The sequence below is a fragment of the Balearica regulorum genome, chromosome 21 (genome assembly GCF_011004875.1).
Source record: "Balearica regulorum gibbericeps isolate bBalReg1 chromosome 21, bBalReg1.pri, whole genome shotgun sequence".
Taxonomy (NCBI): Eukaryota; Metazoa; Chordata; class Aves; order Gruiformes; family Gruidae; genus Balearica; species Balearica regulorum.
In genome coordinates, this window is record NC_046204.1 from 3,605,617 (window position 1) to 3,831,534 (window position 225,918).

A 225,918-nucleotide genomic window follows, 5' to 3' on the forward strand; every position below is an offset into this window, starting at 1 on the left:
AGCATTTTCTCTTTGGATTACAGAAAAAAAAAAAAAGATCATGTCATGCACAAACTAGAGCCCAAATTAGAAAGTATTTATGCTTGAGATGCCAACACAGTTTTGAGAACACAGACATTTTAATTAAAACAAGTATTTCACACTAGAGTTCCACATCTGAAACAAATCTCAAATCACTGTCAACTTGTATCTCAAGTGCCACAATACACATAAGCTAAACACATCAAGATTCACTAAGGGAATTCTTCCTCCTGTTGCTTTTAAAAAAAGAACGCAGACAATTTGTGAATATTGAGCACTAGAAGACTTTTTCCTCCCACTCTTGGAAGCAAGTGTTCTTTAATTCCTCTTTACGTCTACATTTTCCTTACGTATAGCTGTGTATCTATTATTTCTGTTGTATTATCAGTGTCTTTCATGCTCAAAGTGTTGCTGGAGCATTTTTTGAGAAAGGTAATTTTTTCAGGTACATGGAAAAAGATGGCAGTAAAAAGAAACATCGCCTAAATTTCAGGTGGTTTTATAATTCACTCGGGAGATCAGAGTTTGAAACTCTAACACACTTATTCTGCTGCCAAAGGCTTCTTAATTCTAATGTGACCTTGAATTAATCATGATAGAATAGTGATACCAAAAAAGTCAAAATGCAGTCTCACAAATGACAGACTTGTAAAGGCCTAAACTCTCACTCACCAGCTCCTTCAGAGGTATGCACTAGAACACTGCATCTTCCTCAGACAACCCCGAATGCTTGTGGTGTGTGGTTTACTGCCAATTTCTCATTGACTCTGCAAGTGTTTCACAATAAACCTGCACGGCAGAAGAACAGATAAGGGTTGAGCTTAGAACAATCTTTTATAAATTAAAGCTGAAGAAGGACTTGTTTTTCCAGCTTTCTTAACATGCACCCATGAAAAGAGCTATTCCTACCCTTACATCAAAATGATTATGTAATAGGCCACAGCCAACAATTAAAAATACGCACCTTCCGCTCAAGACAATAAAGACATCTACTTTAAGCTAGGCTTTGCTTCAAAAGCAGTTACATACCTGGAATGTACCTAGAGCAAACCCTAAGTTAACACCAACATTTACTGTTGTTCAGTCAACAAAAACTTGGCAGTAACCCATTCTGCTGTTACAACACTCGTTGCAGCCCTAAAAACTGAGAGCAGAAGTGACCACTGGTGCGATTTGGTTGCCAATAGCCATAGCTATGCACTACAGGGAAAGATGCTTCAGAAACTGAACATACGCACGGCCTGGTTAGTTGTTTTTCCCCTAAAGAACGCAACAAAATTCAGTGTTATAGAGGTACATATTTCCTTGAAGCTTATCCAGCAAAACCAACAACAAAATCACCAAACGCCAACAACCCTAAAAAGTCCCAGATCGCCGAAAACCGTTGTAAACTGAGCTCGTTTATTAGGAAAAAACTATCCGAAGTTTTATGGGACCGTGAGAAAGAGATGTTTCCAAACGCGCCTCGAGAATACCCCGCTCCGACCTAAACCGCTCCAGGAAGCGTGGAAACAGCTGGGCAAGGCGGAGGAACGGGGGGCGACTCTTCCCCGGCTTTACCCTAGATGGCAAGCCGCTGCTCCCTCGCCCCACCCCGGCCCCGGGGAGAGGGTCGGGGGCTTTATCCGCGGGAACGCGCCCTCCCCTCCCGCTCGGTAAACACACGTCTGTCGCCGCTGCCGACCCCACCCCGGGGACCGGCCCCAACACCCCTCCCCGCAACGCCGCCTCCACCGGCAGCGGGACACCGCGGGGGAGAGAACCTGGGCCGCGGTCGGCAGCTCGCTCCCCGGCCGGCGGCGTTGGCAGGGCCCGTTGCCGCCTGCGGCCGCGCCAAAGGCTGCGGCAGCGCCCTCAGCGCCTCGCCTCACCTGCCCGGCGGCGCCTCCCACGCCCCGAACAATGAGGCAACGCCCGGGGGCTCGCCGCCCGCCCGGGGGCTCTCCACCCTCCTTCCCTTCCACCGCCCCGCGCCCCCCCGAGGGGCCTGACCGCCCGCCCCGGCCACCTCCTTACCTGAGGAAGCGACCTCCGGCAGCACCGGCGGCAGGTTCCCTTTCGTACCCCCCGCCCTCCGGCGGCGTCCTGCCCGCTCCTTCCCACGGCGCCCTGGGAGTTGTAGTTTCCCCCTGCCGGCCGACACCCAGGTTCCCCGAACGGGCCGTTCGCTCGGGACTACAAGTCCCGGCAGCCGCCGCGCCGCGCCCTACCTGTGCCCTCCTCCCCGCAGGTAAATCCCCTCCCTCAGCTCGGTCCCCGACCGTCTCCGCCAGCGCTGATCTCCTACGCGCGGTGCCTCCTGGGAAAGGGAGTCCGCCGGCCGCAGACGGGCCGAGGGACGGGCGGGTTCCGGCACTGCGACTCCCGGCGTGCCCCGCGCCGCCGCGGCCATTTTAGGCGTTGCTCGGCGACGCAGACGCCCCGGGAGGGAGAGGGAAGCCGCAGGTAGGCAGGAGAAGGCCTGTGTACCCGTCCCTCCAGTCTGCTGCCAAGTGGGGCATCCCGCGATGAAAGGATTAAATATTTCATTAAAGCAGCGTCAGGATAGGGGACACAAGGAGGCTGCGGCACGTCTGACCTCCTCCCAAGCCTTTACACCTTACACAAGCCCTTTGCGGTCACCCGACGGCAGCCTCCTGGTTTCAGAGGAAGGAAGGAAACCTGGAGACATGGAGGCAGTGCTCCTGTCCAACAGGGTGGCACAGAGCTGCTCACCCCAGCACACTCCGAAACCGTCACGTCTCAGCCCAATTAACAACCGCTGCTGAAGGGTGGCAGAAAGGGCAGGGTGTCCTGGCAACGCTCTGACTTGACACGGGCGGCGAGATAAAAGCCACGCTTCTGATCGGAAGTCTACGCCTTCGTGTCACAGAAGTTACCTAGCTCTCGAGGAGGTGGATTAAAATTTGTTCCAAGTTTGAGAAGGCAGTACATTTTGTAGCAAATTTGAAATACAAAGATTGTAGGCGATGCCAAAAGTCATTTGGGTAAAGATATCAATTCTATAGTATGGGGTTTTTAAATAAAAGATTTTAAAATATTTAAATTCTTTGAAGATTGCTCTTTCCTGGACCATACATAGCAATATTTTTTCCACTAAGGAAGAAACTACCTAATTAAGGGTAATAAGGAATAAAAATAATTACAAGAAAATTCATGTTCAGTTTTAGTGAATATTTCTATAACTATGCAGGTGAAAACTAAATGTAGCTCTTTACAAATTTTCTAATCTGGATACCTCAGAACAACTACAATTTACTGTGGGGTTTGTTCTTTTTTTTTTTTTTTTCCCAAAGTAGGAATGCTTCAGAGCAGAACCTAGAATCTTAAAGACTTGAGAGACTTAAGACTTAATTCACCTATTCTCAAGACTGAAGAAGTGAGCAGGAAAAAGCTTTCACTGAACTTTTGATACAGCAGTCCTAGAGTTTCTCCCACAAAGTGTGGATATATGGTGTAATTCAGTACACCGCTAAAGAGACATGAAAATGGGGAAAGGGGGCGGACAGACTTGTTTCCTTTCTGCTGTTTGTGTGTAGCACCCAATGATACACAGAATTCAGCTTCTGATAAATATAAAGAGTAGCTGAAGTGTGGAAACTGCAAACAAATTGTTACCATTGGTTTCACTTGCGGTTACACGGAACTTTCAGAGATGCACAATTCACACATTAGCAGAGCAGTTAAAACGATTCTCAGATACCTTTGGATTCAGTGAGTTACTGGATGCAAACACACACATAAAATTATTCTACGACGCAGTATTTTGACTTAAAAGCACCACTTCATCTCAACATCAAATTCATCCTTATCTCTTCAGAGATTAAACCACCTGCCTTCTATTCTGTTCACTAGCAATAAAACTTACAATGACTTCATAGCCAGGAAAAACATTTTGCACCTTCTTTTCTTAGCTGTGTATTGTGGTTTGCATTACTTCGTAAATGGGCTACTTGAAATTTGTTCTGCAGCTTCATAAGCTTTTTGTGATCCCTTCCCACCCCAGCCTTCTATCAGCATTTCACAAAACAGGACACTTGGCTGAATGCATAGTGTGACAGTGCGATTGGAATTTTTCTTGCCTAACAGAGTCAATGCATGTAAGAGGCTGTGATTTAAATCCTATGAATAGTTTAGTAGTTGACACCCAAACTTATTACATTTCTCCATAACCATAGTTGCGCTGTAAAATTCAGTATCTCTCTGTACAACTTGCCTGTGCAGGACAAGATATGCTGCTCTCAAGTTTATAGATGGAGGAAGGAAAGGTAGAAATTGTGAGGTTTGAATTTAGGGTAAACAAACATCTTAATTTATGAGGCAGAAAAATGTTCTGCACATGGACTAGGTTTTTGGTGGGGTTTTTTTCTTTTTTCTTCATAATTCAGAGGGCAGCACTGCTATGAAATAAAATTGCTGGAAAGGAATTGTAGATGCTGGCAAAACAAATGAATACACTAAATATCTGTCTTTCTGGCTGGTGCCATAGTTATTGCCACTGCAGCACTAAAACTAAAGTGCGGTCCTTCAGAACTAGGTTGCTGCTCATGAGCACATATTTTGCCAGAACAAAAGTGAGTAAATCAACGGGACATACAGTTCAAACAGCTTTTTGCAGTGACCTTTCCAATCGGAAGGTGGGGGGAAAACAGGAGATTATGCAAAGTTTCGGTGTGTGAAAAAGTGCAAGCTACTATGACAATTAACTACCATACATGATTAATAAAATCTTTTTGAAATGTGTCTACTGTACCTCAATAGTGCTTTTAAAATCATTCTTACTGTATTGAATTTTCCATCCAGCTCTGTTTATTAAGGTTTTCTCATACAACACATCCAGACACCTCTTCAAAGTGATGTTGGCAGACGTAACTTTGCAGTGGTTTTAACTGTTGTACATTGTTTTGAATGCTTGGCAGAAAAGGTGTCAAAATTAAAATTCCTTTAGTAGACAGCAAGATAAACAAAACAACTGTTACTGCGTGTTACTTAATGGAAAGATCTAATCTATCAACTCTGTTGTCAGGCTGTGAGAAAGGAAAACAACATACTCTTTTAGATCATATTATCCATTTTCTCTGTAGGGTATTTCCAGTATATCTGTGTAATATGGACGCATCTCCAGAAGTCTGTATAGCTGAGAGGAAACCGCACTGTTTCTGCCGTGTTCAGGAGGTACTTCAGCATCCTGCAAGTTTAAGCCTAGCCTTGCTTTTGCAGTGCTAATATTAATTAGATTTCTGTACTCGGCTTCCTGGCTCGTCTCTTTCTGCACACCACTGCCACTGAAGCGTTCTGGCATTCCGACTTCCTGATTTGTGGCTTTTAACAATTGGTTGAGGCAGTCACCAGGACTTCCCCTAAGAGGCAAAGCGAAAACACTCTCACTTTGCATGTTACACAGCAGCTCCGAAACAAAGCAGAAAATACGGTGTGCAGTTAGTCGGGCGATGATTGTCGTCAGAGAGATTTCCATTCTCTGCCACAGCTGCCATTGCAGAAATGTTCTGCGAAGCTGCTGAAGGCACGCTAGCCCGTAACCTGATTCATCCACGGCACAGGCAATGGCCAACTGCTTTCTGAAAGGACTCTTCGATGGATTTGGGGAATGGGGATGAGACCACAGGTTGCTGTAGAAAGCTGGATGCCTCTGTTCCTCATTTCTTTGACCAGTGACATTTTTCAGTGAATACCAGAAAGGAAGCTGTTGCTTCTTTTTTTTTTTTTTTTTTTAAAGGAAAAAGCTTGGAATATTGACTCTTGTGGAGCGTTACACCATCTGTACCAATGCTGACAGGTTTTCCCAGATCCAACCTACTATACTTCTAGTCAATTAAAACATCGGTCCTTAGATGTACTCGCTCCTATTCAGACTGCCCCAAATTAGTCATGATCTTTAATCTTCTGCTCTGGAATTCTGTCTATTAGGCTGCTTGCCCTGACGGTGCCTCTAAATGACATCATCTCAAACATCCAGGATTTCTCTTCTCTAAGCAAGCACTGCTGATTTCATATTGACAGTTTCAAAGGTTTGCTTTTGATCAAAGCAGGAATAGGAAGGCTTAAGCCTTTTCTCTTTCAAATCAGCTTTAAACGATAAAAGTCTACTGGTAGATTTGCATTAATATTAAGGAAAAGCTCAAAAGCTTTTTGATTTTAAGAAGAATATACAAGTTATTTGTAAAATTTGTGGTAGGACTCAACCAATGCCTACCAGATGGTAAATGATTTTGCCTTTCACAAATACATTTGCTCATCCTGTACTTTTCCTGGAAGAGTACCTGGGTGACACACAGCTAGGCAGTCAAGCAGAAAGTTATTGCTCTTGAGCAGATATGACCTACATAACAGAAGTAAAAACATTAGCTGCCTTGTTGAGAGAATGACTGCTAGCATTGACATAATTTTATGGTCTGCTAATCCATTGGCAATATTTCTGTTAACTGGAGAAACATCTTGATATATTCCTGACACCTACAGCAACCCTTCAGGAGAACTATATTACTGGTATAATTGGATAGATTGAGGCAGTTTAACAGTTGTCATTCTGAGATTACTTAACTGTTAACTGAGAAATATGAAGAGGATTCCCTGACTTCTCATCGTATGATTTACAGGAATTAAAGATCTCTTTGAGAAACACCTTTCGGTCAAGCCGAAGGATATTTCAAGCGCGAGCCATTTGAATTAAAACATATGGGTCTATCTACTGCCGCGTATGATGCTCCTATCAAGCAGAAGCCTTTTGCTGAAGATTTTCTGCTCCCAATACACCCTTTACTTCTTTCATTTGCTAACTTTTTGGGGAAAGGGGAAGGCAGGGAGGGGGCAATTCCAGACCAATTTTCATGGACAGTTTGAAACTAATATAGTACCATCAAAGTAACTTGCTCTAATACTATTGTTAAGCTGGGATTTTTTTAATACTACCAGGATGAACATGCACATAACTTGACTTACCAGCTATATTTTATTTACAAGTCTCCTTTAGACATTTTTTGCCTCAAGGCAGTGCTCTAGAAAGGAAAACGAAATCACAACTCCTTTTTTTGTGGCAAATCCTGAAAGTTTAAAAGTGGAAGGTGAATGAAAAGCAGTCACAGACTTGATGCATACAGGAGATGTTTCCAGAGTTCAAAAGAAAACAACAGATGGGCATGATGGCTGTCTGGGTTACAGCAGGGTATGAGATAAGCAATTCACCGGCTACGTGTAGCCTGATAATGAACAAAAGGCACTCAAACCCAACAAGAAATTATTCTTATGTCCAAGGTTGCTCTAATTTACGACAGAAGAAGTCAAGTCCTTTCTTTCCCCAAGCTGGAACCACCCTGTGTTACCTTCCTGCCCGTTAATTTCACAGTGCAGACTTAGAAGTACCAGCCCATTTCAAATATTTTGTGATTCTGTGTTTAAGATAGACCAGCTGAAATTCAAGTTTCATCCTGAGAAATACAGCTAGAAAGAACTGAAGATAAAACGCACAGGAGAGCAAAAAGCAGTTCAAGAAAATTTGATCAACTATTAATAAGAATATTGCATCAAAACTGAAATTGTTCCTGTTTTAAACAAACCAAAACCCCAAAACAGTAAGGTCAGAAGCATACAATATTTTCCTAGTTGATGGTAAACCTTCTTTCTGTTCAAAATATGGAAACGAACGCTCTGTAACTACGTTTACTGTAAAAAGCATTGCCACACTCTCACTGGCAATCTGCTGCTGTGGCTTGTGGTTTTATTGACACCAGCGGAGAGCTGGGAGGTATTGTGAGCACACCGCTTATCAGATAGCTAAATGGCTTTGCCTGTGTAATTACCCTACTCTTATTGTAATATACAAGTAAAGAAGAGAAGCTTGAAAACTTCTGTTTTGTACAGTGCTTTTCAACCATTTCTGATTTCCTATTTTTTCCTCTAGTGGAGGTGTAGAGTCCTTTATGAAGAATTTCTGCACAGGAGACACCACCTTTGTTTTTCTTAGCCAAATACTGATATGTAAATCCCTTAGAAGTAATCTACGCGTTCTCAGATACCTGCAAAACACAGATAAGGTACCACAGGCATAGCAAGTTCATTCTGCAAGGGGCTGTCGTTATTATGGCTTACTTTTTTTGTCTGGTTTGGTTTTTTCCCCCCTTTCATCTGTTGCTATTTTGCATGTGTATGAGGACTAGCAACCTCCCCAGTTCTAGAGCTATCCTACCACTTTGGAGCACATATATATTTAAATTTGGCATTTTGAAGTCAACTACTCGTTTGCATCAGATGTTTTGCCATTAGGCAACAGTTGCAGGTTGACAACAGAGATTAAACTGAAGGAAGGGAGATGGAGATGGGATGGGAGGCAGAAATCTTTCCCTGTGAGGGTGCTGAGGCCCTGGCACAGGGTGCCCCGAGAAGCTGTGGCTGCCCCTGGCTCCCTGGCAGTGGTCAAGGCCAGGTTGGATGGGGCTTTGGCCAACCTGGTCTTGTTAGCTTTGTCTAGATTTATGATAGAACCTCAGATGTTAGCATATATTTCTAGTAATTTTATAAAAAGCTTTCTCCTATATTGCGATACAATGATCCTATGTGCTTTTTGACCAGATAAATGCTTGATACGCAATTTGGAAATTTTGACACTGTATAAATGACAGCTGTAAAATGCAGTTTTAAATGCATTAGAAAAACCTAATAGTTGAAGGTCAATACATGATAGGTAATCACTTTTGTATTTCCTTTGGTAAGGAACTATAATTTCAGCTTAAAAATTTCAGACCATCAGTATTATGTAGTTTAATCAGTCTAAACACCTGTGTGTAACCAAAGGCCTGTAACCTCAAAAGCAAATTGTCCCATCCTAAATATTAAAGACATTGTTTGCCTGAAAAAAAGTATTGAAAAGAATCATTGAGGTACAGAAATAGTCCATAGAACTAAGGAATTTGTATAGATTAATGCAATAGTGATTGAAAATTCTGCAGATTCCACTGTATTTCCCCCCCAAGTATCAGCTGATTTATAATACGAGGAGAATCTAGCTTTCCACTTAAACTATTTCTGTGTGGACCTGGAAGAGATTCATGATGATTTGTGATGTTTCTGTTAGCTAGACTTTTCTAGTACCAGAAGTTGTACTCTGCAAATTGTACAAGATTTGGGTTTTTTTCTCTCCTTAGGTGTTTGTTCCTTGTTGTAAAACAAAACAGTGTCTTCATATGCAAATATTTGTAAAGCACACAAAGGTAGGAGGTGAAAAAACATAAATATTCATCATTCTTAATGAAACATTTATTTCTGCATGTTTAGTTGAAGGTAAATTTATCAAATATGATAATTATATGAATTACAGCTAATAAGGTTTAAATCTTGTTCAATTTCCATGGCTTTGCAAATATTATCTATACATTTCACACAGGGAGAAGGGGGGGGAGAGGAAGGGGGGAAAGGAAGGGTGGGGAATCACACTCCAGGCTCTTGCTGTGAGTACAAAGATTAAATAGAAGCTATATAAATACACATGAAAGTGTATTAAAATTTTAATGCTTCCAGTAATATATAACTTTAATTACTATCACATTGAAAAGAGATTTTCGGTGATATATTGACTTCCATTTAAGTTTTATTAAAAAGTAAATTGCATTCTGCTTTGGTAGGATTTTTCATTTGGCATGATAAGCACAAAAATCGATGTCAGTGAAAGTATATCGTAGCAGTCTGAAGAGATCAGTGTATTGCCTAGGTGTCCCAGAACGTAACAATACATGCTGGCAAGCATCATGTGCTATAAAATTAACTGGAATGTGTTTGTGAATGAATGAGCAGTGTCTGGGCGAGATGAACAGCAGTGGGTCTTACTAAGTTGAGGGCAGGAGCAAGAGTATAATACTCTTGAGCAATCAGAAGAATTGCTACTGCATTTTAAAAATACAGTGTCATAATTTCTGTAGCCTCTGGAGTTTTTTGGGTTTTTTTTTTCTTTCCCTTGGTGACTGATTAATTTTCTGGAGAACTGCTTGATGAGTAGTGCTTTTTTAATAGTTAAACTCTGCTCTTGAGACGGAAGACCTGCATTTACAAGTTCACTAGCCATTCTCAGTGCAAGATTACAGATGAGCCTTTGGAGCAGAGGCTGCAGAAAGCTGGGGAGATTACTCTTGTTTCGTGGTTGTTCTGAAAGGCCTAACTGGATTTAAAAGACATGCAAGAAAGTTTCCGCAAGAAAATGAGCTCTGCAGCTCTAAGGGCCTCTTCTTTACTAGTTGGAGTCCGTCAGAGGAACGCTGTGTATATTCTCTCTCTCCATGTGGTCCAGCCACCTCCCACTCCCCACATAACAGGATAAACTGGGCACTGCTTTTATTTCACAAACTCTCTAGCTCCATGACATTCTACAACGCGTTCGCAGCACGCCAACACTTGCGTTTGAATCTACAGCATCCCGAAGTGCTGTTAAGTATGACCAGTGCGCACAGCGTACCACCAAAGTCACTGCTCTCCAGGGAGTCTGGGCTCCGAGGCCATTTGTGCTGTTGGACAACACAACTGTTAAACAAGGTGGACGTGCATCTGCTGCACGTGTATTTATCTCCCCAGCAATTACTTAGAGCAATGATTCAGTAGATAGCAACTTATTTTTTATATATATAAAATAGACATAGATACTGCTTTGTATATATCTTTACATATGTGTGTATGCGTGTGCATATATGTAAAAGCAGAAAAGGTCAGTCCTTTCAATATGTGAAGTATACGGTCACATATATAGAAGCAACTCATCTTTCCTGTTGCACCAAAGAAGGGAGTCTCAGACATCCCAGGCACACCTGAGCAATCATCGGAGCAGCATAATTTCCAAAGCTGTTGAGGGAAATCTGCTCTGCTCCCCCGAAGAACTTCTTTATCCAGACTGATGCGAACTCCTGCATTTTCTCACTGCCTTTCGCAGTGTCACAATCCAGCGCACCCCTCCTTTATCAGCGCCTCTTTCACTTCTGGGCTCTGTTCACAGAAGACTCGATTGCCGAGCTGCAGAAAAACCAGCTCACAATTCAATACTCACGAATTTTCTGGAGTGAGCAGAAAGAGCACTAGAGCATCTGGAGACAACAAGCTTGGCTTTAGGGTTTCTCAAAAGGACTTAAGAGAAAAGTCAAGCAAAGAGTAAATGTGGACACGGTAAAACTTCAGCTCCATCAGTCCTTCACAGCATTCAAGAGATGGATTGTTTCTGAAGAAAATTACAGCACAGGAAGTAACGAGGAAACAGGTTTGCGCAACAGGATTTCCTGCTGGACGCTTCTGTCACCGCCGCTGAAACGGGGTAATTTGGTGGCTTCTCCTGCTTGCAGGAGTAGGAGGTTTCTGCCATTTATTAAGCTGTCCCCGGGGGCTCACGGTTTCCGTTCCTGAGCAAGCAGTGGGTGCTTTGTAAATATCTTTCTCACATCCAGGAAATTCATAACATACTTCAAAAGGCATGCATGTAGCTGCAGAAAGAGGAAGGACTCTGGCAAGGTTTTTTTTTATTGCTTTTATGAAAGTAAATAATTCTCATGGTTTTTGGGAACAGCAGCACCTGACACCCAGCCTCAGATCCCTATCTCTGGGTCTCTCTATTACAGCTTGCAGTAATTTTCTTTCAGCTATTCTCACAGCTGAAAGCTTAACAGAATTTGTCTAGAAAAATCTATTACTCCTTCCTACAAAACCTCACTTTTGCATTCCCAGACTCTCCCACAAGTTCAGCTTTAAGCTGTTGTCTTAAATAACAGGAGAAATCCATTGCTAAGTTTAAAACTTATATTTTGATTCACATTACTCCAGCTTATGGCAAGAGAGGCTTATAGAAAATAACCTGTTCACTAGGTTTATCTACCTAGGAAATTCTCTTTGAAGAATCAGCCACAACAACCATAAGTCCTTGCTGAGTGACATAGCTTCCATAAAATAGAAATCACCACCAGCTTCCATCCTGCAGTTCACAGCCTGTCAGGTAAGACATTAATGGACATCAAAATTGTAATTACAACTCACTTACTTACTTCAAGTTAATCTTCCAGCACTTGATTAGCACTATCCTGTCTTCAGCTCATGAAAGAAAAAGACACAAAAGAACAAAGGAAAATATCTTTCTTAGCCTTGGGCTTTCCTATTTATACTCCAATCCTCCCAAATTAACACCTACTCAATGGGTACACCTGCAGGAGCTTGCTAATCAGATCTCTGATCTGGAATGGTTTTAACCCTATGTGTGCCTTATATTAAGCAAAAGATATGATGATTTATCTCTTTTTTCCTCTCTTCCCCCCCCCCCCCCTTCTCTTTTATTTAACAGCTATTAAATCTCTCATTCCATACTTCCAGTTTTCTGGGTCCAGAAGCAACATGTCATGTCTACATGCAGCAATATTTAGATACTACTTTCTTCACAGTAAATACAAATATATAAGTAAAATAAACAAAAACCATGTTCAATGAATGTTGATAAAAGATTCTACAAGGAAAAGTAAATAACTAGACCCAGGGAAAAGCATAAACAAGAATATGGCAAATCAGTATAACACAATAAAAAAACTAAGGAATTCATCTGCCAGTTTATGAAAACGTGTGTTTATCCCTTCAGAGAATGAAACCGAATGCTCACCCTAGTGTAATTTTTAGCATTTTGTCTCCAGAGCAATGGGATGAGCGATGGGGAAGGTATGTTCTAATCACGGCTCTGACACGCTCTTCTGTGCCCACGGCCGTGACTCCACGGGAGTCCGGTGGCCACTGGCACCTTGTGGACTTTCTGCCGGCTGCTTGTTCCCATCCTGTATACAGGGTCGGCCAGTAAAGCCATCAAGAGCGCTGGGAAGCCAGATCCCTAAACCAGTCTGCTCCTGGTTCCCTACCATGGTATTCCTTCCCCATCGCCTGGGGGGACGGGAGAGATGAGGCAGCGGGTGTTTGTGCGGGGCTGGAACAGGTCACTGCATCCTGGGAGGTGCGGGAAGCGAGCGGAGGAACCAGCGATTCTCCAGACACCCGCTCCTGGCTGTAAAATCCGTACTGTACAATACGGCACTTGTGATCTCCCGCTTGCTGGAGGCTACCGCGCTCAGAATGACAACTTTAGGGCAGCAGTAGTTTAAACTGCCTCAGCACACAGTCGAAGATGGAGGTTTAAAGAGCTCTCTTACAACCGGCCACATCTTGTTATAAACAAAAAAGCAGAATGCAGTGAGTGGCATCGTTGCTTCCCGGGGGTGGGTGCTCTGGGGAGGTGAGCATGGGATCAAAATCTCGGAATTGAAGCGCTGCATACAAGGAGGAATTTCCTAAACAAAAGACGCTTGGAGCCTGTTGTGTTGGAGCTCTCAGCTTATGCGTTGAACAGCTTTTCTTTTCCTTCCTCTTTCACTGTAAATGCTACAGGGACAAGCCGAGGCTTTCTGTGGGTCTTGTAGCTCACCACCTGTGAGCACCACGGTTACAAAAATAAAACCTACTGCACTCTCTCTCTGTTACTAATAATAAGACTAAGTAGGATGTTCTATAGTTTAAAGAAAAAACATGGAGATGACCTGTCTCTTCTGTAAATGCTGCATCTATCCTTCCTAAAGTGACTCGGTTTGCTAAGTGGTGCAGCACCCTCTATCCCACTGATCAGGCAACAAGATCTTATTTTTATGACATCGCAGTCCATTTCCAGGACTATAATTCTCCCATCAACTCAGCACTGTGACTGCACTACATCTGAAACAGGAAAAGAGGAGGTACTGCTGGCTGAGGAAAGCAGCTGTATGTCATTTGAACTATATCTCAAGAACATTTAAAATAAATATGAATGAGGCACAAAATAAAAAGTATATAGCAAAAAATTGTTACAGTATATTTTGTTGTAGAATTCTCGATTATAGAAAATAGCAAAAAAGCAAGAAATGGAAAGACAAATCTTCCTTATCTTTGAGAAACTGAAGCCCCAAGATTCCCACCTCCCTTCAGAGATGCCAGACCTGTCAGTATTTAACTTTCCTTCTGTAAAGAGAGTGCAATGATGTTAATAGGAATAGCCACTGATGTCTCAATTTGCATTTGGGTATTAATTTGAAATATTAGGTTTAATCTAAATTGCAACTTAAAGAGCTGCCATTGAATATTATCCAAATAATTTTCAGGTCACGGAAGAAAAAGAACAGCAACTGGTTCTAGAGATTTTTTCATTTTGTGTCTCCTTATCTGTGCGAAGAGGTACGGGATGGACTGACCGATGCTAATAAAGCAGTCGTTTAGCCTGGCCAGTATGCCCACTACTGGACCAGTACCGGAGCCATGATCCAACCCCATTAGCACTGCAGCCACACTTTCACGAACTTTTACACATGGCATGGAGGACTGAACCACATTTATTATGCCATAGATCCGAAGAAATACAGAACCGATGAATCGGTAGTGCATCCCACCAATCTGCAAAGCAGTAGACGTATATTTTACTTGTTTTCTTCTCCAATTCTTGCCACCGTTGTCACAGTTCACTGAGACCTTCCTAGGGTTTTTTCCTCATCTCTGTCCCTCTGATGTCAGTTTTGATCAAAGGCCTTTTAATAAAACAGAGACCAGCCCCCTCCTGACACGTGCATCGTAGCCAATATGTATTTCCCTAGTGGAAACTGTGTGAAGCCTAACTTAGGCTGTTCGCAGGTCAGGAAACACAAGATGTGGACAAGAAAGGCACTCAGGAGACCCAGGAAAGCTTGATGCTCTTCAAAAAAATCATTTTGTATCACAAATATTGATCATTAGCAAGAACAGCAAGAAGGATTAGAGAAATGTAATTATTTATTCCAATGTTGATTGTACAAACATTTAAGAGTGCACTTAGGAGAAGCAAATTGGTACACAATTAGTTTAGCTGTTAATATCATATCCATTTGTAAAACACTCACTGTCTGCATTAGGTACATTAAAAATACATCAAAGTCCCTCCAGAGGAGCTCTTCTCTCGCTTCATGTTCTGATCAGCGAGAACTATTTACTTGTGGATTAACTAAATCCAGGTGTTGACCTTTCCAGGGAGATGTTGCTTGGGTACCTCTATCTATACCTGAGAGAAGGTCCAGCCAGCGGGATGGGGAGCCTGCAACACAAACTCATTGTGGCAAGGCTGGAGGCCATATCTGTTCTGCTATTTCCCTTTCACAAAAGGTCCGCAGCTAAGCAAGAGAGCTTAAATACCTTCAGTCATGTCTTTCACAGAGATGGAGTAGTGGTAGGAGGAATCTCTAAGGCATGCAGCCCATGGAGTATCTTGAGGCATGTACATCCGTACAACATCCTTGAAAGCTGAATTCGGAATCAGGTCTCTAGGGGTTTGCTACCTCAGATCCACCATCTTAATCTTTCATCCTGCTGACTAGGTGGACGATTTCTATGGAGAATATGCAGCAATTATATTTCAACTATAAAAGATTTTATTCTTCTGTTGGTGTGTAGTTTTTTACTCAGAATGAGCGGCAGGGCACGATGCTGAATTTGTCTGGGAGCCAAAGGTCTGTTCCCAGAAGGTGCTGAGCATCCTCATTTTCCACTGAATTCACCGTAAGTAGTTGTTGTTTAGCGTAGGATTAGGCTTGAAGGAAATGAGTGTTAAAAAACCCACAAACACTTGCGTTTTATATGTAAACTAGAGATAGTATCTGTATTAATGGATGGAAAATGTTTTGCACCGTGAACACAAATACTGTAATGTTCCTCTGTGTTTTGTCAGATGGATAAGGGATTCTGCCTTTCCATTACTTGTAGAGGGCCAAATCCCACAACCCTCTCCCAAGTTCCTGTGCTGGGACAGACAGCCCGTGTCCGGACGGAGTTCCTGTCCAGTAATTCCACTGGAATATTGTTGTTACGTGAGCACTGAAAGGTGCCAGTGCTCTGCGCTGTGCAAAGTGCTGAGCAAAGGAAACAGGGCATATTATTTAAACCATGGCAGGATGATGTCACCAGAATGACAGCAGTGTTTTTCTGTGCAATTGTAGGCGTGCACGCGTATGCACACTCAAGGCAGGAGACACCAAGGCTGCGCAAGTGCCAGGCTGCTTATTCCTCCGAACTCTGGATCCTCAGTGATCGTGAGCACACTGAGGAACTCCGGAGTGGCCCAGTGTAAAACCCACTTGTATCCGCTGAGGATCTGGTGAGTTAGCTCCTAGTTTTGCTCTCTCTAGCCGTACAGTTGCGAAACACCAGGTTTTGTGACTCTACCAGTCCTTAGAGCAAACACCAAGTGACTTGGAGCTGAGGCGAGAGCTGCAAAGGCTCTACTGTCCTACTTCGCTAAAATAGCATAATAAATATGTATATGGAAAATAGTAGAAATATATTAAAAGGACATCACTCATGGTTGCTCTTTCCTTTTGAATCATTAACCGAAATGAAGTCTCTTGTTGGAACGCCGAGCATTAGCGTGTCTCTCCAGCTCAGATCCGTATGTCAGAAAGTGTTTGGGGACAGAACCAGACTCAGGGATGAAGCTATAAATTAAACTTTTATGAAGGCACAAAGAACACCCTTATGTTCTTTTTCTGCCTCCATACAAGGGTAATGGTGATAAATTATCTGCTGCACTAGAAGGACGTTTTACCCTTGTGCCAACACTGATGGCTTTTCACTTTGCCTTATCTCACTGGGACTCAGTTGACATCTCTGCATCTACTAATGTATTTACAAATTCATACGAGGATATGTTTTGCATTCTTGTCCCACCACATTCTTTAGGATTGAAGTATAAATTGCTCTCTTCAGCATGGACAACTCACTAAGATATTTTTCTTACTGTACTTCTAGCCAGTCTCACATCTGGGATATTATCCTATACTCCCTTAAGCAGTTGAATGATTAACTGTAGATGTTAGTAATGCAAATAAATAGCCAACTGCAAATACAATTACAAGAACTAAACTTATTATGCATTGGCCATAACAAAGTTTCACACTTGAAAAAGCATTCAGCCATTGTCTGGAGAAGATCAACTCTATCAATACTTCAGAAACTCAAGGAATGAAAAGCAAATATAGACACTGTCTATCAAATAGGGACATAAAATGATCAGAGTTTAAAAAGGACAGCTATGATGGCATGTCCTAAGTTTATTCATCACATCCATAATTTCTATGTTGGGTGGGTAGAGTGCAAAGAAGTAACAATTTCTGTCTGGTGATTTAGAGAAAGAAAGAAAAAAAAAAAACCAAACAAAAAAGAAAGAAAAAGGTAAGTACTTCCTGAGTTTTAGGACTATGGTATGGCTCAGGGAAAGGGAAGGAGACAGTAGGTGGAGTCCTGTGCTTGCTCAGTGCAGGAGAAATACAGTGCCATGGAGACCAAGGTGTGATGGTGTCCTCCCCCCAGCTGGAAGTCATGTCACCATGTCCACCATTCCGCCTGCTTTGCCGAGCTTTATGGAAAAGCATCTCTGTTGATTTCTCAGGTCATACATAGGGACTGTGGGATTACATCCGTGGGGATAAGAGAAGGAAGGCTGCTGGTTCATCCTTCAGGGTGGGCAGAACGTGACACAGAAATAGAGAGTTTAGGGTCACGCTTGTTCTTGGAGATTCCTGAGAAGGTGTGTCAATCATCCGATCCTTCTCAAGTTGGTGCATTCCTGCAGGGTGAAGAAAGCAAAAGGGATCAACTCAGAATGTGCTGTTTGTAACCTGAAAAGATCGGTATTAGTAGAGAGCTCTCAGGGTGTGAGCGCTTACCGCAGACACCGCAGAGAAGCCGGTCCCTCATCACCGCCAACAACAGATCCTTTTAGTAGTCATCTGATGGGGAGCCACACACTGGAATTCAGGTCTGGCGTACCAGAAAACGTCCCTGCTCAGATGCATTAGCATCCCAACACCCCCTTCCTTGCTGGGTGTGCTCTGATGGGTGCAAACCCCCACCCCACACACCCCCCGTGGGGTGAGGCATCTGTTCCGCCGTACAGATGCAAGTGGAGCTGAGCGCAGTTCACGTGTGTGGGGCAGAATTTAGCCAGCAGAGGGCAGGTGGATGGTTACGTAAGGAAAAGTCGCTGGAGATGTCCCTGCAAACGTTCACTCCTCAGCTCTGACGTCACAGGCCGTTTCCCAAGTTCATCATGTCACCACACAGGGCCGGGAAGTGAGTAACACTGCCGGAACATGACCTCTGTGGGACAATCATGAGAGCAATTAACAACACGCTGGTGAGAGCGTGCTAACATTGCCCTTCATCTTGCTTATATTGCTGTCTCGTCTAGTCCTGCTGATAGTCTCCCTCATCAGCAACATGTTATGACTGCAGCTGCTCTGGATAACTTATCCAAGGACTGGAAACAACAACAGCTACCTTACTGGTTCATGGGAAGAGCATCCCGTTTGTTTCAGGAGAGTAAAGGCTTTGGTTCCCCTGCACTTTACATGCACTACATCTCAACTCCAGCTGCGCTTGAGCCACTTACAGCATCAACAGGAGCTGCCGCTGCAGTTCTTGGGAACATCTAACCACTCTTCAGGTAGGCCCACTCCTTCTGTGGGCCACATTGTGACTGTCATCTTAACTGAAAGCACGGCCACACTCACTGAATACTTCCAAGGACCTTAATTCTGGTGTGATTTACTCTTCCTTTGAGCCACTGTTTATGATTGTTGATATCAAACTTTCCTTGCAAGCCACTATAGAAGCAACACAGACATTTGGAAAGCCAACACTCTCCTAGGCATGGTATCATGGATCACCAATGATTTATAGACCACAGTTTAGCCCTTGGTCCAAGTCACTTACTCCTTCAGAAATAATGGGCTAGAAAAAAAGACCTGACCTTATGTCCAGGGAATGGATGCTATTCTTGCTATTTGAGAATCTGCCTGTGAGTAGCTGAATCATATGGCCTCAAGCCGCTGAAGAGTAATAGTCACATGAGTTATGGAGTATCAGGAAAATTGCTATGTTGCATCTGTACCTGTAATGATTATCTAATCATGGTGCTTTCCTGGTGACTACAGGAAATGAAGACCAGTGCAAAGTCTGGTGCCAGGTGGATCCAGTGGTTGAATGAGATTAGACTACAGAGGCACAAGGTTCCAGAACTTGGGCTTGGGCTAGTCAGTAAAGAGGGGCATCGCTTAGAGGACAGGCGTCACCTGAGGGCCCCAATCTGTGGCGCTAGGTAACAGGAGCAGTTTTTCTCCAAATCTGTATCGAGCTACCTTAGCGGACATTTATCAGTAACGTGCAACTCTGATGGAGTTTCCCACTCCACCGCCTGTTTGAAGTCTTATCCCTCTGCTCTGGCGAGTGACTCTGCCATGCTAAGGGACACAACTTGTCCAGGCATCGCTGCTTGCGCAGAGGTCACAGCAGCATTTCTCAATGTTGTCTGGGCTTCCCATGCGCCACAAAACTTCCCCAGCTGTAAAACGAGATAACGTCCTCAACGAACGTAGTTACTGGAAGGCTCAGCCCACTATGTCTGGAAGTGTCTTGAGACTGTCTGATAGAAACAGTTAGAGGAGGATAAAATGTAATTATATTAAAAGTATCCTGCAGTGAGTTCCCATCTAGCTTATCTGATGACTCACCAAGGCTCTTTCCTGACAGTACAAAGTAAATACTTTGGAATTTAAATAGCCCAGTCTAGCCGTAGGTGCAAACTACTGCAACAATGATAAGACTTCCCAGTGAACACCTGGTTAGGCAGCTAGCTGCACGTGAAGCCAGGCAAATAAAAGAGCTCCATGAGTTAGCATGGGAAACATCACTTAATGGTGCTGTTTACCACCCCGGAGCATTAATTGCACAGAGCATCAGGCCGTCTGACTCCCGGGAACACCGTAGGATCAAAAAGCGATGCTAGCTCAAAGCCAAAGAATTGTGTGCCAGGAAAACTCAGGCAGCACTGGGTCTTACCACTTCGTCTGCATCTGATGAGCAGATGATAACAGCGTAAGGTGCAGAGCTCAGTCACCGGGCTGGGCCTGTGCCAAAACTCATAGAAGCTGGGGGGGGGGGGGGGGGGGGGGGGGGGGTGCGTGTATATTTTCACTGGCTTCCAGTAGCTCGGGAGCAGGCACACGAACGTGTGAGCTGATAGGAAACGTAGTCTAAGCAGTATCCTCCTGCCATAAGCATTTAACCCTGCAGAGTCTTCTGTTCCATGCTGCACAAGGGTGTTTCATTCAGACAGGCTTGTTCTCACCCAGTTAAAACCAGCACATCTGTCCTAAGCCATACCCCTTTTTTTCCCCCCCACCTTGAAAGCAAGATGCAGCTCCATGAGCCTAACAGATACAGCTTTTGTAGGCAGGAATAACACTACGTACGTTGGAGTTTTGTCCTGCAAAGGCTGAGTCCAAAGCAGTTCGGCTCTTGACGCTTTTGTGCTTCTGTAGCAACTGCTCCCAGCAGAAAAGGCCTTCGAAAGCCCTTCCAGGCTTTATGCATGGCCCTGGGATGTAGCCCAACAAATCAGAGCTGTAAACAACACCCAGAACACGAACAAATAGGTAGCACCCCCAGATACGCTAAGTGGTACATAATAATGAGAAACTAGCTAGCCTAGGATGAGGGGGGAGAGAGAGCAGATGAAGCTTGTTGCTCATTGCTTGGTGGGGTTTGATTTTGATTTGTTTTTTCCCCCACCCACCTTTATTTGGTGGCTTTAGTTTATCTACTGAGATGAACCACACAGCGAATGAAAAAAGTTATATACTTAGGCAGTAGCAAAGGAAGGAAACAGCCTAAAGCTATTATCAGCAGTCTGTGCAAGTTTTTAAATGCTCATGTCCTCAACCAGTTGGTAGCTGCTGTTAGAAATAATCTTTTTCATTACAAACCTTCCCACATCCTGCTGAAGAGAATACATACCCTTTAGAAGATCCCCTCACTTCACCCACAGTCCTGGATGGGATAGCAATGGTTACTGGTGCTGGTGAAATAAGGAGAGGTGATGGTGGGAAGGGTCTGACAATCGAAAGCTTCAGTGTTTCAATCACAGTTACTCACTGCAGATGGGATCCTACATCGGGTCTCTGGCTGGAGCCACTGTGTCCGGCCCCACGTACAGGCAACACCCATCCCTCCCAGGTCCCCATCTAAATACACAGTCCAGGCAAAGACTGTGACCAAAAAGGAAGGCTTATAATTCCTTTTCTTAATTTCATTTCACTTATCTAATTATTTATTTAGGAAATGAGACACAGAAGTCCATGGAAATTAAGTGTTTTGCTCAAGGTCGCGGTGCTTATACCAGAGATCTGTATCTATCTCCCACATCTCACCCCAGCGTTCCAGTCACATCATTTCCATTCCTGCATGGCTTAGCAAAAATAAATTTAGAACAAGTATTTTCATACTGCTGTTTGCATACTCCTACACCTGTACACAGAGGATACCTTTGAGAAGCACCTGAGGAGCATAATGCAAGTTCAAGGAAATAACAGTATTAATAAAGTAACTGTTTCTACTTAGCAGCGCCATTCCTTTAAGCACAAACATGAAAGTACGTGCTCCCACAACTGATTGCTCCCAATCCTCTGGGATTCACCCCAGACCAGCTGCAGCTCCTGACACGCTCAGTCTATTCCTCCAAGCAGAAGATAAAAATAACAACGAGCCTCCCACTCACTTTTGGAAGCCAAGCCCCGATTGTCATCCCAGCACCGGGCTAGGTCTCGGCACGCTCGAGAGGGAGGAGCACGCGGGCATGTGTGGGGCTGCCCAGTTTGCCCCAGGCGCTCGGCTGCTGGGCTGGACTCGACCTGTTCCACGCAGCCGTCGCTGGTGGGAAACCAGCCTCAGAAACACCGACCTCCGAAACGGCTGTAGTCTGCTCACGCTGCCGGTCACAGTCCTGGTCTTGTCAGTGGCTAAAGGGCTTAAAATGTGCCTGTGTCTGTCTTCAGAGCACGATCAAACCGTGAATCACTGTCGCTCCACTGACTACCAGGGGAGAGGGTCTCAGCGAGACCCAAAACAAGGATTTTTGTTCCCGGTGTTTTACCGAATGTAACAAACGCCCATGTGTTACTGAAATGTTGTTAAATTTTGAGCCCGGTTTACCAAAGTGCTTATGCAAGTGACTAAGCGAGTGAGACTTTTAAAAATCTGATTTGCATCCGTTCATCAAACATCCTGCTTTGTCAGCCGTAGACAGCGTTGGCTTCCCAGCCTCACGCATCCCTGAACAGCAACATAAATAGATGGGGGAAGCACGCCGTGCTGGTATTGCACGCTCAGTCTGGTGTATGGATTGTTATTCCTAACGTATACGCGTGCCGCGCTGAGGGAGCTATACCATTGAGATGCAGAGCTGGGAAGGTTTAGTCTTAACCTGCATTGTCCTTTGAGGGGTTTGTCTTCTCGAGTCACCCACGGACCTCATCGTGACTCCGCTTGAGGAGCAGTGCTCTAGTCCAGATCCTTCTAGCTGTGGAAGGATCAGGTAACCTTAGTTTTAATCCTAAAACCAATTTCAAACTTTGGTTATTTCAGCATGCTTCTCTTATTCTTCAAATCCTCCTTTTAGATTTCAGCTCGCTAGAACTGAACAGCGTGACCTGAAATAGAGAAATGTGGAAGCCAAAGAGAGCTGTATCCGACTGCCAGTAAATTTGATGGGATTTAGACACTTCTCTGTCCCAAGGGATGAATACTGTTCCATATGTTTTTAGAGTGAAGTTTCTCCACCATTTTTTAAGAAGAGAGTTCCTGATACCATCCTGAAAAAAATCCACAGACTATCTTGTGTTGGGTTTTTTTGAGAAACTGAACAAAGAAAAGCGGTATTTGCAACAAATAAGAACTAGACTAAATTTTAAATGTTTGTCTGTTACTCCCCCCCCACACACACACATTTGTTTCCTTATCTGCACGTGAGCGTACATTTGTTGGTTCTTTTTTTCTGGATCACAGACTGATGTCCTTTGAACCACAAAAGGTTTGGTTTGCAGGTCAATTAATATTTCTCTATGTCGGTTACTACCAAAAGCTTCAAATTGGGAAATTATTTCTCTGTAACAATCCATACAGTATTATTTTGAATTCTACAGAAGCTTGAAGCAGACACATGATTGTAGAGAGTGGTCCAGTTAATTTGTAAACAGCGTTCAGGCTTTCAAACTTTTCCTGGATTTTTCTATTGCAACAATTTTTTTCTCAACCGGTCACAAGAAATTTGACTGCCAGAATCTTGTTTCTGCTATTAATCTAAGGCACTTTCAAGTTATTTGTCCTTCACAAAGAAACAATAAAACAATAAAACACTAACTGCCATTTTTAGGTGTCCTGAAATTCCCCTTCGGCAGATTTGCTGCCCTGTGAAAACACAGCCAGCCTGTCTGCACAAACTGGACCAGATTATGAAGAGCAATAAAAAAAAAAAACCAAAAAACAAAACACAAAAACACCGCTTTAAGCTAGTTGAAGAACTGTGAGAATTTACCAGAAAGCAGGCAGCCTTCCCCAGCGCAGAGAAGACGAAGGAATAAACGTTTCTCGCATCGCTTCCCTGGGGCAGCTGCCCCTTATCAGGAGCATTCCAGCCTGCCCTGTTTGTCACGGGAACTGGCTGGAGCGGGAGCGCGCCCGCAGCAAGGGAGTGATTCAGGGGTGATGGGGAAAGGCAGGTGGAGCAGGTAAGTCACCTCCAGACAGGAAGGTATAAAAGATACTTGAATTACAGCGGCAGGGCCACTTGTACACGGGGAGCTCTGAGAGGTTACTTGTCTTGCCAGACCTACCGCGCTTGGAAACGACTTGGGAAGATCCCGGGGGAGCTCGAATACCCAGAAGGCGGCTCATAAATACAAAGGACCCTGAGCCTAAGACTATCCTCTGGAGAGAAGACTCTTCAGGGGTAGAAATCAAGAGCCCAGAACATGCTTTTCTCCTTCTAACCGGCACTCTGAACAGGTATTTATAGACTTTAATCTGCTGTACGCCTCTGAACTTGCTGTGTATTCAGTTGCTCTGAGTTAAAGATGCCATTAGGGAATCACACTACAGAACAGCGTTGGGCACGCTCTTAACTGCGTGTTCTCTTTTGTCTGGTTTTATGGTGTAGAAAGCAGCTTTCTAGAACTTGTTGGGAAGTAAAAAGTACTTAACTACTTAGCTTTAAATCTGAGTTTATGCATCTCTCCTGAATGGTTCAGTTATTTACTCATGTTCCTAAAGTTTCTGGAACGCCCAGGTTGTCAGCGAGGTAAATAGCTGCAGGATCTCAGGAAATGCAGTGTGACCGTGGAGGTCTGAACAATTGGAGATACTGTCTTGCATTTAAAAAAAAAAAAAAAAAAGTCATGTGGTTGTGTAGTGCAAAAAAAAAAAAAAAACAACCAAAAAACCCCCACCCCTAGAAAAACAAACAAACCGACTAACCCCCCAAACCCAAACTAATTCTATAGAGATTCCACACTGCATGTCTTCATTGGGACTCTCCAGCTTTAACGACTGGATCTCATTTAGTAGCACAGCAGTAGTGCCCAGCAGAAACCTTGGTCCCCGCGTTAGCTGCTGCCCAAACCCGATTTAACTTTCTGAGCGTCAGCTCTGTGGCAACACCCCCAAAGACCCGAGAAGCAGGTAGAGGCTGACCTGTCCAGCGTGGCAGAGTATCAATTAAAACTGTCTTCCCCGTGACTTGACTCTGTGCCCTACTCTTCATATCTTCCCAGTTTAAGTCGACTACCTGCGTCACGTCTGATCAAGGTGCCACGTAATACCAAGATGTTGATAAAAATAAGCGGACTTGAAATTTATTAAAACTAGCAAGCATTTACAGTGTCACGAGCATCTTTAGCAAAGGGAAAATGAGGGAAAAAGCTTGTATCTTTGTTTAAAAGCAACTGTTGTGAGTAAACTTCCTCAAGTTTACTATCAAGATGCTGCTGCTGTTGTAGCTGTCATACTACAAGCCAGTAAAAACCCCAACAGATCAGCTTTTTCACATAGGTTATGAAATTACGGTTTGCGTAAGTAAAAGCTCTCTTTTTCTGAGGTTACCTTCTGCCACTGGTTTTGCTGCTCATAGTTTCTGACAAACACTCCAAGCTGAGCAACTGCAAAGAACTGGGCGTAGGGGATGGAGTGCTGCAAAACAGAAGATTTAGTAAAAAACAAACCAGGGGTTTCCCTAATCTCTGTGCCAATTTGGGCTTGGATTTGTAATTCATCAGCATCTGCCAGATTGTGCTAAACCATGCATGGTGATCTGTAGCCAGAAAAAAAACCCCAAAACATTTAAAAAACATTACAACTTGCTGAAACGTGCAGATAGTCTGTGACTGAAAATTTAACTTGGGGAGAGGCTTCACAAAAATGTCTTAATTTAGAATAAGAGAAGAAAAAGAAGGAAGAGTTCTTAAATTTGGTTTCAGCTCTGGCCAACACTAGCTGTGAATGGAGAGGGGAGAATACTTGATTTTTAAATAATGGAGACCCTTTTCTGCAATGCGAGGAACACGCAGTCTTTCTGATACCTCAAATTAGCCTTTTATGCTGAAACGTGGAGTCTCTAGCCCATGCTGGTGAGCCATTGCTGGTTTGACTGGAGACCTATAATTACAGCAACAATCTGAACATTCTGGCTTGTCATCGGTAAATCTCCCAACACAAAGAATCAAGCCTAGCTAGTTCAGTTACACATCCCAAAAAAATGTTCCCCAGGCACACAGCACCAGGGCCGTCGCTGGGAATTTCCTCCAGCTAAACACTTGCTTTCAGGTAAAAGTGTTCAATAGCTGAAAAGTCCTATATCCGAATATTAGGATGTATGCAAAGCTGCATGTCTAGCCTAGGATAACTGGAATTCAAGGTAGTGCTTAGGTTGCTGAAAAGCCTGGAGTAAGTTGCAAACCAATTTGCTAGAAGTAGCGTATCAGCCGTTGAACGCAAGGCTCCTGCTTGCACAGCCCAAGAAAGCAGAAAGCACATGGCAGCACGTGGCAAGGCTTGGGCCGTGCTGGCACTCCTCCAGGGCTGAGGACAAGGAAGAACTGTTTTCCTAGGGAAACCAGAGCAACAAGGAAATAGTGGAGAATTCCCCTTGCTCTGGCACCAAGGCCATTTCCTCCAACATTGCTTTTCTTGCTGTGTCACGGTGACAAGACAGAGATGCTTCTTGTGCTGCTTAGGGGGCAGAGGATGGAACAAACTTTGCAAGATAACGGTGTTTCCTCACCTCCCTTGGGTTCTCCTGTGACATGAGGGAGTTCAGATCCCACTGTGGATGGACAAAACCAGGCAGCGTCGTTGGGTGGTGGCCCACCTGCCTGCTAGGCGGCACGCAGAACCATGATTTAAGGCACAAAGCTCTGTCTGAGCACACCAAAGAAGAGATTCACCCTGCTGCTACCTCCACAACTGAATAGTGTTATCTGTCTCTTAGGCCTTGCTCATGCTGCCACCATAATATCTGAGTGCCTCCCAGACTAATAGACTGCCATAGCGAGGTCCCTACTTGACCTCATGGAGTCTTCTGCTCTCCTCCCTGCTCAGGTGTCGGGGAGCACCAGCTGGGGTAGGTTTTTGTTGTGTTTTTTCTGCCCAGAGGGAGGCAATACGGGGAAAGACTGCGCCCATCTGTAATGCCAGGGTGGTTCTGGTGAAAAGGCTTGGGCTGGATGGTTGATCTCTGCTGGTTGCTTGCTTCTTTGCAGGATGTTTAACTTCACCTGTGGTACGCAGCTTCAAACAGGCTACCTGTGTCATTCTCACCTCTAGCAGGGATCTGTTCCAGGTTCAGGATGCAGTGGAAGCCATGAACTTGCTCTTTGTTCCTTTCAAGGGGTTAAACATAGGTCTGGTGATGGGTCTCTTTGCATTGTTTAAAATGAAGGCTGTGGTTTTCTTTCCTTCTAGAGTCTCCCAGGGCTCTATTTGTTTCCCGGGGCTCCGTCATGTCGTGTTTCACGCAGCTGTGGCACTCCAACACACCGGACTCTCCCACCAGCCCAGTCCCTGCATCTTCAAGTGAAATCCCCATCCCCATCAGCCCCATTGTTGTCACCTCCCCAGGAGATGGCAAGAGGAAGGCGAGGTCCCCAACCGACAAGCCAGGCTCTCCGAACCCAACATCTCCAAAGCCAACCTCCCCTGTTGAGTGCTCCATTTGCTTCAACACCTATGACAACACCTTCAAGACGCCCAAGCTGCTCCAGTGCTCCCACGTTTTCTGCCTGGAGTGCGTGGCCCGCCTGAGCACAGGGCTGCCCCCAAACCAACCAGAGGACCAGCTGCCCTGCCCCTTCTGCAGGCAGCTGACCAGCATCCCTCTGGAAGGTGCCCCAGCACTGGAGACCAGCAAGGAGCTGCTTGCCACGCTGCCCCCTGAACTCCAGCAGGAGAAGGTGCTCTGGATGGAGGGGACCAAGCTGTGCTGCCGTCAGTCATCTGATGACCCTGAGAATCCAGACTCGTGCATCTCTATTGATGTCGCCATGAGCAAGCCAGAAAGTCCGGAGGTCCCCCCGGCAGGCTTAGCTGGGAGGCTGTCCCGCTGTGACATGTGCGATGACTGGAAACGCATAGTCCTGCTCTCCGCGTTGATCATCATCCTGTTCTGCATCATTCTGTGGCCAGTCCAGTGCGCCCTGAAGACGGGGAACCTCCGCTGCTTCACAAGGACTGTTGCGATGAGCAGGCCGGAGTATCTTCCCCCTAAACACACCACGGCGGTGACGCCTGTGACACAACTCCCTTTCCCGTAGCAGCGAGACACCCCTCGCTCCCATCCCACAGCGTGCCAGGGAGGCAGGAAGAGGGGCTGCTGCCCTGATGGCATTCCTTGCTTCGCCGGCAGACCCCGTGGCCCGCTCCCCGCGCTCCCTCTGTGCCCGCACTTGAACACTCTCATCCAGCATCAGCAGCTCTGCTGAAATACTCCTCTGCCAAGCTGCCTCCAGCCCGGGAATGCTCCAAGGAGCTGCCGCAGCATCCTGCTGCCAAACTCTCCATAGAAACCAGAGCCTTGAACGCAACAGGCAGGTTTCTAGGACAGTTTGCCTCGCGTGGCATACGGCCATGTGCTGTCTTGGCCGGATTAACAGATGACGGTGGGTGTAGTTCCTCCAACTCCCTTAGGGAATAAAGGGCTATTTTTGCAAACTGAAGGATCGACATGATTATTCCTAAGAGGAGCTGGGATTGGGAGGGTAAAGACATGTCAAAGTCATATAAGCAGATGAAAATTAACTCTAACCCACATGCTTGAGCCATTTCTGTCGTGTTATACAATGTTGAAGGTGTAAATGCTGCCTCCTGCTGACAAACCAGGGATCTATCACCGCTACCCACCTGAGCTGTTACCATCCTTTGCACAGAATAGAGTAGCCATTCTACTTGTTTTTCCTAACGTGATGCTTAAAAAAAGAAATATTAAAAAAAAAAAAAATCACTCATCCCTACCTGGAAAGTGATTTCGAACACAGGGGGTGATGAGCTCTGTTAGGCACACACGGTGTAACCCTGCCCCTCAAGTTACTTAATCAGCAAACTTCATTCATACTTCTCACAGGCAAACTGTTGCCAAAACAACAAAGTTCCATCTTTGGACAGCTTTACCCTCCTAATTTTAAAGTGTGTCAGTATTAAGACACAGGCCAGTTGCTTACACTATATTTTTATTTCATGCAGTGATCTTCTGACTGATTAACTAAAGTCTTCACGATGAAGGCGGCTTACAATTAAATGTTTTCTACTCAAACAGATGGATGTAAGACAGTATTGTATGCAAATGCCATACGTTTATGCATTAAATTATGTTTTATACAACGCAAGGTGTCAATTTGTAGCAATTACTCCACATTTCCCTTCTTACTTGCAGTTGGAGGTGTTCACTTAGCAGTCTGGAGCCCAGCTGCATTCCCGGGGCATGGTAGCTACACGGCGGGTCCACGTCTGTACTCAGGCCTGTGCATCAGCTGCCCCAGTGTTGTACAATCCTGCACACATGGACAGCTTTATCCTGGAAATTCATACTTACTACCATCTAGGCAGTGTTGTCCCAGGTGCGGCTTCCCTCTGCGTTTACCTGATCTGACCTGAAAAATGAGAAGCTGCAAAGACTGCTCATCTTTTGCTTCCTCCCAGCTGGAAAGACACTTCCAGTCTCCCTTTCCAGAAATTCTAATTTGAAATAGAAAAGGCTGAAGCAACGGCAGAAATAACTCAAGCCTGTTGCTATGCAAAACTTCTGTGGAAAGCTGCTGCGTGTGCTGTATCTGCAACACCTTTGCTGTTCCGCTGCGGGCTGCTATTATCTGTGCCAGCCACACGTCTGCAGAAACTACTCCAGGCACCGTAACAACTTCTGCCAAAGTCATGGGGCTTGACAGGGATTCTCACTTGTACCGTTCTGTGCTTTCCCCCGTGCTTGCCACTGAGAGGATATATAGCTTCACAGCACCAATTTAAGTGTGTTCTTGGAACAAGTGACTCACCAAGACTTAAGGCAGAGAAGGCGCTTCCATTTTACCCAAGGTGCAGTTGGGACTAAGCCCACCAAATAGACACTAGTAGAGATGAAGTGCTTTGTCATTACCTCTTTGTTACCATTCAACTCCCCCCGATGAGACCTAAGGGCAGGGGAGAGGGACATAACATCTTCAGCCTCATAAAATCTATTGTTACGGTGGCAGAAGGGCCACAGAGATGTTCTCACGGTTCCAACTGTTCCTAGGAGTCTGTCACAGCATCCTTGTGGGGGCTGTCCCTTTGCACGTCCCCTTCCCACCATGTACTTGGAAACAAAGGTTGGAGGTTTGGGTAACACGCAGCTGAACCTCTCACTCACGCACAGGCAGAAGGAAGATTCAAAGCGAGTGAAAACGGGTCCCAGAACAGTAGCATTTGGCGATGGGAGACACTGGGGATGCCCCATTGTCCACACCAATAGTCACTTTGCCAAAAAGCAAACTACTTAAAAAGAAAGGGGGAAAAAAAAAAAGTCTTGAGAATATTCAACATTTATTAAAAGTGCAATAAAAATAAACAGTTCTCCTGTCCCTGTGACAAGGGACCAGAAAGACCAGCCAGGAAATACAGCCAAGGTATGTCATTGTGCTTTTGTTCAACCCCTTCTGCTCAACACTTGGAGCACCCCAGGCACTAATACCCCAACCACGCAGCAAGTCCATCCAGTTCCAGAGATCCAGGAGATCATCAGCCCCGCGCATGCCCTGGCACCCAGACCCAAGGCTCCTCACAGAGCGCACCTTCGGACACCGATGAATCCTGCAGGAAGGGGTTCTTTGGCAGGACTATTTGCAGGACTGAGGGCTGGAACAGCAGGAAGCACTGGCAGTCACAAGTCAAGACTTATCAACAGAGCTGGAATACTTCACTCAGTGACACACTCGTCTTCACGGCACTGGTCAAGTCACAAACACTCCTACAGCACCCCTACTCAGCAGGCACAACACTTGTATAGTTGCAGGGCGAAAAAGAGGTCATGCAGCAAGGTAATGGCAGAGCTGCATCAAGCTTAGAGGGGCCCAGCTCAAAAAGTTCAGCTCAGATTAGTATCCCAGGCTGTTACTCGCAAGGGGTGGCTAAAAGCACAGCACACAAAGCTGCTTTCCTACTCTTCAGCACCCGTCAACTAGGTGGGATTTCACTTAGCTCAGGACTCAGACCCACAGAGTCCAAGACGGAGACGCTCACCTCTGTCTCTCAATTCTGCTATGAAACCCCCGTGCAGAGCAGCGAGCAGACTCTCAGGCGCACACACACACACACGCGCATCTGCTGTGCCACAGCAGCAGGGATTGCTCGGTGTGCTTTGGCAGGGTTGCATAGAAATCTAGAACTGGTACAGCCAAAAGGAAGTGTGAGAAGAAGAATCAGAGGTACAAATACCTGGGTCCAGGCAGTGCTCTCTATTTCTCACCCTCACAGGCAGCAAGGTTACTCCAGGATTTAGTCTAAAAACACTTCTAGCTTAGAAATGATTGACCTAATGAAAACATTAAAGTGTACTAAACATTTTACTAATGCCCTAAGTGGGCAACCCTGGGAAAGCTCCTAAGCAAATAGTAATTTCTGTTCCTTTTAACAATTTGTGTGTAAAAAATAAGAATCTTAAATTAAAAAAAAAAGAAAAAGAACCGAGCCTTGATGCCCTAATGAATGTCCAGAGGCACTTCCACATAAATATCAACCTACTGATACAGGGGAGAAAGGGAGAAGATCCTTCTCATGAATAAGTTAGGTCAAGGCATGTTCTTAAGGCGCAGACTCTGCTTGCTTCTTACAGTCAGCTTCGTTCTTCCTCACTGAATCCCAGGTGCTTGGGGAAGGCAAGACAGGCAAAAAAAAATTGTCCGCGGTTGCAGAAGTTGGAAAGGGTGGACGTAAACACTGTAAAACCTGCGTTCCAAAACAAGAAGGAAGAAGGATGGCATGGTTTATAACTGGGAGAAAAGTGCATTGATAAGGTCACAGAGCTGAGACACTCCCAGCATGTGAAGTCTCTCCTACTTGTTTTCTTACACAGTCACAGACTGCTTCCTGACACAACAGTCCAAAGAGCAGATCTCCCCCCCTCCTCTCTCGGTAACATCGTAAACGTGTTCCCCCATCAGTCCCCCCCATTCCCCCATCCCCTGTTCCCCCATCAGCCGCTGGCCACAGCTACATCTTTAGGCTCTGCCAAATTTCATCACAGCACCGTGCCTTCCCTGATGCAGGCAGAGCCACAGAGACCTGCATGAGCTGAGCTGAAGACGAGCTGGGTCAAACCAATGTAAACAGCCTGTGGTGACACTCTCAGTTCATCAAGGGAAGCATTCCTACCTGTACAGCCTCCACACAGCTCACCTCCGGCTCCTTTATCGTCCTGTATTACTCATCCCTGAAACCTTTGGGCTTTTGATGTTAAGGTTCTCGTAGACGGAAGCTGATTCATCATCAACTCTGTCAGGAAACAAAGCCTTGTTATTAACAGCCTTGCTGCTCTGGATCTTTTCCCAGAGGCAGGTGGCCAGTGGGAAATGGGTAATGGCCCAGCCACGTTCCCCTCTTCCCTCCCCAGCCTTGTAGATGGGACGACATCGGGTCACCCGCTGTTCTCAATCCCTGTTTTCTCTCCCTCTGGCTGGGTTGCCCTTCCTAGGTTCAAATACAGTTTGGGGATGGAGCCTTGAGCCTTCCTCCACATGTCAGCCTTTCATGGATGCACAGTTCCTGCAGGATGAGCGCGTACAGTTCCTGGTATTTCCTACGCTTTCTCTACATACCCGATTGCTCTGGATTTTCCAAAATTCTCCAGAGCCAAGGATATGGGGCACTAGTCGCTAAAGGCCGGGATCTATTTCCTCCTCTCCTTTCCAATGCAGCTGCAGAAGTGCAGCACACAAGCAAGGTGGGCTGCCACCACCACTGCTGACAGCGTGGTGGGATCACCTTTTATTTTTAGCCATTCCCACAGCATAGCCAGCGACCGGTCAGGTTTCAGGTACGGGAAAGGCAGGCTGGCAAAGGATAAATACTGGGGCCTTTGCTCAAGCTGTTCTCGCTCCCACTGCCGAAGTTCTTAGCCCTGGCGGAGAGACATTCGGCTTACACAGACTGGGCTCGTGGTGAAGGGGGCTGCCCTTTGGCTCTGCCTTTTTCCATCGGAGAGTAGCCGATATTCAAGTAGTCTCGCTCTTTCCTTTTATTTCTCTGAAAGACAAAGCAAAGACAATAAAACCCCGCTCAAAGCAGATACAGAAGAAATCATTACAAGATCCCATACGCTGGGGAGCAGCGGGTGCGGGTTTATGTCTGCGTGTTCAGGGCAGTACTTGAGTTCCAGGGAGATGGTGGGAGTGGAAGTGGTGTTTGGCGTGGGCCAAGTTCTGCCCTTGCTTTTCCAACCAAGCGCAACGGGACTCACCTGTTCTTCTTCCAACCTCTTCTGCTCAGCCTCAATGTACTGCTGAACAGCCATGTAAACAAACTTGTACTGTGCCTCTGTCTGCACCATGCCCGAACGCTGCCTGCGTACCATCTGGATAGTTTTGGGGATGTCGATATCGCAGTCCAAACCTGATCAAGAGGGAGAAAGTGAGGTTTAGGGAGTGGGAATTAGGTTGAAAAATTATTTTCTTAAGACAACTTTGAAAGCTTTCAGTATTTCACTAAATACAGTGTCAGTGAAGTCCTGGAATATCGTGAAAGGATTTGGTGCATCTCTGTGCCCAGGAGATTTTTAAAAATCTTTTTTTTTTTTTTTTTTCCTTCCCCTGCCAGAGCACCTCAGACTGAGAATGGCTGAGGCAGGGCTGACTTGCATGGAGCAAGGGGAGCGGGAATTAGGTCTGTTCTGCAGACACTTCCTACAGATCCAGACTCACCACCCTTGCATGGTTTATGAAATAGAAACCACCATTGCTGAAGAGGGTGCACCTGCCTAAGCCCATGCCCACTGTTTCCCAGACAAGTCAAACCTACTGCCTGGAGATCACGTACGCACTGCTTGCTCAAGAGCAGGGTTATCCCATAACTGGTCAGAGCAAGGCAAACGGTGAAAGCCACAAGATAGACAGGGAGACATACCTTGCCTGTGAATAATATCCACCAGAATGTCTATCACTATGATGGTGCCTGTGCGTCCAATTCCAGCACTGGAAAGAGAAAAGAAAGAAATCATTGCAGGAGGAAACATTCCCCAGAGTTAGCTCAGCTCCAACACCTGTCTGCATGCCTGGTCCATTCTGGGCAGATTTGGAAGAGGTTTTTACCTGCAGTGCACTATGATCGGCCCCGTGTCTGGAATGCTTCGCTGTGCCCGATTGACTTGGTCCAGAAAGCTCAGAACCCCTCCTGGTTCATTGGGCACCCCGTGGTCTGGCCAGCTAAAATACTGATAGTGCTTCACCAGTCTCGGGCGCTCATCCTGCGGGGAGCAGAGACTCACCACCTAGTCAGAAAACCCCACCTACCAGGGGGCTTCCTCCTTTCTTTTTATCAAAGCTGGGGCAAAACAGTCCAGAACTTAGGCAGTGAGACCATTAAGTAAAAAAAAAAACAAATGGAGAGGCCACAGGTCCCTCCCCGGGGGTTCCAGCACCAGCCCTTTCCCAGCACCACGGGCAGACAGCAGCAGAGCACTCACCCGGTCGGTCCGCAAGATCTCCAGCTCCCGAAGGTAGTAGCCCTGGGCCTCACGTTCGCTCACGTTTCGCACACAGATGCACCCGTATTCCTTGGTGCAACCCTTGTCTGGCCAGTAACGGAAGCATTTGTTCTACAGAAATATCAGATATCTGCTCATTAGTCAAGACCGAGGAGCTGGAGGAGGAACCCCTGAACACCTTGCTCAGGGATGCTGCTGCATTCAAAGGGTGTGCAGCCCCAGCGTGGAGGTTTAAAGGAGAGCCATACACACAGAGCGTTTCCTTTGAACTGGGGACGTACCAGAAAGGGCCATTCCTGTTTTCTATATGAAGGATGCGATCCCTAGGGGAACCTCTCTCCTCAGCTCGCCCCAGCCTCAGGTAGGCATTGCTTTGTCTTGACACACAGCACCTGAGCTGTTGGTCTGGTCATTGCCTAACTCCTGAGCCAAATCTCCATCCCAGGGGGCTATGTAGTCTGCCTACACCCCTCCTGCCCTCCAGCCCATCCCCTCTTTGCTACAGTGACTTCACCAACACAGAAGGCGGCTTGCGAGGAGAGCTGTCTTTATCTCATCTCGGCACTAGGCTGCCTCAAGCACAGCCTCCCTCTCCTCCCTAAGCAAAACTGCTAGTGCCAGTCATCATTACCTTCTCTCTTTACTAGGGAAGGCTGCTCCAGTAAATGGCTCTGCATAGTATTTCACTATGTTCTTTGGCTTCTACCACCCCACTCTTAGTGAAACGCATACAGGTGGTACACAGACAGGTTGTATAATTACTTTTGCCCCTCGCACAATCAGCTCGCAATGCCCCCTCCTCCGCTTTCCAGCTTGGCCGTAACAAGCACGATGCTTTCTCTCTCTCTGCCACCACAATTCCCCAGAGCCTTGAAGCAAGTCATATGAGGGACACTCCATTAATATTTATGGGGCTGGGGAGATAGGCTGTGCAGAGCAAAGTAGGCTGTTTCTTTCATGAAGAAGAGCTAAAGCAACATTACAAGACAGAAGAGAAATGAAATGAAAGCTGGCCAGAGATAACTTAATTAAACACTATTAGGACAAGCAGCTTCCTAGGGGTTATGCTTTGTCATGGTCAGAGCAAAGTCAGGCTCTCTAAATCTATGGAACATCTCTCAAGCATCCCAGCCCTGTCCAAGCCATTCCCGTGTGGAAAACAGCACAGATTTTTTCAGTCCATTCTGAAATGGGGATTTGTCACTTGAATCCCTGTCATTATGGACAAGGACCTGCAATTGTCCAGGCAGGATAATACATTTAGGTCAACTGCTCAGGATTAGTTCATTACTGATTCTGCTTCACATTTTAATACACACCCCCAGTAACTACCCAGCTTGGTGCACACAGCGGTTGCTGCATCAGCCTCTCAGTTTGGAAGGTCTGGCTTTAGAACTAGTTCTTGTATCCAACCAAAGAGGCTGGCACAAGCAGCAGGTAACATTCAGGCTTGGGGACAGCGCCCTACAAGTGCTCACCCTGCCCCGCTCCACCTCCTTGGTTGTCATGACAATGACGTGACTGTTCTCTTGATACACCATGGCCCAGAAGTCATTCACTGTTGTCTGCAGGCAGCCCTGGGTGGCTATATAGATCTTGCAGTGCTCCGAGTTCCTTCCATCTTCAGGGATGCTCTGAGGAGCAAAGGAGGGGGGGGCGGAAAAGGCCAATGACACTGGAGTGAGGAATTGGGAATTGCTTTAGTGCACCTTTAGCAGCAAAGTCAGCGCATCTTGCCGTGCTGGATTTCTGAGCTAGCTGATTTTCCTCTGTTCATCAGACCGGCTTCAACAGTCACCAGCAAAATAGTCTGCCTGCCTCCAGAGACCTTCGTACCGCTGTAACGTGCATTACTGCGCAACAGACTCTTGCCAGCAGACAAGATTGCAGGTGGATATGGTTGGAACGAAGCCACCTTGACGGTTTCCCAAAGGCTGGTGCTTAAGTGCCAGAGCAGCATTGCTGGAAATACAGCTTCAAGTAGGCCTTAGCTTACAGATGACAATTATAATTAGACGTCAGAGATAATGGTCAATGACAGAAAGTCTGGGTCAGTCCCCTAGGACCTCCTGAACAGCTATGAAAAAGAGGGGATTGAGATAAGCTCTTAGATAAGGGCCGTGGTAGAATGATGAAATCCCTTGGGATACAGTAGAAAAATCCAGCCTTTGGCATGGACCCAGCAAAAGATACTGGTCCTGACGGGCCATTCCCTGGAGACTTACACCATCACTGCCCTTACCCACCAGAAACACAGCGCTGGGCTGCAGACAGCCCCCACGTGGTGCCTTCCCTTCCCCACGTACCTTGATATAGTTGGCATTGATGTAGTCTGACCCAGGCACGCTCTCATCTACGTCTCGGAGTGCCACCCGTGTGGTATCAACTGAAGGAGAACAGAGTCCAGAATGAACACAGGAGCGAGTCACGCACACAGGAGCACGGACGGGCTTTGCTGCAGGGCAGTCACAGCGGCTCCCAGCCCGGGCTCCCACAAGGCTCTTGCTATGAAGTCACATGGGTAACGACGGCAAAGAGAGGGTAAAATGCTCTCCTAACGACACTCAGCAGGAGTCCACGCTACCTGTCCCACAGCTATGTTGTCAATCTAGTAACTTGGATGGATATCAGTGATACACCGTGTTGCAGACTGACCTGAGCTCAAGCTTTCCAGTATTTCCTTTGGAGGCTCTAGCTCAGGCTCCACATGGCTTTTGAACTACACTTGAGCTCTGAAGCATATTTGGACTCACACACAAAGAGAGGAGAGCGATTTACCAGTTTCCCACGCAAAAGGGAAGGACCAGGTTAGACAGGGGATGGAGAAGGCCATGAACTAAGTGGACCACTTTTCAACTCAGCTACGATCGGAAAGCTCTGCAGTGTTAACTAGCCCCAGAGAAGGTTGCAGAAATTGTGGTGAGAAAAACCAAACCAGTATTCAGTGTCTCCTTACAGGGAAGGATGTTCTTGTAGCGATTCTTAGCCTTATTCTCTGGTCGCTGTCCCTCCTTCCTGGGGTAGAGGAGCTTGCACTCTTGCTGCTGCAGCATCTGCAGAGCAGAGAACACAAGAACAAACTGTTCTGGGCAGATAAGGGGAGTCAGAGGCAAAGGAAGGGCTCTTTTGCCTAGCTGCTTGGCTTCCTAATGCTGAGAAGAGCGGAGGGAGCGCAGGCAGGAAGGGAAAGGGAGCCAAGAAGCAGCTTGATGAGAGAGTTAATGGGGGATAAAGCACAAATCCCTGCAGGGAACAAAAGGCATGCAGTTCTAGGATGAGGAAGGAGAAACTGCCTCGGACATGAGAAAAAACAATGAAAAGAATGGACCAAGAAGTAACTCAGTTGAACGTGGAAAACAGGGAAAGGACGAGCAGTATTGCAAAGAGGTCCTCAGTGCTGGAAAACCACGACACTCCCATGCAAATATGATATTCTTCACCCACAGGCACAAGTGGGACAGAACACAGGAGCATTCTGTACCTCAAACTCTTCCCAGAACCCCTGCTTGGCCTTCTCACTGTGATCTGCCATTTTGTTCAGCTCCTTCACTCTGTTTTCAATGTTAGCTGCGTTGATGCGCGTGGCATTGAATGGCTGAAAGACGAAGACAGAATAGAAATCACTTTCAATAACAGAAAGACAGATAAAACTTTCCCCTTGAGAAGAACAGTTCCTGAATCCCTGGGGGTGCTGGCAGGAGTTGGGTTCATTCCTGAGGCATTGGCTGTGAGGCCAGGGATGTTCTGGGGGCAGGGAGTTCCCAAAGAGCAGGGGCAGATCTGCGCACTCCCCCAGGAGCGTGGGCAAGCCCAGAACCAACAAATATGTGCTAGAGCAGCTATTACCTGCTTCAGATGAACCACAGCTCCAGATTTCTCCACCATGGGGTTTTTCTTATAGTGTTCCACCAGGTCCGTGAGCGTGTCAAACCTCTCTCCTCCCCCCACGTCATACTTCCCGTCTGGCTGCAGGAGAGAATGGCAAAACCACAGTGAGACTTGAATGCACAGCTCCCAGCTGGTCACCCACCTCAGGGTGAGCAAGGACAGCACGTTTCCCACCTGGTAGTGGATCATCACGTGGGTCACGTGTGGTTTCCGGTCCCCAGTGTCCATCTTATCCTCATTTGTCATCACCGACAACACAAAGTCTCCTGGTTTGCTCTGGCTCTCTCGCACCAGAAAGCTACCTGTTTTCCCCTTCTCCGTCAGAAGCTTCTCTGCCTCCTTGCCAGTGAGGTGCCCATGGTACCACCTACGGAGCAGCCATGGAGAGCAAGGTCAGCTCAGAAACGTACAGAGCGCTGCCTTCAGACATCAGCTACGCTCACTGCCGGGAATGGTGTTCACGGGAAACCCATTTCTAGGCTCCCAATCTGATTGCTCGACCCACTGGCACGACACCGGCTTGAATTATTTTAGAAATAGCCCGCAGTGATTTTCCTCCAACACTTTCCTGTGTCACATCTATCCCTGGAAGCATCGGGACTTTGCTCAATCCTCCAGTCACATGCGAAATGGCATCAGTATATTAAACTGCCACGTGATGTAAGACAAGCACTGTCATCTAGGGATAGGGCTCTGATGAAGCTATAAAAACCACGATTCTGGCAGTTCTTACTTGAAGGTGGCTATGTCTTCCTTTATTTTTAATAAGGAAGAAAAAGAACGCTTGGAGTCAGCAGGCTGTAGTCAGACAGTATCAGACACACGCATGGACAATACTGACCAGGAACAAGAGGTTTTGATGCAGTTTGGGAAGGATTCTCAGGAGGGTTCTCCTAGCTATAGTCACTGCTGCTCCCCTCCCTCCCAGGTCACCAACCCCAGCTCAGGTCTGGCTGAGGGAGAACAGAAGCACCCTGCACGTTCGCCTGGAGCGGCAAAACCAAGTTCCCCACTGCGCCCAGGAGGCTTCTCCCCCTCCAGCCCTGCCTGCAGCCATGTCTCTGGCCAGTAGCGATCACAACGTGCAGAGGTTTGTGCTCAGCTCTTCCCAAGCCTCGCTGCGCGGGCATGAGTTGCTCTCTGCGTACACCTTGCATGCACGTGTCCCTGTTTCTCCATCTAATCTCTCATAATCCTTTCTCCTGGTCTGCTGACACACTTACGCTGCAGCCCCAGTGAAACGCAGGCTATCTTTGAACCGGCTCGGTCAGAAGCCCGTAGCAGCCTTACCACAATGCCTTGGGGTTAAGCACACAACAATCTACCCGTTCCTGGGTATCCCCTGTGCAACTCGAACGGCAGCACCGTTGCGCCAGCTCACCTGGCCATTGCTGCGTGCAAGGCAGCGTGTCTCACCTACCCGCACCGCGGCTATCCAGGGCGGGCACGCCTCCCGGGCTAGCACTCTGCTACAGCCTCCCATGGATACAAATAACACTTTGGAGGGAAGCAGAGTTTCTTTTTGCCTTGGAGCCTTTGATCCCCACGCTCCATCGACACTCAGCAGCGGCTCTGGCAGATGCCACAGGTCCCACTTTGAAGACACTGGCTCCTGGCCTGCCAGCCAAGATGCCAGGAATTCAGAGAGGCTCAAAATAACCTTCCAGGGGCGATGCAATGGCATCACGTCACGTCTCAGCAACTTTGTCCCACAGGACGATGTTTATAGAACAGCAGTCAGTGATGCTGGGCCTTTCGAGTCCCAACTCAGCATGCTGCAAAGGCAGCCACTTCAAGCCTGACTGGGAAGACCTCTAAAGATCCAGACTCCTTCCTGCAGGGTTGAGAAGGCGTTAGGATCACGGGGCTGCCCGAGCCGTGCTGCTGCAGAGGGCAGGATGGCCCACCCCTGGTGAAGTACCTCAGAGCCTGCTTACAGCACTGCTGCTACTCAGGTCCGGGCCTTGGAAACACACCTACCCTGACGGATCCCGCTATATTCTAACACCATCGTCATTTGGTATATTTAGAGGACTTGGACCTTTTTCCTCCCTTCTTCCTGATGCCACCAGTTGTGTGGTCTGGAGCAGAAATCTTTACGGAGCTTCCTTGCCAAGCCAGACTTTCCTTGGCGGGAAAAGAAGGGGAAACCCAGCTGAAGGGGGTTTCCATTTTTCCAGAGCTTCTGCTAACGTGAGCGGCTGCTTTTCACGCTGCGATCTGGAATGAGCAAAGAAACCTCTCTGGCTACAAGGGAGCACATGAGCTGCAGGGACTTCCCCACACCTTGGCCCAGCTGACTCACATGATGGCGTGGAGGGGAGCATCTCTGCTCCATTTCAGGAACCGAGACTAGTCACAGCTTCGTCTTACCCTGGCTGCTAAAGTTAGAGTAATTAGGAGCCTGCTTTGGCATCGCCAGCCGCCTGACTAGGCGTTCCCCTTTCCAACCCACCATGTCAGCTGCTGCGTGTGACACGGGGGAAGCTGAGGGGGAGGAAAAGGAAAAAAAGGGGTCACTGGAGTGTCACAGACAAAGGGGAGGAAAGAAGGTCGCTAATCGGCTGGTGGAAACATCCTGAAGTAGCCTGAGGTAAGCCGCTCCTCACAGCAAGTCAGCCATCCCCATCCCTGCAAGACAACAGCGTGCTGCTACCAGGATCAACGGTGGTGACGGACTGAGGTGGGATGGGGAAGACTTTTTACAGGGCATTTCTACCCAACGTTCTGCAGGCAGACAAGTCACATGCAGGTGGTTTGTGTCGTTTAAAACCAAAGCTGCGTGCCTCCTGGGATACACCTGCAGGACCCTTGGCAGATGGGCTCATACTGCGTATGTTGGATGGTGCTCTGAGCAACCTCATCTAGTTGAAGATGTCCCTGCTCATTGCAGGGGTGGTTGGACCAGGCAACCTTTAAAGGTCCCTTCCAACCGAAACTATTCTATGATTCTGTGTTCCCGGTTGCCTAAAAGCTACAGAAAGCTTATTAGCACATGCTGACACTGAGCAAGTATCAGCTTCTGGGCCTTGCTAATGTCACCTAGCCAGCGTCTGGTCACGTCTGCACACAGAGCAGCTAGGGAACCATATCCCAGAGATGTGCAGCTTTTGGGTCGGGTCAACAAAAGCTAAAATCACACCCAAAACGCATTCTGTTTCGGGCTCCTTTCCAAACCCAGCCTAGGTGCAGCTGGCCAGTCTGAGCTGTCTGGGCAGACAGCGTCACACCACCGGATGAGGCTGTTGGACAGTGTGGCTTACCTCTCCGAGGTGGGGTCCTGGCAGTTGAGCGGGTACTTCAGCTCGATGACATTGCTGTTCTTCTCCCGCAGCAGCCCCTGCTGCTCGGTGTAGTACTGCACCAGCTCTGCGAGGGTGGCGAACTTCTCACCTCCATACAGGTCATAGTAATCCCCTGTGTTCTGGATCTTAATGTGCGTCACCTCATCGTTTCTTCTGAGGAAGGAAGGTGAACAAGAGTCTAAGCATGAGAGAACGGAAACCCAGCACTGGCCTTCAGAGCCTAGATGCCTCCTGAACATCACCTCCCTCTAAAGCTGCACCACATGCTCTCTGGTCACTCGCTGCTCATGCTGGCCACACTTCTACAGTAGGGGAAGGGATGGATGCTCCTTGGCCAAGGTTACTCAGCCAAGAACTGACTCTGTACCATGCCAGCTCCCAGCCCACTCTGCTTCCCAGCCCACCTCACACAGAGGAGATGAGTAATTCCTCCTCTGCCATCCCTTGCACTTCCTACACTACTGACCCTCTCAGCTGGATCAGGCTCTGACCTCACTCTGGTTTACAGTGAACAGTCTTCTATGCACAGAGGTACTCACTATCATCTAATTAGTTTAAAAAACAACAGGGGAAAAAAAAATTAAAAAAAATCACCCAAACCAATGTATTGCCTGATATTTGCAAACCCCGTACTGAAAGGGTTAACGCTTTCCTCTCTCCAGTGGTGCCATCCAGGCTCAAGGGAATATGGCTGGGTGCCTTCATCAGCCGGTTCCAAGAGCCCCCTCAACCCAGCAAAGCCCAGTCTCCATCCTCAGAAGGCCACACGAACCTCCGAGAGGCAGGGTAATTGCATTTTAAACGCACTTAGTAGGAGACATGGCTGGAAGCCCGTTGCTTGATGGATGAGCTGGGTCAGAGAGATTCGTAAATCCAGGCAAATTTCTTGTTCTTTACCGTCCTGAGCTGCTCCCAGCCTCTCTCAATTTGTTGCCAAAGCAACCGTGACAGTGAGATGCAGGAGACTCAAGGCAGTATAAGCAACATACCAGGTCAGACAGAAAAGCCATTTCACGGAGCGGGGAATTGGAAAAACTACAGTGGTCTGTGCATGAGGTTAAATGGAAGGAAGAGCTGGACCATGGCAGAGGCTCTGGAGCTCTCAGTAGAAGTTCTGCCCCCATCTCTGTGATCTTCCTGCAGCAGGGTCCAGCCTCCGTAGCAATGCAGTGAAAGACCAGATATCTGGATGGTATTGGATATCCAGCTCCACCTCCACAAAATCATCTCCTGTTTAGCTTTCCTGGGCTGTAGGTACTGCCTACCTCAGAGTCCGGACCCTACCTCTTGATTTCAGAGGCAGGTTAAGATCTGGCCCTCAAATGCGAGCGGCAGCAAGAGGCTGTGTCTGCCTTAGGGCATCCTGGTGCAGCCGCAGGAACAGGGCTGTGCCAGCTGGATGCGCGTATCACACCTGGCTCCTCCCTGGTACCTCCTCTCGAATACTGCATTGAATCTGCACTAGATGGAAATGAAAACTGGCTGTGGAATTCAGCTCCCAGCCAGCGCTCCGATGACAATGCTGCTTCTCCGAGAGGAGCTGGCGCATGAAGCGCTTCTGCCAGTCACGCCAGCAGCTGGACGTGAAGAGCCTTTGTGCGCACAGACGGCAGCAGACAAAACTGTGGTTTTGCCACTCGGCCTGAGGCTCAAAAGCTCCCTTCTTTCCACAGCTCCGTCCCCACATCCCAACCCCATTACAGACCTACAAAGGCTCAGTTCACAGGCTCGCCCGCTGCCCCCAAGGCCTCTGAGCACTGCAGGGATGAAAAGCAGAGAGATAATCAGGGTCATTTATCCCATGAGCCCTCAAGGTCATGCTAAACACAAAGGGCATTGATCGATCCCAATTTCCTTCCCATTTTCTTCTCTTAAAGCTTGCGTCACCTCTGCAGTTCCAAACCGGGCAGCAGAACCGGACTGTACAGTCACAGCATCCATCAAACTGTGCCCTCGTCATGCTGGCTGGTGAAATAAAGCACAAAGAAGATGGCCAAAGCCCTCAGCTGCCCTGTGCCGGAGGGCACGGCTCCTTCTGACTAACAGACACACAGCTCTCAGAGGGATGCAGCACTGTTTAATAGCAGATGCCAGCTTTTTTAGCAGCTTCAGAGTCAGCAGTCGGACGAGCGAGAGTTGCCTCTGTTCCAAGCTAAGCTTCTCTGCGCTATCAGCACAAGTCCTTAACTAGATATCCAGGAGGGTTTCTCGATCCAAAATATTCCAGCTTGTGAATCTGTGTCCATGCTGCAGTGACCACCAGCATAGATGCAGTCTGCTCTTCTTCGCAACAGAGCGCAGTCAATAAGAGGAGGACTCACAAAAAAAACCAAACAGACCCTTTTTTGGCTCCGGAAGGCAGAACCACCACTTTAAATGTCAGAAATACATTTGCCTGTTGCATCCCCAAAAGTCTTTTTAGGTCATGTGCTTTTCCTGCCTGTGTCAGACAGAAAGCCTAGAACTTCACAGCATGCATATAGACCCTTCTGACAAGCTGCAAAAAGCAACCCAAAAAACCCCAGAGGTTCATTATGGAAAAAACACGAAGATGCTCCCACAGGGTTTAAAAACTTCACTGAATGTTTGGTTTCAATTAAATGAGAACTTGGGCTCTCAGAGAAACTCACTATCCACCAATACAACACAATAAAACCAACGGACGTTTGCACGAAATTTCAAAGATACAACCGAGTGAATTCCAGAGATTAGGTATGGGTTTCGAGGTCTTCATGCTTGATTCCTAGGAAGAAGCAATTCAGCCGACTGCCTGAGCCCTACGGCTCACTGTAGGTGTTAGGAGCTCTGGAAAGTGCATTGGGGAGATCAAGGACATCCAGCTACTCAGTGAAGCCACACATTGTTGCTGTTTCCCTATGGGGCATTTACGCTTTTTGCATTCCTGAAGGTGCTTCCTGCTCTAAAGAGACCCAGCCTTTTGTCCTGGGAAGGGATATGAAGCACAGACCACTTGCCAACCGGCTGCCATCGAAAGGAGAGGTAGGCTGAGTTACAGAGCCTTAGTAGGGCTGGTAGGTGCTATTGTGGTGAGACACAAGGACAACTGTTTTAGAAAAGAGCCTCTTCCAAGTCTCCTTCCATTCTTCTCCAGATCCAACTTTCTTCCTGTGCTGCAACTCAACTGATCTAACACACCTGTAGTATTGATTTACTCCTTTTCACGGAGTATGTGTTCTATAGGACATAAAATCCTCCTCGATTGCATGTCTTAACTTGTACCCAGAGTGTATTTGTACACACCTTCTGGGGAAAAAAAAAAAATTAAAAAAATCAGTTACACACAGAAATGCTCAATGGAAGTGCGAATAGGGAAACCACTCTGGGAGACTGTAGCTCTGACAAGAGTTTGTTACCCAGAAGCACTTTGTACTGCATCCCACGAAGGAGGATAAAATCTGTTCCTATAAAACGTGACCCAATTACCCCATTAACAGGGTCTCTGACTGATGGTTCTTAACTGTTTTGGCATTTGTGTTACTGCGTGACCACAGGCCAAGCACCACTTAGGCAAATTTTCAACAGCCTTTTCCTTTTGTTCAAGCTATTTACCCAAACCTGGCCAAATCGGTAAGAAGCTCTTCACTTTCTTCAGAAGCAATTCTAAATACTTGGTCTTCTGAAAACACGCTCTGGCAGATCCAGGCAAGCACTGAAGGCATTTCCTGCGTGGCCTCCCATATTTCTCCCCCAAGAGCCCTCGCTTTCAAAAGGAGGTCTATTTTCTTAAGAATCAGGATTAAAATTTGGAAGACTCAATATCAAAACCAAACCCATTACCAGGTCCTTCTAGGAAAGGAGATGTGCCATAGCACACGTGAAAGGCAAGGCAGCTTTTGTAACAGCCACCCATCAGAACTGTAACATGCAAATAAACTCTACTCGCATCCTCCAAAAATCCCCTAGCTAGCGGCTCTGCTCCCACCATCCAGAACAGCTTCCACAGCTCTCCTGCAAAGCCCAGCTCCATCTTACAGCATCGCCCCGCACAGTCCCATTCGGTGCAGGTTTTGTGAGCCACTCTAAAGAAAGCATCGAGTGTTGGAGTGCTGTCATTACCTTTGGCAAATACTAGCGCTCACAGCTTGCAGGAGCCGATCCCTGCAATAAGGAGTATCACCCACATTAAGTGACCCACTGGTACAGAGCTGTCTTATTGTCTGGGTTGAGGCAACACCGAAATACCTGCAGAGAGCAGTGCTGCAGCAACTGCGTGGAACAGAACAAGACAGCTCACATACAGACACAGCGGATATTACTACAGCCTTACTCATAATGACTCTCCGTCATCACTACACTTCAGCTGAAGTTGCCAGACCACTTTCCTCCCCACTGATGTGCTCCGCATATTTGCTGAAGTGCCCAAAGAATAAGATGAGCCAATAAATCCGAATTCAACAGCTAGTACTGACATACCACCAGCACACCAAACAAAGACTTCTCGGAAACACAGCCCTCTTGGCACTGGACTACGGCAGGTGTGTCTGATCCTCTGGGCTGAACAAGCTCTTGGACCTGTCTGCAGAGACATCCCAAGAAGGAGCATGGTTCAGCAGAGCAAGGGCTGATGAAAGGAGCCAGGTTTGGCTGCCAACAGTTTGCACTCAGAGCTGAGGGTTTTTTGAAGAGGTTTTTTTTTCTATTATTTTTAAGACCAGGACAAACATTGTCCGTTCATTAACCATATCACATCCTCTCCATGTGGCTTGCCTCTTTCTCTTAAGAGCTGAAAAAACAAAGCCCTGTGAGGACTTGTTGCTGTAATGGTAAAGGCTGAAAGAGCGCACGGAGGTAAAGAAAGAAAGGGAAAGCAGCCACAGAGTTTCATGGAAACCTTCTCATAACTTCTGCAATATTATTTCCTAGCTTCTCTTCAGGGACACATATCTGGATACACACCAGCACACGGTCACTTGGTGTGTGGTCTGGTCAGCCAAAACTCCATCGCCTGCTTTCTTCACAGCCTGCATCCTCTCTGTAATTAAATAGAGCTGCCTTTCCTCTCACCAGCTTTCTAAAACCCTTGAAGAAGCTGAAGGGGGGTTGAAAGGAGGAGGAAGAGGTTTTGATTGTTTTCCTAAAGGTACTTTCTCCTACTGACACCTCTATTTTAGGTATTTTTTGAAAGACATCTGTATTATTTCCTTTGAAAACCTTTTATTTCTCAGAAAAACTATACAGCCTTGTCCAGTTTAGAGATTAAAAAAACCAAACAAAAACCAAACAAAACCACAACAAACCAACAACTAAAAAACCCCTGTCAGGATACAACACATTTGTGTGTGTGTAACATAACAGGGAAAGGGGAAACACACAGGGGGAAGACAGCCGCTCAAGTTTTCAGCTTTCAGGCCACATAAAGCTACTCATTCTATTAGGTGTTGCAGCTCTAATTCCCAAGAATGTTTATGTACATGTTTTGGGGCCATCATCAGTGGGAAAAGAGCATATTGTTCAGATGAAGTATAAGCAAAACTGGTCTACCCAACCAGGAACCATGTCCAAGCAAATTTTCCATACCTGAGACTATAGGACAACCCTTGCCTCAAGTCATGGACTAGAGCTGGGATGAGCCAGGAAGGAGCAAGGACTTGCAGGTAAAAAAGCAGTCAATGAAAGAATTCTTTCCTTGTCTTCAATTCGTGATGCCTCAAAACTCAACACATTGCCTCTAAGCTCGTGTGTCATGTTTAATGTTCTTTCCTGGAAACATGGTATGTGTCACAGCTTTGGTTTACTCAGATCTGTGAGAGCTGGTCAGACTTTCCACTGAGTGGGTGTCAGCGGGTGGCGGTGGTATTGTTCAATACCATGATATTAAGGCATGCTGTATTGCTCTGCTCTTAACTCGCATCTCATTACTGCGGGGCACTATTCATGCATTAGAGACATGAATTGGCTCGATCTTATGGCCAAAACCGTACTGTTGTTATCAGGCATTTACTGCAACACAAGGGTCTCCCTGCAGCAGAACGTGGACTAAGCCCCCTCTGATAATCTGACACTCTCTGCCACAGAGAAAGCAGAAAGGGGTAAAGAAATAAACGCGATAATAAAACTGCTCTGGGAGTCCATAGCCAGCCGAGGCCAAGCTTTTATCCGCTCAGTCTCAACACGTGCCACAGCTGGAAGAGGGGAGGCAGCTGACCCGCACAGCTGGAAGGGAACAAACCACAACAGCAGAAACGCACGCGGCCTCTGGCTGAGGCACAGGGACAGAGCTAAGGGAAGAAAACTATGCAAACGTGTGGACGGACCCCACAGCACAAGGCACGAGTGCAATAATGCAGGTGTGGGAACTGGCTCTCCTGGCAAGGCAATTTCCCTGCTGTTTCAGGGTAATTATGCTGCCAGCTGGGTATCTTTCCACATCAGGACACTGTTGCACAGCCGTAACCTGCATCTGCTTGCACACTGCCTGGCTAAGCGGGTGCTGTCAGTACTTCGCTTTACGATCAGACAACACCCTGACTCACAAAATTACCTGAGAAGAGGCTCTAAGCTCACATGAAGATAACCCCCCCCCCATTTCACACATATTTCCTTGCTGTCATAGCTTGCTCAAGACAGCTCTCTCTGAGTTTATTTTCCATTCTAATTAGACAGCACTTCCTGCCTCTCTCATTAACTCACAGCCACTTCTGATCGCAAGATTACTGAAGTCAGTAACGAAGCAGTGAAGTCAGATCCAAACACTCCCCACCCAAACATTGCACGGGAAAAGCTGGACTTTTTCCCTTCCGCTGTGTTGCTCCATAGCGTGAGAAGCTGCGGTCGGTCAGAGCCGTCTGAGAGGCAAAGGGTCGGACTGCTGGGATGTATTCCCCAACACCAAAGGAAGCATTAAAAAAAAAAAAGATAAAAAATATAAGGCAGCTGCAAACCCCCCCTCTCTTGCCAAGCTAAGAAATGACTGCACTTGGCAGAGAGGAGCGCAGGTTCACGTCCGGTGGCAATTACAAAGGGGGGAGAAATAATGCCGAGAAGGGGTTTCATCTGAGCGGTTAAGGCAAGAAGGAGATGGTAGAGTCTCACGGGAGCTAGTCGGCATTGCCACGCTGCCCTGAGCTGCCAGCAGCTCCCCCAGCACCTGGGGAGGGACCGAGGTTCAAACCGCGCTGGTGTTGCTCACGTCCTGCTAGAGGTCTGTGCCCTGCCAGGTGGAAACGCTCTGTCCATTCTGTTGTTTGCACAAAGTTTCTCTAAACACAGTGCTGGTCAAAGAATTTATAAACTCACTGGAGTTTCCTAAACAAAATTAGGGTTGTTTAAATTAAACAGAAGCCACCACAACAGAGAGGTCTCTGTTACAAGCGCCTGGAGAAACCTTTGCAGAGTTATTTCCCTGCAAGGCACCAGCTGGATGGCGCTCGTGGAAGGTTCATGCCCTGAACCCACAACCTGCTCCCTTTATCTCAGGGACTCCTTGCATCAACGCTACCCTTTGCCTCTTCCCTTCAGTTCACCTTCAGAGCGTTCTACCCAGCGCATCTGCTCCACCGCATCGTAAGGGGCTACATTCACAAAGACCACGGGCAAAACCGCAGCTTCCCTTTCTGCAATTGCCTTGGTCCCAAGGAACACAAGAGGACTTTAAAGGTGACGCACACCACACTGCCTGGGAACGCAGCCACCGTGAGCCTGGTCTGCTAGCTCACCCTCTGATGGAGGTGCTCCTGGGATCCCCTGCAAGCACAGAAAAGAAAGTCTCTCCCAAAGGCAGCTACATTAAGTTCCTTTGAAACTGGAGTAAGATTCATCCCTGCTGGGATTGAACATGCTCTTCCCAGAAACCTAAGAGGGCTCGTTATCCTCCCTCCTCTGGCAACGATGGCTCTGGAAACACCACATGCCACGAGCAGAGTCGGCCCTGGCAGGACGGGGGCACGTGCAACCCACAGGGATGAACAAACCGGGGAGGGGGGCACGTAGCGTGTGGCTTGTTAGCACAGCCTCTGCGGCGATGGGGACAGTTCAGCGACCCTTTAACTTCAAGTGGTCCCACAGAGAGGTCATCTCTGTGCAGCACCTCTCCCCTTGCACGCACATTAGCTGGAGCAGGGTGTGCTGGAGAGTCGGAGACAGCCCCTTCCTCCAGCCCTTCGCTGCTGCCTGCTTACCTGACAGAGAGAGTGAAATCTCCTGGGTTGCTCTTACTGGGTCGAGCCAGAAAGCTGCCATGGACACCCCTGGTCAGGAGCAGCTTCTCTGCCTCGATTCCGCTGATGTTGGGATGAAACCACCTGCAAAGTGCAAATGTGACATGTGAAACGATAATCAGCCTGAGCCTGCCCTGACGGCCTTCCCTGCTGCCCGAGGGGCAGACACCACCTTCCGACCCGCACAGAGCCCCAATCCCACCCAGCAGCACACCTGCCTTCCTCCCCACCACGTCGCAATAGCAGCTTTCACGCAGAAAAGCCCTCCGTTCAGATGGTACCGTGGAGGACGTCTTCTCAGACACCCATCAAGAGAGGTCTCTCCCCCAAAGGACTTTGTCCTCCTCTCCCTCTGCTCTAGCAAAAGCGAGAGCCCTGCAAGCTTTCTGCAGCACAGACAGGAGATTCCCTCTCTGGAGGAAACCGCTGGCTGAGAAAATTATTTTGACTTTTCTGGCTCCAGGTCTGATCCTGGCCGGCTGCTTCCCACCCAGCACCTACCATGCTCATACCCTCTGAGCTGTCATTGCTGGCTAATGACCTGGACCCAAGAAAAGACCTGCGTCCCTGAGGGCACTTAAGGCATTTCTTTAAGGGCTTCCCAGCATGCTTCATGGCAGGAAAAGAAAAACAAAAAACCAGAAAAAGCTCCAATATCAAGCGCACTAAACCTCTCGTTCGCCCCAGCAAGAGCACAAGCCTCAGGCCTTCGGTCTCTCCTATTTAAAGTCTGTTATGAAGAAAGGATGCTCAGAGCTGGAGAGAAGAAAGGCTTTCCTTTGAGCCTCTCTGGGAAGGAAAGGCACGCTCTGGTCCGCAAGACGCTGCGGCAGCGACGAGCCCTCGTGCTACGAGAGGATTTCTTAAGCGTCGGTGCAAACGGCACAGCGAGCGCATGTTCCAGCATCTCCCTCTTTGCCCAGTCCACAGAAGATGACAAATCCGCTCCAGCCCTACCTAAGGCAGCTTTGGTTCCTCAACTTCAGGCAAAGCAGCAGCTTCTAATTGTCATAGCTCGAGGTGCGGTGCTGCAGCCGCCTTTCCCAAGAGCGCAGAGGAATATGACCCCAACTGCACAACTGCTGTGTCAAAAGCAAAGTTCTCTGCGCGGGACCAGCGCGCAGCCAGGGGAGCAGCGGCAGCAAAGGAAACGCTGCTGTGCACGCTGCTGGAAAGCAACGGCGCAGTTGGTGTACGTGTGTAACAGGACACAGCAGAAAAAGGAAAGACAGACAGCTCACCCTAAGGGGAAAAAAGGTTTCATCATATTGTGCGCTGCTTTAATGTCATCTTTGTATTTTAAGTGTCATCAAACCATCTACTGACCTCATTTCTGATGCTATCAGTCTTGATCAAGTTTTCTTGATGGAAGCGCAAGAACTGGTGTTTCTCCAGGCTTTAATGTGTACTAAATATGCATACTAGACCAATGATTTCCCATGCGGCACCAGTTTTATGACTCGGTATTTCAGAAGCCGCTGAGAATCCACTTTCTAAATGCCAGGCTCTTTTGAGTAATCTCACAAGTCGCACAAAGAGCGCCCCAAACTGAGAGTCACTCAGTTCTGAAAATATTGCTCAGTTTTAGATCATGCTCCAGCAGATATGTCTGCACGGGACTGCTGTAATATTTTTCATGAGCAAAGAGGAGAAGATGAGCCACAACTAACTGTATGGTAACAAAGCTAGCTTCCTGCGTGTTTCTGGGCAAGAGAATAGGCTGCACACTCGAAACTCCCTTCAGAGTAAAGGACGATGCTGTAAGAGTTCCCGCATAGGTGGACAGATCTGCGGCACCAACTCTGAACCAAACCACTCGAAACCGCAACGCTGAGTTTTCCAAGCAAAGTGCAACGCGGGTTCTCAAGAGAAGCATATCTGGAAACATTTAGTAAGCGAGGTTCGTGTATACAGCTGCCTGTGGATCAGATTAGCTAAGGCACTGTCGCCCCAAAGGGTTTGCAAGTTCATCTCGATTGTTGCAGAGAAGCGCGTAGCCAAGCATCTCGCCAAGTGCCTGCGTTAGGAAATACACCCAAAGACTAAACCTACAAACATAAGCGCACGCACACTCATTAGAGTGTGTTTGTCTCTGACATACACATAGAAAAGGTCAAGAAATGTCACCATCTCCTCCACAATTTGGGATTTCCTCCCTCCCACCACAAGCCAAACAGTTTTGATTAAAGATCCTTGAATTCTGGAGGAGGAGAGGTCTATTAGGGAAGGGCCACGGAAACAGATGGTAAACAGGAATACCAGAGTTTCCAAGCCTTGTATTCCTGACATCACAAGAGTGACACCCTTCCATAAATCCACCGTCTGCTGGGCCAGCACTTAACTGTGCCGCAAAACCGCTACTGCCGTAGGAACGAACGCCTCTAATGGAGCTTAATGGTGCTCAGGGACAACGCAAAGCTGCCAAAGGCCGCGCATAACGTTTCCGCTGAATGCCTAATGGCAGTAAAACCACCACTATATTGCTAGCCAGGACGTAGTAGGAAAAACCTAAGGAAACATCTCTGGTGAAACAGTGGGATGACAGCTATGGGGGGCACGCGCCCGTAGCTGCGAGCACACGCCGGTTCTGAGAACAGCCCGGTCCGTGTGACAGCAGTGTCTCCCGAGGGTGCACGCTCCTCAAAGGTGGCCACGAAAACAGGAACCACACACCTCCACACCACCCCTCGTCCCCCTGTCACCCAAGGCTCCCACCTAAATACTTGTTGCCCTGGGACGCAGTAGCTCAGCTGGAGCCGGACCTGAGTGATGCTGAGCAGGGACAACTTTGTGTAGGTTGTCAGCGTCGGGAAAAGGGCAGAGGTGCTGGGGCTAGAAATCTTCCAGCACCCGAGGCGCTGGGCTGCCACATGGAAGAAGGCAACAGGAACAAAAGGACGTTACGTCCAACCTCCCTCCAGGTGGAAGGATGGGTGCTTGGGAAGGGAGGACCATAACGCTCTTCCTCTTCCACTGCAGCAGCTGTTGACCACAGCTACAAAAATCGATTCCTATCAGTCCCTTTGCAGCATCTTTTTCTCAGTGAAGTACTCCGAGGAAATAGCAGGGGCCACTTACGAACTCCCTGCAAACACTCAAGTGTGGGACAGCACAAGCAAGAGAGAGGGAAGGAATATATTGGGGGCAAATCTGTCAACTTTGAAGTTTTCTTTGTGTAACTAAACAGAAACCTAAATGCTAAACGCCCTTTCCCTTCATGACTCCCACCGCTTGGACAGGACCCAACTCATACACACACACACAGACCGCTTGTTATTTAGCTTGAGAGAAGCATAAACAATGAGCTGAGGAGAAAAACCTTTGCAGTCCTCACAAACAGAAGAGGGAGGAAAGGCAATTTCCAAATCCAGCAGTGAAAAAAAAAAAAAAAGGGGGGGGGGGGGAAGCCCTCTGCAAGCATAGGCACATCTCCCGTGGATTTCCAGAACAAATAGAACCTCCTCGCACAGCTCGTCTTTGGAGGGCACGTATTGCTTGGCACTACCTCGCACAGGCTGCCTTCTCGGGCCAGGGAAGACACTACAGACCTGTGGCACGGAAAGGCTATTTTCAAATTCAAAGTCATCTCCATTTGGGAATTCTGGTCCTGAAATTGAGCGCTTGCTCCCCGGAGGCTTTTCTGCCTGGACCACGCAGGAAATTGCACCCATGATGTTTGCTGCAGCGCACATCCTCAACCCCTCACGCAGCTCAGAGACCTACAAACGACTTAAACCCCACGTCTCCCACGCAGGGACTTAAACCCACCCTCACAACTGGTGTTCTGGCACAACTCTTCCCAGGTCCCAGCTCACTCCCTGTTCCTGTAAACAGGGGAATAAAAAACAACAGCAAAACCAGCCAAAACCGAACTTAAGGCTCTTTGGCTCACAAAGGTTGCCCCATCCTGCTCACTCCGCGTACACCAAGTGCCTGCCTGCTCTAAAGCTCTCTGCCGCTTCATCCTGTGAGTAAAGGCACAACCGCCGCAGCCGCTACCTACCCCGAGGTGCTTTTACCAATACAACTTGTTTTTCTCCCGACCCAGAGTAAGCTGCACTTGCAGAAAGCATCTTTAGAGCCGTTTTTCATTATGGTTTGTTACTGAAGTACATTTGTTGGTAAGCAAAACCACCCCACAACAGAGCAGACAAGAAGAAAGCGCCATCCCACGCATCTCGCGCTAAATGGCAATACTCAAACCTGCGAACGGCCTCAGACGGTCCCACAGCCTGCAAGCTCCAGCCCTGCGTTGGAGGAGCGAGCGCCACTCGCTTGCAGGCGAACCCTGGGCTTCAGCTCAGACCTTCTGGACTCACAAATTGTTTATTTGAAGATCTGTAGCATTCTGAGAAGGAAAGCAAATAAAGAGGATCCAAGCTAGATCCCCAGCCTAAGGGAAAATGAAAAAGCAGCCTTATTTTTTTATTTATATCACACCATTGTTTCAACGTCAGCAAGTGACAAGCATTGCTGTGCAGTAGGTCATTCAGGCAACCGCTCAATTCTTAGTGCTTTTTGCAGAACTGAGTCACCCCTAAAGAATTGCTTTAAATAAGAGTGGGGATTTAACAACTTTTCATCTCTATTGCTACAAGTAAATATATACTGTCTACTTCAGGCAATACTGCTTTCCTGCAGAGAAATGCATTTCCCTTCCATCATTCAATCCACCTAAAAAAAAAAAAAAAAAAAAAAAATCTAACTTAAATGAAAAAGCCACCCGCAAGTGCTTTTCAAGAACCAAAGCTACACAAAGAAATTTATTAAAATAAACAGAGAGAAAATGGAGAGACTTGTGTGCAGCGGTAAGTCCCCAGCACAGACGAACAGAAAGACAGTGCTTGGGCTGCGGGGGGACAGGGAGCACGACTCGGTCAGAAGGGAAACCAGCCCCGTTCGGGGGGATTGCGTAGGGTGCAGGCTGACCAGGGCATCACAGCACGGCACGCTCAGGAGCGGAAAGCTCCCGTCTTGGGATAAAACAGAACAAATAGTTGAGCAACGCCGTTACACCCTCAGAAATCTATAAACCAAGGCATTTTTAAAAGCCTAGCTGGGAATCCTGGTATTCTAAACAGCTCCTGCAAACATCCCATGGATAAAAAGCACCACAACCGAAATGATACGTCTGAAATGATTCAGAGGCCGCTGACTGTGGCATCGGGGAAGCAGGGTGCCAGCATCCCGATCCACCAGCAGATGAACTCATGGAAACGACTGTCTGAGGTACCACAGAGGGATACAGCTCCCAGCTGACACACGCTGGGGCCAAAGATCCTTTAACCTATAGACAAACAACAAAGTTCCTAAGCGAGGTCCCAAAGGAGACAGAAGCAAGTTATTCCAGGTCAGTACTTTTTTTTTTTTTTTTTCTCCCCTTCTCTGACACAGCTCAAAAAAGGTACAGAATGCATCTTGCACAGCAGGCAAAGCTGCCAAACGCACACGCTGGCTGCTGAGACTCACGGACCGGCAGAGCCAGGACGCCTACCCCAGAATACCGCGCACACGAAAGCCAGAGTCGCCACTGACGACTTGAAAAGCAGTTGCCACAGGGCTTGGGAACAGCATGTGCCCCGGGGTTTCACCGCACTTATTTCGGGGCGTCCCCAGAGCAGCCGGCACCAGGTGCACATCTGTTGCAGCCCCTCCAGTGCCTGAACTGAGGGCCAGTTTAGCCCACCGTCAGCAAGAGAATTCTGAGCATTCGTAATAGTAAAACTTCTTTTTGTTAGGCTTGGAGAGGATCAAAGCAAATGTGGCTCAAGAGACAACGCCTACGCACTCCGTGTGTGGTTAGCACTGTTGGGTTCAACACAAACTCCAACCCAGCAAGCTGAGCTGGTTCAAGAAACTGGAAAAGGGGGAGGAGGGGACCAACCGCCACCAGACTTCCCTTCTGCTATGCTACAGCCTCTCGACACCAGCCACGAGCAAGGGTCAGTGCTCACAGCAGAGGCTGTCGATACGGGGCGGGCGGACCCCCGGTTCCCCAGGCAGAGCCACCCCACCTCAGAAAGGAAGGGCAGGATGCAGACCCTGTCCTTGGAGGCAGCCAAGAAAACAAACAACTGAAGCTTCTTCTTCTAGCAGAGAAATGAGGAGGCTGACTTGTGAGAGCAGGCGTACCTTGGGGCAATGCAATGCTTTGTGAGACTAAATTTCCTATTCAGCAAATAGGAAGAAATCTTCAGAGCAGCTGAAAGGATCCAGACACCTATTGTCCATTTAAAGGGAGTATAAATACCCATCAGTTCGTGTTTGCACACAACAGAGACGTTCCTTTCAGCGCTGAACAGCAAAGGGTACATATCACTTGAGCTGTCACAACCTAGCTGAAGCCGGGACAGTCACAGAAGCAATTCACTCTGTAAAGTTATTAATCCTTAGAATGGGACTAGTAGGTGCAAACTTCTGGGCTAAGTGAACGCTGCTGTCCGAATCCTGCGAGAGACCTCTGGTATGGTGGAGGAGGAGGAGGAGGAAGAACACCCATGACTCAGGATCCTGGCTTGGAAAAGAGAGAAACAGCCCTTTTTTTGAGGAAGATTTACTTAGACTGAGACTCAGACCTTGCTGCCTCTGGGAACGGCAAAGCTCTGCGCAGCACGGTTTGCTCTCCACAGCTTGGCTGTGGTTGGGGACTATCATGCCCAGACACTCAGCAAGGCTGCTTTGGCCTCTCAGCTGCCTGGCAACTTGGCCAGCCGGGTTACGGTAGGAGACACAGAGCTAACAGTAATATTTAGACCCATTTGTCCAAGGAATGCTACCTGCTGAAGAGACACCAATACCTGTCACGCTCTATTTTGCAGCGGGTCCAGCAACGGTGTACCATGTGGTGACACCGACACAGACCCGCCTGCGGGATGTCACCGAGCGAGATGCTAAACCACTGGCCATCAGCAAAAAAAATCCACAGCAAGGTGCTTGCATAGCATGGCATTTCCCAGGCCTTCTGGGGAGAAAGAAAAAAAAAAAGAAGAAAAAAAAACAAAACAGACCTTCCTAAAAAGATAGAAATAAGTAATTCCATGTTAGTTGAGCAAAGGTCACACTTGTCCTGTGACATTAAGGCTTAATTTAGCAAACTGTGCATTTACTATACAGCAAGGCTGCTGTTGGTTGCAAGATGCTTCCATACTGAATTATTAGCGTTCACATCTTCATTGAAAGCTGTTCTGTGCAGGCCTGGCTGCATAAAAAGCATTTCTCAAACCTGACAGAGCCGCAACAGCCTCCTTTGTTGGTTCTAGTCTGGTTCAATTCAAATCCCATCAGAAGAATCATTATATCAAGCACAGCCTCAAGGGAGTGTATTAAATAAATATACCCTGCAAATCTATTCAGTTCTACATACAGGTAAATACGTTCATTTTCCTAAAGCAATTAGCATCGCGACAGCTAACCGTGCCAGCGCACATCATCTAGTATCCCCCAAGACTTTTGTAAGCAGCTATAAAATAAACAAACAAAAAATTCTTACTACCTTTCTAAATCAGCATACCCATTTCCATAGCAGGTACAGAATTGTGTGTTGCATCCTCTGGGGTGCAACAGTCACTTCTATAGCAACCGGCTTGTTTCCTTCCCTATATATTGCAGGGAGCATTTCCCTAATGGATCCCACGCTCCAGTGAGAAGGGTTAACTGCTTTCTCCGAGAAGGTACACACCTTATTTTCACCAAATTCCAGTAGAAGCTAGTTGTCCTTCGGCTCATTTAAAGAGTCCCAACTTTTATACAAACCAAGTTCCCACCACTAGCACGAACAGCCGACGCAAAGCAAACAAGGTGTTTACGCAGAAAGCCTGGCCTTGGTTTCCACACGCAGAGCTGTTTGCTCCAACGCTTAAAGACAAGGAACAGCACGAGCAACAGCGAAGAGCAGATGGACTGGTTGCTGAGGCCCTGACCCTGAACAGAGGTTGCTCCCAACAAGGAGGTTCACAGTTTTCATCCACTTCTCAAATTGTCTCGGAGAGAAGGATGGTGCCTCCAGCCTGCCCACAGCCTCCGCCGATCACTCATACGGGCAGGGCAGAGGGCTTTCAAGCCGCTCCATGCCCCTCTGCCAACGGGGTTTGACACCCAAAGACCGACCCCAGTGATGAGTCTGGGACGGAGAGGCGCGGAAGCCTGGGTCACGCCGCACAACCCATACTTCACGTGATAGCGTTGAGGTTCCCTGGTTCTTGACCCTTCAGTAAAAGTAACACAGGCTCTCAGAGTAACAGTACAAGAGCAGGTTAAAACCTAGAGCCCTGGTCCTGCATAGCAGGGCCCAGGCTGCCGGCCCACCGGCAAGCCCCAGTGAAGCCCCTGGTGCTGTTTTCAACAGCTACCAACGCTGCTGTGAAGGATGACGGTGGCTCAGCCTTCATGCCTTGCTGCACCATGCGACTGCGCTGCAGGAACTGCTCACACCCCCTGGCAGTTCGGATATCAAGCCCTATCCCCAGCGGAAGCCCTCCCTCCTTGTCTCTGGAGAGCCACATTCCCTTCCTCGCACCCGCTGCCTTCTCGGCAGCTTTTCAAGCCAGCTACCACGTCAGAGCTCAATATCAAGGGCAACTTTTCCTTTTCATTCAGCGGCCTCTGGACCAGTCCTTCAGGAGACCATCCCCAGCTCACTGCCCTTCTGCAGGCTATGCCACCGATGCTTGCGTGGCGTGGGTGTGAAGCAGCCTTGGCTGCAGCAATGAAAGCCTCAGCCTACATCTCTGCCTATTAGATGCTGACCTTCAGGAAAGGCAAAGCTTTGAGCCGCAGAGCGGCAGCGTACCTAACGCTCCTCTGTGTCACATTCAAAGAGGGGGTTTTAATTCACCACCCACGTTTTGGTTTGAAACTCAAATACTACAGTTCAGAAATGGTTTCACATACAGCTCTTCAGAAGAGCTTTTCCATAAATGTCACTTGCAAAACAGCGCAGTGGGCAGGGTGGTTTCAGTCAAAGAAACTGGTTTTTAGCTCGAGATTAGCGGTGACCTCTGACTACATGGGTAAGATCGGTTTCATGACTTTGTCATTTAATTCCACTTTCAGTCCCGTCCCTGGAGACCTGGAGCAAGGTGGCTGGACAGACCCACAGCTGCCACCCTGGGGAAGGGGTGACTGCTGCTGAAACGGGCAGAGGAGAGCACACGCGCAAAACCGAGAGGCAGCACTGAAGCACTCCAGGAGCTCCTTCCTGCAGGCCTCACAGAAACAGATCAGCCAACACCTTCCTGGCAGGGAGCTGGTGCAGACAGTTTCCATTTACTGGCTCTGGAGCCTCAGCTGGCATTAATTGTTAATTAATATAAATTCACATCTGTCCTATCTCCCTGACACATGCAAGATTCTGCACTCATCAACTCCCTATGATTCAGTCCCTTTATCTAAATTATTCTAGTCCCTGCTTGCCATTGGCACATCTTCCTCTCTTCACGCGCTGTCCCATTCATTCACCTTCGGAGCCATCCACTCCATCTCTCCCAGCTCCTAAAAGCAGCAACGCATTCGTGATCCGTCACGGTCTCTTAACAAAGGGGTTCGAGTTGGTTAGGTGTCTAAAGCAATGATTTTGCCTAAGAAACCAGAGAGCTTGCTAAATCTGGCTGACATCAGTACAGACAGAAATCACTCCAAGGACAAATACCACAAAAACCTCCTGTCACATAAATAGCAGCCGGTTAAAGCTGCGCATCAGTTCCCGTGCCTGGGATGGATGCACAGGCAAACACATCACCCAGAAGACCTGGCATCTCTCTGTGGTCCCAGACTCTCTGCTTTGCAAAGGCTGCAAGGGTTCGCTCTGCTTCTCTGCTCTAATGCGAAACTGTTAAAATTAGCATTTTGACTGATGTTCTTGCCACTTCAGAAACAGACCCCGCTCTTTTCCCATATCTCACCAATACAAACCAAAGCTCAGGGACTGGGCACTTAACCGTGGGCACGCAGCAGCTATGATCCAAGCTGCGTGCAGGAACAACGTTCCCCTTCACTAACCTGGCTGCCGTGTAGCCAAGACACAGTCTGGACCGATAAAGGCGCAGCCAAGAACTTCTCTGCGCTGCCTTCAGGTTCAGAGCCTGCAGGGACAAGCGCAGGCACAGAAGCCCTTAATTTCAGCACGTTAAGGGACTTTTCTACGTCTTAACTCCCTTTATAGCCCAGTCGTGATCAGGGTGGTCCCTGCAACTGGATCTCACAACGTGAAGCCTGGGAAGAGCAGCGTGGGAGAGGCCAGAAGTCGCACGGCTTGATGAAATCTGCCCAGTGAGCCCAGGACTAGGACTGGTGCTTCACGCTCCTATTAAATGCAGGTTCCGAGCTAGGCCTAATTGCCATTAAGGCTGACGAGCCTGGAAGGACAATACATGGTACAAAGAACCTGAAAAGGACTCAAAGCTTGCAGGCTGACCTAGCCGATGGCATCTATTGTGCTCCCTCAGCCCCGTCTCCATCGCTGACTACCTGCTCTGCTCTACGCGGGACAGAGCGCGAGCACTGGGGGCAAAGAAAAGTCCGTGAGTGCAAGTTCACTCCTCTAAAAAGGCATGATCTAAGATGCAAAGAGTCAAAATGCAATCGCATGGTCATCTGTTACTTCTCTGGGGAAACCCAAGACCATTAATCAGGTCATCAGCTCAAGACCAGCAATTTCCAGAAGAAAAGCCAGAAACTGCAAATGCAGACCTTCCCTTTGTGAAGAATACTTGTATTCACAGTGCGCCGCACATCATTTTCACTGTGTTAAGGAAGCCTGAGTGAACTTTACAGACAAAAGGTCACGTTTTTACCCTTCTCACAAGATACCCAGTATGACAGCCTTGCTACAACAGGGGGAAAAAAAGAAAAAAAAAAAAAAAAAAAAAGATGAGAGACAGCCACACTCATATTCTTCCTTTTGACCCAAACACACATTTACCGGGGGGAGGCTGTGACACAAAGCACCTCCGCCGAGTACCCTCCCCTACAGACTGTCGTGGCTGCGCAGCGGCTCTTTGTCCCAGCCAGCACACAACAGCCATAGACATGGACACCGGCAGCTTGGCCGCTGCAGGTAGAACATCTTTTCTGCATCCACGTTCAGCTACTCGCAGGACAGCTAGGGTGATTTCCTGCTGACGGCTCAGCAAGGATCTTTGGCACACAAGCTGCCCCATTTCTGACGCTCATTTAGTCACACATCTTTTTCAATGATGTTTCTGCGTGGATCTTTCAGCGCTGGTTTTAGAGACACAGCTCACCCTGGCTTCAGGAAAGATGGAGGAAGATCAGCAGGTCTAACGGGGCGGACGGCTCACGGGAGATGCTGATTTCACAGCTACCTGTCTCGGTGATCCTTCCAGCAGTCAACGTCAGTCTAGGCCACATCCAAGCTGAAGAGGCTGCAGAGAGCCTGATCCCTCCCTGCCTGCACACACGTTAAGCCAGAGCGCTCGCAGGCTCTGCCTATCGTAGGGACTTCCTCGCAGCCCATCCCACACCGCTGATAGGGAAAAAAACCTCTTTCACCATCGTGTCTTGCCTTCCCCAGATAAATACCCTACAGTGACAAGGAAAGGAAGCCACGGACAAAATTAAGATCCAGGACACAAATACGCATCATCTGTGGACAAGAAGGACAACGTGCTCCACAGGACTAGAGCAAATGGGAAGGCACCGGTGCATGAGTGTGTGACCTGGCCTTCACCTGCAGCGCGAAGCTGAGTTGCATTGCACGCTCGCGTGGGCACACATAAAGGATGTGAAAGAGACTGGCACCTGCCTGCTGTCCCGCTGTGTCCTCCTCACCCCGTGTCAGTGAGCAGCTGCTGCCCGTACTGCCGCACCGTCATTTCAGCCCCGCCGCGGCCAGCTCTGGTGGTCCCCCCGGGGGAGGCTGCAGTAGACGAAGGGCTGTGCACCCTTGCACACGTGTACAAGAAATGAGAGGGATTGTGCTTGTGTCATTTTGAAGGTCTACCACCATTCACGGTCCAACGTTTTGCAAACACTTGGTCTAGCAGCTCTGGTCCTTAGAGCAACAACTTGTAAAAACTCGAGCACGCAGATTGCTCAGGCTCTCCCCTGGTGTAAAAGACTTCCCGCAACAATATCCTAAGAGCCAGCGCGCTGCGCTTTCCTTCAGGCTGGCTGCAGAAGCTGCAGCTCTGGGTTTCTCTTTGGCCAACTCGCGCAGCCAGGAGAGTCTATCCAAAGGGTGCGTTGTGCCCACATTGCCTTGTGGCTACCACACGCAGCACGCCTAACTATAGCCACGGAAGGATGCTGTCAAACGTCGGGCTCCAGCTGGTCCTCTCTAGCCACAGGAAGAGGTGCTTCAAACTAAGAACTGAAGGCAGGAAGGAAGGAGGAGTTGTTAGAGAGCTTGGCCTCCCACCACAACTGCAAACTTCCATTTTCACTTCCAAAACATGACATGCTCTTGCTTGGAAGCAAGAGTTCCTTCTTTAGAGCATCACACGGTTATCTATCCCACAAGCGCCTATCCCCACCAATTCACATGTGTTATCAACAGCCCCATGCCAGAGCACTCTGAGGACGGAGTCACATCAGAAAGACGACGGTAGAAACGTTCACATAGGAGCCGTAACAGACAAAGAAAATCAGCCATTTACAGACCAACTCCTGTCAAATCTCAAAGATACTACTGCAGGCTCAGCTAGTTCCAGGCAATAGCCAAGAGAAGAGTATGCCCTGTGAAAGGGTTTCCCCTGTGCTCAGGGTCTGTGGGCATAGCGGAGCCCTCCTGGCACGGGCCACCAACACCGCAACACAGCTTTTATTGCGGAAAGTGAAGCACAAGCATGCTCTGCAAGATGTGCGTTTTCAGCCCTGACTTCTGCATCTCAATAGTTTCTCTTGTTTGTGTTTGGAGATGGAGGATGTAGTGTCTTGTAAACCTTCCCTCTCGGCCTGAGTAGCACAGTCTTTCCAGTTGCCCTGAAGCCAGATACCAGAAAGGGGCATGGGGAGTATCCCATGGAGGTTTGGCTCAAAATTGAGAGTAGGAGTAAACAAGTCCCTATTCTGCCTCCGGGCGTTCGGTCAGAATGGACTGCCCTACCACCACGTTAGTCTGGCATTAAACCACATCCCCCCGTGCTTCCCCAAAAGGGCTATGCAAAATTCATAACCCAGCTAGAGCATCCCAGCACCTTGGGATACAGCAGACCCAGTACCTATCTCAACGTGTAAATCTGTCAATAAAGTTTCCCCTTCTGGAGCACTGAAATCAGACATAGCATTTCCACTCGTACGTTTGATTTAAACACGTGGCCACCTCAAAAGTTGGTGTGGCTGCTCAGGAAATGAACTCCTCACACAAATACAGCCCCTCATACTGCCCACAACGTGTGTCGGTTACAGGATACCCACAGGCAGAGGGGGGTTACGTAAACTTAAACTCAAACTCTGTGACTCGTGTAGTAAAGGCTTGGGGCAGAGACTGCAAAGCCACCTGCCCACCGTTACTCAGAGGACAGTTTTTGATAGAGGACAAATCCTAAACCTGCCACCTCTCCCTTCGAATCATTCATACCAGCGAAGGATTTGGCTCCCAGCCTGTCACTAAAATTTCCAGCTGGTAAAATCCAGGTCTGAAGTAGCTGGGAAGACCACGGAGTAGCACCTCTCTGTCATCTGCAGAGAAGAACCAACGGAACTTGAAGACAAGACCACAAGAGGCTGGAGCAGGCATCAGGTGCTGCCCTGGGAGGTGGTGCACATTCCCACGGGCACCAAAGGACTTCAAACACCAAGTGCCTTTACAGACATCTCCAGCCAGGATCTAAGGGCGCTTGGTAGCTCAGCAGAAGGCTGCTCCAGGAGGACAGCAGCGTGTATTGAGCGAGGAACCGTTGGGCTCGGTAACGCTGCCCGGGTGATTTACCCACAGGTATCCCAACCTCCACGCTGCCTGCGCAGCGCTAGGAGCAATCGCACGCCCAACGGGTGCTTTCAGGAGCAAAACCTATTCCTGCCCCGTACGCAGCTGGTACAAGTACAATCCCCACCCATCTTGCTGTGAGTTTAGGGCTCAAACTAGCTCTCCCTGAGACAGTCTGGGTTTGTTTTAAAAGCAAGCGTAAAAATCCCTTGCAGGATATGCGCTGCGTTTGTTTCCCCATTCACATTCCAAATATTTGCTCGCTCCAGAAATAACACTAACGTTCAGCGTGCTGGTTCCTCAACAGTGCGTTCTGCTTCCAGGCAGTCCTTCGGTCCTTACCCTGCGTAAGGGTCTGGGCAGGCAGCCTGGAGGGGGACGGGACACAGCACCCCCGGGGCTTTGGGACCCCCCCTCCAGCACGCACAGCCAGACCCCGGGGTAGCTCGGTGGCGGGCAAGACCTCAGCTGCTAGTTTAGTGCCTGGCTTTAGCACACGCTGCACTGAGGACAGGAAGACCAGTCCAAGACCAAAACTGCTGGGGGAAAAAAAAAAAAAAAAAAAAGACACAAATTTTGCCTGACAAGTCTCAGTTTCCACAGAATGGGAGCAGCAGACCTAGTTTTATCAGGCCAACGTGCGTTTCAACACCCAGTTAAACTCACCTGCGCCAGCAGGAAACTGGCAGCTGGGGCTCTTCCAAGTTGCCCAGAGGATTTACACCCATGTTCTCTTCATTAAAAAAAAAAAAAGGTGTAGCTAAGTCCCTCAAGCTGTTTTGAATGCATCAGCCCCAAAGGTGTGTGAGTTATTATTTGCTGCTGCAGTTTTCAAATTTTCAGAATCAATTCTCTGAATCAAACTTACATTTGAATCAGTCTTTTCTACTCAAAGGGTACTCTACAGTTAGGGACATCATAAACACCGAGCCGCACTTTAACCTCAGCCAGAGAGGGCCTCACCTACTCGCCTCAAAAGGTCTAATAGTGGGAGAAATCTCTTTTGAATTCCCTCCATTGACAGAAGTTTCCTGGCCTGTATATTAAAAATGGTTTTGTTCTCATAAAGCAAGTTAAAATTAAATTGCAGGCCCACCTGCCAGACAGTTGGGGCATTAAAAATACATATCACCAGCCAGCACCGAAACTACCCCAGCTGTTGTCTGACTGACAGGCTTCCTCCTGGAGCAGAAAAGTATTTGTTTAGCTGCTTTGCTATGATCCAGCGAAGCAGAACGCACCCAAAAGAAGAGACCAGAGACTGAGAAACTTCTGCAACGCGTGAGAGAACAGCATTGAAATGAGGTTAGTGCAAAAGCCTCGGGATGCTCTTGAGATACAAGGGAATGTAAACTACCAACAGGCTGCGGCCACTGTCATCATCTGAATCCTTGCGGAGTGCTGCAGACCAGCCCGCGCCTCGGAAGGAAGGAAGGAAGGAAAACCCAAGGCATGCTCCGCATTACACTCCGTGGCAAGGAGCCACGGCCACTTGCACAACAATCCCGCTGCATTTAACAACCTCAGACACGGCTTCAGACACAGCCCAGCTCCTGCCCCGTGTTTCCAGCAGACAGGATTGCTTTCTTCACACACGCCCTCGCCTGCCGGCCTGGCAAAGGGACCGTTTATCGCAGTCCTGCTCCAGCAGACCCTTTCACAGGCAGCTGCCCTCGTAGTCCATGCCCCGTATAACCTCCACTACTAGTTATCAGCGCACGGAAGAGCGCTCGGCTAGAGACACGGCAAGGCAAACGAAGCGATAAGCGGGTTACTATTACTGTAGCATTGCTAACAAGGTAATACAAGATAAAAATCTAATAACATCACAAAATAACGCACTGCTCACAGCAGGGATAACCTCACCCAGGCTGCAGTCAGCACCAAAAGCCTCTTCAGTAATCATATTAACAGTAATCATGGTAATCATACAAACGAAACTGCTAACACACCGTTTCCCAGTGCTGAAGCCAGCAGAAGGAGAAAGTTACCATCACCCATGTGCTGCAGAGCTGTCGGAAGGGTAGTTTCCACTGGAGAATCTTGCACTTCTGGAGAGAAATTGCTAGTCTGTGGCTAACAAGCGCTGTTAATCACTATTCCCACCCTAATAGCGCCCACACCTTCGTAGGTGCTCGCTGACTGTTACTAGCTCACATCCTCCCGTAGCACAAGTGGAACCTTTCTGTGCAATCTAAACTACCCGCGATCTCCAAGCCTTGTTCCCACTCAGAAATATAAGCTTTGTTAAAAATAGAAGCTAGACATACACAGAACAGATATCCTACCTCACCATAACTGGTCAAGGCTCCTGACCCGGCAGAGTACGCAGAGAGATTCGTTAGTCCACAGAAACCACAGGACAGCTCGAAAGGCAGTAAGACTCGTAGGATATGGGAGGTGGGGAGAGCTTGCTCTAGGATGCGGAAGGCAGTTTGCTGCCCGATAGGAACGTTCCAGCCTCCAGCATCCTTCAGGAGGGTTGGCCAAGGTGGTGGAGCCTGGAAAGTTTCAAGCGAAGAAGTGACAGCTAGTTATTTACCAAAAAACAGCCCAGCTTATTCTGGAAGGGAGTGGGGGTGGAGAGAAGAAAAGGAAGTCATCTCGTTCTCTTATCTGTACAAAGCCGGCAGCTGTGAATTGAGTGTTTAGAAGGGGACTGGGGAGGGTAACCACCACGCACACATGGTACGTGACGACATCTGCCTCTCAGTTTATGGGCAGCCAAAGCTAAAGAAAGAGAAAGCAAAGAGAACGGCTAATGGGCAGAGTTACGTCCCATGGAGCTGCTGTATCCGAACAGCACTTCCCATGAAATCTTCCTCCTCCTGCAAAGCAGGAAGAGACATTTCTGCCCCGGGTCTTCCGTGCCGCGCGACTCTGCCCAAAGAGCAGTCATCGCCTGCCGCGCGGCTGGGACGGGAGAGCACCAGCTCATGGACAGGGCTGCCGCGCTCCTCCGGGGGAACCTTCAAGATGCTCAGAAACGTCTTTGCAGCCCTGTTTGCTGTTGGGGTTTCCTAAGTTCAGCTTAAAAAGCAGTCCCTTCGTTTGGCTCTGACTCGGTTCCTCTGCCCATCAAAGCCGGGTTCATAGCTTGTGCACCTTATCTCTCTGCCCGGTGAGCTCTTTGGGGAAACACACTGCCCCGCTCTCCACGTTAAACAGCATGTCCCAAACTGTACCTCAGGCAGAAGCGTTTCTACCCAGCCCTTCTGAGCTAGCTTTTTCTGGACAGTTGACAGGAGCGTGTAGACCACACAGCTGTAAGGCACCCAAGTTAGAGTCCAAGTCCTCTTACTGAGGCACGGAGAGAAACGGTCACTTCCTGAGGGCGATGCAGAACGGAACCCAATTCTCTCCCAACTAGACGGGGACACTCATCTCAGCCACTCGACACAGGTGCTGAAAGCTAGACAGCCCAAGCATCTCAACAGGTCTGGGGTTTGACGTGGAGAGATAGCAAGGTTTACAGGGAGAGAGAACATCTTTTATTAAGTCAGATGATATAATTGGAAAATGCCGACAAGCTTTCAGGCACACAGGCCTTTCCTCAGGCCACCCCTGGGCAGAAAGAACTTGTGTTCTCAGTCCTGCGAGAAGCCAAAGCCTGCGGTGACAGAGGACAACTCCGCTCTTCCAAACAGAGCCCGAAACCGCCACCCATCTCCCCCTCTTGGCTCAGCAAGCTAGGGAGGAAGACCCCAACACCCAGCCCTAGCAAACTTGGGATCATTACAGCCCCGCAACTGCGGGACTTGCCAAATAGCTCACTCCTGCCTAGTTCTTTAACATCCTTGCGTCACCAGGTTCATAGAATCATTTAGGTTTGAAAGGACCTTTAAGATCATCGGACAAGCAAGAGCTCAGAAACCTGTCCTCCTGCGGGTTGGCGAACAACTAAATATACATCAATCAAGGCATTAAATAGCTGGGAATGCGGCTGCCTCTGCAATCCTGAGTATTTAGTCCATTATCCCACAGACACTTAGCACAATGATGGTTGCTTTGCGGCTAGCCTTTAATGTGCCAACAGAGCAGCTGAGGCACAGAGGAGATTAGGGATCAGCAACAGTCTCGACCGCGGAGCAAAGCCGAGCACTCTGGAAGCCCTGTCTCGCCGCAGTGAGCTCGGAAACGCTGGGCAGGACCGGGGATGGACCCCGCAGCCCGGCTGGTCGTGAAGAGGGGGAGCGGGAGGTGAACAGCACAGAGCTGGGTCCGCTTTTACGGTTTGTCACCCCCCGCAAGCAGCTCGTGGAGCAAGAGCTGGGCTTCTCATCCTGCTAAAGGAGAAAGAGTAGCTCTTGTGCTCAAGAAGGATGCTCGCTTCCAAGTCAGTAGGAACAGCTCGCCCCAGCGGGAGACTCGGAGCAACTCAGAGAGGTAATTCCTGCGAACGGAGAAGACCCAGGCAGCTCTCCAGCAGTGCCAAGCTTCCCCGTTTGCTGCCCGGGTGCCTGAGGCAGCTGGTGGGAGCAATGCTTCTGTGGGGGCCTCCAAACGCTGCAGCTGGGGCAGCGAGGTGCTAAGGGCGAGATGTTTTGCCCCAGAACACGCAAGGGGTCGGCGGCAGGGCAATAACAGCACTCCATCTTCCCTTCCCTCAGCTCATTCAGTACCGCCGCTGCACAATCTGTTTGACCTGTTTTCATGGTCCAAATGGAGGTGTTCAGACGAGAGGCAGAGCTTCAGTGTTTTCTAGGTTAACTGCCATCGACATCTGTTCAACCAGACCCTGTCATCTTTATTTTCTCATGCCAGCATTGCAGCATCCGTGACAATGCCACCATCCTGACCATATGCCACCCTGCACAGCAGCCACCAAATGGCACCCCAAACGAGCAATGCTCCTGCCACAGTTTTCAGTGGATTTGGTGAGATTCCAGCATTCAGAAACAACCAAGTTTTGCTCCATCTTGGAGTGAACACAGGCAGCACTCACTGCAGAGATGTCAGAGAGTAAGAAGCGTCAAAGCCATCTCCAGCAGGTACGCCGATATCCCAGCTTTACAGTGCTACAGAAGAGCACTGGAGATGCTCACTCAGCCACGAGGCGTACAGGCATCAGAACTGCCCACGACAGCCAGGCTGACAACGTCCCTCGCCTGCACACAAACCCAAAAAGTTTTCAACACGCTGGGCAGCCCACAGGGCTGATTTTGCACAAAGGCAATTCCTTGCTTTTCCCTGGACAGACACCGAGTCTGCACCGAGCACGTGTGCGGTTCCGCTTAGTCCAAGCGGGACGAGCTGAACTGCACGAGGGACCTCTGGGCAGCCAGAGCCACCACGCCGCGTGCACTACTGACTGCTCTTGAAATCCACGCTCCGTCTCACCGCGCACCGCTGCTCCCGACAGCAAGCGCTCAGACGGCAGAACAGCTGCTCCGGTGCAAACTGCCTGCCCTCCGTTCATACTTTTTAAATCTCCTACGGTCCCTAGAGCACCTTGAAGTACCAGAGAGGCTTAGCGTGGCCATTCTGCACGAGGCTCTGCTGGCTCTGAGCTCCTGGCACTGCTTTTTCATCCTTTCACCGTTTCTGCAGGTCGTTCCCTAAGCCCAGCAATGTTGCTTTTAGTAATATGCAAGTCTTGGAAACGCAATCCTAAACCGCAGCTCACGGCCAACGCTGCACAGTACTTAGATCCAGGAGCAGTCTCTTTTTCAGGGGTATTTCTGCTTGTCTTCTCATAGAAACCAGTGCTGCGCTAGCAGGAAAAGAAGGACTCTACACAGCAATGAAGCCTCAAAAATACTTCTTATCTGTCTCTGGGAAGGGCATTACTTGGAACTGGCACTTGAGCTCTCTTCTTACCCCTAGAATACAAACAGAAGACAGATTTTCTACTGAGAGTGCCCTAACAACCAACGGGCAAACTCTTCCAAAGACACTCAACAAAATATCCAAGGAATAAAACACATCCAATCTCTCTCTCTCTGTCATCATTCCAAGGTTGAAAGCAACACTGAAAAACAAGCCATGTTCTGCCAAGGAAGAGCTGAACTGGCGTCTAACAATCAAGGGCATCAGCGATTTCACAACTAGAACAGGACTTTCCTTTGTTTACTGCCAGCACTTCCGTGCAAACCTGCACTTTAAAATATACACCAGCTTCCTACTTAACACTCATACACTTTTCCTCTGCTTGTGTAGGCAGACAGCACTATCTGCCAATGGTCAGACATCAGAGATGCCAGAGATAACAGCTGCAATGAAACAGCAAGAAGAGGAAAAAAAAGAAAAAAGTAGGTTACGCTGTGCTGGCCCTCTGTGGAGCTGCGTCTTCCCTTTCCACAAACGGACGTCCCAACGTGTTTAGATACGCTGCCCACGGGGCTCTTCTGCCGTTACGGCCTTGGAGCTCAGCACTAGAAACAAACTAACATGGGACTAAAACTTTTGTCTCATGAAATTCAGCAACGTCCAAACCACGTCAGTCCCGTATACAGAGACCAGACTTCTATTCCCTTCCTGCGTGAGCGGCGTACACGATAGCGAAGCCTACGCACCAAAGCCATGCGTCTTCCATGCCCGCTGAGAGCTGTCGCTGCCAACTGCCACGCAGCCCCTGCTCCCACGCTGCGTGCTGCAAGCACGTGGGAAGTGACCGTGCAAGATCTCCATCGCAGGGCTGGGAGGAGAACACCGAGCAAGGAGATATCTCTGTTTTCTTCACCATCACCCAGACTCACTCATTCCAAAAGTCTCCTGTCTACTCAGCACTAGAGAAAAATCTCTAACTGCACTTTCAAGATGCTGTGCTTAATTATAACCCCCAGGACAATTTATCGTTTGAAACCAGATTGCTAGAGCTAGGGCCAGCTGTTTGCATGAGATCCTGCGCTGTTCTCCTCAAGCTCTTTCCTCTACACGTTGTTCATGTGCTTCATCGCTGCAGTAAGGATTCCTCGCAGAGTTCAAACTACACCTCAGCTTTCTCACGTAGTCACTACCTGACAGTGTCATGCTTGCCACTGCTCTTTAGCCACCCCTTCATGCAGAAAGGTGTTCGGCGTTCCCTTTTTCCCCTCCAACACGCTTGCCAGAACCCTCTGCCATGAGCCAAGTGAACCTGCAGCAACTGAGGGAAGAGCCTTCTTCTGGGATAAATATCTATACAAGCCAAAGAGGAGAGAAGAAACGGCTGTCTGCCCTTACATTAGACAGTCACTGCCCAAACACCGGTGCGTGAAGTACGAGCGACAAGAGGTGGGAAGACTGTCCTGGCAGCCGATCGTTTGTAGGATGGTCTCATCACACAAGAGGGATCACGTGCAAACGGCCTGCACTACTGTTTGTCCTGAAATCACCAGCTGGCTGCTTTGAGGCTAAAAACCAGCCATAAGAAATTCCAGCCCATTTTTGCTTGCACCAGTCGAAAGACCCTTAATTCTGTGGCTTATCCCAGCTCTGCTAAACACCAAACTAGAGGTTTAAGGTTTGAGAAGCCTGTTCAAATCCCAGAGATGCGTTGCATTCCTCTTTTTCCAGAGGTCAGGAGGAACACCAAAACCTGCCGAATTCAACTCCGTCCAACACTTCAAAACCATGCCTTCTTCATTAAATTGCACTTCTCAAAGCACACGAGTTCCTCTCAGCTTTGACCATCGAGACGACAATACCGAAAGTCTCCGCTGCTTTAAAGCTACAGCGGCAACAAATACTGACACCGTGCTCCCCAGCCCTCCCCGGAGCAGGGCTGAAACTCTGGTCTGGGACAGCGATGACAGCAGGTGGTGGGCTGGTTCATCTCAGAGAGCAAACGGGCATTGCTATTGCGGCACATCCTCCCCTTCCACAGGTTGGGATAAGCCCTCACTAAAGACGTGCCGGGAAGCAGGAAAGGCAATCCGTACGGCGGGTTACGGCCAAAGGGCAAGGAACAGGCCTGCAACGCACGTGCAGCTGCGCTTAACTGCCATCTTGCCAAGACAGCCCACTGGACAACCCCGAGCCTTGCTTTCCTGGGACAGGCTTAGAGAAGGACGTCAGTGGGAAGCCTGGCGAGGCACAGGGCCAGCGGCTGCCCACGGGGCAGTGGTTACACCTCAGTGCCCCACGGCAGCCCCTGCCCTAAGTGTCAGCCATGGCTGGTTTGAGTTCCTGTGCTCCATCTGGTGGTTAGAAAGTTTTTAAAGCCGTGTAGAGCAAACGTGCGCTGCTCCCTTGCGTGGCCTGCTCATCTTCTGGGCTATCTGTCCAGAGAGGTTGAAGAGAAGCTTGAGGTGAGCCACATCGGTAAGCACAGGGAAGGACTTTGAAAGAGCAGAAGGCTGCCGAAGGCGGGTGCGAGGGGTCACCCCCACACTGCACGACCAGGGTCGTTGTGAGTACGAGAACCTGAAGAGTCAGTCGGGCTCCCACATGCAGACCACGAGGATGGCCACTTTCTACAGCGACAGTCCTCAGGCAGGCACTCCAGAGAAATGCTTTGAGAGCAAGTAAACCAGCAGCAGCAGGGCCAGAGGCGCTCTGCACGGTCCAGCACCTGATCGAGGGAATCGTTTGGCTCCCACCTCTCACGGTGGATTTCGGGAGTAGGATAATGCTTAAGCATCCAGACCCGGGCTACTGGAAAACAAGTGTGCTCCACTCAGCCAGGAGGAAAACAACTTGTCGTTAGGGTGATGCCAAGGGCAGAAAACCCCTGACCCGTTCTCCCAGGAGCAGAGGAAAACCCAAACCAGCCCCCAAGGCAACCCAGCCAGCCAAGGAGCCCAGGAGCTTTCACTGTTAACCAAGCCCTTCCTCATTCAGCAGGATCCTCTCCAAGTACTGCAAAGAAACGAATAAAGAAATAAGGCAATAAGGAAGCAAGGCAAGAGCAGAGCCCAGGATGAGAGGGACCAGACGGGTGGCCTTATGCCACGGCATCGCGGCGTCCCCAGGCTCCCTCCCCCTTGGCACCAGGGCCAGCGGGAGAGGAGATTCCTGCCGTGCTGCCCCTACCCTGACACGCTACCTTTGCCTGCCGCGATGTGCCGGAGCCCACAGCATCACGTGCGTTCTTGTTGAGCCCAGAAATCCTCAGCTTTCAGGATTATATAACCTGACGAGCTAATTAAAAATGAGGAGGTTTATTTCGGACCCGGGCAGGGTGACAAGACAAAAATATAGCCCATAGCAGGCCCACGTCCCCTTTGAAGAGTCGCCAAGGCTATTTTTTACCTAGATACATCATGAAGAATTGGAGAGAAAAAGAATACCAATGCTATATTTAGAATTTAATCAGTGGCAGGGCTTCTTACACTTCTTAGAGAGGAGACTGATGGAAATATTTCAGGAGGGAGGGAGGGAGGAACAAACAAACGAAAAAACCCACCCTACCCCAAAAAAACCAAACCAAGGACAAATATAGCCCTGGCAACTACCTTACATGGTAGGGATGCTGCTCAAGGGTGTGAAAGGGGATTTTTTGTTGGTTTGAAATTAAATCTTCGTCACCTTCCCACCCTCTTGAAATCCCCAAGGCCAAACAACACGTCCCGAGGGATGGGCTCGCCTCTGCCCGTGCCAAGCATTCCCAGATACCCCAACTCCCAGGACCGCCCAAGCTGTCCATCTCCCTCCATCACACGCGCCCAGCGTGACGGGCTGCGGAGGGCAATGGCAAGATGCAGCAAACCATGGCTGGAGGAGCTCACCAAGTAACCTGTGAGTAACCTCACGGGTACCACAGAGGCAGCACCTAGCAGAGAGCCCCAGCACCACGGTGGGCAATCCTGCTCATCGCTTGCTCTCCCGTCACTGCGAGCAGGTCTTCCCTCAGTTTCTCGGACTGGAATCACTCCGTTTTTAAAAATACTTCAAAAGCTCGCTGGAGAAGGCGGGGGGAAGTTCCATGTTCCAGTCTCTTGCCTGTGTCCTAGTCATATTTTTAAGGCAGGTCGTTCACCATTCTTTTGTCAACCCAGCCACTGCCTTTTGACACTCGCAGCACCCATCTCCTCAAACCCATCTCTGCATCAAGCCAGAGAGCCCGAGCTGCTCAGCCCTGCTGCCCTTATTAGCTCTGACAGAAACGAGCTGCACCCCAGAAGGTGAGGAAGAAGAAAATGGGATTTTTCAGAGCGGGATGGGAACGGGAACCAGAGACGCTGGCTGGTACGGCTGTGCCACCCTGGAGGGAGCACGGGGCAACGGGAGGGAAAGGGAACCATCTCCTGGGTGGTACTGCACAGGTACTGCCCCCCCGCCAGCTCCACATAGCCAGGGAGAGACAATTCCCTTGAAAACTAACTAGTCCATTCAGTCTGACCAAAAAGGGAACCTTCAGAACGTATCATTTTGGGGAGGGGGGTCGGAAGCTGCACTCACTGAGGCACCGCAGATGTGAGCTGCGGTTTGCAGCCTTATTCTCAGTTTTGGCACCCCAGGGACAGAGCTAGGAAGCAGCCCAGTGTAGAAGCAAGCTGCAGCCCAGGGAGATGGTGGAGCCTGGCCAGGTACAGAGAAGGGTTCTCTGGCCCAGCTGAGTCCCCGCGACAGATGGAGGACAGCCTCTCTCCTCCTGCCGACTCGTTCTCCACTCGCACGCAGCTCTCCTCAACCCCAGTACCGAGTGGCAGATTTCATCTGCTGACCGCAGCTGCTCACAAGGAGAAGCGTCTTCCCGCCTAGCTGTTCTGGCGTGGGCTATTGAGAACTTGAAATTTATTTAAGTGGGGAAAAAAAAAAAAAATCTCTTTTGTAGCACCCACAGGAGATTAGCAGACAGCTAAACAGAGTCATGGCACCATCTAGATAAATCTAATGATGTTGGGAATGGGAAGAATTTCCAGACCTTATTATCCTGAGGTCACAGGCAGGTTCTTGCTCAGCTAGATAGGAAAAAGGCAAGGATGGGGTTGCACGAAAGGCCCTTGTACGTCACCAGCACAGATAGCTTCTGCCCCGGATAATACAAAAGGTGATGCCGAGGCATTAAGTTTGCCTGGACTGCAGGAGGAAACTGAGAACTCAGCCTGCCTCAGCACAGCAGTGGAGGCTGCTGCTAAAGATGCTGGAAACCTGCACAGCAACCGCATCCCTGTGCACGAGAGGGACCACGTGGAGGTGCACGCTGAGACCACCTGCGTTTGGCACGTGCCTTTCCCTGCTGTTGGCGCCTTTTCCCCAGGGTCAGCAAGCGGTCCCACATCCGCGCTCGTGTTTTCCTTGGGAAGATCAAGAGACACCAGCCACAGCAAGTACAGGCAGGGAACCACCCCCACCAGCTTTGTGCATGGGAAACCTTGAGCAGACACTTGTTATGAGACAGGCTCTTCACCTGATAACACTATCAGGACAGCTGCAGTAAACACCAGCCCAACTAGAAAACTCAGCTCACCCTCTCCTCCCCCAGTGCTTCTTTCGACACCAAGAAGCTGCAACAAGCAAGATGAGAAACTTAATCGCTCCTCGTTGCGAGAGGCTTCCCCAGCCCTAAGCCCCGCGAGGGTGGCTGTAGGGAACGCTGCTGTGATTCGCCCTGGGCACGCACGCTCCTGCCAGCGGCCACGGCTGGACCAGGTGAACTCCTCTTCCAGACACTTCTTAGGGTGCCTGCTCACTGCCCCGGCGATGGGGGCAGAACGGAGCTCGTCTATGTCCCGGACAGGGGTCCATGGAGACCCCACAGCCCGTTCTGCAGAAGAGATCGAGGGGCCAGACAGACAGAGCAGAGCAGAGCAGAAGGGCTGGAGCTGCAGTATGGAGACACCGAGACCATCCCATCATTAACTACCTCGAGAGCATTTCAAAGGAGATGCAGTGGAGGATGAGGCTCATCTGTTTCTGTTGCGCCCATGGAAACGTCTGGGACTTGATGCAGAAAAATCTCCCAAGACAGAACGAAGGAGGGCTGCAAGGTAGAGCCCCCCCGGTCCTCCCAAGGTCCAAACCCTGATCCTCACAGTTATGCACTCCAGCCCACCTGACAGATACTTTTACTGCAGCTGACTCACAGCAACATCCTTTCCACATGGGACCTGCCTGGGACACCTGTGACAGCCGCAGCATTTGCTACAGGAGAGCAGCAGCTCAGAAAGCCCAGGAGGAGCTGCTGAAGCGTACATCTCTTCCAAGTCTGTCCCTCAGCCACTGCAAGCAGGCAGAGGTCTTTGGAGAGCACCACTGATACGAGCAGCAGCACGAGCTGTTTGCAAAAAAAAAATAAAAAAAAATGCATATACAGGAAGCACACAGTTCCTGATCTCCAGCTCGGTTTAATGTGAAGAATTTCCTTCTTCCCTTCAGACTCATGCAGGAAGCCTGCAAGCAGACCAGCCCCATAATCTGATTAGCCCCCATCCTACGCACATTTCCTGGAACATGCAATTGGACCGCAGGAGCCACTTTCCATCCCACCCCACCACTCATCTCATAAGGCGGCAAGTGCAGCCCTGCCCAAGCCATTGCTTTTGGTCAAGGCAGTGAAAAAGCAACAGAATAAACCCATTCCTACCGCAGAAAAAGTATTAATCAATGTTTAAAGAACTGCAGCCTCAGGAGTACTTCTCCCCCGCCATACCACCCTGGTTTTAGCTTGGAAATAGCTATTTGCTGTGTTCGTCCCTGAGGGCAGGGATGGGACCCCAAATGTCAGCATTTTGAGAATAAGTTTTTAGTGAGCCATTTGGGAATCAAAGGGCACCTACACTGCAAGGGCACGAGGGTGCACACCGCAAAGACGCTGTGGAGATTGGTACTAAATGAGTGCCCCAGCTGGGCGCAGAGCAGCTCTCAGCTCCGGTTCCCCACTCAGAGCCCTCCTTAAGAGGGAGCAGACTCCCGGTTTGCTCATGGAGTGACGAAGGTACCAGGGATAAAGGAGCCCTTTGGCAAGGCCAGTCCTTTTCAAGTTGAGGGATATGTCAAAGTCCCCATTACAGAACACAAATTTTCCCTCCAGCTGCCTTAAACGGAGTCAGCGAGAGATCCAACGTGTCGCAGTCAACGTGAAAAGCCAGCCTCTGGGAAAAGCTCTGGGAGAGCAGGGTTTGCCTTGCTGAGCAGGCGGAAAGGCCAATGCCCACCTTTTTGCACACCAAGAAGCATCTCCAGCTGGGCTTTGGGGCTGACGTACGAGCCAGGTTTTGCACGGCGATGCTAGAGGCACTGAGCTCTGTCCCCCTCTCCGAGGAGGGGTGACTCCATCCGCAGAGCCACAGGCACGCTTCTGCTGGGCACCCATCGCCCGCCTCGGCCAGCTGAGCCATCCCTGGGGGAGAAAGCTCTCACTGGGGGGGGGGGGGGGGGGCAGCAAAGGTGCTGGGGGCACCGGGACCAGCCTTCCCCATGCCTGCTGGCTTGCTCGCAGCGGTCACGCAGCTCCGTGCCGAGAGAGACGGGCACCTGGGAGAGTCCAGCTGGCTACCGCTGCTCCACGGGCAGAGCTCCGCCGCTTCGCTGGAGCACAAAGCTCCGATTCATTCATTCAGGTGCTTCTGAGGTTCCTGAGAAGATCAACTCCTAGAAACCCGGTTAATTTAAACCCTGCTGGAAGCAGCAGCGAGTAGCTCCGGTACCACCCAGCCACAAAGGAAACTCGCCCTCGATATAGCTTTGGCAGTACGAGCTGGAAGACTGGCTTCCTCTTCGGTGCGCTTTGCCTTACCCTGCCGCTGCAGACGGCGAGGAATTCTCCTTGGCAGCCCGCAAAAGAGATACAGCTGCATCTGAGAAACGCGTTCCAGGGCCGAGCGCGCTTCGTTTGTCTTGGGACCATAACGAGAGCAGCTCGCTCTGCCTTGGGGGAAACCATAGGATACTGGAAAATCACCGAGGGCCTGATCCAAGAACCTCTCCTAGTAGGCAAGGGTAGTTTTCTCTCTTTGAGCGAGGCCATTAACCATTCTTGTTCCCTCACTGGAAAAGGGGAGAGAACAGTGTATTTATGCATTTCATGACCTGCAGTAAGGAACTCGCCCTATCTGGAAATAAACAGTAGGCTGGGGGCTTGGAACTGAAGCGTCATTTAAGTTGCTGCCAATGTTCTCGTTCTCATTCACCATAGCAAAGCCTGGTGAAAAAGCACGTCTGCTCCTTTCCCTGCATTTCCCATCTCTCACCTCCCCACCTGTCCAGGCAGAGCGCGTACAGACAGTCCCAGCACCGTTTCCACAAAAGCCTTTGAGCTTTGATTCTCCTGTACCGCCGCTAACAGAGCCTGTGTCCCAAGACATCTTCATACAGCCTGGCCAGAGAGAAAACCAGGGGGGGAAATCTGAGCTGAGATTCAGGTGCAGCAATGGCAAAGGAGGGGAGCAAAAGGCACCAGCTGCCTCGCTGGGAAGGTCTCGTGAAGCTTTCTTATGTGAGCGAGCCGCTGCAAAGGAAGGCAAGGTGTGAATTCAAGCTGCTGCTGCGACCTGTCTCCAGCTGCCCCGGCTGGCTGACCCTTTTCATGCTGGAGCTGAGCACAAGGCAGCTCCAGAGCCAAGTGCTGAAGTACTGCCTGAAGAGATGGAAACGAACGGCTCGCAAAAAAAATTGCCAGAGGACGCTTCCGAGCTTACCGCTCAGGGCCTGCACTTCAGAGACACAGCAGCCATGGGCTCGAGCACGCTCCCACCAGCGAGATCCACAATCATCCTGGTTCCAGCCACCGTTGCCCTAAGCTCTGCCCGTGATGTGTTGTTGATGAATATCCAAGATGCAAAAACACTGACCTGGTTTTGCTTCCTGGACCAGAAATTACCACATCCCCACCGCCACCCAAGTTGCCAAAGTAAGCAGCTATTGCAAATGCTTAAGGTTAATATTTACATTTGGATTCAGCACAGGAAGCGTGTGTTTTCTCACTGGTAAAGGGAGTGGGAAAGCTGGGACCACAGGCTGCTCAGCTGGTCGGGGGACTGGCATTCTCTTTCCTGTCACTGCAGCAGATGCTCAAGGTTGGACAGCAAGCAAGGTTTCAGGATGCAGCTGGATGCATTTGATGCCTCAGACGCACAGCCATGTGCACAAGCATAGTGAACCATCTTGGAGAAAGCATTTGCAGGACTTTGGCCAATTTACCAGCCATGCTGGAGCAGCCGCTGCTTCCCACCCGTGGCTGCAGCAGCCCTAATTACAAGCAATCTGAGACTTCAAAGGGAACCACCCACAACGTGCCATAAAATCAGTATGCACAAAGTAATTCAGCTTAGCAGTAAACTAGATTTTAAAAAGGTTCGTCTGAATGCAGGGAAAGAGTTGTCAAACAAAGTACTTAGCGCTGGCTATAGGATAGCGCTTAGCAGCTCTTTGCCAAGTCTGTTACAGAAATGGAAGGATTTCACCAGAGTACCAGTCCCCCCAACACCATTAGCCTGCTCGCTCATTACCCCCAAAACTGGAAACTTGGTCCCTTCGGTCCCAGTGTTCCCTTCCCCGGGCAGCTTCACCCTTAGGGTGCTGTAAGCTGCGCGTTTACCTCCCCAGGACGGGAGGCGTGCAAACCAGCCGGGCTCCGGGAGCTGCGAGGCAGCATCTCCCTGTCCCCCTTTGGGCGCAGGGAGGTCGGCAGCCAAAGGGGATTTTGCACAATCGCTGCTGCTGGCTAACACACGCGGGCCAGCGATGGCCCTGGAGCTGACAGCGCTGTTCCGCTGCTACCGCGGCCCTGGAGCCAAGAAGGAAGGCTTCTCGCGTACCGGCGCAGGCAGGAAAGAAGAGTAACTCTCTGCTCCGCGCTGGGACCTGTTTCACCGGCGGCAGCAACGCTCAGAGCACCAGAACTGCAGTAACCAAGGGCAGGGAGGAAAGGGCCACCGCAATCTATCGCACACAGGCACCAAGTCTGTGACAGCACCACTCAGCACTCAATCCTGCAGATCTGGGGCAACCTTTGGAGACAATCAGGCTCCGGAAGCTGGCATTTACTCATTTCCTCCAGACTTTCCCTTCCTCCCAGCCACAGCATCCCAGGAAACCTGGCTGTAAAGAAAAAGCCTTCCCTGCAGACAAGGGCAACGCACAAGCCAGCTGCCACCTACCAAGTGCTCCCGACACTGTGCAGCTCCTTCCTAGGAAAAGAAACAGGGCATTTGGGATCTGCGAGCCGCTCGTCAGCGACAGGGATGTGAGGTTTATCCACCAAGATCTCTACGTCACAGCGAAAGGCCTCTAATCGCACCCGGGCGGGCGCAAGCACCGAAGCAGAGGAGGAGCAGCAGCAGTTACTCTTAGACTCCCGTCCTCTAGCTGTTCCAGAGGAACCGCGATTTCTCTGTCCTTGCTGGGGGTGGTACATCCCTGACCTCCAAACCTTTCCTGCAGTTGGGAGGTCACGTGTCAGTAAAGCCGGGAGAGGGAAAGAAACGGTCGGTCTTTCACCAAGCCGTTTGTAAGAAGTAACGCAATACGGCCCTGGCAGCCGCTCGGAGCTCAGGGTTTGCAACAGCTTTGTGGTTTAGGCTGACGGCAACAAATTTGTTTTATTTCTACAACAGGGCTCGATCCTCCCTCATGTCACACGCGTGCACACAGCCCCACGCTGACACACGGCCGCTGCTCTCCAGGCTGCGCCCCTGCGCTCGCTAGCGTGGTCCAGAAGACCACAAGCAGCGTCACCAGCATCCGCCAGTCCTTGATGCCCCACAGCACGGCATGGCCACGAGGAAAGCTTACCAAACAAGTCAGGCACCCAGAAAGAGGTTTATTTTGCCTTCCACGTGCCTTCGTTGAAAAGCATTAGCGCACAGGAATAGGAGTGAGGGCGAAAAATAACCTTTGGGTGAGTAGTTATGTCACTCTCTCACTACAGGCTTGTGGCCCACCACGCCTGCTCCTGCAGCCATTCCCCCGATTCGGACATCTGCCTTACCTTGCCCCTGTGCCAGGGCAGAAAGGAACGCAGCGTCCTTCAGTCCCAGCAGATCCTCTTGAAGGCTCAGCTGCATCCACCAGAGCATCCTACCTTGCAGCCATGGGACAGGGCCGTGGCAGGGGGACGGGTCACGCACGCTCCAAACCTGAGTGACAACCCGCAATCACACCTGTATCCACACCAGCTCCCGAGATTTTCAACTGGTGACAGCCTCGTGCAGCCCACTGGTGCAAAGCGAATAGGCAGCCACAGAGGTGAGAGGAAGAGAGGAACCAGCACCTCGGTTGGGAGGGAGCTACTGAGAAATCACTTCCTCACAGACCCCCCGGCTACTCTCTTTCCGCACCACAGCCCAACCGTACACTGGTTTTCAGCGGCTCCACGCCGCCAGCCTTTGTAAGTCAGCCCGTAAGAAGCCTATTAATGCCAAAGTGCCTTTAATTCCAAAGGTCCCCATGCAAGCCTGACCCACCTGCAAGAAAGGGTGCAGGTACGAGCCACTATTTAGCACTTCGGTTGGGCGTTGCAGTGACCATCCCTCGGGAGGGACTGCTCGAGCCTCTCAGCACTCCACCAGCACAGGTCGTGATCTCAGTAGATCCACCTGGGCAGAACCAGGCCACGCTTTGCACCAGAGGGAGAACAGCATCAGCCAGAAGAGAAAGGTGCCATACAAATCCGGTGTGCACCCTACACGTGGCTAGGCGAGAGGGGAAAGGCTGGGGCCGAGCCAGTCTTGCCACAACGTGGGGAAAAAGGGCCTGAGCAGTGTTACAGAACCAGCAAACCCAGCATTCCAGCGCACAGGTAGAAAGGATGGAGGCAACAGATGCTGGGAACAATCAACCCGCAGCACAAAAGCCAACCCCCGCAGCTCTGACCCCCGCTCAGCAGCAGTACTACTAGCCAGCCAGGTTTCTCAGGACTCCTGCAAGGGCTGAGCTGGCAGCAGCATTACAACCATTTTGCTGTCTCTAGTAGTCTGCTGCCCTAGGTAACTGCCTGAGAGGGTGGAGCTAGCAAGGTATAGGCAATGTAGACAAATATTGACTTGCCTGTGGGCACAGAGAATACCACCAGAGCAGAGAATGAAATCCAGGGGCCCCAAGTCCCAGCCCTCTGCTTTACACTCCATCAGCGAGCTCGTTTCGTAACTTAACGTGGCACCGCCCAGACGAACGCTGCCTCTTCCTAAACTTCTGCACGCTTTGACCCAGACGCTCACAAAACTCAGCTCAGCGCTCGTACAGGAGAGCCAGCCAGTGCTGGATGGCAAAAAAGAGACCCAGAAAAACCATAAACCAACCAAGCCCCTGAATCCTGGCGTTGCAGGAACGTGCGTGAGCAGAGCCTGGAGTTATTACATGTTGAAGAGATGGTTTTGGAAACCCCGCTCATGACCTGCCCCAGTTCGGTCCTGTACCAAACAAGCACTCCCTGTCCTGTAACCGATCCCATTTCTCAGCTTGAAGTGCCCGTCAGCTGTACGGCTGCTCCCCAGCCACCACCCTCCTCAGGGTTTTTCAAAACACACTTGACTTCTAATAGCAACATGCGCTTTTTCAGGTCACCTTAAGGCTGTCTCTGTGAAAGGACAGACAAGAACGAAGAACCCCAAAACCAGCCCTTAAGAAACCCCTCTGCACTGCAGCATGGGGGGGCTGCGCATGCGACCGGGCGCCCTGAGCTGGCCCGCGAACAGGCAGGGAAAGAGGCCGTGCAAGGGCTGGCTGCTTACCCCTTCTGGAGCCATAGCAGGGAAGGAGGAAACGAGAAGGGACGATGCCCCCAAGTCACACGGGCTCCTGCCGCCACCGAGAAAATGAGACTGAGCCTTTGAAACAGCTTCTTTGGGAGAAGCCGGGGGAGGCACCAACAACACACCAGATGCACCAAACTATCTTTTTTTTTTTTTTTTATTTTCCAGCTCCCAGCCCGCAAAGATATTTCAAGCAAGTTTTAAAGCTTGGTCCCGTTTGGGCGTCCCCTCTTGAGCATCTCTAGCGCGGGTCACAGAGCCTGCTAAGCCACGATGCTTTCAGGCAGGAGGCGACCCGAACCAGCCTGGGGACAGGGGCAGGGCTCGCAGCAGGTGTCTGGGCAGCGGCGCAGGCTGCAACCCCAGCACAGCCCCGCTCGGCCCGACCCCCGCCCGCACACCCACCCGCGCCTCCAGCCCGCCGCTCACTGCCGCGGGGGAAAGGGGCAGGTCCGAGCCGGAGCCGCTACCGGAGGAGGAGGAGGCGGCGGCGTCCGGTAGCCGCGGGTGCTCCGGCGGTGGCCACCACCGAGAACCGCTCGCCGCGGCGCTCGGCCCTTACCTGCGGGAGGTCATGGCTCCGCGGAGCTCCGCACAGCGTAGCGGCCCCGGCCCCGCGCCGACTGCCCGCACCGCCGCACCCCGGCGGGGCGCCTGGGCCAGGGCCGGCGGGGAAACCCCTCCCTGTGACGTGACGCGGGGGAATCCCCGCCCTCCGCCCCGCCCCAGCCGCCGCACCGGGCAGCCAGCGCCCCGCCGCCCCCCGCCCCCGGCAGCGCCCTGCGGCCCCCGGCGGGTGGAGCTGCCAGCGGCCCCGGCGTGCTGCTCCTCTCGCCCGGGTGCGGCAGGTTCGCGGAGACCCCCGGCCGGCCCGTTGAAAGGCCGGAGGCACGAAACCCCGCTGACAGGCACAACGCTGGGCCCCGAGCAAGCAACACGCAGCCTCCCCTCTGCACTCCTCCCTGGAGCCATTGCCTCCTGGTGCCCGCGCTCCTTCACCCTCCGCGCTGGCAAGCGTGTTCTTCGCACTGGCAAGCATGCGATCTCCACGCACGGCGCGTCCGTGCTCCTCGCTAGTCAGCTCCGCAGTACCCGAGTCTTGACAGCACGTGAGATTTCACGCCAGCAGCGGTTTCAGACGCCGCTCGGTACCCAAACACAGTAGAAGGTCTAGATTTTGGTGTTGAATTCACAAAGACTTGAGAGTCGTGCTACCAAGGGAAGGAAGCAAGCCACCAGACGCTGAGCATCTGAGTCTGGCAAGGCTCAGCCGTGTTTGCTGTTATCCCTAAACGCCCCCAGCTCAGGGGTGGCTTTGGAGTCAGGAGGGCACGATGTCCCCAGCGTGGGTTCCCTGCCCTCATCCCAATGTTTATGGTGAGGCAGGGATGGTGACACCCAAAATCTTCCACTGGGGTAAGCTAGGGTCAGATGTGCTATAGGCATGCTATACGCTTTGTACAAATAGAGCACATTTTGCCATCTGAAGTGTAAATTCAGAGGCCTTTAACAAATTCATGTCAAATACATGTGTCTTCACATAAAAGACAGAAATTAACCCAAATAAATGCTCTGAATCTGGCACCTTTCATGAATGCTGGGTGAGAAAACAAAGCCAGCTGTCCAAGGGAGAGAAAAAGCCAGGATACAGCCAGCAAGCCACCCCTCCAGTCTACCCATAGTGGCAAAAATAGCAGTTTTATAACTATAATAAGACTCAGCGAATTCCATGTCTATTCGGGGAATACCCAGAGAGCTGGCAGCAGGAGCCAGCTCATTTCTCAGCGAGGAGGACCGGCGGGTTGCATAGCTTTCCTGCATGCCACTGGATTGCTCACAGGGCAACAAGGACCACAGAGGCCAAATAGCAACCCTGATAGCAATGACCCCTGTCCTCTCCTTCCTCATTTCCCCTGCCATTGAGGTTCCTACTGACTGGGCACCTTCTTTCATAGCACTGAGACTTCATTGTGAGAGACCAAACTGACTTCTGTGGGTGTCTGGCTCATACTGCGGGGGGGAACAAGACCCTTTCGCAGGGCAATGCACATGGTCAGGGAGGGATTGCTGTTCAGCTTCTTGGTTTAAAACAGATCAACGGAAAATCCCTGGAACAGGTCTCCCTCCTTCTTGTAAGGTACTGGTTTCTAGATATGCAACTGGGATGCAGGTAACTGGTGAGAATGGTCCCCTCCTGCGAGATCTTAGCCCTCCTGTCTCCTGTCCAATGGAATGCTTTGATCCCTTGGAAATTCCCCTCAGAGAAATCCAGACTCCGGCCTGGGAGCTCTCTGCAGCCAGAACATCCCATTTTGTCGGCGTTGGGATGCTGCCTGTCCCTCAGGCGACCTGCTGCAACAGGACCGCACCATGACCATAGCGGAGGTGCTAGATGTCCGCGTGACCCCATCTGCTCTCTAACCTGCTCAGCCTCAACGGTGGCCGGGCTTTTCCCTGCCACACTTGCCCCAGCAAGGACAGATGTTTCTGGCTGCCGGGCGGTTGCAGGAGGCACCTCCTCTGCTGAGTGCCCCAGGAACGGGGGAGCAGCCAGGCTCCTGTCTGCCCAGCATAGCTGGCCCACAGAGCGGGAGAAAGTGGGTTTCGGCACCCTACTCGGGAGCTCTGGAGTCTGGTGTACCTGCCCCAGCCCCGAGGCATTTCCTGCTGCAGGCAGAGAAAAGCATATTTTTAGGTCTAATCTATATGTTCTCCTGGGAATATCTACAGGCGTGGGAGGGTGCGTGGGAATGCCACGTGCGGATAGCCAGGACAATACTGGCAGCATGGCTAGGAGTGAAGAAAAGTGAAAACACTCCTGGGGAGGCGTCGTGTTGGCCTTGCAATTATAGAGCGTGTGCCTGGGCTGGAGAATTCCCAGGGCACAGGGCAGAAGGTCCCCAGTGAGAACAGGGTTGATGTACCACCAAAATGTTGGCCGCTGCTGGAGGGCAGCAGCAGTCACACGGGACAGGAGACTCAGGAGAAAGCTGGTCAGGAGCCTTTGTGTCCAGGCTGATCTCTGGGTTAAGACACCAGACTCTCCACAGGGAATGTCTCTGGACACGGTTAAGTTCTGGGAACAACGCTCCCAGGTGTTTGCAGTGAGAACAACCATAAAGATCCCATTTCAGCTGCATCAGTCATCCGGAGCAGCACCTACTGCTACTCACAGTCTCTTACAATTTCCTCCTGAGCTGCTCATTGCTATAAGCACAGATTCACACGCTTGCTCTTCCATCTGCGGGCTGGAAGGGGATCGCTGGGTGCCAGGACACAGCCGCATCACATAGCTCTCCCACAGCTGGTGCTGGGAACGCAGAGGAAGCGACCGTGATTCCCGTCTGATGGAAGGGAATTCCCCCAGGTGCACTTGGGCCAGACACTGTAAACTAGTCCCGTTCCCTCAGGTCCGCACAGGGCCGGGACCCTCATGTTACACCCACCTGAGAGGTGGCAGCTCCGGCAGCCCAGCTCAGCTTCGGGAAGAGGTTTGTGCTCCCAGCCACAGCTGCAGGAGCTCCGCAAGCCCTTAAATTCAGGGCATCTGCATAGTCCTGAACTGTAGACCCTGTGACAGGCTCCTTTGATGAAGAGCCAGAAAGACCATGTTCACGGGCCAAGTTGTCTGCTTACAAACATGGCAGCCCTTTTTCTCTCTGAATAATCGTGTTTTCCCAGCCAGAGAGGCAGAGGTACGTTACAGAGCAGGGCCATGGATCATTACGCTGCTTTGGCAGGTGAGGAGAACACAGTGCAGGCAGTGGAAGCCACTAGCCCGAGGCACAGGCTGTGTCAGCAGCAGAGCAGAGAAAGCAATCCACGGCTCCTGCTCCCCACCGCGTATGCTGCAAAACGAGGCCAAGCAGCCCCGGAGCCGAGCAGCCCCGATCTATTAACAGCCACTACCCCAGGCTACGGGGGAAAGGGATGTGGGCCACAAATAACGCTCTGCAGAGACTTAGGTCTGGCCTGCCATATTCCAGGACTAGCCCCCGCCAGCCTAGTTAGCAGCAGCAACCTCAGGAACAAGCGAGCGGATCAGTCTCTCGCTCCACACTAACCGGCTAAGCACTCGGGAAGCGGGCGACTGTAAAAGGCGATACGCCAGATCAAAATCCCATGGGACGGCCCCGCGAGACCATTCACGCCATCGCCAAAGCAACAGACCCACCGCCCTTTGCTTCCCCCAGGTCCCCCCCCACCGGCTTCCCCACCATCCTGCTGAAGCCTCAGCTCAGTGACTGAAGAACGGAGCAAGCTGCTCTTAGCCTTGGACTGAAGCTTCTGGGCCCAGGAGAGGCTCACAACTGGCTGTTCCCAAAGGCTAGGGGTGCCAGAGCAAGCTGAGGATGGGTCAGACCATCCAACCCCAACTGCCCTCTCCTTCTTGAAGTACTGCCCGATCGCCTTTGCTCGCAGCGAGAGCAGGACCGGGCAGTCAGGCTTGGTGTGCACATGGTGCGGTCCCGAGAGCATCGGGCAGGCTGCGCTCAGAGCAAGGGCTGCCAGAAAGGGTGGCCAGGCCATTCCCCTGAGTCACGCTTGCTGCCTGCCCAAGCGTGCGCCCAGTGTGGCTCCTGTCCTTCTTTCCTTCCTCTTTCCCCTCACAATGGGTTTTTCCAGCCTGTGGTAAAAAAAAAAAAACAAAACCAAAACCCAACCCTATCCAGCTGCCAGAGCTCAGCTTTTCCTTCTGGCCAAGACAGCGATAGCTTTTTCTCCTACTGCTTTGCAGCAAGCTGGCAAACCGCCTGTGAAAGAGGTACTGACTTTGCAAGTCCATGCCTGTTGTGGCATAATAAGGTCATTGTCAAGAAGACGCTGCACCAGGAGGCTGATCTTGAGCAAAACATGGCCCCAGTTGTGAGTTGTGCAACCCCTGTGGCTGTTCAAACACTGGCCTCATTGTTCCCCATTGTGAGTCTTCGGAGTCTCATTGTCCATTGAAAAGCGGGTTCCTACTGAGCTGGTGCAGACACCAATCAAATGTGCATCCTTGCTGGCTATCAAAATGACTCGGTTTGCTAATTCCGCTGCCTCCCAAATGGCAGGAAACCCACATTCTTTTCTCACTTTGCACCACTTAGATGAACACGAGCTCTTGATCGAACAAAATTCTCCACCTCCCACTTTCTTTTCTTGCAGAAAGATGAAGCTGCAGAGATCAGAGAGCTAGGGCTCGGGCCAGGTGGAAAGGTCCCATTGGGAAGACCTGTTTAGAGCAGGAACTTAAGACACCGGTACATCTCAAAACACATCCTACTTGCATGCTTGAGCCTGACTTTCCATGGCTCCTCAGCTTACAGAGGGGAACACCCAGGGGAAACTGCTGCCATCAGTGAGACATAAGCCACAGAAGCATCACTTCAGTCTTGTTGACATGGCGCGATGTCAACGGGATACAAAGCCTCTTTTGAAAACGCTGCCTAAGAAGAGGTGATAAAAGCATGCATGGCAAAGAAGGAATACTCCAAGTGGATACTTGAATAGGTGAAACCATTCAGAGGGAGATCAGATGGCCACAGAAGAGGGGAAGTGAAGACACACAGGAGCCTTCCTCCTGCAGACCTCGGGTGGATCGGCTTGAGGTTGGCATTCGTACAGAGGCTGCATTTAGGAGATGCAGCAGGTACCTGCGCGAGCCGCTCTGGCTCCAAGGGAGATAGAGAGGGAGATACTGGTTTGACTTCACCCAGTATCTGCCCAGGACACAGATATACACCAGCGAACAAGCATGAGGCACACCGTACAAAAAGAATAAAAAAGCAATAGGCCCCTTAAAAACATATTTAATACTTTTCAAACTTTATTTCATGGTGATTGACGAAAGACACAAGTTAGTAATGGTTATATCATGCTGCTCCTCTACTGTGCATTGCCCTTCAGAATTCATACAGCAGTTCACAATGGTCATTAATTTACCCTATAAATGAAGCCACATGGACTTTTTTTTTTAAAAAAAAGGCAAAAAAAAAAAAAAAAAACCCAGAAAAAAACCAAACCTCAATGTCTTTTTTTTGTACATACATGTTATAAACGCTATTAAAAATAAAGCCGAAGTTAAGTGCACAGCCCCTAGGGAGCACTGCTGAATCTGACCTTGGTTCAAGATGCTTGACAACGAGGACGCAAGGTCCTGTTTTAAGGCATTTCCAAGCCCCAGCAAAAGCAGACAGAGTTTTTGTTTTTATTTAGCTGTTGTTTTTTTTTTTCTTGCAGTGACCCTGGCTTCATTTCAGTGGCATTCCAGAAAATTAGCAGCTTCCTCTGCGCGTGCCCCTCTCCCTCCGGAGCTGGCACGTTCAGCCCTCGGTCTCCGCCAATGCAGTTGCGTCGCCCGGCTAGAACCCACGTTCTCAAAACGCAGATCGAGGGTCTCGCACTTCCCTCCCGTCCCACCCCATCCTGCAGTCCTAGTTAGCCCCCCGTCTATCTACACCTCGTGATCAAAATACAGCACTCCATCCCTTGCACGACACAGTCACAGTACTCCCCACCAGGAACCACAATTTATATACAGTAGCCACTTTAAAATGTGGTATTGCCGCACGCACAGACACACACACACACACATATCCCGGAGGCTCCATCCCACAAAGGGTGCAGCCCCCCGTGAAATATTTACCCACTGGATTTTTAGAGGAATGTCAATAGATTAGGCACAGATTTGGCAGGGGATGGGGTGGGGGGGTGTAGATTTCTTTTAATTTAAAAAAAAAAACCAAAAAACAAAACCCAAGTGGTTTTACACTACATTCTTACCCTTTGTTACATCTGTGTTCAGAGCTCACACTGAGACGTAATTTGACTTTTCATGGCTCAAAATTTAGTGCCAAGAAACAATGTTTTTAAAGGGTGCACTACTTTGTAAATGTACACTACAAGGTGTGCTGGAAATTTAATGGTAAAACTGCAAAATGATGGCACCCTGGATATTAATTAACACTTGATACATGGCGGGATCCTTCCGATTAATTCTGTACGCTCCGTAAAGCGGGTTTTACACAGAGCAATGCCAGCTGCCATCTCAGGGTGGGAAAGGGACCCAGTTGTGTCCCAGTGGGAGAAAGGGACATAGATGCCACACAGCATCGGTAAATTCTTCCCAGGGAGAAGGAACCTGAATGGAGTGGGTCATTTCTTTCGTAGCTGCAATCCGTTTGTTCTTCTCCTGCTTACAGGAGATTTAAGCGTTTACACGCAGAGGTGTGCGCTGGTTGACAGACACTCGCAAACACACACACGCGTTCATTCAGAAACACACGTACTGGCTTTGTAACCGGCACCACAGTATTCGCTTTCAAGGTTTGCACAGAGGAAGACATTACTTAAAAAGCCTCCTCTCAAACACTACTGCCTCGACAGCTCGCTCACGCCCCATTCCCATTCCCATGGAAGCTATTGCTGCTGGGCTGGCCGTATCCAGAGGAGCTTTGCTCGTGGCGTGGAAGACCCTGCATTGCACTGAGCATTGCAAAAACTTGAAGCCAAAGGTAAAACTCCAATTACTCTTCATGGGAGAGGCTCTAATACCAGCTCTACAGCTTCACAGCTGGCCAGCTGCAAGCATCCTCATGGTAGACAGAGGGCAAGTCACGCCCGGAGGCTGGAAAACGGACATGGGTCATGGAAAGACACATCCAACAGACTTTTTTTTTTTTTAAAGTGAAAAGGGACCCAGTCCCCACGCCCTCGCAGCCTGTTTTTGACAGTGCTGGAAGAGGGAGAGCACTTCCAGCTCTTGAAGACGTGCTGCAAGTTGTCACTGGTGCACGGGAGGGCAACGCTCGGTACACAGAAGCTCTTGGGAAGAGCAGCCAGGGCAAGCAGGTGGTTAGGACATGTCTGGATAAACACAAAGTGTGGAAATGAGGTTTCACAGCTGCTTCTGCACATGTCCAAGAGGAGGAGGAGGAGGAGGAGGAGGAGAGCCAACAGAGAAATCAACATTTCCCCCACAGCACCTCTTAGTCCAGCAAACAGTCATAGGAGAACCAAAGAGCAATGCTTTTCTGCCTGCTCAGAGCAGACCTTGGTCTCTCTTCCAGTGCATGGCATCCCTGATTTTAACAGAGCATAAAGGAGAAAAGCACTTGAGATTCTTACACACATAAATTATAGTGAGAGGAAGGCGGGGAGGAGGGAGATAGGGTGAACACAGTGCCAGGAGAAGGCTTGGCCGAGCCAGGTGCCAGAGCAGGGTGGCAACTCCTGCTTCTCTCCGATGGCCACCTCCCTGCTCAGCCCGCACTGCAGAAGGGACTTTGGGGCCAGGCCTGAGATGGGACGGTGGTGAATCCGCAAAGGCCACACGTCTCGCCAGCACCAGCATCCTCTCCCCCGCAGGTGTGAACAACAACCCAAGAACGCAAGTAAGGAGGGGGAAAAATAACCCAGAAAGAAGCTTCAAGTATGAATAAGATTTACAATGCAGGTGCAATGGGGAAGTTCTTCTGTCACTTCTTGGAGACTTGGTTCAAGGTTTGTTCTTTGTTGCTGCTGTTTGATTAGAGTCTGACTGACCTGGATAGACTGCAACCGAACAAATAACCCAAAAGAAAAGGTGTTTCCTCCCCTCCCAATCCCCCCTCCCCCCAAAATATAAAAAGCAATAAGTTTACAAAAATAGAAAATAATTACAGCAATAGGCAGGAGGGAGGGAAGGAGAAGGAAGGGTCCCTGGGGGTCTATTTGGCTGAGCACTGTAATATCGTGGGGTTGTTTAAAGCGTCCTCCACCAGATGCAGTTCTTGGCGGTCGACAATCACGTCCCTTATGCAGCCGATAAAGCCAGTGCTGTATGCCTTGGGCAGCTTGTGAGCCACGCTCAGCTTCTCCATTCCCCCTGCAAGAGACAGCACAGATGGTCGGGTGGGAGGACAAAGGACACGCCGCTGTGCGTGGCAGTGTCGCACACTCAGGTACACACACACACACACACACGTGCAGTGCAGGCGCTGCTGGGAACACCCTCCTCAACAGCAGGGAAAAACCTCTTTCCTGAATGGTATTTATTTTCATGTAAATCAGAGAAATACCAGTTCCAACCAATACATACAGGTTTCCTGAAGACACTTAAAACAGTAGCTTGTGTTCTAAAATAGCGGTCCAACTTAAAATACTTCTTTTCCTTGGAGGTTGGTCCCAAATTCAAACTGAATTTTATTTCTATTACTGAAATGTTATCTATGGCTCATTCCAGGCCCTGAAATTACAAAGGGCTGATTGCAAACAAAACCTTTGGAAGAGCCAGTGGGGAAGCCGAGCAAAAATTTCTCATGGAAAAATTCTGCTTTCCTCATAACTTCTAGGTTGATTTCAGAACGAGAAATGGCATCTGGGATACTGTCTTTCAGAGCTGAGGCTACATTTTTGAATATGAACTCTTTGTAAGTCAGGTTAGACCTGAAACTACAGGCTTAGACTAGGAAGATAAGAACAGATGCTTCCGAAAAGTGTGAAGAGAATCCAATTCACTGGTCCTTTGTTACAGATGACCAAAATCCCCATTTCTGCCCATTGATTTCTGTGGCCCTTGTGCCTCCTCGCAAACCTGCGGGCTCGGACTGCTACAGCACCGGCCTGAGGAGAAGCCCAGCCCTAAACTTAGAGATGGAGAGTTGGAGTCATGCGAGTTCCTCAAGAGACGAACAAAGCCCAGGACCTGCCGCATCCCTTATCACTGAGCATCCTTCTTTCATCCCTTCAGGCTCCAAAGAGGACTTTACTATCCTCTTAGCTCAGATTAGTACTGGTTGTATTTAAATGCAACCATCCTACGCTTGTGGGTGGATTTTTTTTGCCGATTCGAGCTGTTACAGGACAAATCTAGCCTCTGTCTGTGCTGACAGATCTGCCACAGGCAGCGTGAGATAGATGCAATGGGCCAAACTCTGTTTGCAGGATCAAAATATTTATGTCAACACAAGTGGAACAGACTCTGCCGCACACACGGGCAGCTTCTGGCATGTCTGCTTATTCTGTTCTGCAAATAAAACAACATTTAAAATCTGGGTATTTACACATAATTTCCAAACAGAAGCACCCTTCTGTCCATTCAGCCGTTTCACCTTTGGTAGGCTCATGAACTAATAGAGGCTCCCACATGTGGGAGCACTCCCAGGTTGAAGAGGGAGAGGGTGCTCCATGCCACCGGCAGCAGGGGATCCAGAGCCACCGGCCAGCTAACCCCTCTCTCCACGGGACATGGTGACATGGAAAGGACTGGCGTTTGGTCAAGCCAACCCTTCGTCCCTCAGCTGTCACCAGCATCCTGCCCTAGTAGGCAGAGAACGAGTTGGGGATTTTTTTAAGTCAAACTTGTCGAAGCCTCCTGGGAGGCAAAGGTGTCCCATTGAAACAAGTGAGGGAGCATCAACGGCCCAGCTCCCGCTCCGAGCCTCGCAGCGAGGGGCGCAGAGGAGGTTCAGCCTTTCCGCACCGACTTACCCAGCCACAGGGCCCCATCGGTATCTAGCTGTGTTGCACCAAGCGGAGAAGAGCCAGCGATGGGGGCTTCGTTGCCGACTTGAAGGGAGCCTTCTCTCTGTACCCTGCTCCCGGAGGGAGGGAAGAAGAAACAGATGATGATCAGCAACCTTAGAGAAAAAGACCCCAGAGCTGCCCTCTGCTTTACGCTAAATCCAGACCCTGGGCACCATCAGCCCTTCTCCACCTGGAGAGGAGCGGGGAGCAAAGCTCTCCCCCAGGCCACGCAGCACAGGGCAGCCCTCGGTGCAACGCCTGCCCGGGGCAGTGCCACACGGCTCCCCTCCAGCATCCCCCGCGCATCCCCCGGCCCTGCCAGCGGCCACAGCTTCCTCCAGACCCATCAGCAGAAATCCCCGGCATGCCAGCCGCATGATCCGCTCACCACTCCCACCACCAATAAAAATAAAAGGGACGGCTCGGGCTCAACACGAACAGAATGTAAAACCCTCAGCCAGCTAAAATAAAAGGCACGAACCTTTCGTACCTCCTTGAATCTGCCCCTTTGACATTTCCAGGCGTGTCACAACACGCACCCCTCCAACGTGGCGCTGCCCACGTGCCTCTCCTCTATTATTATCCAAGAAGAGGAGTGACCCTTGGGGATGACAGGGCACGGAGCTACGGCCACGACTCAGGCTCCCTAATTAATTCACAGCTTGCCCAGCCCAGAGCAATCTGCCACGGTCCCGCTTGCCTTCACACCTGTACGCTTTGATGTGGATCCACCGGTTGGTGTTGACTGGGACCGTGGATCGTAGGACGACTGGCTTGGAGCCGAGATCGTAGGTCATTTGTACGAAGCCATCCACTATGGCGAGGGCAATGTAGTCTGATCGCTCCAGCCCTTTCCCACTCCACAGGATCAGCCCCTGAGTGGCTTCTGTTTTGATGCTTAGTTCAAAGTGGTTCGATTGCAAGGCCTTCTCGCTGCACGGGGAGATGGAAGCAGGGGAGAAGACAGAGCGGAGTTAAAAACATGACTACAAAAGCAACAGGCAGCCAGTCAGCTCCTCGGAGCAGCCTTCTCCGTTCCCAGCAGACTAGCTCACCTGCTGAGGATAACCTTCAGCAGACCTTTGGCATCAGGCTACGCACGGGGTCTCGGTCCCTACCTGCTGCACTCGAGGGGTCGCAGCCTTTGCAATATCCCAGGCTTGCTCAGGTGGCCTGGTGCATGGGGGGGGGAGCAGATGGAAAGCTCTGAACCAGGCCACAGATTCAAAGAAATGGGCCTCTGGAGTTCTCCAACCCAGCTCCCACTCAGAGTAGGACCGGTGCCAGATGAGGGCAGCTGAGGCTCTTGGGAACACCAAGAAAGGAGCTTCCCCATCTTCCTGCTGACCTGAGCAGGGGCTGCACGGTTCTCTTGGAGATGAAGTGTTTTCCCCAACATACAGCTTGAACTTCCAAACACACAGCCTGGGGCTACTGCCCCTTGCTTTTGCCCTCCATGGAGCACAAGGTTCAGACACATCAAGCCCTGCAAGCTGTGACACGCAAGTCTTGGTTTTGCCTCCTCGTACGCAGGCGCTGAAGGAAGAGATCTGTTACTGGGGCTGACGAACAGCACCGGGCTGGCCCCGATCTGGCCAGCAGAAGGATTTTCCCCACAGAACTGCCTTTGATTTGGGAGAGTGCAGAACAAAGAGGGCTCTGTTGGCCAGATCGGGAGGGCTGTGGGCAGCAGCTAAGCTGGGGTCGACACCATTTCACCATCCTGCTGGCAGGCGTTTGAGGTACAAGAGCTGGGGCGCCTGGGGACCACCGCTCCCCGTGCCATCACCACGCAGCCATCAGCCTTGGAGGTGTTTGCTCTACATCGCTGCCTCTGCTTGACCAAAGCCCAATGGGAGCCTGAGGCTGGGGACTGTGAGGCCATGAGCAGTTTGAAGGGGATGGAGATGGTCCACAAAGGCAGAAAGCCTTCTTTCTCCTAGAGGCAGTGTCTTTTTCCCAAGGGAGGAAAGAAGGAAGGACAGGATTTCCCCCACGCTGGCATCCCCATCTTTGCTCAGTCCCTTTTGGAACAGGCGAAAAGCTCTTGAAAACGGGTGACATTGCCATATGGAGTCTCACCATCCACCCTCCTGGGATGCTCCGAGACACACTGCTGACACATGTGCACACATAGACTAGACAACATGGGCAACACAGACAGCTTTTTATTCCCAAGGGACACTGCGTCCAAAGGGCTGGACGAAGGTTCTGCATGAAGCCCGCTGTACCGTCAAGGTAACTCAGCCTCTCCTCTCACTTGTAGCTACTTGCTGTCTAGGTCCCCAGGAGCAAGGGCCAGAGCTGGAGTTGCATAGGAGCTGTTGTTCCTATGCTGAAGGGACAGGGCTTCCTCTGTGTTTACTCTCATCACCTGCAGAGCTGTATCCCTTATAAATAAAAAGCCAAGGGTATGGACACACAGAACACGCACAGAGACAGAAACATGCTGAGGCAGCAACAGCAGAGCACGAGACAAGAGCTGAAAGCCTGGCACAGACTCACCTGGGCTCCGCAGGATAGTCCAGCGCTTCGGGACTTAGATGCAGGAAGAAAGGGGAGCATGCGATAAGCGCAGGACAGCGGAGGAGACCCTTCCCTCCCACCCCGCTCACGGACAGGGATCAGCCCTGCTCAACAGCGACAGCTCCTCACCCTACACAATGCCCAGGCTGAGAAATCCGCCCAGCGTTAGCGGGAAACCTCAGCCTCTGTCCTTAGGGCTGAGTTTCCTCAAGCCAGTGAGACAAGTTTGCAAGTTGTTGCTTAGCCAAGGCGAGCACAACAACGCCAGAACGAATACAGCTCTGTCCCAGCGGTGCAGGGACTCTGCAACGCTCTCCTGGGTCAGGACTATCAATGTTCCTGCTCATCACCCGCGCTGCCCTGCTGGGACGTGCATCCCAGGACAGGACAGAGGGTGGCACTGCTGGGGGAAGGGAGCTTGTGGTCCACGGCTCTGCAGAAGGACCCTTTCCTGGGCAGACCTACGGACAGGTCTCAGGCTGGTTCTTTGGGACACTGCAAAACGGGCTCCCACCTAGGCTGAGCTGACCTGGCACGTAAAGCCTCTGAGTCAGCCCTGGGGCACTTGGGCAGCAGGGCGTGCGTGGAGAAGGGGAAACCCAGGACTACAGCTGTCCCGCTGGCACTGCCTGCAAGCGTTAGGGGTACGGGCCTGGCATTACAATCAGCTCTAACTAGATGCGTATATAAAAATGTACATTCAAAACCAAATAATAAATAAAAATGTACGGGCATGCCATGGCCAGCAGAGCCCAGAGAAGCAGTGGGAGTGTTAGTCCTGCCCAAGGCACACCCCGGTGTCTGCCTGGAGGCAGAAGAAACTACTTTTTATGGGCAGCCCAATGGGTCCTTCAGCCCTGGCCGGGCTAGTGAGTGCTGCTGCCAAATCCCAGCAGAGGGATCTGGGGAGAAGTGCTAAGCTCCCTTGCAGGATGGGGCATGCACAGCCAAAATAGGCTGGCTGAGGCAGGGAGGAGGCTGGGAATGGTGACCTTCCATTTGCGGAGCACTGGGAGAGGCAGCAGACGAAAGTAGCAGCTTTCTGCTCATCCGGAGGGATGTGGCTCGTGTCCGTGCAGACAGGGACAGCCAGGCACTGTGCCCGGGCACTACGTGCCTCTCGTTGCCGTAGGGCACTGTCTAGCTTAAGAGGATGCTTGGCTCCTAGAAAGCCCTTTCCAAAACCCCAGAGCAACCCAGAGCACCTCCCAAACTGCTGTGAACGTGCAGCTGATGGGCTCTGTGGCTCCCCAGGTGCTGACATGCACGCATGCACGCAACTCAGCCTCCCGAGCCTCTGTCTGACCCCAGCTTGCAGAAAATGAGGTGAAATGGGGAGATGACAGGCAGGTATCACTCTAACTCTCCCCCAGGCAGTGGGGAATACAGCTGCATGAACCAGTGCTGCTCTTCCACTCCTGCCACCCAGCAGGACAGAGACAACAAACCAACAGCTGCCAAGCCTGCTCTGGGGAAACAGCAACTTCTCCCCCTCTGCCTGCCCAGACCCTTCTTCTGCCCCCCTGGCCACCCTGCATGTTGTGAGGGCTTGCCCAGCCCATGCACCCCTGACTGGGAACATCCTCCTACCACCCAGCCCGGCCTCCTTGCTACGGCAGCAATGGAAAAACCAGGGCAGGATTAGCACCCCTTACTTCCATTGCCAATGCCTTTGCTGCTGATGGAAGAGGTAAGTCACAGGAACGTTCTTCCTCTATGCTCATCTGCTTAAACTAAATCGCAGCACGCTGCTGGGACGACGTCTGACTGCAGCAGGACCAGGCAGCTCCTGGCTCCTGCTACGTCTTGGGTGCATTGGGGCCCCCGTGCAGCTGCCGGAGCTGCGGTCAGCGCCTGTGTCCCCCTCACCCTGAAATGGGAACGCCTGCCCGTGGCAGACCCCTGGGAGATTGCCCGTATTCCTCCTCCCACACCTGCCCTGCTCCCCTGCGGGTGGGCTGGCGGTCAGGGTGGCAATGGGAGACGTGGTGGAGGGCAGATGGCTGCAGGGAGGACTGTACTTACGCGGGGATCTCATTGGTCAGGTGGCTTGAAAACAAAGAAACAAGGACATTGAGGAGAGACGGACAGACAGAGACCGACAAACAACAGCTCAACACAGACACCCTCCCCAGGCAGGGCTAAGGGCAGCGGGGAATCTGAGGCTGTAAGAGGCAGACGGACGGAGCCTAATCCTGTCCCAGTGCCATGGAGCTGGGAATTACCCACAGGGGTGCAGGAGCGTGGTGCTGAGGAAGGGTACTGAGACAAACTGCAGTGGACCAAGAGTCTCCTGTAGGAGAGGCACCCAGCCCGGAGGCTGAAGAGGACCTGTCAGCCGCTGAGTACCAGGCTCTGCTTATCTTGAGAGAGCAGCCCCAGGGACCAGTACCACCACAGAGACCACAGGGTCCAAACACGTACCCCTAGCCCATGGGGACAGGGTTGAGCAGACGCTGGAGAAGGCTAGCCAGGTCCCTCAGTGGCAATGGCCCATCCCTGCTGGCAGAACTGGCCCTTGCTGCACAAACAGCCAGGGAGACCAAGGAGCTGGCAACGGGCGCGAGTTAAACCACAGGCAGAGCTCCCTCTCCCCTCAGCACGGCTCACCCAGCCCACAACCCATCCCCGAGCACGTGGGCAGGAGCAGGGCACAGGCCACGTCAACCGTCTTCACGGGGTGCACCCAGCCAGCTCCATCCCACTCCCAAACCAGACTACGCTAACACGGAAGGTGGCCCACACGCTGCAGAATGAGAGCATCCAGAGCTGAAGTTGGCCGGGCACTGCTGTCGTGGGGAAAGCTCTCTGTCAACAAGGCAGCCTTAGAGGTAAGGGCTGGAAGCAAGTGCTTGCGGCCCCAGTTTGGCTTGCCCCTCTTTGAGCACCGCACTTGGACTTCTTCAGCCCTAGCTCTTCCTCCTGCTAACAGCCCTAACTCCTTGGTTTGACTTTGGTTCAGCTCGGCAGCCAAGTTACCTCTTTGTCACGGCATTGTGGTACTCCATATATGTCCTACCATCAAAAGCAATGGCCTCTGCATCTCCAGCAGCCTTCTCAATGATCACTGGAGGTGGGAAAAAGAAGAGCTGTCAGGCAACGTAGCATGGTCTGTCCGTCTTTGGAGACTAGGAAAATCCCCCTTTACACCGAGCATTCGTAACAGGACGAAGGCATGCACAAACCTGCTGTCCCTTGGGGCATGTCAGCACTGTGGCACTCTAAGCAAGCCCCTGGAAAAGTTTACTGTGGCTTCAGAGCCTGTGAGTTTGGACCTCCTCCCTGTTTTGCAGCCAAGTGTCATGAAACCTGCAGCCTTTTTGGTTTCCTGGCTGAAGCTGGGGAGGAACCTGGGCTCGGGGATGGCCCAAGTGATAATCTCAGGAGGCAGCAGGAGAGAAACGCTGCTCTGGGGACAGCCAGGCATTGCTCAGGCCCTCCGGGTGAATCCGCTACGGCACCAAACCACATTTCCCCACCCCAGGCTGTTTCAAGTGAGCATAGCGACATAAGACAGGGTCAGAGCGCACTGACAGGACGTGATGGCAGGGCTGGGCGATCTACGCGTGCATTTGCCCGTGTAATGCTGCATTTCTGAGAAACGGCTTAGCCCCGGCTTCACAGCTGCACGACAGTGCCAGCCTACAAACGCCGCAGCTTGTTTCCCCCGGATCCCTCCCAGCAGCCACAACAAGGACAAGCCCTCTGGCTTGCTCTAAGCGGCATGCTGTCCTGCTGCCGCCGGCTAATCATCGAAGCAGTTTCATTGCCACGTCCGGCTAGCGGGTGAGGGTCCACGTCCAGCCCTACCCTGGCAGTCTCACCTTTCTCGCAGTGAGCCCCGGAGAAGCCCCTCTGGCAGGTACACTCATAGCTCTCCAGCCGGGGGCTGCAAGTGCCTCCGTTCTGGCAGGGATTGGGTTTTCGGGTGCAGGGGTGGCCTCGGAAGGGGGAGATCTCAATGGCGCTGCGGATGTTCTGCTCCTTCAGCACAGGCACCCCCTTGACAGAGATCTGGCAGATGCAAGCAAGAGGAAGCATGAGAGTCAGCCTTCACCACCCCTCCGGCGGGGGCACAGAGGCCAGCACCCTCGAGGGCACGGGGGAGGTGGGAATCCAGCCACAAACCCCACGTGTTCCTGTGATGCACCCCCTGCCTCCCCTTCTGCCACCTCTCTTCAATTGCGTGTGCCCCCGTGCACACGGGCCCACGTGCCGGGGCAGCCCGCTCCCAGGCTCGTCCTCGCTCTCCTCCAGCGACGCCAGTGCTGACGGCACGTGTCCCAGCCCAGCTCCCTGTCCCGGGCCGGCCGGTAGAGCCTCACCCTCTGCACAGCTCCATCGAAGCTGGTGGAGATGGCGGCTGCTCGAGCTAGCTTGCTGAAATCAGGGGCTCCCCCCACATAAAACGGCTCCTTCAGGTTCAGGAAGGTGTGAGGCACCTGGGGAGGAGAGGGGAGAAGGTGAGATGGAGAAGGCGTCAGGCTATCCCCAAGCTGGGCACGTGGCTCAGCACCGCAGGCACTAACGGAGGCTGCGAGCAGGGCAGCGCCGCAGGCAGAGCGGGCGCCCGTGCACAACCAGAAGCCGGGCTAGCGGGAAGGCAAGCAACACCCGCCCGTCCCCCGCGCTCCCCCGCTCCCTGCCTTCCTCCCCGAAGGCTGGGCTGTGTCCTGGGGCAGGGAGGTGCGCTGGAGGCCCCCTTCTCCCGGTGCCAATCTGCAATGGCTCACCCGCCAGCAGGCACACAAGGAAAAGGTTTCCCCGTGAATTTAATTTTGGGGAGATGCTGTTCTAATGCCCTCAGGCGTGGAGGCCTCTGGCTTTGTGTGGCTCCCAAAACCAAGTAAACAAATATCACTTCAGCCTCGCCAGGGCTAATGCTTAAACCCAAACTCATACCAGAGGGCTTCGGCTCGGGTTCATCCGGCTGCTACAGGTCCCCTAGAGCAAACGGCTAAGGGAGGTTCTCCTGCACCTCACGTGGCCGCGAGTTTGGAGAAGAAAGACCCTCTCCTTGCTGTCACCCTGCAGTCCCAACTGCACAGCACGGAAAGTCCCAGGTGTGTCTTCAGCCCCGTGGTTCCCTGGGCACACAGCAGGAGCGACGTCCCCTCCTGTGCTCCTGGGGCGGCCCCAGAGGCGCAGCAGCGAGGCAGAGATGCAGTTATATGAATCACTAGCTAATGCTTTGTGGAGTTAACACGAGAAACATGACCGGATTAATTGAAATGCTTCCGAAAAAAAAATAAAATAAATGTAACAGCTGGCTGGAAATTAATGACGGAAGAGGAAACAAGTGTCTCTAATCTACAGAGATCCTAAAGCTGCTTGGTCAGATGGGGAGTGGGTGAAACACTGAGATCTGAATGGAAAACAAAAAAGAACAACGTGCCAATGGCAGATGAGATGGAGGTGCAGTGGGTCATACTTATCTTTACCTTACGGGATTTCTGGGATCCAGACAGCAGGGGAGGGAAAAATACAAATGAAAATCAAAGGGAGAGAGAGAAAGAGAGAGAGAAAAGGGAGATCAGTGGGTAACATCATAACATGCAGGGCTGCAAGACCATCACTGCAACCGGCGCCCGGGATGGCCAGGGCAGGGGAAGGGGAGCTGCAGAAGGCAACAGGAGGGGCCGCTGCCAACCAGGGGGAGCCTTCGCTTGGAGAGAAGCTGGAAAAGATGAGAGCGAGGGAAGGAAGAAATCCCTTCTTTTGCAGGAATGCTGCATAATCTTGATGCTGCACTTCTATGTGGAGCTTAATGACGAGTTCAGCAGCAGTTGGGGCTTTTCCTGCATTATCAGCTTCCCTGCTGGAAAGGCAGATGAAAGGAAGGCCAGCGGCCATGCCGTGAAACCCTGGGGAACCGCTGGTTGTGCAGAGACAGAAGCGCAGAGGGGACAGGACACGGGAGAAGTCAGAGAGGTAAGCTGCCAGCTTGGGAACCGAGCAGAGACGGCACTAACGGAGCGAACAGCAACAGCGCAACGGGGCTTTTACTACTCTGTGACTTCCTCCCGGCCAAGCTCCCTGCGCAGCCAGCACCGCGGAGGGCTCTTGAGCCCAGCACCACGGGCACAGGCTGGAACCCACCCTTGCGTACCTGCCCCGGTGCAGGGATGCTCGAGGACCTGCGAAAAAGGGGTGAGGTGCATGCACGTGCGCGAGGGAGGCTCAGGAAAACACGTCCCTGAAACCAAGGCGCCAAGAATCAGGACACGCGCGTGGCTGGCAAAGGGGCTGCAGCTCTGCGGTGGGGGACGAGGAGGGAGGAAGAGCTGGAAGAGGTGTGCAGTTGCTGTCCTACAGCACCCGGGCCAGGCTGCAGAGCAGCCAAGAGGGGCAGGGAAGCTCTGCCCTGCAGCATCCTGTTCTCCCCAGGTCCTGCCCACTCCTCCTCCACTCTTAAAGCCATGCACTGCAGGGATTAAAAAGCCCATGAGCCTGGGAACTTCTCGGCTCATTTCACACATAAAAGGAGCAGGGCTGGAAGCCCAGAGAGCTCTCCCTGGCCCATCAACTTACCGGTGACTCTCCCATCACCCTCTCGCCGTTGTTGATCCTCATTACCCCTTTGCGTCCGTTCCTCTCCAACAAGACACTTATCCAGGTGTTGAGGGGAACTGGCTCCTTGCTCCTGGTGGTGAGAAGGGAGGAGAAGGCACCTGGGTGAGAGCTCTGCCATCACCACCTGCAAACACAGTGCTGGAAACCTCCCCTGACCAGCTCAGGCAGCCCAAGCCACCACTGCTTGACCAGCTAGGGCTGCCCCAGCTCGCAGCCACGCACACAGCCCGGCGTTAGCCTGGGAAAGAGGGTGTCCCCCATGGGGACAGCTGCCCAAGAGCCATTGTGGCAAACAGCCGAGGCCAGTGTGAAGCCTGCTCCCTCTCCCTGGCTTCCTCCCGGTTTTCTGGGGAGGGGAGCTCAGAGCCAGTGCTAGACGCTGAAAACCTCTGCTGTCGCTCTCCTGTCACCACCCCCCTGAGGAGCAGCTCCCCAGCCTGCAGCCCACCCTACCTCAGCACAGCCGCCCCTTTGCCCAGGTCGTATCTGTACTCCAGGTAGCCATCGTGTAAGGCCAGTGAGACAAAGTCCCCTTTGCCATCTGTCTTCTGCCCGTTGTAGAAGATCATGCCGCTGGGGTTCTTGGCCAGGAACACAACTTCCATGGACATTTTGTCCCTGAGGAGAGAAGGATTACGAATACCCTCCAATCCAGCTGCCCACGTGCTCTGTTCCTCTGGCCCCATGTGCTGAGCCCTGGGAGGACCTCTGCCTGCCTGGGACTACAGATATGGCAGAGATGCCACCCCTGCAAGGCACCCTTGCTAGGTAAGGGATACATCTGCCACGCTCGGGATGCCACTCCACAGTGCCTATTTACCCAGCCCACTGCGACGCCAAGCACCCGGGGTGCGGTGCTGGCTCAGTCTGGCTGCGGGGATACTGGTGATGCCAGTCCCTCTGGACAAAACCTCCAAAACCTGTCGACAGGGAATACCTCCAGGGAGAGCCAGCGTGTCACAGGCGATGCTCAGAGCAGGAGCGCTCTGCCCCAAATCAGCCACAGAGGCGATGCGCCCGCCTGCCCCTCTCCCGTCCCCTGGCACTTACTGCAGGTCAGGAACGAAGGTCTGCAGCCCGTTCAGCTCCAGGTAGGAGAAGCCATTGAACTCCGGGAGGAAGGGCATGGTGTGGTCCTGCTCCGTCACTGGGCACAAACGAGGGAATGGTGAGGAAGAGGAGGCAGAACAGCTTCAGCCAGTGCCCCAAAGCCACAGCAGGCAAAGCCTCCTGGCCACCCAGGCTGGGGAAATCAGCACCTTCAGTTCCACCCCCTTCCCCAGCCCCGCTCCTCTGCCAGCTCCCGTCCCACCTAGCTCGCAGAAGTCTCCTTCCCGGCCCATGGGACAGGCGCACAAGGCACCTCCCTCTGGCAGCACCAGGCAGGTGGCAGAGACGTGGCAGGGCGTAGGGTCGCAGGGATTCCTCTCGTCGGCACACGTCGGACCTGCAGCAGAAAAGGGAGCCCGTCACATCAGCATCTCAAGCCGACAGTCATCAGGCACAATCTGGCCAGAGACAAATGTCTCCGATGTCTCCTGATGCCCTGCCAGCCTTTTTCTCCTGTCTCAGGTTGAACTCCCGCGACCCAAGAAGCCCCTGCAGCGGACCTCGCAAACGGCAGATGATACGCGTGCCAGACTATGCCCCTAAAATGTAATGGGAAATGTTTTTGTGCGTGAGGACAGACAGATCCTGGCCATCGTCTTATGCACTTATTAGTCGGTCCACATTCTGAATTTATGGTCTTCACTGGATGCGACTTCTCCCTCTATCCCACCGCTGACACTCCGCACCACACCCCCCCACTGTAGCTCACAAGGTGAGCCCGAGGCTCCGGGATCCCTCAGGGCCAGCCAGCGGGACCAGGAGCCCCAGCAACGCTCTCTCGGCAGCCCCCTCCCCGTACCGGTGTAGGTGTAGAGACACTCGCAGTGGAACATCTCTGCCTCCTTGACATGGCAGATGCCACCATGGTGGCAGGGGTTGGGGTGACAGGGGTCGTTGCCGCACTCGCCCACCCCGCTGCCATACAGCACATCACTGCCTTTCTCCCGCAGGTCGTACATCTGGTTGTTCACGTCCAGGAGGCGGATGCAGCCCTTCAGGCCGGTTGTAGCCGCAGTACGATCTGCCACCCTGAGGGGACAGAGGACAAAGTGGGCGGGGGTTTTGTCCCCGAGGACAAAAATGCAGAGGTTCTCCACGCATCTGGGTCAGGCTGTGCTCCCCAGCAGGGTGTTAAGAGGCCCCCCCCGGCCCAGAGAAGCTCCCCCAAGGCACCGCCTGAAGCCTGCTAGCAGGCAACGGGCTGCAGCCACCACGGATGCTCTGCCCGCAGCAGATGCCGCGACACCCACGGCAGCGGTCCAGCGCCCTCACTCACACAGCCATTTGGTCCTCCGGCGCTCCCCCGATGAACAGGTCTGTGTCGAGGTTGAGCCCATCGGTGCCCGTCGGGCTCTCCCCGCTGACGTGGGGCTCCCCGTCGACAGACAGCATGCCGCTGCGGCGGTTGCGGTTCACCACTAACTGGTGCCACTTGCCAGGCTCAACACGGACCTTGCTGGTGACGATGCCCGTGCCGGAGCCGGTGTTAAACCTGGAGCAGAAGAGAGGGAGCCCTGTGCCTGTGCCACCCTGCAGAAAGGTGACATCCGTGCCATGGCACTGGGGCTGCTGCATCCCAGGGAGAAGGTGGGAGCACTGGGGAACCCCCCCTCCCTCCCCAGCTCTGGACCAGGCTGCACTCGGAGCACACAGCCGTCCCTCGCTGAGCATCGGGTCTGACTGCCTAAGAACTCATCTGAGGTCTGCCCTCTACCTCACCTCGTTCCAAATCTGTGCCTTTGCTTTTTGGATCTGGAAAAATAATTTCAGTGCAGATTTCTGGGGCTTTTCTCCCTTTCTCTTTTCCCCTGCATTTCTTTTTCCAGTACAAAAACAGCACCGAAAAAAGACCTCTCACTTGCGCAAAAAAGATCAACCTCCCACACCGTTTAGCTTTTCAAAATTCAACCTAAAATAAGTGAATTAACTTTGTTGAAAGGTGCCACAGGGAACGAGTCCCCTTAGTATTGCTATTGCATTGGAAAAAATGTTCCTCCTCCTCTCGTTCATGTGACGCTACTGTTTCTTAGCCTGCAAGTTTGAGCCCAGCATCCTCCCGCTGCTCTGCAAGGACCACTCTGGCAAGAGCGGTTGCTCCGCTTCCTCCACACAACGGGCTGCGGGGAAGGGCACCCACCTGAGCTCCACAAAGCCGCCAACCAGCGCCAGGGAAATGAAGTCTTTGCCGCGGTTCTGCCCGTTGTAGAGCAGCAACCCGCTGAGCTCCACAGTCCTGAACTCCATGGCGATGCGCACCGTGTGGTAGGCCTTCATCATCTTGAAGGCCAGGTAGGACTTGCCACCAAAGCTGGGGATGAAGTACCTGATAGCTGCAAGGGTCGGGGGGTGGGGGGTAGAGAAAAGAAAAGGGGGTGAAGTAGAGGAGGGAACAGGAGGACAGGGAGCAGAGAAAAGCCTGACAAGAGCCTGTGAACGCCTTCCTACCTCTACAAGTGAAGAGAGCTCTTGAAATGGCAGAAAGAAGCTCACTGTGTCCTCTGGACCCATGCTCCTGTGCAGTTATCCCCTGTCACCGCTTCCCAGACACTCGTACTGTTAGTAACTGACCCCTCTTGTGATGGCATGCCCCCCCTCCGATTGCTCCCAGGCTTCAGACATCCGTGGTATCGCTCCCCCAGTACTGAGCTTCAGTGGTGTCCTTCACTGTTGGTCCTCTCCATGCCCAGCTATCACATCCCCTGTGCCCTCAGCTTAGCTCTGCCGCACACAGTTCCTCGTAACTCAGCTTCCCTGCTCCCTAGGTAATTTTTATCTGTCCTCCCAGAATCCCACACGACGGATTTACATTCATCACCCTACACTTTTATTTATCGCAGCTGAGATTTTCCAAGGGATCTGAAAGGTCAATCCCTATTAAAATTAACAGGGCTGGACACCCACATCCAGTAGCAGCTCTGAGTGCTCCAGCTTATAGCTTTAGGGACAAAGCTTTTCAGGAATAAGCACTCGCAACCACCCCGAGCCTTCGGCACGACACCAAATTGCCAGCGGGAGCTCACAGTAAATAACAGCAGCTCTGGTTAAGCGCGCTGCCAGCCTGCAGCTGTTTGCTAAGCAGCTCTGAGCGCCGGGGAATAGAGCCTGAATTATCAGCACGCATCTCCTGGTGCTCGAGAGGACAGTTAGTACCCGTCTCTCGGCCAGACTCTAACTAGCAGTCACTAGCTGCAGGAGCTACGAGTGACAATGCCACCAGCCGAGATAAAAAAGCAGAAGCTCAGGATCCCCATGCTTCGGGGCACTGGTATATCAGAAGTGCAGCCAGGAAGAAATTGCTCCTGGCACCTTCTTACCCTGCAGCCTTGCCGTGCTTGCCTCTCACGATGCACGGCGCACGTACAACCTGCTCTTGGCAGAGCTAGGAAAGCCGGTTACATTGACCCCTGCAGTACCTCCTGCCTGGTACGTGTGCAGTGCCAGCGCAAGCTGTGGGGCCGGCTTTGCGTGTGCCCTCACGTCTCTCCATCACCACGCAGTCAGCGCAGTCTGCTGGAGCATGGATGGGCGCAGGAAGGACCACGCTGCGTGAAGCCCTGGTTGTGCCTAGCAGGGGCAACTGCAGAGCAACGCTTTCCCAGTTGCGTCCTCCCAGATTCCTCGGCTGGAGCCTCTAGGTGGAACTCAAAGCTCCAAGAGATGTGGTTCCCCTGACTGTGCTATCCCTGCTTTTGGCCCTCGCCCTCCTACAGCCGTGAGCTCCGCTACCGGCACCCAGCAGTGCCATGGCCACGACAGGTCAGAGGCACATACGTTTCTCACAGACGGCTCCTCCTTTGCCTGCCGGGCAGCTGCAGGTGAACTCCTTCCCGTCATCCTCGCAGGTGCCGCCGTGCAGGCAGGGGTGAGAGTCGCAGGGCCGCGAGGGTTTCTTCGTGGTGGGGGGCTGGCGCGTGGGCTTCCGCCGGGTGGTGGCAGGGAGGGTGGAGGTGGGTCTCTTGGTGCTCACAGCTCCTGCCGTCTTGGCGCCAGGTCGGCCCGCGGCGTCTGGGCGCAGGACGTGCGCTGTGGTGGCAGCGGCGGCCGTGGTGTACCTCCGGGTGGTGGCGGGTGCCATGGTGGTGGCAGTGGTTGTGGTCACAGTGGTGGTGAAGAGCCTGGGGATCCAGTCTGAAACACAGCAAAACGCAGGTGGAGGCCGGTGCTTTGCAACCCTCTCTGGGGGCAGGGAAAGCCGCTCGGGCGTTCAGGGTGACGAAAGCCCATGCACCCAAAAGCCCAAGAGCCCTCTCCCCTCCGCTCTGCAGGTCCCAGAGCTCCCGCTGCACAGCCTGGCTTACGAGTCTGGCAGCTGCCTGCACAGGGTGCGTGTCTGCACAGGGTCCTCCTCCACAGCACCGCAGCGCTGCCTGTCCTCCCACCCTGGTGCGGGGATAGCCGTGCTCCCAGGCAGACCTGTTTGGGTTTTTTTTTTCCTGGAAAATTGGTGTTTTGGGTCTATCAGCATGAGATCCCGTGGGCGAGGCTGGCCACCCCATCGGGAGTACCAGGGAGGGTTCACTTTCCAGGACTGTGGGCACTGTCACGTCGCCACGGTGCGGCACTGCCGCTTGCCACGTGCTGTGGAAGAGGGGAGCAATTTCCCCCCATTATGGCCTTCCTGAGCCGAGAACAAGTCTGGGCACGCGGACCAACCTCTGAGCCCTGGCTCTGGAGGGCACTGTCTGGAGAAGCATTTGATGGGTTACTGCTACAGATGAAAGGCCCTGGCAAGGCCAGAAGAGTCAGCCTGCCCGTTTGAAAGCCTAAACCAAGAAAGAGGGACTGACCACAGACAGAGGGGACTCACCAAAGTCCATGAATTTGACATGTTCTTGCTGGGGCTTCTTCACCAGGATGGTCTTCTTCTTGGAAGCTTTGATCTGCTTCAGCAGGGCCCCTTGAACATCAGCTGCCGTGTAGGAAGTGGCTGATCGTAGCCAAGAGGAGAAAGGAGAAAGGCAAGAGTGAAGATGCAGGACCACCTAGCAATTTCCCTCTCACGACCTCCCTACGATGCATCTGAATCATTCCTTTCCCTAGGAAAATCCTTCCAGCCTTCCAGGCACCAGCTCAGGGTGCACCTCCTCCCAGCTCTTCCCAGAGCATCTGTTGATTTTGCTGGGCAGAAAACATATCCCCGGCAGATTTTAATGAGGTTCTTTCATTCTCCTTGTTGCATGTGTGTTCTCAGGCCAGCAGCCCCACCAGGAGTGCCTGCTCCCTCCTCAGGCAGATGGGGATGCCACAGTGAATCAGCACCGGGAAGGCTCTTACCTGGGTCAAAGTGGGACTCCACAATGACACGGACAGCGCTGCTCTGCCCCAGGTCTCGGACACGGATGCTCTTGAAATCCTTCTTAACGTCAGAATTGCGGAAAAGCTCATCCAGCTAGTTGGTCAGAGGTGAAGGAGGAAAGAAAGACTGATTAATGGGGAGATCCTAGGGCACAGGTCCTTTCAGTAAAAGATCTTGAGTCTCACTCAGCGAGTCTCCTTGGTGTCACCCCACAGGGGTTTGCACCCCAACCTTTGCAAGACATCCCACTGACACATGCAGAGAACAAGGCTCCTTTGTGTAGGGTGATCATTTCACATGGTCCCTATTTTTTATGGCCTGCAGTCAAAGGCAAGAACAGCATCCAGACGTAGTGTGGGAAAGTGAGCTATCCCCATTGCACCTGTGGAGAAGAGCGGAACAGAGCCAGACCTGAGACACCTTGCTGTTCATACAGGGATTTTCTATTGTGTGGCATCTAAGTCTTACTGATCTCTTCTAAAGCTGTGTAAACCTGCTTAGGCACTTTGGAAAATCCCATAAGGCACCATTCTGCATCTTTAAGTACCTGACTGCCTTTTAACGCTTGGCTCTCAGGCGTCGCAGGATTTGTCTGAAGTCACACGAAGGTGACAGTGACAGTCCGAGGCTTACGGCGAATCAGGGCGCTAACGCCCCTTATAGCTGTCTGTCCAGCCTCGGGCTGCACCAGTAGTTGTCACAGACAGAGGCCACCGCTTCCTTCCCTCGGCTTCACGGCAAAGACAGGAGGAAGTAATTAACTGACTGATGGTCCCAGGGTATCATCGCCCCTATAAATTTGGGCATAGCGGTCTCGGAGGGGTAAAGGAGCACATCGCATCCGTGGGCAGCTGCAGGTAGGTTGCACAGGGACAACAGGTCTCTGCAGCACAGGGCGGCGGCAGGAACTCTCAGCCCGGCCACAGATGTCCTCTGAGATGGGGGACCTGCGCTACGCCTTCGTTTCCCCCAGCCCGGGAAAACAGAAGCCAGCAAAGTCTCTGGCCTTCTTGTGGGGGAGAACGGATGACCCAGCGAACGAAGCTTTTGTGCGCGTGTTTGCATCCTCAGATAGAAGCCACTGTTGTATTGGGAAATATTGCTATTGTGATACAGAACTGCATGAACCATATGGTCCATATGCCAGGCACACATCTGCTTATATGAGCGCACTGAGGGCTTGCCAACTTCCAAGCGCAGCTTGGAACCGGCTCTAAATATGTTAATCTCCTTGCAAAGATGCTTTGTATTTGCTGTGCCACACCGCAGGCTACAGGATAATGTTGCTACCCCACCCAGCGCTTTCTTGGCATACCCCTACGTACACATTGCCACGCAAAGTCCGCCTACCGCAAGAGCTGGCAACGCGGGGGGTTCTCCTTAAAGGTGGGAGACTGGATTTATACAAGCAGCTTTCCAAGTTGTGTAGCTGAACTGGAGGGGCAAAAGGGTTTTGGACATGTTTTTGTCTAAGGGCTTTTCATGGAGGTGAGGACACTTTGGGAAATCCAGGGCATTAAGGCAGAACCTCTTGTCTAAACAGTCCCACAACCAAAATCAAGCTAAAAAAAAGGAGAACTTTTGACCCTGCACGTAACGAAGGACGGGACCCACTGACACAGCATGTGGTAGAGATTAATAATGCATGTAGATTAAAAAGAGATCAAACAAATTCACAGAGGGTACCTCTCAGATAGAGCTGGTACATCGCCTCCTTGCACTCTTAAGTGCCCACCCCATGAAAGCGCTGGCCCTGGCAACAAGCCATGTTCACTCCCAATTTTTCTAGGTTAAGCCCATCTCAAAAAACCCAAACCCCAACAGGGAGCAATGCTCCTCCAAGGCACTCAACACATTTTGCAGATAGGTCTCTGTGCTCCCATTTGACAGACAGCAATGACAGGCCACCGCCTCCCCAGAAGCCATCGCGAACGAGAAGACAAAGCAGGAGGAAACCCAAAGCGGTTCCCAGGGTCGGACAACGGAGCGTCTGCAGCTACAGAGCGTGGCGCTGGCACAGGGTACTGCAACGTGCACCCGGGGAGCGGTGCTCAGCAAGCAGAGAGCGCTCGGTCCCTGCTTCAGCGGGGTGGCCGGAGCGAAGCGCAGCAGGCAGGCAGCCTTCCTGCACGGCGCCGGCACCTCGGAGGCCGAGCGGATGCGAGCGTGCCGCAGACTGGCTCCCTGCGGGAACCCAGGACTTGAACGGCCAAGCCTGCTTATTAGCAGCAGCTCGGAGAACGCCTGCTCGCTTGAGAAGGGGAGGACTGCGTTTCTGGAAGCGAACACCTGGGGTTTAGTCGTGTGTCCACCACGGTGCGGACAGAGGCGGGCAGGGTCCTCTCTTCTTTTGCCGAGGCCAGAAGAGCCCTAGCCAGACCCTAGATCAAGTGCAAAGGACTCACCGCACTCTCAATGCTCCTGGCCGTCTCCCCAAAGAGCTCTGACTTGGGGTCAGCCATCTCAGGTGTGTAGAACAGCTCCTGGCCTTCCACCTCCTCCAAGATGAGGACTCCTTGGAAGACTTTGGTAGCTATGGGAGGGAGGGTAAACAAGACAAATGCCTTTAGTCGGCTTGCGGGCCGGGGACAGGCGTGTGGCTGACAGCCGCAAGGAGCGTTCGAGTCCCTGGGGGGGGAAAGGGTGATGGCAGTGTGCGGGTAGTGCCAGTGTCGGGGTTAGTCTGGATGGGTCTGGGAGAGCGCCATGGAGGATTAGTATCAGAGGGTGCTGGAGCGGATGGCAAAGACCACGCTGGAGATGGCAGCTTTTACCATACGGTTTCCTCTGAGCTCCGGCCCGGATAGCAGCCCCCCTGCACCGGCTGAGTAACAAGAGAAAGACGTTAGCCAGAGCAGCACATAGTCAATACGGCAGGATCAGACACGTGCATGCAAACAGGGGGCAGAGGAGGGCAAAACGTGGGCTCCGCACACAGAGAAGACCTGTGCTGGGAGAGGGAAGTAGAGACCCTGCCAGCTAACAGGCTGTGGCCAGCCTTGCAAAACCAGAGTGAAACCGCAACAGGAACCCCAGGTGTGGTTCCCTTCCAGGGGAGCTGTGGGAGTGCAGAGGCAGCTACAGAAAGATCCCCACCATACGGGAGGTTCCCAGCAGCTGTCCTTTCGTGGGTTAAAAGGGGAACGCCATGTCTAGAGAAAAAGGGGACGTCCTGCTGGAAACCCCCAAGGAGCAGGGCAGTTAAGAAGGACCTCAGTGAGCAGCAAGGAAACATCTGGGAGACGGCCGCAGAGCAACAATTTTTAGGGTAACGAGGATGTACGTACAGGGCAACCAACACCCTGACGGAGCACAGCATCTCCTCAGCACGGACAGTGTGAAAGGGACTGCGAGTGGGCAAGACGGATCCCGTCTAGGTCACGAGAGCAGTGCACACCCCTGGGAACCGCAGCGTGAGTCGAGAGGGCTCAGACTCCCCAGGGAGCCCAGCAGGGACACCGGGGCTACAGCCGCTCTCCTCGCCTGTCCTGGCACCGGGCAGGTCCTGGCCAGCCCAGCTCCCTTTACAGCCATTGACACAGATACAATGGGAATCCAAGCACTTCCCTCACCAGCCCTAGTGCCAGTCGTGAGCTCTGCAGAAGCCTGGGCAAAACGCTGCTCAAAGTTTTAAGGCTGTTGCAGTGAGGAAAGAAAGTGGTCACCTAAGCAAAGAAACCTGCAGAGTGCCCTGACTCCCCACGTGAACAGCAGCACCCACCCAAGCACCAGGGCTGGCTGCTGGGGGCTGCGGCAGGTGGGTGCAACGTCCGTCAGCTACCAGGGCTCAGCACGTCCCCAGGAACACCCCCCCAGGGACACGCCAGCCCCCAGACTGGACGCAGGAACCGTGCTCGCTGCCAGCCAGGCAGCTCTCAGTGGCACCTCGCCCTGTCCTGCACCCTTCAAGAGCTCAGCCTGACTCCTGACCACGGAAAGGGAGCCCAGAGCCCAGCCCTGAGGACAAACTCACCCGGGCAGTTGCTGCCTTCTGCATCAGCAGCCGCGGTCTTGCCATCAGAGCAGCATCCCAGCGGGGTGTTGTAACACGTCGCCCTCTCGATGGCTGGGGTGGAAGTTACCTGGCTTTCCTCCACCTCCTCTTCCCCTGCAGGGCATTAAGAGGAGCATTCACCAGCAGGAGGTGAGACCTCACCTCTGCGTCAGAGAATGAGGCTGAGACACAGCTTCATTTCGTCACGAGAGACGGTGGGTGGTTCAGCCCACAACAGACCTGCCAAGCCTAAGATGCGCACACTCACCGGCAGAGCCTGCCCCGCTAGATTCCTGGTCTCCACTGGTGCCCATCTCTTGGTCTCCACTGCCTTCTGCACTGCCTGATTCCGCGTAGGCAGGCCGGGTGGTGGCCAGGACCACTGGTGCGGTGGAGAGAGGGCGGACGGTGGTCTTATACACCCCGTGGGTCATCCATGGTGTAGTGGCTGGTCTGGCAGTTGTGACGCGCCTCGTTGTAGGGTGACCTCTTTCAGTAGGCCTGGCTTCCAACAGCAGGGAGCTGGTAGCCAGCTCGGTGGGTTCTGGAGCCCGGGTGGTGAGCCGTAGTGGCGGAGGAAGGATTAACTTGTCCAACGGCAGTGTAGGCAACGGTGTGGGCGGTGAGGTGTGGCTGGTGTGAGTGATGGACTCTGAAAGGAGCAGCAAGACAGGGTAGGTAAGGAGGGGCACGTCTGGGAAAGGCTGGCAGTGACACCGGGAAGCACGTTGCAAACCCTCAGGCACCTGCCATGACGAGTCACGGCACAGCGAGGAACCACAGAAGGAGGCAGCGAGAGTCGGGTCCAGCGTCAGGCCAGGGAGCTGACACTGCCCCAGCACCAAGAGCCGCAGACACTCACCGTGGCACTGCCCCACGTGCTTCACTGTGATGACCTGTCCCTGCCGGCAGGCGATGGTCTTCAGCTGGCACTGGTCCCCATACGTGACACCATCAGAGCCACACACCTGGGGGGCAGAGGGGAAACATGAGCGGCACCTCTGTCCTCCTCCAAGCCCTGGGCAAAATAAACCGGTCTCTAAATGCTGAGGGGGGCAGAGGCTTTGCAGGGGTCCCTCCAAGGCAAAGAGGCTACGTTCTGCACAGAGGGACCCGAGGGCGGGCTGCGGAAGCCCAGGAGCAGAGCGGCTCAGAGGTGCCAGATGGCCACAGAGCATCCAGCTCTACTGGGAGACATCTACAACTTGCACATCACCCTTCCCCACGCATGGAAGACAGTGACCAAACTTGCCCGCCTGCTTCTTGGGGCGAGGAGAGACAGCAGACTCCTGCGCTGCCTGCGCCAGCCCAACGCAGCTGAGCTAGCCGCACGTCCCTGTGCACCACTCAGCCCCCCACAGCTGCCTCCCCTGCAAACCTTGGTCATGTTGGCCTCCGAGCAGAGCGGGGACGGGCACTCGCAGTGGGCAAAGCCGTTGACTTCCACGCACGAGGCCCCAAACTCGCAGCTCATTTCCTCACAGGATTTTGGGGCTGATGGGTCTGGGGTAGGGAGAAGGGGGAAGACATGACCAACAAAGCACGTACCAATCATACAGAAACAGGCTACGCCAAATCAAAATCCCTCTCTCCTCCCAGCGGGTCTTAGCTCTCCCAGGGGCTCACCAGAGCAGTTCAGACCAGTGGACAAGAGAGACTTTCACCAAACGGAGAAACAGCCCCTCGTGCTGTGCACGGGTGCCCAGATAAGAGGAACCCAGCCAGGAGCGGAGGCCAGGGCACCTTCCTCCCGAAGCGCAAGCACTCAGGATGGGAGGGAGGTATTTCTTTCATGGGTCTATACGTTGCCCTGCAGCAGTACCCGAGTGCCCACGCAACCCCTCTGGTACGTGCCTCCCTCACCTTTCTCGCAGCCAGTCATGCCCAGCTTGCTGCCGTTGGGGCACTGGTTGCATTTCATGCCAGTAATACCAGTCTTGCAGGAGCACAGTCCAGTCATCTGCTCACAGTCATCACGCACTGAGCCCACCGGGTCACAGTTACAGGCTGGGCAAGAAGGGAAAAAAGACGCTGTTTTGCTGGTGGATTTGTGAAGCCAAGAGCAGTCTCGCTCAGCCCCCCCCAGCAATTCAAAAGGAGCAAGGAGAAGGGTCCAGGGGAGGACCATAATGCTGACTGCTACGCTGTACTTACTGACCCCACACCAGCTGCAGGAACCTGCCTCCACCCACTACCATCTGACCACTGTCCTGGGGCTTGTGATCCTGCATCTGCCCCACAGACACACGCGGGGACACCAGGGCTCATTCACGTTGGGCTCAAGCAGCCCTGCAGAACATCTGGCCAGGGAGGGGTGAAAGGAGACCCCATGTCCTAGCCAAGCTGCACCACCGGGGAGCAACGGCACCCGTGCAACGCTTCAGGCCACCCTGTCTCTCTTGCATGGAGCAAGTCATCAAGCTCTGCAAAACCACCCGCTGGAGGTGCCTCACAATAGGACCAACATTAGGGCTCGTTGTTTTAAACAGCACGATACCCCGCAGAGTCGTGCAGGACAAGGGGCGCCGGCCCAGCCCTGCCCGCACTCACGCGTGCAGCCGCTTTTGCTGTCGGTGACGATGCCGCGGAAGTTCCAGAAGCCGGGCTCGCAGCGGTCACACTTCAGCCCCCCCACGCCTGGCTTGCAGGAGCACTGCCCTGTGGCAGGGTCGCAGGCTCCCCCGTAGGAGCCATAGGGGTTGCACTGGCAGGTACCTGCGAGCCAGAGAGAGAGAGAGACAGCGTGAGGCTGAGTCCTGGCCAAGGACAGGGGGGGACGACGCCGGGGGCTGCATCGAGGCGGAGGGACCGACTGCTGAGCCACCGAGCTGCTCAGCCAGGGCAGGGACGGGGTCTCACGCCAGGCAGGAGGAGGTTTCACCAGCTGCTCTCGACGCTTCTCCTCTGCCTCAGCTACAAGGGGGAACGAAACCCTCAGGGATTAACCCGCTTGCTTTGCTGTCATCAAGAACTCCTCTCTCATTAACATCAAAGGGGGAGGAAGCTATTAGAAGTTTATTATTAATTCATTAATTAGGAACTTGATGGAGGGAAATGATCCAAAGATAGACAGAGAGACGCTCCCTTTATCCACAGGGAGCAGCAGAAAGGGGATGTGGGGCAGAGCTGGAGAGAAAGGGAGAGCTTGGGAGCAGCAAGCAGGGTGCAGACACACAATCCCAGACTGCCAGAGGCAGGGAAACCGCACGTCCTGAACAGGCAGCAACGGATAAATCTGCCCTAGGGGCTTCAAGCTGCTGGTTAAGTGGTAATTACCCCCTGATGTGTGCTTGCTGCCAACACAGGGACACAGGTGGGACAGAAACTGCTGGGATACTGAACCCCAGTCAGTTGGGAAGCTGTGCCCACGGACCAGAGGGCAGGGGACAGGACTTCCATCAGAGACATCGAGGACCATCACCACCAACCACCACTGGCAGGGCGATGCTGAAGGCGAAAGGCTTGTCTCCTCCCCAGCGTCACTGTGACCAGCTCCTCCCTGCGCTGCTGGCCCCCCTTGGCCAGCACACACCACACGTCTGCTCCTCCAGCGCCCGCCACCGCCCGCCCCGCGCACCCCCTGCCAGGAGATCTCTGGACATTCTCCGAATGCTGGTGCTTTTTAAATTATACGGCACATTAAACAGCACTACATCCTCATCAAGCAGGCATTAGCCAGGCCCGAGCACGGCGTGAGTCGTGTCTCCATGGGGTAATGTGTTTCCCTAACAGGCGGTCACAGCCTCAGCTGTTAAGAGTTTGCTAATGCCTTTCAAAACGTGCCTTCTGCTAAAGTGCTGACTCCGATAATTATTTAATAAATATTAATGAAACATTTGCCAGCTCGGCTTCCTGCACAGTGCAGTCACCCACTAGTCACTGGTCCTGGGGTGGCCTGCAGAAGGTCCCTAGGTGAACCCGAAAGCTCAGCTCCACCTCAGCATGCAGTGCAAGGATACAAGCAATATTTTTGTCACTCAGGCTGGTAAAAAGCCCTAAGCTTCTAGATATAGGTTGAAGGCTCAGAGGGCACTATCTGGCCCTAGGGGCATCTTCTGGGGCATCCAGCACGGACTCAGCACCAGACAAGTTCTGAGCCACCATCCTGTCTTCCTGCATTTCCGAGGGACCTAGACCTGGAAGTTGACTCAGGGCTTTTGAAGGGACAAGAGCATCACTAGTAGACACAGAAGGCGAAGCGTGCGAGCACATCTCCACGTGTGCCTGGAGCTGGGGATAAATGAAGGTTTTTTGAGCCTGGGAGGTCGCTAGTTAGCTAAGGAACGGGGGGGGGGTGTCCACCTTCCTTTGTTTCCCCTGGCATGGGACCCCAAGTCCCCCCTCCACCTGATCTCTCCCTGCCTTCCAGCCATCCTTGAAGGTTCTTCCTGCCCCTCCCCAGGTGGAACACAATATTCACTTACTTGGGCATCCAGCTGCGCCCACTCCAAGCGCCAAGGTCATATTGTCTGGGCAGCATCCATAGATGGTCTGGCTGCAGTGCACGACCGGGAGAGGTGGTGGGGTTGTGGCAAGGGCTGCAGAGGAAGGCAGAGAGGTACAGGTTGTCTTTGGTATGCAGGCTGCCATATTGTCAATGTATGGATAGAGCAGCTAGCAGCATTCCTGCAAAACCACGTGGTCCTTGCAGAGATGCTGGGAACAGGCGACGAAGCGAGGTCCCACCCTTTGCCAGGGGAAGCACAGGGTATGAAACAGGAATGATGCAGCAGGGATCAGCAAAGCAACATGGACACCGCTGTGTCCTTAGCGAGCACTTCCTTGCTTAGCCGCAGGGAAAGGGCACGTGTTACTGCAGGGCATCGGGCTGGGGAACCAGCGCACCCAGCCTGGGGGGGCTGGCCGCCTTCGGGGCACTCACCGCGGCAGGCTCCTTGGCTAGTGACATAGAGATCCTGGCGTTTTTCACACCGTGTCTTCTTCAGCTCACACTCGTTGGTGTAGGTCACACCATCAGAGCCACACACCTGCCAGGACAGGGAGGGAAGCCGCTCAGGGCAGTCCCTGGCACAGGAAGGCAGGTTCCCTACCCATGGGATGCCCTCTCCTGCCCAGGAAGCATGCGGGAAGGCCACCAGGGAGAAGAGAGGAGGGGAGCGAGGACTACAGCAGTCAGCTCAGAACCGCTCAGCGTGCTTACCGGGTTGCGTGGCACTGCCAGGCAGGTGAAGTCACACACACAGCGGTCATCCTCTGCATCCTCATCCCACCAGCCCCCATACTGCCGACACCGGTCCTGTTCACACTCACTACCGTCGCCGGAGCCCGAGCCCCCTGAGCCGCACTCTGGAGCGAAGGAGGACGGTGGTGAGAAAGGGCTCACACCCAGCAGGGCAGGGTTTGGGGAAAGCAGAGGGGACGGGGCCAAAGCCCTCTCCCTGACATGCGGCTGTGCCCCGGGCGGGGAACCAGCCCACAGCTGCCCATCCAAACCACAGCAGATTTAACCTCTTCAGCACAGGGAACCCCAGAATCCTGGGCCCACATACATCAGGATGCTTATGCCTGGACCTCAGAGAAGATCCCTCTCCCTTGGAGAAAGCAGATCCTTCCACCGCTGTCGCGAGATTGTGCTACACCTACATAATGAAAATGGCCCAGGGACGCTTTAGCAGGTGGCTTGAGGTCCTCCTCTCTACAGCATGACTGCAGGAGCAAAAGCAAGCATCCTGCGGCTACCAGCACCCTGCTGCCCGGAGATCGGATTGCTAATGCACAGGAGAAAGGGCTGCCACTTAACTTAGCGACAGCTGAACTCCATGCTTTAATCTGATTCCTTCTCCTGCCCTCCCAATCACACAGTGCAGCAGGGAGATCGCTGCTGCTAATATAAACATGGAAACCAGAGCAGAGGAAGGGATGGGATTTGGGTTAAGCTTGAAGTTCAGTTAGGCAGATATTCTTAACAATATATAAACTCTGTCTCTAGCCTGGCTGCCTCTCCATAAGATGCTCAAAGCTTCCGCAGCTAGAGAGAGACGTTGCTGATTTCAAAGGCTTCTTAAAGGGGAAGGGGTGGGGGTGGGAAGGAAAACCTGGCCCTTTTTATCGAGTGATCAAAGGCTGGGATTTGGCATTACACAGAGAATTATTTAAGATCTTTTCCCAGAGGGACGTCAACCTGAAATTCCCCAAGGAGGGCTGTGATCAAACACCATGTTATGTCTTCCCCTCTCCCTAAGCTCTGCCATAGCACTGAAGTCCTTTCCAGCTAGACTACACGTGTAACGAGCCAGAGGATCTCAGCTCGCCTGGTCAGCCCATCAGAGCAGCACGGGTTACAGGCCTCCTGTACTCGGATTCAGCCAGCGTTAACCCACAGCTTTCCCCCTACAGTGGGAAAACTCAGCAGGTTCTTAGTTCTTAGCCTGGCCAAGCAAGGTACAGCCAACCCCACGACCTTCCCTGGTGCTTGGTACCGAGTCCTTAGCGGCCACAGGCCAGGCCCTCGAGCAGCCCCCGGGGCAGAGAGAAGGAAAGCAGCAGCCAGGCTCCCTGCCCCAGGAACCGCTCCGTTTCCCTTGGCCGAGGCCCTCTGAAGTGTGAAATTAAAGCAGTGATAAACTCCCTGCCCAGCTGATTAGGTGGCCTCATCTCTCATTCCTGCTGGATACAGAAAGAGCCGGGGGAAAGGGAGGCGGCAGGCGGGGTGCTGGCCAGGAGAGCATCTCTGGCACGGGACCTGCTGTGCCGGGGACGCTGGGGGTGTCACAGGGCACTATGCCCGAGCTCCGTGCAGCGGGGCTCACGTGGCGGCTGGGTAGAGCAGAGCAGCGAGGGGAAGAGCCCGCCGCGCGCGGCCTCAGTCCTTCCTCACCCTTTCGCACCCGCGTGGCCGGAGGAATGGCGGCAACCTACCATCCTCACACGGCCCCATCCTGGCAACCTCAATGCTCTTCTTCTGCTGGCAGGAGGCCACCTGCAGCTCGCACTGGTTGTCGTAGGTGAGGCCATCGCTCCCGCAGACCTGAGCGAAGGGCTGCCTCTCGCAGCGCGGGCACACGCACTGCCCGCCCACGCACTTGCTGCCGAAGGAGCACACTGTGCTGCCGCAGGATTCTGTGGGGCGAGAGGGAGGAACCACAGTGAGACGTTGTAGGGACCTTCGCAGCCAACTGCCCAGTGTCACAGAGCTGGGGACCACCAACGCCGTGCTCTCAGAAGCAAGGAGAGAAGTCCTCGTTCCCCAGAGTGGTTTGTTATCGCTTATTTAAACTGTGCAAAGACAGCTGACAGTCCTGAGCATTTCTGATTCCCATCAGCACCCACAGGTGTCGTGTCCAACAGCTTCTCCTAGGACACCAGTAAGAAATCCCATTTACTGTCATGGTGTGTTCAGCCTCCTCCTGCTCACAGTGCCCACGGAGCACTGAGAGTCATCTGTCACACTGGGTCGCTCTTCTCTCCCAAATTTAGAGAGGATGCCCATGCACAGTTCAGCCCTGGAACACCAGACCCAGCTGGACAGGTTTTATGAGGCTCCAAGCATTGCTTTTACTGAAGTAGCATTTGTCCTAATGAAGAACCTAGGCAGCGCTTTTAATTCATTAAGAAATTAGCACAGACAGTTCCCTGGGCTGGGGAGTGGCGAAGAAACACATGAGCAAAGATGAATTAACCCCAGGGGATGGAGGGAAGGGAAAGCTACTGAGATGAACTGCATGATCAAATAGGCTCTCGATGCTTTCAGTTCTGGTGGTCACTATTAACATGTTTTTAACCCCATTTCTTTGCTTGGCTCAGAGGACATTAGCCTGATTTCTTTGCTTGGCTCAGACAAGTAACAAAGAGGGCAGATACCCCCTATGATGCACAGCTGGGAAACTAAAATAGCTGGGGTTAAAAAAGAAAAGCCACTCAAGAGCCTCAGGAAGCCCAATTCTTGTGAAGCCAAAAGGAAAGACCCCTCCAGACAGGGTGAAAAGCCTCAGGCAGAGTCTCTGAGCAACCAACCAGGAGCTACAGCCCAGGGGCACGCTCCTGGGTGTCCCTGGACAAACCCTGTTACTCTGGAGCTGATATCCTCCCAGGAAGTCTTCAACACAACCAGTAAAGGCACGAGGAGGAGCACGAGGGAGACCCTCCGCACATCCCGACCCTGGGTTCCTCTGGTGCCTCCCAAGGCTGGCAAACCCATGGGCTGCAAGCGCTACAAATGACCGGTGAGCCTTGGACGGTCCCGGCCAGGGACCTCAGCGAGACCCGGGTGGCCAGTGGGGCTGAGCATCCGCTCTCCGAAATGCCACCAGCAGGACTGAGACGAGGGAAGAAGGGGACTTTGCCAGACTCACTGCAGTCTCCTTGGGCAGCCACCAAAATGTTCATTTGCTGCGTGCACGCCCGGACGTGGAGCTCACACTCGCTGCCGTACGTGTTGCCATCTGTGCCGCACACGGGCTGAGAGGAGGGAACGCACTCCGTGGGGCACACGCACCTTCCCGTCTCCGCCTCGCAGATGGCCCCAAACTGGCACTTGCCACAGCGGTCTGCACAAACAAAGAACAAAACCGGTAGGTTAAAACAACAAGTCAAGCAGGCATCACTGTCTCATGAGGTGTCGGAGCAGAAATCAAACCCCACGGTGACCTCCTCCCCCAGGTCGAGACCCTGCAGCCTTGGCTGGACCAGGAGCCCCAGGGCGCAGCGCAAGGGAAGGAGCTGAGGCGAGGGCTGCGGGAGGAGGGAGAGTCAGGCTTGGAGGCAGAAAGACAATAACCGCTCGTAAAAGCCGTCAGGGCCAGGAGTAACCATGATGAAATGTCACTGGAGCTGTATGCCATCATAGCTAAACAGGAGGCGGGAGAAAGCGTGGGGCTGAGTGTGATTACGAGGAGCGATAAATCAGTCCCAGGCACGGGAAGAGGAGCGCAGCATCCCAGGCTGCAAGCGGCCAGTCTCCCAGGGGAGAGAGGCAGCAGGTTCCCACGTGGCACGTTGGCGGGGCGGGGAGGAGGCGGTCGGCAGGGAAGGGGGATACTCTCTTCCCCTAGTTTATCGGGGTGCCAGTGGCGCTGGACACACAATATAACATTGCACCAATCCACGGTGCCCCGCCACCTCCCGCAGCAGGATGCTCAGCCTGCCTGCTGCACGCACGCGCACAGCACACGCACGCAGGCTCAGGTCACAGAAGATGTTTATCTTCATAATAACTCACTTGCAAAGGAGCTATCACTTGTTGCAGGAGAGAGCGGACTCCAGGCAGCACATCTCCTCTCTCCTGACTCCTGGGTATTTAGTGATTCACGGCTTCATTTTTCTTCTTCAAACACCCTTCTTCCCTCCCCGCCATTCAATTCACAAAGAATTTGGCTCAAAGATAGTTTTTCTTATTTTTCTTTCACACAGCAGCTGCTGTCTTTGCATGGGGGAGGAAAGATGCAACAACCCCCTGCTTGGTTCGTGCAGACTGTTGGCCGGGAGGTTTCTATCTACAGCACAAAGCTTGCAGCCATGCCTGGGCTCCGCAGGTCGGGAGAGGGGCTGCTCAAGGCAGTCTGCGTGCAGACAACGGCAGCTCTTTCCTCCAGGGCACTCAAGCGCCTGCACCCAACAGACGAACTATTTGCATCCTTCACTGTTTCTCCTGTAACTACGTGGAGTTGGTACCAGCATTTTCTTCTGACCTGAATCCCGCTGGGCTCTCTGCTGTGCTGCAGCGGTGAGCTCCGCAGGTTGGAGGGGGTCTTCCTTTCCTGAAGGAAGGGTCTTCCTTTTTTCTCTGCTGTCTCAAAGCCCTTACAGCTCAGGAGCATGCTCCCCAAGCAGGACTGCACAGCACAGCTCAGTGAGGGAAGCGCTGTAAGGGATTAAGCCCAGTTCTGACCCGGGCACTGCTATACACCAAGCCACACCAGCCCTAGGTGGAAAGCCAGGCACCAGCTCCTGATACCCAGGAAGGTTAGGGGCAGAAAGACTGTATTTTGACAAAATTGCAATGAACCTAGCCCTAACCTGACCATCCCAGCAGGTTTTGTCCTCGGAAAACCCAGCCAGCTTGGGCTGTGCCTGTCTGCAAACACTCTCTGACTGGCAAAGCTGTGCTGGCACAAGGAGGGAGCTTGCAGATGGAACTGCTGCGTATGGGTCCCAGTTGCATACTCTACGTGGCGGCAACCAGACACCCCAACAGCCCTATCTCCCCACGGGCTGGGGCCACGCTTGTGCTTAAGACGCCCTCTGCTCCCAGCGAGCAAACCCAGCCGTAGACAGCGGCAGGAGGAGAAGGAACCCCCAGAGATCGGCTCTTACCGCAGGGTCCCTTGTGTTTCACTTTGATCTCTCTCTTGAGGACACAGGCCGTGGAGTCAAGCTCGCAGGGGTTGCCATAGGTGCGGTTGTCGGTGCCGCACACGGGGTCGTAGCGGCCCTGGCACACCTGCTGGCACTCGCACACGGCCTCCTGGTTCTTCACCACGCACGTGGCCCCGAAGGTGCACTCCACGCTCAGGCACGGGCTGGGTGTGCCCAGGTCTGCAGAGGGGACAGGAGAGAAAGGCACGGGTCTCAGTCTGCTGCTTCCCCTGCTCCCCCGGGGCACTGTGCACAGCAACGCATGCCAGCATCCCCCGTCTGCCTCCCCCAAGCCGTGGCAAATGCACAGAGCTCCTGGCCTCGGCACCAGCCCAGCCCCTGCACCCTCCATGCCACCCCGACATGCCCAGCTCAGCATCTTCCCCATGCTTGGCAGAGGTTAGGGATGGGAAGCAGGCACAAGATCATCTCCCAGCACACAATGAACAGGACTCCTGCCTCGTCTCCTCCATCCCATCCCCGTCCCAGCTACATTCTGCTCGGAGGAGCCAGCCAGAAGCGGGATCAACCCCGCGGGTTTCTGCGCCAAACCCTGATGTCTGGGTCTCCCCCACAGCTCACACCAGCATCAAGAACAAGCATCACGTGCTGAGGGAGGGCAACCCAGACTGAGGCCCCTCGTTGCCAGGAGAGGAGCCGGCACTTCTCTTCCCGGGCAGCAGCGGTGCCACGAGCCCGCCTGCGAAATCGGATCAGAATGACCAGCCCAGGGCAGAGGGCAGGAGGCAGCAGAAAGCTGAGGAGGTCAGTGTGGGTCCAGGTCATTCGCTACATCATCGGTACCCGGCACCAGCTGCCAAACCCTCAGCAGCCAAAAAGCTCACGCAGGGATAGTTCCCTTCACTGAGGCCCACGTCCTCAGAATCACGCTGTCCTCAGAATCACGCTGTCCCCAGCTCATCCTAAAGCCCCCTGTGGCAATACCCAGGAAGACCTGGCTGGAGAGGACACCTCCATCTGCCTTCACCACATGGCCCGTCTCCCTCCTCTCCCCAGCAGCTCAGCTCCTTTCCTTTCCCTTCCCTTCCTCTCGCAAGTTGGGGTTGGAAAGGCCGGGGAGCTGCTGTGCAGCAGGATGAAGAGACCTGGTGTCCTTCCTTCGGTCAAGTCCTCGGGCATCTGGCTCCAGGAGCGGATGCTCCCTGGGGACGGGTAATGCCACAGAGCGCGGGCTGCAGGCTGAGAGGCAGCAATCCCCTCTGCTCACAAACTGGAGCTGCTTAATCAAAGTCAGCCGAGCGGGTGGCACCTTCCCTGCGAGATGCCCGGCAGTGACGAGGTGAGCAGCCAGCCCTGATGGCGACAGCAAAGAGAAAAGGCTGCGTCCGACTCCCTGGTACAGCTCTGCAGCTGCTCGCAGGGAAAGCCTTGGGTTCCGCCTGGTTCCCAGCCCGCTCGCTGAAGGCAGGCGTGACCCTCTGGGAATGCCCTCCATCACCCAGAAGCCAAGACAGGCAGGACTGGCCGTGCTGCTGGAGAGAGACCCAGCACCGCCCAGAGACCCCTTCTTGTGACTCAAGACAAAAGCCCTCGGGACCTGGGGCAAGGAAAGGACACAAATCTCATCTGTGCTGAACACTGACAAGGACACAGGACAACACGGATGTGGGGAACAGACAATGCGGCCAAGGCGAGATGGATGCAACAGGCAGACACAGCGCAGACCCCCAACACCAAACAGTGAGGCAGGCCCAGAGACGGAGTGCGGTGGGAAAGACAAAGCCCTCCGGAGCCTGCTGGCATGGCACAGAGAGCAGTCAGGGGCAACAGGTCCGTTTTCCTCCCCTGCTAGGGCCAAGGTGGCATATCTGCAGACCAAGAGCAAGGCTCGAGCCCTCGGGGGTCTGGCTGCATGCTGTCAACCAGGGAGAAAACGGCCCATAGCATGGGCACAGGCAAGTCTGAATTTTGGATTTGGCTCTTTGGGAAGCACCCACCAAGTCAAAACTTAGAGCCAAAGGTCTGCAAAGGAAGAGGGGAACAGTTCAGGCGTGTGGCCGCTACTTCGACCCAGTCTTTTCAACTGCGTCCCCAACTTCCCTGCAACTGAAGAGTTTATGAGCGGTTCCCAAGGACCAGGAATCGCTCCCTGCTGTGCTTAGCCCTGTGATGCTGCTCACATCTCCTGCTTGTGTTTCACTTTTTAAAAAAAACCTAACATATGTACCATAATCATGTCCCCCAAACACAGAGACACACGCTTACATGGAGAAAGAGTCTCTGCTGGAGACAATTCGGCAGTAAGGATGCAACGAGCTAGGCGTGAAGCAAATACATTTGTACATTTGAAATCCAAATTCACACTCCTGTCTTGGGGAGCAAGTGAGCAGTGAGAGAGAGGGCAGGGGGGTGCGAGGCTTGATGGAGAACACTCCCCTGACATTCCCTGCCCTTCCTGAGCAGGCAGACCTGCAGAGATGCAGCCCATGAGGTTCCTTCACAGCTGAATCTCAGCCTGTGAAGTTTCCCACGCAGCCCTGGACCCCTGTGGAAGTCAATGGGGGTTTTGGCACCAATTTTGACGTGAGCGGATATAACGAGGACCTACTAAACAAGGACCTTAGGCTGTGCTATAATCAAGACCTGCTTTGATTCCTGGCCCTTATCCATCTTGTAGGCAGGGAAACCGAGGCACAGAGTAAGCAAAACGCTCATTCTGCACCCTGATTGATTCAAGGGCAAGGTGCCTCTCCTGCTGCCGAGCTTTGCAGTAACTAACCAAGCCCTGGGACCTGGGGACACTGAGCTCTCCTGCAAGCCCAGCCTGTGGATGGCTATGGAGAAGAGGCTCTGAAGCTGCTTTGTAACCCATCGCGCCCCATCAATCTGTGCCCGTGACACCCAGCGGGCTCCGGCACCAGCTCCACAGAGATATAGGTGAGCATTCCTAGGGAAGAACCATAACTGAGCACAGACTGAGCTCCTCAGTGCTTCCAAAAGACACGTGGTGCTTTGCTGGACGCTGGGGAGGGGAGCTGCAATCCCTGCAGAGCCCCTGGCCCACTGGACTTGCACAGACAAGCGTGACACACACTACGGAGGGCAAAGGGTCAAGCATCACAGTCCCAGGCAGGCAGAAGTCTCTGGGAAAGAGGAGGTGGGGAAGAAAGGGGGGTTAGTTGGGGGCAAAAGGAGAGGTAAGATCAACCAGGAACAGTCCAGACTGATGTATCAGCCAAAGAGGGGCTTGCTAAGGATTGGGGGGCTCACAGCACCCACCTCTGCTCCCACTCTCATTTGCCTCGAAGGGTCAAGCCACAGCAAGCATCGGACAAGACCCCACTGCACTGCAAGGCATTTCCATTCCAGCAGGAAGTGTTTGGGGTGAGGGATGGGAGCAAAACCAGGGCAATCTCTCCATCCCAGGGGCTCTCAAGCACAACTAGAGAGGAGGGGAGTAGTGAGAAGATGCCAGGACTGTCACTGGCTATGGAGAAGGGGAGAAAGCCGACCTCCTAGCAGAGATGTCCAGGTAGGGAGCAGAAGGGTGCTGCGAGGACACAATTCCTTCCTCCAAACGGGCAACACTGTAAAACACAAGACACAGACGAAAAAGGAAAGAGAGAGCGGAGGGAGAAAGAGAGCAGGAGGAGAGAGAGCAGAGAGAGGCAGGGAGGAAGAGACAGATGCAACTACAGACGCCTTCCCTCCACCTCCTGTCTACATCGGTCTCATCCCATCCCTTCTTTCTCAGCTGCCCCAGCACAGTGTGAAAGTAGAGAAGGATTAAAACCAAGGCCTGGACTGTTTTGTTTGGCTTTGCCTCCTTTGCCTTGCTGCTGGAAAAGACAGCAGCAGAGCTCAGAGTTCATTAGTCAGGTACGTGTGAGAGATTAAAACACTGAGACTGTACTAACAGCCTGCCTTTCGTTTCCTTCCCTTCCCCAGCTCCGCACATCTCCTGCATCCTCACAGCACAGAGGCGGGGACGAACTCGCCACGGTCCCCACCCTGGGTGCTGGATGCAGACAGAGCCTGTAGCTCCCTCACCCCCCGATCTCACCCACTGCCAAGTGTCCCATGAGTCCTGTCCCAGCATCCTGCTTCCCAAGGAAGCCTCGGCCAGGAAGCCAGCCAGGAGAGAAGTTTAGCACCACCAGCAGTGCTCGTGCTGAGAAGACCTGTCTTGAAACACAGGATGGCAAGTAACATCACCCCGTCCCTGTTTCTAAACCTGTTTTCCATCTCGCGTTAAGTCTGAACTGGTGACACAGAGGACGGTGTGCTTTCTTCCCAACGGGCAGCACCGAGCTCTGAGACAAGATCCTTTCCTAAGCCGATGGAGAGGCCAAAGGCTTGCCCACACCCGGTGGTGGCTTGCTACAGGGTGGCCTGGAACTGTCACGTGGACTTTGAAATCCTAGGCTTTGGCAGGCAGAGCCCCAGCTTTGGTTTCCCTCCCCCAGATGACAGTCTTTTTTTGTGCTCCTACCCCACAAAGATGCAGCTCCTGAAAGCAAACGTGTGCACCTGCCATCCTCACCTGGAGGAAGAGAAGCTGGAGGAAGCTAAAATAAAAGAGACGAAGATGGAGAGAGGAAGAGCAGATGCACAGGGACCGTATCCCACTGTCTGTCCACTGGCATTATTCCCCTGAACGTGGTGGATGCGCATCCGTCAGCAGGATAACCAGCAGCACGAGCTCTCTGCTCGCCCTACCATCTCAGCAAGCCTTAGCAAGGGCCTGTCTCTACCAGAGGTACAGGGAAGGGTTTGTAGAGAGCCCAGGGCACCAGGACCCGGCCACCCAGCTACAAATAACCACGTCCCAGCCCCGCTGCCCCAGAGCTGCCTCGGGAGCCCAGCCACAGGCACCTCGCTTTGCGCCCACCCTCCCCTGCGCCAAGGCAGCCTGCCTCGCCAGGAGCGGCACTATGCAGATGATGAAAAATAACAGTTGTGATTATATGGAGTGCGATTTTGGGAGCCTGACAAACGGTTTTCAAGCAGCTGGGCCTGGCAGCGTTAAAAAACTACTGCAGGAGCACAAAGCCAACAAAACAGACCCACAACATGGGGCTTAATTTCCAAGTACTTCAGACGGTTTGATACATCTGATACTTTATAAAACATCAGCTTAAAATAATAGGACACGGTCCTAGGTCTAGTAAAAAGCAATTTGAGCTGAAACGAGCAGACCTTCCAACTCAAACAAATCAATCCAGTAACTGCGTTTAACCTCCTTCATTTTCTGTGCAATAATTTTAAAACTGGACGTTCCCAACATCCTAGGGACCCAGAGCCCCATCCTATCACGTAAGCCTGAAAAAGCATCCATTGGAAAGGTCAAAAGCTTTTCCCAGAGACGACACAAAGACATGGTGAGACCTCCAGAGAGCAGGCACACTGGGAAGAGTTCCTTACGGAGAGTACCTGGAGCTGAGAGAAGCAGGCAGGCATGGAGGGGGAAGCATGGAAGGAGCTTGAGGACTGGCACTACCCTGGGAGGAGAAATGAATGACACGGGCTGCACGGGAACTGCGTGGTGGTGAACGTGCACCTGGCCGTGGCAGTGAATGAGAGAAACCAGCTGGACATCACAGACACTTTGGTACCGTTTAAACACAAATGAGTCTTCCTCGTGTTACTGAGCACATCAGAGAGAGACAAGACCAAGGAGGAACACATGCACACACACACACGAGGACTGCTGCAAGGAAAAAGAACAGGGAGGAACGGATATTCAGGGCTTGTCGGCCACAAGACTGCAGAGAGCCTAAGGCTTGCTCAGACGGCGGGCACCCAGTCAAACTCACCTGCAGCTTTCCAGCATCAACGCGAGCACCGTTGCCTGCACAGAAGGGACTGACGCAGGCTGGGCTTAAAGTGGCTGCTGGGACTGGGAAGTGAGAGGTGTAAGGGGACCAGTGTTCCTGCGGGCGACCGGCCCGGCAGCACCAGTGCTTACCACAGGGTCCACTGTGCTTTACTGGGATGGCAGCTTTCTGGTGGCACTCAGCCTTCTGGCGCTCGCAGTCGTTGCTGTAGGTCCGGCTGTCCCGGGCACAGACGGGTCGGTAGGCACCATCGCAGGTGATGCGGTCACAGGAGCAGCGAGTGGTGCCGCGGCGGTTCAGGCAGACAGCATTGAACTTGCATTCATCCTTGCATTTGTCTGGGAGGAGAGAGGATAGCACCGCTCGCGCCCACCCCGGGGACAGGGGAAGGGGATATACTCTCATTGCCAAAAGCACGGCATGGAGCAGTGGGGAAGGGCAGGAACCCGAATGCTCCTGGTCCCCAGGAAGCAGAGAGGTACTTACCCTGATGCTGGCACTGCCCTGAACGCACCTTCTGGATCTCCAGTCCTCGGATGGCCCCCGAGCGCCCCATCACGCACTCGTTGTCGTAAGTCACCCCATCATCACCGCACACAAGCTCCCTCTTTGCGGGACAGTTCTCGGGGCGGGAGAGCAGGTCCACCCTTCGGGTGCGGGGGTTCACCCGGCAAACACGATTCATGTCGTTGAGGATGGCTTTACACGGGTCTGCTCACAGAGACAGAGTGGATAGTTAGGCACGCTCACACCCTGCCCAGAGAGGTGCTTCTGGCCTGTCCTCCTCCCTCCCAGCTGGCCCAAAGAGCCTCCGTACCGTCCCCAGTAGCACCCAATGTGTGCTCGTCTCTTCCTCGGGACTGGACATCTGTAGGGCTCTGCACACGTACAGAAGCCTTTTTTACCGAGCTGCACACGCTGAGGACACGTGCCCTTTCCAAAGGGACCACTGCATGGGATGAGCTCTGCCTTTTCCCCATCCTGAGCTGCCTTCGCTCCCCTCTATCTACGGGACAGGGCTCCCTCCCCTGACCCAGGTAAACCTCCCGAGTCCACGGGGCGTTCGCTGGGCATTGCGAGATGCTTGGTACTCCCACCCTGCTCCTCCCACTCTCCCTCCCCGTCTTTCCAAAGTGCTGGAAGAGCCCCAAAGGCAGCCAGGGCCACACACCGCCTTGCCCCACTGCTCTAATCTAGGCTTATCCGGATCACCCTCTCTGATGAGCTGAGCTCACATTAGCATACCAAAGACACGGGCAAAACAGGTGCCGACTGTTCACTAATCCCTTACTCTAGCCCTGGGTTTTTCTCTTCCTTGTCAAGCACGGTACCTGGAGAGTGCTGATTCATTTTTGCAACTGCAGAAACATGAGCGAATGTTTCCACCCTTTAATCCTACCAGTCTGAAATCCCAGCATTGCCCACAGTCCCAGGCTGACAAGGGGAGGAAACAACGCAGTACCCCGTTTCCCCAGCCTCTCGCAAGCAGGTGAGGGACCTCCCTTTCGGCCACCCCCACATCCCTTGGAGAAGGCCAGCCTAGGACAGGGTCACGGCTGAAGCCTTTTGCTTTGTCCATTTTAGCACACGCAGTAATCACGGAAACGAAGCAGACGAAGGAGCTCCCGCAGGACCTACCCAATCCATCTCCCATTCCCCCTCCGGCAAGAGCTACCCGTGCTCGCTGCCGCCCTGCAGTCACACCAGCAGACAGCCAGGGATGTGTTACCTCCTTGGAGGCCTCTACAAACCCCAACAAAATCACAAGAACATCTTGCACGGCCTCAAGGGGCTGTGGGTAAACAGGGCTGCTGCAGTGGGCCAGGGATGCGGTAGAGTTGAGGAGACGGGGACGGCATCGGAGGGGCTGGGAATGAGGCAGAGGCACAGATGTATCTCAGGGACTGCGTGATGAGGATATTCGAGATGTGCTGCGCCTGCACTGCTCATCCCCACTCTCTCCCCTACCTTGCAACACATCCTCAAGCCTTACAACACACCCAATAGAGTCCAAATGCCTTCAAGTATTTCCAGGTTCTACAGGCCAGCTGCTCAACTCAGACTGCCTGACTTTCTGCTGATGCCCAGCTAAAATCAGGAGGACCTCAAAGGAGCAGTGAGGCTCAAAGCCTCCTCTCTGCCCTAGAAACCGGGAGCACCCAGCGTGACATCACCTCTTTCTCACCTCCCACTTGCACCCATCTCGCCCTACTTTGGCCTGAGCAGGGAAAGTGTAATTAAAGCTCTTCCAGGTTTGCAGCCTGCCCAAACACACTCCCACATTCCTTCCCCGGGGGACAAACACTGCCCTGGCACGTGTCCTGGCTGATCTCATGGTTTTCCTAATGAATACAGTTGCTTTTAATTACAAGTACCCACAGCCATCATTAGCCAAAGAGGAAGCCATCCTCGGAGCGGCAGGACCGTGTTTGCGCTCTGGGATCCGTGCCTGTCGGGTTCCTTTAATGAGCGGGAGCCGCCTGCCCGCGAGCCCCGGGACGCCAGCAAGCACCAGGCTTCTTGCCAAAAGCTGCAGCCGGGGGACTCCAGCCAGGGGAAACGGCAGGAGGGAAAGGAGGTGGCACAGATGTTGCAGCTGCTCTCTAGGTCAGTGGGTCCCGAGCAGGCAATGCCCGCAGCCAAACGCCGCGGGGGAACTGCTGCCTTGGTGTGAGTTTCAGAAGCCATCATCACAGATTGACCTTTTTCTGCCCAGCTTGCGTTTTTGAGCTGATGACAGCAGGCGTGCGGGCAAGTTTTTCTCCCCAACCCTCGCCATTTCCCGCTGGTCTGCCCTCGATACTCCTGAGGCAGGAGGAAATGTTTTAAAGCAATACCCCAGGGGGGGGTAGGGGACTCACCACAGGCACCATCGAACTTCTTGAAAACGTTCTCTTGCTTGTCGCAGGCGTGCTTATTGAGGTCGCACTCACTGCGGTAGTCTTTGCCGTCACTGCCGCACACCGTGCTCTCGGGCACGCCGCTGCAAGACGACGGACAGACGCACTTGGCCGACTGGCCGTCAGTGGAGCGGACGCACGTGCTGCCGAAGCTGCAGGTCACCTCTGCGCAGGGGTCCTTGGAGCCTGTGGGAGAGAGCAGGGGGCACGGCGCAGGCGTGGTGAGCACGACGTCCCGCGCTCCCGTGCCACGCTCGCTCTTCTCACGGGACAAATAAGCCCGACACACCACAACATCTACCTACACAGCCCCAGCCCCGCCGAGTGCCCAGAAACGGATACGATGGCAATGGATGTCCTTCCCTCAGCTTCGGCGGATGCTGCAGCCAGTGCCACGTACCCGGTCCCGCGGCAGCGAGCTCCTCCACCCCGATGCCCGCGGGGGGCAGGCAGGATGGTGAGGCTGTAGGATCAGCCCCAAACCCACGGCACGCGAGGGAGCTCGCTCCCCAGCTGGCACTTCAGGCAGAACCCCTCCGTTCTAAACCTCTCGGTCTCACTGCTGCAAGCTCCCTTCTCTGCACATGCTCTCAGAGCCTCTCGCTCCAGCAAACGAGCAAAACGAGGGTCCTTAAGGCACCTCCTGCAAATCGTAATTAGAGGAAGAGCTCAAGGAGCAATTTCCTCACTGACAGGGAAGGGCCAAAATTTATTTGCCAGCTTTTTTTGCCTTTTTTCCCCTTTATTTGTCACTTTTTTAATGATTATTATTTTAAATAAATCACCTGCCACTCTCTCCCCTCTGACAAGAGCCCCAGCAGGAGTGCCGGGTGCAGATTTATTGCAAGCCAGAGCGCTGCGTGAGAGAAAGGTCAAGTTAATTTACTCTGAGATGAGGAGACTGGGGTCTCATTTACACAGCTCCTTGCTCACAGCTGGTGAATGCCAGGCTGGGGAAGGGCTTTCATCAGCCCACCCAGCCTGCGCAGACGCCTGGTCCCTCCAACTTCTAGCCGTGGCGGATGTGCCCCGCTCTGGGTGTGTGCAGCAGGCAGAGCTGCCCCAGACAGGGCTGTTCCCCACGCACCTCTTGAACGGGCTTTGGCCATCGTTTTGCCCGCTTATTAAATTCTGCCAGTCACCAAGGCAGAGCTGGTCGTTCTCTCAGTGTCCCTTCCCATCAGACTTGTCCCCATCTCCCAGGACATCACCAGCACCACAGTGAGGACAGGAGCTCGGGACATCTCCCTGGCCTCAGGCAGTCACCTCCTGAAAGCAGGAGAGCCTGCCCTGGCACTCACCGCACGGGCCCTTGCTGATGACTTTGATCCGCCTTTGCTGGTTGCACTGGGCCTTCTCCAGCTCACACTCGTTGCTGTAGGTGGAATAATCAGAGCCGCAGACAGGAGCCACCACGACGGGGCAAGCTGTCTTCTTGCAGACGCAGGAGGCCTGGGAAGGGTCGGTGGAGCTCCTCTCGCACACTGCCCCGAACCCGCACAGCATCCCTCGACACGCTGTGGGCACAGACACGCACAGAGCGGTGAGCCGCGGCTGCTCCTCCGCGCAGAGGAGGGGTGCAGAGCGGCGCCTGTGCCTCCCCTCCCTGCCCTGGCAGAGCTGCTCACACCGCCCAGGCTCGGGGACCAGGACTGCACGGGCAGGGCCAGCGCGAGGAGGATGCTCTAGGCACAGCAAGGTCCTTGCCTGGCTTACGGCAAGGATGTCACCGTCTCGGCATGCCGCCTCTCGCTGCCGGCCAGGAAGCAGGCGGTTAAGTCGGGTCCTTCTGCAGGGATGCCTAGGGTGCGTTTGGGGCGCAGGGGGGCTGAGCCAACCTCCCCAGAGCCACCCACCCCAAAGCCACGTGCCTGAACAAGCGTCTGCCCAGCACGGCACCCCCCTTTGCCCTCAGGCACCACGCTACCGTCCACGTTTGTGCCGTGGCAGCGTCTCACGAGTGACTGAGCCCCACTGCCCTGTGAGAGCGGTCGGGCAAGGCAGGATACGTGCTAGGCACCTTCACCCCACGCGAGGACAGGGAGGGAAGAGGCTTGGGTACAGCACGGTCCAAAAGGAGCTAACAAACCCACGGTTAGCCCTCCTGCCTCCTCCGTGCCCCTTCTCACTCCAGGCTGCCCGTTGTGTTTATTGCCAGGGTGAACTAGAGAAAGAAAGGTCTGTCACCAGCTCTGCACCACGGCAGGGAGGTCAGGGCCTTACTCGTTAGCAGGGAGGTGCCTCCAACCCCACCGCAGGCACAGAAGAGCATCCCCAGGGCTCCAGAAAACACTTGCTCTGCCCAGGGCCCCTCTGCCGAAGCCTTTGTGAGTCCTCCACAACACAATGATGTGTTTTCTCTAACCAGCAAGAGAAAGGAAAGTCAAGGAACGGAGAAGAAAACATCCTCACCTGTCCCAGCGCGGGACAGACCGTCCCGCACGCACACACTGCTTTATTCCTTGCCATTTATGCAAAGCAGCCGAATCACGTGGCTGCTGTCTCTCTAAAGGAGATGCGCGAATCTCTTTATCGCATCCACTAATCAGAGCAGCCAGCGCAGACCAGTTCAGCATCTGAATTGCTAATGCGGTAGGAAACGTAATTCTTTGGTTGGAGGGAGGAAGGGAGAGGACAGGTATCTCCAGACTCGGTGGTCAGCAGGTGAGACAGTGAGCGCAAGAGACAGCAGAGCTTTCTGCCCAGCCGTTACCGCCACGGGCACAGCCCTATACTCACAACACGCACCGCTGGGCACATACGTACGTACAGGCAGGCAGGCGTGCACCGCACACCCGCTGCACCACCCTGCGTGCACAGCCGCTGTGCCAAGCGCAGCCCCTGCCCCGGCACCCACGCGCGGCGGGGACGCACCTCCTGCCGCCCCCGGGCACACCTTACCGCCCCGCGCTCTCCTACGCGCCCAGCAGACGTTAGGAACGGAGACTGACCTACATAACGAGAGAAAGAGAAATCATAAAAGGCAAAATAAAATGCTCGACAGCGGCTCATTTACACTTCAATTCCCGGGCGTTTGCCTTTGACTGCCTTGAGATTTGGAGCTCATATGCACAGCAACAATGCACCGCTAAGAGACTAATATCATCAAATAAAAAAGAACTCTCTTTCTCTCCTGCCCAATATCTAAAAGTAATTCATCATTTTTATGAAGCGCTCTGGATAGTCTCTCCTGCTCTTTCGTTGCTGCTCTTTCTCTCTCTCTCTTTTTTTTTTTTTTTAAATGCAGATGAGCCTGTTGAGCTCTGCGATTAGAGGGTGCCGCGGAGGTGCGCAAGTGAGGAATGTGAAATGCAGGACAAGCAGGAATCCATCCCGTCCCCCCCGCCCCCAGGCGCAGGTCTGTGGAGCAGAAGCGTAACCTCGTAGTGCGCAATGAGCTGCCAGGCGCAAGGGAGGCAGAGATGGGGCTGTCCTGGAGATCAGACCCACCGACGGGAAGGGAGCTGGCGTCCGGGATGCAGAGCCGGCTTGGAGCGGCGTTCAAGCAAGTGGGTGCTCAAAGGCGAGGGGGCGAGAAGTGCCTGTCTGAAGGCACCTACTCGCCGTCAGGACACTCTGGTTCAGCAGCACACTTCCAGATAGGGAAACCAAGGTGGGAAGCGTGCCCAAGGTTTCAAAGTAGGTGTCAGCGACAGCTCTCTCCTCCCTTGAGCTCTTCTGTTCTCGTCTTTTGCCTCCAAGTACGGGAAAGGAGCCTCACACATCCACGGCGAGGGCTTCCAAAGGGAATGGCCAACCCAGGCGTGGTCCCACCCAAACCGGGCAAGTTTTCGGTGGGACCCAATGCAGGGCAGCACCGAGCACTTCACAAACCCCGTCCTAAGACACTTGCTGCTATTTTCGGGTGGATTTCCTTCCCACCTGCCTCATGCAACAACGACAATTTTCCCTTCGGTCCACTGCCTTTCATTTCTCTTTCCAGGCTCCGCAGCAGCCAGCCTGCGAACCCGGCAGGAAAATCTTTCAGCACTGGACAGGACTTCTTCAGAAGCTAAAACACTGCTGATGGTTTTGACTCTTCTTCGAAGAAACTCTTAAAATTCAGATTTGGAGCCAAACTGGGTCTTGCCACATTTTAAGTGATTCTCCGTGTAAATTGTTTCGCCCACATATATTTAAGAAACTCCTAATCTGAAGTGATAAAAGCAATGGTAAATGAGAAAAAGGCCACAAAGTATTATAAAGTCAATTGGGTCAGGCGACATAAAGAAAACTGATATTTTATCAGAGTTGAAGTTTCAGTCTATCCCTGTCCCAGAACCATGTTTCATAAAGACATTAGGGACATAATAGGCCAATACGTGAGCAAGAGAGATGACATAAAGGGTATTTATTTATCTTCTGTTCCGCATCAACCAAACATTGTAGAAGCGAGCTTTTACAGCACCGGCGTTTGACAGACACCTTCCCACTCCCTGCCAACAAGCTCCATCCCCGGGAGGGAACCTTGCACACCGCGGTGCCTCGGGGCTCATCCCGACTCAAGGGGACGGACCGGCTGCCCCGCGGATGCCCGGGCAGGATGGCGAGCGGGGCTACGGCAGGGTGCAACCCCCAAACACCGTGCTTCGGTCCTGCCTGCAGACGAGGACCCAGCTTCACCGAGTCTCAGTGATCAGGCCGAGAAGCAGACAAAGAGAGAACGAAAAATGCTTCAAACTAGAAACAAATTGTGACAAGCAAATTGGTTGTTTAAGTTTCTTTCACTTCTAATCATCGCTGGTGCTGCTGGTGAAGAAGCCTATTTGTTCGCAGCAGATGATTTTGAAAACTCACTCATCCAATGCTGGGATGCAGTTGGATGATGCAAACTCAGAACACTGACAAGAATAAAACAAAATGCCTACATTCCCCTGCCAGACCCAGGAGATGAAACAGGTTTATTACACCTGCTAAGATGGCTCAACCCAACAAGCTCTGCAAAGGATGAAATTCAGAGGGAGCTTCCTTCTTCCCCAACATCTCTTTCTATCTCTAATTTTACCTGGGAAGATTTAAGAAGTGTAACCATCACTGATGTGGAAGGAATAAAAGTTGCGAAATTAGAAGTAAAAAAAAAAGAGACTATCAGCCCAGTTCCAGGGTACTCAGCACTGACCAAGCCCTCACATCCCGTTCCCCGTGCAGAGCCACCACAGACGCTGCTGCCTTCTGCCCAGAGCCAGCAAAGCGCTTCTAAGTGAGGCACAAAGCGCTCTTCTCCTAATGCCTGTACACCACAGCTCAAATAAACTCCAGGCAGCAGATAAAGTGTACAGAAGTGCAAGGACCTCTTAAATTTGATTCCCGACAGCGCTGGTGAAGACCGTGCTATCCGAAGCACCCACAGGCAAGGGGCTTTTTATTCCCAGCGCCGCTGCTACTTCAGGTGCCCAGGGGCTGGGCCCTGCTCTGCTGGCCATCAGGCTGGGATACAGAGGGACCAGCCCTACCTTCACGCTCCCCAGCTTGAGATGAGACTGAGCAGTCAGAAGCGTCGAGATGGTGCTCGCCAGCACGGCAAGGAGACCATCTGCTTGCCCACCCGGCTGGGACAAGCACCGGAGAGCCGGGGTGCACAGAGGGACCAGGGCTCTGCCTGCCCGCTGCCCCTCTAGTGACATCTGTACAACATCACCAGGATAGCAACCATACGTTTTCCTACCGGAGCCTTCTACGTCACCCAACGGACGTGCCAGGGCAGGGCTTGATTGAAGCCAAGCCCCAAGCCTGCCTTATCTACAGCAACACTGCAGCTGGAGGCTTCTGAGCCAGCCAGGACGGACACGTCTGCAGGGTGGACACTGGAAGGCAGCGGTGAACCAGAGCCAGCCCTCGTTCGGCATGTTGGAGGCTGCAGCCTATTGTGCATGTTCCCCCGGTCGCAGAGGGGAGGTGGGATCTCTCAGCACTTGTTCAGGACTGTGCTTCAAAACTGTACAAAGCGCACGGCAAGGCTGTGCAGCAAGGTCAGAGAGCAGACCGGATCTAAGGCGAAGGATGGCTCCGGTTAAATCATCCTAGCGCTGCAGAGACGAGGCGCAGCAAGGCATTTGGCAAACAATGAGAGCAGCACTTGTCTGGAGCAGAAAAAAGCTAGAGCTAGGAGCTGACCTTTCCCAAACCTCCTGAGCCGCCGAAGATGAGGGAGAGAAACAGCTAAAGTGAGGTATCTATACAACACTTGAGCAAGCTGTACAGAACAAAAGAGAGGGCTTGGGCTCATTGTAACCACGCTGAATACCAGCCAAGCCTCTCCATGTCTCTTAGCAGCACTGGAGCAGAAACAGGATAATAAATAACAATAACAACAACACTAACAACAACAATAATAAAAAAAGTGCACTTGCTGGAGAGGACAGGAAAAGCCAAAGGTGTGCTACAAATAATTCATGGTAACATGCTTCCCACCACAACTGAGTCAGCATGACTCCATGGGCAGACAGAGCACTCTCCTCTCCTCTCCTCTCCTCTCCTCTCCTCTCCTCTCCTCTCCTCTCCTCTCCTCTCCTCTCCCTCAGAAGCCCCAGGCTGAGCCTGCAAAAGCAAGAAAGGCGTTTAGAAGAGATCACAGGTAGGGGAAAGACCTGACTGGGTTCAGATCCTCGGCTCCAGCTCAGATATGCTATGCTCTGAGGCTCTACCTTGCATCCTGCAGCGACCGCCTGGTTGAGGGTAAAGAGCACAAAGGAACACTAACGAGGATTTCTTGTTCTCTGGCTAATTGGGGAAGGTGAGGGGCACACCAAAGCACTCTGACCTCTGCTCCCAACAGCCCAGAGCAGAGGAAGGTCAGGGCAGCGCCGCAGCCTGGAGAACAGCGGCTGCATTCTCCCAACAAGCAAGGGGAGAACGTCGGGCAGCTCCCACCCTGCACCAGCTGGAGCCATGGCTGGGCTCTGCCGGCCAGCTGCCTTCTGCCCCCAGAGACGAGCAGATGGGGGGGTGACCTCGGGTGCCACTACGGTGTCCGTTTACTGCACGACAGCCTGCAGGGCAGACCTCGCCTGGCCCGGGGGCTCGCAGCGTGGGGTGGTCACAGAAAACGCTGGGGCGAGAGGGGACGGCTCCCCCCGAAAGGCAGAGGGGCAGGGGCACCAGCCAGGCAGAGCAACCCAGCAACAGAAGCCACCTATGGAAACACCTTCCCCAGCCTGCCAGTGATCCGAGGCCAGGGTGGGATGCCTGCATCAACGAACCACAGAGAAGGAAAAGGGGAAAGGAGAGTGATGACAAGCTGAGAGGAGCCTCTGGGAGCCTATCTGCGCTGGCAGCTGAAACTGGGGTGGGAAGAGGGAGAGTCAGGGTTGCAGAGCGCTTCTTACTGCGGTCTGGGCGCAGAGCTGCTGGCATTCATCAGAACCAAGCCACTCCTGCAGAAAGAACGACTCCCCATTGCACCAGGTGCAATGACACTGGTTCAGATCCAAGCCTCCCATCCTATCCGTGACACTTCCTCAGGCAGCCCCTAATTAGCACCAGGGAGCGAACGGGATGCTTCATTACCAGGGAAGCCCCTGCCAAGGTTCAGCTCAGCATTTCCCCGAGCGGGCTGTGCGGGCACAGGTGGCTGGTACTCCATGAGTAGCTGCCAGGGCAGATGGCACCAGCTCCACCTCCTCGCATCCAACAGTGCCTGCAGATGCCCAAAACAGCTAGAAGGACAGATGAGAATAGGACAGCTCTGCTGTGGCTGACAGGAAGGGCCAGAGCCACCGCAAGAACGGCTAGGAGCTGCTGAGGCTCCTCGCACGCAGCTCTGCTCTGCAGAGAGACGTGGGATTTGGTGTCAGGCTGCAGGCAGCTCGAGAGAAGACTGTCATTGAAGGAAAGGCCCTGCTTGAGCTGAGCTTGAGAGACTGGGCAAAACAAAGATGCTGCACAGCACACGCACGTATACTGGCCCACCCTGCAGCACTCCTGGGCTGGAGCTGGCAAAACTATTCTGCTGAGTGAGAGCCCACAGCAACACGTGTACGCAAAGGACTCGCTCTGTGCCTCGGCAACTCCCTCTCTCCCCACACATGCACGGGGTTGCAGTCCTCTCCATCCTAAAAACCGCAGCAGCCAAGGCTTCAGGATGCGCGCTGCCCTCCCCAGCCTGGAGCCAGCACCCTCCACTTCTCTCCCAGCTGCCAGTTCTGGCCACGCTGCAGTTTGCACCAAGTGCTCCAGGTAGAACTCTTGGGCCAGCTTCTCAATCCATCCCAGCCTTCTTCCAAGCCTCCTGGACCGGAGCAGTGAGGACAGGCAGCAGGGAGATAGCAGCCAGCTGCAGGCAGGAAGGGTGGAGAGCAGCTTCTGCTTCCAGCTTCAGAGCTTCCAGCTTCAACTCCCCATCCAGTTCTACACCTTGGCTCTCCCAGTTACAAAAAAAATGCAGATAATAATAATCACCAAGCCCCCAGTGTCAGTAGGTAAATAGCTCAATATAAGTAGTAGGGATTAATAACAAGCTGGCTTTGTCAAGTGCTTTGAGATCTTGAGGTGAAGAGCTCTATCTAATAAGCCCCAAGCATTCACATTAAAATGTTTCTCCAGCTTAATAACAATAATCATAAATGTAATGTCAAAATCGCTCTTTTCCACTGTACAGAAAAGAAAAAAAAAAAAAAGCTACTGGAGCAGCTTGCTGATTGCTTATTGCACCCTGCCAGGCCCTCTGCAGCACATGCCTGCCTGCCCCGCATTCCCCGTCAGCACCCGGCCGTGCAGCCGGGACATCGAGAGGGGCTCTGGTGGGCACGGTTCCTCCCCCCAGAAGCCTTCCTCTCAGTGGGAATTCTGCCAAGGGAGGAGGAGGAGGAGGAGGAGGAGGAAGGTTCTGAACACCCACAGAGGAGGGGGATGCTGGGAAAACGTGCAGGTGATTCCTGGCAGCTCCCCCTCCCCGGCCAAGCCTGCCCGCGCGTTTGCCAGCCTGGACCCGCTCCAGATCCCAGGGGAGTCCGTGCCTTCTCCGAACGGGCCGAGATAAACAATCAGAAAAGCACAGCCGGAAACGTGATTGCAGCTCGTGGGTGGGAGATAGGAGGGTGGGATGTACCTGCTTTCATGGCTTAAAGTGTCTCCAGTGACAGGAAAGGGGTAGGAGAGAGGAAAGGCTAATAACACACACCGCTGTGCTCCGAACAGACGCAGCCACGGATCGCTGCAGCAAGGGCCGTAGGCAAGAGACTGAGAAAGACAAACACTTCCCAGCAGCACACCCGGGAAGGTTAACTCAGCCTGCACCTCTGAGGACCTGCTGGTAGCTGATCTGCTGGCACCAGCTAGTCTTGTTTATAGGAAGAGCCTGAAATTAAAAAATGAGGATGCCCATGCCGAATGTGCAAGGTGGCTGCCTTCAATCTGATGCTACTGGATTAAAAACTTTTCCTCTCTGGAAAGCGGTGGGTGCTCCCTTGCTAAAGCATCTAAACCAGGCTGGACTGGGGAATACAAAGTGGAGAGCAGCCCCAGGCTGGCTAGGCTGGGCAGCAGAAGGAAAAAGCTTTTCAATCCCTGATGCACGCTGACAGGCACTGAGCTGACGCGCGCCTCTGCGTCCCACCCACCGCCGGTCCCCACTGAAGGATGGGGAGATCACCAGTGGGTCACACTAGTCGCTTGTCCCGTCCCAAATCCTGCGTCAGCGCAGTCACAGTTAAATATCCGTCTTGGAGAGGAGCGGCCTGGCGCCCACCGCCAGCACCTCAGCCGGGACCAGAGGCACCAGCGAGGCAGCAGCAAAGGGCGAGGGCACATGCACGATAAACCCCGGCGCCGAGGTCGAGCTCGCCTTCTGGAGAAGGGGCAAGGCCCCACCGCGCCCACCCAAGCGGGCCTGCCCTGCCGCCATGCAGTACGTGAGGGCACACCACCGTGGTACAAGCGGGGGGAGCCGGCAAGGAGCAGGGCAGAGCTGTTTTGGGGGGCTTCCCCGTGCCAAAAGGGCAGAGGGAAACGCGAGGCCCGGGGACGGAGCCATGCGCGTGTCAGGACAGCGAAGGCCGGCATTAATTCTGCATGAGTGCGAGGTGCCCGTTGCCATGGAGACCGGTTTGGCTAGACTCTCGCCTGTGCACATTTACTCCTCTTCCGCGGCCCACCCTCCCCGCCATCAATATTAATTGCATCAGCCAGGCCTTGCCCACCGAGGGAGAAGCAGCCGCCTGCCCTGCTCAAAGCCCCCACGGCGGGGCTGGGAGAGCCACACGCGGCGGAGTCGGGGTGTCCACCCCACAGCCCTGGCCAAACGCCGCCGGGCATCTCCTGCGCCACGCCGAGACCGGCGCCGTCAGATGGCGTGTCGTTAACACCACATTGCTTAACCTGGGCACTTCTGCTTAGAGCCCCTACCCCTGGCACAGCCACAGCAGCGTTAGGGACATGCTAACCCAAGTCCTCGGGCCCCAGTTTTGCCCATTTTCACCCACTTCGTGCCCTGTCCCTGCCTACAACATGGGACAGTGACTTTGTGCAACGCCACCGAGGTGGATCTGGAAAGCTGCGGTTAGCCTCACTGAGCCAGGGGCAAACCTTGGCTAAAGGCAGTGCCAGCACCCCTGCACGCAGCCCTGCAGGTACCAAAGGGGACGGGGCAGGCAACACCCCTCCTCGCTCATCCGGATTGCACACGTCTTTATCTCGGTGGTTTAGCCACGGAGCTGAGCTACACTGCAGCTGCAAATCTGCGGTCCCCAAGGCCACAAGAATCTCTCCAGAGCAAGTCCCCAAAACAATTGAAGTTTTCAAGCTGACGCTTTCTAAGGATGGGAGGTCCTTAAGAAGCTGAGAGAATGGCAGGCATCCACCATCCAGTCTGGGAGCCTCTGCGATGCTCTCGGCTCTCCAAGGACCTTACTTGCACAGCTCTACACATGACAGATCTCCAGGAAACCAGGCATCTCCTCCTGAGACCACACTGCCGTAGTTCAGCACCCCCAAACACACTCTGTGCCTCTGCGTCACACGAGGAGACAGCGAGGGGAAGTCGAGAACCATGGTCATCAGCAGCCACAATCTTTTAGAGCCCAGCTGCCTGAAAAAAACCACCCTTCACTTCTAAAAGCCACCACAACTGAAATCCAACCTGCGAGCAGGAGCAGAGCAGTCAGCACTGCAGCCCCAGGCAGACAAAGGAGGAGCGGGAGGAGAGCTGACCACACGCTCTGTAACTGGGCGTCGGGAGGAATGGGCAAAAAAGGAAAAAAGTTGATCAGGTTTTAGGTCTTGAAAGTGAAATCATGCGCTGGAGGCAGAGGGATGGTAGTGAACAAGGCGAAGGTGGTGCCAGGGGTGGGCAGGGCAGGGTGGAGCAGGGAGGAGTTGAAAGCATCGTGTTCTTGGGTCTAAAACATCAAAGTCACTCTTGCAAATCAAACATCATCTTAAAAGACTCTCTCATTAATCTGTCACAAGTCCCCTGCGAGAGCAGCTCTGAGCAGACTGTCACGGGTCCTCATCACTGGAAGAATTCATCAGCCTCCATCAGAGAGCGGAGCCGGTTGGAAACGCGCTCCACAAGGGATGCGAGCGAGAAGCCAGCCTCAGCAGCACGCTCCCGCTGCCCTGCCAGCGCACCCCAGCACACGCAGAGCCCCCTTGCCTCACCACAGAGCAAGCAGCCAAGAGCAGGAACCTGCCCTGAGGAGCCGCGCCGCAGCAAAATCCCCAAAGCTCAGCTCAGAGCGTGCCCACATGGGATGGGAGTCTGTACATAGCCCACGCGAGGGAGGGAGGCAAAGGCAAGAAAAAAATACTTGGATTGTTTTAACCTGCTCCCACCCGCCTGCGGAGGCCACGCTCTGCAAAACCGAGTGTTTACAAATCAGGGAGATTACAGAGCTCAGCAAGGGAAGGAGGGCTGCGGCAGGCTCTGGACGCCTGGAGGGAAAGATGGCTCCTCCCCAGCCGCAGCAGGTCCAAAGCCGGCACTCAGCTGCACGGTCCACAAAGCCAGCACGCCGGCCCCAGGCTGCCGGGCACTACGCGAGGTCTACTCATGCTCTTTGCAAGGAGCTTGCTCAAACCCTGGGGGTCTCAGCCAGCTTCGCACCTCCTGCCGTCCTTTGCTCTGCCTCTGCACTTCATACAAAGTATTAAACGTAGCGATTGCACATCCCTAAGCCACAGGGGTCTGCGCTAAGCCTGGCCTCTCCTCGGCTGCACCATCTCCTGCCGGACACGAGCCCGCTCTGGGCTGCCCAGCCCACCGGCTTTGGCAGCAGCTCCACGCCAAGTGCCCCGACCAGGAGAGGAGGCGTTCAGCCTTGGTGACCCTGGAAGGCAGAGCACGTGTTAATGCAGGACGGACAGACTCCCACGCAGCCCCAGCCCCGCCGAAGGAGCCGGATCCCTGCTCTGGCAGAAGGTGTTCGGGACGCCTGCCTCGGCCGAGCACCGCCGGCACAGCTGGAGCACGCACAGCCGCACAACTACAGCCGCTCCTGTTCCCGGCAAACACCTTCCCGCCACCAAAACAGCAAGATTCCTTGTGTCACCATGACCTCAGGGCACGTTCCTACAAAAACAACGTTCGCTTGGCAAGAAAGTCTCTGCCACAGCACAGGGCCAGGTAGTATTTGCAGTGGGCTCACTTGGGAGCTGGTCGTGATGCACTAGCTCTCTCTGAAAGGTATCACACACCGACTTCAGCGTGACACGGCCAAGACGAAGAGAAGACAAAGCAAAACAAATGCTGTTCCTTTGTCACAACGCCAGAAGGATAGTCTTGGGAGACACGAGGCAGAGATGTGAGGAGAGTGAGGCAAGCTTGGTGACCTGCACCCTTAGCAAGGACCTGATACAGGGAAAATCAGGAATACCTTCGCAGTTCTCCCACCTACTCCTCCTCCATCACTTAAGCCACGTAACATGAAAGTGCATAAATTGATCCCCAAGAGAAAGCTCAAACCTCACTGTAAATGGAGAAGAAAATGCTCTCAAGAGATCAAAAGTGGTGTCTAATAACTGCTGCTACCTTATCTACCGCTCAGCTTTTGAAGAGCTATGTTTAGCATCTCTCCTCTCTCCAGAGCAACCCTGAAGCAGTCTGAGCTGGTTCGGCTGAAGCACACTGTGCTGCGGTGCTCAGGGTGCAGACCCCGGGCAGAGAAGCCGTCGCTCCCACTGTGGCAGCGGGCAAGAAAGTCAGGCTGGGCTGCGGGATGAGGGCACGAGGATGAAGCTCCACAAGCAGACCCCAGTCCGGGCTCCCGACCTGTTGCCTCACTGCCATAGGGTGCAAATATGAGCAAGAAAAAAAACGAAGAGGAAGCCAAAGCCATAACCACAGGACCCCCTGGCCAGCTAGGGGACAGCCAGCTTCACCCTGGAGGCACGAATTGCCCAGGATCCTGGGGCAAACAGAAGAGCACCCCGGGTCACCCCCACCCCCGAGGCGGTGGGTGCAAGCACCGTGCCGGCAGTGCAGGATGTCAGCGTTTCAGTCTGTGCTGCAATGAAATCTTAGAGAAGGAGTAGGCACTATGTAATTAAAAGTGAGCAGCTGCTGAGAAGCCTGCTACAAAAATTTCACCTTGCGCAGAGAGAGTGATTTTTTTCTGTTCCGTGATGTGTGACAAGACTTCCCGCCACGCTCCGATGCTCTGAGTCCCTCCTCGCTCAGCAACGCCAGCCGCAGCCCAGCCGCCCGCCGGCTGACCCAGCCAGAGGCGCAGAAACAGCAGCCAGCAGCACCTCGCGAGGCGTTGGGGCAGGGGGTGCAAACCGCTCCCCGCTCCCCAGCACGCTTCTCCGCACGGCCTCGGCAAAGGAGTCGTTCCTTGTGTCGGGAATACCGATAGCACACTCAAGCAGGAGAGCATCTCCACTGAAAAACACGGCCCTGGGGCACACGTGCCTCCACGGAGCACCCCTTCCCCACACACGCCCGGGCTGCAAGGAGCACCGGCAAGGATTCATGTCAGCCCCGCTGTCCGTCAGCGTTTGTCAGGTGCGGAGCTGACACGGGTGGACACCACAGCGAGATGGATTACCAGTGGAGTGGATCGCTTTCCCCGCTGCTGCAAGTCAGCTCCCGACATTTCAAACCGCACACGTGGGAGAGGGCTGGGGCCGGGAGAAGCACGGGTGAGAAAGGAAAAGAGCGTGGGGTGGCCAGAAAAGACAAAGGGCTGCGAAATGCATCTGTGGGCAGACAAAAAAAGATGGGTCTGCAACACCTTCCCGTTCTACTAACTGAGATCAGCCCTGCCACGAAGCTGCGTGAATTCATTTTGCAGCATCCAAGCCTTACATTGGCTTGTGTCAAAAAAGAAATAGGCTGGGATTAGCAGCCAAAGCCAGCAGGGTGTTCCAGTACCACCACGCACAAAGGGAACAAAATTGATGAGCTTGTGTTTTATTTTAAGTTATATTTTCATGGCTGTCTTCCCAGGGCGGTCAAGTGTCCCCTGCCCTGTCCCCCCGAGCAGGCGCAGAGCTGTCCGGAGAGTCACCTGGCTCCTTTGAGGAGCCAAAAGCCCACGGCTGCCTCCCACTATTCTCTCCGACAGGGACTGGAGAAGGAAGGGCTCAGCGTGACTTTGGCAGCAGGAGGAAGGTAGGGACAGCACACGCATCGCCGAGGTGCGGGCCAGGCCCAGCCTTCTCCCGTCCAACGCACGGCGAGGTTTAACTTCAGGGCTGGAGGTGGGCTGTGGGCAGCGCACGTGACCAGGCAGGGCAGGCAAGGGGAGGTCAGCACCTTACAGGACTTCTGAGCCCAAGGTGATTATTTCCACCTCACTACCTCAGCACCAATAGGTCACCAGCCAGAAGAAGCTGTTCATCAGAATTATGGTATGTTAATTAAAAACCAATCAAATCAAAGAAAGGAGCACCTTTTCCTGACGAAGTATCAAACAGGAGCAGCAAGACCAGGACCTCCACTACCCTCCAGCTCTCACTGCTCAGCACAGCCAAGGTAACCCTCGCTCTGCCCAAACTCATCGAGTCACCTACAGGTGGGGAGTATTTCCTAGACACCCCCCGGCACAGATCAGATGCTCTCTGACTTGTGGCACCGTTCGCACCCAACGAAGGCAGCGACAGCCACCCGCACTGGAACCAGTCCTCCCAGCGCTGCGGGTGGCTGTCTCTCAATTCGTGGCAGCGGGGACGCTCTCTGGAGAGGAAAGGCAGGACCCGACGAGGCAAAGCCACAACAGAGTGCTGCAGAGAGGGCAGCCAGGTGAAAGACAACGCCCAGGACTGAGAGCATTGTAGGACTAATTTGCTAACCAATTTCCTACGCAGACCTGAAAAGCCACCTCCACCAGCACTTTCTCTGCCTAACCCCATGCCTGGACCATTTCTGCAAACCCCGTATTTATGGGGCTGCCAGGCACAAGAAAGCATTTTTCTCATATTTAATTTCTCAGATGTCCTCAAGTCATGCATCACTGCTGCTTTTATGCATTCATAAATAAGCATTTAGCGCTGCTCCCTTAGCCTGGTGCAACGGGTTGGGCCAGCATCGCTCTATCCACGCTCGCCAAAAGGAAATGGGTGTCCAGCTCTCTCAGATGTTTCCAAACCCAGCAGAGAGACAGGACCCACAGCTGGTTGGAGCCATTAACACATCTGCAAAGGTGCACAGATGCCAGCAAAAGGGCTGGCTCCCCCCACCCTGGTGAGCTACCATGACTCTCCCCATCCACGAAGGATGCTTGCTCAAGAAGGCTGAAGCAAGATGTAGCTCAGATCAGGATGCTCTCCTGCGCTTGATCCAAAAAGCTCCTGGGGCCACCAAGAAACCCAGACCTGCCAGATCAAAGAGCTGGTGACAGCAAGAGGGGCCAAGCAGGCTGCCCGAGCGTGCACCGCACCAGGAGGAGTTCCTTCTCCCTAGCAGGGCTGGGAGAGCAGCACGGGGGGAGGCCCCCACTGCCTTACCCCGCATTGCTCCGCGCTCAGCCCCTCGCCTCTGCTCGCACCGGGGAACGGGAAGAGGTTTGTCCAGGAACGGGAGCAGAGTGTGCGCACAGGCACCGTCCGAGCCAAAACTGCCACCAGCGAGGCAGAGCCCTGCTCTCCTCCCCGGGCTTCCACGTGAGCAGGGCAGCTTTGTGTCCCACTTGCTGCTCTCGGCTCCGGAGCTGTCTGCTGTCGGCTGTGCCGCCGCGCTCCACGCGGACCTGGCCAACAAGTACCCCAGCCGAGAGGGCTTTCCGCTACAGAGCGCCGTGGGGAAAGAGGGTGGCAGGAAAAGAGAGGTGACAGGGAGCTGACCCCGAGAGCCCAGTGCCGCCTCCTTTTGTGATCTAACTCAGCAGGCAGCCCAGCTCTCACCAGCCCGGCTCCAGGGCTCCAAGAGGGCTTATTGTTCTCCCTGCCCTTCGCAGAGCAAACACCACAACCAATCTTGCCTCCCGCACGCGACTCCACCAAGGGATGCTGCAAACAAACAGAAACCAAACCTCTCATCACAGATGCTGCAAGAACAAGGAGAGGGGAGGAGGTACCCTTCAAATCCTCCCCCACCATTGCTTTCACCCCAGGGGATGCAGAAAGGCTCAGCCCACCCTGCCTGCCCCCTGCACCGCACCTGCCAACCCCCCCCCCCATAGCACCCCTGCCCCGGGGGGCCGTAGCTGAGCCAACATCCACCCCCTCTCCAGCTCCCTGCGCAGACACCCCTCGGCTCCGGCTTACCACTGACGAGAAAAGAGAAGAATTAGACAGCTTGGATGCCACGGGCCAGTCCCTCAGCTGGGGAAAAGGCAGCAGCCTTCACGGAGCGCTGCATTTAAGTCAGCCAGGTCTTAAGACTCTACAGAGCTTAACAATCCCCCACCCAGCTGCGGGAATGCCAGCGGCGCGGGAGATTTGGGAGAAAGCAGCAAGTTAACAGCATTAATGGCCTTGTTTCGAAATGAAGCAGAGACCACTCTATAAATCAATGCGTGGCTGAAGAGTTTTCTAGGGTAGGAATTGGTATTGGAAGAAATGGAAGAGACAAACAGCACACGAGTGCTAATTAGAGACCCCTCCCCACTGACCGGCAAAGTCTTTCACCTCCAGCATTGCCGGAGCGGTGGTGGCTGCAGCACCGTTTGTGTACGCAGGACAGGTCTTTGCAGAAAAGATGCCCGAGGTGCAGGAAGCCAATTCCTTCAGGCAAAAAGTCAGGTATGACATTGCCAGGGCAGACAATGATTTCTTATTAGCTTTGCACCACCGTTTGGAATGGGAAAGGACCACAGCAAACCTTTCGGTGGCAGGGTTTCCAGATAGAAATACCAAGCTGCAGATCCTCGGCTGGTACCGGTGGGCAGAGATCTGTCGGCTCACGGCACCAGCTGCCAACTGGTGGCAGCCCACTGCTCACCACAGCTGTGCAGACTTGCAGAAGATGAGGATCTGGCCCAGAAGATAAAGAGGCAACAATCTCAAGGAGCCCAGCTGGAAAAGAAGCAATCGAGGGGCCCCGCTGTGCTCGACACCGTCACACTCCCGTGCTGGGACACAGCCCCTGCCCAGAGCGTACACCGCCTGCCGAGACCCACCGAATCCTCGCCCGCCGCCTTTGTCACGGCACCGGGTACAACCTGGGGAAAGGAACACGGTGCAGCGAGGCAGAGACCCTCCCCTGCCTGTCCCTCTCAGCTGCGGCTGGTTAGGGGAAGGGAGAAGGGTTCGGCGGCTCCCCAACCAGCCCTCCCCAACCAGACCTGTCGGTTGGACAGCCGGGCACGGCTCTCACTAGCACAACACCTTGTCCCACCAAAGCCACCCTGAGAGCGAGCCCAGGACAGGAGAGCCACGGCCGTCACCCAGCAAACCTCGGCCAAATCCCAGCAGTTTACAAGCCTGGCCGTGTCCAAGTCAGCGGACTACACGCAGGCCCAGAGCCACATCTCCGAGCCAGCCCAGGCGATGAACACCGCCGGTCCCTCCGGCACAGCAGAAGCAGCAGGGACCAGCCCCTTCACCCTAGGGGGGACCTCTTCCCCATGCCCCGTGCTCCCCTCTGCCCAGAAACGCTTCCTGAAGATGACACGAGGCATTTGCACCATATTAAACTTGCAAAACGAGGCACCTCATTTGGCAACCTGCCAAGGGTGGTAGTTTTCCATCTCCTGTGGGGACCAGAGATCTTTTGGAGTATGTCATCTGGATGGGCTGGGCTGCTAATATTTTGGAGCCCTAAGCTAGGAGTTACACCTACGTTCGTTTTTATTTTTGCTTTAGATGTCTTCTCTGGTCCAATTATAGATTAATCACATTTTATCTAGCATCCGTTTCTCCCCCGCCTCCTTCCCCACCCCCATCAGAGAAGCAAAGAAAGAAAGAAACAAACGTGTTATTAATTGGCTGCTGTTTTCTGCTGGGTTCTTATCTGTGCACGTGAAACTAGGGAGGATGGGGAAGGTGACTGAACAGCCTGCCAGCAGAAAGCAGGGAATTTTAAGCCTGATTTTCAGAGAAAACAAAGCTCCTATGATGACATCTGAGCATGTGCTTGCCTGCCTGCATCCAACTGCTTCTAAAGCCATTGATTGGTAACAGCGTGGCCTCAAAAACCCAAGTTCCTACAGGTCTGTGAAACCAGAAGGCTTTAGTAAGCCCAGAGAAAAGGTGTGAGGTGGTGGTGAGTACACTGCTCATCAGACACCAGGGAATCCATAGGTGAGAGGCAATCCATAGGTGAGCGCCACAGGTCCAGGGAAAATGCAAGTCCATAGGAAACCCAGGTGCTGTCCCACCTGCTCTGTCAGGGGAGGACCAAGGAAGAGGACAGAGAAAGCATCATACTGCCTCATGACTGGCAAGGTGAAAATTTGAAGGTGGGGAGGGAATTGTTAGGAGAGCCCAGAAGCAGAAACCTGTAGGACCCAAGCAAGGACAGGAAAGGAAGGAGGGCTGCGTTACAGTCCCCCAGAATGTCCATGCCCACACCCTTTCTGGCCAGGGCAGTGGCGATACCTGATGTCCAGCTGAACATCAGCTTCCATTTTGCTCTCGATGCTGATAAAGCTGAAACCTTTTGCCAGCTGGAGCACAAGCCCAACAGATTTTTTGGTAGCATTTATACAGTGTTAGTAGCTGACTGATCCAAGGACTGGATGGGCTGGGATGATTCAACTTTGGCTGCACAGCAGCAGCAGTAATTTAATGAACAGTCACCAGCATCTCAGCAACCTCTGCTAGCCCCAAAACCACCTCTCCCTGAGCTGCTCAGCCCACGTCCCACGTCCTTGCACTGGAGAGATTCCTACCTGCTCTGTGCCCATTTAACCTCCTGCTACCATGAGCCAGCACAACCCGCTCCAGCCCTTTCCCAGCAAGACCAAGACCTGCTAAGGCAGCGGAGAGTCCCACGGAGACACCGTGTCCACATCACTCCCCTGGAAAGGCACCCTCTCTGCCTATGCCCGCTCTCAGGGCGGGGTGTGGGGTGGCAGGGAGGACGTCTGCTGCCCTGGCCATGGCGAGACGCAGCCTCAAGCTCCGGGCCCCACAAGCTGAAACTAGTCACCTCCCTCACTGGCCTCCCCTGGGTTGCTCTGATGTTACACCAAAAACATGGAGGGACCAAGAGAGGCAGAACACTGTTTCTGGCTATTTCATCATGCTAACAGCCCGTCACCTTCTCATGGTCCCTCCCTCACCTGCGACTCTGCCACATACCATAGGCACACACGCCATTTGCCTTTTTTTTTCGCCCCCTCTGTGCTTGCTTGCAGCAAGCCTTTCTGCACACCCTCCCCTTTGCCAAAATCCAGGAAGACACTTGGGGGACAAACACAGAACAGCCACTGGATTCAACACTGCTGTTTTGAAGAATAAGGTCCCTTTCTCCAGTCCCCTCTCTTCCACGGCCCCAGCAGGTGAACCAGTAAAGCTCTGCAAACCGCTGGAGCACACCAAAGATCCCATCTCCCTTTCCAGCCCTTTCCCACCTCCACCGCAGCCGTCCGGGAAACCCTCTGCAGAGAAAGGGCTGCCGTGCCTCCCAGGGAGCAGCGAGGTGCGGTCGTTCTGCCCTCCCTCCTCACCCCAGAGCACCAGGCTCCCGCATCCCCAGGGCACGGGCATGATGCAGTACTGCTCCGGGCACAGAGAGCAGCCAGTCAGCTGCAAAATAGATCACTGGGTCAGGAGGTGCTGCTCCGCCGTCAGCTGCGGGAAGCATGAGAGGCTCAAGCCGTTTGCTCTCAAGTGCATCCTGAGCACAAGAACCGTGCTCCAGCAAGCGATAGTGTACTTACCATCTCGCGGCGTCGGCGGCGTCTGAGTAAAATAACTATTGGGCTTGTCTGCAAAGAAACAAAAAACACAGGGCTGTCAGCAGTTCCTTTTTGCACGCTCTCTCCTCCTTCCCCCCAGACCTCTGTCCACAGCTGCCCAGCAGCTTTTAGGTCAGTATTTCATTCCTTTAGTACACACGCCCTGCAGAAGCAGGCACCAACTCCCAGGGAACACCCGGGAGGTCCTGCAGCAAGAAGGGAGGAACAGGCACCAGGAGCCCCAGCTCTCCCACTGGTATCGATGGAGCATCTCTGGCTTGGGATCTGGCAGCAGATCTCTTCTGCGTGGCAGGCTGGGGCTTGCCTCAGCCCGTTCGAGTGCCATTTCATCAGGGCCGCGATGCAAATTGCGCTGCCTGTCGCCGCTCACACACGCATCTACCCGGGCACTCGCTCACCAAGTCATTTGAGTGGAGCGGGACAGGAGTGGGGAATGCGGCGGCCTCCGAGGCAAGACGACGAAGGTGGGAGAAAGGGGCAGCCTGGGGCAGCAGAAGGTGAAAGCTCCCGTGGACATGACCACAGGCCCCAGAGCAAGGTGGCACAGCCCCGCCACCAGCCAGCCCTCTCCATTTGGGTAACCCCTGATTAGGTAGGGAGGTGAGAAGAGTTCCACTCGGGGAGTTGGCTCCACAGACCCTGCCGTCCTGAGTGGGAAACACCCTAAAGCCAGTGTCAAACTGGGCTCTGCTCTCTGTTAAGTGATGTGCCCAGGGCAGCAAGGCCAGGCTGTGGCAGAGGGCACACCACTCCTTACAGGCCAGGCTCTTTCCCTACCATCGCCTGGGCCCTGCTCCCACCAGTGCTTTTTAAACGCATTCGTGTGCTTTACAGTTTTACGCAGCTTTTTTCTAACCACATACGCACCAGGGGAAGCAGCGCATCCCAAAGCTAGGCTGGAGGATTTGCCTGCCCTCTAAAGGTTTTTCTCACAGTGAGCGTTTAGCGCTTTCTAACATCAAGGAGGTCAAAGATTCTGCTGCATGACGGAGCTCTCCTCCACAGGCTGCGCCTAGAGAAAGCCAGGCGTTGGGGGGGTGAGCACCTGTGCAAGAACGAGGCAACAGAGCACAGTGCCTAGAGCAGCTGGCAATACGTGGATGCACCCACACCCAAGTGTGCGATCTACTCAGCCGCATCAGGCATCAGATCAACTGCCTAACCTCAGGGAAAACTCCTCCGTCTTGCCACAACCCTCTGCTGATTCTTCAGAGCAAGAGAGCACATAGAGAGCAGGGATCCTGGAGCAGCTTAGGAGACGTGTCTCCCACCCATCGCATGCAGTGACAGTGCCCCAAGGGTTCAGCGCTTTGCCTGTAACAAGGGAGCAGCAGGAGCCCCTGGCCAGGGCAGGACTCACAGGAGCCCATCTTTTGCCCCTCACCTTCCACACAGTCCTGCCGAGATCCCTGCCTCGCAAACGGACTGACCGCATCCCCCCAGGAGCATCGCCTACACAGAGACTTCAAGCAGCAAGTCAGGAGACACAGTGTTTCAGGGAGGGGGGAACGGGATGCGGGACACAGAGGCTGCTGGCACAACTGAGAACATGGGTGTACCATGCACAGCGGGGAGCTGGGGCTGGCCCATGCACGCCCACCTTCGCAGCTCCGCTCTGCAGTTCTGGGCCAACATCATCTCAGGGAAAAGCGGGGCAGAGCTGCAGAGCGGGCTGTCGCCTCCCCGGCTGCCCCCCAGACAGCCGCAGCTGAGCAATGAGCACCCGGGAGCAGAGCGAAGCCCAGCCGGCGGCTGGCAGCGTTGGGAGGGCTGCCCCCGTGTCAGAGCCCCCTGCCTCTCCCTCCCCTCCTCCTCCCACGCGCCCGGGGGACACCTACAGTTGTTGAGGAAGAGCAGCACAGCAAATCCCAGCGTCGAGGTGGCCAGGAGGATGAGGCAGATGTTGCAGGGGATCATGAAATACCGCACCACCAAGGAGACCTTGTGCTGGTACATCCGGTCCCGCTCCAAGGCCCCCGGCGCCATGGGGTACTGACAAGCCGTCATGCTCGGCCGTCACGCTGCGGGCCAAAGCTCAACCCGCTGCCGACCCATCCAAGGCAGAGTAGCCACAAGGCTCACATAGATCCCTCTCCCCCCCTCCCCGGTCGTCTTCGGCTGTTGCAAGACCTAAGTTTTCCTAGAGGTTCCCATCCTCTGCTCGCAGGAGGGCAGCGGGGGCCAGAGGCACCTTCAGGAGCAAGAGCTTGTCCCCACATCTGCCATCTCAGAGGCACAGCCTAGAGGTCAGGTCCGAGCCCGCTCCAGAGGAACACCCACAGTCCTGTGCTCAGCAATCCCTCTTCCAGCCCAGGAGATGTCAATCCACACCTGCCCGCAGAAAGCAAGCTAAACAACCCCAGGCAAAAGTGCTGAGAGCTCCAGTTCTGCGGCCAAGCGGGAAGAAGCCGCTACCAGCGTGGGAACAGCACCAGCAGCAACATGCAACGGCTCCCGAGAGCAGGGCTGGGACAGAGAAGGTGCGAGGGGTGCTGGCACGGGACCTCTCCCCTCAGGCTCGCAGCCTCAGCAACATCCGTATCCTCTTGGCAGGGATGGGAGGGGAGGTCTCACCGCCCCAGCGGTGCGGCTGCCTCTCAGCTCTCCGCTCGGGCTCCGCACCAGCCTTCCTCCAGGGATCCCGAACCTCCTCTGCTATCCACGCGTCTCCCCCGGCCGTGGCTGCTCTGGGGCAGGCGCTCCCACGCTCGCCGGCTTCTGACCCTCCGGGGCAGGTCCCTGCAGCCAGGGAGCAGCCCAAGGGTGCCGCTCAGTTAGCCCACACCCCGGGCGAGGGCAGGCGCTTCCCCTTCCACGCCGTGGCTCCTTTCACAGCTGCTGCACATCCATCCCCGCTCAGCTCCGGTTTCCTCCAGGGCAGCCGGTGCACAGCGCTTCCCCGCTGCCGCTCCTCCTCAGGTGAACCGACCGCCAGCTCTCCGGCACCGTCCCTGCCCTCCGGTGAGCAAGAAGGGGTCGCAGCCCGGCTTCTCCCCCTCGGCGGGCTGCCGCCCCCCAGACCTCGCCAGCGCAGAGCAAGGCTGCCCAGCACGGGCACCGTCACCGCCACGGCGGCGGCTGGGACAGGCCAGCTCCCCTCCTCACGCCGCTGTGACATGCCAGTCCTTCCCGGAGAGGTTCCAGCTCCCCACGGAGCCCGGCATGGAGAGGCGGCACGGACGCGGGCGACAGCGATGGGAGCGGTGGCGGCTGCCCCGGGTGGGTGGGTGGGTGGGCTGGTGGGAGCTCCGAGACCTAATTCCAGCGCCCGAGGTTCGCCCCACGCGCGGCCAAAGGGCCACGCAGCATCAGAGAACAGAGCACCAAGGAGAGAAGCCCCGGCAACCGCGTGAGCGCCCGCCCCACGCCCTGAAGTTTCCCCGCCCGCTCCTCTGCCCCGCGGGGGGCGGCGTGCGTGTGTGTCTGTGTGCGAGTGTGTCTGTGTGCGAGTGTGTCTGTGGTGTCCCCCCCCCCCTTCTGCCGGCAGCGGGGCTCCACGCCCGCCCCCTCGGCTCCGGGCGCCGCGGGTCGACCCCCGGCAAGCGGGGGGGAAGCGAGCACACACCCCCCCCCCACACACACACCGCCCACCCCCCCACACACACACACCGCCCACACCCCACACACACACACCGTCCACACCCCCCCACACACACACACCGCCCACCCCCCCCACCCCCCCACACCGCCCACACAGACCCCCCCCCCCCACACACACACACCCCCCGCCCCCTCCGGCAGCCAACAAAGGGGAGGCGCAGGCGAGCGCGGCCGGCTGGCGGCGGAGCGGGCGCGGCGCAGACAAAGAGCGGGAGGCGGCGGGGTCGCGCTGCCCCGGCTCCCCGGGCCCTGGGTGCAGGCAGGGCGGGGGGGGGGGGGGGGGGGGGGGGGCACCGGGACGGGCGGGGGGTGGCACCGGGACGGCACAGTGGCTCCGGCCCCCCCCTGCGCTGTGCGGCCACCAGTACCTGCCTGCGGGCGGGGGGGGCGGCCCGAGCCCGGGGGGTGAAGCCCCTCTCTCTCCACCACTTCGCCCACTCGAGTTGCTAAGAGGCGGAGGAAGCCCTCACGCCTTCCCCAGCATCGCCCCCGCGAGGGGCTCCTGGAGGGGGGTGAGACCCCCCGGGAGAGCAGCGGCAGCAGAGCCATGCAAGGAGCAGGAGCAGCCCCTAGTTACTATTTCTAGGACATTTATTCTAGAGGGAGGGGGGCACACTGCACCCCCCAGCATGCCCTGACGGACTGGGGGCAGCCCCGCCACAAACACCCGGGGAGCAGGACCACGCTGCAGCCGCAGGGACCCAGCTGGAACCCGCTGTGTGCTCTGGGTGCATGCTGGCACTGCCAGCTGGCAGGAGAGCAGAGAGGTGGGGAAAAGAGGTGCTGGGACACGTGCAGCATCGAGCTGTGCTGCTCCCTTCCTTGCCTACCTGGGTACACCTGCCCTCAGGAAGCCAGAAGCCTCTGGTCACCACTTTCCTTGGGCAGGATGCTGCCAGCAAGGACAGGAAAGCTGCCAAGAGCAGAGCTGGGCTGAAAGCCAAAGGGAGGTCAAGGCCAAAAGCCAGATTTCTTGAGTGAAGGTCCAGCAACGGGGCAAGAACAGCAGGGCAGGGCAGTACTGCTACAGCCTGAGCACTCCCAAAGGCTGGTGCCCACAAGACAAGCTCAGGCTCCCAGGGCCTCCACGCCATACCTGCTGTCCCCAGCACCTCTCCAGGCTGAAGCCCCGTCTGTGGTGAGACGGTCCCTGGCAAAAGACACATCTCCCAGCAAGCTGTTTCCCTGCCCATGGTACCATGTATCTAGAGCCCTGTGACCTGCCCACTCATTTCTGAGGCACTATGGTCCTCAGCAAACAGGCTGAGCTCTTCCTCACCATGGAGGAAGAAAGCAGCTCTGGAAACTACAAACAAAGCCCTGCAAGAGGAAGACCCTTTGGTTCCAGAGCCACCTGAACACAAATATGGGCTGACAGCTCTGCAGTTTTCAGAGGCTGGTTTATCATCCAAGCCGTGGGACAGGAGGACTCTTGCAGCTTCCCCTGTCCCCCAGACACCGCGGAGGGGCTGTCTGTACCCTGCTGAATCACCACAAGGCAAGGAAGGAGTCCTCAAACACCCTTCTCATGCTTGTAGGGCAAGATGAGCACTGTGGAGATGTGGCAGCGGGTAACCCCACTGTGGTCAACCTAGGAAGCTCATTGCAGAGAAGCTGCTTTACGTTCCTCCCATCTGCCCCTGCTCAGCACCGATCCGGCAGCTGCTGCAGCCAGGAAGGGAAGCACAGCTTCCTCCCAGCCACTGCCAGCAGCCACCACGCCGGCCCGGGCCCCAGCACCGCTCCACAGCTCTGCAGAGCTCTCTTCTCCTACCAGGATGGCCCGGTGCCCTGGCTCCACGCGAGGCAGCTACAGCTGCTCTGCCAGCGACGCTGCCTGCGGGGGCTGCGCAGCCCTCTCGTCCCCCGAGGTGGTGCTCAGCTGGCTGGACAGCAGCATTCCCACCACCCACTCCTCCAAAAGGCAACAACAACTCAAGACGGGAGAATAACCATCACTGGCGGCACGTACTCCTCCCAGCCCCAGCCTGCTCTTGTGGTGCTGCCCATCCCTCCCCTTCCCCTCCCTCGCCTTGGGCTCCAGGTGAATTGCCCGAGGGACACAAACACTAAAGCTGAATCCACCCACTCTCCCCTCCAGTGGGGAGATGCAGAGGAGACTGGGTGGTCCTTTAGCAGGGCATCTCAGGCACTGCCAAGTCAGCAGGTTGCACGGTCTCCTTGTGGGATTGGCACAAGCTGCCCTACAGCCGCACCACAAAGCCGTGCTGCTCCTCTCTGCTGGGGACGTGGGCTGGGAGCATCCACCCCAGGCATCCCAGCAGCGCAGGTGCAACTTGCCAAGAGCAGTACAGGGAAGAAGTAAAACGGAGAAGGGAGGAAAGAAATCCAAGTCATATCCCAGACATCGCTCCTCTTTAAACCTGCACCACTCCCTCCCTGGGGACATGCAGAACATGATCCCAACTTGCTGCGAGGCACAGGCTGCATCCTAACCACCCTGCCAGGAGCAGAGCCCGCACGAGCAAGGTGCCTGATGGCCTCGCATCCAAGCAGTAACGCGGATCAGCGTGCACTCCAGGAGCCATTCTCCTCCCGACACACACAGCGGCTGTAAAGAGCCCATGAGAGCCCAAGTGCTACGAGGGCTCAGCGGGAAACACTCTGCCAAGCCATTCCCTGCTAGGAACCCATCTCGGGAGCCCTCTGACAGGGAGAGTGCTGATGAGCCAGGTGGAAAAGGGCTCCTCAGCCAGCACCAGAGGCCACGAGGCTGCCTGCTGGGACATGGCACACCACCCCTCCCTTCACCAGGGACGAAGGCTAGCTGAGCAAGTCACAGTGCCCTGGCAATTGGACAGAGCCCCCCACCCCTCCAATGCAGTATTTCTCCCTCACAGGGTAAGCTCAAGTCTCTGCCACTGCTGCCCCATTTCCAGCACCCTCCCCAGCTACCGCCATCCCCTGGGAATTTCTGGAGCATCACACAAGAAGCCAAGACCTTCCCAAAAAGTGAGCAGAGTGCCTGGCCCTCTCCTTCGCTTGGTCATCGTGTGACCAGCTTGGCCTGCATCCTGCATCCTTCTGCTCTGCCCTGGGACACAGGTCCCAAACTGCTGCCTGATGCCCTCACCGGGGCACTGCCACGCTGACGCTGGCCCAGCAGCACTCCTCTCCCCTCCTGGCCTGCTCCAACCCCGCGGGCCCCAGGAAGGGCTTCAGAGCCATGCTCCCGTGGCAATCCCAGCACATGGGGGCTAAGGCCAAAGGCTTGGCTTCGAATAAAGAAAGAAAAAGAAAAAAAATCCCCAAAGGGAAGGCAAGGATATTTGCATCTTCCTGTGTGCATGTTTACACATGCAAATCAGCCACCGCACAGTTCTCCCTTTCTTCCCAGGTCTGCAAGGACTCTGTCCCCTCCAGCCATTTGGGGGCCACCTTTAGGGGCAGCACTGCCTCAGATCTGAACAGCCTTTGTGTCCTAGAGGAGGCAGCATGAGCAGGTCGGCTCATCATCCTCTTGGGAAAGACAAAACACTTGCACCTTTGCCCCTTGCGAGTCTTTCAGATGAGGCTTTATAATCAGAAGAGGCATTTGCACTGGGGAGACACCACACTTGCCTGGTGCATCCATGTGGGTGATTGTTTTTGTCCATTATCGCCCCCTCCCCAGAGCTGGCTGCATGCAGACACCCCTGTAACAGCTACGGCGTTTCACAAACGCTCGCATCCTTTCGCACCAGCTACAGCACGCAGGGACAGCCAGTCTCCCACCTGCTCCCTCTGCTGACTGTGCCCACCACGCTCAGCCCTTCCCTTTACACTTCTGAGACCAGCACACGGAGAACCACGCAGGAAAATACAGCAAGACTTGACAAGGCAAAAGAGCACAGAAAAGCCTCCTTTTGCTCCGTTAGCTCAGAAGTGAGCTGCTCGGAAGAGCCGGCCAGCAAGCCCAGCAGCACTGAGCACACACCACCAGCTCCAGGCCAGTCTGGAGTGGAAAGAGGTGGCTGTGCACGAGCCAAACGCATCCAAGATACGGGGACAGCTGGGACCCCCTGGTACCTCTACATCTGGCTCAGTCCACACTGGGACAGCCCAGCCTGGCCAGCCCCAGGCAGAGGGGACTCGCCAAGGCTCCGTAGCACTCCATCCACCTCTCATCATCCTCGCTTCTGAGTAACGCCACGCGCCTGCTCTGACGGCATCTCTCCCTTTCTTCCTCCTCGGGACTGGAAACAGCCTGGCTAAGGCTGCAGGTGTTCGGGGGAGGGCCAGCCCCAGCAGGGTGCAAGAGGTAGAAATTCGTGTCTGCCAGGAAAGAAGAGGGAGGGATGGGGGACAGCGGGCCACTTTAGCACCCTCAGACACAGCTGCTATTCCGTTACTACGGGCAAGAAAACGTTATCTTTGAGTTCATCCATATTCCCTCCTGCCCAGTTTTCTAAATGAAAGCGTTCAATGCATTAAGACCTCTGTGTGGTCACCAGCCAGTTCAAAGCCTGGTGCCGTTAATGGGTTTATTTCTGGGCTTTCACAGCAAGGATGTCACAGCTGCTGCCAAAATGCAGCAGACAGGCAGAAGGGGCTGGGCTGGGTGCAGATGGCTGTGCTGAGCGTGGCAGGACGGTAGTTTTATCCTCTCGCTTCCAAAGCACGGAGCTGGCAGGAGACACATACTCCATCTCAGGGCCTGGGCAGGACTGGACACATCGGCGCTGGGAGCGGCACGACCCGTGCGCGCTGCCTTGCATCTCCGCGGGCATCTTGCGGGATCCCGCACCCTCGAGCCACCAGTTGCTTGGGAAGAGATAACACCAGCAGGAGACACCAGTTTCATTTCCTTCACCTCCCCATTTCTGCCTACCAGATGCCAGATACCAGCCTGCGACACTGAAAATCAGTGCTACATTGGGATCTGACTGACAGCTGTCAATCTCTCCCTCCTCACTGAGCTACAGACCTTGCAGAAGCCCCCAGCTCCTGCTGTTGCCAGGCTGATTCCCCACCTGGCTCCCTTCTTGCTAATCCTGTTTGGCAGGGAGCTAATTGGGATTTATCTGACAGCACCCAATGCCTAGAGAGCCATTTTGCGCTTCCTCCAGGGAGGGGGGGAGAGGAGGAGGAGGGAGCCTGCAGAAGGCGTTTGCACATTCTCCCTTCCCCATCCCCTCCTGCAGTTTTACAGGCTAATTACCAGCATTACAGAGAAAGGAGCAGGAGGGGGAGAAAGTGGGGATTTTAATTATTTCATTTAACACTTGGCAGGACCCAGCTTGACTCCTGCTGAGCAGCGCTTGGAAATAAAGAGCTTTTAAACGCTATCAATGGGAGACGGGGGGGGGGGGGAGTGGGTGCGGGAGATGGGGGCTACGGTGGCCAGCCTCACGGCCAGGTTGGCATGCGTGCTGGGAGTGGAAAGGGGTGTTAATTCACACCATTCCTAATAAACAGCTGTGCCAGGCACTGCTGGACAACAGGGTGCCTGACTGCCTCCTCTGAAGAGGGGGGTTTCCCCACTTAATGATTTTACCCTGAAACAGCCCCCTCCTACCATGCAACACTGGACCACGCAGCTGTCTTCCAGATGTGCTTAGGGATGCCCAAGCACGGAGCGTTGGAGCGGGCCACACGTGTGCACCCTGGGGAATACAGGTTACCCTCTCCCAGCACCACAAGCCCTTCTCCGAGCCGGTGGTCTGCACGCCACAGCCTGCGCACACGCTGCATTGCAACAGCAAAGACAGCCCCTCCGTTAACAGATGTTCTCCATACGCACCACACAAAGCCCACGCTTCTTCCACCTAGCCACCCATATGCAACGGTGAATGGGTTTAATGATGTCTCTGCCTCCCCCCCTCCCCTTAAAAAGAAAAAATAAACCAAGGTTTGCACACTGAACACGGTGTCCAGATCTAAAAGTACAGGATTGCTGCCCAAAAGCTGACACAGCAAAGCCAAAGCAACGCAGGGGAGGGAAGCGATGCATCTCCGCACCAAGCCACACAGCTCCCCGCTGTTCCGGCAAAGGAGCCCAAGCCCTCTTTGCCCAGCCCTGCCATCCTCTGCCTTTACAAAGGTAAACCACTGCCCCGTGTGACTGCCCACACAAACTGCTGGGCTCCCGCTGGCACCCGCATTCCCGGCCCCAACTCCTTGCTCCCTGCAGGGAGGGACCTGCAGGCTCCACATGATGCAGCCGGGCTTGCACCCACAGCCCAAAAGGACTTTCCAGACCAAGGCACCGTGCTGTGGATTTCACCCCTTCAGCGCTCACTTCCTCCCTCCTCTGTGCTTCCCAGGAGAACCACGTTGCCCGCTGGCTCGCTATCAGGACAGCTGCCCGCTGGCAGGACTTGCATTCAGGATCCACGCCAAGAACAGCACCCAGCCCGGAGAGAGGCGAGCCAGGGTGATGCTGGGACAAAAGCCCCTCAAGCTTGTCCCGCTGCGTCCTCCCGATACCCTGAGGGTGCCCAGAGCTGGGTGCGTGCAGCACTACGGCCCCAGCCCTGCGGCCGCACAGAGCGGAGGTGCTCCGGAGCTGCAGCCCTGGCTCCTCTGGCAGGCTCACACTGCCACCTGCCGCTCTGCCAACCCATAACTCCGGCTGAGAGCCGAGCCGCGAGCCCACAGCATCTCCACTGACGCCGCACGGAGGGGATGATGTCAGAGCAACACGAGGGTGATGAGGAAGGGAAGCCTCTCCCTTGCTGGGGGACGAACAGACCTTTCAAACACTTCAGGGGCCACAGTCTGCCCTGAACTTAGAGTAGCCAGAACTTACTCCCGCGGCTACCGTTTCCCTGAGACAGCATCAACGCCCCCCACCAGAGGAAGAGCCTTGCCCGCCTACCGGAGCGGCCGCGGGTGAATCCTCCAAGCCTTCAGCCTCTCTATGCGCTGATTGAGTTGGCTGAGCTGTAAAGCGTCGCTTCTGCCAACCCTCTTCCAAACACACACCAGTTGCTCTACGAGCTGATGTAAACTTGTTCATCTGCAAGGGGGCGTGAGGATCAGCTGGCGTTGCAGAGTTCCTCAAGGATACGATAACATGCGGGGGGGGGGGGGCGCAAATAGGAGAAAAACGGGAGAAAACAAATGATGAAACAGACCTACAGCACATTTCTGGAGCAAATACCCAGCAGGCTAAAATTAGCCTGTATTCCTGGCACTCTGGCTACCTTCCCATCGAGAAAGCAGCTGTCACCGGAGTGCTTCCAGACAATGAATGACATCCTTCAGCAACAGGGGTGGGGGTATGCCTCGTACCCGGTCTGCCCGAAAGAGCACCACTGGCTGGAGTTAGGGTACTGCTTATAACTTCATGTGGGCCTCAGTCCTAAAACCCCATCAGTACAGCCCAACTGGTGAGAAAACACATCATGCCAGTGAGAACCAGGCATGCAGAGAGCATGCAAGCAGGGGCACCTCCCTAGAACAGCTCAATTCCTACGCACCCAGCCCTTAAGGAGCCGAGTAGCGGCAATGGGGCGATGCAGGAATGGCCGGCACGTACCCTGCACAAAGGCGAGACATCCTGACAGCAGAAGCATCCGCTTGCCACGCCGGCTGTACAAAGCGCTGCAGGCAGAGCGAGTGCTGGGAGCAACGTTCAGGAAAGAGCCTGCCAGCCTTCAGCCGGAGCCGCTCTGAAGGACAGAAGCTGATCGCCACGCCACAGGACAGCTCGCTGCCACCTCCTCCCAGCCAGGGCTCCGCAGGGGAGCAGCGGGCTGCCCCCGGCTCAGCTGGACACCTCACCCTGCTCCCGACCCTGGGCCAGGAGCCGAGTTACGCCAGCCAAGTGCTCTTGCTGCAACTCTCCCACGAGCGAGTCCTGCCACGGCAGAGCCCGCACCAGCTAGAAATTACACCTGTGCCCTCGAATGATGCAGCTCTGTGCCAGTCAGCACCAGTGCCGGCCACGGAGGCAGGGCACCGGGCTACCGCAGAGCGCTCCGAGACAGGCGCTCGGTCCTGGCTGTGTCCAGCACCCACCACAGACAAAAGTGTCAGCCCCGGGCCCTGATCCAAGCCGTCTGGTGCAGCAGAGCTTTGTTAACCACTTCCCACAAAGCAGACAAGCCACACGAGCCGCGGAGCGGTGCGAGACAGGCCTCCTGGGAACGCACAGAGCCAGACGTACCGGCAGGGCAAGAGGTGGCAGCGCCGTCCCCTCCCGCAGCGCAGAGGAGGACACGCAGCCCATCACCCCGCTCCACGGCAGCGGTGCTCGGACAAACCCGGTGCAAGCCACTTCCTTGGGGACAGCAAAGCCCCCCGAGGTTTGCAAGAGCCTACGGGAAGGAGGGGAAGGGAAGGGACACCCTCTCCTCTGACCAACTACAGTCCTGCTCGGAGATCGCGCACGGGGACTGCACAGGGGCTTGCACGTTGGATGGGGACACAGCAAGGGGGAGTAGGCAGCCCTGGGGATCCAGACCCTTTTTCTCCTGCCCACCTGCTGTCTGGGAAGAGACAAAAGCAGGCGGCATCCAGCTCTGTCAGGCTGTCAGCCACGCACAGCTGAAAAGTAAAACGTTTATGCCGGTGCTGCAAGCAGTGAACAGCACCAGCCGGTGGGGCTGCTGGCAGCCAGAAGAGCAGAACGCTCTCCACTTGGTTTATGCATCTCAGGGCTGAGGCACAGGAAGCATTAGCCGGCAGGGGATGCTGTCAGCTTGGATAGCTTCTCTCCTTGCTTCTCCTGGACCCAGAGAGGCCCAGGGTCCAGGCCAGGAGTAGGCGGCTTTCAATAAAACTTCTATGTCCCTCTGTTCTCTCTCCCAGCACCTTTGCAGCAAGGGCACGTTTCCAAGCAAACCCTTAGCCTACCCCTCCAGATCTGCACAGCATAGTCTATATATTATACATAATGAAGGGCACAAAACAGGGAGGAAATACAGCAGCAACAGCTTTAAACAGCTCACCAGCCACAGCTGGTCCCGTCCTGGTGTAACTCCCATTTCAGTGGGGTTTGACCCAGCCAGCCGCAATGCCCTGACCAAGGCTAGCTGAGCTGCTGCAGCTCCGTCCCGCGTCACGCCAAAAAGGCAGCTGCTTATCCAACTCTGTATGGGGGTCAGCGCTGAACCTAAAGGTTTCAAAACGAGCACAGTGCGGGCAGAGCAGCAGCCCTGAAGTCGAAGCTGGTGCGGAGAAGCATCTGAATACCTCTGTGGACAGGCCTGGGTGTAGAAGCAGGGGACGGCTGCCTGTCCATGGCAAACATGGACCTGGGACCTCTCGCCACAACAGGGCGGCTGGAGAGGGGCAGCGGCACAGGGAGGCACTGCGACTGCCCTGTCCCCAGCCCGAGCCAGCCGTGCAGCCAGCGAATGCACACAAAGGTCCCACGCACGCAGGGGGAGGGCGTGAGATGAACCGCCAGCCCCAAGCACATGCCAAACGCCTTCCTTACATACGCTCTGTATCCACAGACACCAAACAAAGGAGCTGGCCGCGAGGCTCCCGGGATGCCGGGATTCCCAGCACCAGGGATCACAGGGAAGCGGGCACCCAGCCAGCCTGCAGCCATGTACACCGCACACCCTTCCCTCGCCTGCTAAGGGCTGCTTTCATCAGCCAGGGCACGCACGTGGTTTGTTTTAATGACCGGGATTCACTGTTTCAAACAACTGTCCATGCGGATGACAGCTGGGAAAGATACGAGCCGCTGCCGACAGCGCAGGGCGAGGCGAGGAGACCAGAGCAGCAGGGACAGGAACATCTTTGGGGCTTTGACCCTTCAGTTGCTTTTGCTAGAAAGATGCCCAGAAGAATTGTTCGTGGCAGTTTGCCCCACACCTGGAGCTTCACAGCTCAGCCAGGCCAGGGAGCACGCACAGGCTCTGCCCTTGACCTGCTGGCAGCAACGCTCTGCCCTCGTTCATTAATTACATCACGTGCAGCACACGTCACAAACCCCCCCCCCCGGCCAGGTCAACAGTCAAACCCGCCTGTTTTACCTCCAGTATGAGTTGGGACGGTGCTCTCCCCCACCCTCCCCAGGAAACTGGTGAAGGTGAGAGGCTGAGGATGGAGTTGGATATGAGACAAGCACTAGGTGAGAAGTGTCCTTAGATCACAGTTTCACACCCACAGCACTCCAGAGGCTTGATGCCGCAGCAGCTGTCGCTTGCTTTGGTCAAGGACGGTAGCAATCCAATTGAGCCCAGGCAATAATGTCGGGCTGGGCAACGTGGAGGCAAGAGGGGAAAGCAGTTCTTCAAACTGTGATCTAAAAGCAATAGCTCCCTTTGGGGTGAGTGCACACTCTGCAGCCATGAGGCCATGGGGATGGGCGTGCCTGTACCCACCTCCAGAAGGTTTCTATTGCTCCAGCACATCCTGGGTGGATGGAAGAATGACACGGACTAGCCAGTGAGTCTGATGGTGGATGGAAAAAATGATATTTTTTTGCATGACACACCACCACTTACCAGCAAGAAGCTTCCTATGTTCTTTAGAAAGCAGGGGAGGGGGAGGAGAAAAAGGAGAGAACAAAACAGTTAGAAACAAGAAAATAGACAGCTAACCCAAAGCTTTCCTACCCTCCCCCAAACCCCCTCCTCCAACGCTCCACTATTGACACCACCCGGGGCAGCCACCATCCACCTCTTCCAGCCCTTTCCAGGCAGCATCGGGCACTCGCTCCCAGATCACCCCAGAAGATCGTGGCCGGGTTGCTGGCCTTCTAAGCCCATTGACTTAAACACATTTTCCTGGCACGATGGGCTCCCAAATCTGCAGACAGCCAGGAGACAGCAGGATCCTGACGTTACTGAGGATGCTGCACACTGCAACAGCCTAAATCACGCGCAGCAAAACAAGGGAGAAACAGAGAGCCTCTGATCCAGAACACTAAATACGTGCGGATGACAACAACAAAAACCCCATCAGGAACATCTCGGCGCTGACTGCTGACTATCAGCCACACAACACAAGCACGCTGGATCAGATACCACAGTTGACTTGATCCACGGAGAAGCCCACACTCTTTCCTTACAAGGACGGCTAAAGGAGGTCCTGGAGAATGTAGCAAGGGCAGCCAAAGACTCAGAAGCCAACACGCGTTCACTGTTAAAACTTTGTGGGTTGCCTTGTCAACAGATGATTTTCTGAAACCAAACTCACAATTTGGAAGGGCCCAGCACCTAAGCCTGGAGCTATCTGCAGCCATGCCAGCGTCCCAGTACAGGCTACCAAGGATCAGATGTCTCCCATTCAACTCAAAGGGGCACATCCTTCACCATCACAGCTTGGCATCTCCTATCCAAACGCATCACCTGGGCCGGAACTGCTTTTGAAGTCTAGGAAACCAGAGCACAAGATGAAACAAGGTCCCCAACACACATGATGAAAGAGAAGGTTAACAGTTAAACAGCTGAGCATTTTAATAGTTGTTATTGAGCACAACTTATTTATCTGCAAGGAATCTACGGCAGTATAGAAGTCCTGTAACCATTAGAGCATTCATTCTAGATGCCTATGGAAATAGGAGCTGTCCTCGCAGTCAAGTCTGTGTCCCACCAGGACATGGGTATCTCCTAGTGCAAAATGCAACTCTTAACCCCTCTATTTCTATTCCACCCAGACCGCCCTGCCTCCTCACAGGACCACACGCTAACTACTAGATAGTTCAAAGCAGGGAGGAGTTTGGAGTACACGGTGCTTCTCGTACGCTTTGCGCGGGCTGGACTCTCAAGGGCTACTGAAAGAGGACAGACGTGGAGCCCCAGGGGAAGCACGGCCAGACGGGTGGGATGCAGGGGACGGAGGCGGGCGACTTCCCAGGGAAAGGAAGCATGCTGGGCCACAGAGCAGAGGAAACGGAGGAGGAGGAAGGCGAGGATGCAGCTGGAACAGAGAGCCTCACCCGCTGCCCCGGTACCCGGGCTGACGGGCGCTGAGGCCTCCCCCGTGCTCTGCATGCCACGTTAGCAGCAGCTCCCACAATGGGCTGTGGGACTTGGGTAATGTGACACTGTGAAGAGTCCTGACAGCTCACTGAGACTATGAGGGGAGAAACAAAGTGAGCATTGAGGGCTGGAGACGGCCCCATGCCAAGGAAGTGACGTACAGCCTTCTCCATTGGCAACCGGGAGCCCTCTCAGCTATAAGCTGTTGGGAGATGTAGGGAAGAAAGGAAGAGGGGGGAAAACAGCTTAAAAATATCCCAGAGCAGCACAGTTATTTTGGGATTTTCATTTATAAAAAGAGAAAGAAAAACAGAAATGAAAGCCAAGACCCCGTGGCCAGCTCTGGTGCAGATGAAATATCGGTGTCTGGCTGCAGGACTGCAGCACTCCCTCCCTTCCTTCGCTCTGGTGTCTCTAAAATCAGGTGGATTGCGCCATCCCCATCACATCCCTTTGTCACCTGGCAGAAGAGATGGCTCTTCTGAGCCCCTGGACAGCACCGTCTGGGATTGCCAGCGGGAACAGGACCCACCTCCTCTCAACTCTGCTGCTCCTGGGGAACAGCAGGAGAGCCCCTTCTTGCCAAGGCAGCACCTTTGCAGAACCCCCTCGCCAAGGCGAGAGGAGGGCGCAAGAGCAGCAGCAAAGCGTTTGGGACAGCAGAAGATTTCATTTTGTCAGTGTGCAGGGAAGGTCAGAGGCTTTTCCTGGGGCGTTCAGATACAGAAGCCCTGGGGACAAGGTGTGCTTGGCTGGGGTTTCTACAAAGCTGTCTGCCCACCGCCTTGCAGGGGATCCGACTGGATCGCTATCCCTCGCCAAGGGGAAGGACGCGAATGCTGCAGACAGGCAGTCATTAGGTGGTGTGCGTTCTAGGAGACGTTCCTGTTGAGCAGGGGAAGTCTCAGGTCCCCTGCCTCTGCTGCGTGGGTGCAGGGCTCACCCAGCTCAGCCTCGTCACCTCGGGCACCGTCGCAGAGAGCCAGCAGCTGCCTGGCAGCAGCAGCAGCCGCACAGAACTCAGTCGCAGATCGTTTACTGCGCACGCAGCACTTCTCACCCCGCTGCTTTGCGGGTCCCTCAGCCGCTGGCACAAGCGGCACAGCCCTGGCACCCCAGGGAGCCCCCCCAGCAGGGCACCACATCACTCCACCGCATCCCTGCGAGGCGGTCCAGACCACATCACCTAACAGGCACAGGACAAGTGACATGCCCGAGGCCACTGAGTGAGAAACTGTGGCAGAGGCATATTGCACGCACAGAACAGGGCAAGCTGAAAGCAAAGACCTCATTTCCCATGTGCAAAAGCATGGCATCCCCAAAGCAGCACCTTTTCTTTAAGTTACCCTCCAGGTAGGTCCAACTGGGATGCAGAGATCCTCTGGTCCAGCTGGGGCTTTTTGCTGGGTAACAAAGGGTCACCGCCTGCCCACTCGATCGCATGTGAAAGCTTTCTTACGCAGATACCAAAACCTGATGGGACCATAACAGCAGCTGCTTTTCAGAGTCCGGGGAAAAACCAGAAGGAGCGAGACTGCAACAAAGAGAAGATGAAGTTGCCTGGCCAAGATCCCCGCAGAGCTGCCAGCTTCAGTGCCGCAGCCCTGAGGCGATGGGAACTGCACCAGGACAAGAGACACGAGTGCTGCTCCAAGCTCAAATCCCACCTGGCTGCCTGGGCTGCAGAACAACAGGGAGGAACACACGGGATGAGGGCTGAGAAAAGGGACAGTGTCCCCTGTGAGCGCTGCTGGCTCTAGTTTAGAGGCAGGGAACAGGATCCGGAAGGGTTAAGGGACTTGAGACGCACCGACTGGGGCTGGCGCTGCCACAGCAAGACTGAACACTTGACCCCGTGGAGCCAGAAGTCGCCTGTGACTCAGAGAGGCTTCCCTCCGAGCCAAAGGCAGCCCGGACCGCTCTTCTGCTCAGCAACAGCCACCCGCCCACGCAGCACCGCTCCAGCACCAACGCCACCGGATGGAGTCCCAGACAGCCCAGCACCTTCCCACACGCGCTGACCTGCACCGTTTCCACCCCGCAGCTCCTGCTCCTTCTTCCTAAGGCTCGGGAGATCGCGCCAGTCTGGCGGGGTGCACACGTTCTCCCTCTCATTTTTAGAACAAAAGTGCAATTGAGATGAGTAACACCAGAGCCTGACCTGCCTTTCAACTCGAGCAAATTTCACTGGGCTTTGATTTTTCCCCTTCATCGTCCTGTGGCTCAATGAAGCAGCTGTTAACATCAAGAAGGGGAAAATAAGTTTATTTTACTATATATTAAATTAAAAAAAAAAAAAAAAAGGGCGAGCAGGAGGCTCTGTTCCAAGGTCAGGCACTTGACTGTGGAAAGTTTTCCTGGACAGAAACATGCTCCGCAGGGGAATACACCCGAGCTTTGCAGAGAAGCAAAGCAGAGCAGGAAGCTGATGCTCCTGCTGTGCCCAGGGAGCGCAGGCCAGGCGTGCAGCCATGGCTGGAATAAAGCAGACCTACCTCTCTGCAGCACCCAGTACATGCTTTTTGAGTTATTCCTGCTAGGGGCTGAACCACCACGTCATGAAAAGCGGTACTTCTGAGAAGCCATCTTCTCAGTCAGACAAACAGTGCCCAAGGGAGGAAGCTGGACTGCCTGCAGAGCCAGAAGAGCTGGGCTCTGAGGGGCCAGGAAGGATCCCTGATGGATCCCAGGAACCCCACAGCACCGTGCTTTCTCTGCCCTCACACTAACATCCCCGATAAGCCTGCCAGCGAGATCCAGGTTGGACTGTCTCATTCCCAAGGAAACAAGCCAAGGGTTCCCACGCCACCTTCCCGCTGCTCAGTGCACAAAAGCAACACAGACTTCCTGAAATCCCTCTCTCCGTGACCCTCCCTACTGTTTCTCTGCATCCTGCTCCAAGGCCACACTCTGTACCGAGATAACAAGACGCTTGGGCTGCCAAAACCAGCAGCCAGAGGGGCCCAAGACCCACAAAATCTGCATTGAGACAAAGACCTGATCTGAACAGTCAGAAACTAGAGCTGAAGCCCCGTGGCTCTGGCTTACCTAATCCACGTAAAAGCAGCGTGGGATCTCTGGAAGGGCTCGGGGACTGGGAACCAAGGTCCCACTGAAAGCCAGGGGCACACGGCACCTGCCTCCCAGTCGCAGCGTGCGGGCAGGCCGACATCTCAGCCCCGCAGGAACGGGCAGCTCTGCTGCACCTTCTGCATCCAGTGGCCAAGATGAGGGGCTGGAGAGAGTCAGAATAGCCACAGACAGTTTCCATCAATTTAATATTAAATCCCCACACAAAGAAATGGGACCCAAGCAATCGCGCACTAAAAAAGAAAATTTCTTTATTTTCTTTGCCGTTGGCAATTAATTCAGAGATTTTCTTAAGTCTGGGGCATCCAGCCGTCCCTGCTCTTGTAAATTACACACTAATTAAACACATTACACTCGCTCTCAAAAACATATCAATCAATTGGCATGCGATCAGCATCCAATAATTGCTGCTGCTGAAATCCAACCTCCCTGGAGAGGTGCAATTTTGTGTGTTAATTGTTCAGGTTTGGCAAGTGAGACTAACGAGCAGCCCAACTGCCACCTTGGGAGAAGGGTGCTGCTGGAGGGAGAAGAGGAGGCAGGGCTTTTCCCACCTTCCTCCATTCCCAAGCTCTGAAGAACAGTCCCCAAAACACAGCCAGAATTGAAACCAGATGTGTAGGAAGTGTCTCATTAGCAGTAATTGCTTTGCAAGGATTTGAGGTTTCCCCTCTGTGCCACCACCAAACACACTTTTAAGAAGCTGCCGCGGGTTGGGTACCAGGACGCGCTGGTGGGGGGAGGAAGAAAAAAACCCACAGGGCAGAGTCTCTACTACACTAACATTTTTATTGAAGCCAGGGAAAGTTTACTCAGACTGGGTCGGCTGCAGGCATCAGCCTGCCGAGTGGCAGAGGATCACCACTCCAGCAAATTAAGCTGAAAAAACCTCAGTGTTTCAAACCCCCTTTCTTCAGTGCGGCTCATCATAGCCAAATGATTCGTGAAATAGCCTCATGATTAGCTCCCTTGCACCCTCCCTGCTTTCATAAAGGGGAAAACAGGCACGAGACACTCCAGGAACTTGTCTCCTTCCCCGCAACTCAAGGCTGATTAAAGGGTCTGGCAGGGACTCTAGGCTTCCTTACCCAGCCATCCCTGCTTGTAATTTTACCTGTGGAGTGATTTTCCTTGGATTACAGGGCTGAACCCAGAACAAATCAAAGCCAAAGACACAAATAAGAACAGGTCAATCAGGTCCTTGCACAGAACTGCAGAGCTGTTTCTGCTCCCTGGAACAGGGGACCCAGAACAAGGCAGGATAGCCATGAGCCTCAGGGACTGGATGAGACCCGAGACCCCCTCTGCGTTCCCATGGCATTGAGAGCCATTATTTTCTCCACGCTGCCTAAGTTTTCCACATCAGGTGACAACTTACCAACTATTAATTTTACTAAACCTTCCCTTTGTTCTTGTGCTGAATTTCAACTTCTTCAAATAAAAGCGCAGGCAGAATCTCTGATTTATAGCAGACCATCTTCATAATTCTGCCTTCCTGTACCCCACACGGCACTAGCTTTGATCGCACCTCAAACGCGGAGGGAAGCAGACAGTGGTTAAGCAGCCAGCGTGCCCCGCTGGGCTATACTGCTGTCCACAGCCGGTCCCATCCTCTGCCGGGGGGGCTGAGCTGACGCACAGCCCCTGCTGCAGGGACCCGTGGTTTATTATCCCAAGACAGAGCACGAGGTGCTGCTCGCCGGGGTTTTCTAAGCTCACACGAGAATCACACACACACTCCCCTTCCACATCTCTCAGCGAGGGGAATGAGATATGGGGATACAAAGCTGAGCAGGAGAGGATGGTACCCGCTGCCCACAACGCGATGCTCACCAGCGGTGAGGCACTTTGTCACCTCGCTAGGGAGAGGTGGGCGAGTCCGTGCCCTAAGCAATTTCCTGCGTGAGGGACCCCAGATGCAGCTGGGGTACGCTCCCAGGAGGAGACCCTTACTGTAGGACCCCCTTTTCTCCCCCATTTCCTTCTCCAGCTCACGCAAGACAAAGGACCCAGTCTTTGCTAGACATAAACTAACTGTAACAGCCGCCCCCAGGGACAGGGTGGAAGAGCGATTCGAATGTCAAAGGAGGAGTAGGCACCCGCATTATTTTTGGTGAGACGAGCATAATTGAGAGCCTGCAAATCTCCCGTATTCCTTGGGCTCCTTTCTCAAGTCCCTTTAGCATGCCGTATCCCCTCTCTCCCCCCGAAACACCAGCAGAGCTCAGATCGCAGTCTCCAGGGCTAAGACAATAGCTGCTTATGTTCTAAACCAGCGCTGCTTTCTGGGAAGGGAGCCAGGCCTGGCAGCTCTCAGCAGCAGGGAATAAAAGACGTGTTTGTGCTACGGAGCCCCTCTGCACCAGTGGGGCACCCTCAAAGGGAGGCAAGGCATCAGCCTGCTGGGGATCCGAAACAGAAACACAGACAGATGCCCTGGGTTTAGCGAGAGGAGAGTGAGAAAAACCACAGGACCAAGATAGAAGCAAACGCCTTGTTCAAGGGAGCGAGCTGTGCAACCAGCAGCAAGCAAGGCCCTCGGGCACCGGCGGATGCACAGCATCCCCCCTCCAAGAGCTGAGAGCGCCAAGGCTGCAGCGCATCAGGCTGCTGAAACGAGGTGGGAATTGAGGATGCTCTGAACATCAGGGCCACTCGAAGCAGGAGGGAGGGTCACGGCCGGGCAGAGTGTTCACCAGGAGCAAGTTGCTCTTGGTGTGAACAACAGGGATCTCTGCTGCAGCGGAGCTCCCTCCACCCCGCAGCGGGGAGCGGGCTTAGGAGGCGGGCAGCCCGCCCTGTGTTTTGCCAGCCGTTTCTTCGTGCTCCCTGCTGCCAAGCCTGAGCCCACAGTCCCGGGGATTTCCTTCTCCGCAGCGTGGCACTCCGAATGCCTGTACCGCGGGCTGGATAATAAGGTGCCCTTTGCTCGCTCTAGAAGTCCCTGGAGAGGGTCCCACCCTCCAGGGCTCATGGATGTCTTAGTGGTACCCAAGCCCTGGCAGAGGCAGAGCAGACCCACCCGAGAGCCTGAACACGGCTCTGACACTGTCACACCTCGTGCATGGCTGGCGGGGAGGCGGTGAAGTCACACGCTTGTCCTCTTTGCCATCACAGGCGCTTCCAGAGGCTCAGCCTCAGCTGCGGGTGCCACTGCAAGAGGCACCCCCGCTTGGCTGCCGTCCTTTGTGGACAGAGCCACAGGCAGGCATCACGCTCAGTCCAAGCATGGCCTGGCTCATACCTTCCCATCCTAGGTCAGAAAGCGGGAATGCGTTTCCCAGGCAAGGACGGCATCGCCCTCCTCCAGCCCGCAGCTGGGGACACGCAGTCCAGCGCGCTGAGACCAGCCGTCCCGCCTGCCGCTAACAGAGGCATGGCGTGGAACCGCCGAGGCTAAAAGCACAGGGGGCTTTCCCACACCGGCAGTTTTCTGGGTTGAGCAGTCAGCCTGCAATCCCATTAGCTGCCCGGTACGGATACTGCCACCCGTGACCTTGACACCACAGCCTTGTGCCCCACTGGGCTCTTTTGGTACCTCAACCACGCCCCAGGTAGTACATAAGGCATTTCCTGATATCCTTCCTCCTCAGCACTGCTGTCAGATGCAATAACCAACACCAGTGTCTTTAAAATGTCCATGTTTCACTGCAGTGGAACAAAATGCAAATCAATTAATCTTAACAAAAAAAAATCAAACTGGCCTCTTATTTTCCTTTCTTTTTATGAAGCTTTAAAGTTGCTTTTCGACTGTCCTGAATAATTGAAGTTAACATGAAAATTTAAAGTCTTTCAAGATTTCATTAAAATTCATTCTCTTTCCCTTTGGAGAATTGTCATTGCCGGAGTCCCATGTAGGGCAGACAGCACAAGCAGCTGCCTCTGTTCGCAGCATTTAACTCCATTCTCTCTGGCTACAGAAAATTCCCTCTTAATTGTTTAATGGAGACCCTGAAATAACATCCTTCACTGCTCCCTGTCATCAGCCTAATCCCACTCCCACTCGATTCCAGCACAAATCCTGCATTTACCCTATCTCCTTCAACCCATTTAAGCTCCACCAGTTCCCCACCGCCACTCCTGTCCCAGCAGCCCACAGCAGCCCAGCACGGTCAGATGCTCCTGCAGCGAGCCAGGAGGAGAGCCCCCTTCACCCCTTCCTCACACTAGTAAGGTGATGTCCTCCCTCCCCAGCTATTTCACGTACCCACAGCTGGGCACAGCCCTTCAGATTACTGAGGTCTTGCACATCCCAGCAGGAGGGATCCAAATAACCCCTTCCAGCATCAGCCAGCCTCTAGCAGTAGGCAGACACGTACCCCAAGGGCAGCGCTACTATCACGGTCCCTTCCAGGCCACCTGATGCTGGTGGCCATGGTCCTTCTAAGCGCCCTGTGCTCTGGGAAGCCAAGGCTATGGTGGGAAGACATGACTGCAGCACCGCGGGAGCACCTGAGCAAAACCAGCCCCCGGAGCAGTAGGCGGGAGAGCAGAGCTCAGCAGGGCTGCAGGGCAGAGGGGGGATCCGCAGGGCAGCACAAAGGGGGGTCCTGCACCCCACAAGTGCTCCATTCCCGGAGCGGCAGTGAAGGGCTTGGCCCAAGCCCGCTGCCCACCTCCTTCCCAACGGCAAACTGCCACATCCCTTTAAGTTTCTCATGAAGACCCTAGCCCAGGAAACCTAAAACAAATGGCAAAGTTTTTAGAAATAGGTATTTTTAAATTGCAAGGCTCCAAGTTGTCTTTAAAAGGGCAAAATTGCCTCCCCGGAGCATCTGCAATGCAGGAGGGGTAGCCCTTGGGAAGGCCATCACATAGCTTAACGCACAACAAGGAAAACAGCAGAGACCAGAAAAAAATTGAAGGTTAGAGCTGCTGTCAGTGCTCTTGAAATGACGCTGAGGCTATCGAACCCTCCTGAGCTTTTCTGCGAGAGGGACAGGTTTCCCATTAAATCACAGCACCAGACTGGAGGCACTGTTACCAATTAAGCATTTGAACCTTTGGCAAAGCTCTCCCAATTTACCCCCACTTGACCAACTGACCCCAAAGATTTTGAACAGCCTCTATAAACTCTGTTGATCTTTACCGAAGTCAAACCCATGTGGGTTTTGTTTCCAGAAGGGAAAGAAAAGGGAACTTATCAGGGAGCGAGAATGTTGTACTTGCACTGACCATTAACCTCACACTTTCCTTTTAAGCATAAACTGACCCTTTTCTCCTCTTGGTAAAGGAACAAGCTGGCACTTCAGAACAGAGATACGCTCCAAAAAAACCTCAGCAGCAACACTAGCATTGAGCGTTCACCTTTCCACGCACCCGTTCTTGTGTATCCCTTATGGGGAAAACCGCTGCCCCTCCAGCTGCGAGGAGAGCAGGTCTTCGCTCTCAGGGCTCTCTTCTCACAGCGGGGCTAGTACAGTCCTCCTTCTGAGAGGACGTAACGAGGACCAAACTACAGCCGTTGTGCCCGGTGGTTAGTGCCAAGGACTGCTGCCTGAGTTCAGACAAAGACAGAACACAAGGCAAGGACGCAGCGCTCCGCTCCCCGAGGCATTTCCTTGCCGGTCCACCAAGACAGGCCAGGTCCGGCACGACATCTCCCACTACCACGAGATCTTCTGGACCAGGAACGGCAAACCGTGAGAGATTTATAGTCCTTTCCATGTACCGTATGTACTTAAGAGTGCAGTAAAATCCAAGAGACAGATGCCAGGATGCAGAACAGTCTCTAGCTGCAAAATGCTGTGAGCAGACAGGGCTGTTGTAAGGGATCATTAGCATGAAAGGAAACAGGCTGGGAGACAGCATGGCATGAAGACCCACAGCCAGGTAAAGCAGGATTAGAGAGGCAGCAACCACTCACTCCAAGCAAACAAGTTTTGGGCCAGCAGAGCTGGCAGTGAGGTTCAGTGAAGGACTCGTAGCTGCCCGCTCCAGAGCCTTAGGGGTAAAACAAGGAAGAAAAACCAAAATAGACCTCATTAAAAATGGCTTCCCGCCCCACTTCTCTAAGCCACCATACTGCCGGCGGTACAAAAGCAAAGGCACAACAGTACCCAACGGCACCAGCTCCCTTCTGCTTCAGAGTCCTGCAACTCTGGGCATTTCTTCTTGCCTGCCCCTAACATGCTCTCCTGCAGAACTCAAAAGGCATCATTTCTGCCTGCTGGAGGGCCAGGAAGACAAGCTGTGGTCTTTTCTGTGATCACAGAGCATTAGTGGTCTTAGCAGGAAGCCAAGGCAGACAAGATTTTATTTTTTTAATAGAAGATTTAAAACTGAAGAAGAAAGGTTCAATCCATCTACAAGAGATGTCTGGTGTGGGTCCCAGTCACGCAGTGGGAATGTGGGAGCATCAAGAGAAGCCAGCCTTGTCAACTTTCCTGGGATGGAAAGCATCACTACCATCTCTGGCTCCTGGTGCAGGGACGCAGGAGAAAGACAGTCCCCACTTTAAAGCGTTCCAGGTATCCTTATCTCCATCTTCATGATCCCTCCCCAGCCACTGATGCCTGGTCAACCACTTGATACTCAGACACAGCCCATCCCACTTCTGCAAAAATGCAGTTTTATTCACACTCCTCTAACAACAAGGAGAAAGGGGCAGAGGTAGGGGTTTTCTGTGGCAGTGAGCAAATGGGACAAGGTCTTTCCGCCCCCTCTCCCAGTATGTTCTGCTCAGCCCTGCCACCTGCACAGGAGAGCTCCCTCCGTGCTGAGAAGCCCTCCAGGCACCCACACACGCTCGCTGCTGGCTGGGCTGGCCACTGCCCGGGAACGGGCTGATCCGAGCAATCAGCCTCCCACGCACACGTACTCTGCTCCCTTGAAGCTGTAAGTTCCCATCACACAAGGCGTCCTTGTGTGTCGAGACCAAATGCATCCCCAGCTCCCCTGCCCCGCTTTCAGTCCAAGAAAGGAGATAAATGCTGTTCTTACCTAGTAACGAATAATCCAGAATCCATGTGGGAGGGGACAGCACATGCAAAAAAACAGAGCAAAAACAGTTGGTCAGACCAGAATAAACTCTGCCCCACTCCTCCCCGGGCAGCGCAGGCTGGTTCCACTGGCCATGGAGAAAAGCTCGCCGGACTCAGGGCGAGCGAGGGATCACTGCGCTCAGCCAGCCCCGAGGTCTGACTCCTCGCCCCCTGCACAAGAGGTTCCCCACCCCACTCTCTCTGACTTGCAGAAGCCTGCAGCCCCCCAAGAGCAGCCCAGTGCTCAGCAGACCTGCAAAGCATCATCCCTCACCCACCCCGACGCCAAGCCAGAGAAACCAGATCAAAGCCTCGTGAAGAACAGCCTGGATAAAAGCAAGGGAGAAATCCTGACCCCTGCAGATCTGCCGGGACTCCAGCAGAAGGCAGATAAGCCTTATCAGTGGCAGAGAGGACAGCAGAGTCCCTGGTTCCTGCCATGCTGCTGTGGCTCAGGGAGCAGACCTGACCTCCTGCAGAACAAGGCTGTACGGCACTCGAGTCCCGGGGGGCAGCAGCACACCCGCAGAAGTTAACCCAATAAGGGGGAAAGCAGACAGAATAAGTGGCAGAAGAGCGCTTGCCTTTCCCCAGGAAGGGGAGATGGCCGAGCAGTGCTTGAGCCAACCAGACACGGAAGGAGGTGCCCACTAAAACCCACACAAAGAGCGTATTTGGTGGCAGGGAAGAGGCACGGTGGTGCAAAACACAGAGCCAGGCAGCATCGGTTAGCGCAGTGTGAAACGGGTCACACACCTCAGGGGAAAGGGATCCATCTGCCAAAGACACATGGAGCGGCATCTCTCAGGAGCCCTGCCAGGATGGAGGGGTATGGCCAAGGGTACAGCCCAGGACACAGCAGTCAAAGGATGCACAGATAGTGAGGATGGGGAGGAAGAAAGCAGCAACCAAGTTATTTCTCTTCTGGCAACTCCCTTCAGGCTGGATTTCCACCAAGCCTCAGACCTCTCTGCCCCCACTCTGCAGCGCAGCAGCCAGGGTATTACACAGGCTCTCAGCAGAGAGAAGAGACAGAGGTGAGCAAGAGAGCAGACTCTCCTGCCCTGGAGGCCCCAGGTCCACCTGTCCTGCGTCACCACGTGCACCAGACACCTAGCTCACACGGCAAAGGCTAGCAGGACCTCCAAAGGCTGCTGCTGGCAATTCCATTATCACCTCTTCCTCTACAACCTCCCCGCAATGTCTGTTCCATACAACACAGTCAGCCCCCCCTTTTCTCCTCCACCGCAAGGGATATACCTGAAATGCTCCATGGGGGGAATGCACAAATATTACAAGAGTCTTACTCTGCAGTCACCTCCGAGGGCTGAGACAAAGTGGGCAAAGCTCAGGAGACTTGAGGGAGCCAGTGAACCACAATCAGCTGGAGGAGCTGAAAGCAAGAAACTGCAAGCAAGCTGCCCCACGCTGCATCAATCTCATCTCCTAATAGCAGGTTTTCATCTCCTAATTGTGCTGCAGCAATGCGCCCAGCACAGGGACGGGGTTGTGCAGCTGAGGTCACCTGGATGGCTCAGAAAAAGCTAGGCAAGGAGCCAGGGCTGGAAAAGCCCCAACGCCTCCAACAGCACTCGGGACAGCCCAGCCCTCTCGCTCACCCTCCCCTGGAGACAGAGGAATATTGCTCTGCTTAAATCAAGGGAGAAACCATGGCACAACAGGGACTCACCTGAGACAACCTAAGGATGTAAATGCACGAGAGAGGTGTGCTCCTGGTCGAAGGGAGCAGCTTGCTGTCAACACGCAACACCCCCTCCCCGCCCAGTGTCAGTATATAAAGCAACAGGAGCAAACCCAGTTCTTGTGTTAACTGTGCAGAGAAGCGACAATAGAGGAAGACTTGGGCCTGCACTTGTTGATCCTACCCCAGCCCTGATAAAGCAATTATGAACCCTGACAAGTCTCCTTGCCATCTCTTTCGGATGACCACTTATTTGTCCGCTCCTCCCATAAAGATGCGGCATGTCTCTACTCTGCTGGGCTGAGACGGTGCCTGCAGAGGGGCAGCTCACCCTCCCTGCAGCAGCGGGGCAGACCCGGATTAACTCTCCTCTGCAGAAAGGTAAGACCTGGGACCACAAACAGCCCAGGAAGCAAGACACCAGTAGACACCCCCCCCCCCCATGTTTATCTGAAGGGCCAAGCCACAGGGTGGCCCAGTTGTTCTCTCTTTATAGCTCCGATGGCCCAGGCGTGGAGCCTGGAACGCTGTGCTGCAGCGGGGAGCTGGATGGTGCTGTGCCCTGGTCACAGGGACCAGCCCACTCCCTCACCCAGCCGGCCCCTTCTGGGCTATGGCGTGGCATAAAAATGCTCGGGATGAGGAGCCACGTCCCATCCTACCGGCGGGCATGCCCTCAGGACTGGGTCGATCTCATTCTGCTTTAACATAGGGTCCTAAGCCGAGGGTGTCATCCTTGCAGCTTCCCTCCTCGGTGAACAAGGAGATAGCCCTCCAAGAGGGTGCCGAGACTGAAATGCAGGTTAGAGGTGCTCCAAAATTCCCTTAAGATCAGCACAGTGGACAATACAGACTCAGAGAAATGACACCAATGCAAACCGCCTGGAAGGGGTTTGGGAGCAGCAGGCCAGGAGAAAGCAAAGTCACATACCCATAGCACATACCCTGGCTCCTGCGGTGAGGGAGCGGGCATCTCTCCCAAAGCGGTAAGGCCAAAAGGGCAGCAAGAGCCCAGCAGAGCCAGGGAACAGCAGCAAACAGCTGCTGCCACCGCTCCGGCCAGCAAGGGTTGCCAGGGCTGCTGGGCTCTGTATACGCAGCAACAGCCTTTGAAGTCAGGGCAGAGGAATGTGCCCCGCTTCTCTCCGCCAAGGCAGGGCAGGAGACACCGCGCGTCCGCAGCCACCTCTCTGCTCTTCACCTGCCGCCTGGCCCGGGACCATCCCCGCAGCACACACAAGCGGGGGTCCGCGCTCCATCCTGCCTTTAGGCAGCGAGCCACAGCAGGGCAGGAGGAGCAAGCTGTGGCCATAAAGCATCGTGCCCTCTAAGCGCTTGCTTCCCAGGAGTACGGCGCTTGGGAGCCGGAGGACAGTGCCCACCAGCCTGGCCAGGTCACGGTGCTTGCCCCGTGACATGAGGTGACGGCTGTCCCCTCTCCAGCCCCACGATTCTCCCATCTCTGAGCTGCTCTGACAGCCCCTTCTCTGGGGGAGGGAGCCCACTGCGCACATTCTTCATTGATTGAGGCCATGGGCTCCTTCTGAACAAATTCCAACAAATTTTGGGTGTTGATTCCCACGTAGGCAGTTTTCTGCCTGTAAACAATTATTCCTGTATTTTGACACCCCCGGAGCGTAGTCAGACCATCTGTCTGAACTGCAAGGCTGTTAACTGGCATTAAACTGCCATTAGCTGCAGATGCAGAGCTAGCCCTAGGGATTACCCTGAAACAGCCACCAAACCCCCGAAACGCACACACGAGTTATGATGCAGTTGAAATGAACTGGCAGAGCCAATTATCTGTCCCCTACGGGCATTAAGTGCCACGCAGACCCCACATCCTCACCACGCAACTTCCACAGCCCGAGCTGCGACTTTGCCCGTCCCGTGGACCAAGACTCCCACAGAGCGAAGCCAACTGGTTCCCACCCCAGCTGGGAGCAGCATCCAGCGCGACACCCAGATCTCCCACGTCGTACGCAGCCGTGGTTCCTCTAACAGGTCAGCGTTACAGTGGCTGGTTTCCAGCCCTGCTCCAGGGCAAAGAATGTAACACGTTAAGATGTAAAAGATGCAAGATTTACTGTGAAGGGAAAGCCTTTAATCTGAGCGAGGCTTCAAGCAAGTGCCAGCTCCTTTCAACTCTACGCTTACACGCGCTGCTAGAGGACTGGCTGCTGCTCAGGAAGAGCGTGGCAGGGAGGGCAGTGCTTACGAGACACGGCAGTACGGATTCCCAGCCCCACCAGCTGCTGCAGGGCTGCTGATCGTACAGGCTGGAGTCAGAAGGGTACGTGCGTATACGCTCAGAGGTAACGCTGTCTCGCATCCCATTCCACAGGCACCGCAACACGTGGAGAGGCAGGCACGCACCATCACGAGCTGCACGCAGGCCAGGTGCGGTGAAGCCGCTTCTGCCAAGGACTCAGGCCATACGTTTGCGTGAACCACGACTGTTCTGGGAGTGATGTGCCACACAGAGACCAGCCCGTCTGGCAGAGCAGGGAGCAAAGCCCTGGTGTCTCACCTCACTTAAATCCCATCATACTCCACGCAATGGGGCGCAGAAGCCACAGGGCAGGGTGGCCAGGAGTAGGAAGAGAAGCCACCATTCCCTGCGCAAAGCCCTGACCATGCCAGGCTCTGTCCGATGCTCCTCCGCGGGGTGCCCTCCTCCAGCAAGGGCAAGCCACGCACCCCTCCTGTTCAGGCAGAAACAGCGCTGGTCCCATCAATGCTGTGCACATCCCTAATGTCCTTCCACAGCTGCTGCAGCATCCTTCCTCCTCCCCCATTGCATGCTCCCAGCAGGGAGCTCCCACACCTCCCTTTCCTGCACCCAGAGCTGCTAGAGGCAAGTGGGGTCTCCTACATAAAAGCCCCAGTAGCCTAATCCCTTGGCATTGGCCCCCTCCTTCCCACCTGCGGAAGATCCACACCCCGGGGAGCCCTCTGCACAGACTAACCCGCGGCAGCGCAGGAAGCGCCCGTCCGCTGCAGCGGAGTCCTTGCAAATCTGCATGCGCAGGGCCAGAGTGCAGACCTCTGCGGTGGGGCGGGGGAAAACCCCCACTGGAAAGCAGAGCAAAAGGCACAGAATATGTGCGAAGGAGTCAGCCAGCCACTGGACTCTGCGAGGGAAACAGAAGCCCTGGAGCAGTATTTTTGTCCTATTGTGACAGATAGGCTGGCCAGAGGGTCCCTAGGGGCTGGAGGCTCACTGCCCGGGTTCACAGGGCAGGGGCTCCAGCCCACGCTGCTGCTTCCCTTCGTCCTCCGGCAGAAAGACACCGACCCGCTCGGGGGGCTGATTTCCGGGGGCAGCACTTCACCAAAGGGTTCCCACGCTTCGGCTGGGCGGAGGGGCTGGGACATCCAACATCCTCGCCTTGGGGGAAGAAGAAAGCACTCGGCACCGGCTCCCCTCTCTGCGGAGGCAGCGTTAACACAGCACACGCAGCCGCTGGCAGACGGGGAGCGGGCAGCTCCCTTTTGGGCCACGCAAGAGCCCAGTGCTGCTGCCAGCCAGCCCTGCCAAGCGTGATGCTCCCGGAGAGCAAGGCTGGGCTCTGCGGGAGCGCAAGCACGCCGGCACGCTTGCCAAGGTGGCACCCACCGACGTGGGCACAGCCACTGCCCCGCTGGCTGGGAGGGCTGGCGGCACAGCTGTAAACGGCAAGGCAGGAGTGGGGATAGACACTGCCTCCTGCTTTCGGAGGCAGCTTGCCCACAGGCCTGCATCACCAGGAGCGGTCCAGCTGCCATCTTAAAGCATCTCTTCCCTTTTGTCTCTTCCACTCTGCTGTAGGCGGGGTTGTAAAAGCCCAGCCTGAAGCATAAAGGCAATGCTCCACAGAAAACGAGCGTGTGGGGAAGATGGGCTAAATCCAGACGGACCTGCAGTTCCTGCAATGGACTCTGCACGACAGGAGCACGTGGGTGGGCATAATGTCAAGTTAAGAAGAGTTCAGAGCAGCAGAAGGCAACACTGCACACCCTATGCTCCCACTGGCAAGGTTGCTCCCAGAATTGTACCCCTGAGCAGAGGACGCTTCCACATTTTGTGAGGCTGTACATCACCATCCATGCACCCTCGAGTCACAGCTTCTCCCACCAGTCCTGCCCTGCTCCTTTCTGCCTCCGTGGCATTTAAATCCAGATGCTACAAGCAGAGTTGCGCGACAGGACGTTGCCGAAAGCATCGCTCACAGCCTCAAGGGAGACAGGCTGCTCTTCCACAGGGCCTTTGCAGAGTCTCAGAGAGACTCCCTTGGGCAAAGAAAGTGCAAGTCCAGCTGGCTAAGAGTCTAACCGAGAGCTGTCTGGGAGAAATTATCAGTCTAGAAAAACAATTCCAGCCTGGGTTTCTTTAGATTCTCTCCTGCTTCAGTGCCTGGGAACTGGGTCCCAGCCAGCAGCTCTGAGCTCAGCAGGCAAGGGTTCTCATGAGCCAGAAGAGCATGAAGTAGATCAGCTGGTGTCAGTAGGAAGCTTGGGACGAAGGCAAAGTTTAAGAGGAATTCAGCAGATATGTCCCCTAGCTTGAATCCAAAGCAGAGATGCTCCCAGGCAACCAAAGTTTCGTCCACTAACAAATCTCTGAGCAATTTCTATCTACCATCAGCTTCGCTTCCACCCTCAAGCAGAAGGGTCGTGTTCTGTCCAAACCAATTCACCCATGCTGCTATGAAACCCCGCTGAAAACAGACAGACTCCTAGCGCTTTACCCCAAAGATCACTTGAGATCTGCATATTTGCCATTCCGATGCAGCCCTCCACAGCAAGCAGGGCGGCGAGCGCCGCAGCACAACCGAGCACCAAGCAAGCTGCTGTTCCTCTCCGTTTTGCTGAGCAAACGAGGTGTTACCCTGGAGAAGGCAGAGCAGATACCTGGGCCCATCTGCAGCACACCACCTCTTCAAGCATGCCCAGGGCAGACTCCCACTGCGATGAGACTAGCAAAAGGAACGGCAGTTTAAAATAACAGGCTAGCTCAAGATGTATGCCTATACCCTTCATCCCACCGAGGCAGCTCAGAAAACTCTCCTGCAGTTTGTTAGCAAATAAAGCCTGGAACATGAGCTGGTCTGGAAACTGCCCTGCCGAGGAGAAAAACGCCGTGCAAACCAGGGAGCTGTCAAAGCCCCGGTGAGATTAGAACTTGTGGCAGGACCCTGCAGCGAAGGACGAGGAAGCAAGTCAGCTCCTTTCCCAGGGGACGAGAATTCAGCGTACTCGGGGAGAGAAAAATCAAGTTCATCTGAAAAGAAAAACAACGTGCTGTGAGATCAGGAAGCACGTTTACCCTGCGCCACAGACAGATGCTCCTACAGACCATCCTTCTAAGCCTCTGCGAGGAAGCATTAGTAGCAGACAGGGGACTGCAGCTAACAGCCCCTGGAAACGGGGCGCAGCAGCAGCCTGGTGCAGGCAGCCAGCTCGCAGCAGGGAAACAAGCTGAGGGAGGACACTGCGAGCACAGCTGCACAGCCTGAGCTGCCGTATGGAGCGCGTCTCATCTCTGCCCGGGAAAAAGACCAAGAAGGCGGCAGGTAAACCTTAGCGAGCGCAGGGCTCGATGAGCAGACGCAAGAAGAGTGCCTCCCTGCAGGGGAAGGTGGGGAGAGGCAGGGATCCAAGCCCGTGAGCCTGTCTGCACTGCTAGCCACGATTCATCGCCCCAGAGCCTCCCGGCTCCAAGCAGCTCAGTCCAAACAGAGCCCTGTCTTCTCTCCAGCAATGGGAAAGCTGCTACCTACAGCTGGGCTGAGGCCAGCTGACAAACCAGCCTGGGACTGTAAGACCCTCTCAGGTCTTGCCATCCATCCCGCAATCCAGGTGGCACCTCAGAAGCCACGAGAAGCAGGACTCTGCCACGTGCAGGCTCTCCAGCCCAGCGCTGCACAACTGCTGGGACCAGCTTCTCCCCACGCAGGCGGGTGGCCCTTGCCAGGCTGGGCAGTGCCGGCCCTCGTAGCCCCGGACCTGAGGAACCTGCTTGCATCGTTCCCCAGGCAGGCAGGTAAGGTGGCCTCAGATCCCGAGGGGTGCCCAGGCACCTGCAGCTCTCACCTCTCTGCCCCACGGGCATCCACGAGCAAGCTGACATCAGGATGTGGGATTTGACCTGGGGGTCAAGAATGTCTCAGGGGAGCCCAGGGGCTCAGCTTCCCACAAAGCAATGAAAGCATCACATCCCTTTGATATGGGGTCTAAACTCAGACATTCTTTTTTCTATTTACTAAAGCCACTTCTGGAGGCAGAAGCTTCTCTCTCACACTCCCAGGTGTGAAGGCTTGCCCAGGGCTCTCTGTCAGGACCTTTAAGGCTGGCCTGGGTTATTGCTCAAGATCCCTCAGTGCATGTAGAAGCGAAACGGGCACTTGCTCCGATGGAGGCTCTTGCTCCAGCATAAAGCAGCGCTGCCCCTAGGCTCAGCCAGCTGCGTACTTCCCCGAGTAAGTGGGTGGGAAAATCCAGCCTTTGATGTTCCACTGAGCGGCTCCAAAACAAAGATGGACTACGGGAGATAAAAAACACCAAACAAACTTCACAACAGGATATATCCGTTAGACAAAATGGGAAAGAATTTCATTTCCATGGAAGGCAGACTGCATGTGGTCCATGGAATAACCAAACGGCAGCTGTTTTCCACACTGCCTTTTACAGACATCGTGCTAGCAGAGCACCGACTGGGTGGTACGGACTGCCCAAAACCTGCGTTAGCGTTCCAGGAAGAGCCATCCCAACAAAGGCTGCTCCCTGCAGGTAGCCGTTCTGGGCAAGGCAGCTTCCCCACAGCCTTATCTCAGCCTGCCTGGAGAGCAAGAGCCTTTCCCAGGTACCTGCAGCTGGACGTTATCCAGCTCATCGTTCACGTGGTCCACACAACAGGCAGCAGACACAAGCAAGCAAGTTGAAAAAAAGCAATCTGAAAAACAGTAGCAATTCGTCGCTAACGTGGATTTCGGTCCTAGAAACCAGAAGCAATGACAGATTAGCACAGACCAAAAGAGCCGTGGCTACTCAATCTAGAGGAACGGCATCGGAGGGGAGAGATGATCAATCCTTTCAAGTACGTAAGCAGCTTCTAAGCAGAAAAGGAAGCAGCTTGTTCTCCATATCAGGATGGAGAAGTAAGATGCTCTGTGCAAGTTGCTACCATTAATTCAGACAGACCACGCCAGAAAGCAAGTTTACATCATAATTCTGTAGCTACTTCCCAACCTTTAACGATCTTTGTAGTCAGAGCATTGAGAAGCTTCACAAGTTTGGCTCCGTTTCCCAGCAGCCCAGACCACGATGCCCTCCCAGGCAGCGCAGAGAAGAGAGGAAGGTGCTTGCATCAACACCACGCTGCAGCCAGGCATTTTCTGGGTTGATGGGGCAGCCTCACAAAGCTGCTTTTCTTCCCAACAGGCCCATGGCTGCCCCCTCCCCACTTCCTCTCACCATCCTCTTCCCCCTGGAAAGAGACCCAGAGCTCAATAGTGACGCAGATGAGCCCAGCACACGGAGCTTTGCTGCTCCAAAGCCCGGCTTAAGGCTGCAGAGAGGGAAGAAAGGAATAATGAGTGACAAGCCTCATTTGCAGTCTGGCAGTGCCACCTCTGCTATCTAAGCTGCAACCAGAGCCCTCTGCCGCTGCATCTATGTGATAATTAAAACATGTAAAACTGGCAGAAAAGGAAGTTTTTACAAAAGCCGAAAGAATGGCTGTCACGTGGCGAGGCTCGACGCGGGAGCTTTGTGCAAACCACTGCCAGCCTTGCCGGGATGGACCCAGGGCTCTGCTCGACTGAGACACGAGAGAGGGACCAGCTGGCGCAGCACATCACTGCGAACACCAGGGCTTGGCCGGGAAGCACGCGGATCCCTCTGCCCTACGTGTCGGCTGTTCGCTGCTCTAGTTCACCCACCGAGAGAAGGCTGCATGCAGCCTAGACACCAGCGTTACGCAGCACCGCGTCCCCGGGTACTTACGTCTGGTCACATAAGACACACCAGGAGCTCAGCCTTGCAGCGCCTGGTCAGTAGAAGGTGACAGATCGCATGAGCGTTACGAAGATACAAAAAGCCTCCGCTACCAGAAGCGGCAGGACCTCTACCACGGGCACCCCTCTCATCCCAGCTCTCCACTGACATGGCGAGTGCCAGTGAATAACCTCATAACCTCAGGTTTTGTGTGCCAACAGGGACAAGTCTGGGAACAAGCGAACACCTGAGTTCAGCTTCAGATAGCCAACTGATTTGGACCTTGCAATTCTTCTGCCTTGAGCAACAGCACAGCCCAGAAGCAAAGGTGAGCGCTTGAACCACCTAACCCAAAAGATTGGGTCGAAGCAGCAGAGCACAGCCACGAGTGGGAGACCTGACCAAATAGATCAGAATTCTGCTTTACGTGAGAAATACCTCTAGGGGCACAGGGTACTCCTTCAGCATCCTCCAAGACTGTCCTCCAAGGAAACTATCTCCAACCATACTATTCCACCAAGCTAAACAGGGCTTGTTCCGAGAGCTAAATATATGCCTCGGTCCCTAGGGGTAACTAACAAACCCTGGCAACAGGACGGCAGGAACTCTGGTAATATTGTAGGATTTGCCCAGCCCTCTAAGAATAACTGCACTGCCTATGAGAACATCACAGGAATTAGCTGCCTCCTGCCCACTACACCCCTGGTACCACACAAGAGCCAGGAACCCGCTGCTCTGGGGCAGGCACTGAAAGAACATGGATTTGCAGACTAGCTCAGCATTGGCTCAAATGGAAAATTACTTTTTCTACAGGATTAGAAGGTTCACCCTCAGCTTCCTGCGGGGAACAGTGCGCTGCTGTGCCTGGCGCAGTCCCGCCTGGGTGTCAGTGGAAAAATAACCAGCAGTTCTCTCCATAAAGAGATTAAAACCTTTTTTACGTGAACAACAACCGACGAGGGAGGGAAGGGGAACTCTGTGGGAAGCATGTGCACACAGGACATCACGCTTCTACTCCTGAGGCACGAGCTGCTATGCCAGCAGCAGCCGCCACGGGAAGGCAGAGCCCAACTCCTCCCCAGCACGGCTTGCCCCCAGTTTCCCCAGCCATCCCAGGGCAGGGCTGCCTTTCCTTGCTGGAGCTCCGCAGGCACTCTGCAACTCCCGCTCCAGCTCCCCACACCTCCCGTGGAAGGAGAGGAATAGCTCCCAGCCTTGCAGCACCCAAGCAAGTCCACACAAGAAGCCCCCAGCCAGGCAGGGATGCCAGCTGCTTTCCAGCAGCCTCACGCCCTAACCGCCAGACCCAGCTCCGCACCAGCACTGCTCTTCAGCTGGGAGCCTTCCCCAGCCCCGCAGAGCTGCTGCCTCCTCAGCCTTCGCCTCTCCCATCCTTTGACAAGCTCCGGCATTGCCCAAATTCTCTCCGAGAGGCGCCAGTGCTGCGGGGAAGCTACCAGCATCCTTACAAGCTGGTGTCTGCCTCCGCATCCAGGGGCGCTCAGGGGATGCATAGCTGGCATTCCAGGCTGGCAGAGCTCTGCCGCGTGTAATCCACCTGACCAGGGCACATGCCAGAACAGGTTACGCAAACAGAGCACATGCACGCCGGCAGGGAGAGCAGTCTTGGGCACGGGAAGGGGAAAAAAGGCTGGAGAAGGAGATGTATCTTCGTACATATTTAAGGGTCCTCAAGCCAAATCCTTCCAGCTGGGGTGCAGAGCACTGACCCTTCCAGCTCTGGAAAGTCAGTGTGATAGAGATTGGTCCTTTCTGCGCACTGCAGAGGGAGACAGAAGAGGTTCAACCTCATCTCCTCATCTTGCCCAAGTTCCCCCAGAGACGGGAATGGAGCGGGACTCTTCTGCCAGCATTGCCACCCTTGTCTGGGCACCGCGACCACAAGCGAGGACACAAGCTCAAATGGGACTCACTGAGATGCTGCTGCATCCCCTTTCCTTCCTCCCAACCTGCAACGTGGAGCAGAGCACGCAGAGGTATGCTGCAGATGGAGCACCACCCATGGCCCACGTGGCCAAGCGATCACGCACCCCGAAATCTGCAGCCTGCTGGGCCAGCAGCGCAGGGGAGGACAGGCACAGCTGAAGGGAAAACAGGCCAGGAGGGGACTGGAGAAAGAGGCAGCTTCTTAGGCAAGTTTTTGCAGCACAAGGACCTGCCCAGCCTTGCGCTGAGGAAGCCACGCGCCCGCCCTGCAAACAGAGAGCGCCCGAGCAAGCACACACAGGCAGGGGTGCAGCCTCCCCGCTCCTCACAGGCTGGGGCACACCGGGGCACCCCAAAAGGACCGGGGTTACAGCACTGCAGCCTTGGCAACTCCTGTCTGGGAGCCTTACGGTGATGGTGCTGTAGGTGAGACTAGAATGAGAGGTCGCTGCGGCAGGACCAACCATCCCTCTGGTTCGTATCCTCTTGACCGCTGCTGGTAGCGGATCTTTTAACAGAAGAGTGCCAAAGCCAAGCAAGGACCGAGCAAGCTTGCCTATACCCTGTATCATTCCATCATCCGGACATCAGCTCTTCAGGGACTTCCTCAGCCAGAACTGGCTTAACTTACACAATTGCCAAATAACTGACTGACCCACCCATCGCGATTTTGCCTAATCCTTTTTCAGCCCCTTAATATTTCTGGCTCTTTCACCATCCATTGACAACAAATTCCTTAGTTTAACTCATCTCCATGTCAAAGTGGCCTTTCTTTGAGCCTGCTGCCTAGTTCCTCCACCCCTCCCATCTTTATCAGGAGAAAATTGATCTCCTATACACTGATCTCCTTCACACCGACCTCTCGAAGTGGAAGCCTGCCCCAAGCCAAGAGGTCCCTGCGCCTGCGTGGGCAGAGCTGTGGGCTGCCCGGTCCCGCTGAGACATGCCCACAGCGGTGCACAGAACCAGGGGCGATGCGCGGTGTTTAGGAGATGGGGACGTTACTCTTTGAAGGCAAGGCTAGAAGCCCCCAGAGTTGGCAACCTCTGTCAGGACCTTTCCTCTCTCCCTGCCATGCACCCTTGTGCCCAGAGCCACCAAACCTGGGACCTGCCAGTGACACAGCAAAGCGGGTGGCCCAAGTCCAGCCCCACGGCTCCCTCCTCCCTTGGCCTGTAGCAGCAGGCAGAAGGCACCGTGCACTTGGTATCCCCAGACACGGGGGCAAGAAGCCATACGGAGCGACCAGAGATTTCCCTCCCCCTTCCCAAGCTTGTTGGGGATCCAGAAATTTGGCACCCAAGATGGACCCTTAACCAAAGGCAAGGAAACACACCCCAAAGAGCTGCCAGAGACAAAGGGTAACCTACGGAGAAGGGGGTCTCTCCCTCACCAGGGTTACGTCACCCGTCACCGTATAGGGACACGCATCCATCCATCTCCATGCCATTGTTTGCAGGCAACCTCACTGCCCAGGAATGCAGCGGCTGTGGGGGCAGGGAAACGTGCGGAGGGTGGGAAACGCTTCCCGCACGGAAGAGCTTGCTCCTCAGCACATCTATTAAACAAAGCCACAAGTGACCTGGCTACTTATCTGAGGAAGCGCCAGCCACCCCTGGAGCAGAGGGCTGATAGACAACAGCAGCTCCAGCACCCGGCTCCACGTCTGGCTGCAGGACCCCACGATCAGAGCAGCCGGTCACAGAAAACATGCAGAGTTGCACACATGCTGGGCCTGAAGCTTCCCCAACACCTAAATCCACCTTTTATCTAATCCACTTAGTTATACATCCTCCAAGACTTTCAAATTCTCAGCTGATGCCCTGCTTGCCGCAGAGACGCCCTGTAAGAACTATCTGAGCTTTGTTTTACAGCTTACTTGGCACTACTGAGGAAAGCCCTTAGGCTTTCATGATCCATTAAAACTGAAGAACAGGTTGTTCCCTGCAGAGAAGCAGGGATGGGGGGACAGCATTCTGGGGTGGGTATGGGGCTGCGGGTCACTTGAGAGACACAGCCCATGGTCACTGCGCCCAGCAAACACCTCTCTCCCAAAGCCCTGCATCCATCAGCGTGCCTCTGCTGCACTGGTATTCCAGTCAAGACAAAGGCAGCAAGAAATAGAGGATTTCTGCAAGTCTTGGTGCCTGTGCCCCTCACTCTGGGAAAAGTTTAAGGCAGCAATCGTGGTGAAAGCAGCACAAGGGCTCACCTAGACGGAGCTCAAACGGCTCCTCATGACAGTTTCCCCATGCAACTGCCAGGAGCTTCCACTGATCCTAGTTTATCTCTTAGATAAACAGCATCAGTTAAAACAATTTGCTCAGGGATTTTATCACTACATAAACAGACAGCCCAGTGTAACAAGGAAAGCTGAGAGAGAAACTGGCTGTAAGCAGGAGATGGACAAATAAAACAGACAAAGAACCTGTTTTCTCAAAGGCTGACTCCCCAAGAGGACAACTGTCCCAAATGAAGCTACAGCTTGTCCCCGGCCAAGCTCTCAACAATCCCAAGCCATACAGATGGCTCCCACATCCCAGCCAAAAGGATTTGCTTGGGTAATTAACTGAGGGAGAGAACTCAGTTCTGACCCCATAGCCTTAACAGATCTGTTCAGTAGTAAAGTTTTCAGGTACCAACAGAATGAGAAGTGGCAGAAAAAGGATCAGCCTGAACAAATCCCCTGGCAAAAAGAGATGGAGCCACAGTACAATCCTGCACCTCCTGTAGGAGAAAAATGCTCCTTGGCCACCATGATAAAAATGCCGCTGAAAATACTGACGAGGATTCCAGTTATACAAAACACGGCAGTGGAGGAGCCATTCCCTCTGGGAAGGCACACAGGGAAGAGCAGACTGCCCAAACGCTTGCCCGGGCTGTAACCGGACCACAGCATCGGACAGCACAGCTAGGCAGGGGCACAGAGCCAGCCCTCTCCAGCTCCTGTCCCACTGGTGTCCCTTTCAAACGCTGCCACCCAGGAGTTACAGGATTGGTCCTCAGTTCAAAGCAAGGACCCTTCTGGTCTGCTGCATCATGCCAGGCACTGGGTTTTCCCCAGCAACTGCTGTACTAACATCTAAAAAAAAAAAAATCAGCGCGTGCCCTCTTCTACCAGGACAGCCACCAAGAAGGCGGCACAGCTTAACGTCGCAGGGTCCCACAGAAGAGCGGATCAGCAACAAGAGACCACCCCACCCACACCGGGGAAGGATGCCACCCCTGCCTGCACCCCCGGGCACCCAGTGCCAGCACTGTCACTGGGCCATCGCCCCAGCACAGCTGGGAACACTTCGCTCCCCACAGCACCTCTTTCCTGCAGGCAGGCTGCTCCTCCTACACCGCGCTCCGCAGATCCTGCCGAGCAGGGCTGCTCCTGCCAGCCTACCTGGCTGAGCTATGCCTGGAATGCCGCCCCTGGCTGTGCGCCCTGCCGCTGCCCGTTAGCGCAAGAGTGGATTAAGGTTTATCGGCAGAAAGGTGCAAGGGGGAGGGCTGGTACCGGCAGGCAGTGCCCAGCCAAGCCCAGGGAAGTGCCTCTCTCCCAGGCTGGCTGCATGGAGGGACAGGGAAATGGCCTCCAGGATGGAGAAACCCTAAGGAAGGGGTCCAAAACCACCCCTGCCCACCGGCTCCCGCTGCTCCTGGGGGTGCGAGATGCACCCCTCGCACCACACAGGCACTGCCTTCCCTCCCCAGAGGTTTCTCGCTCAGCCTCCGCTGGTACCTGTGGGAAACACTGCCCAAGGGACGAGGCCAAGGCGAGCCCCTCTTCTGCAGTTTGGGGGTTCAGAAGCACTACGAGTGCTGGAATCTCACAACTTACTCAACCCTTTGGTTACCAAAGCTGAGCATCTGGCAATTTCTGTTCTGGTAGGAGTTAATGTGCCCCCTGCCAGGCTAAAGGCTTTGGCCGCAATCCTCCACCTGCAAACACTGCCACCGCACAAGAGGCTGGGAAGAAGTTTCAAGACTAGTTCTCAGAACATTAATTTAACCTCAGATGGGGGCTTTTGTTCAGCACCACGCAGCGCACGCACAACAGTGGCTACAAACAAACTCTGAGCATCCCTCCCAGTCTTTGGGGTCTGCAGCCCAAGCTGTCCTTCCAGGCTGCAGCTATATTTCAGAGGAATGGATAATTTGCATTGGTGGCATTTATGCTATAAGGAAGACAGGAACTAGCTCTAGCCATGCTCTCCTTAGCTAAAGGGCCGAGGAAGTCCAATTTCAATGCCTCTTCTATTCGCTTACAGCAGGGACACCAGGATATTACACAGGCAGAGAAAAGAAGAGCCAAGGTCTAACATCCAAGAGCATGTCTGGCAGTGCACGCGTGCACGATCAGCGTGCGGCACTCACAGCAGCCCTGTGCTCCTGTTGCTGCAGATGGAGTCAGGAACAGGCTGATAAGGTCTTGTGGGCAGCCTGGAAGGCTGAAGGAAAAGCCAGCAGGAAGAAACTCAAAGCACATCGACATAGCCGGCGCATCCAGGGGAATGCATAGCTGGGAAGTCCAAGGGAATCCACAAACAACAGGAAAGAGCCCCCAGTGACTCAGTGCTATGGCAGTGAGGATCCCCCACAGCCCCTCAAGGGAGATCTCCCATCATCAGCTCTCCTCCCATTTTAGGTGCCAACAGCCTGGCTATCTAGCTGTAAAGCTCTGGGATTCTGGCTGCAGCATCAAGTGTCTGCCCCATCTGTTCAGAATCGAGATGCAGGTGGGTGATCACAGTTATCCTGAGCCTTCTCCTCCTACTGCTGGCAGCCATGAGCAGCCCACCAAGGGAGGACCCCTGGGTCCCATTCCCTGCTTGGTCACAGACTGCTGCTGCAAACTGGGACCATATTGCTGCTTACTTACCATACCTGTCTCAGTCTGCAGAAATGCAGATAGAACCTAGGGGAGTTAAATGGCTTGTTAACACGGGCAAATTGCTTTAAAGCCCTTAAAGGAAAGATAACCACTTCACCCAACGGATTCAGAGCCTCTGCATTCCCCTCTCTCCCCAGGAGAAGCAGTCTGGATGAGACCAGTTCCAACCCAAAGCACTGCTGTGTGTCTAAAGAGAGCTGCGAGCCAGTCTCCGTGCTGGTCTGGCCCTGCTCACCTGAAACACAGAACTGAGAACTAAATATTGGAAGAGAGGCAATGCACTTAGAAGTGCAGAGATCAGCAAAAGCTCCCTCAGCCTTTTTCTGTTCCCCTTGTTTTAACTGAGTATCACCCACAAATCAAAGATGCTGAGGCACAGCCAGTCCTCCAGTTCACTTCAGCTAATTAGCATCTCTGCAAGACAGAGCGCGCAGTGGTCTAATATTAGACAGAAGATGCACTTACAGCCCATCAAGATGACACAACATCCTCTGGGAGTGTGCAGTTCTCTTCCAACATCCACGACTACGCAGGGGAAAAAGTGGGATAGGAAGAGGCAGTCAGTCATGGAAGATGTTAAGGTTTGTCTCCTGAATCTGGAGAGGGGCAGCAGAGCCATTTTAACCTGCTTTCTTCCTTCTCCCAAGGAGGCAGCCCAAGATGAGATAGTAGAATAAGCAAGCTACAGAGTGGGGCTACATGGAAAGCCCAGCTGTGAGGAGCAACTCTAGTCTATAAACAGTGAGTAGGAGTGTCAATCCTGTTTTGGGGCAGAAATCCACTAAATCCAAGAAATCCAGCTAAATCCATGTGGCCTCAGCTTGAGGAGAAAAACACCACTGCCTCGCTACTCTACGAATGACACACGCAAAACCCCCTCTGCATCACGCCAGGCAAACACCAGCCATAGCTCCTACTCTGCCAGCTGCTTAAAGACAAAGGTAACAGACACCGTTACGGCAATTTTTGCTGCAAAAGACTTTTTACCAGCAGTCTTCTGCATGATCCACGAGATCTCTGCTGCCTGGCACTACCTCTGCGATGGGACAAAGCAGCTGTGTCGGTGGCAACACAAACCGGCAGCGCATTTACCAACCGGACAAAGCAGCTTTCAGGTGAAGCTGCAATACGGACCTAAGGAAGCAAGGGGAATTAATAGGGTCGGGATATGGTCGAGGTACAGGAGTTGCAAAGGTGATGGAAGTCATTCATAAACCAACCAAGCAACAAGAGAAAGCGGGTGAGACACTGGGTGGGAGAGTGCAAGCTTAGGAAGATGAGCAATTCACGTGGGCTTGAGGCGGGACTGGGGATGGAGCTGCTCGGCTTGCCGCGGTTTAGTAAGATTAACAGAGACTGATGTGGCTGCTGGACACAGGAAGAGCCAGGGGAGAAAAAATTAGAAGCGAATAAGAAAAAGTGGTTTGAAACCTCACACGTTGTTATTCACTTTGTAGTCTGTGCCGCAGCCAGACTGAAATTAGCCAAATTGGGTATGAATTATTGAAAGCACTAGAGTCCCATTTCCTTTGTTAATCAAAGAAAGTGATTCCAGGGAGCTGAAAATGCAGGAAGAGAAGCAGTTTCTCAAGGAAAAAAAGAAAGAGGCACTGCTAGGATGGCTTTTGTAAGGAGTGAGCAGCTTGCAGAGCACCATTCACCTCCTCCAAGCCAGGGCCCATCAGGGAGCGGAGGCTATCCATCCAGTCCCGCTCTGTCCCCTGCCCAGCCACACAGCACATCAAAGAGCACTCCTGCTCCTGGAAGTCATCCCAAAGGAATGCGGGACCTTTGCAGAGTGTTTAATAAGATAAACAGACCAAAGTCCCACTCCTGGGTAAGGATTAGCGTGGAACAAGCCCAGGCGGGTACCGGCAGTTCCGGCAGGCGCCTGACAGCTCTGACGGGCAGAGCCCCGTGGAGCTCAGGGGCAAAGGCTGGCCAGTCGTGGGCAAAGGCTGGCCAGCCCGGTGCTGCCCATCACCCCGGCTCCGGACAGCCCGAAGGCTGGGGCAGGTCAGCTCTGTCCTCCCCGCCAGCAGAGCCCAGCTCCCGGGCTCCCTTTGGAAACCAGATGGGTACTGAGCCATTTCCCTCACATCCCTTCTGCTGGGACAGCTGCTGTGGGTACCTGGGCTGACCTGCGCGCCCGTATGCCACGGCTCTTGGCCAGAGAGAGCCCGAGACAAGCAGCGCAAGCCCTGGGTGTACCAAAGGGAGAGCTCTGCCCACCTTGAGCAGCAGGAGCTGGCAATTTGCAGCAGAGAGTGAGCCCAGTTCTGTCCCTGCCAGAAAGGCAGGGCCACTCAGGCCTAGGTGGCTGCAAATTGGTTACAGCATTAAATCAATCTAGATAGAAACCCAGACTGGGTTGGGTGGGAAGGGACCTCCCAGCCCATCCAGTGCCACCCCTGCCATGGGCAGGGACACCCTCCACTAGCCCAGGTTGCCCAAAGCCCCATCCAACCTGGCCTTGAACACTGCCAGGGAGCCAGGGGCAGCCACAGCTTCTCGGGGCACCCTGTTCCAGGGCCTCAGCACCCTCACAGGGAAGGATTTCTGCCTCCCATCCCATCTCCATCTCCCCTCCTGCAGCTTCAGGCCATTCCCCTTGGCCTGTCACTCCCTGCCTTTGTCACCAGCCCCTCTCCAGCTTTCCTGGAGCCCCTGCAGGGACTGGAAGGGGCTCTAAGGTCTCCCCAGAGCCTTCTCTTCTCCAGGCTGAGCAACCTCAACTCTCTCAGCCTGTCTCCATAGCAGAGGTGCTCCAGCCCTCGGATCATCTCTGTGGCCTCCTCTGGACTCAACCCAGAGCTCCATGTCCTTCTTGTCCTGGGGACCCCCGAGCTGGACGCAGCACTGCATGTGGGGTGTCACGAGAACGGAGTAGAGGGGGAGAATCCCCTCCCTCGACCTGCTGATCAGACACGTCACACACACGTCACACACGTCACTGGCTGCATTCTGCAAGCAGCCACGCCTGTACACTTAATTTACACTTCCAGCACACACAGTGTGACAGGGCTGACTGCTCCCTCCCATGTTTGATGCTGTGCAAAGAGATACGGAGCAGACAGGGAAATGAATGACGGGGAAGGTTTGAACAGGAGCAGTTACAGCATGGCAACACCTTTTGTTAAAGATTTATGGCCTGTTGACCCAAAGCAACAGTCAGTGTAAAGGCTCATGCAGCACAGGCTGCCTTGCAAAGCCTGACTTTGCAGCCTGCAGCATCAGCAGGGCTGACTTCCAGCGCACGAGCTAAAGCGGCATGGGCCCAGGTACGGTACAGGCTCCCAGGTACGGTACGGGCTCCCGACCTTTCATCCAGCTGGAGGAGGGAAGGATGCACACAGCTCCCCATTTTACATGCTGGCTGCAGGATGGGGAGATGCTCGGAGGAGAGATTCAGAGCCCATCCTGTCAACAGGAACAGTGATGCCTGCCAGTCGGAAGTGTCACTCCACTCACCCACTCCCAGCCACCCCGGGGGAGCAGCCGTCCCCGCAGGGGGATTTCCTTTCATGCACACAGCCCCCAGCACCACCACCAGCACGCCTGCCCATGGAGGAGCTCCCTGCAGCAACCCCCAGCCTGGGAGCACTGCAACACAGCTCTTGCCAAGTCCCCTGAGCAAGGCTGATGCTGTGCAAGCATCCTGCAGCAGGAAGCACTCAAAGACGGCTGCAGGGACCGAGAGTGGGACACAGAAATGTTTCAGACTGGTCCCCTATGGGGACTCACAGCACCTTTCCCACTCCCCTGTTCCTTCCCTTCTCCACCCTCCTCTTCTACCCCATGTCTGTACAAAAAGGATGAAACGGGGAGGATGCGGCTTTCCTGCGCGTTCCCACCAGCCAGGAGGGGATGTACCAGCCCCAGACCAGCACCAGTTAGTACCCAGCAGTTCAGCAGCAGCACAGCAGGCAGCAAGCCACGGTCCCCCTCCAAGTTATTAGAGGAGCAAACCAAGGAAAAGCAGAACCAAGAGCACATGGGCAGGGCCCAGCACTTCTCATAACTGCACAGCCAGCACCACCAAGAGATACGCTCCTGTGCTGCTGACCAAGAAGCCCTAGCTGATCCCGCAGAGAAATGCAGCAGGATGTGCCAGAGTGGGAAGCGGGGCCAAAGGAGCCTTCCCAGACCAGTAGCCTCCCACACCAGATTAAAATTCCATAGGAATTTGCTAAACAAATCGACTCTCTTAGCTACTGCCACAAACCCATGGGATGTTTTGCATTACTACCACGCCAGGGAGGGAGGAAACAGACCCTTATGCTTGGCCCACGCACAGGGCCCCCCACGCTAGCAGCGAGAGTTCACCCTGCAAACACCGGTCCAGCGCTGCGGACCGGGCAGGCTGGCTTCTGCAGCATCAGCCATCGTACCTGGCTCCATGCACCCCTGAACCACCAGCACCTCTCCCACAAGGAAGTCCCTGCTCTCCCCCGTGCCAGGCTGATGGGGCAGCCCCGAAGAGGTAATCTGCTCCAGCCCCAGCCGAGCTGCCCGCCGTGCCTGCGCTGCCCCAGCCCCCAGACAGGGAGGCAGGAAGGGACCCCCAGGATTGTCCAGTGGTGGATTCTCTCCTCTCAGTTTACTACATTTTACAGCTGCTGGCTAACTCTCTCACCCTCCTGAGATGGAGGTGTTGATGCTGTTCTCATTATCTTCAATTCAAAATAGAGCCAAGAAGAGGCGGGAAGGAAAAAAAAAAATCAAAACCTTATTTAAGAAGAAACCCACACACTAACCCTCTTCCAGCCCCCTCCCTCGCCTGTTCTGAAGCACAATAAATGCCAGGGATAGATTAAAAAGAAATAGTTGCAGGGGTGGAGAAGAGCTGCAGAGAGACCAGAGCATGGGAAGTGACCACAGCCCAAATCACCTAACACAAACCCATGCCAGCAATTTCCTTGCTGAGAGGAGCCTACTGTGCATGCCTTACAGTCTCTGTAAGGAGCCTGAAAAGAAAATTTTTCATGGGCTGGTTTACAAGAACAAAACGTCTCAGTTCTACGGAGGCAGAGACCTAAAAAGAAAGAGAGGACAGAATAAAAGTGAACAGGCAGAAGACAAAACGGAATGGACAGTGTAACTTAAAGGGAGATGCTTTCAAAGCAGTCCTGTTCCCAAGTCGACCAGAAACCAGTGCAGAGCAAAGTGGAGGAAGCTTGGGGCTACCCTTAGACAGGAGCTCACCCTCAAGAGCTGAGCCTCAGCCCTGGCAGTTCCCGCATCCCTCCAGGCACCCCAGGTGGATCCCTGCAGGCTGGCGTGCAGCAGGGATGCACCCCGTGCCTCGGCTGCGGCCCGCAGCGCCCAGGACCTGCGGACGATCCCCCCCGCCCAGTGAAGGCATGAGGCCCCGAGGATGGGCAGGCTTCACCCCGACTTCCCTCCCAGCCCCTGCACTGCCTGCAACATCCAGTTAGGGCGTTTCACCTTCCCTCAGCTGCATCCCTGGGACTCACCCAGCTGCCCCAAAGCAGCGAGAAGCAGGAGGGTGCTGGGAGCACAGGGGATGTCTACAGAGCTGGAGAGAACCTGGCACGAGAGGCACACAGCGAACGCACATCGCAGGAGGAAGACATCGAAGAGGGAAAGAGAAAAACCAAGTTATCTCCCTGGCTAAACACATGGGAGAACTGAGGCTGCAGGATTGGATGCAATTCTTCCACAGGAGTAATTAATAGGGTTGCCACAGAGATGAAAAGTCAGAGGAGAGTTCTGGACTGGCTAGAATCAGAATTTCAGTAAGAACTAAGTGACAACTTTAAACATATGGAGCATCTGCGGCACACCGTGCGTTGAACGCAAGCCAGAGTAGCTAGCTTTATTATGGGCATCTATATGGAAAAGAGCTTCAAAAGCCTGCACACTAGCCTCATGGCAGCGCCCCGAGACACCACGTCAGCCCCCTCCAGTTCCTAGGCAGGGTGACACACAGCACCCAAGGGTGACCACGCCAGCACAACACACACTCGCCTCGCTGCCTACCCCAAGGGAGCAGGGCTGGAGGAGGCGGCTGAGAAGCCGCCAAACGCCGTGGAAGCACAAGCGCAGCGGTGGCCACAACCGCTGTCAGCAGCCTGGGATGCTAGCGGGTAGTCCAGAAAGGGTTTGGGATGGCTGCTGCATGTGCACAGAGAGGGTCAGTTCTCAGCCTTGCTCTCACTGCTAGAATAATTCCCATCGGGGAGGCAGAGTATCGCCCATGCGCTGTCCCCAAGACAGGCAGATCTGTCCTTACCAAAAGGCTTAACAACCCCCTCCGCACTACCTGAGAAGCTGAGGTGACACTGCACTAGTTAAAGCAAGAGTTCCTTGAAGGTCTGTTGGACATGCTGCTCTGGGACGAGGGTCCCAAGCCACCAGTTGTAACCTTCTCACACAACGGCATGTGCTTACTGCACCCAATGCTACCAGGCTTCACTATGCACTGTATTTATAAAGCCAACGTATATGGCTTTTCCCAGGAGGTTCAAAGTCCACGCACATCTCCGAAGCCAGCAAAGCAGTCTCAGCTGGGGCAACTGCACCAGCATTAATGCAAATCATGCCACAAGCAAGGCACTATTTAAAAGGAGCTCTGGGTTCTCATTAACCAAGGCCCTAACAAAGGTTTAATCTGAACTTCCTTCCACCCAGACAGCTCAGTATGGAGTCAACACACAGCCCCTCCCACACCATACACAAAAAATAAAATCTTGATTTTCTTCAAGTGCAGTTGTGATCAAAGTGAAATATGAGACACACACACACAGGGGAAAGATCTCTCGGGGATTAGTCAGCTGTTGAACTCCAGAAGAGCGTGCTTGATGGTGGTGTCAGGGGAGAGCAAGGAGAGGAAAGCCCTGCACCTAGCACGGAGCCTGCTGGTCGTGTGCCTTGGGAAGCTCTAACACCTGCACGCTGACTCCAGCCCTCTCCATGCAGAACCAGCATTCAAGGCACAAATACAGCAAGGCTGTGGCTTGTCAGGCTAATTCTTTCCCCAGGAAGCCTCATCCAGATGTCTTTAAGAACAAGGGGAAAGCCACTGCTGGTACTATGCAGCACTGTGTGCCGCTCAGGCTGGCCCCTTTCCATGCATCCCCCCCAGAGGGGCCAGAGCAAACACCCTCCTTCACCCAGGGACCCGGTCCGAGCCTGTGTCCCAGCCTCTTGCACAAGCCCCAGAGATGCTCCTCTGCCATTTAGCACCAAAAAACTTCCCTCCAGGTACCCTCAGTGCTGAGCCAGTTTGCAGAGTTAAGCTGAAGTCTTGCATTTTGACTACAGCTGCTCAAAGCATTTTGACAATTAAGTGTAATCAAAACACACTGTTAGTCTAACCTGAGCTGTTTCACAGAGATGCCCTGGTTTGAACTTCCCTCTTCGACAGGAAAGATTTTGATGTCTAGGATTTTTCCAGGCTGGAGCAACAGGAGATGAAGATACTCAAAACATGCATGTTTTTCCACTCAGCTGCCACCATTCTTCCAATTCTTTCCACAAAAGCACTCAAAGGTTTGTTTTTAAACTCAAAGTGCAGCAAAGAGCAGTGTTCTGGGCAGCTTTGCTTTGAACCCTCCTGTGGGGAGCTGATGGGAAACAAGTCCTGGAGCTAAACTCTCAGACTTGGAGCTCAGAAATGGTTCCCAGGGTGGCAGGAGCAGGTTCTCATGGCTGGTTTTGCATCGCCTCCCAGAAGAGAGCAGGGCAGCTGCGCTGGGCGAGCTGAAAGGGACTTTCACAGACCTCAGGAGAGGTCTGAGCTTTGGGTAGACCTCAAGGGAAGCCACGGGTTTGAGAGTCAATTTGTTGCATGCTCTCTACAGCAAACCTGCTAGCACCCAGCATAAAGGATACTCGCGCAATCACCAGGCTTCCAAGATGCGGGAATTAGAAAAGCAAGTCCACTGGATATGACAAGGCAGGCGGATTTATCGAGGCAAGTGAAACAGCTGCCAAAATACAAATTACTGCCTCGCCCTCAAGCAACACTTTCTGACCTACCCAAGATATTAGTAACTCAAGGTTGCCTTGTTTTTGTCATTTCTCAGGCAACACAGTCTGGACAGGTCTCCACCAGTTTGGAGAAGTCGGGTCCACCGCACAGGGCGAGCTGTCTGCAGGCTGGTTTCCAGCCCCCACACCAGCCAGGCTGACCCTGTCTCTGCATGCCAACAGCATCCTGGGGAGCCGGCAGGAAGAGGGGCCGAATGAGTTAAAGGAAACAAGCCATGCAGCAAGAGATCTTCAGAGAAGAGGGGAGTCCCAGAAAGAATCATCGGCTACCTGGCATCAGGAAAGGTTAACGTAACAGGGAGGAAAGATAAACCCGCCTATAACTGTATGGACCTGCAATTCAAGCACACAGTAAAGAGAGAGTTTAGACATGCCCAGCTTTGGCACCCTCAAGTCCCTTGCACAACAGCACGGGAGCAACACCAAACAAATCCTTCCTATGGTACCGCTTCAGAGGACACGCTTATAGACAGGCACGTGCACCTACAGCTTGGTGCACACAGGCACTTCACACCTCTCCCCTCCTGGGCCAAGGACACCGGTATAGCTGCAAGGTATAGCACACCGGGTACGACAGTCCCATCACCACCCCAGGCCTCTGCAAGAAAAGCTGTCCATGGGTAGGATGTGTCCCTGCCTGCAGCAGGTCCCAGCTCCCCCAAACGCAGCAGGGGCTGTAACGAGCATTACACCAATGCAACGCAATTTTGAATTTTCCCCCACCAAAGCCAAAAGCAGGAATGGGTCCCGATGATAAATTCTACATTGAATCTATAGTATTAGGAGGAAAACTAGATCTCTCATCATCTCTCAAGGGCCTTAAGGGACAACATCCTTCACCCCAAGTGGGAACCACCTAGCTCAGCCACCCCAGCTCACATCCAGTGTGTGCAAAATGAGCGTGCCAAAGAACACAGCAAACTAGGTGAAGCCAGAATTCTTCCAAGTGTTTGCTCAGGTTTAACAAAACCCACCACACACACACTTTCTCCTCCCTCCCTCTCCACTAGGTGCAAGGATGGAGCAGGACACACACCTTTCAAGTGCAATGCAGGATACATATATATATATATATATATATACACATAGGCAGAAAACCTCCAGTGTCCCTCCCTCTTGCAAAAGCCACTCGAGACGGGTGCCTCTTGTGAGCCACTGTGCTGAACCAGCTCCCTCCCAGCCTCCCAGACCGAGAGTTCGGTCATTTACCTCTGTCAGCATTCACAGCTGGAAAAAGGGGTTATGGCCTCTCCTCTGCACATCCAAGGGGAGGAGGGAGCCAGTCCGCATGTTTATTTGTTGTCTGTGCAGAATTCCTGCATTCCTTCCCTTGTTTACTCATCAGCTCTCAGGACTTACTCAGACCCCAGCAAAGGGCTTTTGGGGCACCACATTTCCCCATGAGCTTAAAGCTCTGGCTGGAACACAGGGCAAGCACAAAGGGGGAAGAGAAACCCGCAAATGGGTTATTACAGAAGTCTGTTTTCAAGGTGATTGGGCAACAGCTAGAAGAAAGATCAATTCTCTCCAGAGAGGCACATCTCCACACCTTCACCACAGGATTAACCCATTAAGTTATTAGCTCTGAACCTACAAGAAAATCTAATTCAGGTGTGAAAAGTCTAAATTCCCTGGTAAGTGCCTGCCACACACTTGTGTTAGGACAGGACTTGCAGTGGGGATGCTCCCAACCACATTGGACTCATTACAGAGGGGACTGAGAACCTGCATCAAATCCAGAGCAAAAATAACATAAAATAACTTTGCTTGGCTGTACCTTGGTTGCAACCACTGCCTTTGACAACAAGGTCGATGCCAGGCACTGTCCCCGTGACAAGTGAGTCCACAGAGCAGTATGACTCTACCGCAGACCCATGCAGAACAGCAGGATTGATCCGCCTCATCACCAGCGGGATCGTTTACTGATCAATCATTTACAAGCTAAGAGCACAAGGTGACCAACCGAGCCTGCACGCTCAGAGCACCCATCCTGGGAAAGCCAGGCACCCATGCTCCAGCCTCACCTTCCACGCAGTGCTCCACCTCCTCCAGGTTGCGCAGCGTTATCCGCATGAGGCTGGAGTTCAGCATCAGCTCATTGCGGTGTGCTGGCCACATGTACTGCGGGGCTGGGTTGACGAAGAAAATCCGTGTGTCCCCAGTCGAGACTTGGTTGTCGCAGATTAATGGGTCCCCGAAGCCACCGATAACCACCTTGTTCCCGCCATCCAAGAGGATCTCATGAGTGACGATGTCTTTGCCTTTCAGGTAACGCCAGACTCTCACCTTGAACAAGAGGGAGAAAGAGCACGTGAGATCATTTCACAGCCACAGACAATCGGCACCTTCTGGCCCGGTTCATTTTTATCATGTTGTCACAAGAGGCACAGGAGCAGTGCAGGCTGGCAAAGCCTTCCAGCAGAGCTAATTTCATTAGCCATCCCTCTAAAAGCACAAAATGGGTGGGCAAAGACTAAAGCACGTACTAGTCTTCTGCCAAAGCTGCACCCAACTCTCCATCCCAGGTACGTGGCGCTCCTGGCCCCTTCCCCACGCAGCCTCACGGGGAGCAAAGGGGGAACAGGTCTCGTGTCGCCAGTGGCCCCTCAGCCACACCGGCTCCCCAGCAAGGGACAGATACCTCGTCCCCCCGCACGCATCTCCTCTTTGCACGGGACACACTGCCTTCGGTGCCGAGACACAGGATTCACGTTCCTCTTCCCACCTCTCCTCCCCTGGCAGCAGGCTCCAGGCCAAGCCAAAGCCAAGCGCGCCGCCAGCCCAGCCGCTGCTGTTAGAGGCTCCAAGCGGCCCGATGAAGAGCTGCCCTGCACCAAACCCTAGGACGAGCCGCCTTGACTCACCTCCCTGAAGGCTCACTCTACCCACAGGGACACATGAACCAAAACCGCCCTCTCCCTCCTCTCCTCTCATCACCAACCCCAGGACAGCTCACCCCACCCCAAGCGCAAACACCCAGCAAGCCCCTGGCACAAAAGATCCCGGGGCTGGCGGAGGGTAACCATGCCCCTTTCCTTTGTTCGGGCAAGAACAATGGCTCAAGATAAGCTGCCCCTTCTCAGCAAACACGTGAGGGCCACCAGCAGGCACAGACCACGTCCAGAGCCCAGCAGGACCAGCAGGGTGGGGGCTCCCATGGGACAGAGGAGCAGCAGCGGCCAGGCAGGGGCAGAGGTGGGGTGGGAGAAGGGGTGAGCAAACCCGGCAGCCTCTGCAGTACAGCAACTCAGACCAGGAAAGGTGCCCAAGAGTTTCCCTGGCAGAAGGAGAAGCATCTCCTGGTACGTAACCAGTAAGGCAGAGGATGAGCTAATCAACAGTTCCCCTCTGATACTGTTCTAGCCTTTATGCCCACAACAGTCATTTCTGTTGCCGCATGACTGGCTATGGCAGGGAACGCTGTTCTCCAACAAGGGACACTGCACTTAGCCAGGGGAGGCTGGCAGACACTCAACCAGGAGAATAATTTATTAAAAAAAATTTTGAGAACTGACCCATTCCTGCCCATTACTAATAAAGAATTCAAATTCATAGCTGGAGATCCACTGCTGGACTAGACGCTTGGACAGAAATGAGATCCAACTCACTCGCCACTGACCCTTCCCATGCACAGGAGCTGTGACCCCATCATCTGCAGACACCGGCCACAGGGTCAGGGACATGACTGAAGCCCTGTTGAGTGCAGCACATAAGTCTCAGCCTTGTCAGAGAAATCCCCCTTCTTCTCCCAGGCAGCATCATTCAAGGTGACAGACTCCAGCTGGTACAGTTCTCCCAGAGACATCCTGACTCACAACAAAATCTCAGCAGTGAAATGTATCAAGGGAGAAGAAAACACTCCCAAATAAAAAAAAGCCTTTGAAGGGGCCATTAAATGGGTGGAAGCCACCAACCAGGGAAGGGTGCACAGCTAAAGAGAGCACTGTCCATCCACGGGGGAGGCTCTGAACAGGGCACAGGAGCCTTAAAACAGGGGCAGGAGGAGGCAGGTGGGTTGGGTGAATGAAAGAAGGGAATCTTCTGGCTCTGACAAGGCACTGGTACCTCGGGAAGATGAAAGGCAGAGCAGATAACACTCCATGTAGAAATGTCAAAGGCACTTATGTTCCCATAAATGACTAAGGAAAACCTTTGCGTTAGCAGACTAGATTTGCTAAAATACACGGAGGATTTTGGAGCCCATTTCCCTTTACTCATCCAAACTTCAGGAAGAAAAATAAGTCCTGGCCACAAGAGTTAGCCCTGCTCTCCCTCCTCCCGCTGCCAGCGGTTCTAGAGCAGTGCCTGGACCTCAGTGCTGGCTCATCCCCCTGCCCAAAAAAGGCGAGATGTGCACACCACTGCAAGCCAACGCTCTCCGCTCAAACTGCCCAAAAGAAACATCCGCACAGGAGGGAAGAAGCGGCCCTAAAATGAATCTTTAGTGCACATGGGACACCGGAGACATGTCCCCATCCACTCCCGATAGGGTAGAAATCCTCCCGCTGCTGCTGCAGTCCTGTTGCAGGACAAACGTGACCCAGACCCGAGTCTGCGAGTTGCATGTAATAGGAACAGCTCATCAGAATGCTGCCTGAGGTTTCAGCTTGGAGCAAGGGTGGCTGCTGTAGTGCATGGGTATTACTGTGACCACAGGCATCCCTGGCCCGGCGTGCTCAGAGCGTGCTTTATCACGCTCTCTGCCAGCATCTCCCCTCCTCCCGCAGCCTGAGTGCCCAGTCACCTGCATTCTCCAGCTGTCTTCACCGCCCAAAGAGCACTTCAGCACACCGTGCCAAGCACCGAAGCAGTCAGGGAGGTGGTGGCTCAGAGATAAGGGGGCTCTTGATCCCCTCTCCGAAACAGGCACGTACGTACTTTAAGAGTGCAATTCTGAAGGGAATGCAAGGGACAGAGAAAGGATGCTCACAGGCACGTGGGCAGACAGGTCTTTCCAGACCTTGGGGGACACCGGGGATGGCAGGGAGGCAGACAGCTGTTCACACTACAGCTTCTGTGCTTGACATAGGGGTTGTGGTGGGGAACTTGTTACAGTTGAGGAGGAAAGCACAGAGCAGACATTATCCCACTCCAGAACGAACCATTTTTACAGTTATCTGCAACTGCAGCTCACTGGCCTCTGCCCTGCAAAGCCCTTCAAGTGCATCGTGTTCTCCTATGGGCTTCTTTGAGGCCATTCGGACAGACTCTTACTCTTTGCCAAGTATCTCCATCCCATTTACCCAGTGACTACAGAAGACACGTACAAAGATGTGACACTGCAAAGTTCAAATAAGAGGGTAAAAACACATTGGAGGCTAGGGGGAAATGCAAGTCTCATGACCTTTAATCAATCTTGTAAGTTTTTGAAGCCCTAATTCCAGAATTTCAGGGCTGTGAACGCAGTGCTATCTCAGTCCTGATCAAGGTCCACAACAATCTTGAGCTGAACTCCCGCTGTCCCTGTCACAACTCGGCATAGACACCTACAGGTGCTGGGACAAGGGATCGGGACCATTCCCACCGCCACAGGAGCAAGCAGGCTGGGGCGTGACACTCCTGCTCAGCACAAAATTCACCTGTCAAGCAGCAAAAGGGAATGAATTTAGTGTTATGTACTCTACAGGTGCAACTGAAGGTTAAAAAGGAAGTTTAGGAGAATCTTGCATTCTCAGATCCTCCTACTTCTCACACCTTCTCCTGAAGGTGTAATATTTGCCTGCCTTGGAGAAGGACTCTGGACTTGATGGGTCTCACCTCCCACCCAGCCCAGCAGGTCCTGTGATCCCAACAGCAGTCACTGCATATTACTGAGGCGAACCCTGTTCTCCTGCATACCTGAGATCAAAAACCAGCCCAGGTATAAACACACACCACCATGACGGCTCCTCTTCGGAAGCTGCACATGCCTCAGCTGCCCCCAGACACGGAGAGGTTCGCTACAGACATCGTACCCACGTGCTCTCACACTCATTTGTCTTCCAGCGTGAAGGGAGTCAGTTCCCCTTGGGCCAGGGCTAAGCAATGCCACAGCAACCAAAGGACAAGCAATAACTTATATGCGGGACAAGCATAACTTATATGCTATGGCTGCCCGCGCAGTCCAAGTCCAAGCTGCTGGGCAGGGGTAAGAAGAGAGGCTGCGAAAGCAATGCCTTCAAAGCCATTTGCGCAGCCTATTTCAGCCCGAGAAGAAGTCTGTACACAGCGCCGTCGGCACGAGCTCTTTTCTGGAGAGAGATGGCAGTCAACCAGCAAACAGAGGGAGCTTCAGATGGCAAGGAAGGGTAGCTGTGACAGGCAGCTTTCCTCCTCTCTGATCTTGCAGGAATCCCGGTATTGACACAGAGACATCTGCTCCACCACGCGCAGGTGGTGCCACACCAGGCAGCCCCCTTCAAAGAGCCCAGTCTGGGGCCACCTGCGAACGTGGCACCTCAGGTGAGCCGAGGAAGCAGGGTGTAAGGAGCACAGCTTGCACAGCTTTAGTGCAAGCCTGAGCTAATGCAAACCTCCTGCTTCCCCACCCGGGACCAGCTGTTTCTCCAGCATTTCACAGCAGCACAGCTCCCTGTGGTTGTGCTTCTCCGCACAGTCAAGTTAAGACACCTTCCCGCAGCCCCACCAGCCCCACCTCCTCTTCCTTCGGCAGCAGCCTGCAGCCCGCAGGGCAGGCACTCGCTGCAACGAGGTGAGGTGCACAAGCAACCAGGGCAAAAACCCAGGAACACAAAGGAGACAAAAGGGGGAAAAAAAAAAAAATGCAGGAGGCAGACAGAGAGCACAGCCCGAGGCTTGCGCTGAAAGGTAGCAGTCGGGCATTTTCACAGCTAGGTCTACAGGGGAAGAACGGCTAAAGCCTACCCCCTCTTCTGAAGCAGATGGTAATTTGAGTTAATTAGCATGGCTGTTCTAGTCATACACCTCAGAGCCAGGCCACAGCATTCACCAGCAACATCAGAGTCCACCAGCTTTCTCCCCACCCTTATCCTCTCTAATGAATGGATGTGAAGGCACCAAAGACCAAGCAATTACCTGTAGGGCATCCCATTCATCATCACACACAATTAAGACTCTGTCACTGGTGACTCACCTGCTACATCAAGGATTGGAGAAGAAAAGGGAGAGAGAAAAAATTAGGCTGGAACCTAGTTCCAAGAGGTCCTTTCCCTATAGCAGACTCACTCACTCTTTTGCCAGCGAGCACATAAAACACTGGATTAAGACTGTTTTACAAGACTCCTGGCAGCTACAGGGAGGCTGAGTAAGAACAGCAAAGACTTTATTTAGGCAGATCCTTGTAAGGGTGTATTTTAAGTGCAGTACAAAGCCAGAAACTAAAAGGATTTTCTAATATGCCATGGGGGAGGGTCCATCCCACAGTAGAGAATGGGACCACCTGTATGGGCACATGCAGCGCTAGCAAATTCCTGCCAGGAAGATGCTTTGAAAAATGCCAGCCTTGGTCTTACAAAGAAAGATGAGAAGTTAAACACGGTCTCCTTGGGAAGAGAGCTGTCACTCTGGGCAGAAGTAAAAAGGGTCACCACTAGATTTTGGCAGTTCTTAAAGATGAAGGGTACTGGCTAGCATCAGCTCCGCTTGCAGCTTCACAAGCGGCTCTGCCAAATCCTTCCCTCCTGACCACACATCATCCCTCTCCCCTTGCTTGTCATTCTCTGTGCCTTTCCTTGGCAGAAGCCAGCTGCCCTTTCCCCAGGAGCTAGCACAGCACCGAACCCACCGCCCCCAGCAACTTCCACGTCCAACCCCAGCTGGAGAACAGCCGCCGTTACCCCCAAAATACGGGCTCTATTGTTTGGAACAGGATCCACATCCTTTTCAACACTTCCTATAGCACATATAGAACCTACATTTGTCCTATAAATAGGAGCTCTCTTCATAAATATCAGGTCAGACCAGAACAAGGCACATCAGAGGACGCAAAAGCGGGAAGGGACAATGCCAAGGCACAGGCTGTAAATAGGATGAACAGCAGCACCGCAAGCTTGGGAAGAGGAGTGAGCCCAGGGCTGCAGTCAGGAGGAAGCACGGTGCCCCTTTTCCCACGTCAAATCCCCGGGTAAAGCGGCACATCAGCCACTCTCAATTTTGGGACTTCTGTCAACCGGCTCTTCCTTATTATTCATCTCCTCTAGCAGCAAATGAATGGGTTGTAGCTATTTAAGGGTGTTTATCTAACATTAACTTCACATTTCTTCACATTTTGTAATGTGCTTATCTTCATCTATCAAAGGCTTCAGCTGGGAGGGTTTAGAGTTTAACTAGGAAGAACAATACGCTAAGGCAGCACTCACAGCTATTCACACGCCTGCTCCCTCGCAGACCACCCAGCACCAATAACACTATTTTGGGTGTGGGCTCTAGGGAACTCCTACCACACACTTGGCCCTTGCCTTTCCTCTTCAGATAAAGAGCCCGACAAGCGATAACCCTGGTATTTGGAGGTAGCCCCAGGGCCCAAGGAACAGTTACTGGAGTATGACAGTGAGGAAGCGGACATGTGTTTTCTCACGAGCTAACCAGCAAGACCCCTTCTGCACCTCGGCTCTCTCCAGCTTCACAGGGCACCAGGGTGGGTGCGAGGACAGCGGGAGCCGGCGGTCAGGTTTAACGCCCAAACTGCCCTTTTGGAATCTAGGTGCTCAGTAAAAAAAACAAACCAAACCGCAAGTATGTCTGACCCTGCAATCCAGCATCAGCAGAATCCACAGCAATTTCGATACCTTGAGAGATCTTGGAGTGAAACAGGCCAACGGCTGCTGCAAAGTTACGCATTTACAAGTCATGAGCCTTACACCCTGCTCAGCCACAGTGAGGAGAGATTTATTTGCTTTCAGGTCCTTAAGACACCCCAAGTCCCATTTCAAAGCTTTTTTTCCTGCAAACATGAACACACCATTAAAAATTACATAGAAAACACTTTTAGATAAAGGCATTGAAGAGCAACTGTTCTAAGAAAATTACTGAATGTCACATCATAACCGGGAGAGCCGGCAGCACTGCCACAATGAGATGGGATGGGCACTTCCATCCAGGGTAGGAGAGAAGGTTTTTCTCCTTTCACTTTCTTTTACAGGACTCTAGGGCTGGAAGGGTGTCTTGGGAGCAGGTTCTGGCCTTCAGGTGCTGTTATGACTCTAGTAATCGGCAGAAGCAAAATCCTACAGTTAACTCCGGAGTAAGTAGCACAAGCCTTCTCCACAGCATTGCTTGGGATGGCTCAGGGAAAGGCAAGAGACCCTCTTCCCAAGCTGAGCAATGCAAACCGTGTTTCAAATAAAGCCACCACCTGCAGACCAGGTTCCTCCCCACACGTTGCTCCCTAGCTGCTCTTACTTTGACTTGATTGCACCCTTTCAAAGGCAGAGCTGCTGAGCAAGCAGTTTCACCATCACAGGAGGACAGACAAAACTGTTTTCCCGGCCCAGAGTCTTACTCTGATGCAGCAAGATGAAGCCTGGATTTTACGCTAGCCAGACACCTTGCTGCGTGTCTGCAGTGGGAGGAAAGAGACCCGTTTCTTAGACGAGCATTTCTGCCTCGTCACTAGCTTCACTGGCCCACCTCCTGCCTACTTGCATGGCAACCCTTGCCCCAGCGTCAGGTGGCCCGCATCCATTCAGCCATATGTGCCCCAAGCTGCCGCAGGACACCGGCTGCTCGTGGCAGCTTATTAGTTTTCTACATAGCACCCAGGATGTGCCAGACACTTTGCAAACATACGGTCTCTGCGCTAGCCTGGAGGGTCTGTGATCTAATTTACAAGAGCAGGGTACAGATTGTACCGAGCGGTATTGGAAGGGGCAGAGCACTGGGAGCAAGCACGAAGCAGTGGGCACCAGCTGGGCAGAGAGAAGCCGTTCAACTGGTTTAACTGGGCTGAGAGATGCTCCAGAACGGAGGGCGATGCCATGGTGTAAAGTTAACCTTCCTCTGCACCGGCAGACCTCTCCCACCAACGCACTGCTGCGCATCACCCCAGGCCCTGCTCGGCACTAACCACAGGCAGGAACCGCAGTACTTTTAAAGGATGGGCAGAAGAGGGGATGGGGGGACAAGAGGAAAAGGCAATGTAGCAGCATGTCCTCACAAGCTAGGTTCCTGCCCCGGGAAGGGTTAAGCCATGCAGCACGTTTTCTGACAACCAGGCGGATGGTATTTCAGGTTGCTCGCTACTTCACCGTCTCTCAGCTTAGGGGGGAGGAAAAAAAAAAAAAAAGAAAAAAAAACATAGCCAGAGGCCAGATTCGTAGTTAAACAACAGCTTGAACTAGAGGAACTCAAGATGCTGCTAAAGCAAAGCCAGCAAGCGGGTCCGAACACCTTCTCCGGCAGCGTAAACCCCGCCACGGAGAAAGTTGGGAGCCAGCTCCGCATCACGGAAAGGAGAGAAATGCCCATAAAAAGCAACCTTGAGAGATTCCCCCCGACACAGCTGTGGGAGCTCTAGCGAGGAGAGTCTCCGCAGTCTAAAAATACATAATTACACACCAAAGCTCCAGCGCATACAATAAAAACCACATGCTCCCGCCTGAGAAAGGCGCCTGTTCGGGGCCGAAAGTTTCCCTGCGGGGGCCCCCCCGCCCCTCACCTTACCTTGCAGGAGTAGGTGTGGTGCACGGGGTCCACGTTCATGATCTCCTCCACCGTGCCCGTGAGCACCACGTTGGCCTCTTCCTCCCGCCGTTCCAGCTCCCGCTCGGGGCACGTCGCCCCGCCGCCGCCCAACGCCAGCGCCAGCCCCAGCAGCGCCAGCAGCGCCCGGGCACCCGCCGCTCGCCCCCCCATAGCCCGGGCGGCCGCGGAGGCTCGGCCCGGCCCGGCCAGGCCCGCTCCCAGCCCCGGGCACCCCCGACGGCGCGGGTAAGACAAAGCGGCCCCGCTCGCAGGCAGGGCTGGCGCAGAGAGAAGGGCTACTTTTGTTCGAGGAGGTGAAAAGGAGGAAAGAAAGAAAGAGAGAGAGAGGGAGGGAGGGGAGGGGAGAGCAGGGGAGGGGAGAAGGAAGAAAATCCCAAGAGGAGGAGGAGGAGGAGGAGATATCTCTCCCCCGAAGCCGAGGAGAAGCGCTCGGTCCTCTCTGCCTTGCCCCTGTAAGAAAGCCCGCAGATTTGCATGCAATCTGAATTGCTGATAAGGAGGGAGCGGGGGTAGGGGAGAGGGGGGGGAGGCAGCCGGCCCTGCTGCCGGCTCTTATTGCAGCGCTGCCGAGGACGCCACCCCCAGGAAAGGGAGCTCGCATCAGGTTAATGGATAATCAGCGCGCCAACGTGAGGAGACTTTTAAAGGTGTAGGGACCGCTGCCGAGCTGCAGCCGGCTCCGCCGCCCGCCCCCCCCTGCGCGGCAGCTGGTGGGCTGCGCCCCCCCCCCCCTCCGGCCCCGTCCCGGGGTCCCCCACCCTGGACCCCGCACCCCCGGGGATGCCGGGCTCCCCCCCGCCTCGGCCCCGCAGCCGTGGGTAGCGGCCGTGGAGAGCCCCGCTCCGCCGCCCCGTGTGCAGCTCCGGGGGCGCGGTGCAGCTGCAGGAGGGGGTCGGGTCCCGGCGCTCCCCCGCATCCCTCCCTGCCCGCCCCCAGCTCACCCTTGGCCTTGGCAGGGGGGGCTGCCGCCGGGGCTGCTCCCGTTTTACCTACGGGGAAACTGAGGGCCGGGCAGGCGGGCTGGCCCTGCTGTGCAGAGCTCCCACGGGTCCTCTGTCCCAAGACAAACCGAGTCACCCGCGCCTGGTCCATCACCATCTGCTCAGATACCGGGGGGAGATGGCGCTCAGGGCTTCCCACCCCTCGCCCCAAGTACGGCAAAGCCACCCTCTGCCCCTGGAGCACCGTAACCTCCTGCCCTGGCTTTCTCCAGGGACTGGACGGCAGTTTTTCCAGATGTCATGTGCAATTACTGCAAATATAAAATGAAAAGTTAAGTGGCACCAGGGGAGGGATATTGTTTCTCCCCTCCATAAATTAGCCATCCCCCAGAGGCATTTTACAAGGCTGTTTTACTCGATGGCCCTAAACAAGTCATGTTTGTGACCCAGGGCCGAGCGGGTGAATTACCAGTCGGGGGGGTGAAGTTTAACCACACCGATGCCACGAACCCAGTAGAGGACACGGCATGCCCCACGTCGTTCTCTGACGAGCGTGTTTCAATACACAGCAGCAACCCGCATCGTAAGGCTCTGCAGATGACCGTCCATCCTGTTCGTCCTCTAAGTTCTGAGCAGTGCTTTTTGTGCTATATTTGCACTGTTTGCCCCTGCAATCGTGTATGTGCCAATCCTTTTTTCTCTCCCCTGGAACATAGACAGAAATTAACTACAAGATAGGAATAAATGAATCTTACGGGATGTTCAAAATGCTGTCCAAGCCTACCTTCTACCCTGAAGAGGACAAAATACCAGCGATCGAATAAATCTGTCTGGAGGTATCGCAACTGCTGTGGGTTTTACAAGGAAGGCGTACTGTGCATATTCTGCCTGAAACCGTGCGCTTGCCATTTCCACAGTGACTTTGGTCTCAACATTTGGGCTGTTCTTGTAAACCCCGCACCCTCTCCCAGGTCCCCTTCTGCTCAAAGCTTCAATTTCTGTCCCGTAAAACTAAGTTCCCGGTTCAGCACAGAAGGAAGGCTGCCTACTCCCAAGCATGCAGTATTTAATCACCTCAGTGAGGACTTCAGAGATAAGATTTTCAGAAGAAAGCGGCCCACAACATACTCAGGTCTGCAGGAAACCTGGCTTTACCTGGCAGGGCTTAACTCTTCTAGACCTGCCTTGTCTGCACTCCTGCGGAAGCCCCAGGGAGGAATGGGTCCCTCTGCCCTCCTCTGCCGAGAAGAAGGTGCCGCAGGGCAAAAGGACCCAAAGCAGGATACGCAATGTCGGATTTTCTACCTGTGCCAACCAAAAAACTTCATCGAAATGGGTGGTTTCTGGGTGAGGGAGCAGCGTTCAGCTGCAGTGGGAAGACTCCATCACAAGCCAAGAGCAACGTGGAGTCCAGGCTCCACAGTCATCGCTGTTACACAGCGGAGGTTTAGCACAAAGGACTCCATTATTACATTGCTGCTATTATAAACTCAAGCAATCAGCTAAAAATATTTCGGTGCCTGGCAGATTATTTTTGCTATTTTAATTATTAATTTTTATTGTATTCCTCGAGCGCTGCTCAACTGTAAATCACAAAAACAACCTCGGTTCAAGGTGGAAGAAACCAGCTGCGATATTCTGCTCCCACACTTTGCAAAGAGGAGAAGGGAAGAATTATTTACGCTTGTGTGTGTACTATTTTCTGTTTGTTAGTTCTCTCCTTCTAGCCCCACCCCGCCATCTGCTTTCAAAGCTGTGAAGAGACAAAAAATGGATTTCACAAGCTTTTCTGATGTATTTACCCCTATATGGTCAGTTCTTTGAGTGGATTTACTCAGCCTCGTGGGCTTTCTGGTGGAGGTGCCACATGACCCCCCCCCCCCAGGATCTGGGCTCTCCTTTCCACGTGCAGGTTTAATAAAGTTCATTAGGAGAAGGCAGTTGGCTTTTTCACAGGACAGCACCAAAAGGAGGAGGAAGGAGCGCGGTCACTCCAAGCACCTCTCTTAGGGACAACCTGCGCTGGGAACCGGCACGGAGCCGCACATTCCCGCACGGTATTGCTCTGCTCCGGCACCGCCGTGCTGAATCCTCACGCTGACAAGAGGAGAAACCGGCCAAGAAACTGACCTTACTGCGAGAAAACTGAAACAAACCATTTGGCAAATCGGCGCGCAAAATAAATAAACTGCGTAACTGGTAAAAATACCTAAATCACTGGGGTTTGTCCAGGCTCTTTACAGGACAGCTATTGTAAACCTGGGGCTCGCAAAAACTTCCCTGAGCTACGCTTACAAGCGACATAGCTCAGACAGCCCCCTGAAAAATCAAGAGATGTTGGAAAACTGACAAGGACTTCTGCAGTGTTAGCTTTCCGACACCTCTGCGTGCGCTGGGATTGCGCGTCCAAGCCTTGCGTGCAGGAGGGGCCTCAAATGTGGAGGGAGAGGAGAGAGGAGAGAGGAGAGAGGAGAGGAGAGAGGAGAGAGGAGAGAGGAGAGAGGAGAGAGGAGAGAGGAGAGAGGAGAGAGGAGAGGAGAGGAGAGGAGAGGAGAGGAGAGGAGAGGAGAGGAGAGGAGAGGAGAGGAGAGGAGAGGAGAGGAGAGGAGAGGAGAGGAGAGGAGAGGAGAGGAGAGGAGAGGAGAGGAGAGGAGAGGAGAGGAGAGGAGAGGAGAGGAGAGGAGAGGAGAGGAGAGGAGAGGAGAGGAAGCTGTGATGCTTTCGATTAGGTGTTATAGGAGTTTTGTAAAACCCTCTGGTGTTGTGAGACCATTGCTAGCACAGGGCACCTGAGCAAGGCTGACCTACAGAGTCCGGTTTAACTCCCAGCCCTTAGCAAGCTTCGGCGATGTCCACAGCGTTTCTTGCACACCTGAAGTTAACTGCCTGGGTAAGGCTTTGCCTGATCAGGGCTTTTCCCTCCAGTGGTAGCAGCTGTCACATTTTCAACAGGACTGTAATTTTTTTTCATGTCCTTTGAAGATTTTTCCAATTTTAACAACTCATGGCACAGGCAAATGAGCTTCTTTTAGGTTGGGCTGAGTAACTCTGTAAAGGTCTCTCATTTATTGTGAGTTATTGCCTCCTCAGAATGACTGTACGGACACTCCTGCTGCACTCAGCAGTTTCACGCCAGCATCTCTCTGCCGTTTGACCCTGAAGCACTTCCCTTTCAAGATATTTGTTATCGCAGCCCTCAGCCAAGGCTGTCACAAGTGTCATACCTTCGTTTTCTGGCTCCTTCCCTTGGTGGGGCACTGGTGTCTGTGGGCAGGTGCTCGGTGCTTGCTGAGAGCAGATCCTTTAAGGTGTATCAGGTTAGGCATCCGAAAGACGCAGCAGCCACGGTATCAGTAACCACAGGGTAAATACCTCCGTCTGCTCACCTCTTCGGAGGCAGAGAGCAGAGCTCTTCATTCACACTGGCACGGCACGCACGGCACAGCAGGGAACCCGCAAGATTTTAGGCCAAGCCTTCAAAGCAAATAAAAGACCTGTGCGAATACCCTGGCAAAGCAAAACAGAGCCCCGACGTTAATCGGAAATACCTCCCCAGGGGCGAGAAAGTGTCCCCATTCCTGCTTGGGCTGGCCCCTGATTTCTTCACTGATTGCCTCTATGCCCCACTGACTGGCTTTTCTGCTCTGAGACTCTCCATCTCTGATAAGCTCCAAGACATGTTTTAATGTGGGTTTTTTCCCCCCTTTTCTCTTTTAAGTTAATCCCTCTTGGTGGTTTCTGACATTGTCAAATGGCTTTTGTGTACTGTCAGAAAATCTCTTGATGTAGCTACAGAGCAGCTGCTAACAAGTTGCCCCTGGGATCCTACATCTATGAGGCTGTCTGCCTGTATAATGATTTTCAAATAAGTAAATCTATTAATGAGATCTCAGTGGGAGCAGGGCTGAGGGCTGGGGAGCAGCAGGACCCGCACAAGAGGGGCTTCGTGCCGCAGCGGCTCCTGGCAGGTTTGCTCTGGCCGCGACGGGCACTGCAGCATCACAAGGGGAGTCGCAGAGAGGTCCCTGTGCAGTAGTGGGGGACACGAGGCGCTCGGATCAGCGCCGGCACTGGGTGCAGCATAGGTGCAGAGCAGGGACCTGCACAGCCCTTTCCCTTAGTTACGGGGGGGAAAGCGAGGAACAAACTGGGATCTGCTACGTGCTCTAGATAGGATTCAAGAGATGAATTCAAGAAGGCAGTCTCTGCCTCCCCAAATCAGGATGGCAGCCTTGGTATTGAGTTAAAAATTCAGAGCTAGTCTTTGGGGTTGGTCGGTTTTGCCCCAAGGTTTAGGAGCTACTGGGATCCAAGGTTTTCTCAGCACCGTGATCCTAAACCTTCAACTTTAAACCAGGAAAGTATGATGAGATTTGCACATATTCATACGGCTCCAGGAGCCAGAGTATAAACCCCCAAACCACTGAGTATTACAAGCACTGTCGTACAATAACAGGTTACGAGGAGTTCAGCCTGGGCACATCCAACGCCCGCAGCCTGGTTTGTGATGGCAAGGAGACGAAGGGCTGCAGTCGCAGAGGGAGGCGCTGGGTTTGTGCCCAAATACAGTAGGTCAGAGCAGCAGTCGGTCTCCAGGGCCCCCAGACCCGAGGGACTCTGGTGAAGGCAGAGCGGGGGGCCGGGAGCCTCCGCCAGCCAGACCCCAGCAGCCGGCACAGCCCGGGGCTCGCCCGGTGGCACCGGCTGCGTCCGCGCGCGGGACTGGGGAGGAGGTGTGCTGGCCGTGGCACTGGCCACGCTCTTCCCTTGTGCCGGAACCGGCCCTGGGATCTCACGCGGACAGATGCTTTTCCCTCCGAGTCAGCGGCGAGCCCGTGCCCCCGCTCAGTATAAGGGGCAGGCTTCAAGGTCGCAAAGATGGTTTAGCTTGGCAAGAGGGACAGGGTATCGGCACGGAGCACACACACACAGGTGTCATCTGGCTGTGTTTTCAGTGGCTGTGAACCTCCAGCATGGTTTAGGACTTAACCTAGCAACCTCTCAGCTTGGAGGCAAAAGCTTCCAGTGAACCACAATGACTCTTTTAATTACAAAAAGAAGAGAAAAAAAGGAAAAAAAAAAAATAAGCAGAAAGAAAATTCAGCATGAACTTCAGGGCAAATGATCCTCCATTATCAGATCTCATCTTAAAAAGTGCATGGGGCTAATTGAATTACTCTTGCTGGATTTCTATGTAGCCATGAAGTCTTCTTAATGTGGATTGATAGCATAAATCTGCTCTCCATTGAGGAAAAAGTGAACAGTGGCCCCTGACATCTATCTTTCTTTCCAGAAATCCCATCTAACTGGACGTCTCCCTAGGCCACTTCCAAGAGAAAGATGTCTCTATCCATTACCCCTGACACGCAGCAGCAAAAGGAAGTGAGGTCCGTTCACATCTAATTACTCCCACTCCTGGATTTATTACAATCATGCCAGGATTAATTGAGAAACTAAAAATGCTTAGTTGGGTGATCAATCTTCTCCAAGTTACTTACCTTGTCACTCGCTAATAACTGTAAAATAAAAATGCCCCTCTTCGCTGCATTTCAGCAAATGGATTTCTATAATACATCGCTAGGAATCTTTAAAAGGCATTTGATAGCAGTAAGGAGACAAATTGGATTAGCTGGAGAGAAACTGCAACTAAAGCATTTTTTTCGTTACCATAAAGGAAAAATTTCAGCTCTCCAACACTCAGGTGGCCATGCAGAGCCAGTGCCCACCCCGTGTCGGGCTCGTGGATGCCGACTGCCCCACGGCAGCAGCACGGTGCCTGGGGCAGCGCTGGCAGGAGCTATGGGGCAGGCTTCGACGTGGGGTCACAGATACAGCGATGGGGGAGCTGAAGAATATTCCAAGTGAAACACAGAGATTCTTCCCTGCTTTAAAGACCAGGTCATTTTGGACACCAGAGACACATGTTCTTACGTAAGGGACGCTGCGGTTTTTGTCCAGCTGAAACGGGACGTACCCAGTCGCAGCTCTCCTCCTGCCCGGTCCCCACCATGGGGCTCCCTGGGTTGTCCCAGTGTGTCCTCAGGAGCCGGGGCAGCTGTTTTGGTTTAGCTTTCCCCCAGATGGCCACCCTATGTCACGGCAACTCGAAGAAGGTTTCTATCTTTGAGATCAGGCCTCTCTCCCTGTCAAATTTGGCCCAATCTTTATTGCAGGAAACCCACACGATGCACAATGCTAATAACCCAGCCCCGTTCTTTCACAAAAATCTCATCTGAGACAAATATCCCATTTTCCTCTGCAACAAACTCTTTAAAATAACAAGAACCCAGGAGCTCTCGTGGCCGGGATGGTCCCAGTTCCTACCGATCACATCCCCTGGGCTGTGTAACACGCTGCCCTGGGCACGCCAGCGGGACCCAGCTGCAAACCCTGGGTGCCGAGGGCTGCGGGAGACGGGGGGGGGTTGGCAGCAGCCGCCGTCCTGCGTGTGCCCTGCCGCAGGCTTGAGCCAGCGTCCCCGGCGCTGGCAGACACCACAAAGACGTGGAGCTTTCGGGAGCCCTCCTTTAATGGAAAGCATTGAGGGTTCTGGGAAGCAGGGCTCGAGCTGAAAGAGAACAGATTAAGATTCAGGGCATGCAGGGATCTGGCTTTTTCCTTTCCCCCCCTTTTTCGTGGAGCGAGGAGCCAAGGTTTTAGCACTCGGATAGAGGGACCTTGGCAACCCCTGCAAAGCTGTTGGCGGGCCGGAGCTGCTGTCCGGCTCCTCTGACAAAAGGTCTGCGTGGTGCCCAGCGAGGCTGCTGGGCTGGAATGCCCACAGGCCAGCAGCGAGGGACCGAGCCCTCCCGGCTTGTGGTTTCACACTCGCCTTAACCCATTTCATAGTTAAAGGCAGGATTTATTGGACCAGATTCTCAGGGAGATAGAAGCTTTTGTGTTGAATTTTATCCAAAACAGTTAATGCAGCTGCTGTTGTTGCCATTAGTGTGGGCAAAAAAAAAAAAAGAAGGAAAAAAAAAAAGAGAAAAAAAGACATTGAAACTATCAGCTCTTAAAAGAATTCTTCTTCTATCTGCAAATCAATTTCTTAGTGCACACACATAGAACGACTAGGAAATATTTCATCCTCTCGGTGCCAAGCTGAGAGAAGCCAGCACCGGGGCGATGCTGCCTCGCATTGAATCTCCCAAACGCTCTCCTCTGCATTCATTATTCTGCGCACACACGCCGAGCAGGGACTCTGGGTGAGTTAACCTCTTGCTGCCTGCTCTTCCAGGGCAAAGCGAAGGGATGCTGCTGAGACAGAGCAGGACCACCCAGCCCCTGGGCAAGTCACTGCTCTTCTTTGTCTTACCTTTCCCCAGTGTAAAGTGGAGAAAACAGCGAGGACCCTGTCCCAGGGAGGGTCAAGGAGAGGCCGCAGCTTTGTCTGAGTCTTGGTGGCCCATCGGGCTGGTGTGGGCAGGGCAGGCAGGGGGGCACCGCAGGCAGAGCTGCCAGCCTCTTCCCTCCCAGGCAGAGCTGCCAAGCAGCCTCTCACATCGCTGCAGGCAATGGGCAGCAGGGGTGTCCTGCTGCAGTCCCTGTCACACCAGACTTTCAAATCAAGCAAGATCTCAAACACCACTTGACATCCTTCTCCATCCAATATTTATAAGTGTCTGCAGGTCCCGGGCTGAGCGTGCTGGGGCAGGCCCCGTGCCATGGGAACCTGTGCCCAGCTTAACACCTCCTGGTTTAATTCAGGTCGTGCAGGGAGAGGGGGCAGGAGACCCGGGAGCCGAGGCTGCTGTCTGCCTCCTGGCCAGGGGACAAGCCTTGGTAGGAGTCCCCCCCAGCAATGCAGCAGCCCAGGCTTTGAGTCCTCACGCAAAGCCCAGCAGCACCTGGAGTTCATTGCCAAGCGATTGCCAGCTGAAGGTCCTGCTGCACCCAGCAACACGGACAAAGAGGAGGGAGGAAGGCAGCCTGCCCTCCAAGTGCCCCTGCCCAGCTGGCCCCTAATGGACTCTCCAGAATTCTCGTTTCCCCGAATCTGTCTGCTGGATGCACTGCAAAGAGCTGAATCCAAATAAAAGGCCTGGTGTCATCAAAAAGTGACAAGAAGGGGAGAGAAAAATTAGCCGCACATGCCCGAGCAAAAGAGGAGAGTCAGCATCATGCGATGTATTAGGTTGGAACAGGAGCAATAGATGGACACAGCATTCCCAGCAGAGATCCTGCCTCTCCCCAGCCCCGCGGGAACTGGCCGCTCTGCACGCCTTGCTGGCTGGGCTTTGGCAGACCCCTGCATTCCAGCCTGATCAAAGCAGTTGCTGCTCCCACAGTACAGCAATGTCTGGGAGCTGAACTCCCTTTAACACCTTTCTCTTCACAACTGCTCCGTGAAGCAGCTCGTGCAGTCCTATGTGCTCTTAGCGGTCTACGAAGCGCTAGCCACACTAAGCGACTGGCCCAAAATGATAAAGGAAGTCTGAGGCACAGCATCGACCGTAACGATGCCTTCCCCTCCAACCTCCTTTGCTAACCCAAGGGGAGCACGGCGGGTGTCCTGGAGCACAGCAGGGAGAGCGGTGCAGGTCTCTCCACACCGCACAAGCTGCTGCAGCCGGGGGGGGGAGCAGTCAACTCCCTCCCGCTGGCAGGGCAAGAGCCTGTCCAGTGGATGCACGGCCACGGAGCGACTGCAGTAAGAGACTCCGGGCAAGGTGCCGTCTTCCTGCCAAGGCGACTCAGCTTGCTGCAGGGAGCAGGAGGCGAGCCAAGGGGCCGAACTCAGGAGGGTTGGGGACTGAGCCTCCATACATTGTGTCATCTACTTAGGACCTGTCAGGGGAACCACATTCTGACTCCCTTTGGCAGCAGCAGGCAGAGCCTTTCAATTAAACAAAGTGCTTCAGTGAATTGCCGCCTCATCCATTAGGCTCATCTGACTCAGGCACTTGCAGACTGTCTGCTCCCCATTGCACTTCATTTGGGAAATTAGTTTCTTTAAAAAAAGCAGAAAGGAAGAGGAAAGGATGAAGTCTGTGCAAGGGGAAAGAAATGACCCCACCATGACAAACCAAATCTTGCAGCCCCAGGCAGGCTGTGCTTTTAGTTCTTTAACAGCGGAGGCAGCTCGTGGCAGACCGGTGCAATGTTTGAGTCAGTGGGAAAACCTGGCAATGTTTTCAGTCAGGTAAGACAGGCAGCGACACAAATGCACGTGCTGCCAAAGCAGAAGGCCTTCGTGCATGCGGGTCCCCACTCCGGGGACACTATCAGCTCCTCTGGGGTGGGTGGTGCAGAGCCGACGGGCCCTGGCCGATGCTTGCAGTGAGGTGCAAGTGGCCACACACATGAGGAGCGACTCAGCCCCTCGGTGGGCTGGGGACGTGTTGTTCCTAAGCCACGCCGCTCTCAAATCAGATGGCTGGTACAGAAAAACCAAGTCCTGTTCTTTTCCTGTAGTCATAAAAGTTTTCTTTGTTAGGCAATAGCTGGAAAACAGCTGCTCCGGAGCGGAGGGCTTGTTCAGACACGTAATCCTCGCTGAGGAGCCAGGCCGTTTATAAGGGTGAACAGCTCTGTGCTAGGATCTTAAAACTGAGCGGCTCCTCACGTCCCGGCTGTATCAATGCACCCATGCTATCGGCTGCCAAACTGGAGGCAGTCCGGACAGCGTGTGCATTCACACGCCGGGCGGCCAAGCAGCGGTGAGCTCCCTTGCTGTTAGCCAGCCTGGCAGGCAGCTGGGTGCTGGGGGGCACCCCTGACCCCGCACCGCGGGGAAGCCAGCAGCCTCTGCCAGGGATGTCTGAGCCCTGCTGGAAAATGGCAAAGGTGGAGATTTGGGCAGGAAGGAGGCCCTGGTAAACAGACCCGCTCTGTGTCTGGGGCTGGACGAGCTGACCACAGCCGCTGGAGTTCTGCCCCCGCTAACGGAAGGGCTCCCAGCTCTTCTCGCCCCCTTCCAGAGCTGTAAAAAGCATTAGGAATAAGATGATGTGTTGCAGAGCTGTCAGAACTGGGGTTGATCCTGTCTTATTTACTGGATGGTCAATAAGGTAAAACTAAAGTAAGACGTGCCAAAAGAGTGCAGAAATGGACCAGACCCACAAGTTTAAGTCCAGAGGCTTGGGGCGGGGGGTGTGCAAGTAAGGGAAGCGAATCAGTCTTGTGGCTCTTGGTTTAGTAGTTCAAATCAAAGTTCACGCCTCAGACCAGAGATATGCCCAGGGCTTGCTTATAGTCTAGTCAAGCAGGATTTGTTGGAAGCAACTTACTCTGTTTTGGCTTTATAATTCAGTTGGTCAAATCCACTTTTGGAAACCATTAGTGCCCTGGATATCTCTACAGCAAGCAGGAGACGTATCCCTCGTGGATGCTGACAGCTACAAGGGAAGAGATAGCAGGGCTGGCCGCAGCCTGAGGAAGACTGGTACAATCCATCCACTTCTCCCGGGCAAGGCACTATTGTTAATTGTACTTACACTTATTACAGCAAGCGTGGCCAAATCAGGCTTGCTGGTGCTAGCTCCTGTACAGAAGCAGGCTCACAAGTCTCAAGCCTTAGAAGTCCTCTCACATCACTCTGATGTCCTGCTCTCTCTTACAAGACCTGCTTCACCTCAAGCCAGAGCACCACTCCGGTCAGAACTAGTTTGAAGTCAAGCCAGACTTTCCTCCTGAGCTGTGTTCTCCTCCCAGCTCAGGCAGTCTGGGCGATGTCAGCCGCTCCGGTTGTGCTGGTAGGAAAGAACAAGAAGAGCTGTGGGGTCTAGAAGGAACATCTCTCTCCCCTTACCTCCCATCAGTGTGGAGACAAAAGCTGCCAAAGCCAAAGGAGATGCTTCAAAATGAAACCAGTCCCAGTGCTGGTCTTGGATTGAGGATGAGAACGAACACGTGTTGTTGCCTGCTGTGGCCAGGCAGGACAGGTTGCTGTAACAAAAAGCAGATGTAACTCCAGCGTCCTGGGATCTGAGGGCAGACACCTTGGCACAAGTTTGCCTCGGGACCAGACGAGACAAAGATCTCTCCAAGTCCCCCCTCACTTCTCTCCCAGTTGTTTTTATCAGGACCTTCCACTTCATTCCTCTCCTGGCTAGGGAGCTGGTTCCACCGAAGGTGGGTTCCTCTCACAAGCGCTATCCTTGGGTCAGCCAATGCCACATTAATTCTTTTCCTTCCGTGCAAAACTGGGAGAAAATCAAGGCTGAATTTGCAAAAGTGAGACAGGAGAAGAATGTTCAATTAAAAACACAATATAAGCAGGGCTGACCCGGGAGAATTAATACAGCTAAAGTAAAAGGCTGGCTTGAGGCTTTGGCAGCAGGAAAGCTTCTATGAAATGAAATGCCATAAACCTTTACCAAGTGGGGAACAATAATAGCGCCAAGATGCGGTGCAGATATAACTCACACTGATTGAGTTCTGGGCTGGCTATTGCAATGCAGCCTCAGTGACAGAAACGAGGAAATCAGGTCCCAAGTAATTAACGTGCTGGCACAGGGGGAAGCTCAGGAGAGGAGGAGGGAGGAGCCAGGAGGACGGGAGTGTTGCTCTACCCCAGCATGAGCACCAGCCCAACCTCCTTCTGCTCCTGAGCAGGATTTCCCAAATAGACGACCCCCCCATGGGCCACCACAGAGCAGCACAAAATGGCAAAAGGCGTTTAAGAGCGTCTCAGCCTGTTCCCTGAGAGCAAAGCCCATGGCAAGTACGAGTGGCTCAGATCTTTCTCAGGGACAGGTAAGACCGGGTGCACAGAGGCGGCTTAGCAATTCTTGTCCTGGTCTTGCTTTGGGCTGACGAGTCCCAGACATTGGAGTAACGCTGGTGTTGCGCTGCCTCGTTCCTCTGGCTGCCGGGAGAGAAGGGTGCAGCCCCTCACGTAGCGCCCAGTCCTGCTCCCTTCCCGCAGACAGGAGGTGGCTTTTCCAGCTCTGGTACCCTGTGCTAGGGTGAGCCTTTCTGGGCTGCCATCCAGCTGCACGGCTGGAAGAGAGAGACAGTGCAGAGCATCCCTTTGTGAGTGAGTAACGCTCACAGGGCCCCGGGCCATTTGCCTTTCCAATTAACCAGCCTGTCTCCTTGCCAAGAGCTGACCCTGCCAGGCAGCCGATGGCCATGGGTGGCCCCGAAGCTTTGAAGTATTCCCCCTCAAACTTTTGGTCCTCTGCTGAAAGCCCTTCTTTGCCCTTTGGCACACCCTAAGCACAAAGCCACATTGTTTACGGGCTTGAAGTGGTGAGATGACCAAGTTTCCCTCCCGGGAGTTTTTTCCTGCGGGGCACAGTGGGAAGGGGGACCTGCTGCTGCTTGGGCAGTACAGACACAAGTAGAGGCATCTCCTACACGGAAGGTGGGATGCAACTCCGAGACTGGTCTGTGCTGCTGTTTCTTTGGGCCCACCTGGCGCTCTCATGCGCTCTGCAAGGCAGACCCAAGGTGTCAGCTAAGCAACCCGGGCGGGAGGTACCGTCCCAACAGAAACACCAGTGCAGTTTCTTACCAATTGCTCTCTTGTTTGCATGAAGCAACGGACAAAAGCTGGGAAGGAGCTGGGCTTTAGCCAGAAAAGCACAGCCAGCCACATACTGGAAGAGCCATTGAACCGCAAGCCTGGGCCCGGCTGCCCTCTCAGCTCATCTGCCCAAGTGAGCCCATGTCCTCAGCGTCTCCCTGCCTGGGGAATGCTTTTTGCTGCAGCAGCAGCAGCAAACGGTAGAGGAAAGTGGCCTCTCGTGGATGAAAGCTGCGATGCACCGCGGGCCAGCAGCGCTGCACAGGGCGCAGCCCGCACCTCAGCACCCCGCAGGAGCAGCGGGTGGTGCGGGAGCGCCCGGCTCCCACCGTGCCCTGAACGGATGGGACAGCCGTGCTGCCCGGGGGGGGAGCGAGCAGGGCAACCTGGGCCCAAGCTGTGCATCGCCCCGGCTGGCTGCCCGGCCAGAGGGGAAGCAGCAGGAGCAGGTCTGGGAAAGGCCGGCCCGGAGCAGTCCCGCTCGGGCAGATCGGGCCCTCCCGCGGTGGGAGATCGGTGTGAACCCGCACCGCCCCCCCCGGCAGACACCCCGCCGCCTCGTTGATGCTCGCCTGCTC

The 225,918-nt window shown here is 53.5% G+C and overlaps 4 protein-coding genes across 13 annotated transcripts in view; 1 reads left to right on the plus strand and 3 right to left on the minus strand.

Annotated features, from left to right (window-relative positions):
- C21H1orf159 (chromosome 21 C1orf159 homolog) overlaps positions 1 to 2,357 on the minus strand; it is a 19,269-nt gene extending 16,912 nt beyond the window's left edge. For 2 of the 4 annotated variants that reach the window (XM_075773136.1, XM_075773133.1), the window contains exons 1-2: positions 2,038 to 2,219; positions 694 to 810 (exon numbers count right to left, since the gene is read on the minus strand). The gene's annotated coding sequence lies outside the window, so the exon portion shown is untranslated. The other 2 variants (XM_075773134.1, XM_075773135.1) reach the window with 2 other exon arrangements.
- Positions 2,358 to 23,792: 21,435 nt separating this feature from the next.
- Positions 23,793 to 27,855, plus strand: RNF223 (ring finger protein 223). Its single transcript, XM_010300970.2, has 2 exons — positions 23,793 to 23,919; positions 26,869 to 27,855. The coding sequence occupies exon 2, from the start codon at positions 26,907 to 26,909 to the stop codon at positions 27,714 to 27,716; it is 810 nt and encodes a 269-aa protein (XP_010299272.1). The 5' UTR covers positions 23,793 to 23,919; positions 26,869 to 26,906; the 3' UTR covers positions 27,717 to 27,855.
- A 2,099-nt stretch (positions 27,856 to 29,954) lies between these two features.
- Positions 29,955 to 82,623, minus strand: LOC104634450 (tyrosine-protein phosphatase non-receptor type 11). Of its 2 annotated transcripts, none has more exons than XM_075773333.1 (16): positions 82,501 to 82,623; positions 49,458 to 49,580; positions 41,278 to 41,472; positions 38,189 to 38,381; positions 37,973 to 38,092; positions 37,608 to 37,721; positions 37,083 to 37,179; positions 36,433 to 36,512; positions 35,605 to 35,760; positions 34,106 to 34,237; positions 33,732 to 33,886; positions 33,547 to 33,614; positions 32,885 to 33,036; positions 32,570 to 32,670; positions 31,801 to 31,920; positions 29,955 to 31,374 (listed from the first exon to the last, which is right to left on the minus strand). In XM_075773333.1, the coding sequence occupies exons 1-15, from the start codon at positions 82,512 to 82,514 to the stop codon at positions 31,836 to 31,838; spliced, it is 1,785 nt and encodes a 594-aa protein (XP_075629448.1). In that variant the 5' UTR covers positions 82,515 to 82,623; the 3' UTR covers positions 29,955 to 31,374; positions 31,801 to 31,835. The 2 variants fall into 2 exon arrangements, with proteins under 2 accessions (XP_075629448.1, XP_075629449.1); XM_075773334.1 differs by lacking the exon at positions 82,501 to 82,623 and adding an exon at positions 65,670 to 65,882.
- Positions 82,624 to 89,590: 6,967 nt separating this feature from the next.
- AGRN (agrin) lies at positions 89,591 to 212,208 on the minus strand. Of its 6 annotated transcripts, XM_075773019.1 has the most exons (38): positions 211,883 to 212,089; positions 203,287 to 203,548; positions 165,187 to 165,207; positions 151,139 to 151,186; positions 132,239 to 132,454; positions 130,899 to 131,123; positions 128,524 to 128,748; positions 128,169 to 128,375; positions 122,198 to 122,419; positions 120,238 to 120,432; positions 118,805 to 119,005; positions 117,087 to 117,232; positions 116,808 to 116,913; positions 116,350 to 116,463; positions 114,476 to 114,640; positions 113,789 to 113,932; positions 113,304 to 113,428; positions 112,788 to 112,893; positions 112,194 to 112,577; positions 111,905 to 112,039; positions 110,337 to 110,464; positions 107,910 to 108,024; positions 107,443 to 107,562; positions 106,407 to 106,763; positions 104,773 to 104,965; positions 103,912 to 104,127; positions 103,435 to 103,664; positions 102,838 to 102,972; positions 102,576 to 102,672; positions 101,979 to 102,143; positions 101,484 to 101,595; positions 100,394 to 100,405; positions 99,278 to 99,394; positions 98,777 to 98,966; positions 97,932 to 98,019; positions 93,135 to 93,359; positions 92,391 to 92,494; positions 89,591 to 90,786 (listed from the first exon to the last, which is right to left on the minus strand). In XM_075773019.1, exons 1-38 carry the CDS (start codon positions 212,072 to 212,074, stop codon positions 90,629 to 90,631), a joined length of 6,201 nt encoding a protein of 2,066 aa, XP_075629134.1. In that variant the 5' UTR covers positions 212,075 to 212,089; the 3' UTR covers positions 89,591 to 90,628. The 6 variants fall into 6 exon arrangements, with proteins under 6 accessions (XP_075629134.1, XP_075629136.1, XP_075629139.1 ...); XM_075773021.1 differs by lacking the exon at positions 165,187 to 165,207 and having other exon boundaries at positions 211,883 to 212,208; XM_075773024.1 differs by lacking the exon at positions 151,139 to 151,186 and having other exon boundaries at positions 211,883 to 212,208.
- Between the last annotated feature and the right edge of the window lie 13,710 nt (positions 212,209 to 225,918).

Bases quoted from the DNA above. Each gene is read 5' to 3' on its own strand.
- RNF223 (XM_010300970.2), top strand. From the start codon at position 26,907: ATGTCGTGTTTCACGCAGCTGTGGCACTCCAACACACCGGACTCTCCC.
- LOC104634450 (XM_075773333.1), bottom strand. The intron at 41,473-49,457 runs GTAAGCAGGCAG...TTCCTTCCTCAG, and splicing joins GATTTCACTCTCTCTGTCAG to AAGAAACGATGAGGTGACGC. The intron at 37,180-37,607 runs GTACAGAATGCT...TCTGCTCTGCAG, and splicing joins GGTTCTGGGAAGAGTTTGAG to ATGCTGCAGCAGCAAGAGTG.
- AGRN (XM_075773019.1), bottom strand. From the start codon at position 212,074: ATGGGGGGGCGAGCGGCGGGTGCCCGGGCGCTGCTGGCGCTGCTGGGG. The intron at 165,208-203,286 runs GTGAGGCTGGAG...TGCTTTCTAAAG, and splicing joins GGTGGAGCACTGCGTGGAAG to AACATAGGAAGCTTCTTGCT. The intron at 102,973-103,434 runs GTACGGGGAGGG...TTTCTGCTGCAG, and splicing joins GTGTCTCTACACCTACACCG to GTCCGACGTGTGCCGACGAG.